Source organism: Rattus norvegicus, chromosome 10, assembly GCF_021556685.1.
Source record: "Rattus norvegicus strain SHRSP/BbbUtx chromosome 10, alternate assembly SHRSP_T2T, whole genome shotgun sequence".
Classification (NCBI taxonomy): Eukaryota; Metazoa; Chordata; class Mammalia; order Rodentia; family Muridae; genus Rattus; species Rattus norvegicus.
Window position 1 is genome coordinate 97,617,355 of NC_141543.1, and position 250,146 is coordinate 97,867,500.

The 250,146-nt window shown below is 46.7% G+C and overlaps 4 protein-coding genes, 2 long non-coding RNA genes, 2 other non-coding genes and 2 pseudogenes across 47 annotated transcripts in view; 7 read left to right on the forward strand and 3 right to left on the reverse strand.

The window, feature by feature from the left end:
- Prr29 (proline rich 29) overlaps positions 1 to 2,523 on the forward strand; it is a 4,622-nt gene extending 2,099 nt beyond the window's left edge. For 3 of the 5 annotated variants that reach the window (NM_001430147.1, NM_001430148.1, NM_001430149.1), the window contains 1 exon segment: positions 19 to 2,523. In NM_001430147.1, the coding sequence (NP_001417076.1) occupies positions 19 to 47 (29 nt within the window). In that variant the 3' untranslated portion in view covers positions 48 to 2,523. 5 annotated transcript variants of the gene reach the window in all.
- Icam2 (intercellular adhesion molecule 2) lies at positions 768 to 11,621 on the reverse strand. 31 transcript variants are annotated; one of them, XM_087573271.1, is made up of 9 exons: positions 11,568 to 11,619; positions 7,323 to 7,412; positions 5,740 to 5,830; positions 5,589 to 5,663; positions 5,130 to 5,236; positions 3,316 to 3,588; positions 2,364 to 2,475; positions 1,746 to 2,063; positions 768 to 1,085 (listed from the first exon to the last, which is right to left on the reverse strand). In XM_087573271.1, the coding sequence occupies exons 8-9, from the start codon at positions 2,014 to 2,016 to the stop codon at positions 904 to 906; spliced, it is 453 nt and encodes a 150-aa protein (XP_087429397.1). In that variant the 5' UTR covers positions 2,017 to 2,063; positions 2,364 to 2,475; positions 3,316 to 3,588; positions 5,130 to 5,236; positions 5,589 to 5,663; positions 5,740 to 5,830; positions 7,323 to 7,412; positions 11,568 to 11,619; the 3' UTR covers positions 768 to 903.
- Positions 11,622 to 18,990: 7,369 nt separating this feature from the next.
- Ern1 (endoplasmic reticulum to nucleus signaling 1) lies at positions 18,991 to 113,637 on the reverse strand. Its single transcript, NM_001443666.1, is given in 22 exon segments — positions 18,991 to 23,024; positions 24,028 to 24,095; positions 24,537 to 24,660; positions 27,913 to 28,040; positions 29,782 to 29,929; positions 31,143 to 31,342; positions 31,593 to 31,692; positions 31,871 to 32,060; positions 32,658 to 32,748; positions 33,450 to 33,717; positions 35,325 to 35,516; positions 38,566 to 38,684; positions 43,388 to 43,553; positions 44,579 to 44,657; positions 46,100 to 46,361; positions 47,459 to 47,560; positions 50,519 to 50,641; positions 52,931 to 53,003; positions 58,416 to 58,488; positions 60,270 to 60,303; positions 81,890 to 82,010; positions 113,443 to 113,637. Coding segments are annotated over 22 exon segments (2,934 nt in total). The 5' UTR covers positions 113,503 to 113,637; the 3' UTR covers positions 18,991 to 22,811.
- On the forward strand, positions 95,290 to 95,779 carry Rps10-ps6 (ribosomal protein S10, pseudogene 6; annotated as a pseudogene).
- On the forward strand, positions 98,483 to 102,317 carry LOC148003140 (uncharacterized). The gene is made up of 4 exons (XR_015632180.1): positions 98,483 to 98,741; positions 99,928 to 100,013; positions 101,136 to 101,293; positions 102,164 to 102,317. It is a non-coding gene; the product is annotated as an uncharacterized LOC148003140 (long non-coding RNA).
- A 14,166-nt stretch (positions 113,638 to 127,803) lies between the features above and the next one.
- On the forward strand, positions 127,804 to 127,873 carry Snord104 (small nucleolar RNA, C/D box 104). Its single transcript, XR_015632468.1, has one exon. It is a non-coding gene; the product is annotated as a small nucleolar RNA SNORD104 (small nucleolar RNA).
- Positions 127,874 to 128,060: 187 nt separating this feature from the next.
- Snora50c (small nucleolar RNA, H/ACA box 50C) lies at positions 128,061 to 128,193 on the forward strand. The gene has a single exon (XR_015632489.1). It is a non-coding gene; the product is annotated as a small nucleolar RNA SNORA76 (small nucleolar RNA).
- Positions 128,194 to 129,119: 926 nt separating this feature from the next.
- Tex2 (testis expressed 2) lies at positions 129,120 to 238,148 on the reverse strand. 6 transcript variants are annotated; one of them, NM_001100554.1, is given in 12 exon segments: positions 129,120 to 130,504; positions 132,982 to 133,102; positions 138,047 to 138,256; positions 139,850 to 139,975; positions 146,135 to 146,267; positions 155,139 to 155,238; positions 159,340 to 159,486; positions 167,880 to 168,127; positions 170,489 to 170,828; positions 172,518 to 172,718; positions 189,718 to 191,368; positions 238,045 to 238,148. In NM_001100554.1, coding segments are annotated over 11 exon segments (3,369 nt in total). In that variant the 5' UTR covers positions 191,344 to 191,368; positions 238,045 to 238,148; the 3' UTR covers positions 129,120 to 130,387.
- Positions 134,071 to 135,339, forward strand: LOC148003141 (nucleophosmin pseudogene; annotated as a pseudogene).
- On the forward strand, positions 187,768 to 197,728 carry LOC148003142 (uncharacterized). Its single transcript, XR_015632181.1, has 3 exons — positions 187,768 to 187,890; positions 194,762 to 196,006; positions 196,878 to 197,728. It is a non-coding gene; the product is annotated as an uncharacterized LOC148003142 (long non-coding RNA).
- Positions 238,149 to 250,146: the final 11,998 nt, after the last annotated feature.

The window sequence follows — 250,146 nt, forward strand, 5'->3', positions numbered from 1 at the left end:
AGGGTTCTGTCTTTCTAGACTACTATGATGCCGACAGCCTGCCGTGAAGACATGTTCATCAGACCTCTCGCTTTCTGCTCAGGGCTGCCCCAAACCCCGGAGCCATGATGGCCCTTCTTACCCGCTCTGCCCCGGCAAGCCCTCACCAGGCTCTCTACTGCCACCTTGTGCCAGCTGTTCTGGAGTAAAAGCTCCCTTAAGCCCAACCATGACCCAGAAGCTACATAAAACCAGTTGATCCCCTGTTTCCCATCTGGACCAAAGGAAGGCCCTGATACCAGAGCCCAGTTAGTCTCTGCCCCTCTCTCTGGGATGATGAAGGCTGTGTCCTCAGCCCTGGGGCCTAACATAGGGGAATTGAGAAAAGGATAACTAAAATATCCAAACTCCTTAAGACTTCCAGAGGTCAACGTGGACCGAGAGGGGCCCAGCTTAGAAGGCCCCTGCACATGATTCAACTCCCTTGAGCCTCCTCTCATTGTTGGCAGAAAGGAGAGTCAGGGCTGTGTCCTGATTCAACCAGGAGCAGCACGAGGTCCCCAGAGTCAGTTGTGAACAGAATGTCCTCCGCCTCCTCGGACCTCAAGAGGAAACAAGTTGATCCTAATGGTGTGGGTAGATAGCTGGGGTCTGGGATGCAGAGGCTTGGAAAAGCCGTGGGAGAGAGCAGGGGGAGGGAAGAGCAGAGGAGACACTGGTTGTGGACAGGTAACAAGTAGTCATGGCTGTCGACTGTTATCCCAGGAGCAGTCATGGTGGGCACAGGGTGAAATCCAGGTATTTGTATTGAGGCTAAAAAAGGAAATGTCCCCCAAATCTTCTGCTGCTGCCACAGTCCTTCAGCCAGCGCTGAACCACACCTTGAAGGCGCCATGTTGAGTTCTGGGAACTCCCAGGCGCCTGTCAGCGTCCCCGGAGGGCTCGGGGAAGCCTCCTCCAGGCAGCTAGCACCCCGTAGGTACCTGTCCGCCTCCTGTGCCAGTGCTGGCCGAGGATAAAGCAAAGCAGGACGGATGTCACGAATAAGAACAGAAGTATTGACACCACTACAATGATGATGACCATCTGGTTGTCTTGCCTTATTTCTGGGGAAGCAAGAGGCAGCAGTCTCAGAGATCGTCAGATGCCAGGAGCCCCGGGAGTCTGCCCACCACTCCCTGCGCACTCATACATTCCACAGTCAGCCCAGTAGCAGAGGGTAGTGACCTAAGGTGAGAGTGACATCTAAGAGGAAGGCGGCCTATGCTCTAGGCCATTGGGCAGAGCAGACACCCTTCTCTTCCAGCAGCCCCTGACACCAGTATATGGTGGCAGGGTACCACGGCCTGGAGGATGTCATGGTCAGGTTTAGACCATGCCTTTCTTGGGCGTAGCTGAGTAAGCTTCAGGTGAGCTCACTGACGACAGGCTTTGGCTCTCAAGAGTCGCAGAACAGCAGTGCTCAGGGGAGCCCGTGGATCAGGCTAGCCAGCCTTCTCATTGTAGAAAGAAGCCATAACTAGAGAGAGGGGCCACACAGCTCAATAATGGCCAAGCCAGCTGGTTGAGCTCTTCTGGCTTCTGGAAAAGTTAGGGTTCAGCTTGGAACTTGGAGAGAGAGCCAGGGAATCAAGGTATAAGAGGGAGCCCTCAGGATTATATGCGCACATCAGACCACCGCCTAAGAGTGGGCCTCGTGGGTTTTCTTTCCCCACGTTGCCAAGAAGTGCTACCTCTAACCCTCTCAGCCAATAGGGTCTCCTTACCATAGACTTCAAGGCTCTGGTACTCTGAGATGCGGCGGTAGAGAGACCCACCGTGGGGTCGTAGATCCAGCTCAGCCTGGCAGGAAAAGTTAAGACCATCCTTTTTCAGAGCTGTGCTGTTGAATATGGCTATGACCTCTTCTGGGACAGTTTCAGCTCCCCCAAATGTCTGGTTCTTCAGGGTCTCTCTGCCACAGAGCAGAGAGAGGGTGAGGCTCTCAAGGGGCTTCACAGAGGGCACCTTGCATTCAATGGTGAAGGCTTCACCCATAAACACTCGAGGGGGCTGCAGTTTCAGTGTTACCTGAGCTGGAGGCTCTGTAGGAACAAAGCAGGAAGGCCAGTCAGGATGGAACTGTGTTCCTGCAGGTCCAGCCTGGCTAAGGTCCACCTCCTAGTATCCCAGATTCCTCACAAAACTTGAGAGAGAGGAAGTGGGCTTGGCCCGCTCAGTGGAAGAGGAAGAGGAAGTGTATGGTAGAGGGTGTGCAGGGTGCTACCTCTGCAGACATGGTTTGGAAAATAGAAAAGGGGTCTACAAAGAGAAGATACAGAAATGGTACAGCCAACTAGAAAGATATTAAAAAGCATCTGGAGCCAGGCAGTGGTAGCACACACCTTTAGTCCCAGCATTTGGGAGACAGGGACAGGCAGCTCTCTGTGAGTTTGAGGCCAGTCAGATCTACAGAGCTAATTCCAGGACAGCCAGGGCTACACAAAGAAAGCCTGTCTTAAAAAACAAAAACAAACAAGCAAATAAAAAAAAATCTGGACCCGTTTCCAGCCTCTCTAGATTCTAAACACAAATTTAAAATTAAACCTCTGGGTGTTTGTTTGTGTTATGAGTATTTGGAAGGGAGCACGTGAGGAGCTGACTGAGTTTCCTTGTGATGCTGGGACAGGAGTGAGGTTTGCCTCACTTCTCCAGTACGAGGACTATGGTGTACCCTGGCTCCCTCCTAAATTAGAGCACCTCTCCTCCACTCACCCACTTAGGACTTTGGTCATCTTTCTATTCTTTGACCCATTAATGTCGGTAATGGGTCACAGGGACACGCCTGGAGCTAAGGCGCTGAGAGAATCCTGGCCTACCCTGGCAGGTGCGTATGCAAGGCTCAAACAGTTGCCACAGGTTCTTGGAGGAACAAGGAGAACGCTGCAAAGCACCTCCACTTTCCTCATGAAATGAGGGAGCTACTAGACAAGGCTAGATCTCCTGATCTACTCACTGCTTGTGATGGAGTAAGTGCTCTGGTGCCTGAACTGGGTAGAAAGTGACATCAGGGTCTGTGCAAACCTTGACTGGTCTGACCTTCTTGGAGCAAGGGTCAAAACCCGCACAGTTTGCTTCTGAGGTACAGGAGGATTCGTGGAGTTCAGCCAGGGCTGTGAGCAGATCCTGAGCCCTCAGGCCTGGCCTGCAGCTTGTGGCTCAGGAGCCGAGGGAGAGGAGCCCCGTGATGAGAAGACCCAGGAGAAGTCTCTGAGCAGTTAGTGTGTAGCAGTAGTAGTAGCAGTAGTAGACACGGGCACTGTGCTCAGGAGTAGAGACCCACACATAGACACTCACCATACACCCTGATGTTGAAACTCACTGCCTGCTGCTTTCCCGAACAAGTGAAATGGCAAAGTAAGACCGTGTCGACAGTGGCATTTGAGACTAGGAATTCTATCCATTTCCCATGAGGGTCCTCTTCCAACATTAACTTATTCGTAGGGGTCTCCAGACCACCGATCTCTGGGGCTGCACAGCTGGTGCTGCAGTTGACTCTCCAAGCCTCAGTGGCTTTTACTATCTGCTTCTCTGACCGTATGTAGACTTCAAAGGCCTTTTCACCAGACCCTGTAAGACCAAAAGCACTAGGCAGAAGATGTCTCTGATGTCTGCCCTTGGGGCTCTCTATTACCAGTGATTGTAATTAAGGCCCGAGGAAACAAGCCGGTCCCTTTGCTCCATTCCCAAGTCCCTTTCCTCCAGCCCCTTTATCAGTCAGCCCTAGGTCAATCTCCCTCAAGCCTCCTTTTGGCTTCCTTAAGTTAAGCTCCAGTACAATGTTCCCTCTGTCATGAAGACATCTCTGAGAGTGGACGTGAGTGCTGAGCTCACATAATCATAGAAAAAGGCAAGGATGCACTTTGAGTAGGGGCAAAGCTCCAGGGAAAGAGAGTAGAGGCAGTGGAGGGACTCCATCTTAACAATGTGGCTAATATAAGATAATGATATTGAGTCAAAGACAGGGAGGAGTGAACCTTATGCGAGTTGTGGGATCACGTTCCAGGTAAAGGGAACCACTGGCTTACAGACCTGACATTGGGATCATGCTTTCATGAAGCAATGGAGAACCAAGACGACCAGACCTTAGCTAGGAAGAGGAATGTTAGACTAGAAAGCAGCAGAAAAGAAATGAAAGACCATGAAAAGGACCTGTTGTACTAAGGATGCAGAGTTTATGTTAATGCTCCATTGATATTTTGGAGTCAAGATGACATTCAGACTGGGCCTGAGTTTCGCATGTTTCTCTTTACACTGACCACACAGCCCTGTGAAGGACAGACATTTGGGACGTATCTAGTGTAAGACAATGGGACCCTCAGTGTTCACCTCCACTCTGTGAGGACTGTGAAGGTCCTGGGTCCTAGCCAAGAGGGTCCCCTACACATGGCTTGTGCTTTCTACCTCACCATGTAGCCCACTCAGCCATCAGCTAATGGCATGCAATTTAGTGGCAAGAGGGGCTTTCCATGTAGACAGTGCTGGATTTGAACTCAACGATTGCTGTGCAGTGGGCCAGATGTATTCTTTCTATGTGCCTCGGTTTCTCCACTTGTTAAGAGCACTCGTGTGCCCTCTCCTGGATCCTGAGTGTAATCAGGCTTGAGAGCATTTAGCAGGTTGTCTAAGACACAGGACACTCAGCACATCGAGGCCGTGTCCTTCCAGGTCTCCTTGACCCACTGAAACGCTTTTCATTTTCATTCTGTTGTCCTACTGAGTGCAGTATCTTCTGTGCTCTCCGCTGTCCACTAGGCCCCTTTGGCACGCTGCCTCCTCTTCGCTTAGACCCTGGCATCCCTTCTGGAGTCTCCCGTTTACTCACTGCTCACCTCCCGACCTCGGTAGCCTGATGAATGCCACATCAACATTCATTAATAAATGTTTCATCAAGATTCTCAGAATCTCTGAGTCTGTTCCCTCTAGTATCCAAGAGGCCATGATCCTAGTTCCTGGACCAAGGCCATGAGAAACCAAAGCCAGGCTGACAGTCTTCCTTGTCTATGGTGGAGAGGCCCCTGTGGCCAGGATACCCCCTTCCCCAACCAAGGAAAATCAAAACTCCCCACCCTAAGATGCCATGAGCTGGGAACCCCAGGGTCCCGGCTTACCTGGGCTGCAGAACAGGACAAGAAGGGTTAGAGACAGGTTCCAGCAAGCAAAAGAAGACATCTCAGGTGGGGTCTGTGGGGCCTATGGGCTTCAGGGGCACAGCTTCCTGGAGGGTTAGGGAGAGACGTATACTGCAGGCCGAGGAGTGAAGCCTGAAGGTCCGGACTGAAATCCGCAATCTCCTCTGTACCAGTGAGCTCATTTCCTCTAATTATCTGAGATCAGGAAACAGTATGCACAGACTGGCTCCCCTGCCTTCAGGGCCTCAAGAATTCAGGCAGAGGAAGCCAGGAAGCAGCAGATAAGCAGGGGTTCTCACATGGGGCATGCTCCCTGTGCGGGGTTAGGAAAGCAATGGGAGCTGGCATGTAGGGAAGTGTGTGTGCAAGGGTGCATGTCCTTACATGTGTGTGTGTTGGGTGGGTGGGGGGATATACATGGAATTTCTATTACTGTACATGGAGCAGGATGAGGCCTCCAAGACTCAGATCAGGGGGACTCTGAATTCCACCGCGCCTCTGTTGGAGTCATCTCTGAGAAGGTAAGATCCAAAGTTAGAACATAGTCACATAGCAATCTCTTGCTAATGCCCTGAGTAGATCTGCATACCTTAATGTCTCACTTAGTTTCCAGCAGAAGCCGACCTCTAACTCAGCTATCGCAGGGCTCACACAGGCTCCAAAGATTGCACCGTAACCTCCTATGGATCAGGACGTCAGACAGCGGTAGCTATAACCTGTAGCTATATAAATCATAGGCTCCTTCCTGGGCTTATCAGTTAGTGCCTTATGGGCAGGCTTGACCCCAGGTACTGAACTTTGGAGAGAAGGCCTTCCCAGGTGACACCGTGTTCACCATAGCCAACCTCACTCCCTCAGTTCTGTCTTAGAACCTGGGGGATAGGCAGGGCAAAAGCAGGCCTCCTTGCTTTCTTGGTGGAAACCCAGTAAGGGCCTATCTAAAGGAAGTCCCAGGGCTTTGAGGGCTCCTTATCTGAGCTCGGGAAGCCATGTGCAAGGCCAGCTCCAGATTTCAGGTAGAGGAAGCCTCAAAGGCCAGGTGCCTGGGTTAGAGGACTCTGTGACATCCTGTCCCTGAGCAGTAGCTGTTGTACACAGCTATCTAGTGCAGATGCTATCAGCCTGGATCAAAGGAAGTCCCCGCATGAGGCTGTTGGGTTTTGAGATTCTGCCAGAAGTTGAAGACAGAGAAAGAAGAAATGGGGCAGGCTGGGGTTGGAGTGCCGGTGAGGTGGAGTCGGGGGTGGTTGGGGTGAGGGTGGGAGTGTCTGGTCGTACATTAGGCTGATAGATCCCTGAGAACAGGGGATTGGAGGGCTTCAAGGGTTTGGATGGTAAGGTAAGGATTGGCCTCCTCTAGGTAATGATTTTGATGACGACAATGATGACGATGACGACGACGACGATGATGATAATGTGATAATAATACAGCAACCCAGACAGACAGACAAACAGACAGACATACAGATGCTACTTAGGGAGGGAAAGAGTTTGTTTTTTATTTGGGGGGGGGGGTGTTGGTGACTGAGGTTCTGCAGCTTCATACATGCTAAGCACATGCCAAGAGCTGCATCCCCAGACTCTTGGTGTTTTTCCTTTTGAGACCGGGTCTCACTAAGTGGTCCACAGGGGTCTTGAGCTCACGTTGTAGTTCAAGTTAAGAGAAACTTGCCCTCAGGTGGTGTGAGCATCGTGGTGTGTCCACACAAACCTAGACGGTACAGGATACTGCCTACTTCGTGTGCATGGTGGTACCTGCTGTATGTGAACGCAGCTGAGGCACGGCAGTACCCCGATGCCACCAGGAATCTGGGAGCATGGGTTGTGTTACATCGCTGTGACGGTTATGATGTCTCTACACGGTATGGATTTTTGTGGCTCCAGTATTGTAGCAGGAATGGCCTGCCGCTCCTGCTACATGGTGTAATCTTCTGAGCCTGCCATAGATGGAAATGTTGTCTGGGAGCACGTGACTCCACCTATCTTAGGCTGGTCACTCTCAAAGCACTAATTACTCCTAAATTCTACAAGCTCAAGTCCTACTACTGTCCTCATCTCCTAGAAGGAGAAACTGAGGCACAGAGAGGCTAAGTGGTTCCACCAAGGTCGCATACCTAGGGAAAGGTGAAGTCCCTGTGAGTGGCAGGCAGCTATGGAGCTGCTAAAGCTTACCAGAGATGCAGCAAAGGAAGCCAGTGCGAGGGTCGGTTTCTCCCAAGACCTTTGGAAGGGACACATGAGGCAGCAGAAGGCTAGAAGAAACTTCCAGACAGGGCTCAAAATGAAAGCAAATAACCATTCGAAGAACACCATGGAAACACAGCAGGGTTATAAAAAGACTGACCACGCCCCAGAAGCAGAAGGGAGGTTGCCAGGGCTGGGAAGGGAAGTGGGAGGTGTCCTAGAGGTAGCTTCCTTCGTTTTGTAAGACTGGTTCCAGATATTACTTGCAGAACAATGAGAATGTGTTTGGCTGCAAATAGATAAACAAATGGGCACACCACACATCCTAAATGTACAGCACCACAATTAAAAACATAAAAATAAACCAGGTGATGGTGGCACACGCCTTTAGTCCCAGTACTTGGGAGGCAGAGGCAGGCAGATCTCTGAGTTTGAGGCCACTCTGGTCTACAGAGCGAGTTCTAGAACAGCCAGGGCCACAGGGAGAAATCCTGTGTCAAAATGAACAGACACATCGCTTCTCGGCCTTTTGGCTAAGATCAAGTGTAAAACGAACAGACAAACAAAAACAACCAACCAATAAACAAATAAATAAAACAAAATGAAATAAAATAAACCTGGGCTGTGGTGGCACATGTCTTTTTTTTTTTTCTTTTCTTTTTTTCAGAGCTGGGGACCGAACCCAGGGCCTTGCGCTTGCTAGGCAACCGCTCTACCACTGAGCCAAATCTCCAACCCCGGCACGTCTTTAATCTCAGTACTTGGGAGACAGAGGCAGATGGATCTCTGAGTTCAAGGCCAGCCTGGTCTACAGAGTGAGTTTCAGACTAGCCAGGGCTACCCAGAGAAAACCTGTCTCAAAAATAAAATAAAATAAAATAAAATAAACCATACCAAACCAAACCAAACAAACAGAATGAATGAATGAATGAAGGAAGGAAGGAAGAATGAATGGCAAGTCAGCCAGGTGTGCTGGCTCAGTTTTATAATCCCAGCACCACTTGGATGGCTGAGATTGGTGGATGGTGAATTTGAAGCTAGTTTGGGCTACAGTCAACCTCTCTACCCAATAATAAAGAGTAAATATAAATATGTCATACAATCTGGAACGAAGTAAACAAAGATTAGCTTCTAAGTCTTAATTTGAGAAGAAATAAAAAGGATGAAGATGGGGGGAGGCTCCTGGGACAGCTCACTGACGGGTAAGGGCTTTGGCCACCACACTTGATGACCTGAGCTTGATCCCTGGGACCCACATGTGGGTACCGACTGTCACAAGCTGTCCTCTGACGTCTCTGTGTGCTGCGATGTGCATGTGCCCCCGAAATAAAATGTAATGACCTATACAGGAGAGATCATTTCTTTCCCAACTGATCTACAGATTTATTGAGATCCCAGTGACTTCCAACAAGGAAACTGAAAGCTGATCATGAAATGTCTGTGGAGGAATAAAAAGATCAAGACACACAGGAAGGGGCTGGAGAGATGGCTCAGCGGTTAAGAGCACTGACTGCTCTTCCTGAGGTCCTGAGTTCAAATCCCACTACCACATGGTGGCTCACAACCATCTGTAATGGGATCCGATGCCCCCTTCTGGTGTGTCTGAAGACAGCTACAGTGTACTCATATAAATAAAATAAATTAATTAAAAAAAAAAAGTCACAGGCTGGAGAGATGGCTCAGCAATTAAGAGCACTGACTGCTCTTCCAGAGGTCCTGAGTTCAAATCCCAGCAACCACGTGGTGACTCACAACCATCTGCAACACAATCTGATTCCCTCTTCTGGTGTGTCTGAAGAGAGTGACAGGGTACTCGTTTACATAAAATAAATAAAATCTTAAAAAAAAAGTCACACGGGAAGAAGAGGGGCAATTTGCTCTTTGAATATTGAGATTTAATATAAAATATATTAATATGGGTATAGGATTAACTAATGGGTCCTAGTTTCCAGAACCTAGAAGCACATCTGTTATGTGAGGCTGGGCCAACTGATTAACTAGATGGGAAGGGGGAGTGGCATCCTCACATCACATCAATGGAGAACTCAATGCCATTCACATTAAGGAAATTCCATTCGCATGAAGGAAGACGTCATAAACATTGACAAGAAAACATAAGAGAGTATTATGCCTATGTCGTTGAGGTAAGGTATTAGGCCAGACTTCAAAACTGTCAATCATAAACAGTAGGGGACAGGTAGTTCAATGGGTAGAGCGCTTCCCTGGTAGGCACGGGTCCTAAGTTCCATTCCCAGCACCGAAAATTAACCAAACAAATTAAATCATTGATAACCGAGTGTATCAAATCCACGAAACAATATCCAAGGAAAGAGGACATTTTAAAATGAAAACCATGTCTACCAAGTTGACGGAGGTTAAGAAATCGAACGAGGTCAATTTTTAGAGAAGTGGCAGGTCAATAATAACTTTTTTTCTTCTTCTTCTTCTTCTTTTTCTCTTTTCTTTTTTTCAGAGCTGGGGACCGAACCCAGGGCCTTGCGCTTGCTAGGCAAGCGCTCTACCACTGAGCTAAATCCCCAACCCCTCAATAATAACTTTTACAGCTACTAATGGGAGAGTTTATTGGTCCTCTGGGGACAATAAACTATTGTCCTGTAAAACCGAATGACTACAGACGTTTTATTTTGTATTTTTATGTTTGTGACCAGAAGAGGGTGTTGGATGTCCTAGAGTTAAGGCGGTTGAGAGGACTTGGGTGCTGGGAACGGGACTCCCATCCTCTGCGAGAGCAGCAAACAGCCCTCTCCAGCCACAGTTCCCCTATTAGAGGCCCTAAAGGAACTTTTGTGCTAAGACTCAGGAAACATATATGTCCACTTCCTACTGTCTGTGCGACCTTGGGAAAACCACTCAATGTCTTTATGCGTCTGTTCCCTCATCTGTAAAATGGGATTAAGGGTAGTATTTCCTTGGTAGGATCGTTGTATGAATTGAAAGGGTTCATTTTTCCTCTCTAGACAGCCTTCTGTAGTCCCGGGCTGACCTCAAATCTAGAGCTGAGGCTGGCCTTAAAACTCCTGTTCCTTCTCTCGTTATCGTGCAAGCACTAGAGGTGCATGCAGATGCTACCACATCTGGCTCGAGTGAGCTGATGTTTTAAGGTACTTAGAATGCTAAGCACCATGTACCCATTTCACATAAAAATAAGTGTATTTGAGTGACCAAGTACATCAAAGAAAAACTAACACAAAATTCTAGCGAGTGGGTGGAAAGAGAATGGACCCTTAGGGGCGAAGTCCATTGCAGAGGGAATCGTTTGTGCAATGTGTGGAAGCCTCACCTGTCAATAAAAGGCTAATGGCTTATGAGCTGAGGCAGGAAATACGGAGATGGAAGGTCCAGGATAGAGAGAGGGTTTCTGGGATAGAGTCGGAGGTGAGGGAGATTTGCCCTGGAACCCTGAAGAGAGGTAACAGGCCATGTGCCACTCATAGGACAGAACAAACGGGGTAATTGTGATATGAGTGAGTTAGGGAACGGCCCCAAGCTTATGGCCTAAGCATTCATTCATCTATAATTCTGTCTCCAAGTCACTGTTCCAGGGAAGAAAGCCCTCCATTACAGTTCACAAGAGTTTTAGTGACATTTCATCCGCAGCCATTACGTTACTGTGCACTGTGGTGACAGATATGTCACCGACATCTTACACAGTATGTGTTCAATTTTACAGAAAGAACACAAAGAGGAAAGGAAAGTTCTGGAGCGTCTGCAAGGAAGGAGGAGACTTGGTGGGAACGTGTGCTGTAGCTTCATTGGGTCCCCTGTCACTGACTAGCATTGGTCTCAGGATGAGAACCACAGTGCTCACTTGACAGAAGGGGGCTGTCCCTTCCCGGTCATAGCCGGTGTGGACCTGGGGGTAGGAAAGCGATGGCCCTGTATGACTTTAATCCCAACACAGAGACAGAATCAGGTGGAGCTCTGAGTGTTCCAGGTCAGCTAGGGCTGTTTCTAATCTGCAACCTAGATGGATGCCACCCAGAACAGGAAGGGAAAGAAGGAAGAAAACAGAAAACAGGAAACGGTCGCTAAGGCGGAGCAGGGATGGTGAGCTGCGCACAAGGAAAACAAGTGCTTCAGAAACTTCCAGACCCCTGCGGGTACCAGAGTGGGGTGGGGGAGCTGAGGCCTAGAGAGAAGAAGAATGCAGACGTTCCATGCCTCGAGGCTCCTGGGAGGGGGAATGGGGGAAAGCCAGACGCTGTGACTTACTGTGTGGGAGCTCAGATGTTGGCTACTGGGGATCCTGCTGCAACGCGGTTGTGTGTGTAATTTCTACCAGTTGAACGTTTGACTTTTTCAGGGGTCACGTGTTTCCTGTACTGTGGTTTCTACATCAAATTATCATGACTACCGGCTTTTCCCACACACTGACATAAAATATACCCAACAAAATTTATTAGTTTGTCTGTGGGTTGTTTTATTTTGTTTCTGGCAGGGTCCCCGCCACATAGACCAGGCTAGCCCCAAATTCAGTTTCCCACCCCCAGCCTTTGGAGGACTAGCTAGGGTTACAGTCATGAGCCACCGTGTCTTTAACCCTTTTCAAACATCCAGTTGTGTGGGACTCAGTTCATTCACCGGGAGTCACCTCCGGTTCCTTTCCCCTTTCCAAACTGAAACCCCAGACCCATGGCAGAAATTCTCCATTCCTTCCCCCAAACCCTTAGAAACTCGCATTTTACCGTCTGTCTCTGCGTTTGACTTCTCTAGGTGCTTCTGTGACGACTTCACGTCATTCAGCAGCTTCTGGGTTCATCCACGTGGCGGAACACCCTCTTCTGAGGACGACCTCACTGGACATGGTGACCACCACATTTCTTGTGTATCAGTCACCTGCCCACAGCTGGACACCTGTGTTACTTCCACTTCCTGGCAGCTGTAAATAATGTTGCTAGGAATGCGGTATGCAAATTCCCTTTGTCTTTAAAAAAAAAAACTTATCAGTGCATTTATGTATGTAGTTGGAACACGTTCATGTATGCAGATGTGTGTGCTCCAGAGGAGCAGAGAACAAGTTAGTTCTCTCCTACCACGTGGGGCCTGAGGATTGAACTCTGGTCATCGGGTTCGATAAACACCCTTTTATGCCGAGCCACCTTGCTGGCTCAAATTCCTGTTTTCAATTTCTCTCCCGGCCACCACAAAGCGAGCATCTCAGATCTTCCCCATGCTCCCTGACACAATGCTGTATGTCTCTATTGTCTGGGCACAACAGAGTCAAGCGACCATTGACTGAAAGAACCCTGAAATAACGACCTAAAATCCATTCAAAGAGATCAAGGGCCTCTTGGGAGATCATTAAGTCACCCGGGGACCGTCTTTGAAAGACATTGTGGGACTGTATTCCTTCCTCTTTGCTTCTTGGCTAGAAATGTGGCTGTCCCCTCTCCAGGGATGCTCTAGCTGCTGCGGAAAGGTCTGATTATACAATACTACAGAGCTATGCATTTGAAAATGGTTAAAGTGGGGGCTGGAGAGATGGCTCAGCGGTTAAGAGCACTGAACTGCTCTTCCAGAGGGCCTGAGTTCAATTCCCAGCAACCACATGGTGGTTCACAACCATCCGTAATGGGATCTGATGCCCTCTTCTGGTGTGTCTGAAGACAGCTACAGTGGATACATATATATAAAATAAATAAATCTTTACAAAAAAAAAGAAAATGGTAAAAGGGTCTAGTGATCTCAGTTCCAGTTCTTTGGGAACATTCCCCAAAGCTGTGTCAGATGGCCCCTCACTGCAAGTTACAGAAGAGTTGGAGTCTTGTTTATTCCCCTTCATGTGTAGCTTCTCGAGGCCTTTGATGGAACAAGCTACTCACGGGTCCTCTGTGCTTATGGCGGCGACACAGAGCACCCTCTTCTCTGGCTGTGTCCTGGACTCCACTAAAACCTATTGGTGACTAAGAATCATCACCTAAAATCTCCTCATGTTTGTAGCCTCAACTAGCAAGTCATTTACTCTAGCAGGGTGGGGTTTCGTTTTAGCAAGCAGGAAGTAAGACAGCCGGGTGCTACGGGCGGCTCCTGGGAAGCCCGCCAGCTAGGTTCACTCAAAAAGCAAAGATCTAGTTTCTGCCGGGCAGTTTCTCAATCTACACCGGTTAAAGTTCTGGCCCAGCGAAGTCAGAAATTAGACCTTACCAGGAGGCCACAGAATCTTCTAGACTATGAATGAAGACCAACCAAGAATGCTGGGGTCTGCTGGCTTTGGAGCAACTTCTCTTGGTGCTTTTTTCTTTCTTTTTCTTTTCCTTTTTTTCGGAGCTGGGGACCGAACCCAGGGCCTTGCGCTTGCTAGGCAAGCGCTCTACCACTGAGCTAAATCCCCAACCCCTCTCTTGGTGCTTTTGTGCCTCAATTTCTTCAAAGAAATCCCCCCTGCCCCCCCCCCCCCGTACCTCCTGAGATCAGGTTTCTCTGTGTAGCCCTGGCTGCCCTGGAGCTTACTCTGTAGATCAGGCTTGGCTGAACGCAAAGATCTACCTGCCTCTGCCTCTTGGGCACTAGGACTGAAGTCATATGCTGCAATGCCTGACTTCAAGTTAATTTTAAAATATCCTACCATATGGTTTAGAGGCCTCTGTTGTAGACATAAATTGGGGTACACATCTGCAACAGTCAGCATCATGTTGTCACAACAAAACACTTGAGGTATAATATGGGTTTTTTTTTAATTATGTGTATAGGTCCGTGCACAACATGCAAGTCTGGTGCCCATGGAGGCTAGAAGAGGGCATCAGATTCCCTGGGAACGAAGTTACAGATAATTGTTAGCCGCCATGTCCGCGGTGGGAGTTGAACCCTGGTCCTTTGGAAGAGTAGCTAATGCTCTTAACCAAGTAACCCTTTCTCCAGCCCCGGTGATCAAACTTAGAAAAAAGATTTAGTTCAGTTTTAGAGGTTTAAAGTCCTAGACGAGGGAGTGGGAGGCATTCCTTTAGCTTCTAGGAAGGGTGGTCTACAGCAATGGTGAACACGTGTGACGCAGGAGGGTGTCACTGAAGCAAGTCACTACGCAAAGTCCTACAGTGTCTCTAGAGATGGGAAAGGACGTAGATGGGAATTTTTCACATATTCTGCACTCTAAAGACACACTTGCACTCACACTGTAAAGAGTAATCAGGGGGGCTGGAGAGATGGCTCCGCGGTTAAGAGCACCGAATGCTCTTCCAGAGAGGTCCTGAGTTCAAATCCCAGCAACCACATGGTGGCTCACAACCGTCTGTAATGGGATCTGATGCCGTCTTCTGGTGTGTCTGAAGAGAGCAACAGTGTACTCATCTATAATAAATAAATAAAATCTTTAAAAAAAAAAAAGAGTAATCAGGACAGCTATGGTCTCACCAGCTTAGCATGGGCGGCAGCATCCAAAGTCCTTCCACAGTCCTCCCCAAAACATGGTCAGGTTGTCACAGTCGTACCCAACTACATTGGTACCAACTTGTCTTAGGGTTTCTATTGCTGTGACGATACACCATGGCCAAAGAGCAAGTTGGGGAGGAAAGGGTTTATTCAGCTTACACTTTCAGATCACAGTGCATCATTAGAGGAAGTCAGGACTGGAACTCAAGCAGGGCTGGAACCTGGAGACAGAAGCTGATGCAGAGGCCACGGAGGGTGCTGCTTACTGGCTTGCTTCCCCTGGCTTGCTCAGCCTGTCTTCTTATAGAACCCAGGACCACCATGGGCTGGGTCCTCCCTCATTGATCAGTAATTGAGAAAATGCCTCACAGCTGGATCTCATGGAGGCATTTCCTCAACTGAGGCTGCTGCTTCTTCCTCCTCCTCCTCCTCCTCCTCTTCCTCTTCCTCCTCCTCCTCCTCTCTTCTTCTTCTTCTTCTTCTTCTTCTTCTTCTTCTTCTTCTTCTTCTTCTTCTTCTTCTTCTTCTTCTTCCTCCTCCTCCTCCTCTTCCTCCTCCTCCTCTTCCTCCTCCTCCTCCTCCTCTTCCTCCTCCTCCTCTTCCTCCTCCTTCTCCTCTTCTTCCTCCTCTTCCTCCTCCTCCTCTTCCTCCTCCTTCTCCTCTTCCTCCTCCTTCTCCTCCTCCTCTTCCTCCTCCAATGACTCTAACTTGTGTCAAGCAGACCCACAAAACCAGCCAGTACGAGAGGTGAGGGGTGTATACATTGTTTTAGCAGAAGGAAGAGATGTCTAATTAAATAACATCTAACTAACCACAGGCAGAAAGCAGAGCAGGGTGTAGACGAGGGCAGAGAAAGCTAGAGTTTCATGGTAGACTGGAAATTCACTTGGTGAGAGCCCAAATAGGAGGCCGTGGGTCAGTCTGGAATCGTGGGTTACACAGATAATTTGTAAAAACGTCGATCAAGAGTTTGTAAATAATCGGCATTGTGTGGTTTGGTAGTTTGGAAGTTTGGTAGGTACAGTTGGCATCTATGTCCTTGTAGGCTGTGTCCAAGGGCACAGGGGCACCTGTACAACTGCAGGGGTTCACGGAATGCCCAGTTCCAGGACCACCCTCACTCTACAAGGGACGGGGTGACATGTGTTCTGGTCAATGTTAACTCGTAATGGGAAAAGCTTGTGGCTATGGGGTTTCTTAGAAAACTTATCAGCTAGTGAAGGAGTTGGGTTTAGAAAGCCAGGTCCCTGGGGGAAAGATGACTCAGTGCTTAAAAGCGCTGACTGGGGATTGGGGATTTAGCTCAGTGGTAGAGCGCTTGCCTAGCAAGCGCAAGGCCCTGGGTGCAAGGCCCTGGGTTCAGTCCCCAGGTCCGGGAAAAAAAAAAAAGCAAAAAAAAAAAAAAAAAAAAAAAAAAAAAGCACTGACTGTTCCTCCAGAGGAAGCACTCACTGGCTCGAAACACCAGCAGTCCCATGGGATTGGACACCCTCCTCTGGCTTCCATGGTTACTGCATGTATGTGGTATACAGACAAAACGCCCATATACATAAAAACAAACTAAATAAAATTTGCATGGAAAAAAAGGGGGAAGCTAGGTCTCTTGGTCTGGACCCCAGCCTCATTTCAGGGGAGTCCATTGCAGGGTGTAGAGTCAGATTGGTATTCAGGCTGGTCATTCGAGGGGTCATACTGAGAAGCCACGGCCGGACTGGGGATGGACAGCACACGAGTGCCATCTAGTGGTGGAGAAAGTAAGCAGGCAGGGTGGCTGCCCAAACATTCCTTTATGTTCAAAGGTGGATTTGGATACAGACAGGTCCTGAGAAACTGTGTTTTGAGACAGGATTTCAGGCTGGCCTGAAATTCACCAGATAGCCTAGGTTGGTTTAATTTCATGGCAATCCTGCCTCAGTCTCCCAAGGGCTGGGGTTACAGATGAGTGTGGTAGACTATTTTAGTGTTAATTGTATATGTGTTGTGTCTGCATGAAAATATGTATACATGAGTCCAGGTGCTCACAGGAGCCAGAAGGTATTGGATCCTCTGGAACTGGAGTTACAAGTGACTGTGGGATACCCCATGTGGGTGCTGGGAACTGCATTGGAATCCTCTGGAAACCAGTATGCTCTCTCTAGGGCCCCGAGGACCCTCCTATTAAGGAGGGTAATAGAGATGTGAAAAATACATCCATAAACATTCAGGAGCCGAAGTGCTGAGGAGAGGACCCGCAATCAGGTCCTCTTTGTGCTTATGACAATCAGGCTGGACTTGAACTCCTGGCTATCCTCTTGCCTCAGCCTCCCCCCATCCCCTTTTTTTCTTGAGACAAGATCTTACCACATAACCCTGCCTGGCCTGGAACTGGCTGTGTAGATCAGGCTGACCTTTTTTTTTTTTTTTTTTTTTTTTCAGAGCTGGGGACCGAACCCAGGGCCTTGCGCTTCCTAGGTAAGCGCTCTACCACTGAGCTAAATCCCCAGGCTGACCTTTAAACTCACAGAGATCTGCCTGCCTCTGCAGTGCTGGGACTAAAGGTGTGACCACACCCAGCCCCTCCCCCTTTTATCTGCTGGCCAAATCATGGATAAAAAAGCCAGTGTGCTCGGACTGGAGACTGACACTTTCTTTTGGAAGAGGCCAAGACTGGCTGTTTGGCAAGGGGAAAATCCAACAAGCACAGGGTTTACAGGTTTTTTTTTTTTTTTTTTTTTGTAGTTAACGGGGTCTTTTCTTTTATTTTGTATATGTGAGTACACTGTTGCTGTCTTGGTGTCTTCAGACACATCAGAAGAGGGCATTGGATCATCTTACAGATAGGTGAATCACCATGTGGCTGCTGGGACTTGAACTCGGGACCTCTGGAAGAGCAGTCAGTGCTCTTAACCCCTGAGCCATCTCTCCAGCCTGATTTCTAACCAGTGAAGAGCACCAGGTAAAATAGCTGCAAATAGTGTGGTGAGGCCTGGCAACGCCCCTCTTCCTGTGTTGGGAGAATCTCCCACTTTGGGAGTTTGTAAGGACTGTGATCTCTCACTGTGGAGGGAGAGACAGTACTGGACCCTGGCTTTCCCAGCCTCCTTTGCTCCTCCCAGACTACTCATGCCTGTTAATCTGGGACTCAGTGGAGATCAGGATGGCAGTTCCTAGAAGGAGGGCCCGATGACTGTAGTGAGATCATAGGGTTCTAGGGCATAGACCTGGTCTCCCTCCTATCCTACTTGTCGGTAGCCTTTCTAGTCACCCTGAGGCCAACAGGAAGAACTACTTACTCATTTTGTGACCAGAAAACAGAGGAAGGGGAGGTGCCCAAATTCCCTCAAGGGCACACTTGAAACTACAGAACTGTCCCCCTCCTTGCACCACCACCCCACAGGCTTAGCTCTTGAAGTTTCTACTACCTCCTAGTAGTGTCTTTTCCTGGGACCAAACCTCAGTAGGCTTTTATGGGTCATGGAAGAGGTTGGTTTCCTGAGGATGTGGCTGGGTTCAAGATTTAATACTTGAAAGGTATGACCACAAGTCTCAGGACCCTCCTGGGCTCCTGAAGCCCAGGACACGGGAGGCGTGGTCAGCATCTACACGGAGCCTGACAAGATGTTCTGGGGCTAGGGAGATCCTCTGTGTGTGTGTGTGTGTGTGTGTGTGTGTGTGTGTGTGTGTGTGTGTGTGTGTGCGCGTGCTTTGTAAACAGCCCTTATCTTGGGCCAAGAGCCCCGGGAGCCTCCATGACTTCCCTAGACAGGAGGAGGATGAGGAAGCAGAGACTCTTAATTGACTGCAGGCGACACTGACACAGCCAGTGGGGGCACTGCTGTCTGTGAGCGGCTGACATGTTCCAGGTCAGACGTCCCTCTTCCCTAGTGCTGTTTGAGTGGAGTTAATCATAAGCTCGTCTCTCTTCCCTGGTACCTTAGTCTAGATCCCTACTCACTTGGGAGCCTAATTCCCATCTGTACTAGGTAGGTCCCAATGGGCCATCTTTCAAGGTGGTCCTTTCTTCATCGGCCGTCAAGGAGGATTCTCTAGCTGTGGATGCCAGGGAGCCATTTTCTCACGAGCTTAGCCAGCTGTTCAGGCCATGCAGATGCTGTGGGCCTGAAGTTGTGAGCCTGGCTCCTTGCTCTGAGCGGCACTCTAGTCTTTAAGAAACAAGGCGGGGTTGGGGATTTAGCTCAGTGGTAGAGCGCTTGCCTAGCAAGTGAAAGGCCCTGGGTTCGGTCCTCAGCTCTGGAAAAAAAAAAGAAAGAAAGAAAAAGAAACAAGGCAATTCCCAAATCTAAAACTACCTTTATTTGTGGCTGGCTCAGCATAAGTCGCCTTCATCAGTGAGCAGAATTATAAAACTGTACAAGAGGTAAAAAAATAGGCCGTTTAACTTAGTGACCCTCATATCATGAGCTTTGAAAATACACATAAAATTGTACAATCTGGCAGTTTATAAAATATAAAGCTAAAAAGAATATTTTAGTTCCCACAAAGAGGAGTGAATCACACAATCAGCACATATCCATTAAACAATTAACTGTCCACAGAGAAGACACATGGCACAAGATTTTTTTTAAAAATCATCCAAAAATTAACATTCTACCCAGACCAAATTATTCACCCTTTAAAGACAAGGCTACCATAAGGTGGCAGGATACAGTGTAACTTTTCCTTTTCCAGTTTTAGAATGGTCAGGGGTACTGTCCAAAATAGATCTGATGTGCTTTCAGCAAGTGCAATTGTAACCGGATATACTTCGGAGTAAAAATTAAATAAATATAAATAGATTTAATAAATATGTCATTGCAAAAGGAACTACACAAGGTCTTTGTGTGGGGACGCCACATAGCTGGCTGGTAATGCTTAGTGAGTGGGGACTCCCCCGTCACAGTTTTAGGGACAACTGGGAAGGAATACTATATCCACCAAACACATGGGAACAGGAGAGGCCACCACAGGACTCTGGCAAGCAATGTGGATAAGGCTGCTCCAGAGGGAGACACAGCACAGATGTGCTTCTGCGGCTTTCTAGTGAGTACAGAAGAGACCTAAGTGCGGAAAGCAACCAGATTTACACACGGACATTCTCTAGTTCATCCATGAAAAGTAAGAACGGGGGTGGGGGAGAGGAGCAGGCACTTTGGCTTGAAAGAATCCAGACCTCAGGTGGAGGTCTGATAACCTTCAGGTGAAGCTGATGATAGGCCCCAGACGGCCAACACCATGGCTTCCAGATATGAGGGATGGGCAAGGACAGAACTGCTGGAAACCCAATCACGGAGCAGGGGGAGTTTCAAGATCTAAGAGGCTCTTTCCAGGGTAGCTATTGTTCGCACTCTAGCTCTTCCGACACCTCTGCACCGTGACGACAAAAATGATGAACACAGAGCAGGCCCAGAAGCAGACAGAATCCTGGCACAGCTAGCGAGTGGAACCAAAGCCCTGCAGATGACAAGCAAGGGCCAGCACAGGGGAGCCTGCAGCCAGAGGTGGCTCTGCAGCGGTCACAGCAGCCACCAGCTGATTAGCCTTGACTTTGGGAAAGGTGCTGCTGCAGCCACCTGAATCGCGTGCACACGAAACCGCCACAGTCAAGTGACTCCGAGGAGAGTCGTCTCGGGCCTATCTTCAATTTGGTGGAAACCACTCAGCCATATCCAGTGATCTCAGACCTCCATCTTCTCTGTATTGCATCATGGGAAGAGCAGGGGATATCTCTACTTACAATTAGGGGTTCACCTTTAGTCTCTAGATGGCCTAGCGATTTACCATGTGGCACCTATGTTCCTAAAAGTGCAAGTGCTTTGGTACCTAATGAAACGGCACACTTCCTAACTGAAAGTTCAAAACAAGACAAGGTTTAAACAAAGATAACATCACAGAAACGGCTCAATTCCATTGCAAAGCTGAAGATGCTGTGCTCGTAGACACCTGGCAGTCTCCTGGGATCATGCATGATGCTACGGGGCTGCCCTGGCGGAAAGACAGTCTCCTGCTGAGCACCCCAGATGCCCAGGGTTTTTATGGTACACCTAGAGGACACACGGTGAGCTGAGATGGGACGGTTTTAAGGCACAAGTGGGGCAAACCCCAAAATACACCCTTCTTAACCACTGGAGTTTTCTTTCTGCCCTGACACTTGTGTGCCGTGGATTCGTGAGGCTTCAAAAGGCAGAAGTTTTTCCCGTATCCTTCATCTATATCCCAAGTGACTCATATCCCATCTAGCTCTCCGGAAAGTTTTCAAATGAGCATGGTGAACAGAGGACTTCTGGAAACTTGATTGGTCAGAGACTGAGCTGAGAAGTGATAAGTGGCAAGGACAACTGAAAAGCTGACTCCAGGCAGACTGGGAGGTGACACGAAGGTGAGTCTTTAGAAGAGACTTCAGCACTTGTCAACGGGAAACTTAGCCATGAGGAACGGGCAAGCAGCAGTCCCTCCACACTGGTCTTGGCTGTTACCTCCTGGGCCCATTGACAAAGTGCTATGCTAACAAGTGGCCAGGAAGCCAGACATGGGGTCTAAACAGGGTCACCCATGAGGTCCAAAGATGTAGGAGGTTAAGAAAAAGTCCTCTTTGACCACCATGAAAGTTAAGAAAATCAAATTCTACAGTAGCAGAGGAAGCTCTGGGTAAGTGGCCCTGACATGCACACCCAGAAGCTTTTAGGGGACGCAGTGGCAGTGACTCAGTCAGTGCAGGGCATGAAGCTGCTGAGACCACTCTTAGCACAGAACAAAATGGAGCCTTAGCTCACCAGGACTACACAACGGAAACCACTGCTGGCTACAGGGAGTCTACACAGAATCTCCCCACAGACCCTGACTGCATGCTAACCTCTAAGGCTCCCTAAGACAATAAATTCTGACTGGAACGTAAATTAAAAATTAATTTTAGAGAAAAACGGTACTGATGTAATTATTTTGACATTAATACACAGTGTTGCTAGAATGTCTTACTTTTAGCATTTCACAATGTGCTACATTCTCGAGGGAATGGTGATTTTTGGTACCACATAAAACAGAAGATATTCTATCTTGTACTTCTTCACAAGCATCGAGCTACATTTGACTTACTCACGTGAGCGTAGCTTTCTGCAATCTGATCAAAACACACTTATAAAACCTGCCAGGAGGAAATCTAAAAGCCGGCCTAAAAAGCCCATGATAGCCTGGTCTTGGTACTCTGCCTCCAGGCATTGACTCAATCTATTCGCTAATCTGCTGGCCTCTGGGGCAGAGGGACCCTATCACTCACTTTCTGGTTCTGAGCTTCTCCGAGTGACTAAGAAGTTCCCTCTCGTTGCTCCTCTCTGGCCCTGAAAACCTGTCTCTGTCCCTGTCTGGTCTTAGCTGCCTTCCTGGTGGCCAGGAAACTCAATCTCTGGCCCGCATGGCCAGGACTCAACCTCTCAGGGGCCACTGTTTAGGCCACTTGTGCTGGGCCAGCAGGACATCCAGAACCGAATGTCTGCTTCCTCTTCCAGAACCACAGACACATATCCAGTGTCCACGGGCATTGCTAAGTAGTCTCCATGCCCCACTCTCACGACTGCTGCACGAGGCAACACAGGCTCATCAGTAACTTGGAGGTGCCTCCTATCCCCATGGCAACCTCTGAACATCTCTTCCTTAACCCCACAGCTCTCAAACCATCTCTATCAGAGGCTGGCTGCACTTGCTGTACCCCACCCAATAGGGCTGCTTCTAGCATGCAGGCAAACAGGATTCTTCCACTCTCTCACTGAAAGGCCCCCAAAATGCCATCTCACAGGAATTTTAGAAAGAAATAAAAGTGGAAGTGAGTTCATCCAGTGAAAGGTTGATGCTGCTCCTTCTGCAGCCCCTGGGACAGGCCCACCTCTGTAGCCATCCCTGACTACAAGGTTTCAGGGCCACATCTCCTCAGGTCTCTGTAGTCGTGAGGGCGCTCCTGCCTCCTAGATCAGCATACTCCTCTTCTGGCTGCAGATCAGCAGCTCAAGGCACTTGGTTTGAGAAGCTTAGTCTTCCTGCTAATCCCAGAGGCAACGAGCTATGACCGCAGAGATCAGGCCCATGGTCCTTGTTGGGGCCACCAGACCAGAGGGCTGCCCTCGCTCAGAGGGCATCTGGAATCCCTGGAGGCTGGGCTTCTGTGGGCTCGTGCCAGTAGTAGGTCTGGAAAAGTCTCTCATGTCTGCACAGTTCCATGGCTCGGTAGGTGTGAGAGAGGAGGTGGGGGAAACGTGATGTGAAGTAGCGCACGAAGTCATCAGGGATGGAGCCCAGCGTCTCCTGAACCTCCAGAGGGAGCTCCCGGTAGTGGTGTCTCTGTGAATGAGCAGACACACAGCTTTACAGGTAGACAGCAGTGCTAGGGCTTCTGTAGACAGAAGGTGCATGTGCCACCGTGTACCCCGGCTGTCCTGAGCCTTGCTTCCTTCAGTAGGAAAGCTGCAAGCATTAAGGCCTGGCTGAGGGGACAGCAGCTTTAGCCTCACGAGGTGCTGACTGCCTGCAAGGGAGCGCAGGCCTCTTGTGAAGGCCATGGGATTGTAGTGTTTGTCTCAACAGGCTCGGCGGCTGCTTCTGTGACTGAGGTCTGCCCTGTGTGAAGGCTGCTTGGTGACAGCACAGGTCAAGAGCATCCCTAGGACTCTAAGAGGACATAGAGGGACCCTTTCCCAAGTCCCTGAAGACCTGGCCTTATACAGGAAAGTAACCAGGAGTCCCTGGTGGAATGCTGATACAGTGGTTGTCAGGCAGGCAGAGGGGACCAGAATTAGCAAGGAGACCATGAAGCACACTTGTCCCAAGAGACTAACTAGTCCCTGCAGCTTAGCCCTGCACTCTAAAGCCTTCCTTGAGGGAAGACGTGGCCTTTTCCTTGGTGCGCGGTTGGAATGAGAGCAGTTCCCATTCGCTCATATACTTGAAGGTGTGGTTCCCAGTTGGTGGACCATTTAGGATTAGGAGGTGTGGCCTTGTTGGAAGAGGTGTGTCACTGGGTGTGTCACCATGCCAGGCCCAGTGTGGATCAGAATGTGAGCTCTCAGCTACTGCTCCAGCCCTATGCCCGCCCGCCCCTGCCGTGCTCCCTGCTGTGATGGTCACAGACCCTCTCTGACACTGTAAGCAAACCTCCAGCTAAAATGCTTCCTTTGTCCATGGTGTCCCTTTACAGAACAGAACAGTAACTACGATGCTTGTTAAATCCAGCCGAGCCTGCCCAGCCTCTACCAGGTAGGATCCAGTGTGAGGAAGAGATACACAGAAGTGAGTAGAGGGCAGCAATCTCGCTGCGCCCACCACCGAAGTCCTCGCAGCCCTTTACCTTATTCCTCATGGCTCGGAGGAGATCCCGGACGGAGCCACCTTTATAGGTTCTGAATTTGCGCAGATCTAGAAAAACATTAAGGGATGTAATGGTTAGGCCAGTAAATCTTTACAGAGAATTCCTGGGTTCTTGCAACTGGACTAAAGTGAAACGAACTCTCAGTCAGGACAAAAGATGCTACTACCTCTTGGATCTGAACAAAGGTGGTGCTCCTCTGGAGCCCAGCACCTTAGAGCACAACGTTATCACCAGCCTGTCACCACCAGCCTGTCACCACCAGCCTGTCACCACCAGCCTGTCACCACCAGCCTGTCACCAAGGGACAGACATAAAACTGCATCCCTTTGACCAAGCCCACAAGGACATCCACAAGGACACGCTCAAGTAAGTCTCAAATCCAAGAGGAGGGATTTGGAACTCCAACAGCTGGAGCTGCCTTGTCTACATCAAGTTCTCAGAAATGGTTGCAGTTTTCAAAATGTCTCCTCCCGCCTTAGCATGGTCACCTGTCTGCAGGGGGACAGTGATGTTCTCCCGCCAGTCCATCTTAACCACAGCTCTCCCGCCTCTCTCCAACTGCCGCACGATCGGGCCATCCAAGGACTCCTTTTCTATTCGGTCACTCACATCCTGGGGGAAGACAGGCGATGGGTGCTGGTCAGGGTAGGGATTTGGGGTTGTCCGCACTAAGCTACAGAGCAGGCACTGGTCTGTGAGCTGTAAGCAAACTGACATTCCTCTCAGGCCTAGGCTGCAGGCTCCTCAAAGCTAGGCACCTACCCTGATCCACTGACTTTGTCTCTGTGAGTAGATACATCTGTCACTCACTGGGATGAACTTGCAGAGATCCCTTCCATGTCAAGAGAGAGATGTTATAGAAATGTACCTGTATGCAGGGCACACATCCACCTCTGGACGTTCACACTCACACAAAGCATATTTACACAGAGCTACAAGGTACAAAACACCTTCTCCAGGGAGCCAAAGCATAGCGGGAGAGCTTAACTCAGCCTGGGCTTCAGATGTCCTTAAAACAGGACGTCTCAACGGCTAACCAGAAGGTCACATAACTCCTCACCTGAGCACTAGAGAGGCTATGAAGAGTGGTAGGTGGTGGATCCTGTAGGAGGGAAGGAGGGGTTCCCTATGTACTAGCCTTTCAGAACCCCTGCCTGTAAGACTGGCTATGAGACGGAACGATGAGCCCATACATCAACACTGAGCCCTTGGGAGAGTCGGTCACATACTTCTTTGATAAAGGCAAAAATCAGGCTGGATAATTTTTTCTTTTTCTTTTCCCCAACTGACGGACAGGGTCTAATATAGTCCAGGCTGGCCTTGAACTTGCTACATAGCAGAAAAATGACTTTGAACTCATAGTCCTTTTGCTTCCACCTCCAGAGTGCTGAGATTCCAGGTTACAGGTGTAAGCTAGCATGGCCACATACTGGGGATTCCTATTCGAATGTACAGGGAAAAGCCTTGAGGGAAAGCTGGCAGGATGGCTCAGTGGGTGAAGGTACTCACCACCAAGCCTGATGATCTGAATTTCATCCCTGAGCTCTGATAATAGAGGGAGAGAACTGACTCCCACAAGAGTTCTTCTGACCACCACATGTACACCAACACACACACACACACACACACACACACACACACACACACACACCACCACACACACAAATAAATGAAAAAAAAAAAAAAAAAAAAGCTCTGTGGAGACTGGACAGTCCTAGCAGGCCTGGTGGAAACACTTCTCAGAGTTGCAATTGCTTTAGTTACAGCTGGTTGACTGAACAGAGACACCCTGTCTAAGTCAGATATACAACTTGGATATACTGACTCTACTTCATTTCTGTTGTCTGTTTTGTCTAGTAACCTAGACTTGAGAATTTTCATGTTATATCCTGTGGCTTACAGTGACCAATCATGATGCTACATGTACCCATTGCTGCCTTGGAGTAAGATACTGGACCCTTCACCCCAAAGACATTTAAATGATTACTAAGCACCAGCAAAAGGCCAGGCAGTGTCCTTTGTAGGTGCTTGGGACAGAACAGTGATTAAAATTACCCACAAAGGGGTTGGGGATTTAGCTCAGTGGTAGAGCACTTGCCTAGCAAGTGCAAGGCCCTGGGTTCGGTCCCCAGCTCTGAAAAAAAGAAAAAAAAAATTACCCACAAAGTCCTGCCTTCAATGGGCCTGTGTTGAAGGGCATCGCTATAGCCATGGCTCTGCCAAACTCCAGACAATGTGAGTGTCCATTCTAAGTCAGGGTGCTTTCCAGGAGAAAGCCTGCTGCCCCACCCCACACTCTTCATGGTTTACCCATCTCATGCCACCTAACACCCACCAACAGTCCACACAAAGCCACTTGGCAATGTCACAGAAGCACAGCTGTAGCTGTCACTTGCCAAGGAGGTCTGAGCCACTGATCTTACATTGTACCCCAAAGTGTATACTAACAAATGAGATCTAAGTAAAGGACAATAGAGAAAACTTAAGGAGATGTCTGAGCTTATGACATTGAATGACATTATACGGTATCTGAATTTGCTTCAAAAGATGGCTCAACAGTTAAGAACACTTTGTGCTCTCACAGGGGACTAGGTTTGGTCCCAGCCCCATGTGGCAGCCTACAATCACCTGACCCTTGTTTCAGGGGAGCGACACTCCATGTTGGCCTCTGTGCGTACCAGGGCAAATACATGGTGTACATATGTACACTTGTCTCTGCAAAGCCAGAGACAACACGAACACTCAGACACATGAAGAAGAAACTTTAACAAAGTCGTCTATGTGGGACAGCGCAGAGATGAACGCTTGCCGAAACGGATGGACAGAGAGGTGCTCTCCGGAGCACCAGTCTATTTTTGAGATTTAGGAATCTCCAGATATACAGTTTAACAATTAGGGCACAGTGAGGGGCTGGAGATGGCTCAGTAGTTAAGAGCACTTCCTATCTCACAGAGGACCTGGGTTTAGTTTCTAGTATCCACACCGGGTCTCAATCTTCTGTGGCTCTACGGCCAGGGGATCTGACACATTTTCTGAACTCTGAAGCCACCAGGTACATGTATAGTACACAAACATACATGCAGGCAAAACATTCATAAATATAAAAAAAATCTAATCTTTTAAAGAAATAAAATTAGGTACATTCATATGATAGAATGTCATAGTTATAATTTTATGTATAAGTTTTAAAAAGCAGGATATAACACACACACACACACATATATATACATATATATATATATATATATATATATATATATATGTATATATATATAGATCCCAATTATACTATTTATATGAAAACATTTAAAATGTGACGGTTAATTTTAGTTGTCACCTAAGACATATATGTCTAGGTGTGTCTGTGAGGGCAGTTCCAGAAAGGATCCGCCTAGAGCAAAGGGCCTTCTCTCAGCATGGGCAGCACCCACTGACAGGTGGGCTGCTACAGAGAGGGCCTGGGGAAGCAGTCTTGCCTGATGGCCTTTGCTTCTTGCTATACCATTCTGTTGCTGCTGTCATTTTCCCTGGCATCAGAACCCGGCTCCTTTGGCCTTCCACTGTGGCCTAAAACCAGGGGCTCTCTGATCTTCAGGTCTTCAGTGTAGACTACTAACTGCTGACACAGTCCAGTTTTGTGGACTGAGCAGCTACTGGCTCTCAGTCTAATGTGTGATGGTCATGGCTAGACTACCTAGCCTGTACTGTGTGTACAGTCCCTTTACACACTGAACTGACTAGCACAAATGTCAGGCCCATCTGCCTTGGTTGTAGGCAATAGATCGTTGGTTTTGCTCTTTGTCCTTTCACCTTTTGAGAATCTGGAAGACATTAGGATTGTGATGGAGAAACAGGCCCAGGTACCTGGAAGAACTGGAGCTGCTTTTCCAGGCTCCAGAAGAATGGGTGTTTTAGCACGTGCTTTGCCGAGGGTCGCTGCTGCGGATCCATTGCAATCATTTTCTCTATCAACTCACGAGCAATGACGTCCTCTAAAGAAGAGGAAAATAAACAACCACTGCTTTATTCCCAACCCATTGCCAAATGACATCTCAGAACCCTGACAAATTTATGTGGCCCCTACAGTTGTGTGCTTCCGTTGTACATATGTGTACAGGTTTGTGTATGCATGTATACAGAGGTCAGAGGCTTATGTCAAATATCTTCCTTAGTTGCTTCCTGCCTCGTTTTATGAGGTTAGAGTCTCGCACTGAACTTGGGATCTCCAATTCAGCCTGGCTGCCTAGCAAGTCACAGGATCCTCCTGTCTGCATCCCGAGTCCTGGGGTCACAGATGCAGGAAAACCTCAGGCTTCTTTATTTTTTTAAAAAAACCTGGATGTTGAGGATCCAGATTCAAGTCCTCATGTTTTTGTGGTAAGCACTTTACCAACTGAGTCATCCCCCTAGCCCCTGTATGGCCTTTGATACACCCTTCTGCTGTAGGAGTTGACTGTAATAAAATAATGAACTCACACCAAACAGCAGTTGGTAGCGGATTTTCACTATGTGGTTTGTGAAAATGGTTACTAAAAGGGTGGTGGGGGAAGTCTGGATGGTCAGAAAAACTGTCAAGGTAAGGGCTTGTAATACCAGTTCTCAGGAAGTTGAGGCAGGAAAATCATGATTTTGAGACTAGTATGACTTACAGAAGAAGACTTAGGCTAGCCTGGATTACACAAGGAGACCTTGACTAATTAACCAACTAAACAAACAAACAAACAAACAAACAAAAAACCCCAAAAAGATGAAGTTGAGAAAAATGAGACGGTTATAAACGTATGATTGAACCTCATCCCCACTCCCAGCAGCTCAGGCTAGAACTCCATGTTCCCTAGGCTGGTCTCAGATCTGAGATTCAGGCTCCCAAGTGCTAGGATTACAGGTAAGTTCAACCACCCTTAGCCTTCTCTTTTTTACATTTATGTATTTGTGTGTAGGGGAGGACATGGCTATGTGACACAGAACACATGTGGAGGTCAGAGGACAACTTGTAGAAGTTAGTTCTCTCTTTCTATCATGTGGGTGGGTCCTAGGGATTAAACTCCGATCCTCGGGTGCCTTTCACTACTGAGCCATCTTGCTAACCCTTTAACCACATCTTTTTATTGTGTGCAGTCTTGGCTGTCCTGGAATTCACTATGTAGATCAGGCTGGCCTTGAATTTATAGATTTATAGCACATGCCTCTGATGTGCTGTGATCAAAAGTGTGTGCCGCTACTCTCAGACCCATTTTTATAAAAGTCAGTAAGTTAGTATACATATGTAGATAGGCAATTAGAATAACATAAGGAATTGACAGCAGATATTCATCCCTGTATAGTAAAAATATGGGTCTTCATGCAAATGCATTTTTCTACAATGAATAAGGGAAAAACTCGTAAGCAAAACAATTATTTCATTTTAATCTTCTCATACTGGGTTGCTTTGATCTAATCTACTCTAGCAAATTTCCCCATCAGGAGGAAGTGTGCATATGTCCTCCAAGTCAGCAGAACAAGGACAACCTGTCTATCCCTGCTGGTCAGACATGGTGTAACCATGGCCCTCACACAACAGAGTCCAGGTAAGGAAAACAGTAAGGCCCTCTGATCAGGAGTCTCCAGAGGGGGCCTTCCCAGGTCAGGGCCTCAGTACTCCAAGGGTGCTCCATCAGCTCTGTACGTTCAGCCTTTCCTGAGGCCTGACAGGCAGAGTGCTGGAAGGTGCTACCACCCAGTCCACCTGCTCACCGTGCTTGTCTGAGTGGAAGCAGTCAAGGCTGCAGGCGCCCAGGAGGATGTTGGCCTGCCGCTGCAAGGATTTGCCAAAAGGATGGTTGCCCTCAGAGATGACATAGTAAAAGACACAGCCTGCAGAGAAGATGTCCACTGTGTAGGTCTGAAAGAAACACAGAGTAGGAGGCCTCAGACAGCTGTCGCTTCACTCACAGCCCTGACTTCACTTCAGCCCCTATTGATAAGTAGCTAATGAATGTGAATTGTCCAAAACAGCAAGGGGACACCCTGTCGTATTGCCTAGTGTTCTGACTGATGTCAAGTCATTGGCTTATGGGCTGACAACCTGGGACGCTGGCTCTGCCAGCTGCCCCAAGTTAGCGTCACTGACCAGGGTACAATCCGCTATCATGTTCATCCTTGGCAGTGACCTGTGATCTACTCTTGCCTGAAACACTTCTCTTGAATCTACACAGTTGTTTTATTTTGTTTCTCAAGACAGGGTTTCTATGTGCAGCCCTGGGAATAGTAGAACTCACTGTGTAGACCAGGCTGGCCTTGAACTCAGAGATCCACCTGCCTCTTCTCTTGAATCCAAACAAGCCTCTAGACTTAACTTCTAGCTTACAGAAAATAGAGAGCTCTGAAGAAATGCCATGAGAAAACAAGCAAGCAGCCTAGAACGAGGCATGCAAGGACTTCAAAAGTAAGCATCAAAGAACAAAACAGGTAGGGAGGCTGCTGGGAATGGGGAGATGCAGTCCAATTCAGCACTCAATGGAGTCCTGGAGTACAAAACTAGTTGTGAAAGACTTGGGGGGTTGTGGGGGACGTGAACATGAACTGAGTGTTAAGAAACAGGACGGAAGATGCTGACTGCTCAGGTGTGGCAGGGAGGTGGTGGGAGAGGGTCTGTGGGTCTGTCCTTAGGAAACAAGGACAGGCATTTGGGGTGAGGGGCTGAGAGACCTGCTCCTAATAAGCACATGGCGCAGCTGCAGGTAAATACAGGAAGACAGACAAACCTATTTATTATGTATCAAAGTGATTCGGGGTGCAACTGTACAGGCCTTAACATTCTTTCAATTTTCTGTATGCCTAGCAACTCTTAAAAGTCTGGGGAAACAAAACAGACAAATGAAAATTGGGGGCCTGCTCATGGTAGACAAGGCCTGACTCTTCAGGTTCCCAAGGGAAAAGGGGGAAAAGGGACGGAAAGCTTGGGAAAGGCACACTGTTCACTTCTGTCTTTCTCAGAACATGAATCGTGAGAAGTTTAAAAAGGACGTCATTCTGTGATATGCCTGGCACCCAAACCTTGAAATATGATGGGCTGGCGCTGTGGTTTTCTTTAAAAAATGTTCCCATTTACTTACAGGGTTCTCCTTGCAGTCTTCACTCAGCATCTCTGGGGCGATCCAACCTTCAGTGCCAGGCACCCCTGAACGGCGGCTGAAACTATGCCTGCCCACTGCCAGCTTCTTGCAGAGGCCAAAGTCTGAGATCATCGCCTTGATCCTGCCATGTGCGTTGGGCATGGAGAGGAGAATGTTGTGGGGCTTCAGGTCTCTGTGAACTAGGAGAGAGCTCAAAAATTCATCCAATGCTTACCACGAGTGACCCCAGCTTCCTATGATGGTTGTGGGTCTTTGTCAGCCTCCTAAGTACCTATGTCATCTTCGAAATGTTCAGTGTTCAGTCACCTAAGGGCCTTTCTCAACTCCATATAACCCGTAAAGAGATCACTTAAACACCCCTTTCTCCTAAGAAGGTCAGGAAGCTGCCCCACCCCGGGCCTTTTAGCCTGGCAAAGAGGATTCTCTTACCAATGTTGAGGGAATGCAGGTGCGCCAGGCCTGAGGTGGTCTGATGAAGCAAGGTGATGGGCTCTAGGCCAAGGTGGGCGAAGTCCTTCTGCTCCACATACTGTAAGAGACACAGAGGCAAGGTCACAGCCCATAACCTTCAGGACTCTTTATTCATGGGTGGTGGTCCAGTGATATACATATACTTCCTGAACAAATGCCAGTTAGCGGGAAAAGAGGCCAGTGGCTGTGGCAAAGCTGTCACTGACCCTGGGCACTAGAAGGTCAGCCAGACCCACCTCCTGCAGGGTAGCTGCACACAGCTCAATGGCAATGTACTGGAACTGCCGGTCCTTCTCTGTGCAAAAGTAGCGGATCACATTCGGATGCTCGTCTGATTCTCGAAGCAGCTGGACCTCTCGGTCTGCAAAGCTAAAACACTCAGGGAGGATCCTCTTCACGGCCACATCACGGTTGTCAAACATACCTCTGTAGGACAAGAAGCAGTAGCTGAGTCAGGTTAGTGCACATTGGGCTGGAGACATGAGATCAGCTCTATAAGACACCAAAGTTCCTTATTCCAGTATCAGCCACTCAGCCTTAAGGCCCAGAGGCCCTGTCCTGTCAAGCACTAAGTCAACTTGACACAAACTAGAGTCATTCAGGAAGATGGATTCTCAACCGAGAAAGCAGCTCCCTAAGATTTGCCTGTAGGCAGTTCTGTAGTATGCTGTCTGAATTGGTGATTGCCCAGCACACTGTGAGGGGTGCCACCCCGGGCAGCGGTCTTGGGATATATAAGAGACAGGCTGAGCAATCCAAGAGGAGCAAGCCAGTAAGCAGCACTTCTCCATGGCTTCTATTTCAGTTCCTGCCTTGAGTTCCCATCCTGGCTGTGATGTGGAAGTGTAAGTAAAATAAACTCCTTCTTCCCCAAGCTGCTTTCGGTCATGGTGTTTTATCACAGTGACAGGAACTCTTAAGACAGTGTGGGGCTCACTGGAGGCAAGGCTCCTGCCTTGATCATCACTTTGACCCCCGCTATGCCTCAGGAAGCTGACAAGATTCACATAGCAGGGGACTCACTTGTATACAATTGTGCCCTCAGCTCCATGGCCCAGGACATCCTTGGGGCAGAATGAGATTTTCCCAACAATCACCATTCTGGTTTCCTCATCTGGGACAAAACAGGAACAAGAAGAGGTCATTTTAAACAGACATCACCTAAAGAATTTTGAGAGTGAAAGGGCTTTCAGATTTCTGAGTAAGATGTGGGATTTAAGAGACTCTATATTGCCAGGCCTGGCGGGCAAGAGTTAGGCCTACTGCTTATTTATGCCCGGGACCATTGCCTGCTGTCCAGCATTTTGCCCTTGCTACATTCTATTCTGCCTACACTGTCTTCACATCAGCTCAGGAGACTTAAACATTTCCAAAGAGACAGATTCTCTGTGGAACCTCACATTTAGTTAATGGTCAACAACAACAACAAGTCTGCCTCAAAGATCCACATCTAAAACATTCCCATGTGGCCTGACGTAAACCAAAGAGATTGCTTAGATTAGAAGCTCTGAGGCTCCTTCACAATCTCTGTGGCAATCCTCCTAGGATGTGGCCTGACAATGGCTAAGCCCACTCCCTCAGAGGGAAATGGGCCATTGCTCCACTTCTGAACCTGCCCAGTGGCTGCCTCAAGAATTCACTTAAGCCAGATGGGAAACTTCCCTCTGGTCAATAGCAGTTCACAGCCTGTCCTCCCAGAGACCAGTAGGTGGGAGAAAGCCAGGGGAGAACGTGGTGAGCCCTCAGGAGTGTGGGAAGAACATGGTTGCTCTGTTTCAGGTACTCCTCCCAGGTGCACTGGGGAACTGTCCTTACCCTCGTCATCTGGCTCCAGGGAGGGACTGGTGCCAGCCTTGGAGGCAGAGCTGCTAGAGTTGAGTGAGTGGTTGGAGGCTCTGGGGGATGGGCTGGGGCTGCTGGTGCCTGAGCTCTCCGAGAAGAGGCCAGATGAATCCAGGAAGTCAGGGTCCTGGGTAAGGTCTCCGTGTGGGTGGAAGGGCAGCTGCTGTTGCTGAAGGAGCTGAATTTTCTCCAGTTCCTTCTGGAACTGCTGGTGCTGGAGCTGGCGCTGCTGATGCATGCTCTGTGGAGAGAACCCACATCCAGGCTAGCAGCTGGTTCCAAGCAGAAGCAAGTCACAGGGAGAGGTGTTCCCTGTGCTCAGTGAAGCAGGCAGACTTTATCTGAACACCAAGGTACAAAGCCAGAGAGAAGCCATAATGAGACAGAATTGATTCAGTAATCTTCCTCTTCTGTAGGGCCCACGGTCTAACCCTGGAGGGGGCTGGTGAGACTGAGTGGCCACCAGGAGGAGCTGTGCCTGAAGAGAGGTTAGAACAGGGTGGGCCTGAAGTCTAGAAGGAAGGCTGGAAGTTCAAAGTGAGGCAGTGAGGGTGGGGCTAGGCCATGCTGTTAGGGTCTTGCTGCTAAGGTCCTAGTCCTATCATGCTGCCGCCCAGCACCCTCTTCTCAACACTCTGAAAGCTTTGCGTCACCATCATGAGGAGTATCAGCAGTCTGTAAACATCCGTGCCGGGGCACGGAAGGTGGACTAGCTCTTTTTGAATCTTTTTGACTAGCTCAGGAAGTCACATGGCCTCCCCAAGTCTAGTTTTTTCTTCTGTGGACAGAGAATACATAATAATGACCTCGAAGGACTGTGTGAGGCTAAAAAGATCAGGTAATGGTACTTTGCCCACAGAAAAGAAAGCATACAAGGTCTCTGTCTCCCCTATCTGGTGGAGATGTGAGCTGCCTGTGTGCTGGTATCCTGAGGAGACAATGTCATTCTGAGGAGACAGTTCCACAGGCTTGAACAACTTGCTGAGGGAACTCCTGTCTTACTCAAATACACCATCATTATTTTGACTTCTCTGTAACTAGGAAGTGAAAGGAATCAATCACTATACCACCCTTTATACTTTAGCAGACTTCATAGGTAGTATGAGAGAGTAAATTTTCATGTTATCCTTCCTTTAAAAAGCAAGATTCAATTAACTATTCTAAATGATCTCAGGCAGAGTTATACTTCAGCGAGTATACCCTTTCTTAAAAAACACTAAGAGGGGCTGGGGATTTAGCTCAGTGGTAGAGCGCTTACCTAGGAAGCGCAAGGCCCTGGGTTCGGTCCCCAGCTCCGAAAAAAAAAAACACTAAGATTTAGTTAGTTACAAATTGTCCTTTTGGGAATTGGAGAGATGGCTCAGGGGTTAAGAGCACTGACTGCTCTTCCAGAGGTCTTGAGTTCAATTCCCAGCACCCACATGGTGGCTCACAGCCATCTGTAATGGGATCTAATGCCCTCTTCTGGTGTGTCTGAAGACAGCAACAGTGGACTCACATATATAATCTTTCTTTAAAAAACCCCCAAACTGTCATTTTATGAGAAGCTAGTATCTCTAATGATGTTTTTTTTTTTTTTTGGAGCTGGGGACGATGTTTTTGAAGATAAGCAAATACTTCTCTTTTTTTCTCACAACATAGCCCTGGCTGGTTTTGACTTGTTATGTAGACCAGGCTAGCCTTAAACTTCCAAGTGTTAGAATTAAAAGTGTGCAATACCACATCTGGCTCAAATATTGACTTTTAATATGAAACATGTTGCCTGCTTTTGTGTGGCCCCCACTGACACCCAGTGACTGACAGAGAGGTACGAGAACTTGGAGGATCATGAGAAAGATCAGGCCTTACCAGGGGGTAAGTGATGATGAACGCCACCCATCCGACCAGCAGGAAGGTGCTCAGGATAATAGTAGCCATGTCCTTGAGCATGGAGTCCACGGGGGCCTCTGGCTTGGCGGGGGCACGGGGCAGCTTCTCTTCTACATCCTGAGACACAGTGGTTGGTGTGTTTTCTGAAGTCTGGCCAACTAGGTTGATAACCTTGAATGGAAGAGATTTTCTAAATGTCTAGCCAGATATAGATGAAGTTAGCACTCGAGAGAAGCCATGCCTATTTAAAATGTAGGACTAAAATGATCTTTTTTCTGTTTACTAAAATTTTGATGGACCAGATGATTGTTGCTTCTTTTTAAGCAACTGCTGTGGGAGACCATACAATTCTACAGTGCTGCTGCCATTGTTCAGAGATTTCAGAACAATGTACTCGGAAATTCCTTTAGACCCTGACATTCTTTAAAAATTTTCAATGATGGGGTTGGGGATTTAGCTCAGCAGTAGAGCGCTTGCCTAGCAAGTGCAAGGCCCTGGGTTCAGTCCCCAGCTCCGAAAAAAGGAAAAGAAAAAAAATTTTTTTTTCAATGATAAATCTCAGTATTAATTTAAATGATAAATCTACAACTCCTTTGATAGTAGATTTGCTAGTTAAGGAAAACTGTAAAACCACGTAACTCATATATAGAAAAAAGTCTAGTGAAAGTCGGTCATCGATTTGCTACCTCTTTTAGCTGGAGCATGCAGAAGTTCCTGGGTTTAATCTCCACACTATAAACAAATCAAACCACAAAAACAAAGCAGGGCAGGGCTGTACAAATATGAAGATGAGTTCAAATCCCAAGAACCCACATAAAAAGCCAGATGAAGTACAAGTATATGTGTACCCATAACCCAATCAGTGGGGTGAGGGTGGAGACAGAGGGATCACTGGAGAGACTCTGCCTCAAGGGAATATGGTGGTGAGTGAGAGCAGGACACCCAGCATCTTCTAGCCTCCTTATACTTATGCACATCTCATATTTTAACACCCACACACACCCACACACACACCGACAAACAACCAAATGGTTGTTCTTTTGTATACACATGCAGTCATGCACCTAGCGTACCTAACAAAGCAATAAAGACCCTGCCTTAGGTTGTTTTTCCAAAGTTAGAGAAAGTATCAGATGCCTTTATTAAATGCTTATGAAAAATAAAAAAATGCTTATAGAAGCTCCGAATTAAATCAAATAAGCATTTAGCTTCCTTCCAAGTTCCTCAGAATTTCAGAGGGTTCCTAAACAGTTTAGAACAACGCCCTGATCTGTACACAAACAGCGAGTGTTCCCCGTTTGCCCAACAAAGCTAACACACAGCCTCCTGGCCTCGCACACTGGGTTTGCCTTCTTTTATTTTTTTTAAAGATGAAGTTATTTATTTTATGTATATGAATACTTTGTAGCTGTCTTCACACAAACCAGAAGAAGGCATCGGATCCCATGACAGATAGTTGTGAGCCACCAGGTGGGTGCTAGGAATTGAACTCAGAACCCCATCTTCTCCAGCCCCACACATGCGTTTTCCACATGCTTACACCACTACAGTCTCCCCTGCAGGACAACAGCTTTTGATGCCCTTCTCTCCCCTTCGAGTTGCTATTTTCATCCACCCAGGTATACGCCTCTTGTGTCCATGCCTCCTTTACAGTGTATCCTGCAATGCACGGGGAGTATGGTTTGTTTGGTATGCAGCATGTGGCTGAGAGTCTGTGCTGAGCATGTGAGAGGGAGAACATTTATCTAGATACTAACTGTTCAGGAGTGTTTAAAAGGACAGCTGTGGGGCCAGAGAGACGGCTCAGTGGTTAAATCAAGGTGCTGCAGTGTTGCTGAGTTTGGTTCCCAGGACCCACATCAGGCTGTTCACAACCACCTGTGACTCCGGCTTCTAGCCTCTGTGGCCCTTCATTTACAGCAGCAAGATGGCGCACTGGCTGAAGACACTTGCCAGTGAGTCTGGCAGTTTGAGTTTCATTGCTGGGTGAAAGGAAAAAGACAATTTCTGCAAGTTGTCCTGACTTTCACACCTGCACTATGATGTACACACACACACACACACACACACACACACACACACACACACACACTCACACACACACCAATATAAAAAAAAATTTCAAAGACCCCTTTACTCAAGCTCAGATGGTTAAGAATAAATTTAAGGGCTGGAGAGATGGCTCAGTGGTTAAGAGCACTGACTGCTCTTCCAGAGGTCCTGAGTTCAATTCCCAGCAACCACATGGTGGCTCACAACCATCTGTAATGAGATCTGGTGCCCTCTTCTGGTGTGTCTGAAGACAGCTACACTGTACTTATAAATAAATAAATAATAAATAAATCTTAAAAAAAAAAAGAGAGAGAGACAATAAATTTAAACATGGCTACCTCTGGATATAGGACTAATTGTATTCTCTTTCTTCATTCTAGTTTTTGTAAGTATGCAGTAATAAATATGCAGGACTTTAATAAGATCTTAGACGATAAGCTCAGGATCTCTGTTTCAGAAATCAGCCTATTCCTCCAACTCAGCTAATACCACTGGTGATGAACAGAGGCACTGTGCCTTGGACTTAAAAGACTGAAATGTTCCTCTGCTTTTAGATAAAGCCTAAGGCCCTCTGTAGTGTACACGCCTTTAATCCCGAACTCAGGAAGATTTGTGAGCTTGAGGCCCGTCTGGTCTATATAGTGATTTCCAGGAGTACTACATGAGACCTTGTCTTGAAAAACAAACTATTAAATAAATAAATAAAAACGACATCTCTAAAGTGATTCTTTAGACCCCAGACGACCCATAATAGTAGCTCTCGTTCTTTAAAACCTCCCCAGTCCAGTCCACCTCTCCATCACCCCTCCCTACAAAGTGGGGCTGCAGGAGTTCAAGCCTGAATAGCTGCTTACCAAGGCCTTCAGAAACCTCCAAGTCCCCTTTTGCTGGCCATGTAGGCCAGAAAAAAAAGTCTCCAACACTCTGTTATCTGACCAAGAAAGCAATAGGACACGCCAGAGACAGAAGCAAAACAGCCAGTTTGCATGCTTTGGGGACGCTTGCCTGAAGCTCCCAGCTTCTGCTCAGAGGCCCTTTCTACTCTGTCCTCTCTGGCTTCAGGACAAGGCACGATACGAGAAGATCTGGGCTGGGCCCATGGAAGCCCTGTCCTTGTTTCCTGACACCTGTAGGAGAGGCCAGAGCCACTGGTTCACTTCCCACTCACCTCCTCAAAGCTCCTTTTCTCCGAATCAGCAGGAATCACGTTTTCTCGATGTTTGGGAAGATTGTTAGGAAATCTCTCCAGCATCTTGGTGGATGCAGACAGAGGAGTTTCATGGTGTCCTACAAGAGGAAAAAACCTTTTATGAGAACAGTTTCCACAGAGTGGTAGCTCTCAACACAAAATTTCAGCACCTCTCTACCCCATGAGGGAGTCTTTCCTACAGTGCAATCTCATATCTACTCAATGAGAAACAGGTAAAGGCAGCTACTAGAGAATGAATATGAAAGCAGAATCTTTTTATTTCAAGACACGGTTTCTCTGTATAACAGCCCTGTGCATTCAAGGCCAGCCTGGTCCAGGACAGCCAGAGCTGCAGTGCAACCCTGTCTCCAAACAAATACCTCAAATACAGCCCCTGTCCCCAACAGAAATTTTAGGGCTGGGGAGAGTTCAGTGAGTAAAGTGCTTGTGAAAGCAGGAGGACCCAAGGTCAATGCTAGAACCCATATGAGAATCGTTGATGAAGTGTGTGTAATCCAATGGAGAGTCAGAAACAGGTTGATCCACGAAGCTTGTCCCTTCGTGGGATAGCTAGCCTAACCTATCAGTGAATTCTGGGCCACGAAACACCCTGTCTCAAAAAGCAACAGCGGAATGATAACTGAAGTTGTCCTCTAGTCTCCATACAAATGCACATGTACACCCGCACGTACATGTGAAATACAAATTTTAAAAATCAAGCAAGATTTATTAATTGACAGAATTTATTAATTGGCAGAAGGCAGTCTTCTGCTTTTCTTTAGTGATTTACTTTTATTATTAACTACATGCATGTGTGTGAGTATGTGCGGTGCCCAAGGATAGGGGACAGATTCCCCTGGAGCCACTTGACATGGGTGCTGGGAACCAAACGTGGGTCCTCTGCAAGAGCAATTTGTGCTTTAACCACTGAGCCACCTCTCCAGCCCAATATTCTACTTCTTTTGTGTGGGTGCATGTATTCAACTCAGGAAACAGTGTGATGCTTCCATTGCTTTTTCTGGTAGCATCAGTCTAGGAAGGCTGCCGAGTTCCCTTCCACACATTTCTGGTGCTCAGGCAGAGTTCTAGTCCTTCTCCGAGCTACACTTGAGCTTCCACCTAAGGAGAGGTGAGTACCTGAGAGAATGAGAGAGGTAGGTGCTGGCAGGACAGGGGAGGTGGCGAGTGGTGCCCTCTCTCACTGCTGTTCTGTGCATACTATTTTATGACCTCCACACATTATCTAGTGTGTGCAATACAAGAAACAAAGTGACTGAGATAAGGAACCCGGAGTGTCATACCCGGGCTTGAAAATCTGTTCAGCTTTAAAATCGAATGATTCTGTGCACAGGCTAGAAAAGCCGGATCAGGGGCCGGAGAGATGGCTCAGCGGTTAAGAGCACCGAATGCTCTTCCTGAGGTCCTGAGTTCAAATCCCAGCAACCACATGGTGGCTCACAACCATCTGTAATGAGCTCCAATGCCCTCTTCTGCTGTGTCTGAAGACAGCTACTGTGTACTCAGATATAATAAATAAATAAAATATTAAAAAAAAAGAAAAGAAAAGCCGGATCAGCTTCCCTCCTTTCTGTTCTCTTACTGGATGAGCTCTTGGCTTGATTCAGGCCCTTTACTCTATATGTTTTTTACTTCTTCGTGGCTATGTGTGTAGATCCCAGTTCGGCCTGAGGTATCTTCCTCAGTTGCTTCTCTACCTTACTGTTAAAGAAACAAAGTCTCTCACTGAAACTGGATCTGAATGTTTCAACTAAATTGGCTGGCCAGTGAGTCCCAGAATCCTCCCGTTTCTGCCTGTCTACACTTGGCTTTTCAATTTGTTTTTGATGACGGGTTTCTCTGAGTAGCCCTGGAACTCAGTTCTTGGAACTCTCTTGTAGACCAGACTGGCCTCAACTCAGAGATCTACCTGCCCCTGCTTCCCGAGTGCTGGCATTAAAGGTGTGCATCATGCCTGGCTTTTTACATGGTTCATACATATCCTGTCACAGTAAGCACATCACCATTTCCTCAGTGCTCACTCCGTGACCTCTCCAGTACTACTGGAGATTGTGTGCCATGTGTACCAGGGCAAAGCCTGCAGGAACGAGCCAGAGCTTGCACTTCTTGATTTGGAAAGTCCCTCTTTGATCTCTCATCTGCCCTCATCTAACCTCAATCTTTTCAGGTTTTTGTCACCTACAGTGTGACATGGTCCCTTCAGGGAAACCTACTTTTGTTTTGAATCATCACAGTTTTTCTCATGCATACCATGGCCTGCTAAGGCATGCTTTGTTCTACAAAAGGGTTTTCTCACATGTGGCTGCCTATGTCAGAATTCTACGTCAGACATGGTACCTGAATGTGGGTAACCATGGATTACCAAGGCCAGTCAACAAAAACAATCAACGGCCACGAGAAATGAAGCTGTCCTTCCAGGGGCTACCCTGTCTACCTCATCCCCTGATGTCCTACTGTTGAGAGTCCTACACGGCTGTGGCGGCCTACTGATAGACTGCTGGAGAAGCCACTAAGACTCCTTATAAAAAGGCTCCCGCTGAAGAAGGCCGTTCAGTAATAGCCCACTGTGCACTCGAACCTATCTCTGCAGGCCCATCCCGAGGTTCTTACACGCAATCTTTGTGAATTATCTGTCCTTAGGCAAACGGGTCCAGACTCTGAAGCAAAAGGTATAGGACCAGCTTTCTGTATTGGGTTGCCAATGGCAGTTCAGGCCTATTTGACAAAGTGCTAGGGGATGATGAACACCGGGTCAGGGTCACTGCTGGGGGTGAGACACAGAACAATAGACCACACCTTTGGATGTAATTAGATCCATTTTCTTTTCTTTTTTTTTTTTTTTTTTTTTTTTTGGTTCTTTTTTTTCGGAGCTGGGGACCGAACCCAGGGCCTTGCGCTTCCTAGGCAAGCGCTCTACCACTGAGCTAAATTCCCAGCCCCTATCTTTTTTTTTTTTTTTTGGTTCTTTTTTTCGGAGCTGGGGACCGAACCCAGGGCCTTGCGCTTCCTAGGCAAGCGCTCTACCACTGAGCTAAATCCCCAACCCCGAACCATTTTATTTTCAAGGTGAATGTGGGGTAGACTATTTGCAGTCTTCCACAGGACCCAACGGCCATACTTGACATTAGCAGGTATAACCCGTGGCCCTGCCTATGAGAGGCTGTTGTGTACTCCCACTGACCTATTTTAAGCTGACCAGCTATAGAGTTCCTCACAGGGGACCTGAGAACTGTAAGGGCCTTACTCAGCTCTCTCTTAGAAGTTTGTTAGACTTCCTAGTCATCTTACTCTGACGATTTATAGAGATTTTAAAGGGATCTTATATTCTGCCGTGGAGACTCCTCTTGTTCATTTTTAGTTCTTTCATACACACTTCCTTTGTGCTACTTCCTAACCACTGCCAGGCAGTTTATGGGCCCTTAATAGGTACATAAACTGAGTAGCCTTGTAGTTTTAATGAGCTCTGCTCAATTAGCTCTCCCTTCCCACCAGCATGGATCCAGTCATACGTACTTTCTCAAACTACTTATTTCTGAGAAGAAAAGAGTTCTTGTATTATTTTCTTTGCTTATATTTGATACACACACAGCTACAAAGAATTAAAAGGCACAAAGAACAGGGTCTTTTAGATGACCTGCAAATGGATGACCAGAGCTCAAGCACAACCAGTTTCCCCTGCAGCTCCTAGGTATTCATATTCTGGTCCAGACCCATTGCTTGGCAGTTCCTGCTGCTTCCTGGGCCCACACTTTTAGTCACCCACATCTACTCTAGCCTGTTGCTACTTACTCCCTCTCTCATGTTTAGGCTAGATCATCAGAGTTGGTGTGTGTTGTTGGAAGGGGGTGGGGGCACGGGAAGGGAAGATATGATTTAAGAAAATCCCATGCTGCTCTATTTACTTAGGACACTTGCCAGGGACACCATCACCCCCACTTTTGCCTTTGTTTGCAATGCTCAGCGCCTTGGGGTGTCATCTCAACCTCTTAGCTTTGTAGCCAGGCCTTTAGGTCAACCCCAGGGTCATGGACAGTGATGTCAGCAGTGATGGGAAGAAGAGAAAAGGTAAGGGCCAGGGTGCAGCCCAGAGTCAAGCCTGCTCAGCATGCCTAAGGTCCTTGTCCCGCCTCAGCAAAGGGACAATATTACGGGAGGGAGCAAAGGAGTTAAGCATGGTAGTGCACACCTATTAGCCAAGCACTGGGGAAGCACAGCCTGCATAGTTGAGGGTAGCCTGAGTAACCTTGCAACAATATGAAACAAACCAAAAATTTACACTGAGAAAAAGAAACTCCCCTAGAGCCATTCTGTGATGGCCCAAGAACAGCTCAGACTCTTCACAGCTGTTGGGTCTAGTTTCTCCTCAGATGGCATAAGTATTTTGCCTTTCTTTCACAACTGTCAATCATCATGAGTCTTAAACTTGTCCTGTCCAGCCTCTTATCCCCACTCATTCCTATTCAAATGACAGTATTCTTAGTTACACAGTGGAAATGACAAGGGCACCCACCTCACATGGTCACTGTGAGAGACCCGGAGCAGACTTTGCCTGAAATCTACATCAAGTGCTTCAATCTTGGAGAGAAACTGGTTTTTTTGAGACCTGATTAAGTAGCCTGGAACTCTGGAACTCCTTGGAAATAATAATATTCCCAGGCCTAAACATTTTGAAATGGACGGAGCACACAGTGCATTCAGAATGAAGAGCATCAGTAAACCAACAGGGCTGCCTTTTGCCCACCAGGGGGCAGCATGTTACCACCCAGCAAGAAGCCGCTCTTACCTATGAGAAGCCAGTAATTCCTCAGGTAGTTCAGCTTGCTCTTGCCTTTGAGTCCAGGGTCAAACTTGAGGTCTGTGCTGGGAGTGATCACACATTCTCCTTTGTCTCCAATGGTGACACCATCTGTCTGGGGTCCTTCGAGCAAAGGAAGAGTGCTGCCTCGAGGCTGTGGGGAAGGGATATGGTGAGCTGGAGGGCTGGCAGGAGTTTCCCTAGGTCCTGCAGCACATCCTCTCAACCATTGTTCCCTAAAGGGACAGTTGTGGCTTATGCAGCTCAACAATCATCAACCATTAAAGCATGACACAAAGACCCTGGGACCAGGCAAGGAAGCTCTACTGACATCTTTTCAGATCTTTTGTTAAAGACAGAACTCGAGCAGCCCAGGCTGTTCTTGAACTCCAGATTCTCCTGTTTCCATCTCACAAATGCTGGGATTACAGGCATCAACTATCATGTCTGGTCCTGCCATGTCAGATTTTTTCTGTTTGGTATTGAGAACCAGGAAGATCATGCATTATAAAACTCCAAGAAGCTACTATTAGAAATCTACGAAACGATGTAAGAATCTATACGGTCACAGACAATGCAATTGACAGTGTGGAATAAACCACAGACACCGGTGAGTTAATAGAGTCACGAGTGGCCTCACGGCTATGCAGCCGACCCACTCACCAGGCAGACAGGACAACCTGCCCAGGGAGTAGCACGTCAGGAGTACAATGTCCAAGTCTCTCGGTGAGGATGCTCGAAGCAGGCTGGAGAAGCCTGAGGAGGCATGGGGCACTCAAAAAGGGTTTGAGCAGGGGAAAGGAAGTGAGAGACCAGCAACCAGAAAAAAAATAGGGAAGTCTGGGTGATCGTGGAAAACACGATGCTTGTCTGAACCATGCAACCCCTCAAAACTAGCAGAGTGGTAGCTAGGCGTGGTGGGACTAGCTTGAAGAAAGCCTGAAGGTTAGATCTGAACACAGACCCATGGGGAGCGAGTGCTTCCTGGCTTCAGGATGCTACTTCTGTCAGCATCTGCTTTAACGTAGGATGTGGATTGGTAGAAGCTGCCCATGATTCATTCAGCTCTGCGTTTCCCTTCTTAACCAGATGTTTACATAAGACTCAATGTCACTTTTTGCTAAAAAAGGAACAAAAGTAGTCAAGAGACTGCATCTTTGGGTCCCGCAGTTGACTCACCACAACAGCGACCCCCTCGTGCACCATCGAGGGCGAGGCATAGAGGCTGGTGGAGTACTTCCCCACATACAGAGTGGGCCTGAGGGAAAACAGAAACACACATTCTTAAGTCATTTTATGGTCAAACCATAAACTGTGGCTTTTATGATATCAGAACCATAGACTCAAGTATCACTGGTCACATATGAACCAAGCAATTCCCACAAGGAAACCATCAAGATGGCAGGGGTACTGTAGAGTGACAGGGCAGTAGGACTTCAGGCCCCAGCTCTACCTGTCACCTACAGAACAGAGAGCCTCTTTTCCTTGCCTCCAAATGCCAGGACTGGACTAGACTGAGTCCAGTGCAGCCTGAGGAAAGGGCTGGATTGATGACTAGCAGGGGACCGAGTACTCAGCACCTGCACCAGTCCTCAGGTGACTGAGCCACCACACTTGGCATCAGCACGCTGCCGTGGGCTTTTGAGGACTTCAAGGGTTCCGCAGAAAGAAGAACAGGGAACTGCTCCATTCCAGATGCTGAGAGCAAAAGGAATGTACAAGATACATAAACCAGGAGGGTAGTGCGCACCTGTAATCCCAGGACACACAGCATATTTGGGGCAAGCCTAGGCTCACGAGACCCTGCTCAAATAAAGAAAACAAACAAAACAAAAAGAAAAAAGGGGGGGGGGGAGGAAGAAACTCCAGTGCAACTGTGTGATATTTCCTGGTGATCTGCTCCTACCCCAGATATCGGAGAGCGATCTGGTACAGCATGAAAAACAGTGGGAGCTGTGCCTACAGGCTTGTCCAATTACTACTGCAGGAGCTTTGGATCAGTCAGCCATGGAATTATCCAAACTGCTCTCTACAAATACCTTCCACTTAAATGGCGTTTCACTGTAGACAACACTTTCACATATATGATTATATTTCAACTTCACAAACCTATGGCGTAGGAAGAGAGGTCTAGCCTGTTGAGTGACTGATGGGCTTTTAATAATAGGAAGAGGTGAGGAGTACAACCTGCTGAGTTTTGGTCACATACACTGTGACACTTTTTTTTTTCTGATTTTTAAAATGAGCATGGCGTGTAATAAAGATTAAAATATACAGCCGTGTACTATAGTCTCCCCTCATATTTTATAGTCAATGTCAGCAAGTCCAGGAGGTAGACACCTGAAATCCCATCACTTAGGAAGCAGAGGCCAGCCTGGGTTACATGGTGGGGCTTTCTCTTCATCCCCATAAACACAATACAGAAGGAGAGAGGGAGAGAGATAGTCATAGAGATAGTCTGAAGTACAAAGGGGTACCACATGGCCTGCATTGAGGTCACCTGCCTCTGTCTACTTCTACTGGGATTAAAGACGTGTGCTACCACCACCCCTCCAGCTCAGAACCAGTCATCGGCTCTTTAGTTCCACATGGCCTCCTGACTTCCCCACATAGGGTACGCTGCACTGCAGCAGTCCCAAAATGCCAGGTTGACCTTTGCTGCCTGCCCTGTCCTCATCTGTCCCAACTTCTCCAACTCACGTCAGTTTGCTCTTGGCCTCTGTCTCCTTGGGGAATGGATATTTCCACTTGGTGATGCGCCCCACTTCCCCAGACATGAAGGTCAAATAGCGTAGGGTCTCCACAGCAACGTTGATGTGCACCACCTTTCTCAGGCCCTCCCGCTGCCAGATGTAGAAGGCCACCACAGGAGAGGCATAGTTTTGGATCCACAAGACATCCCCAGATTCACTGTCCACAGTTACCACCAGTCCATCGCCATTGGACACAAAGTGGGACATCTCTAAAGAACAAACAAAGCATGTCAACCACATCCTGCAACCATGACGTCTGTTCTCTTGGTAAGTTGCAGTCATTTCATCAAAATGGAGACTTCTAAAATATTCCCAGGTCACAAGGAGTTCTCTGATTTCCAATGAACTCTTCAGTGTCAAGTGAGAAATGCCTGGCTTATAAATGTAAAATAGGCTTCTTTTCCCACCACCCTGGCTTTTTTAAAAACCACTCTATCAATAAATGATAGTAAATGTTGAGGGGAAAGGAGCCAATGCACGTGCTGATGACGCTGACATTTTATAGCTATCAATGAAAACCTGGGCGTTCGGACAGTGTGTGAGGTCCTGAGCCAGAAAGAACAGTCAGACTTCAGAAGCCAGTGTCAAGATACCAGGTTGCACAGGTATCATCTGAGCTGCAGAATGTGACTGCTAGGAGTTATTAGAGTATGAACATTAAGTGTGGACTGCCTTTTCTTACTGTGGGCTAGGGATCGGACCCAAGGACTTAAGCATGCTAGGCAAGCAAGATCGTTGTCGTTGTTTGAGACAGTTTCTATGTAGCTCTGGCTGCCCTGGAACTCACTATGTAGACCTAAAAGGAGTTTTAGACTCATTTATTTTATGAATACAAGTAAGTACCTGCATGTGTGTATTTGTGTGCACCACATATTTATTTGTACCATGTATTTATGTGCACCACTTGCATGTCTGGTGTCCACAGAGGCTAGAAGGCCTTTGATCTCCTGGGATGAGTTCTAGGCAGTAGTGAGCCATCATAAGCTAGGAACTAAACCCGGGTCCTCTGGAAAAGCAACGAGTGCTCTGAGCCATCTCTTCAGCTCCCTAGAGTGGCCTTCTTAATAGAGGTACTGGTGCCACATGCCAGTGTCTAACTCTATTGCTCATGTGCTGGCAGTACACTCCTTCTGTGATACATAAGGTCACAATGTGTGCCTTTCTTCTCTCTGGCTAAAGCCATCATCACGAGCCCATGAACAATCCAGAGCTTGGTGATAAATGAGGTTACTTTAAAAACAATCCTGCTTTCTGGAGCGACCATTTCTATATGTGGAAGGTGCGTGCTTTCACCAGGCACACTTACTGTAGTCCACGTCATCCTCGGGAAGTGAGGCTGCATAGTCAAAATAGGTGGCATTCCAGCGGAGCTCCCGGGTCTTGGTGTCATACATGGTGATGGTGTATTCTGGAGAATATAGATTAGTTGGTTACCACAGAGGGGCTGTGGAACCTCCTGAGGTGCTGAATAGTTACAACAAGAACATTTTCACTAAAGTATGTCAAAGTTGTCACGTAGAAAGGCCAAGACCAGGTGGAGGACTGAAGTCCAGACAGAAGAGCGAACCTGACAAGAGACAAGCCACCCTCGCTCTGCTCTGAAATGCACAGTTCATAGAATCATTAGCCATGCAATTGCTGTTTTTAGCCACTAAGTTCCAGGGTTCTTTATTACACAGTAAGACATAGGTAATATTATTATAAATGGGTTCCTAAGTTGGGCAGTGGTGGCACATGCCTTTAATCCCAGCACTCAGGAGGGAGAGGCAGGTGGCTCTTGGTCAATTCAAGGCCAGCCTGGTCTGTGGAGTGAATTCCAGCCAGGGCTACACAGAGAAACCCTGACCCTCACCTCCACCCCTCAAAAAACAAACAAACAAACAAACAAACAAACAAACAAACAAACAAAAAAACAGAAAGAAGAAAAGGAAAAGAAAAGAAATGGATACCTAGAAACCTAGAAGTGGAATGGTACTGCAACAAAAAACTAAAACGGGTGGCACTGATTTTGGGAGCAGGTGGCAGAAGATGGGAAGGTGACAGGAGACTTGGAGACTTGAAAGGACCAGCGAGGAAGGCCCTGTGGGAGGCTGAAAGGGGCAGTCCAGTTAGGAGTTTATAGAGTAGTCACATTAGTTAGGCAGTCACTTGGAAAAGACAGGAAAGGTGCCTGCTGGACTCGGTAATCTAGCTGGTGAGACGAGGCATAGGCAGAAAGTGCTAAATGGTTTTCTGAGCTGTGTGGGGCATGCTACAAGACGATGAGTTCAAGAAGAAGCTGTGCTAGTTTCAAGCAGGATACAGAGGAAATAGAACTCAGAATGGATTCTCTAGCTAAGGAAGTCCAGAGTTACCAGCAGGGGGAAAAGTTCCGGGTCAAGGTTAAGGTTAAATCAAACTCAGGAGAGTCAATACTATCCTTAGAGACCGCAGGAAGACTTAGGATGATACTTTGGAGGCCCTCTAGCCAGAGTCATGAGAACGCTGGCTCATGGCACTCTCACATTCTCCAGTGGACATTTGTGGTATGGCCTTTATCTAATAGACTGACTATAATTTGGCACATGAGAAGCTCACCAAGTTTTAAAGGAGCAATATTAGTACAACAATCAGATAGTAAACAGGGGTGGGGTCCAGTTTCCTACTCTTAACAAGGAATAGATTGAGAAAGCTACAAAACTAGCTGTTTTTCCTTTTCTCTTCTCTTTCTTGTTTTATAGTTCATTTAATTTTATTTCACATGCATTGGTGTCAGATCCCTGGAACTGGAGTTAGAGACAGTTGTAAGCTGCCATGTTGATGCTGAGGATTGAGCCCAGGTCCTCTAATAAAGCAACCAGTGCTCTTAATCATTAAGTCATCTCTCCAGCCCGTCTTTCTCTTAAAATTATATATATAACCCTTTACCCTTTGTCCTTCCCCTTTGAACAAGAACGTTTATTACAGCCACCCTGTCTCACTGTAGACCAAGCTGAAGAAGGGAAAGAGGCACATGAGGAAAACCCTCCTCCCCATCCCTCTCGTCTGTTCAGTAGGATCCGGTTTCCTACAGCCCAGGCTGGCCTCGACTCACATGCAGCCGAGGCTACACTGCATTCCTGGTCCCATGTGTTGGGACTGCAGGTGTACACCACCACGTTCAGTGACAACTTGTCTCTTTAATTCAGTCTCCAGATGGGAGGATCCTCATCTACCATCATGCCTGACACAGATGCCAAGACACTGGGTTCTGACTGGGTTTTAGAGATCTTGGGAGGAAGTGAACGAGTTCTGCATTGGGAAAGCCGCACTACTGTAGTCAGAGGACAGACTAGGGAGGAATAACTGAGCAGGGCCATTGTCACTTCTTCTATCAAGGGGTTGTGCCTTTGTCTTCACCCTTGGCTCTGGGCCTGCTTTGATCAAATGACTGAAGCAGAGAAAGCTATGTGAGGCAGTCTAATAGCCACTTTTGCCCAAGAAGTAGCCATGTCAGAAAATACAGGCTATCCACAAGTTTACGTGGAGCTGAACCAGGATCCCAGATGATTCATCTCAGCATGAAAAGTAGAGAAGAGTCCCCCTGAATTCCTTAGTCTAAGCATTAGGACAACAAAATGGCCGTTACTTTAAGCAACTAGGTTAGGCAGCTTATTACAATAGATAATGGAACAATGGCTTTAATGGACTAAGTACCCACATTCCCACCAAAGCCAGAGCATGTCCAGATTCCCTCCAATACCCCAATTCTACCAGAGACCCATGCAGTTTTTATCCCTGTGTGAAGAAGATAGGAATCACTCTACAGCTTTACTTGATGGAAAAAGGAAGACATCTTAAGTAGTTCTAACAGTTGGAAATGAGGATCCTGGGTTTTTATAGGAGAGGATGGCTGCTATAACAGGCCTGTCAACTCGTATTGAATATATATATATATAATCCATGTGTCCCCAGCACAGGAGAGTTAAAATGGAGTGTTCCTAGACAAGGTGGGAGCTTGCAGCCAGACAAACAGCTTCAAGGGGAGAGAACTTTTGAGCAGAGCTGTGAAAGGATAAAGGACATTTACTTGCCAGAGAGGCAAACCCAGGCATACCTGGTGGAGAGAGCCACTCCACTGTGAGTCTTTAAAAATAGCACTGCTGTTCAGAGAGCTGTAGGCAGTGCACCCACTTGAAAACATTTCAAGAAGGGCAATGCAGCAGCTGGGTCACAACAGGGTCATCTGGACACATTCCCTGGGGTGTAAGGGTCTGAGAACTCTGGCTGCTTGGGGAGTGCAACTCTGGCCACTTTGTGAAGAACAAATCTAGGCCAGGCCAGTGCAGGAGCTTTGGGCACTCTCTCTAGAAACAGGAAGGCTGCACAACAAAGGCTTATTTCTTACCTGTCCGTCCAAGATACAGAAGGGAAGTTGACGGGCACAGACTGTCTGCGAAGGCTGATGACAAAGTCTGCTGCTTCTCGCCAGTCAGGAGGTCGATGACATACCAAATGTCTTGCTTCTTACCTGGAATGGTAGTGGATAGATTCACTGTTAACATCCACCACAAACGGAAATAAATGGCACTGCCAAGGTGGCACTTCCAGCCAGTCAAGAGCCCCTCCGTGCTGGGAGGCAGACCTGAAATCCCTAGGATGTTGGAGACGCTTCTCTGGTGCTCTGGAAGTGACAAAGTAAATGGTAATATCAACATACTAACTCCTTGGGCCACTGACTCTTACATTAATTTAATAACCTAAAGCTGACATAAAAATTTCTTTAAACCTTATAGTTAAGAAAAATGTTCATACTATACTCTTAACTTTCAAGTTGGATTTCATTGCTTTGAGTAACTATTGTAAATATGAAAACTCTTGCCTGTCCTTTTCCCACGAATGAGGATCTATATAAACCACACACACCTAGGGGCTCACCTCCTGGTAACTATGATTCATATTCTTCATCATCCCTACCAATTAGCCCACATGTGAAGCTGCACGAAACTATAATTAGCTAGTACCTGTGACTGGTCAGCAGAGTTGCTGTAACCTGATGCTAATGAGGCTAAAGTTATCTCAACCTTTGTCTCTAGCCAGTAAACTATTCCCAGGTCACAGTTCCCTTGGTCAGCTGATTAAACATGAACAGGCAGACAGCACAGCCACACAAACACTTTCAGGAAAACATACAGCATGCGTATCTGTGGCACAGACATGGGCATCTTGGTTTGAAGGCCAACAGCCACTGTAACGTGTACACTTCTGTTCCTTAAGCCACACTTCTGGTCATTTATACCTTCCTACTTTAATATTATTTCCTACATTCAAATTCCAAGGAAGCAGAATAGAGAGAAGCCCGAGAAGGTCACAGGGCACCAGACTTTGTTAAAGCTATACTTAGCTGTAACATATGTAACACACCAGAGTCCACACATGCACAACTTGTTTGCGGATTCTAACTGTTCTCAAAAATAAAGTCTTCATAGGTCTGAAGATACAGAGTAAATTATACCCAAGTAAATATGACCATAAATACCTTCCATCTATGGGACAGGCATCTGGTTACTTCAAGGACCAATGCAGTCTGTATAATCTACCCTCAGCCCCAATGGATGGACTGAATAACTAAACGCTCATAAATAAACTCAGTGAAATCACCTAAGACGTGGCACAAAGATGGCGGAAACAATATCCTCTGACCATCGATGATGGATTGCTGGCAAAAGCTGGAAGACTAGCCTGGAGCCAGTCAAAGGAGAGTCACATAGGCCCAGGGCATGGTCCAGAGGAGGGGAGGTTTGCTAGTCATTTCCTTTAACTCCCTGGGCTGGGAGTTCCTCATTCTTAAAGGCCATGCAAGAAGCAGGAGCACTAGTGTCCCTGGAAAAAGCTTAAAAACCAGCCTGCAGTTGAGACTTGGGAACGTGCAAGAAACCCTGAAGCAGGAATAGGCGATGTGCACTTTCAGTTCCTCAAGAAGAAAGCTGCTATACAAACACAGCTATTACTGCTACTAGGATTTCAAGATAAATACAGCTCTTTGTGCTCCGAATGCATTTTTATTGACATTTTGGCAGCTTGTTGAGGATCCTAACTACTGAAGAAAAGCAGGTGAGCTGGTGCTTTGGAAGCTGTGACCCCACAGGTATGAAGGCAGCTTTATAAATGCAGGCTGCTAAGTGCTGCTGCTACCAAATATTCTGATAGCAGGAAATACTAAGAAAGCCCTATAATTAATAGGCAGGGCCTGGCTTCCCTTCCTTGGCTCGGACTTGTATTCACTTTAAATTTTACCCATTTGCAGCTAGGTATGTTGCAATCATGAAATAACAGCAGTAGGCCAACCCAGCGGCTAACAGCTTGTTAACTGAGTAACCATATTAATAGTGTCAATTTTTCCTTAGAGGGGGAGAGCTCTTTCTTTTTTTTTTAGATTCTATTTTTTTTCTTTTTTTTAAGATTTTGTTTATTTCATGTATATGAATACACTGTAGCTGTCTTCAGACACACCAGAAGAGGGCATCGGATCCCTGTTACAGATGGTTGTGAGCCACCATGTGGTTGCTGGGATTTGAACTCAGGACCTCTGGAAGTGCTCTTAACCACTAAGCCATCTCTCCAGCCCGGCGAGCTCTTTCTTAATTGGCCATAGGATGTTGGTGTGAGCAACCAAAGCACAACTGAGGCGAAAAAGACTTTACTCAGAAAGATTTTAAAGAAGGTGACAACAGCCTACTCTCACCCAAAACTCTCCCAGAATGCAGGATTCGCTTTCAAAAAGAACCACATTTTTGGTGCTGAAAACAGGAACTCTTACCCATGTAGAGAATTCCATCTGAACTTCGGCATGGGGATGCCTGAACCAATTCCGGGATGGTAAAGGGAAGTTTCTTTAAAAAAAGAGAGAGAGAGAGAGAGAGAGAGAGAGAGAGAGAGGAGAGAGAGAGAGAGAAACAGAAAAAGTAAGTTAACTAAGTCTTCTGAAATGACTGTAATTTTACCACACGCTGTTCCTATTACCCACTTCTTCTAAAAACAGAGAAGCACATCGCAGATGGGAGTTTCTAGTTGGAACCTAAGAAGGAGGTCCTGGGCTTCCACATCGACTTCCAACGGCCTCTGGGTCCCTCCACCCTGAACTCTGAACACCAACTCATTTATTTGACACAGGATGCACAGGCTCCTCAGGTCTCCTGTCCAGGTGTTCCCTGAGGGTGCCATAAACCTTTCCTGAGAAAACCACACAAATATGGAGAGTCTTGGCTTCTTTTCTTTTTAAATTGAGACAGGGTTTCTCTATGTAATAACCCTGGCTATCCTGGAACTTGCTCTGTAGACCAGGCTGGCCTCAAACTCACAGCGATCCATCTCCATCCGCCTCTGCCTTCCAAGTGCTGGGATTTAAGGCGTGCACCATCATGCCTGGGGGCAGTCTTGGATATTTTAAGGGAAAAAGAAATCTCCTTTCTTCAAAAACTGACCCAAAGATAGCCAGGTTAGGTAGAATGACAATGCCTTTACCCCGGCATTAATGCTGAAAAGAAGCAACTTAGAAATAAGTCCAAGTTTCAAGGGAAGGAGAGGCCATGGTTGCGTGGGCAAAAAAAAGGGTTTGAATTTTAGTGTTTTTTTCAGTAAGTAATTCTCTATTGAAAACACAGCCCATTAGTTATAAAAAGGAAGTTATGGTAGGCGCCAGGAAAAGAAACTCTTAAGAATGCCTAACGTTTCAACACATTTCATCATAAACTGCTGACCTTTTGATGCCCCTTCTGCTTGCTTTGGTGAACTTTATTTTTGGAATGGGCCCTGAAACCATGCAGATACCTGCTGGTAGCTTCTACTGCATGGTCACCTTTTCTCCAAGCAAGAGAAGATTTCTTGGTAGTGTTAATTACTACCTACAGTTCCGTTCATTAACTATCTGCATTTCCCTATCATTCCAACATTCAAACTAAACCTTAGAAAAAGGAAAATGCCAGCAAAAGGTAGCAGCAATGCCTAGAGCTTGCAGATGTTTCTGGAATCAGAAAGTCCTTGTCAGCCCAGCACTCTGAAGTCTTATGCTCCAAGACAGGCACTGTCACGGCTCTGAGAGCACCTGTGGGAAATCACACCTCTTTAAGTCCAAACACCAATCCTGGAATTTGGTCTTGGTCCATCCTTGACTTGTCTTTTCTCTACCTCTAAAGTGGGGGCAACACCCATGGACTAAGAAAAAGGTCAAAAGAAATGACTTATACCAATCAGTCTACACTACTTTTAGCAAGCAGAATGCTTAAAACACAGACGTGTTCCGTGTGTTGTGGAGAGAAACCAACGCAAAGACATGAAAAGGGTGAAATGCAGCTCCACCCCCAGGCTTGCCCTTGTCTGCATCAGCCCCAGGTGTTCGAAACCTAATTTTAAAATACCCATCTGGGAGCCCACAATACACTGCAGAGTCTAGACCCAAGGTTTCCATCCTTGGCTGCACCTCAGAACCACGTGGAGGCTTTTCAAACTTCCGGGTGAAGCATAACATACAAGCAGAATGGGACTCGTAAGCAGAGCTCAGTAATTTGCACCAAATAAACACATCTGTCACTAACATCCTCAGACAGACAGCACTTCAGGCTCTTTGGAAACTCCCTCTGCGCCCTCTTGTTGCTATCAACTCTCAGGGGAAACTATTATCTGGCTTTACTCTAAAACCAACAAAATCTAGTTTTTTCAGCTTTTGAGATTTATAAAATGAAGCCTTTAGTATGTAACCTATTCTGTCTGTCGTGGGGTTTTTTGTTTGTTTGTTTGTTTGTTTGTTTGTTTGTTTTTTGAGACAGGGTTTCTCTGGTAGACCAAGCTGGCCTCAAACTTAGACTGCCTCTACTGGGATTAAAGGCATGTACCACCATAGCCCGGCTGTCATGTTTTCCTTGGGCACATGCCGGGGGGGTGTTACTTGGTTGTAGGTTGAAGTGGAACCTTGTAGTTTCTTTGGAAAATCAGTTATGTCAAGTGATGGTTTGCTGGGGCACACAGGATGTTTTCTTGGAGCAGAGGTGGGAAAGACTGTTTTCCTGAAGCAGACACAGGTGAAAGGATGTTGTAATATATATAAGCACATAAAAGGACCTGTGAGGAAGGAATATAAATGTAATGCCACAGACAGTGGGGGAAGAGCACTGAGCCTTGGTTTGGTTTGCTCTGCCTCACTGTTCTTCACTAACGACATTCACGTATTCGTTTGCCTTACATAGAGTTGTTGAACTCTACCTGTGGTGAAGCTGCCATTGAAGATTTCTTCAGGACTGCTTGGTTCATGTGTGGTGTCTGCCTGCCTAGGACTGGTCTGCAGCTGCTCAGTTGTATTCAGTGTTTGCTATGGGACTGAACTGCTGCCGAAGATCAAGCTCGTCCCCAAAGAACTATTGCTGACCAGGTCCACTCCCACATCCTAGTAACTTTTCTCTTCCACCACCTCTGCTGGGAGATTGAGCACTTATTAAAAGTAGGATGCAAAATAAGCATGCGTACGGTAGGTTCTGTCACACGTGCTGCTGTTGAGCCAGTTGTACTGCCTGCATCTCCCCATGGACAGAGTCCTGGCTATTGGCATCTCCACAAACATGAGGTTCCCCTTTGTTCTGGTAGATATGCCAGTCTTCACACCTACATGGAGTAGAAGTGGCCTCACGACTTCAGTTTGTATTTCCCTAATGACACCTCTTCGTGTATATATTTAGCATTAGAATACACTTTGCTACCTTTCTATTGGCTGTTTTGTTTTTTGTTTTTGGGGGGTTTGGGGAGGCTTTAAGATAGGGTCTCACTCTCTAGCCCTGGCTGGTCTTCAACCCCACTATATAGACCCACCAGGTTGGCTTCAAACTCACAGAGATCTGCCTGCCTCTGCCTCTACTTGGGAAGAAATGTGTGCATCATCATGCCCAACCATCTGTCTTTTCCTAATGGCACAGGGGCTCTTTTGGTTGGTTGGTTGGTTGGTTGGTTGGTTGAGACAAACCTCATGTAATGCAATTCGTTCTCAAACTCCCTATGTAGCCGAGGATGGCCTTCCAACTTCTGAGCCTCAGGTCTCCACCCCTTGGTGCTGGGATCAGAGACATGAGTCCCCCACTGAGTGTCTGTAGTTGTTGGGATTCGACTTGGCCCCTGTAGGATTTGTTTTTGTTTCTTGAATGTAGATGTTTGGATTTTTTTCTGTTTTTCAAATGTTGGATGTGTGGACTCAAATACTTTGTGGCCTCCTCTCTACAGGAAGAAAAGCTCTTGATTCTGTACTTAAATTTATGATTGGTATCTTCAAAAGTATCCTATTTAAGAAATCATTATGGGCTGGTATAATGGTGCATCTCCTCTGACCTTTACAAACTGTGGTATGAATGTGCATACACATATACAAATAAACAAACATAATAAAAATATAAAAAAATAACGACATTTAAGACCATGAAGTGTTCTAGTACTTACTCCTAAACCTTATTATCTTGCATCTCACATTTATTAATAAATAAATACACAATTTGTCTGAAACTGATTTTTATTCCCATGGATGTACACTTAAGGTATCTTATTTCTACTTGGATACCCCACTGATCTCTTTGTATGTTCACCCCCTTGTGCTGGGGAGCAAAGCCAGAGCTCTGTACATACAAGGCAAACATTTTCTACTGAACCATATTCCCCTCCTAAGAGATACACTAATTATTAAAAAGGTACCCCTGCTAAAATGTCATCTTTGTCACAAGCCAGGTGGTCATCTATGTGGGTTCATTTACAAATCTTCTTTTCTGGAGAACTTAAAAGAAAAAGGCTGATAACTTAGATCAATAGAGGAATGAAGCCTGGGTTCAGCCGTCTTGTTGTAGGTATAGACAGGTTTTCACTATATAGCCCTAGTCTTACTGTATAGTCTGAGCTGACCAGGAACTTTCCAGGTAGACCAGGCTAGCCTCAAACCCATGGACACTGCCTTTGCCTCCTAAGTGCTGGCATTGAAGACATGCACACCGAAATCTGGCTAGGCTCAGCATGCCTTTTAAAAAAATGTTTTATTTATTTTTATATGTACAAGTAACTGCCAACTTATGTTTGTATATCACACGCATGCAGACCCCGGGGTAAGCAGAAAAAGGCAACAGATGCCCTGGAACTGGGGTTCCATTTGTAAATGGTTGCGCTGCTGTGTTGGTGATGGGAACTGAACCTAGGTCCCCTGAAAGCGGAAGGGTAACCAGTGCTCTGAGCCATCTCTTGAGCCCCATAGGCTTGGTAATGTCTTTTTTAAGCATACCTCAGGTTATTATAATATGTGGTAAAACTCGAGACTCATTGGTCTAAAATCCCAAGTGGAGATGGTGGTGGACTACCACATGCTTTCCCTGAAAGAGAAGCATATCTCTCTAATATGAGAGGGGTGGAGACTTTTTTTAAAAATTTTTTTTATGACATTTATTTATCTTTGTGTGCTGTGAGGGGGACTGAATGCATGGCGCAGCACACGTGTGGAGGCCAGAGAACAACTTAGAGGAGTCAGTTCTCTCCTTCTGCCGCCTGGGTCCTGGGGATCCAACCTGGATTAGCAGAATTGGCAGGAAGTGTCTTTAAGTAGAGTCAGTAAACAGTTAACCAGTAAACAGTATTTCATACAGTTCTTACTCTCAAACTGAAGGTCTCTAGTTAGAGTAAGCATGGCACTGTGTGAGCCCCCTATACCTCCCATAGCAGGTACTGTCTGGGACAGCAGCATCTGCTGGCATGTGTCTGGGATTCTGCACTATGGCTATACAATCAAAAGCTCATTTAGGGGCTGGAGAGACAGCCCCCCGGCAGGTAAGAGTGCTTGCCCTGCAAGCATTGAGGCCCTGAGTTCGAACACTCAAAGTGCACATACATGCCAGACACATAGGTTGAGTGTCTATAACCCCACCAGTCCTACAGAGAGATGGGAGGCAGATGGGGGAGAATCGCTGGAAGTCTGTAGCTCAGCTCTCCTGGCACACAGAGTGGAAAAACAGTAACTGTCTCAACTAAGGTAGAAGACAAGAGCTAAAATCTAAGGCTGTCTTCTGACTCTATATATGTACTGTGACATACACATATGCATTCATAAACATGAATATGCAAACACATACTACACACACACACAAATTTTTTTTAAAAAAGCTAATTTAGGAAGCTCTAAAAAGGCAGTGACCTCTACCAGTCTATCTGAATCAGAGTTCCCAGCAATCTGTAGAAAGCTCCTAGGTGGTCTCAGAGAAGCAGGTCAGGACTCATAAGGAGTTAAATATCCTCACCGTCAGGCCTTCATTGTTCTTGCCTCCAAGTGTGTACAGACTGCCATCATTGGGGTCTGGGAGGAAAGCAGGCCTAGAAATTAAATGAAAAATGTCAATGATAAACTACAGCCCAGGACACAGAGGACTAAAATGATCAAAATTATGCAGAGCCATGGCATGGGGGACAAATGAGTGAGTATGTGGAAGACCACTTGACCCACTGCTTTTTCCACATCAGTCACATAAAGTTAAAATACCCCATGGAGGCACACAATTCCACTTAAGTGGAGGAAAGCAACCTGAGAAAGAAAAGTCACATACTGTGAAGGATGATGAAATAAATGAAAAGGGCTTAGCAAATCTATTTTTAACTTCCATGTCCACTGTACCTGGACATCGACAAATAATATTTAACAGCAACAGTCGAATGCATCTCAGACCAAATCCAAAGTTTTATTTATTCTTGGAGAATTTCATAAATATGTAATATGTTTCGATCATATCCATTTGCCACATTCCCTTCCAACTGCCCCCACACCTCCCCTGCCATGTATGTGCACTGCACACAGCCCTGCCATGTAAGTGCACTGCACACAGGCCTGCTGGATCTCCAGGAACTGGGGATGCAGACGGCGGCGAGCTACTACGTGCATGCTGGGAACTGAATCCGAGTCTCTGCAGGAGCAAGCAGTAAGAGCTCCTAACTGCCGAGCTATCTCAGCTCCCTCTTTCTAATTTTTAAAAGACAATCCACTGAGTCTAATTAGTGTTCCCAGTATCTTTGTCATTTGCAACAAACATTCATTTCTTTTTTTTTTTTTTTTTTTGGTTCTTTTTTTCGGAGCTGGGGACCGAACCCAGGGCCTTGTGCTTCCTAGGTAAGCGCTCTACCACTGAGCTAAATCCCCAGCCCCCAAACATTCATTTCTTGAATAAAACAATAAATGCAGACACTTGAGCCTGACATCAGAGAACATGTTAGGAATACAGATCAAGGCCTCCGTCACTAGGATCCCACAAGAAAGTGAGAGGTTGATCTTGTATCAGGTGACTGTGATAAAGATGGAGCTCTAATTAGTGCCAATGAGGAGTCCTTTTCCTAATCTCTCCTCGACTTGGGTTGGTCCATCATTTCAGGCTCTTACGGGTGACATCCCCTTGAATATGCACACATCCTAAGAACAGGTTACCTTCATCATTGCTTTCTGTGCTGTGACACAATCAACAGAGATCCAGAGGATGGAGAGAGGGGTTCAGAGGTTGAGACCTGTCTACTCTTCTAGAAGATCCATGTTCGATTCCCAGAACCCACATGGTGACTCACAACTGTCTGTTAACTCCAATCTCAGGAGATCTGATGCCTTCCCTGGCCTTGATGGGCACCAAGCAACACATGCGATACATAAATATGCACAGAGGCAAAACAACCATCACATAACACAAGCAAACAAAAAAATACATTTAAATAAGTAAATACATTTAAAAAAGAGAGATCCAGGCTTTAGAAGTTTAGTTCAAAACGCAATCTTAGTTCTATCTCAAGTTGCTGGGCATAGTGGCACACACCTTTAACCACAGTACTGGGAAGGCAGATAGATCACTGTGATTTTGAGGCCAGCTGGGCTATATGGTGAGATCTTGCCTCAAGAAAAACAGAAGACAAAAACAACAAGAAGCTCCATTTCAATCAAACCTTTTTAATACAACTGTCTTCTTTCTCACTCAAGGAGCAGAGGCTTCTATCATACCACCTGGAAATTTCTTATGTCTCAAAAATTCTTGTTACACTTTAAACTTGTGCATATATTTGTGCCCAGCAACTAGATAAGATGGTAAGTGAGAAGGAAATACTAAGGAGAAAAGGAAACTTACTCTTCCACGTGTGTTGGGACCTGCAGGACTGGATCTGTGCAAAAGAACAAGAAGTATCATCAGAAGGGCTCTGAAATGTCAGGGCCCTGGAGGTTTCCCAGGACCAACTTACAAGTTCTACCAACAACTAAAGTTCTACCAACAACTAAGGCTGACCTGCACTGTGTAAGATACGTGAGGGCACACAGAAGCACACAGAGGCACAGAGGTAGGCACGTGCTTACTGTTCTTACTAAGTGCATAGTACACTCTAAGGGACACAGAGTGGGCTGGAGAGAAGGCTGGGTGGTTCAAAGCAGTTGTTGCTCCTGCACAGGACTCAGGTTGGATTCCCAGCACCCACATGGCAGCTCACAGCCATCCATAACTCCAATTCCGGGGGATCTGATGCCCTCCTTCTGCTCTCTGAGGACACCAAGCATATATGGTGCATATTCATACACAGGTAAAACATTCACACATAAAATAAATAAATTTAACAAAAAGTTTTAAATATTTACTTTTATTATACATGAGTGTTTTGCCCACATGCATGTCTCTGCCATGTTTGTAAAAAGTCTGCAGAGACCAGAAGACGGCATTGGAAGCCTGGCACGGAGTTACAGATGCTTGTGAATTGCTGTATGCAGGTTGGGTATTAAAGCCAGGTCTTCCAGAAGAGCAAACAGGATTCTTAACCCCTGAGCCCTCTCTCCGGTGCCCACCACAGGGATCATTCGTTTGCTGTTGGGACACCTAGCATGGAGCAGATATACCCACTGGGAACGCCCCACTTCATAACTGATGCTAACCGGATAGTAAATGCCCTTGCAGCCACTTATGGCGATCCTACTGGCTTCAAGGACTGATCCTCTGTGATCACTAATTGGATTTCTGTAAAATCTAGCTTAAAATAGTATAAAATACATTGTACAAAGACGCACACAATAGCATTATAAATGAAGTAAGTATTCTCTGATATGGGTAAATTATGTTTGGCAGAAAATTAAGGCCTCTAAAAAGTCTAATAAAATTTTGTTTTTGTTGGTTTTTTTATTCTGTTTTGAGACAAGGTCTGACTAGCTCTGGTTGGCCTTAAACTCACAGAAATGGCTGCCTTTACCTCCTGAGTGCTGGGATTAAAGTTGTACATCACCAGGCCCAGTGCTAATAAACCTAAGTTTTCTATTTCTGTAGTCATATAGTCAGGTAAAAGGCACATTTGCATAGGTTATAATGTGACAATACAGAAAGCCTTCAGTACAACAGAAAAACACTACATATTAATGATCTTTTTTAAAGTATGACCAAATTTCACTTTTTCTATTTTTCTCATATTTTCTACAAGATTGGATTTTACTTTTCCAATTAGAAAAAAATGTTTTTTTTCCTTCTTCTCTGTTTACAGCAGTAATTCCATGTTTATAGCAGTAAAATCTGGCTGAATCCTCTTCGGAGGTTCTCCTGGGCATAACCAAAGATGAGGCTGCTGATTGGCTGGGATGGATAGTGTGGCGAGAGGACCTGAGTAGCAGTAGCAGGTGGCCACGTCTGAAGACCTCAAGGAAGAGACCGTGTAGTGAGGCAGCATTGCCAACTAATGCCCACAGCCCAGAGCCAAGCCCCACACTCCAGAGAAGAGAGGGAAGCGTTAACAAGATTTTGTATGCAGAGTTTGAGACTCAGGAGGCTCATGGTGACAGACAGCTGTCTGATTTTCCTGTCACCTGGGACTCTCCTGTGAAGTAGTCTTTCAAATCTTGTCACATGCTGACTGCTTACAATGGAGACACACACCAGATGTGGTTTGCAGGCAGCAAACAAACAAATTCACTAAACCAAGAACACGCAGGAAACAGGGTGAACTTTCAGTCAGTCAGCACATGTTTATCTTTCCCATGAATCACCTCTCAGTCCACTCTCACAAACAGACTGATGCAAGAGACAGGAAATAAAGGCACACGGCACTCACTCAACTGAAATAGAGCAGGCAAGGTGCAATTAGGGCCCAGAATCTCCAACTCGGCCCCAAAGCCATGCAGGCCACACAAGCCAGCAAAAGCAAGAATGTCAGACTCCAAAGAAAGCACAGCACTGTAAAAAGCCATCTTTTTTGCTTGCTTTAGTCACTTAATGATGCCACAGGTAAAACAGAGGGAGAAGGTACTGCTACAAATCTAGCAATTACAAAAATAAGACATGGATGTTAAAGTGTGTGAATTCTTGCTCATAACCTGATCTTTGCTGTACAATGTCTGCTCAGTTTCATGGACTTCAGAGGCAGATTTCCCTAGCTTTTCATGGCCTATCTACTGGCACTTTGATTTTTTTGAGGCCTTAGGTCTTCAGATGTACCCTGCATCCTAAGACACAGAATATTAGTAGAAAACAGAAGGTTCCCTCTGCCAACAACATCAGTGCTGAAGGAACATTCTTGCATTCATCTTAGGTAAAGGTAAACTCTAGGGATGTGGTCACAGGGTTTCCTTTACACTTGTTATATATGCAGTATGACAGGGTACATAGACATAGACAAGTTTCTGCTAAGGTGTGGACCAGGTTGAAAACTCATTTACTAAGATACCTCTGACAGAGGCAGGCCGAGTGTGCTACTCAGCTTCTGAGCTATAGCGATGGCCTGTTCTACAGATACTTTTCTTCTTAAAGAATAGTTGGTAGCCGGGTATGGTAATACATGAGTGTAATTCTAGCACTTGTAAGCATGAGGCAGGGGAATTCAAAGTTCAATGCCAGCCTGGGCTAGTGAGATCTTGTCTGGTAAGAGATCGAATCCAAGATTTGCTTGAAAATAATACAGAAAAGAGTTGTGTATGGGGCAGATTGGTATGAAGTGGCAGACTGCTGGTAACATGTTAGAAATAGAATCAGGGGGGCTGGAGAGATGGCTCAGCAGTTAAGAGCACCCGACTGCTCTTCCAGAGGTCATGAGTTCAATTCCCAGCAACCACATGGTGGCTCACAACCATCTGTAAAGAGATCTGATGCCCTCTTCTGGTGTATCTGAAGACAGCTACAGTGTACTTATATATAATAAATAAAATAAATCTTTAAAAAAAAAAAAAAAGAAATAGAATCAGGGACAAGGAGTCTTTTCACTTTTTTCTGCATATATGCTTGGAATTTTGTACATTAATAAAGGTTAAAGAGAAACATTTTTGTGACCCCCAACAAAAACAAAAACAAACATCACTTGAAAACGTGACGAAAGATCAACAGGGAAAGTGTTTTTTGATTTACTAATGAGAACTACATCAGGCAAGATTCTCGCTTACAAGCTTCAGACAGGAAAATACCTTGGGCAACAATAAGGCTGTGAGCAAACACTCCTGTAAAGTAGGTCAGTCCATCCATATGGAGCCAGAGAAGGGTAAATAAATGCCAACCTCACTGAGCTGTTTTACTTACAGAAATCATAATAATAATTGGTGTAACTCAAGGAAAAGGTGAGGTTATGGGTAACGCTATGGGAAAATACCACTGAAAACAATGCTGGGTCTCTCCCAACCAAGATTACCTTGGGAAGAAACAACCTGCTAACTGTGGCCCTGGAAGGAACCACGCTGGATTAAACTCCACCTGCCAGTGTCTAGCATCCTGGGCCAGCTCAGGTGACACTTACTGCTACCATACTGTGCTAATCCAATCCTTGTCAACAGGAGACAGCACTGGGAAGGCAGAAGCCCATACTTTCTTGTCTGAGCTTATTGGGCACAAGTGTAAAATGCTCCTCTCCCCAGCAGATCTGGAGAGGCATCTACAACCGGCCCTAAGCACAAGGCGGGCACAGGAGCTATTTTCTCACAACCAACTGGACACTTCCACTAGGTGCTCCCAGCACCTCACCTCCACCCTCCAAATTACTCTCTCCATCTTTCACCCAAGACTGCCTTCTTGAATACACTATATTTGTTTTTTGCTTATTTTGAAAATAGTTTTTCATATAATATATTCTTATCATGATTTTCTCCTCCATCTCCTCCCAGATCCTCCCCATTTTCCCCGCCCATCCAACTTCAGCCCCACCCCCTTTTCAGAAGACAAATTGGGGAGGAAGGATTACAGGAGCTAGACAGGTAAAGGACACCACAGGAAACCCCACAGAGTCAACTAAGCCGTGCTCACAGGGGCTCACAGGGACTGACCTAGGCTCTCTGGCACATAGGTTACAGCTGTGCAGCCTGGTCTTCTTGAGGGACTTGTCGCAGTGGGAGCAGGGGCTGGCTGTCTCTGACTCAGCTGCCCACTTTGGGGGTCCTTTCCTCCTACTAGGTTGCCTAGGAGCCTTAATAGGAGCAGTGGTGCCTATAGTCTTGCTACAACTTGATGTGCCATGGGAGGCCCGTCCTCTCCTGAAGAGAAAACAAGGAGTGACTATTGGGAGGAAGAAGACTGGAAGAGAGGAGGGAGGGGAAACTGGTAGGGATGCAAAAGAAGGAAAGAAAGAGGAAGAAAGGAAGGAAGAAAAAACAAACAGAATAGAACAAAGCAAACAAAAAGCCCAAGAAGCACATACACACAGAAAGACAAACACACAAACGACATCACCAACTTCTTAAACACACAGGGGACTGCATAACTGAACGTGGGGGTCAACATTCAACAGTGAAAGTTTTCTGAACACCGAGGTGTCTCTGGCAGCCTTCACCCATGAACAAACAACCTCACTGCAGCCTTGGACCTAAATATACAAATATTCTTCGCACCTTGCCATCAGGCCACACAGCACCAGTTAGTACTCCCTGAAATGCCGTGGCTCAAATCAGAGCCTGTATGTTACGAACGACATAACACTGTACATTCTCTTTGTACATTCAAAGTTTTCTGCTCTCATAGAAAAGTAAGGGTTTAAAGTCAATTACGGTAGTGCATATCTACAATACCCAAATTTGGGAGGTGGTACAGTGGAGAGAGGAGTTCAAAGGTCATCTCCATCTGCACGGTAAGTAAATTTTAAGGCAGCCTGGGTTATTTGAGAGTATCTCAAACAAAAAAGCAAACAAATTAACAACAACAAACCCCACTACCAATAACAAGAGAGACATGCTTTAATTATAGATTACATAATTTAATTAATTACAGAAGCAGTAATATTTTCCTACTTTCTTACATGCTGTGACTGTATCATAATACTATTATCTTTAGATTGTATTGAGTTAAATTATTGTTTGACTTAAAAATTGGTGTTTGAGCCGGGTTCAGTGGTACACATCTTTAATCCCAGAAATCGGGCAACAGACACAGGCATGAATCCCTTGAGTTTGAGGCCAACACTGTTTACATAGCAAGTTCCAGGCCAGCAATGGCTCAAAAAACCGTATCTCAATGTAAATAAACAAATATTAAAAAAACTGGTGTTTGAGTCACTGACATTAGTTTCATTTAAAAAAAAAAATCATTACTTTGCCCTGTTAGGCAAAGATTCCCAACCATTTCGGAAATGACACTAAATATACTTCTGTCATTTTGTACTACAGATTTGTGTGAAGTGGGTTCTCAACGACAGTTATAAAATCAAGATATTCATCAACTGAAAAATGTTGAAGATGCCCCACATCCTGCAGTGTCAAATGTTCAGCCAAGACTTTATTTTTCCTCCTCTAGAAAGGTATCTTTAGTTTTTGTTTGTTTTTTTTTTTTTGTATTTTCATAGTGTATCTTCATTGTACATGATACTGTACAACATAAGGATATTTTCATGTTCTAAGTATGTATACCCATTGAGAACATCCCCAAACACCCAACACACATACTCTATCTTCTTCAAACACTTAATTCTTGGAGCCAGAGAAATGACTCAGTGGTTAAGAGCACTTGCTGTGCACCCATGAGCATCTGAGTATGGAGCCCAGCCCCCAGGCAACAGGCAGATGTAAGGCCCAGCACATCCGAGACCCTGCATTCTGGGGCTTGCTGGTTGCCTGGCTAACCAAAAAGTATAAGCTCCACATTCGAGGAGAGACGCTGCCTCAGAGGAGTAAGACAGAAGGACGGAGAGAATATCCAGGGCCTACCTCCTTTGTCGTGCGTGTGTGCGTGCGTGCGTGCGTGCGTGTGTCCATCACACACACACACACACACACACACACACACACATCAATATGTATCACACTCATACATATACAAGACTTAATTCTTTTATATAAAAAAACAAGGGGCTGGGGATTTAGCTCAGTGGTAGAGCGCTTACCTAGGAAGCGCAAGGCCCTGGGTTCGGTCCCCAGCTCCGAAAAAAAGAACCAAAAAAAAAAAAAAAAATGTGCCCTCATTGGTATGCAAATTTGATTATGCTTTAAACAAATGAAAAAATTCGTTACTATTTATTTATCAATTACACCAATTTCATAGAGCATCTTTTTTAATTTATTTTTATGGGCTGGAGAGGTTGTTTCTGTGGTTAAGAGCACTGACTGCTCTTCCAGAGGTCCTGAGTTCAAATCCCAGCAACCACATGGTGGCTCACAACCATCTGTAACAGGATCTGATGCCCTCTTCTGCTGTGTCTGAAGTCAGCTACAGTGTACTTATAATAAATAAATAAATAAATAAATCTTTTTAAAAAATAAATTTATTTTTACTTTATGTTCATTAGTATTTTGTCTGCATGTAAATGTGTGTGAGGGTGTCAGAAGCCCTGGAAGTGGAGTTACAGAGAGGCAGACCGGTTATGTAGGTGTATTGAACCAGGTCCTCTGAAGAACAACCAGTGCTCTTAACTGCTGAGCTATCTCTCTAGCCCCTCATGGATTAAACACAAATTAAATAATTGTAAGACTTTATTTTTGTTTGTTTTGGTTTTGTATTTTCTTTTTGGAGAACAGGTTTCTCTGTGTAGCCCTGGATATCCTGGAGCTCCCTCTGTAGACCAGGCTGACCTCAAACTCAAGAGATCTGCTTGCAGCCTCTGCCTCCTGATTGCCCTCTGCCTGGAAAGACTTTATTTCATATAGAAATAGAGAAGGACAATCCTCCCAAAGACATCCTCAGATCACACTTCAAGACTGGAAACCCTCTGGTGGCTTCCTAGCTCACTCGGGCCACTGCTCAGATGGACTCCCCCCTTTCCCTGCCCACTAGCTCCTCCTCACTCTAGCCCAGCATGCTGCTTCCTAGTACACCTACCCTGCCAGGCACATCTGCCCAGAGCCCCTGCATTCCTTTTCCCTCAGCTTAGGTCTTTGACTGGATGTCATACCTCAAACGTCTTCCATGACTATCTCTCTCCCTCAGGATTTCCCACATCCTCTGCTGAAATCTTCCCTGTGGCACTTGTCCCCTCTTAAATTCTGGGTATTCTGTTATTGATTTGTGTAGTGTCTGACTCTGGATACTACCTTCTGCTGTCTGCCACATTCTCATGACCTAAGATATCTTCGACACGCAGCAAATGTTCAGTGCATACGCTGAAGAGTCACTGAAAGGCACGAATTTACTTCCTACTTCCTATTCAGTTCACATATCCAGTGATCACTTCTAATTACCCAACATATCTGCTCCAACTGTGAGCCCCAGATCTTTCTAGTGGTTCCCTTTCCTCAACACAGGCCTCTGAACACTGTTGAAAACACTGCAATCAGCTGGGCAGTTGTGGTGCAGCCAGCATTCATGGGCAGAGGTGAGCAATTCTCTGTGAGTTTGAGGCTGGTCTACAGTGTGAGTTCTAGAACAGCGGGGGCTACAGAGAGAACCTTGTCTCAAAAAAAACAAGAAAAAAGAAAACACTGCAATCATTTGGGGCAATAGTATGTACATATATGACCACATACATTCTCTACATAATCTTTCTTTAATGCATAATCTTAAATGCATCAAATTTAAGTACCTAGTTTAAATTATCTTGGAAAGCTATATAACCCGTCACTCCCTTCACAGTCATAGAACATTTCCATTACCCCAAACACTTTTTTACACCCCTGTGGAATCGGTATTCCCAAATCTTCCCCACCCCCAAACAACCACTGCTAAGATTCCTTTATTTGTGTGAAGACACTTTTGTGTAGGAATTCTTTTTCACTGTACACTGTTTTTGGAATGCATTCCTGCAGTATCCCTGACCAAGATTAAAGAGCAGCATTCTGCCTTGAGAATGTGCCAGTATTAGTTACCTGTTAATGTGTTGAGGGACATTTGGGTTATTGTGAAATAAAACTACTAACATTTGGGTCTGGGTCTCTTTTGAACCATTTTGTCTTTCCCGTGGGAAAATGCTAAGAGTGGACTGGTTGGTCCTTACCACTTACATTCAACACCTACCTACAGCATCCAACAGCGATCCACACGGCTTTTGAAATGCTGATATCTAGGCTCATCCCCTAGAAAATGACTGTCTCATAGGCAGGAATTCTCTAGCTACCTATGCAATGTGCAGGCCCTACAGGAAAGCACTGTTCCAAGTTCCCTGTCCACCTTCTCACCTATGCTTTCTCAGTCCTTTCTCCTCTGTCAGGATCACACTGCCACAGTAACCTTTCCTGAGTAAACCTCAGAGATACTCTTAAATCCTTGTCAGGTCTCTACCTGGCACTGACAATGTTACCATATGCAGCTGCTCAGGTCTCAAACCTGCTCCTCACTAACCCCAGAGGGGCTGGTGTCTCAGTACCACCCAGTTACAGGGCTGACTGACGTCTTAGTACTCTCCAGTCACATAACCTGAAACATTCCTGTCTTAAGGATTACTTTCTCTTACTATTCCCATCCAATTAGATCCTGTGTTTTGTAAATTTTGATTTACTAAATAATTTTTTGGAACTTATCTCTTCCTTTTCATCTTATCACTTTAAAATGAGAAAGCTGCCAGGTAGTGGTGTGCACACCTTTAATCCTAGCACTCAGGAGGCAGAAGCAGGCTCTGAGTTTGAGGACAGCCTGGTCTATAGAGTGAGTTCCAAGACAGCCAGCGCTGCGGAGAAACCCTGTCTCAAAAAAGGAAAGAAAAAAAAAAGGGGTTGGGGTGGGAGGACAGACAGACAGACATCATCTCCCACTGGTCTACACGCCAGCTCCCCATCGCAGTCTCTGTGGTTCTCAGACCCACATTCACTGTTACCTAAGAGGGCCAGGCTTGACAAAAGTAATACGCATGTCTCCTCCAAATCCTCGGTGACCCCTCTCCAGTACCGAATGCCTTCTACCGCTGTGGCTTCCCCATCCTTCATGTTCATAGCTCCTTCATGTCTCAGCAATTTCCCAATAAAATTTCAAACAGACCCATTTCCTAAGTAGATAGGTCTGAGAAACTTAGAATTTAGGTCCAATAACCGAGAAGTCATGGGGTTAATACACACACACACACACACACACACACACACACACACACACACACACAAAACAGTGAAAATTTTTCATTCTTAATCATAATTACTAACTATGGAATGTGTGTACCTGTCAAGCACTATACAATTTTCGAACCTTAGAATAGACTGGATGTGGCCACCCCCATTACCATTTAACATAGATTTTTCACATGGTACTTGAATTTTGTCATGGCAACTGCCAAAAAACCAGCTTCACAAAGACATAATACCATTGCATTGGAGTGAATGTAGCATGATCTGAGATTAAAAACTACCAAGTTCTTCAAGCATGATGTTTGACGTCTGTCAACTGTGGGCCCACTTCTCCATGATTTCTTGCATGAGTGACTCTTCCACCAACTCCTCGTGGGTTTTGATGCTGATCTTGTGCTCACCTCCACCTAAGTCAGCTCACCCTCAGCGTCCACTCAAATAGCCCTCTCTCCAGGAAATAAGAAACGCACTATCTGCTGTGTGTACTTGGCCAATCACACGACGGACCACCTGTGTTTCTCAAGGAACAAGTGATTTGTTTCATTCTCGTGCTTCCGTGATGTCAGCTACTTAAGGATTGTACTGAATTCCAAATACTGTGGGGCAGGGTCTACCTATTCTGTTTGCTGGGAAATACACACAGCAAACAGAGAAAGCTCACATATATTTAGTGACTAACCAGAGAGTGTGCCTCTGGGTGGCTGCTGCCCAAGCCTTTGCCCTAATACACAGGGAACAATGCAGTCTGCAGAATGAAAGGCAATCAGTAATTTAGATTACTGCAGGTAGAATGCAGCCAGATTTTCCTAATGAAAAGAATAATCCCATGTGAACACCTACGTAACACAAGTTAAAAGCAGCTGCCTAGGTGCAGTGCTGTTTATTCATCCATGTTAAAAATGTCTTACATTTATGGATAAGATGATGTGGCACTTGCTTCAAAATAAAAGGAGGAAAGGGGACAGATTGTCGTGTGTTGACTGACCATCACTGCAGCTGGGTATTGGCTATGTGAGGCTCTCTTGATGTTGTTCCCTTTAATTCTGCACACGCGCGTGCGCGCACACACACACACACACACACACACACACACACACACAAACTTTTCTAAAACCCAACAAAAAACATTAAAAAATAAATGATTTCAGGAAATCCTTTCCTACAAGCCGGAAGCAAAGGCATTCTTACCCCTACCTTCACCTGCACTACACCTCTGGAGGTCTGATCCTCCAGTTCCCCAGGGCAGCTGCATGCCAGAGACACCCTGCCCCAGCCCAGACTTCCCTAGCAGGAGCTGCTCAGGCTGGTGTGCTGTAGAAGAGGATTGGGGGGTGGGGAGAGCAGAGACAACACAACTTGGCTAAAGAGAAAAGGAGCTTTAAAGACGTCAATCAAAATTAAATTAACTGTTTCAAACTAGAGCTGATGATGAACAGCTTTGTCTAGAGGTGGTTCTAGGCAAGTAAGAACCTTTGATTATAGACCCTTTGAGAACACACTGCTCACTTAACTGGTGCTCAAAGAGCCTTGAAAGATCATTCTCTTCCCTGCTCCAGAAAAACACCAATATTCTGGAGCAGGCCACTTCTCCCAGGTATGCAGGTACACAGTAAAGCACAGGCTGTACTGCCCTCCCACATGCCACTTCTCCCAGGTATGCAGGTACACGGTAAAGCACAGGCTGTACTGCCCTCCCACACGCTCACCTTCCAACCTCTATCGGGCTCCACATAGAACCGCTGAACCCAGCTTCCTCTCAGACTAGACTTCTCCAGGGCAACCTACACGCTATGGCATTTGGTCAGACACCCTTTTAAGTGTCTCCAAGTGATGTGAAATGTTCTGGACCATCCTTTAAAAAGGCATTTAAGGACTATAAAGACCAGAGATGAAGTCTCAAATGCTTTGAAACCCCCTCTCCACCACACACACACACACACACACACACACACACACACTCTTTTTCTCACCCTTACTCCTTTGTCCTTTTTCTTTCTCTAACAGAAAGAGAGAAACCCAACTAGTGATCATCTGTTAGCATCTAGCGTATGCATCTCAAAAACAAACACTGGGCCTCTACCATCACCTTAGTTCTGCTAAGTGCTTTACAGGGTAAAGGGAGGGCACTGTTGTTTGAAGTATGCATCTATGACATAGTACATATGAATTTTCTGAGTATATCCATAGGACATAGCATCCCCTAGGTGTGAGTTAACATATTCAACACACACACCTTCATAGAATAAGCAAGACCAGAGCATGAGAGGGTGACAGGGAAAAATGACTTAAAAGCCACTTTCTTGTCCCAAGCCTGGTCAGTGTGGTGTGTTCCTGATGACAGAACAAAAGCTGAACTGCTAGCAGACAAGAAAGTACAGAAAACCTCAGAATGGGGAATGTAAGCACTGAGACCAAACGAGAAGCTTCTGAGGTGAAGAGAAGTGTGATGCAGGCCTATGAGAGTGGGATGAATAGCAGGTGGCATCAGAAGGAAGGAGGGAGGAGGAGAAGGAATCACAAGGTACGGGAGGGTGCAACAAGGGATGCGACAGCTCAATGAAAACAGGCCTGAGCTGTGGAGAGTCCAGCAGAGTCCTGACCAAATACAGTAAAACAGTAAAAGCTGATGTGAGATTTTAGTTCTAGCAGAGAAGAAACAAGAAGGGTGTGGCCTGAATGCAATAAACAATTGCTATTTTCTCAGAAATGAACTTAAATGTCCTAATACTGTTTTCTGATATAAAATACTGGAAGAAACAGTCGTTTATATTTCTTCAACTCAAAACTAAATTTCTTGCATTCAAGCAACCTAATTAGGGAATGATTTCTCCCCAGAGGAAAGGTGCCTGGTTAATCTAAGTCTTATGCTCCTCAAGTTGTCAGGCTTATATTGTAAAGTAGAAAGTCTTAAACACCCCTCAAAGTCTAGCTTTCATGGGGAATTTTAAAACAAATGTCTATCCAAAAGCTCTTCATGTTCTAAATCTCACCACAGCTGGAAGGACGGAACAAGTTGTCTTCCTGGAGGACTCGTGCATGTCACGGTGCCATTTTGGACAAGGACAATCACGTGGAAATACCCAAGCAATCAGGAAAATGGCCCAAATCTGCAGCGGCTAGACTCTATATTCTTACTCAGCTCACCTCAGCAACAGTAATTCAGGCCAGGAATTACCACCAATCATGAAGGAACTGAAAAGACTGCACACCCAAGTGCCTTCTGGGATGCCACAATTTAACAGACGCAATAGGAGTGGGAGGGAGGAGACATCAAACCACAGGTCCCCAAAAGCAAGAATGAACAGGTTAGGGTTACAGTCAGAAAGAAGGATTTTAATCATATGCTTCCAAAACCATAACTATGTTACCAAAACAGATGGCTAAGAATATACATTAGAGCCCAGATGTCTGCTCTTACTGGTAAGGATTTGCTAGCAAGAGGAATGTCCAACGTGAGGCACTACATTGCAGTGTGTCCCATTAGGAAGGGAAGTGAGTTGGGAACAAAGTGAACAAGGTTGGCTGTACACAAGTTGGTACTTAGTAACGCTAAGGGGCGAATACATGGCATCCTACAGAGAATGTTTATATTGGAAAATGTTTAAAAACATTTCACATGGACTTAGGGATTTAGCACAGTGGGAGGATAATTGCCTAACAAGCCCAAAGTCTGGGATTTTGTCCCCAGTATGTCTCCCTTCTCCCAAAATCTTTCATATTAAAAAGTAAAATCCAGGGCTAGGGAGATGATGAGTGAGAAGTGTGGGGACAAGTGCTCAGATTACCAGAACCCATAATAAAAGTGGGCCTGTAAGCCCGGTGCTAGGAGGCTGACGCAGGGCACTCACAGGGCAAGCTGGGTAGCTACATTACCTAAACTTGCCAGTACCCGGTTTATAAGAGATCCAGACTCAGTAAATAAGATGCATTGAGAAAAAAATCCAGTAACAATCTGTGGCCACACATATCCATAGACACCATACATGTGTGCATACACACACACACACGCATACTACACACACTTAAAAAAATGAAAATACAAGGCCCATGGAAAAGCTGAGCTTAGCATTAAGCACCTATAACGTCAGCACTCGGAGGGAAGAGGGCAGAAACAGATGGGTTCCAGAGGCTTGTGGGCCAGCTGGCCAGTCCTGCTTAACAATAAGATCCAGGTTCAGAAGGTGGAGAAATTACTGCGGAAGACATCTTGAAGTCAACCTCTGACCTCTACACATGTACACACATGGGCAAGAGCACATAGGTGCACACATAACTGCAGAGAGAGAGACAGAGAGAGAGAGACAGAGAGAGAGACAGAGAGAGAGACAGAGAGCTGGGCTTGATGGCACATACCTGTAATTCTAACTACTCAAGAGGCTGAGGTAGCAAAATCGAAAGTTCAAGGCCTGCAGGGTCTATGAAATGAGATTAAGACCAGCCTGGACTACCTCAAAATAAAAAGTAAAAAGGGAGCTGGAGATACAGCTTATCGATCGGTAGAACAGTCGCCAAGGACACATGAGGAGCCGTATCAATCCTTAGAACCACAGAAAAGCTAGAGACCCCAGTGCATCTCTGAAATAAAAAGTTCTGTAGTGCCCAGTAGTCTGTGGTGCACACCTTTAATCCCAGCACTTAGGAGGCAGAAGCTGGTGGGGCTCTGAGAGTTCTAGGCCATTCTAGTCTACAGAGTGAGTTCTGGGATGGGCAGAACGACACAGAAAAACCCTGTCTCAAAAAATAAACAAAGCCAATCAAACAAAAGCTTTGTCATAATCCCCTCTCGTCAGACTGAATTTTAATCCTCCACAGACATTGAGAAGAAGTAAACACCTTTCCTGTACTTGAGCTGTGAGGTGGAAAGGAAGAGGACATATATCACCCAGAACCTGAACCACTAAGAAAATGTCATCAGCACATTTCCTAATTCCCCTGTCTAGTGCTCTGTCACTCTTTTGCAGATCTCTGACTGTTGCTCAGAACACACACTTAACCTACCACGTACGACAAAGGGCACGAACAGCTGTGTGAAATTCAAGAAACCAGAACTACCTGCTACCACAGTGGTACAAGTGTCAGGGACAGATGAATCCAAGGAGGTAAAGTAAATCCCACACGCTCCCAAGGATTCCTGAAGACACTTGGGCAGAAGGGTCCTGGGAACCAAGTTGGCATTAAATGCTTCAGGTATTAACGGAGCCCTTCAGTGGTCAAGAGGCCCCATCAAGAAAAGAAATCTGGCAGGAAGACAAAACCCCAGCACAAGCTGGAAGACCATCGTTCATTGCAATGAAGAGTCTCAGAGTTCACATGAGGAAGGGGCTCACTTAGCCTGAAGACTAAGGAGGTGACCTGGCCATGGAGTCTTTGTCCAACACTGTATGTCAAGACCTAGACTTTGTTTGTTTGTTTGTTTAGTGTCTAGGTGGTTTTGCCTGCGTGCATGTCTATACCACTTCCATGACATCTCTCTAGCCCATCGGACTAAAGTTGCTGAGACCTTGTAAGGAGCTCTGTGCCAGCCAAAGGGGGAGGCTTGAGATGTGAGTGACGCAGACTGAAGGGTCTTATTCTGAGCTCAGACCTGACCACAGGGCCAGAACTCTCAGCCTAGCTGTGGTACAGAGTCCAGAATTGACACGATCCCATCAAGGGTGTGCACGCTCGTTCCTCTTTGTGCACAGGTGACACACTCTCCACATGGATCTAGGTGGCAAGCACTGGAGACTATACAACTAACTGTCCCTGAAGGAAGGGTGTGTGTGTGTGTGTGTGTGTGTGTGTGTGTGTGTGTGTGTGTGTGTGTGAGACTCTAATGGCAGTATGATAGGCAAACAGGAGGCTATTACAAGCAAGAGACAGTGGGGAATCAGGACGGTGGTCAGCAGACTGCCACGTGAATCTAGGAGGTAGATGCCACAGGCCTGGCTATGACCTGGAACTGGGAACTGAGAGGAGTGACAATCAGATTTGGAAGGTACTTCCAGGAGCTGCACAACAGGACCTGATGGCCATCTGCACAGTAAGAGGATAGCAGAGAGCTTTACTGCATGGCTGTCAGCATAGGAAAAGATATGGAAAGAAGTGCCCATTTAGCATAGGAAATTCATTTGGTTGTATAAAAGTCTGCCTTCAAATTTCAATTAAGTAATTTTTTTGAACCCCTCCTAAGAATCTCCAAAATTAACCACTTGCTGGACACAAAGGGAGTTTGGCTGGGAGAGTAGCCATGTGCATGCTTGACATCTTTTTTGTGATTAGTAGGATTTTTTCTAAATTGGACCCAGTCCTTTGTATCTACTATTATTGAAAAAGAAATGGAGGGAAATATGGTTGGGCTACTGTGATTGTTTGCATATGCTTGGCCCAGGGAGTGACACTATTAGAAGGTGTGGCCATGTTGGAGTAGGTGTGTCATTGTGGGCATGGACTTTAAGACCCTCATCTCTAGCTGCCTGGAAGCCAGTGTTCTGCTTGCAGCCTTCAGATGAAGATGTAGAACTCTCAGCAACTCCTGCACCGTCCCTGCCTCGATGTTGCATGTTCCCGCCTTGATGATAATGGACTGAACCTCTGAACTTGTAGGCCAGCCCCAGTGAAATGTCTTTATAAGACTTGCCTTGGTCATGGTGTCTGTTCACAGCAGTAAAACCCTAAGACAGCTACTAAAGAGGAACTGGAAACCTGATGAAGATCTGCGTGTCAAAAGAGTGTTTTATGGAGAAAACAAGAAGCCCTAAGCCAGTCCTGGGAATACTAAAGAGTTCATTCAGTTGCAACAGGCCAACCCGAGCTTTGGGGTCTGTTTTGTTTTGTTTTTGTTGTTGTTTGTTTGAGACACTTTCTCTGTGTGGCCTCTAGAATTTGCTCAGTAGACCAGGCTGGCCTTGAACTCCACCTGCCTCTGTCAGAGCGGTGGGATTAGAGGAGTGCACCACCAGCCACAGCGGCCTAACGCCGACTTTGTGAAGCTACTAGAGAGCAGACCTACACACAGTAGGTCTGCAACAGCAGAAATGGAGCATGCACAAGCCTGGTCAGTGGGAGACTGCAGGGCAGATGAAGATTGCTGCAGCATAGAAGCAGGCTGCAGAAGGCTACACCTGAAGCAAATGTCACAGGGCACCTTAGTGCCAAGAACACATAGTCTTGTTTTTTCTACTAGGTATATATAATTCTCTACTTTGGCAAAAGACACCTTTATTACGGGGATAGTAACATGCATTTGGTTGAGAGTAACTGTACCTGCCAAAAAGCAGTGTGGATATAGGGGAAAGTATTTGTAGGTTTTTTTGGCTCCTAAAAAAAGTAGACCGTTAGGAAGCCATGAAATGGAATTCCAGATAATCCCAGATATGTACTCTGAAGGACACCAGTTTGATGGGTAAAGCTTGTGCTTGCATTCACAGGTTTCTCTCACCCACACCACTGCAAGACCCATCCGTTCAGCCTCATTCTACACAGCACCTGCTTATTCTCCAGTTAAAGGATAAATGTAGGCATACTATTTTTGTAGACTCTGTAAAGTTTACCTTGTGTTATTCAAATGCTGACTTCTATGCCCTCAGATCTTATTTCAATCCATGCAAGGCATTGGAATGCTTATACCAAGAGTATACTGTCTCAAGTTTGTATAAACAATCCTTACCATTTATACTCTGCCTTGTCAATAAATGCTTATTACCCAAGGGCTGGGCAGAACAGAGAATCAGGAGGGAAATCCACCAGCTGGGGGGAGGGAGAGAAGAGGGAGAGGGGATGGAGATGGGGGGGGGGGTCAGCAAGGAGGATGGAGGATTTGGAGCCATGAGGAAGGGGTTGTTGGGAAGAGATCATGGAAACATGCCTGAAGCCCAAATAGCCAGAGCAATAATAACATGCAAGTGTCATGGGATGGGGCTGGAAGGCAGACAAATTAGCATAGAAGGTCAAGATAGATCATTTAGCTAGTCAACTATTGAAGTGCCGTTTTAAATAAATCTTAGTTTCTCTATGTAGTTCTTGGGAACTAGAATAAAGAAATACAGCTGTTGGATTAATTCACTGTTATATTAAAGATAACTCTTTTATAGTTAGCAGGTACCCTAGTCTGCTCAAACATCAAAACATCACAAACTGAGGGGCTTAAGTAACTGACAATTATTTTTCATAGTTCTGGATGCTGGAATTCTGAGATCAGGATGCCAGCATGGCTTGGCTCTTGTCCAGGAATCTCTTCATGGCTAGAGACATCTCATTGTGCCCTCACATGACTGAGAGAAAGATACACAGACAGACAGGTCTGTCCTGTTCTCACAAGGACACTAACGCAAGTGTGGAGTCTCATCCTTATGCTATTTGTGAAGTCCCCAGAGTCACACACCATTACCTTGAAGCTTAAGGAGCCAGCCTGTGGAGTTGGCAGGAACACATCCGGAGATGTCAGGTAATTTCATTTGTTTGGTTTGTTGTTGCTGCTGCTGTTGTTGTTTGAGACAAGAGCTCTCTAAATAGCCCTAGTTGTCCTACAACCCACTATTGTAGACCAGGCTGGCCTTGAACTCATAGAGATCTGCCTGCCTCTGCCTCCCAAGTACTGGGATATAGTATGTGTCTAAAATGTCAGTACTAAGGAGTCTAAGTGACAAGAATCACAAATTTGAGGACAGCCTATATAGCTATACAGCAAGATATTATCTCAGTTTTTAAAAATTATTTTCCAATTATTCAGTTTTAGATTACCAACCGTAAAACTATGTGAGTCACTTTTGTTTCAGGAAAGCAAAAGGATACCTTTCTAATAAATCATATAAAGGCAGAACAGGGTCTCTTATATTCTGTTTGGTCCCCATCTCTCTCCAAGCTCAGTTTACCTCCACCTGCTCTACTCCTGCCACACCCATCCATTCCAATGCTCTTCAGTTGAGGAAACACCAACCCTCACCCTAGTTACTTTTCTCATTGCTGTGGCAAAATACCAAACAGAAGTAACTGAAGGGGGAAGAAGTTTATTTGGCTCACAGGGCTGGTTGTGTTTTGTTTTACTTTATGTGCCACGGGCATGCCTGGTGTTGTGGAATCCACAAAAGAATTGCTGGATTCCTTGAAACTAGAATTACAGACCATTATGAGCTACCATACAAGCACTAGGAATCAAATCCAAGTCCCCTGGAAGAGTTGGCAGAGCTCTGAACCACTGAGTCATCTCTCCAGCCCCAAGCTAAGGCATGACCGGAGAAGCTTGGTCCATGTGAGTGGAAATGGAGGCTGCTGGCGACATCATGCTGAGCAATGAGAAAGTAGGTTCCAGCTATAACCCTCGGGACTCTCCCCAGGGGCTTACCTCCAACAGTCAGGCCTTACTCTTTTAAGTTTCTACAACCTCCCAAAAGAGTACCACCAGCTGTGGACACGAGCCTGTGGGAGATAACCTCAAACTCCAACAATAACACTCCACCATACTCTCATCACTAGAGGCTCTTCTCTCCCTGAGGTCTTGCTCAAAGGATGAGTTCTCTGTGGGGCCTGTTGAGAAGTGCAGTCCCTCAACCTTGCCCCTGCCCAGTGCTGACCCTCTTTCCTGCTCTGGTTTCTCCACAGCTCTCTTCACCACAGATTTCTTCTCTGTCTGTGTCCCTATTAGAGTCAAAACCCTGAGCTCAGGCAAAGGAGGCTTTTTCTGTTTTGTTTTTTTTTTTTTTTTTTTTTTTCTTCTCCTGGATGTATCTTCAGGTTCTATAATAGTTCTTAGGAACTATTACATGATTATCTGTAACGTCATAATATAGTAGTATACTAATAGTTTAGATATGGCAATCTTGAAGCATTTAGTTATATTTCCAACCCTCAGTATCAGTGTGTCACTATCGTTCACAGAAATATAAACTGAAGCTACTGCTATCTAGGACTCGATTTAATTTTAAAATGTAACTCTGCTGGGTTTGGTGATAAACATCTATAATCCTGTCACTTGGAAAGTAGAGTGAGAGAATCAAGAGTTCTAGCTCCACAAGGAGTTTGAGGCCAGTCTAGGCCACAGGAAGCCCTGTCTCAAACAAAAACAATAACAAAACCAAAACAACCCCTCCACAGTTCATTCTTAGCAATGGGATCTATGACATGATGGGTGACACTTTAAGTGGTTAGATTGTTAAGTAAGTACCATTAACCCATTCTTAAACATAACAGCTCCTGTCTGCTAAGCAGTGGTGGCAGACTCCTTTAATCCCAGCACTCCAGAAGCAGAGGCAGGTGGATGTCTGAGTTTGAGATCAGCCTTATCTACAGATGGGAGTTCTAGGACACCAAGGCCACAGAGAAACCCTGTCCTGAAAAACCAAAAACCAAAACCAGCCAAACAGACAAAAATAATAATAAAAAACCAAATTGCTGTCTGAGCTCCTTACTTAGTGCTAGGCCCTATGGATGGGATCTACCTGTGGCCTCTCCTACTCTGTTCTCAGCTGTCTTCCCACACGGCTACTTACTGCTGGATTAATCTACAGGGGGAACACTTGATGAGTCACTCACCTGTTCAAACATGCTAATAGCTCCCAATTTCCTGTTTAATCAACCAGGCTCAACATACCCTGTGGCTCTCCCACTCTCTACCTCCAGTGTCTCATGGACCAGCCCAACTGTGCAACCCTCTTTTCCCCAAAACCCACCTCCACCCCAGTCACAGCTCACCTCTGAAATCATCACTCACCAGTATTCTGTGCTCAGATGGGTACAGGCTCACAACACATTGCCAGAACCTTTCTTGAGCTATTACAGAACCATGTTCTACATTGAAGCTCTGTCTTTGATCCCTATCAAACTATAGGTACCTTGAGGACAAGGTCTTTTTCTTCAATGTCCCATATAGTATCTTTCCCAAGCTAAGGTTTTTCTATTAATACACATTAAATTGAATAAAAAAAAACCTATTTCATCTCTAGTCCACAGGGAAGGACAGATTGATTATGTATTTGAGTAAGTAACAGACAAGCCAAGCCCCGGTTGTGCTGGGCACAACCAAGGCTACTTGTGAAATAATGTGTGCAGGGAGCAGGGAAAGGACAGGCTTGAGTGGCAAAGATGTCTTGTCTTGCCTTGAAACATTAAAATTCAATGACTAAAATATTTCTCCCAGTCCTTTGTGACTTGTTGGTTCTCAGTTTTGAAATTTAAAAAATTCTACTTTCATTATAAAACACTTAAAGGTTAAACACTTAACCATGAAGGGGAGACCATATATGTGTCCTCAGAGCCTACAACACAAAGAGGACACTGAGAATGCTCTTTGGGTCACTCACTCCTCAGTGCTGGCTCTTTGGGTGCCATAAAGGTCTTGCTGCTCCATGCAGGTTCCAAAGAGGTGGGGCAGGATGCCCCAAGAACTTGAGCTGGCCTTTGCTATGGATAAAAAGCAGGTTTACTGCAGTACTGACAGAATGACGTGTGACCTGACATATGACAATATTTTTCCATTTGGAAGACTGTTTAACAAAGGAAAATTAATGCTGTGCTGATGAAAATAATAAGTCATGGAGACATGATGAAAGAGAACACACCAGTCAGGTCTGAATTAAGACCAAGTAAGAGGGGTGGGGATTTAGCTCAGTGGTAGAGCGCTTGCCTGGGTTCGGTCCCCAGCTCCGAAAAAAAAGAAAAAGGAAAAAAAAAAAAAAAAAAAAAAAAGACCAAGTAAGAATTACTAATGGACAGAATAACAGGAGACACTGAGACACTGAAATCCCTGAATTTGGGAAGTGCATAGCTTTGTATGGGACGATCACTTTGGAAATTAGGTACAATGAATTCCCCAGCTGCAGAGCTCCCCACCACCAGAAGGGAATGATGGCAAGATGGATGCGTAAGAGTTAAGTGAGAAACAAGCCTCATCTCAATAACTCAGTTAATGTGGTTAGGTGGGGTGGATGTCAAGTCTTCCAGGCCCTGGTTATTTCAGGCTCTGTAAAAAGCAAGTTGAGTAATCTGAATGGTTGAGAAGATATCGTCTTGTAATTATGATTACAAGACTCTAATCATTAGAACTTAACAAATCTTATGCAGCAGGTCTTCAGAAAGCCCAAGCAGCCAGAGCTATTAATAGAAAAGCCTAGAGCTATTGAAACTCAGGGCAGAAGCAATGAAGCATAAGAGATAAGACAGTTTCTTCATCTGCTGCACTCAATGCAGTCGTAACAGTTCAGGCTTTAGACTCTCCCTCTTTTGATTAGAAGTCCTTTTCCTCTTTTTACCCCATTCTCCATTCTTATTTTATTAAACAGCGGATAACCATTTTCCATTGGAATGTGTTTACTTGGCAGCAGCTAAGTTTCTGTGTCACTCAAGGACAATCCGAATTACCTTCTTTTAAAGTCCACTTGATGGAGCCTGTCCTCTTGCTGACAGCATGCAAACTTCCGTCCAGGGTGGAAACAAATAACAAGGCTTCAGGCAGTGTTACTGTGCTGGCTCTTCCAAAACTCTGCAATGACATAGAGTACCTTCGTGTCAATCCACTCCTTCACCCCGGGCATATATTAGCACAAACTCCTGCCCTCAAAATCATCCTTCACATGACCGACCATCCATCTTCCAGATGGAGAAACCGAGGTTGGAGGACCTATGTTCTCATCGTAGAGCACGTCTCCAGACAAGAGCTGAGTCAACTTTATTCTAAGTGTTGGTCCTTCCCACAAACCGACATGACAAAAAATGAAACAGCCCATGGGCAAGATGTCCCTGAGATGGAAGGGTCAGGATGGCCAGCTCTCTGGCTTCCTTCTCTTGGGTCACTTTTACTCTATAAAACCTTGGCATGACAGAAGAACCCATAATAAAAAAATAATAGCTACTTCTTATATGCCAGGAGATTTTCCAAAGCAAATAATTAGAGGAACACATTTAAAGTAAAATAGGAAATTAGCCTTTATTATATAAAACAGTGTATATGCTAAAATATCAAGGTTCTTGGGCTAGGGAGACGGCTCAGCAGTTAAGAGCATTCTCCTCTTCCAGAGGACCCCAGCTCAACTCCCAGCAGCTATGCTAGGCACTCATAACAGCTTCTAACCCAGTCCTAGAGGCTCTGATGTCCTCTTCTAGAACCCATGGGCTCCCATACTATGAGTATACGTATACATACATCTATGCAAAGACATTTTTTTAAAAATTGGAAGGACAGGGGTTGGGGATTTAGCTCAGCGGTGCGCAAGGCCCTGGGTTCGATCCCCAGCTCCAAAAAAAAGAAAAAAGAAAAAAAAATTGGAAGGACAATACACTTCAAAAACGTCAAGATTCCAAAGTCATTTATAATCATGTGAATTGAAGCCACTGTGACTGAGGAAATAGACTAGCTCCAAACTTTTCTTCACAATCAAAATACAATTTAAAGCCTAGCTCATTTAATAAATTATGAAACACTATTCAACAAATTATGAGACTAGAGGGCCAAGTGTGGTGGCTTGTGCCTATCTAGTCCCAGAACTTTAGAGGGGAATACAAGAGGGTTATTATGGCTTGGGTTACATAGCCAGGATTCGGGGGGGGGGGGGGGCGCGCACAGATTGATTTTAAAATTTATTTTATTTATATATTTTAAAAGTTTTTTTTTATGTGTAGGAGTGTTTTGCCTAAATATATGTAAGTGTACTACATGGGGGTCTGGCATCTGCAGAGACCAGCAGAAGATATCAAATCATGGAACTGGAGTTAACAGACGGATGTGAATTTGGGTGCTGAGATCCCAACTAGGGTCTTCTGCAAAAGCAGACAGTACTCTTAACTACTGGGCCGTTTCTCTAGCCAAGATAAAAACGCTAAGGCAGACTATTTTAGGGCTGGGAACATGGCTCAGTGGCACAGCGGTTGTGTAAAGTCAAGTTCAGTTCCCAGAAGTAAGAGTGAGATAAAAAGTCTAAAGAGCAGCTCAGCAGTCAAGTTCAGGTCCCAGCACCCACACTGGGCAGCCCCCTCCCCTGTTAGCAACCCCAGCTCCCACAGAATCTATGATCTTTGCACTCCATTGGCACCTGTGTTCACATGCACATACCCAAACACATAATTTCACAACTAAAGACTGTGAAAATTACCTTTATCATCCATTGCTAGTAACAGAGAGAAGCGTGAGTATAAGATTTCTTTTTTCTTTTTTTTAAAGATTTATTTACTTACTATATATAAGTACACTGTAGGTGTCTTCAGACACACCAGAAGAGGGCATCGGATCCCATTACCGATGGTTATGAGCCACCATGTGGTTGCTGGGATTTGAACTCAGAACCGTTGGAAGAGCAGTCAGTGCTCCTAACCACTGAGCGATCTCTCCAGCCCGAGTATAAGATTTCTTAAAAAGAGTTAATTTAGGGGCTAGAGAGATGCCTCCCCGGTTAGGAACACTGACTGTTCAAGACTGAAGTTCCATTCCCAGCACCCACAGGGCAGTTCACAACTGTCTGTACTCCAAGATCTGACCTCACACAAACATACATGTAGGCAAAACGCCAATGCAGATATATATAAATAAATATTTTTTAAAAATTTATTTAAAGTAATATTTTCATACTTGTATGTCATTGCACCTGCGCATATTGACTCACATCACTTTCCCTTGCTCTAACACACACACGTGCATACATACATACATACACACACACACACACACACACACACACACACACACACACACACACACTTGCTCTTTTCCTCCCTCAAATGGCCCTGTAGGAAAGCATAAGTCCCTCATACTTTAGATACATGTTTCAATTTTTATACCCTAAAGAAAAAGTTCCTGATACAGAATAATCTCTGGGCACGGTAACGCTATGTGTATTTTTTAATGGACTCAATTTCCTAATATTTAAAAAGCTGAAACAAACTGAAGCATAGCTCAACAAATGTTACATATGTCATTAACACAGACCTTAAGAGAACTCTATGATACAGAAAATTGCTCATATACATTAGCCACTGAAAAAATACAGAACACAAACGCTGGTGTGCACTGTGGTTCTGATTATACTGGCTGGAGGCTGCATGTCCTCTGCCTTTGCTAGGATTCTGCACCCTTACCACAGTGTTTCCATAGGAGCTGTCACAACTCATATGACAGTTGATAGTTTCCTAGAGAGCCCTGTTGAGATGGGCCCCAGTCAACTGTGCCTGTGCCACACTTTTGTAATCGACGTTTCTTTTCCTTTTCACTAGGGTATCCTACAAGTTATCTAGATCGTGTGTGTGTGTGTGTGTGTGTGTGTGTGTGTGTGTGTGTGTGTGTGTTTGAGGTAAGAGAGTCTTGAATTTAAGCAGGTCAACAATGCTTGCTTAAACTGCAACATCTGGATTTTGGTATAAGCACTCTTTTTGGAATATAACTGTCTTTTCCTGTTAAAAACAAAAGGATTGGGCAGTTCCTTGTGAATGGAGCCTGGCTCCAGAATGGTCACTCTCTTAAAAATGATAAAGGACAGGCCCTGACAGTTCTCTTTAGGGCAGCCTAAGATGGCAGGGCAAGCACTCCAGACCCTGTACTCCTTTTTCATGGGGAGATCCAGAGGTGGCACCCAATGGAGGTGAAGTTGGGAGCAGCTGCCAGAACTTGGCTCATCCCCTGGCGTGCTGGCCTGGAGGACAGGAGGTGTGGCCCTTGCTTTGATATGGATAAAGAGCCAACTTTACTGCCGCCAGGTGATCTGTTACCTGCGGATGGCCTCAAGTTTGAGGATGAAGAGCCAGTTTTTAATTCTACCTGAGGAACCCGGAAATAAGACTAAGAGAAACCACAGAAGCCTCAAGGGTGGTACCTGTCCTACCTCAGGATCCAAAGGTCACTGTTTGGAAATGATTGAAATCATTTTAGTTCACAAGGTCCAGAGAGTAACAAGTTATAAGTGGATCTGCCTTCCCCTGACATGAGAAAACCGCATGGCCCAGAGTAAATAGCTATCACAGGAATGACCGCTCTGTAAAGCCAGTCTTGGAACCCATGCAGGAACCCAATCCAGCTGGCTAAAGTAGAAAATAAGAAACTTGGTAGAGTTTTGTAGCTTTTAACCATATGGAAAAGAGAGAAAGACAAAAGAAGTCTGCAGAGAAACTCTGTTCAAAGACGGAGAGAATGCTTGCCCTCCATCGTTCCCTGGACCTCAGCAAGAAGGGCTCTCCTTAAGCTCAAGGCACTTCTGCCCTTAAAACAAAGTCCAATTTGTGTACATTTGCTGCAATTAGGTTTCTATTACTTGTCCCAGTGTATACCCTCCCCTGCCTACTTCTATTTAAAATCATCGAGCGGTGGGTCTTAAGAGATGGCTGGCAGGTAAGAGCCCATGCTGTTCTCGAAGAGGACCAAGGTTCAGTTTCCAGAACCCATGTGACAGCTTACAACGTTCTGTAACTCCATTCCCAAGGGATATAGTGTTCTCTTCTGGCCTCTGTGGGCACCAAGTACCCATGCAGTATATACACATACCTTCAGGCAAAACTCTCATACACATAAACAAAAATAAATAAAATCAGAATGCTGAGGAGATTGCACAGAAGGTCAGGGGTTTTGCCACCAAGCCTGATGACCTGAGTTCAATTCACAGTATCCACAGAGTGGAAGGAGAGAGCTGCTCCTGTGAGCTGTCCTCTGACTTCCACATATGGTACATAGGAAAAAAACAAAAAACAAAACTTAAACACACACACACACACACACACACACACACACACACACACACACACACAAGCTGGGCGGTAGTGGTAAACACCTTTAATCCTAGCACTGGGGGTTGGGGGTGAGGTGGAGGGAGTAGAGGAAAGTAGCCTTATCTACCCTTATCTACAGTGATTTCCACGACAGCCAGAGCTAAAACAGAGAAACCCTGTCTTGATAAAACAAAAGACAAAAAACAAAAACAAACCAAAAAAGCCTACTGAGAGAAAATATTACAATATTATAGCACTATTATTTTCTCCTTTATTTTCTAAATTTTTAATAGTATGATCATGTAATTTGCAACGAGGCTTTGATAAACTAGAAAGAAAACAAACAAGTTTACAGGTGAGAGAGAAGCTTACAGTTGCAACACTAATGCAAGCACCTGAGTTCAGGGAGCACACTTTGAATTTCAGGAGATCAGGCAACTCCACCGCTTTTGACTATTAGCAGTCACCAAAAGCAACAAGGCTTAAAGAGGCAAAGTCTCCCAAGCAGATCATGAGCATCAGAGTGAGAGTCGGCACTAGTAATCCCTGAAGCACATCACAGTGCAGAAAATGCCCCTGGTATCTCATCGCAGTAACAGAATTTAAAACACTCCACGGGCTGGAGAGGTGGCTCAGCAGATCAAGGCATCTCTTCCAGAGGTTCTGAGTTCAATTCCCAGCAACTGCATGGTGGCTTAACAATCTGTAACAGAATCTGATGCCCTCTCCTGACATGCATGAAAACTGAGCACTCATATGTAAATAAATAAATCTTAAACACAAAAGCACTCGAGCATCAATGCTCATTTACTACTGATGTGGAGACAAAAGCCACCCACCTTGTTTGAATATCTTGGAAACACAGGAAAAGCAATTGTCTGTGGTTGACTGGTGAACCGAAATAAACCCCTCATCACACAAGTAGTACAATCTTCTAAAAAAAATCTCAAAAAACACAAGGTTTGAAGAGAAGCTGGATTAGTTACTGAGCTCTAGGCCAGTTCATGTCCACAGGAACCTCACAACTCTTGCCAGGCTTGGCAAGTTTGCCCTTAACTGATTCAATTTGGGTGCCCCTGGGGAGCTGTTATAATTAATTCTAGTTCTTTCATGTTCTTCCCCCTCCTCCCCTCTCTCTCCTCCTTCCTTCCCCACACCCCCATTCCTGAGACAGGGTCTTTCTATGTAGCCTGTCATACTCATAAGTATGTATTACGGTGTTTCAAAACCTCAAGCATAATTTATCCCTCCCTTTGAGATAGAGTTTTACATAGCTCAGGTTGGCTTTGGACTCTGTATATAGCCAATAATAATCCTGCTTCTACACCTCTGGTTTATGTGGTACTAGGATCAAACCTAGGGTTTCATATATACTAAGGAAACACTATCAACTGAGCTACTCTTTCAGACCTTCAGCAATTTTCTTAAACAGGAAAATACCTGTCTCTAAATATAGTTGCTATAATTAACGTGAATTAAATATACTCCTAGATGCCTTTTGTGATACTGATCACAGCCAAGAACTATTTGTACCTGAACACTGAAAAACACTGCTTCATGATAATGAACTTGCCCACTGCCTCTGCCTAGCCATTTCAGACTTTAGTACTCTTTTCCCCTACAACAGAGGAAAAACAGGAACAGACTCTATAGCTAAACACGCTAGTTTCCAGAGGGCCTGAAAACAGAAAAAGGTCACACTTACATCTGCTTTATGTTCTCTGGAAATTGATGTTTAAAACAAATACACATATACTCCTAGCTTGGAGATGGCTCTAGAAAGTGACCAATAAGAAAACCTGTGGTGGGGTTGGGGATTTAGCTCAGTGGTAGAGCGCTTGCCTAGGAAGCACAAGGCCCTGGGTTCGGTCCCCAGCTCCGAAAAAAAAAAGAACCAAAAAAAAAAAAGAAAACCTGTGGTGGGTTAGATAACAGGGACAAGTATTTCAGCCTACCATAAAACCACACACCTACTGGTTCCCAAAGACATCAGGCTCTGTCTAAACAGCCCCTCTCATAAAAGGTGACCACAAATCATTTGGAATTTTCCAGCCTTTGAAGTAATTATGCTTGCTGCAAATTGTACTGTCCCACTTACAAGACTGCAGCATAAAGAGGAATGTAATTGCTGTTCCATTTATAAATCTCCCCAATACACACACACACACACACACACACACACACACACACACACATTCATATTCTCTCTCTCCCTCCATCCCCGCTTCCTGGAACCTACAACTGGCCATGAACAATCAAGCTGCCTTCTGCAGCAGAAGGACTCTTTATCTCCTTATCAGGGCTTAACTCTACTAGTCAGCTTGTTCCAGAGGTAAAGAGAAAGCAAAGGGCTTGAAGGAGTTCATCTGGGGGGCTGAAGAGATGCTCAGTGGTTAAGAACACTGGCTGCTCTTCCAGAGAACATAGGTCCAAATTCCCAGCCCCCACGTGGTGGCTCACAAACATCTGTACCTTCAGTTCCAAAGGATCTGCGTTCCTCTTCTGACTTCTCAGGGTACCAGGCACACAAGTGGTACACAGATATACATACAGGCAAAACAACCTTAATCATAAAATAAAATAATGTTTTTAAAATAAAATAGTTTCTTTTGGTTGGCTAAAGATGTAGCCTAGCTGGTGGGGTGCTTGCCTACCATGCATGAAGCCCTGTGTTGGATCCATAGTACTATATAAACCAGGCAGTGGTGAATGCCCATTATATAACCACCACCTGGGAAGTAGAGGCCGAAGTTAACCCTGGTCACTGAGGAAGTTCACGGCCAACCAAGGAACATGAGACTCTACACAAACTAGAAAAAACAGAGTCCGTTTTGGTTCACTAATGTGTGCACAGTACAGGGTCACTGGTAAGACAGGGAAGAAGCAGGTCAGTGAGACCAAGTCCCAAAGTGCTTTGTTCTACTACCCAGTTTGGACAGATAGACTCTTGACAGCGATTAGATCTGCATGTCTCTAAATGAAAACTAATCAATTTTAAGTGAATTAAAATGTGCTAAAGAATGAGAGTTTATAATTATTAGCTCTAACAGGAATATTCAGAAGCAGGCAGGGCATTTTCCCAGGGGCAGGCCGACAAGACCTTGTATGTTTGTGCAGCACAGATGTCAGCCTGCGGTGGGAAGCAGAGGTCAGTAACAAACAGGCCGGATTACTCTCTCCTCCTTAGACGACTCGTGCTGTATTAGCACAACTGGTCTTTAAAAAAAAAAATAGGGGCTGGAGAGATGGCTCAGCAGTTGAGCACTGCCTGCTCTTCCAGAGAACCCAGGTTTAATTTTCAGCACCACATGGCAGCTCACCACTGTCTGTAACTCCTGTACTGTCGGCAATAACCCATCAACCATTCAATTCAGTTCCTCGGCCAGCCCACTGCCTGTTCCATTTCCTGACAGTTTTAGTAAAAGTAACAATGGCATCTGCTTTGGATAGGAGTCAGGGGTCTCAACTGACTTACAAGACTGAAGCATAAAGAGGAATGTAATTACTGTTCCATTTATAAAATTCCCCAACACACACACACACACACACACACACACACACACACTCACTCATATCCCCGTTCCCCCTTCTGTGCTCTTGTAGAGGACTCAGGTTAAGTGTCCAGTACCCGAATGGTGGCTCACAAAGCCCTTTAACCTCCAGTTCTAGAGAATCCTAACCCCTCTTCTGGCTTCTTCAGGTGCCAGGCATACATGTGGTGCACATGCATATGTGTGAGCATTTATACACACATACCAAAATAAATCTTCTCCATTAAAAAAAAGAGAATTACAACCTGGACACACTGATTTTTTTCCTCTTCAGACAGGGTTTCTCTGTGTAGCCCTGGCTGTCCTGAAACTCACTCTGTGGACCTCAAACTCAGAGATCCGCCTGCCTCTGCCTCCCAAGTGCTGGGATTAAAGGTGTTTGCCAGCCCAGATTCACTGATTTTTCAAGAATATCAGAAACTTCTCTGGTATATCACCACAGACTCTAGTCCTGTAGTGCTTTAATAAGTAAACAAATAAATTAACTCAATAAATAAAACACCTATAGAGCATGTCAACCCAGCAAGAAGCCCTCAGCATAGTGTCCTATAACAGAGATAGGCATTAAAAGATATTTTAAAGAATATTTGCATCTACAATTCTGCTCGCACAGTGTTACCTGCTAAAAATGCAAGCGGAGCCAGACACTGGAGATTCTGGCTGCTTTACAAAGTATTCAGCAGGGTTCAGTGTGCCATTGAATCACATGGAAAAGGCTGTGCCCAATAGTGACCAAAGGGCATCAAGAAGTCACAGCAGTAGGGCTAGGGAGATGGCTCAACAAGGCTCCTGACACTGAGCCTGACACCTGAGCTTGCTCTTCAGCACCGCATAACAAAAGCAAAGCAACCCCTGCAAGCTGACCTCTGACTTCCACACACAGGCCCAAATATCACTCATATACACATAATTATGATGAATAAAATACTTTTAAAAATTCCCACTAGCGGGGCTGGGGATTTAGCTCAGTGGTAGAGCGCTTGCCTAGGAAGCGCAAGGCCCTGGGTTCGGTCCCCAGCTCCGAAAAAAAGAAAAAAAAAAAAATTCCCACTAGGCAAGATGACACATTCACAACAACAGCATGAGAGAGAAATCAGTGTCTGATAAGAATACAAATCTATTACACAAAGCCCCTCTGCCAAAGAAAGCCCATCTGATCCACAGAGGACCAAGCCTCTTGTACAGTCCAAGGAAAAGGGCTGAATTCTCAAGAAGGAGGTCTGCCTTTAGGTAAAGGCCGTTGACACAGATACTAAGACATTTATTTTAATCCAATGCTGCCTCCAATCCCATCTCATTCAAATATCTGATCCAACAACAAAAAACAGTGCAGAATCGGGGCTGGGGATTTAGCTCAGTGGTAGAGCGCTTACCTAGGAAGCGCAAGGCCCTGGGTTCGGTCCCCAGCTCCGAAAAACGAAAAAAAGAACCAAAAAACAAAAAAAAAACAAAAAAAAACAAAAAAACAGTGCAGAATCAGAACACTGGTGGCAGTAAGAGCTTCCTCACGTCTACTTTTAATGAGCTTCATTCAGTATGTACAGTTTTAAGGGTTTCAGAACAATCCTAAACCGTTCCAAATTCTGTCACGCCAAGTTTGCCTGTACTGTCGGCAATAACCCATGAACCATTCAATTCAGTACCTCGGCCAGCCCACTGCCTGTTCCATTTCCTGACAGTTTTAGTAAAGGTAACAGTGGCATTTGCTTTGGATAGGAGTCAGGTATCTCAACTGGGGAGGTAATAAAGGGCAAGGCCTAACTGAATATACTGTGTGGTTTCCAATGAAGCAGCTCACAGAGTTAAACTAGCATTTGTGGCAATTTTAGGGTGTGGTGTAATTAACCACCACCCAAGACAGTTACAACTCTTCAGCTCAGTTCAGGCTATCCCTCTGCTTTACCAGATAGATCTGACAGAAGGCACTGCCTAAGTGCACTTTATTCCTGAGCACAAAGGTGGTTGCTTTCACAACAGGTGGCTGTGTCCTACTAACTAGGTGTAGGGCCCAAGGCTCAGTCTAAGTTCAGTCATTTGTTGTTCTGCTTGTCTTCGTGGTCCTCCTGCCATGCTGGAGAAGAAAATATACTCTGTTAAAAAAAGTGCTTCAGGAAACCCTTTACCACATATATCATGGACCAGAAAACATTACCTTGTTCTTTGACAGAATGTTATCAAATCCCCAAGGTGCCTGAGGAGTATTAAAGATCTAGGGCAAACCACTCATTTTATAGATACAAAAACACAAAGGTGATATGATTTTATCAGCTGAGCCTTACTGTACAGGCGTGGCCATTGTTTTCCCACTGTTTTCACTGAAGAGAAATGACTGCAATTTAGACTTTGTAACAATTAAGAAACTGGCCAGGTTTACTTATCTTGATGGAGAACCACCTCAATCTAGACTAATAAAGAGCTGATTAGACTACAAATTTGTGAGGTGCACCAACCTGACTTCTTTAAAGCTGAACTCCTCTTAAATATGGATACTCATGTACGATTAACCTATTATTAGAGTGTTCATGTGGAAACCCCAAAGGGAGAATAAGTCTCAATTACATAGCACATTCTGAGTCCTGATAGTAATCTGAAGCTGTCAATTTTGATCTTTACACTTCCCTAGAGATTCCTTGGGGCAGAGGGAGTGGGAAGGGAAGAGGTCAAAGAGAAAGTGGATAAGTGTTCCAGTTAAATTTAAATTATCTACAAACAACTGTATTATGACATAATTGCCACCTACACTTGCCAGATGTTGCCAAGCACTATGATAAGAGTTAAACAGCATGAAACACTCTGGCTCAGACACCTGGCCAGACCCCAGCAGAATCCCCAGGTCTAAATACACTGGCTTGTTACCATCTCTCCCTACTCAGTCCACAGCAGCATAGTGAGCTGAATCCATGTATTCATCCACACCACACAGACCAAACAGCAGAGCTGCTTACGCTCCTGAGATATATAATTTTTGAGATGAAAAGACCAAAGGATCACCTTCTCAACCCTCTCATTGCCCAGGGAAGAAATCAAGGCCCTCAGGGGTGAAGTGACTTACCCGAGTCACCATAGACAGTTAACCACAGACACAGGGCAGGCTCAAGGCTCTACCTCCCAATCTGGTCTTTTGCCCACTGTTCCTGAGCTATAATTTTACTACTTTAAGTAATAGTTGTCTGAGAGCCATAAGCCTACATCATTTCAGGTCTGAAACTCCCTCCTCAGCACCCTAGTGGGATGGAGGGTCAGCATTCTGCTTTGATATAAGGGTTAGTCTTAAAGAAGACGGTGATATAATTTATAGATTCTCTAAAGATACATATATATCACATAGCACAGCAAGTTAGACAAGGTAAAGTCTTTATCTTTTGCTTTTTTAAGTGTGTGTGGGGTTTTGACTGCATGCATATCTACGCCTGGTGCCTGAGGAGGCCAGAAGATGGCATTGAAGCCCCTGAAACTGTAGTCATAGATGACTATTGCCATCATGTAGGTACTGAGGATTGAACCTGGGTCTTCTAGAAGAGCAGCCAAGTACTCTTGCCCACTAAGCCATCCCTCCAGCAGCTAGGGTGGGGCTTTAAAAAAAAAGTTCTAGATGAAAATTCGTGAGATCCTACTATCCATGTAAGTGTGTGGGAGTAATACCACAAAAAGTCATAGCCTTAATCTTCATAAAAATTTCCTATAGCACACACCAATCCAATCCAGACCTTTTCCTAATTTAAAAAAAATTATGTTTTAGATGACATCAAAATTTATGTACTTAAAAGTGTACAACTCAGTAGCAGGTAAAAGCACTTGTCTGAGATCAATGCCATGAACCCACCCACGGGATACAGGGAGAGAATCCAGTCCTGAGTTCCAAATGCATGCATAGGCATGTTCACAGACACAGACGCACGCACATGCACACTTAATTAAAAAAGCTCTTCAAGAACAGGCACTACTGTTATTAACTGTTGTAAAGCCACCATGTTGTACAGTAAGCCCCTTGGACAACTCGTTCTAATTGTTTACAAAGGCCTCTAGTGAGAGGAGGACACAGCCATTGCTCACTGGTTACTCTTTCAATGTCACTTAATGTCCCTGCACATGAGCAAATGCACACTGCTGCCTATGGACAACTTACCTCAACGGCAAGCATCATGTCAGCCGACCATAAAATGATGAGCTTCCCAAAATAGACTATGCCTTTGTTTCACTAGGAGTAAGATGCTTTCACAAAAGGAAGATATCAAACACTGACATTACTTGTGGAAAAAAGTTTTACTGCTAGCTGGCTGTGATGGTCTATGCCTGTAATCTCAACACTAGGAAGCTAAAGGAGGGAGGACTAGGAATTCAAATCCAGCTTTGACAAGAGGCAATCCTAGGCTACATGAGACTTGTCTCTGGGTGGTAGGGCACTGTGGAGAGGGCACTGTGGAGAGGGTTCGATGGGCAGAGTGCTTGCTGCACACGCATGAAGATCTGAGTTCAGATTCTTAGCACCTCTGTAAAAGCCAGATGTAGCATCCACTCGTGTAACCCCAGTACTATGGGACAGAGACACAGGGATCCTGAGGGCTCACTGTCCAGCTAATCTCCCCAAAAACAGTGAGTTCCAGGTTCGGTGAAAGACCCTATTTCAAAAAATAGCTGGAGAAAAATAAAGGAAGACATTCAATGCTGACATCTGGCTTCAACAAATGCATGCACAGGCAAATGTGTGCACACAGATGAGCACAGACACATATACCTCCCCGGCACCCCACGTACAAATTATGCCATCAGATCCCCTAATATCAACATGGGTTTCTCAGATACTCAGACAGAAACAGGTAAGTATAAAAACTGCTTCAAAGACTGTGTTAGAACAACCAAATCCACAGACCTGTGGCTTTTAAATAGAGAAATGAAAGAAAAGCCAGAGGAACCAGCTGGCATGGAGCCTTCTCTAACTTATCAAGGGGTGCACAGGAAACAGAAGCAGAATGGAGTAGCCACAGGAAGACAGCAAGCCTATAGGCTCAAAAAGAAGCTATAGGTTCGAAAAGTGTCTTTCCAGACACTTCAGGAGCAGTATCCGCCCCTGGTAAAGGAAAATGGCTGTCCAGGGCATGGACGGAGGAGGGAACACGCTCTTCACAGTGCACATTCTCCCAGGGGTCCCCCTTCTAAGTCTTGTTGTTCTTTCCCTCTCTTGAAAACTGAGAAATAGCAACATGTAAATGTTGACAAGGAAAACCAATATTAAGAAGTCCAAGGTGGGGGGCTGGAGAGATGGCTCAGCGGTTAAGAGCACTGTCTGCTCTTCCAGAGGTCTTGAGTTCAATTCCCAGCAACCACATGGTGGCTCACAACCATCTATAATCAGGTCTGGTGCCCTCTTCTGGCCTGCAAGCATACATGCAGGCAGAAAGCTGTATGATGTATACATAATAAATAAATAAATGTTTAAAAAAAAAAAAAAAAAAAAAAAAAAGAAGTCCAAGGTGGATGCACACCCCTTCCTTTCCAGCCTCCACCTGGGACCCTGCAGCCGTCGTGATGTTGATGCCTAAGAAGAATCAGATTGCCATCTATGAACTCCTTTTTAAGGAAGGGGTGATGGTTGCCAAAAAAGACGTCCACATGCCCAAACACCCCGAGCTGGCAGACAAGAAAGTGCCCAACCTTCATGTCATGAAGGCCATGCAGTCTCTCAAAGTCTCGAGGCTACGTGAAGGAACAGTTTGCTTGGAGACATTTCTACTGGTACCTCACGAATGAGGGCATCCAGTATTACCTGCACCTACCTCCGGAGACTGTGCCTGCCACCCTGAGCCACAGCTGTCCCGAGACTGGCAGACCTCAGTCCAAAGGTCCAGAGGGTGGGCGGCCTGCAAGATTCACGAGAAGAGAGGCAGACAGAGACACCTACAGAAGGAGTGCTGTGCCCCCTGGAGCTGACAAGAAAGCTGAGGCTGGGGCTGGCTCAGCAACAGAATTCCAGTTTAGAGGGGGCTTCAGTCATGGACGTGGTCAGCCACCTCAGTGAAGTTGGAGATTATATTGTATTGAATAAACTTTAAAGAAAAAAAAAAGTAATTCCAAGGTAGCTGAGGATGTGGCTTGGTTGGTCCAGTGCCTCTCTAGAACGCATGAGCCATGTCTGGATCCAAACCACTCTCATAGGCCTAGTGCTTGAGAAGGGGAGGCAGAAGGTTCAGGGGTTCAGGGTCATCCTCAACCACATGTGGAGTTTGAGAACAGCCTGGGATGCACCTGAGATTTCTATCTCAAAAATTAACTTAATTAAATAGCAAAAAATAAACATTTTGAAAGCGAGAGTTATATAAATGTAACAGAGAACACTTAACAAGGATATTGGTGGCAGCCAAGGATATCTTCAGAAAGCAAATAAAACTCAAAAACCTGATTATCCACTCTGTCTCGAACAGTGGTTACTCCCATCTCTCACGGACAGACATCGACAGTACAATAGATAGTACTGCCAGAGAGAAGCTGGAAAGAGGAAGGAAAGAAAAACGTGTTTGCTTTGTGGTGTTTAAGGAAAAGTTCAAGAGTGAAAAGATTCTTACCAAACACCACTCCATTTTACATCCTGGGATTGCATTTCAACCATCTAGAAACGCTTTATACAACAAACCATACTATTTTTTCCCTCTTCCTCCTCCCTCCTCCTTTCTCCCCCCGCCCCCCCCCCCCCCCCATGACAGAGTTTCAGAATTTCTCCGTGTAGCCACTGGCTTTCCTGGAATTTACTTGCTTTGTAGATGAGGCTGGCCTTGAACTCAGGTCTATCAGCTTCTGCCTCCTGAGTGCTGGGATTAAAAGCAGGCACCACTGGGGGTTGGGGATTTAGCTCAGTGGTAGAGCGCTTGCCTAGGAAGCGCAAGGCCCTGGGTTCAGTCCCCAGCTCCGAAAAAAAGAACCAAAAAAAAAACAAAAAAAAACAAAAAAAAAAACAATAAAAGCAGGCACCACCATGGCTGAGGTTTGGTGTTGCTAAGTACTGTAGTGCTAAGTGCAGGCCTCTGAGATCCAGGTAGATCTGACTGGTAAATAAAGATGCCTACATTGAATAGATAGGTAGTGCTTGGCATTCCAGGCAAGGGGAGGAGAGGTCTGAGGAGATCAGAAGAGAGAAAAGAAGGTGAAAAGAGGAGAAAGATGATGGATAAGTCAAGAAAATGTGGCCCTGAGGGCTGGTCAACTGGAGTTAAGAGCAGCCCAGATGAAACACAGTAAGTAGTAACTCAGGATTATTGGTAGGAAAGTAGATTCTAATAGTACAGAGGATCTGCCCAGCTCTTGTGCTGAGTAAAGCTTATTGTAAAAATAAAGGCTGTGTATGTGTCTTTTACCCAGGAAATAAACCCTAGATTGGGATTAGAAATTTCTATAACACTACTATGCCTGATCATACCATTTTCTGATAATGCTGAACAATTCAAAAGATAACTATTAGTACAGTGTAGAGCCTGACCATTATGCTGTGGTTGTTAATGGGCCAGATTCTGAAGCCAGACTACCAATGAGCAACCCCTGCCCTGGCTTTGTCACCTATAAAATGGGTGAGAAATAATAAATAATAAAACTCTGAAGTACTTAGGGAAATTTTTAATCAATGTGAGATATATATGGCAATTTAAAGTTAAAAATGAATAATAACAAAACACAATAATAATCACTACAAAAGAGATCTGCTCCTGTCCTCAAGGAGTTTATTATCCATTAAAAAGTCAGAGCAGTTGGGGCTGGAAAGATGCCTCAGTGGTCGAGAACATCGACTGCTCTTCCAGAGGACCTGGGTTCAATTCCCAGCACCCACATGGCAGCTCACAATTGTCTGTAACTCCAAGATCTGACACTCTTACACAGACATACATGCAGGCAAACAGCAATGCACATTGAATGAATGAATGAATGAATGAACAAATGAACATCAGAACAGTTAATTTCACAAACAGAAAAAGACAAGCTGCTTTATTAAACACTATGAAAGAGACAGGAGTCACAAAAGTATAACAGAAGATGGATTCAGTCTTTTGATGGCGTGAGTTGGGCTTTGAGGGCAAAGATTTCATGTCAAAGGTTTTCTTGAGTTAATATCTACAGAGAGGAAAGGAAGAGCTACCTAGGCAGTGGACACAGCCTGTGCAGAGGCCATGAGACTGAAAATATCTGCTGTATTTAAGGACCTCTAGGATCAGTGTGGCTGGAGAGGAAAAAAAAGGAGACAGGAAATGTAAACAGGTAGGGCTAGGGGAAAAGTTTGCACTTATAGAGTGGTCCACAAAGGCCAGAATCAATCCGACACGTCTAGTTGGTTATTTCTCCATGTATGCCCCCACAGAAGCGGCAGGACCATACGCTGCTGTGACACTGGGAAACAGACCTAGAAGGAAAAACCTCATTCTTGAAGAACAAAGCACTCCACATACCAAACATGATGATCAAGCACATAGTGGGAGTCCTCCCTCGTGTTTTAATTTATACTACTACTATATTAATGTTGCTTAGCTGGTTGTAGACTAAGGACAACACAGTAAAACCTCTGGTAGACCCCACCTCAAGGTCTGCTTTCTAAGACCTCATGTCTGGTCAGCCCCTGGATATGTGATCAGAAGGATTGTTAAACCTGCTCCTTTCTTCTGAATCACTCTCTGTCTCTATGGTGCCTGCACCCATTCTAGAATGGCTTTTAATACAATAGAAAGAAATACAGAACCCCACGGACTAAGATAAGCCATTGAATCACGGCCTCCATTACTTAAGGAGATTGGCAAGGACTTGTAGGATTTACCAATCTCTTCCAGGCACTCCCTGCCTCACTCAGTTTCCTGTTGGCTGAACTCTTCAGTTTCTCTTGCTTGCTAGTTCACTTATTTCAACTCCGCTCTCTTAGTTTTAACTTACACATGGACAGAAAGAGAACCCCCAAAGCTTACAAAGCTCCTGTCTTCAAGGAGCTGACCTCCTAACAGGGGAGTCAGGTAAGACAATGAAAAGTGCGCTCCACAACAGGCCTCCAATCTTCAGAGCCGCTCTCCCTTCCTGGGCCAAGTCCTGACATCCTGTGCTGAGCTCAAATGTGCTCATTTGACTCCAACCAAAACTTGTGACTAATCCTCCCAAAACCAAAGTGCAAAGAACTCGAGGCTGCTGGGCATGGTGGTGTCCATCATTAGTCCCAGCTTTCACGAGGCAGAGATAGGCATGTCTCTGAGTTTGAGGACAGCTTGGTCTCTAGGCCAGACAAGGGCATGTGCTGGGACCTGCTTATAAACCAAATCAAACCAAACCAAACCAAACAAAACACCAAGGTTTGGAGATAGCCCCATGAACCTGGCATATGCTTTGTTTTGTTTGTTTGTTTGTGGGGGGGAGGGCTGAATGGAGGTGCTGTGGGATGCACTGGTGTGTCCCAGCCTGGCCTTTGAGCAGGGCATTCCACTTCTATTGGGGAAAGAAAAGTGGGCTGGATGGAGCCTTTTAGCTCTACTGTGTGAGTACCCATAATATACCAGGACTTTACCTCCCTCAAGCTTTGCTGTGTTCTTCTAGCCCCAGATTAAACCACATCCAAAATCCACATAGATGTTGTAGAAGTCTTGATGCCTTTAAACACGGTCATTGCCAATCCATGCCACACCCTGGTATCTCCTTTTATCTCAGAATATTGCAACACTGAATATTAGTAATTATCTGATTCACTTTAAGGTAGGGTAGGGAAAGAAATTAAAAGCTAAAACAAGGGGCTGGGGATTTAGCTCAGTGGTAGAGCGCTTACCTAGGAAGCGCAAGGCCCTGGGTTCGGTCCCCAGCTCCAAAAAAAAAAAAAAAAAAAAAAAAAAGCTAAAACAAATAAAATTAAAAGAAAATGCTGTAGGGACCAAAAGACTGCTTTCTAGCTATACACACAAGCTATGTAGACTCTTAAAGCATCCAGCATCTAAGGGAGAGAACCTTCTTCTATCCAACCACAGATCAGATAAGAGACTGAACTTTACCAGCACTAAGAACTTTATAAAGATTTCCAAGCACTCAGCCCTCAGAGCAGGAATAGGGCTGGTCTTAGAGAAACTGTGGTTTGACTATTTGTTAGTTAAGCAGCAAAACTATAGATAAACGTCTTAATCACACTGTGTAAAGAAACTGTTTTCTTCTTTACAAAACTAGACCATGACAACTAGGAAAACGAGCCCTCACAGAATTATGGGGCAAGACTGCTGAACTGAGCAGAGCAAACACAAAGTACCTCACAGGTGAGAGACTCTTCAAATCTGGTTTTACAAACTTTCTTATACTATTTTAACTTCTTTGGTGATGGCACAGATGCTTCTATAATGGGAAGAATTTTAATTTTGGTAAATGTGAAACACATACACACACATTTGGAAACAGAGTCATCACAAGAATCAAATTAACTACTGGGGAATTCCCCTAATTTTAAACCTTTTCTCGCTACCATTAAAAATCAACATGAGCGGGGTTGGGGATTTAGCTCAGTGGTAGAGCACTTGCCTAGGAAGCGCAAGGCCCTGGGTTCGGTCCCCAGCTCCGATAAAAAGAACCAAAAAAAAAGAAAAAAAAAATCAACATGAGCAGCACTTGGATTTATTTGCTCAGGGTTTTCAAACATTTCTGAAGCTTCTTGCCACCATTCACTCTTCCAGAGGAAGAAAAACAAACTGGGGTACAGACTTGTATGCTGACCCCTACAGTAAGTGATGTGATACTTATCCAAGTGCTGTGGTAGGAGCAATGCTCAGGAAAGGTGCCATGATTCCAGAACCTCTGAGCCTTACTTGATGGAAACAAGCTCACTGACTTCCCAGGTCCCTACTCACCTGCTCTACATGCTTCTTTTATTTAATCTAATGTCTATCTAATGTATAAGTGTGCATCTGTGCATGCGTACATAGATGTTCGTTTTTGAGGAAAGATCAGCTTTTGGGAGTCTACTTTTTTCTTCTACCATGTTGGTTCCAGGGAGCCAACTCAGGTAGACAGGATTGGTCGCAAGGTACTTTATTCATGGGGCTGGAGAGATGGCTCAGCGGTTAAGAGTGTTGATTGTTCTTCTAGAGGTCCTGAGTTCAAATCCCAGTAACCACTTGGTGGCTCCCATCTGTAATGGGAGCCAGTGCCCTCTTCTGGTGTGTCTGAAGAGAGCCACCATGTGTATTTATATATAATAAATAAATCTTTTTTAAAAAAAGATGCTTTATTCACTAAGACATCTTGCTCACACCTAACAATGTTTTAAACAAATAGAATAGTTGTATGTATTTATGCATAGCCATATGTTTTCAGACCTATATAATAGGCAACAATCAAGTCAGAGTAATTAGCATTTCCATCGTCTCATGTCTCATTTGTGTTAGAAGCATTCAAAATCCAGAGCTGGAGAGATGGCTCAGAGGTTAGACAGAACACTGGCTGCTCTTGCAGAGAACCCTGCTTGGATCCACACAGTGGCTCACAGCTGCCTGTAACTCCTATTCCAGGGACCTGATGGCTTCTTGACCTCTTCAGGATCCAGGTACATGCACGGCAAACAGAAATTCATACAAGCAAACATTAATACAACAAAGATAAAGATATAAATTCTTAAAAAGAATCATTTAGCCAGGCGGTGGTGGTGACACCTTTGACCCCACACTTGGGAGACAGAGACTGGTAGATCTCTGTTTGAGGACAGCCTGTTCTACAGAGCTAATTCCAGGACTGCCAAAGCTACATAGAGAAATCCTGTCTCAAAAAACAAACAAACAAAAAGAAACATTCAAATCCTTTCTAACCATTTGGAAATATATAATGAATTGCCACTAATTATATTGTATTGTGCCACCGAACTCCTATCTGGGAGGTGGGGGCGTGTGCTAGGGCACATGTGTGTGGAGGTCAGAGGATAATGTGGAGGAATCAATTCTGTCCTTCCACCACGTGGTTTCTGGGAATGGAATTCAGGTCATTAGGCTTGGTAGCCAGTGCTTTACCTAGGTGAGCCATCTCACCAGTTGAGCCGTATTTTTTAATTACCTGCCCTCTGTACCTTCCTCACCCTTTCCCTTGCCTGGCACATCCACTTCCCCTGACCCCGAGATAAGGTCTGAAGCTATGTAGCCCAGATTTTCTTGAGCCTCCCATGTTCTGGAATTACAGTGTGTTACCATGGTTTGGTAGCCACTATTCTATTGTCTATTTCTATGAGATCAATTTCTTTAGCTTCTACACGTGAGTAGGAGCACATGGTATCTGTCTGGCTCTGTCTGCCTTACTTTACTTAACACTATGTATGTCCTCCCGTTCCACTCATGTTATCACAGTGAGAGGATTTCATTCTTCCTCACGACCAGGTAACATCCTATTGTATGTACTTACCATCTTTTCTCTATCTGCTCACCCACAGATGAACACCTCGGCTGATCCCCTACTATGGCTACTGTGAGTAGTGGCACACTAAACACAGGACACAACTATGTCCTTGACTTCTAGGAAAGTGCATGCTTCACTCTTGTACTTTAAAGGTCCAACTTACTTCCTCCATAAACGCCTTTCATCCACTTCCCTTGGGTACTTCATTCCTGCTTTCATCCTTTGAAACCACAAGGATGTTTTACGTGTTGGGGTTTGTCAGGGGAACCTTGAAAGCTGTGCTGTTTTGATTCCTGAGTCTCTTCATAAACAGAGAAAGCAAATACAACTAACTGCTCAGGACCTTCTAATAAGCATCTCCCTAAACCTCTCACATTTCAGTTATTTAAGAGTATTTGAATATAAGGCCAGCTATCAGGTAATGCTGATAATAGCAATTTCAGTAGTTAGTGCTCAAAGAATAAATGTCGATAGGTCTTTTATTAACCTGCTTTTTTAAAATAACAAAAGAAAATGTTGAATAGGAAGGGCTGGGGAACTGTCACTAATATACTTATCTTGTGAAGATGAGGACCTGAGTTTGACCCTAGCATTATGTATTGTGGTATGCACTTAAAAGTCACAATTCTGGAGAGACAGACCAGGTAGATCCCCTGGGGCTCACTGGTCAGCCAGCCTAGCCTAATTAATAAGTCCTAAGTCCAAATGAAAGAGAGAGTAGCTCTGTGAGTTTAAGATCCCTTAGTCCTCTTGCAGAATACTCTAGTTTGCTTCCCAGCACCACATGATAGCTCACAGCCATCTGTAACTCTAGTTCCAAGAGACAGATCATACACATACACTTCTGACCTCTGTGAGCTCCTACACACATGTAGTGCACATACCTACATTCAGGCGCATATATATACAAATAAAATTAATGAGTATTTTTTAAAAATCAAATTAACAAAATCCCAAAAGCACCCTGCTTTACCAAAGGCTAGATATCTTTGGCACCTCTTCCCATTTATCACACATTTGAACATGCCACACATACACACAAACACACACAAAGTTGAACAATGAAACAGTAGGGAAAAGGCCGTACTTGGTTCTCTATTTTTAGTTCTGCCACTCACTAGCAGGATCTATTGATCGGAAACCTCTCCAAACACTGAGTTGCAGCTTCTGTGGTCTGGGGCACCCTGTGATACCCCTGGGCATGCAACTGTACTTCTCTGCAAGGATCAAACCAAGGAAGGCACAGGGATGGTCTACAAGCCTGGCTAAATATCAGTGAGCTGGGGCTGAGGACGACTGTTTTAAAGATGCCAGGCTGTGTCCAGAGATTCTGACTCCCTTCATTTGGGACGGTAGCTGAGCATGGCTTTAAAAGCGTCCCTGCTGATTCAAGTTCAGGCTAGGAAGCTTTGCTGCAAGTGACACACACTTGGTGCAGCTGTGGCAGTCTATGCAGATGTTTCTCTCCCACTTGCAAGGCCCCTCAGGAGTAAAGGGCTATTAGTTTTAAGAGATATGATTTACCGTAGTCAATGAGCTCCTCTGGCTTGGCCAGAGGTCAATGACAACCTCAGGACCTGGGGATCTGACAGCAGCAGCACCTTGTGCTCAGAAGCACAGGAAGAAACTCAGTTTCTATGACAAACACTCCTGAGACCTAGACAAACAACTGTCCCCTCATCTGAGATGAGGGAGGGGAGATAATCCACCAGAACAAGATGGTTTAGAATTATAATTATAAATTAGTCCACAGTCTAAGGAAATCATGTTTAATACATGAAGACGATCCTGCATCAAGGAACATGTTTTAGTAGTGAAACCTCACGCTGAGTGAGGAATGAAATGGACCTGTACTCATCACTACCATTAACCCGATGGGATTTGGCAATGGGAAAAAATGAATCTCACTGCAACAGGAGGAGCTCATGAAGATGCTACCCACTTAGGTTGTCTACCCAAGTAAATGTTCTGAAAGGCCCTCTAATTGAATAAAAGTGCACATTATCACTGGAATCCTTTTAAAGATTACAGAACAGAGACAACCAAAGCGACATCTTTCCCTCATCTCAACCCTAAAACCCACAAGCCATTTGCTTTATGTTAAAAATAGCAGCCCCCTGCACCAGGCAGGGGTGGCAGCACAGGGGATGCAGACCCAGGCAGTGGTGGCAGCACAGGGGATGCAGACCCAGGCAATGCAGACCCAGGCAGTGGTGGCAGGACTGGGGATGCAGACCCAGGCAGTGGTGGCAGGACTGGGGATGCAGACCCAGGCAGTGGTGGCAGGACTGGGGATGCAGACCCAGGCAGATCTCTGAAGTCTGTGCCAGCCTGTTCTACAGAGGGAGTTCCAGGACAGTCAGAGCTACACCAAGAAACTGTCTCAAAAAATGCAAAAACAAAACAAAAAACAAAACAAGCAAACAAACAAATAAAAGAGCCCCTTGTTTTATGGTCCTTACTTCAAAGGGAAATTCAATCAATATCTGCTTAGTGCCTACACTACAGTGGGAATGGCTAAACACAGCATGCTAAACTCCACAGAGGCGGCAAAAAATAAACAAAAAAGCAAGACAGGATTGTTTCTCTGGCTCTAGCATAAATCAGCAAGAAGTCTCACACTCACACATTCACACACACACACACACACACACACACACACACACACACACACACACACAAGCCTAGGGCACCTTCTTGTCTCCCCACCCCCACTATACTCTCCTCTGTTCACCTAGGCTAATCAGAGTCCTTCCTCTGTGGTCCCAGGGTCAGGTCCTTCCTGCCACCACAGAACTGCTTGGGAGGTGGGGGACTCTGCAGAGACACCCCATCTCTTCAGGGTTTCTTGGTGAAGGCTTTGGCAGGGTTGCTATTAAGAACTTTGTAAGGACTTCTAAGATATAAGTTTTCAGTTTTGGTATTTCAGACATATTACTAGGCAAAAAGTTACCGAAAAACACACACCTGCTTGGATATTATTAGACCTCAAAGAAATGAGCTCAAACTGAAAATCTGGCCTAGTGGATTCTTGAGCTTCGCCCTCTGAGGCTGGGTCAGAGATGGCCTGCCTCCTGATAGAGCTTCCTGATGGAGCCAAGCAGCTTCTGTAGCTCATGAAGCTCCCTGCTACAACACAGGGAGGTCATAGGTCATAGCTCACGTGGGAGGGATACACACCACTTAGTAAGCAAGCACTTTCCAGAAAGCCTCCCAGATGGCCCTTCAAACCCAGAGCCTCATGGTGACCTCCTTAGTTCACACTCAGTACAACTAGGAGACATTCCCCCCCCCCCCCCCCAGAGCTGGGGACCGAACCCAGGGCCTTGCACTTCCTAGGCAAGCGCTCTACCACTGAGCTAAATCCCCAACCCCGACATTTCTAACATAAGCCCCAGGACCGGAGGACTGCAAAGGGCCAGGGTTGGGGACAGCTCTCCATAGAAAAGCAGGAGGATCAGGTCCAAAGGTCCTCCGGCCATTCACATATTACCCAGGACAGGTGACCAGACCTCCCTGACCCTGGCTTTCTAACCTGTCTTTCCAGAGGGCAAGAGTTCCTACTGTCACTGAGGGTGCACTGAGGGTGTCACTGCACTGCACTCTTGAACTAGATCAGATGGCTGAGACGGAATGGGCCTGTCTCTTATACACCGATCTCAGTTCCCCCAGAAACCTACACATTTACTCATATATGTTACTGGCAGCTCGAAATACTTCTAAAATATTTTGGAAACTCCCTTCAAAGACTATGCTTTTGAATCCTTTAAGTGGTAGGAAGTGCTGATAATCTGAGGGTGAGTCAGATTTCAACATTTTAATAAACAAGTAAAAATCTAATCCAAGTGTCTGCCATAAACTGTGATCAGACTAAGTAGTAACAGTTGTGGTCCAACTGCAGCATGACTCATGCAGAAGTTGTATTTAGTGATGGCCAGAAAGAACTGGGAACTATTTTAAGTTATATAAGGATAATTGGCTTAAGAGTAAATATATGTATTTTTAAAAAAAGATTCCTTTTTGGTTAGGATTATTAAAGCTGTTTTGGCAGGACATCTGTTATCCCAGCTAGGGAGGCAGAGACAACAGATCACACAAGTTTGATTAGTAGTAGTCCAGCCTAGTCTACGCTTTGAGTCCCAGACCAGCCAGTGCTACATAAGGAAATCATGTCTCCAAAACAAAACAAAATTTTTTTTTCTTTTCTTTTTTTCGGAGCTGGGGACTGAACCCAGGGCCTTGTGCTTGCTAGGCAAGTGCTCTACCACTGAGCTAAATCCCCAACCCCAAAACAAAAATTTTTAAGTTATTCTGGTGGTGGGCATAGCAGCACACACATTTAATCCCAGCTCACAGGAGTAAGAGGCAGGGAATGGGCTGGAGAGATGGCTCAGTGGTTAAGAGCACCGACTGCTCTTCCAGAGGTCCTGAGTTCAAATCCCAGCAACCACATGGTGGCTCACAACCATCCGTAATGGGATCTGATGTCCCCTTCTGGTGTTTCTGAAGACAGCTACAGTGTACTCATATACAAAATAAAAAAATAAATCTTAAAAAAAAAATAATTAAAAAAAAAAAGAGGCAGGGAAATTTCTGGTTCAAGGCCAGCCTGGTCTACTTAATGATTTCCAGGACAGCCAAGGCTATACAAAGAGACCCTGTCTCAAAAAAATAAAAAAAGTTATTTTGTTTTAAAGTTACTTAATAGTAGATGAGTAATTAAACTACATGATTATAAAGTTATAATTGCTATAACCAAAATGGTAAAGGGAGGGGCAGATTTGTATAACATATAAATTGACCCTGAAGAAGTAATTATTTTGAAAGGGACACACTTTTCTTCTTTGGATAAACAGGTTCTTTTGTTGTAAAAAAAAAAAAAAAAAAAAAAAAAAACTACCAAAGTAATAAGTTTACTGTCAACTGGTACTTTAATCTTCCTAAGAAAAACAGTTGCAAGGGCAAACCATGAAAGAACAGGAACCTCTAAAAGGACAATTAATATAGTAGCTCTTGATTTATGAACACTCTTCAGGCTAAACTTTAAATGGTCTCATAACCCGACAAAGAATCTTATCTGCAGGAGACAGGCTATAATCAGAACTAAAGTCACAGGATTGAGGTATTTTAGAGTGCTCGTGGGGGCTGCATCTGCTACAAAGCTGATCTGAAACCACTACAGAGCAAAGGAAGCTGTGTAGGAGCCATTTAAAAAGCCAGAATAAAGCATCTTCTTCTCACCAACACTTAGTTATATAGGGGTCAGAGATGTGACCAAGATTATTTTCATCATGAAAACATAAACTAAAACATCTTCATCCATCTTATAAATCCATACTTCTAAAAGAAAACAGCTTACTCCAAAATGGTTGTCATAAAACCAATTTTTTTAAATTTTATTCATTTTATGTATATGAGCACACTGTCTCTGTCTCCAGACACACCAGAAGAGGGTGTTGGATTCCATTACAGGTGGTTGTGAGCCACCATGTGGTTGTTGGGAATTGAACTCAGGACCTCCAGAAGAGCAGTCAGTGAGTGCTCTTAACTGCTGAGCCATCTCTCCAGCCCTGTCATAAAACCAATTTAAAGTTGGTTTTATGCTTTTTAAAAAAAATCCAACAGTTGGAGGGATGGCTCAGTGATTAAGAGCACTGGCTACTCTTCCAGAAAACCTGGGTTTGATTCCCAGCACCCACGTGGTGGCTTACAACTGTCTGTAACTCAAGTGGGTCTGATAAGGCTTCTGCAGGCACCAGGCATGTAGGTGGTACACACATATACATTAAGATAAAATGCCTGTACACATAAAATGAAATAACAAAATTAACAAAACAAACAACCAATGGTGCCTGAGGGTTTAGACTAGAACTGTAAATCTACACATATGGTTACAAATTTCAGGTCCAGAAACCTATTCCCAGCAAATTAAGCAGCTAATATATATTCAAGAGGTTACCAACAAGGTGGTTCATCACAGTACTTACAGTAATCAAAATTTTAAAAACTATGTAGGGCTGGAGAGATGGCTCAGTGGTTAAGAGCACCGACTGCTTTTCCAGAGGTCCTGAGTTCAAATCCCAGCAACCACATGGTGGCTCACAACCATCTGTAATGGGATCCAATGCCCTCTTCTGGTGTGTCTGAAGCTACAGTGTACTCATATACATAAAATAAAATAAATAAATCTTAAAAAAAAAACTATGTATTATCTAAATGGTCAAATTATGGAGCCTCGGGGGGGAGGGCGGCAATGGGGGGAGGGTTGGGAGGGGAACACCCATAAGGAAGGGGAGGGGGGAGGGGGATGTTTGCCCGGATACAGGGAAAGGGAATAACACTCGAAATGTATATAAGAAATACTCAAGTTAATAAATAAAAAAAAAATTATGGAGCCTCCATTCAGAAGTAGTGTGCAAACAGATGTTACAGAATTAAATTTACTGACAGAAAAATGATCTCTCTGCTTCAGTCTAGGTAAGAAAAACATCTATGTAAATTTGTGCACAGAAAAAAAGTCTTAAAAAATATTGGTAGATATTAGTAGATTAACCATCAGGGAAAAGCATCTCAAAACCACAATGAATGAGCACTCATGTCCACTAGAAAACTAGAATACACAGTAAGTACACATATTAATCTTTCTTTTGGGGGCTCCTGTTCTTTTTGTTACACTGCAGGTGAGAATGTAAAAACTAGTGAGGCTGACTTCAGGGAAGAGTCTGACCATTCAACAAAAGGTTAAATACATAGTTATCACATGATCCAGCAAGTCTACACCAAGAAAACTGAAAGCATGTATCCATTCAGAAACTAGTGTTCTTAGCAACATCTGCAGTAGCCCCAACGTAAAAATAATCCACACGACCATCAGCTGCCAGGATGTGGTGTCCACAGATAGAAATATTATTCTGCAACTAATGTTATGTTCTATGTGAGCGTTGAAAAAAAAAAACAGAATGATGTATCAAAGAAGTCGGTGATATCAATATGAAATGTGCAAAGCAGGTAAATCCACTGAGATAGAAAGTGGTCTCATATTGCAAAAGGACAGGAGGTGGATGGAGGTGGGGAAGGGAGCAGCAGCTAATGGGCATAGGGTTTCTTTCAGTGACAATGAAAATGTTGGCAACTTACTTGTGGAGACGGTTGTACAATTCTCTCAATACACTAAAAACTATGGGATTAACCTTTTTAATGAGTCAACTGGAGTCCCACAGTGCTACTGGAAATGTTAATGGAGGTGATGTTTGATTTGTAGTGATTACACAGGGGTTTTAGTTTCACCTCTGTCTACTTCAGGCTTATCTATCCTTTCTAAGTTTTCGTCAATAAAAATGATTATTTTGATTTCTTTTTTGTTTTTTTTTTCTTTTGAGGGGGGGTGTTGTGTTTTGTTTTGAGACAAGGTTTCTCTGTGTAGCCCTAGCTGCCCTGGAACTTGCTCTGTAGACCAGGCTGGCCTTGAATTCATAAGCATCTCCCAAGTGCTGGGATTAAAAGTGGGCGACACCACTGCCCAACTTTGGATTTTTACAAAAATTGCCATGTTATCATGCAGAAAAGAACATATGCAGAGAGAGAGAGAGAGAGAGAGAGAGAGAGAGAGAGAGAGAGAGAGAGAAAGAGAGGGAGAGAGAGAAACAGAGAGAGAGAGAGAGAGAGAGAGAGAGAGAGAGAGAGAGAAACAGAGAGAGAGAGAGGCAACTGCTAGGCAAACCATGGCAACCCTATCAGGACTCCATTCCCCAACCTGTGAAAAGCTCAAATGCTTTTTAACTGGATGAAGGTTGAACTTTTAAAACAAATCGCAAGTAATAGCCTTATGATAATTTGTTTTTAACTTCTACTTTCCCCAACAGGGTAGGGTGCACTCACCCACCCTCTACAGTGCATAGCTCGGCAATATGTCACTCTGAGGCAAGCAAGACTCAAACCAGACATGGAATATGGTAAAGCTAAAGCCTTGGGGCCAGCCGCAGCATCCAGGAGGTACAGTCACCCAACATCCTTATTATTCATGGGGTGTGATTCACCAGCCCTGCTTTCTAAGTCAGCATCACACTCTAATCACCTTGCCAGGTGACAGCCCCCAAGTTATCTGAAAATAATATGAACCGAATCCATCAGGGGCTTCTCCTCCGTATCTTTTCCATGGAGGAAATATTTGATCATTATAAAACACAAAATATTTAAAAAGACTTTAGATCCCAAAGGCAAGGGAGAAATTCAATAAAAAATTAAAGAGTCAGCCAGTCTTTAATGTGAAAATGGTGTGGAGAAACCTAAAGCAAGCAAGTAACTCCCTGCCCTCAACCTAGGAAGGTGGGACTATGCTACCCAGCAGTGTCGGCTCACAGACAGCTCTACCGTCATGCTCTAGCACTGAACTTTGAAAAAAAAATTACTTTTTATTATATATATAAATGCCAGCATGTATGTACAACATGCATGCCTGGTGCCTGCAGAGGTTGAAGAGGGCGTTGGATCTTGGGAAACTGGAATTACTGACTGTAGCTAGCCTCCACGTGGGTGCCCAGGTCCTCTGTAAGGGCAGCAAATGCTCTTTCTGAAGAAGAGTGAGCCTCACGTACAGTTCTGAAACACTGTCTTGCCGAAGAAAGCTGAGTGGGCAGCCGAACCGATGAAACGTAAGTGCACAAGTACAGTTTAATTTTACCAGCAACCATCCCGATAGCATCAGCAACAAAGCATCTTAATCACTGCCTCAGAACAAATAACTCCATGTCTCCTGCTAGGATAATTCATTCAGGTGATAGCTATCAAGAAAAATGATAAACAAGGGCATTACTGGTTGAGCTTTCTCCTGCCGAGGCACAGTGTGTTTCTTACATATATAGTCCTTGGGTCTCGGGGACTTTTTCTTAACCCCCATCAAACCAAATACTGACTAAATAAACTTGATATATCTTCGCTGAGCTAATTTTTTTTTTTTTTTTACAAATGCATTTGGTCTCACATGCCGTCAATCTTGAAGTGGTTGCCCATGTAAAATTAACCGACAGATAGAAGATAAGGGTCTGAGAAGAAAGGGAAATCTCTAGAATGTAGCTAACTTATTAAAGCACATTCTGGGTTGGCAAAAGCAGCTTCCAGTACTTACTAACAAGGATCTTGTAGTCCCCGAATCTCAACTAATAATGAGTCAGTGTCTGACTCAATTAAAAAACACACTCTTAAAGAAAATCGCAGCATTGCCTCCAATGGACCAGCTACTTCACCAATCAAAACAAAATAACCTTAAAAACAAACCAACATTCCCTGGCAAGGCACAGCACATACAATGATGAAGGAGTAAAAGGCACTTTAGTAGGGAGATAAAGAAGACACACACTACCTACTATGTGCAAGGTACCTTCCTCCCAAGCACTAGCTGACCCCATTTCACAGATCAGGAAACAGAGTCCTGAAAGTTTAAAAAAAAACAAAACAAAACAAACAAACAAAAAAAAAAAAAAAAAAAAAAAAAAACCTTGCCTGAGGATACAGCTAGCAAGTTATCAGTTAGAACTCAGGTCTGCCTGATTTAACAGCTGCTGTGTTCTGCCCAGCGTCAAGGCTGCCTACTGTTCATTCTGCTCGAACTTCCACTTCGAATCTTAAAATACTATCTTACTATGTTTGGAGTTAAGATCTTATTTAGAAGAAAAATTCTGAAAAGTGAAACCCAACCTTTCGTTTAAAAAAGCCACAGTAAAACAACCTTTGGTAAGGATCTGGAATCTTTTACATGAACTCTTGACAAGTTTGGGTTTCTAAGCACAACTTGAAAATACATGAACTAAAACTAAATCGTTGTTGACTCTTTACCCTGTGCTGCTGGGTGACAAAAAACCCTAGATTCTAGCAAAAGAAGAATAAATGCAAAGCTGTGAAGGAAACCACGTCTACCTCAGCTGTGAAACTATGAAATGATCGATTTCCACATTAAACATTCAGTCATGCTGTTTATACCCTTATCTGCGAGCAGCAATCAATCAACCCAAGGTGAGGTGTCCAAGTTCAAAACCCGGTCCTAGTTGTGAAAAGTACATCTTTTCTTTTTAATTAGGAGAAAAAATAAACACCTAAGGGTCTGCCATTAAAAGAAAATGCATATAAATTTCCATTTGGAAAAAAACAAACAAACTTGAATTTGAAAAAGTAGACCACCTTTCATACACTTCAGTAGTTTCTAAATTCTAACTTGTTACTCTGACAGCGCCGACAATTATTTACCTACAAGGCATAAGAGTTCAAAGAGTTCGCCCAGAGTTAACAACCAGGCTGGCCCGCAGGTCTCCACACATGTCAAGTCTTCCACCAGGACACCTGGTACATGATATGCCATTTTAAAGGGAACACGGTACCTTCAAAGAGGTCATTAAATACAGCCAGTACAAATGTGCCATGCCCACATCCTGAACAGGGCATTAAAAAAATTTTTTTAAAGCCCTCAGTTCTTCCAACCAAAAGATGAAAATAACCATGTCCGCCCACAAAATGTCCTCTTTAGCCAAAGTGTTCAAATCCTGAGTGTATAAAGAGTTAAATAAATATAAACCGATATTTTTTTAAAAAAATGTGAAGGCGTTTCTGACGGCCCCACACGTGAGACAGCTTTAAGTTTTGCAGTACAACTCTGGCCCACACACCGAGTCTTTTAAAGGGTCTAATGCCCACAGCTTAACTTGTTTAATGACGCCTTCGCTGTCTAGCAAAAATACTGGTGGGAAGCCCCCTGCCTCCGAATACAAAGAAACCTTCAAGTCAGGTAAGCAGAACCCAGCGGCTGGGTAAAAACGCCATACCCATTCCCGGCTGGAATCGATTCCCAAAGTCTCATTTAAAACAAAAACAAATAAAAAAAAAAAAAGAAAAGAAAAAAGAAAAAGAAAAGCAAACTTTCGAGCAAAAATTCTAAACTCCAGTCACCACCCGCTTCTCACGGCTTCGGGTGTCCTTCCGCGGCCACCGCAGCAGTGCGGGCGCCCACCTGTGGAGACGGCGGGGCAGGTGGGCAGCGCGCCCAGGGCCCGGCCTTCGGGAGACAGCTCCGAGTCGCGCGGGTCCTGGGCCCTGGAGCCGCTGTCTGCCTCGGCCGCGCTGGCCCCGGAGGCGCCTGGGGAGGCGGACGGCTGTGTGTGGCCGGCCGCTGCAGCTCCCACGGCCAAGCCTCCCGCAGCTGCCCCAGCCGAGGCGCCGGGCCTCCCGCCGCTGAGGCCCGGCTCGGACACCCGCCCCCGCCACCGCGCGACTCTCCTCTGGCCGCGAGCCGGCCCGTCCCCGCACCGCACTCCCCTGGTTACTCACCCCGGGACCGGGTGGCAATAGCAGCAGCGCCAGCAGGAGCAACAGCCACCGGGCCGGCATGGTGGGGACGTGGCCCTGACTCTGGGCCCCGCCGGTCGGTGTTGGAGACCGCGCGGACAGAGGGCTGGACTGGGGCGCCGCGACGACAGCGCGGCACCGGCGGAGGATCGGTGGACACGGAGCTGACTGGGCGGCGGCGACACCCCCATTTCCAGCCCTATAAGTGCCTTGTGTCCCGGCTTCTTCCGGTCGGGGCGGGCTAAAGGGCGGTCCCGGGGCGGGGCTGGGGAAGGCGGAGTCACTGCCTGGATGGGGAGGAGCCTGCGTTGTTTTATGGGCGTAGTAAGCGCGGGAGGGTGGGGTTAGAGGCTGACAGGGTGCTGGCTTCTGGCTGCCTCCGATTTTTGGGCGCTAGAAGCCGAAAACCAACTCTTGGCTTTGGGTATATGTGGGCGCTGTGCTTCTGAATGGAGAAGCTTGTCCAAAGCCAAGGGAAAATGACATCTGCCACCCCACAGGAAGCCCCACTCGCCGAAGGAAGGACTCACGGCGCCAGGTTTGGTCTGGAAGAAGGGAATGCCTACAGTCCTCCATCTCTCCGCTGCCAGCCACCACTTACTAAGGTTGCCTAGGCGACCTCTAAAGCAAGGGTTTCAGCAGCTGGCGGAAATTCGGCCCTGAGCCGCAGCCCTAGAGTTCACTGAGGAGGATCCTCCAGCTGTGCCTCATCCAGCCCGAAGGCCCCTTTCTTCCCTAGCCTTGCCCTCAGGAATTCCCCCCCCAAGTCATGTCCAGCAGCCTTCCGTTCCTCTCGGAATGAACCACAGCCAACTCATTCACCAAAAATTATAAGGAAATCATGCAGGCTTCTTGTGTCACACGTGTTTACGTGACCTTCGTAGATGTGGCCGGGTGAAGCTTGAGAGGACATGTGTCACAACTCTTTCGAGGGAGTGGGTGGGCTGAGGACTCCAAGGTCTATTTAAGGATTGTGGGTTATTAATCAGAATTAATGAGCCCAACAAGTTGTTTGGTCACCGGGTCCCAAGCTGCCCTCCACTGAGCTGGAAGAGGGAGGGGAGAACTTGTTTATAATAGGAAAGACAAAACATTCAGTGCTCAAGGAAAAAGTAGCTTATTATTATTCTAGCAGAAAAAGGGAGTCCATGCCCTGTTGGTAGAGCACTTGCATAGATTTCGGGAAGTGCTGGGCTGCATCTCCAGGCCTCCCTAAACTGGATGTGTTGCCCCACACCTGAAACCCCAGCACCCTGGAGGTGGAGACAGGATCAGAAGTTCTAAGTAATCCTTGGCTACCTAGTAAGTTTGAAGCTAACCCAGGTTATCGGGCCATGGGACAAGGAGAGCAGGGGCTCCTTTGACAGCCTGTGGGAATTTTCAGGTTTTTGAAGAGAAAAGGTTATCCTGGGGGGAGGGGGACGCAGCAAAGAAGTAGTGTATGGGTGGTAAGGGGTTAGGGGCGGGCTGGGCTAAGGGCCCAGTCTGTGTGTGCTTTGGGTCAACTTTATCCAACTGTAACAGACAGAACTGTCCCTAGGAAGACCAGTCCTGTAGCGAGAGAGAGTTCCTATTCCCACCTCTTCCCCCACAACCCAGAGCAACTCCCATCACACTGTAGAAGCCAGCACTAGCTTGTGAAGGGAGTTTTGGCAACTTTGAAAGCAGCAGACACAATCTGAACTGTTACCCACAAGTCTCCATGCAAAGGAGTTTGGGATTTGCAGAGAGAATGGAAGGACTAGAAGCTCCAACACTCCTGAGCACTGAGGTTGGAGTAGCCACGGAGCAGGCCAGTGATGCAAGCTGCTGACAGGACCTGTAAGACCATATGCTTTGGGTTTTCAAATAAAGGAGCCTGGAGTCAGTGTCATGACTCACACTCAGCAGATAACAACGTGTGATGTACAAGCCTGAGTTCAACCCCCATATTAGTGAAAGGAGAGATGGATCTCCTGGAAGTTGACCTCTGACCTCTCAGGCACATTGTAGCACATGCATTCACACATCACAGTCACACAGTAATAAACTATTTACTTTTTTTTTTTTTAAGTTTGATTGGACAAACTGCTTTGCCCTTAAGCATGCGTACTGCTTTCCCAGAAGATCCATGTTCAAGTCCCATCTAACACCCCTGGTCTCTGGGGGTGGGGGTGGGGCATCTGCACTCATAGATGTACACACAGACGTGCATAAATTAAAAACCAAATAGAAGGGGTTGGGGATTTGGCTCAGCGGTAGAGCACTTGCCTAGCAAGTGCAAGGCCCTGGGTTCGGTCCCCAGCTCCGAAAAAAAGAAAAAAGAAAAAAAAAAAAAACAAATAGATTATTTTCTTGCGTACTTTCTCCAACATAATAAATCTAGAGGTGGGCCTGGGAATGACAGAAGAGGACTGTCATACCAGCTTTTAGGGAGGGAGAGGCTCCAGGGTTAGTAGTTCAAGACCAACTTCAGCTACATAGTCAGTTAAGGCCAGCCTGGGCTACATGAAACACGACCTCAAAATGCAAAGGGAGGAAAAGGTCTAAGAGTGGAATTGCTGGGCTGGAACTCTTTGACAATTTCAAATGTCACAGTGACCCTGTAAAGGTAGCAGATGGAGCACAAAAAGGAAGGGTGACCTCAATCTGACTCATAAATCAGTTTTTTTTTTTTTTTTTTTTTTTTGGTTCTTTTTTTCGGAGCTGGGGACCGAACCCAGGGCCTTGCGCTTCCTAGGTAAGCGCTCTACCACTGAGCTAAATCCCCAGCCCCTCATAAATCAGTTTTAAACAAATTATTCTGAAACAAACAGAAGCCGAGGAACACGAGGCAGGCAGGGACCTGATGGAAACCCTTGGCTTTAATCCTGCTACGTTCTTAGAATTTCTTCTGTACCACCGAGTTGTTCTTAGGATTAACCAGCCTACATGCCTGTGTACTTCTCCTCTTGACCGGCGATTCAGACTGACAAGTGCTGGTGTTTTATTTATGGTCAAGTTACCATAATCTTGCTCCAGAGTCACACGCAGAAAAAAAAAGAAAACAACTCCTTACTTATGTTGAAGCAAAAGCTGGCATCACGGATGACTATAAAAACCAAACTATTTTAGGGCTTCCGTGAAATAGTAATTCATCTTCCTGGAGTCTCGTTAAATAATTCCCTTTTTAAAAGGTCAAGATGAGATGGCTCAGTGGGTAACGGTGTCTACCTGCTGTCGAGCCTGACCACCTGAGTTCAGTCCCCAGAATCCACGTGGTGGGAAGAAAAACCTGACTCCCAAACTTGTTCTCTGAGCTCCATATGCACACCGTGGCACGCATGCCCACACAAGTACATGCACACACACGTAATACGCATAACTAAAAAAGGAAAAGTCAAGGTTACAGTTTTAATGCAAAAATAGGCTACCACATAAAATACATCACACACAGACACACACATTCATATATGCACACATTAGACTCAACAAAGACTGACAGAATTAGGTATGTCTGCAGAGGTGAGAGGAAGTGAATTAACCAAATCTTATTTTTATTTTTCTTGAAGTTTCTAAAAAAAAAAAAAAAACAACTTATTTCCAATACCTTTCGAGCTTCCTTCCTTACTGATTCAGGCTATGGAGAGCAGAGTCTAGAAATCAGTGTTTTACATTTCCCACAGGTGCCTGGAGGCAGCTGAGATCAAAACAGCCAGTGTTCAAATGCACTAACAGTAAGCCCTTAGTGTTTGTTTTAGAAAATGCTGCCATCTATCGGAAGTTATGACCTAGACTTGGAGGCTTTTTTGTTTAGGTTTTTTTTTTTTTTTTTTTTTTTTTTTGGTTCTTTTTTTCAGAGCTGGGGACCGAACCCAGGGCCTTGCGCTTCCTAGGTAAGCGCTCTACCATTGAGCTAAATCCCCAGCCCCTTATTTTTTTTTTTCCGGAGCTGCGGACCGAACCCAGGGCCTTGCGCTTGCTAGGCAAATGCTCTACCACTGAGCTAAATCCCCAACCCCTTTCTTCCTTATTTTTATTTCATGTGCATTGGCATTTGCCCGAACTGGCATTTTTATGTGAATGTATGTTTGTGTGAGTGTGTTAGATCCCCTGGAAGTGGAGTTACAGACAGTTGTGAGCTGCCATGTGGGTGCTGAAAATTGAACCTGGGTTCGGACAGAGCAGTCAGTGCTCTTAACCTCTGAGCCATCTCTCCAGCCCGACTTGGAAGTTTTTAATCCTGTTTACAATGTAAAATTTTGAATTTATGGTTGACAAGTTGACTTGCACAGCTACTTACATTTTTTTTTTAAACAACGTCTATTTCTTTAGTGTGGGGAGGCACTTGTGTGTGGAGGTCAGAGGACAACTTTCAGAAGCTGCTTCTCTCTGCCCACTGTGTGGGTCTCAGAGATCTAACCCAAGTCCTGAGGCAATCCTGCAACCGCCTTCACCAGCTGAACCATCTTGTCAGCTCTTTTGAAAAAGCCATCTCACGGCCATCTGTAATGGGATCTGATGCCCTCTTCTGGTGTGTCTGAAGACAGCTACAGGGTACTTATATATAATAAATTAATCAATTTTTTAAAAAAGATTTATTTTTTATGTATACAGAGTTCTGCCTGCAGGTACACGTGCATACCAGAAGAGGGCATCAGATCCCATTACAGACCGCTATGAGTCACCATGTGGGTGCTGGGAATTGAACTCAGAACCTCTGGAAGAGCAGCCAGTGCTCTTATCCTCTGAGCCATCTCTCCAGCCCCCTAATCAGTCTTAAAAAGGGAGGGGGAGGCTATTTATGAAAGCACATGGCACATCTTTTAAATCAGAGTAAACTCTTTTTTTTGTTTTATGACCTCCAAGCTGGACAGACTTGAATTTACAATACTTGTGGGGTAGGTAGGTATTAAATAAAATGATAAAAGTCCTTCCTAATGTAAGGTTTGAGGAAAACTCAAAAACTTGGTGTAGTTTCATCTGTCGACTCTTCCTGTGAGAGAAGGGGAATGAAAAAGGTTGTGACTCTTGCTCTAAGGACTTCTGTTGCCACAAGATGACAGCCAGCATCCATTCTGTCACTACTGTATGTGGATTCTTTTTTTTTTTTTTTTTTTGGTTCATTTTTTCGGAGCTGGGGACCGAACCCAGGGCCTTGCACTTCCTAGGCAAGCGCTCTACCACTGAGCTAAATCCCCAACCCCCTGTATGTGGATTCTTAAATGACAGACACTTGGCCTCCCTCCTGCTCACTCCTTCCCCCTTTCCCTCCCCACTCCTTTCTTCCCTGTTGGGGATCAGTCTCTAACTATGCCAGGCAAATGCTCTCCCACAGAGCTATCTCGGGCACAAAGGTTCTTTCTTATGTCTCCTGGGTGCTGCTACTACAAATTGTTTGCTGTTATTTGGAAATGTGCAAACCTGCCTTGAGGGTCATTTTGTGCAATAGTTCTATCGGTTAGGTATTAATTAGGCACATTTTACGGAGGACACATTAAGCCGGGGCATAGTGGTGCCTGCTTGTATTCCCATCATTGGAGTGGCCAAGGCAGGTGGACTGCTGGGAGCCTGGGGCCAACCTTGACAACACAGATAAAATTCGAGGTCAGTCTAGGCCACAGAGCAAAACTAGAAGACACACTAAAATCTAGAATGGCGAAAAGCCCAGTATCACAACTAGGGAGAGACAAAACCCAGTTAGAAGTCCGGGATGGGATGAGGAGGACAGGATTCCAAGCTACCCTCAACTACACTGCAAGTTAGAGGCCAGTTTGGGCTGTGAAGCTCTACTTCAAAAACAACCAAACAAGCTGGGAATAGTGGCCCAAGGCCTTAACGCCAGCATTGAAGAGACAGAGAGGCAAGAGGATCTCTCTGAGTTCAAAGCCAGTGTGGTCTGCAAACTGAGTTCCAGGACAGTCAGAGCTACATCATGAGACCTGCCTGGAAAAAAAATCAGAAAAAGAAAAGAAGGATTAAACAAACAAAACTTAAAAAAATCAGACAAGAACTCAGAGATCTACTTAATTTCAGAGGTCTGTTTAGTTATGGCAGAAGCTGTGCCTAGTTCCACCCTTACCTGGTTGGTTTGGGGAAGGGGGGGTTTGGGTTTCTTTTGGTTTGTTTGTTTGTTTGTTTGTTTGTTTGTTTTGGTTCTTTTTTTTTTTTTTTTCGGAGCTGGGGACCAAACCCAGGGCCTTGCGCTTCCTAGGTAAGAGCTCTACCACTGAGCTAAATCCCCAGCCCCCTTTTGGTTTGTTTTTGTTCTTTTGTTTTTCCTTGAGACAGGGTTTCTCTGTGTAGCCACGGCTGTCCTGGAACTCACTTTGTAGACCAGACTGGCCTTGAACTCAAGAGATCCACCAGCCTTTTACCTCCCAAGTGCTGGACTCAAAGACCTGCACTGCCACCCCTAACACTATCACTTGTATTTATGCATGAGGACGTGTGTGCATGCCTCTTGTGGAGGTCAGAGGACAACTGGCAAGCATCAGTTCCCTCCTTCCACCTTGTGGGTCCTGGGGATTGAACTCAGGTCATCAGACTTGGCAGCAAGCACCTTTGCCTGCTGAGCCATCTCACTGGGCCCCGGTTGTTATTCTTGCCCTGTGCCCATAGTATTATGACAATGTCCTGTGACATGTGCTGTAAGTGTAGCTTGAAGACAGTGGTCAGGCTGGCAGTTCCTGAAATACCAACCACGCTCCCTCTATATTTGAGAGGATTGGTTTTAGAACCCACTACATCTACAGATACCAAAATCAAATCCCTTATATATTAATACAATGGCGTCACAGTTGCACGTGTCTATGCATGGCTTCCTGATATCTTGCTGGATATGACCTTCCTCACAAGACACCTCCATGTCCTCACTGCCCAATCCCCAGATCCCCTATGTGGCCTAATTCCATAGAACTCTCTGGAAATTTCTCTTGGACAGCTCATGAGCATCCTGCCTCTAGGACAATCTCCAAGGAGGTCTGGTTTCATCCTGTTTTCCCCTGGGCTATTGTTTCATTCTGGGCTGATCAAAAGTTCTTGAACACATCCTCCTTGGACGTGGCCATTTCCCAGATTTCTTCCAGACTCCTTGCTCTTTTCCTTCCTATGAGACTATAGGCACCCACACACGTATGGTACCTCCCCAATACCACACACACACACACACACACACACAGAGAGAGAGAGACAGAGAGAGACAGAGACAGAGGAGACAGAGAGATATCACATAATAAAAATAAATCTTTTTTTAAGATTTATTTATTTATTATATATAAGTTCACTGTAGCTGTCTTCAGACACACTAGAAGAGGGCATTGGATCTCTTTACAGATGGTTGTGAGCCACCATGTGGTTGCTGGGAATTGAACTCATGACCTCTGGAAGAGCAGTTGGGTGCTCTTAACCACTGAGCCATCTCTCCAGCCCAAAATAAATCTTTTTAAAAAATAATTAAACCTAAGCTGACTTATTATTTAGACAGAGTCTCTAGCATGGGCTAGCCTCAGACTCCGTATGTAGCAAAGGATGGTCTTTCTGATTTTCTGCTTCCATATCCCGAGTGCTGGGATTACAGGTTTGCATTACCTCAGCAGGTTTAAACTGTTGGGAATGGAACCCAGGACTTCATGTCATTTATAATTTCAGCCCAAGTGTTCGCCAGTCATAGATAAACAAAACCTGGCCTAGGACTAAGGAGATGACCCAGTGGATAAAGCACTTGCTGTGCAAATCTAAGGACCTGAGTTCAGATCCCCAGACCTATGTGAAGCTGGCTGTGATGTTATACATCTGCAATCCAATACTCTTGTCAAGATGGGAGACTGAGGCAGAGGATCCTCAGAAGCCCTAGCTAGCCCATCACACAAAGCAGCAAACAAGAGACCTTGTCTTCCTGGGCAGCGGCAGTGCACACCTTTAATCCCAGCACTTGGGAACCAGAGGCAAGCAGATCTTTGTAAGTTTGAGGCCAGCCTGGTCTGTAGACCAAGTTGGAGGACAGCCAGAGCTACACACAAAAACCCTGTCTCAGAAAAAAAAAAAAAAAACAACAAAAACCAAGAAAAAAACCCCTAAGCCAACCACACACACACACACACACACACACACACACACACACACACACACACAAATGGGGGGGGGGCGGACCTTGTCTCAAAGAAGACGGAAGATGAGGAATGGCATCTGAAATTGTTCTCTTACTTGTCTGCTACAGGCCTTGTATACATATGCCTTCCCTCCTTCCCTATACCTTCCTCACCCACACAAATAAAAACAAAGAAGTGGTATATCTACATAATACTATTTGGCCATCAAAATGGATGAAGAATAGAACAAGGTCTTTTGTTGTTGTTGTTGCTAAGGGTTTATTTATTTTATTTGTATGAGCACACTGTCACTGTCTTCAGACACACCAGAAGAGGGCATCAGATCCCATTACACATGGTTGTGAGCCACCATGTGGTTGCTGGGATTTGAACTCAGGACCTCTGGAGGAACAGTCAGTGCTCTTAACCACTGAGCCATCTCTCCAGCCTGAGAACCACCCCAGTCACATAAAGAACTCAAGTGGCTAGAGGCAGAAAGTGGGCTACTAGTTGCTTAGAGCTGAAGAAAAGGATGAGGAAATTAGAAATGAATGATCAATCGAGGGGTTTCTCCCTGGGCTAGCGAGAATATTCTAAAGTTGGTAATGATAATGATGACTTTGTTAACATAGCCAAGCCATTGGATTACTCTAAATGGGTAGGTTGTATGTGGTGTGTAGGTTGTATGTGGTATGCAAGTTATTTTACAGGCAAACCTGGAGCTGGAGAGGTGGCTCAGCAGTTAAGAGCACCCGACTGCTCTTCCAAAGGTCCTGAGTTCAATTCCCAGCAACTACATGGTGGCTCACAACCATCTGTAAAGAGATCCAATGCCATCTTCTGGTGTGTCTGAAGATAGCTACAGTGTACTTATATATAATAAATGAATAAATCTTTAAAAAAAAAGAGAGAGAGAGAGAGAGAGAGAAACCACTGCTCTTCCAGAGGAACTGGATTCTATTCTTAGAACCCACATGGCAACTCACAACTGTCTATAACTCCAGTCCCAGGGAACCAACACCTTCTGGTCTCTGTAGGCCCTGCACACAGGTGGTACACAGACATACATGCATGCAAAACAAACATACACATAAAATAAAATACGTTTTAAAATAATGTCAGGCTGGAGGGATGGCTCAGTGGTCAAGAGCACTGGCTGCTCTTCCAGAGGTCCTGAGTTCAATTTCCAGCAACCACATCGTGGTTCACATCCATCTGTAATGAGATCTGATGCCCTCTCCTGGTGTGTCTGAAGACAGCTACAGTGTACTCATATATAATAAATAAATACATCTTTAAAAAATATGTCAAAGAGATATGTCAAAGCAAACAAACAAACAAACCCTCAAAACTTCAAGACTCAATTATGAGAGGTTTACAAGAATTAAAGCCAAATATAAATACTGAGGAGCCTAAAAGTCAAGAGACAGAGAAAGACAAGAACCTTAGAAAAATTACACTAAAGACAATAGTTCAGGCATGGCCGCACACCCCTGTGATCCTAGCCCTGGGGAGGCTAAGATAAGGAAGATGTCAACATGGGCTATCCAGGGAATTGGAGACTGACCTGATTAATACAACAAGGGCTTACCTGGGGCTGGGGGACCGGAAGGTTGTGCTGGTGTTGTCAGACAAGCTAGCTGTGAAATAAGGAATATTACCAGAAACAAAGAGGACCATTTCACAGTGATAAGAGAGCCCACGTAGGAAACATGAAATCCTAAATATGTAAATATGTTAAAGTGGAGTTTGAAAAAGAAGTCAAGTGGAATCCAGCTCAAGGGGAGGCCCCAAGGCCTGATACTGTTACTGAGGCTAAGGAGCACTCACGGAAAGGGACCTATCATGGCTGCCCTCAGAAAGACCCAAAGCAGCTGAGAGAGTCAGCTCTTGGCACCCAACCAAGGAACAGAAGCTGCTGACCCCTGTAGTTGAATTAGGAAAAAGCTGGAGGAAGCTAAGGAGAAGGACGACCCGGTAGGAGGACCATCAGTCTCAATTAACCTGCACCCCCGAGATCTCTCAGACAGTGGATCACCAACCAGGCAGACAGTGGATCACCAACCAGGCAGCATACACCGGCTGAGGTGAGGCCTCCAACACATATACAGCAGAGGACTCCTGGGTCTGGGTTCAGTCAGAGAAAATGCACCTAACCCGCAAGAGACTGGAGGCCCCAGGCAGTTTAGAGGTCTGGTGGGGTGGGGGTGAAGGTGGCAATGGAGGTGGGGGACATCATCACGGAGACAGGTGGGCCGGGGAGGAGGTATGGGATGTGAAACAGTCTGAGGGTAGACCGGGAGGGGAATAAAATGTGGAGTGTAAAAATACAAATAAATAAATCAATTAATTAAAAAAAAGAAAGAAAAGGAAGTCAAGCCTGACACAAATGATGGGCAAAACCAAAACCAAACGCACACATTAGATTTCAACATTTTCTCATTTGCTGATAGTAGAGAAACCAGATTTAGAGGACAGGATTTTTCAGTCTCCATACAATCGTCATTCTGGGGCAAGGTTTATTTTAATTTTCTTTTTTAAATTGGTCAGATAACCCCGGGCTGCAGAGGCTGTCCTGTGCATCGCTGGGTGTCCAGTGGCTCCTCTGCTCTCACTTGTACTCCATTCCTAGGGATGCTATAATCACGTGCTCAAAGCCAAATGCTTTACGGCAACAGCAAGGGCGTCAGTGGGTGGAGGCGCCTTCTTGCTGGAGATGTGAGTAGCACACGCAGTGCTTGGTCTCCGCGCTCCTTGTGGAGCATTGCCCTCAACAGCAACAAATACACAAAGAGAGACCATATGCTGGACAACAAAAGAAGTCTGTAGTATGAGAGCAAACCTCTGAGATGGCATCCCCAAATCCCCGTGCTCTTGGTCTCACCTCCTTGTGTGGGGCCCTCCCCCCCTGTCCCAGCGCTGGTCTACGGGATCGGTAAATTGTGGGAAGTGATGGCATGCCCCTTCCAAGACTGGACATTTTGCGGCTTTCCTTCCTCCTTCCTTCTGTCCATCTCTCAACTCTCAAAGGGGAGTAGGCCAGCTTTGTGTGTGATAAGCAGGGCTAGAGAGACCCGTGCGGTTAGGAACTGAGGCTCCCTGCCTGCAGCAGAATGAGGCTGGGAGTAAGTGGAAAATCCAATCCGGTGGAGCCTGTAGGCCAGGGTAGACATCAATGGAAATGTCACCAGTGGTCCGGAGCCAGGAGTACCGGGTCAAGGCCCTCTGGGTTTATGATGTGCATATGCTTCCAGGAAATACACAAATGTCTGTTGTAAACCATTGGTGTGCCCCCCACTACCACAACCACCACCAGTGTGGAGGCCAGAAGAGGGTATCAGATCCCCTGGAAGTGGAGTTAACAGGCAGTTGCCAGCTGCCTTACACAGGTGCTGGGAACTGCACTGAACTCAACTCAACTCACGTGTAACCACTGAGCCATCTCTCCAGTTCCTAATATCCACGAGGCAGGGCCTCATTTAGCCCAGTCTGTCCGTGACCTCTGTAAGTACCTGGGGCTGATCTTCAGTTTCTGATTCTCCCACCTCCGTCTCCCAGTGTTGGCATTGTGGACGAGAACCACCACACCCAGCTAAGCTCACTGTCCTCAATAAATGAAAGCAATATATAATCTGTGGGACGCCTCTAAAGCAACCCTTGATGTGAAAAGGACAGTTTTTAATTCCTGGTTAGAAAAGAACAAAGGGGGCTGGAGAAATGGCTCAGCGGTTAAGAGCACTGACTGTTCTTCCAGAGGTCCTGAGTTCAATTCCCAGCAACCACATGGTGGCTCACAACCATCTGTAAAGAGATCCGATGCCCTCTTCTGGTGTATCTGAAGACAGCTACAATGTACTTATATATAATAAATGAATAAAATCTTAAAAAAAAAAAAAAGAAAAGAAAAGAACAAAGGTCTCCATTAACACTCGAAGAATCTATTTTAAGAAACTAAGGCAGGGGGCTGGAGAGATGGCTCCAGAGGTCCTGAGTTCAATTCCCAGCAACCACATGGTGGCTCACGGTCGTCTATAAAGGGGATTCAATGTCCTCTTCTGCTGTGTCAGAAGAGAGCAACAGTGTATTCACATACATTAAATAAATAAATCTTAAAATAAAAGAAAGGAAGAATGGAGGAAAGAAAGACAGAGAGAGAGGGAGGGAAGAAGGAAGGAAGGAGGGAAGGAAGGAAGGAAGGAAGAAAGGAAGGAAGGCAGGCAGGCAGGCAGGCAGGCAGGCAGGCAGGCAGGTATGATGGTGCACGCCTTTAATCCCAGCACTTGGGTACAGAGGCAGGTGGATCTTTTGAGGTCAAGGCTAGCCTTGGCTACATAGTGAGTTCCAGGACAGCCAGGGCTACACAGAGAAATCCTGTCTTGGGAAACAAAACAAAACAAAACAAAAAACCTAGAGGAGCCAGGAGTAGTGCTACATACCTCTAATTGTAACTCTTCAGATAAGTTAAAAAAACAAAGACAATTAGAAACAGAGAATATCAATAAAGCCAAAAATGACAAATCTCTTTGATGGGGTAGAGCGCACTCCTGATTCCCAGCACTTGGGAGGCTGAGGCAAGATTATGAATTCCAGACTAGTTCAGTCTATTCAAGCAAAACATTCTCTGAATAAAAAAAGGAGCAGGTGAGATGACTCAGTGGGCCTCTAGAAACTTCCAAGCATTAAACCTATCAAAAGATTACTACTGAATTTTGTCAAATAGCATTTGGTTGTATAGACAACATAATTTTTGCCCATTAAAGAGCCTTTGTATGTTCTCAGTTGTGGGGTACTGCTTTTGAAATAATGTGCTATTTACAATTGCGCGTGAGATTTTATGTGTGCACAGGTTTTAATTTTTTTTTTTTTTTGGTTCTTTTTTTCGGAGCTGGGGACCGAACCCAGGGCCTTGCGCTTCCTAGGTAAGCGCTCTACCACTGAGCTAAATCCCCAGCCCTTAATTTTTCTTGAGTAAATTCCCAGGTATTAATAGGTCACCTGGCAAGCGGTTGTTTACATGAAGTTAGTTGTTCAGCCCCCTTTCCAAACATGGTTGGCTCATTCTATTCCCAGACATAATTGGGAGCAAAGCTCTTCATCCTCACCAGTTTACCAAACACACACCCTTCCAACCAAGCATACAACGTATAGAATACATTTTTTTTAAAGATTTATTCATTTTATATATGTGAGTACACTGTCCTCACCAGAAGAGGGCATCAGATCCCATTACAGATGGTTGTGAGCCACCATGTGGTTGCTGGGAATTGAACTCAGGACCTCTGGAAGAGCAGTCAGTGCTCTTAACCGCTGAGCCATCTCTCCTGCCCGTAGAATACAGATCTTAAACTGGGCGTTTAAGCTTTTCAAGTGCTGGAATTATAGATGAGTCATGAAGCTAGGCCGAGGGAGGATTATCTCAAATGGAGGACCAGAAAGGTCCTCATCACCAAATCAGGATTCGTTCACAGATACAGTCTATGCTCCCACCGCTCCAGAACCTTTGAACCGAAGAAGCACTTCGGCTCATTTTCCCACCCTCAGCCTGGCTGCGGGACAGAATATTTCATACACGTCACGCTCTTATTTGTCTGGTTCAGCTGCTTACTGCTAAGGGACATGCTAATTACAGCCCCCAAACTGAGAGGTAGGGGAAATTTTTATTTTCTTTTTAATTTTTAAAAATTTTTCCTGGGGGTTGGGGATTTAGCTCAGCGGTAGAGCACTTGCCTAGCAAGCGCAAGGCCCTGGGTTCGATCCCCAGCTCCGAAAAAAAGAGAAAAAAAATTTTCCGGGGGCTGGAGAGATGGCTCAGCGGTTAACAGCACTGACTGCTCTTCCAGAGGTCCTGAGTTCAATTCCCAGCAAACATAGGGTGGCTCACAACCATCTGTAATGAGATCTGATTCCCTCTTCTGGTGTGTCTGAAGACAGCTACACTGTACTCATATAAATAAAAATTAATAAAAAAATTAAAATAAATTTTTTTTTCCGGAAAACGCAAGGAGCACGCAACTCACAAACAGCTGGTTTCTTTCCAGCTCCAAGGTTGGAGGACCTATCTACACGTTGGAGGACTCAGAAAGTACGACTCAATGAGCCTGTCGCTCTTGAACCCGTGACAAGAAAACTGGCTTCCTATTGGTCAATATTACAGAGGCCCGCCCAGCAACTTCCGGACGCTTTCTTTAAGTTAAAGCCACACGGCGGTTCCGGTCTCTTAGCCACGGGGATAGCTCTAAGGTAATGTGCTCTTTGCTTGGGCAGAGGGGCTGCATGGTTTGTGGGTGAGCGGCCGGCCATGATGACACTCCATACAAAGCACGCGTTAGACTGCTGATCCGGGTGATGCGAATCGGAGTCTGAGCCGACTGCGGCAGCGGGAGGTGGCGGGCCCAGCCAAATTCCGCACCCTCACCCTTCGCTTCTCTTTCAGGTCTGCCCTGCGCAGGACAGCAGATAGCGTGAGCTTCTACATACAACCTTTCCCCCAAGCCTCTGAATAAAGTGCTTCAACAACATTGCTGGTGTCTTGTGTGTGTCACTGTCGCCGACGCGCTGCCTTTGAGCCCCCGGCGCACCTTCTCGTGGTGCCGGGGGTTAAGCTGCAACGCTATAGCATTTTGCTGGCGCATAACTGGGGCCGCCTGCCTATCGCGGGCGGCCCTTTTAACCGCTAGCTACAGGCTAAAACCAGCTTACTACATGGTGCTTTGGGAGTCGAGAACAGATGGTATTCCCAGGTCTTGAGAGGCCCAGGCCTGAAAGTAACTATGACCCTAGTGATTCTTGCTCAAGTAGGTCTATCCTTTGTCCTAATCCCAGGTGTGGGCGATAGTTGAGGTGTGTCCGTCTACGGTAAATTGGAATGGGGGAATCCTGGACGTGTATCAATGCCATCTGTGGCACACAGAAGGTTGGACTGAAGCCTTAGTGGCGGCGGGGGAGGTTGGTAATGTAATCAGGCCTCCTAAGAGGAGTCGAAGGACTCTAGGCATCAGAGTGCTTGGATAGATTTACCAGAGGTTGGGCCTACAGCACTGGGTAGAGCCAACTACCACGCACTCACACGTCCATTAAGCAAATCTTGTCTGAATAACCGAGACAAACTGACCTAGAAATTTTGACTTAGAGACTTCTTAACGTTCCTAACACCAAGAAAATAGGCTTTAGAGCAAAGTTGCTTACTTGGAGCTTGCTAGTAAGCAGTTACAGAGTAGTTAACAAAGATGAAACCTTCCATTTGGATTGAACAAAAGTCAAGATAAAGTTTGTTTCCTAAAAAAACAGGATTAATCCCGCGGTGTTTAAATTAGGCGAGGCAACAATGGATTGCTTTAGTTGCATTCCCACCTCGACATTGCTGAAGGCTAGCAGGGGTGGCTAAAACTAGCCTGCTGAGTGAATTCACAGTCCTTTGGCCTTCTCTAAAAAATGACATGCTTGTCTGGTGTTTGAGAATTTATTTTGTGAGATGAGCTCGGCGGGGTGCAGTCTTGGAATCTTCAATTGTGGATCTATCTAGTCTTGCCTTTAGTAACTGCAGAGAGAGACCACTGAACAAGATGTGGATTCCTGACAGGCAATTGGGAGAAAGTAAAGCAGTACACTGACTGGAATGGTCAAATAATTTGTCATGTTTTAATGGGATGATTAAAATAAAGGCTCAAATAAGTTTTCAATATATTAATTTCTTTAAAGTCATCTTCAAGCAAGGTGCTGTTTAAGAAAAAAACTTAGCTTTGTCCACAGATATTAAATCTCAGAAGCTACCCAAAGTAATTTTGACATTGGATGCAGCTTTAAACAAAAAAAAGAAAGAAAGAAAGAAAACACCTAGGTCTTCTCAAAGCAAATTATACAATTAGAGCCCCCAAATTTGTAAACTAAACATTCTGACACAAATGCAAACTTAAGTTGGCAACATTAAAGAAAGGTCACAAGTGCATGTGTAGATGTAGTGCTTGCCACTGAGTAGAGAAAGTGACGTCCATTTGGCCATCAGAGAAGGGGACTGCCTAGAAACCTCCCAAACCAGTTAGGGTTAACAAGACCCTCCCATCATCCTACAGCACACAGGAAAACCAGAAAAGAACAACAGGCTCCAGCTTTCTGGCCCTGCCCCATCATTACCCGGGAGGGACAATCAGTCATTGTGTGCAGTGTTTTGACATTGTCACATACGCTCATGTCTCTAGAAAAGTCAGGATTAGTTGGAAAGCAAGGTGATTGTACCTTTGGGATAGTTTGATCTCATGGCTTTGCCTGATGTTCACATGAAGCCCACTGTCCCCACCCCTGGTGAAAGTGTGGGTGTGTGTTCTATGGCTACTTGCTTCCAAAATGCACGATTTAATATGAAAAAAGTTGCTATGCCTATTTTACCACCAATGAAATGGCTCACAAAACCACACTCCACACAGGTCACTATAGTGACATTCTGCAAGTGTGGAGGGCTGCAGTCATGCGTACAAAGTGTAGAGTGGAAAAATGGTCTGTTGTGCACCGGCTGCCTGAGGGAGAGCTTTGGAGGAGCCACGGGAAGCCGTAAGTTGTGAGCTTTGCTCTGAATGTGCTCGTCTGCTGCCATAGGACCGGGTAGACCATGGTGTGGGTCAGCTCTAACTCCAGCTCTACCATGACAGTTCAGGTCTCCTTTGCCAGTCAAAGCTTTGCAACAGAAACCAGGTACTAGTCACCAGATGCAGGGAATGAGACCTCAGTGGAATGGGCCAGCAGGCAGAGGGCAGAAGCAGTCCTTTTAGAGACAGTGGCTGTGGCACCAGTAAAGGCCACCCCCACAGCACAGATGGCAGCCACAAATCCCACACCTTGAGCTGGGTCTCATAATACTGGGAATGTCCCGTCTTCATCAATCACAGCTGGTCGGAGGCCTCCACAGGTGGCTCTTTCAAGAGGCAGGAAGTGGAGCGAGGGTCCATGGCCGAGTGCATTATGGGGATATAAACATCATCCATGTTTGGCATGACAAAGACTTTCTGCAGGGAGACATTAAAGGACAGCATGTCAGGCAGTCGTCCTCCTTTCATATAGGAAGTATTTCCCTATACACTCCAAACATGCTCTATCATGTTGTCTCTGTGTGTGTCAACTTTAATTGCTTCCTACCTTATTTATTGAGACAAAAGTCTTTCACTGAATTTAGAGCTAATCAATGTGACTAGATTGTCTGGCTGGTGAGCTGGGTTTGAGATTTGAACTCAGATCCTCAGGCCTGTGCAGCATGCACTTTACTAAATGGCCAGCTCCTCTGTTCTTGAACTTAGAAAGAGCCAAGAGCTGGCAAGGTGGCATATGCTTTTACTCCCAGCAGATCTCTATGCATTCAAGGCCAGCCTGATCTACAGGGTGAGTTCCAGAGCAGCCATGGCTGTTACACAGAAAAACTAAACAAAAAATAAAGAGCCAAGGAACCACCCAAATCCAGGAAGAACCTGGCGAGTCAGCTTTGAGGCAAGGACCCTCAATTTCACATACAATGTATATCTGTATTAACTATGTAAGAAACGTTCAACAACCGTAATGCAGGAGAACTGGCTTAGCAACTGCAGTGCTTCAGAATCATGTCCGTGATAGAGTCCAAGTGAACTCATCCTTTTAAATCTTGGCACAAATGTAAGCCGAGTTTCATATCAAAGAAATCCCAATATGGTGACAGTACCAAGGCTACTCGGCCGCACAGTGACTGTTTTTGCACACTGTTGTAACTGAGTGTGGATTCTGACAACGCAGTTGAGCCTCAGCGATACTCTCAGAGAAACAGTAGGCACGCAGGGCCCCATGGCAGAGCATGGTTAGCCTGCAGCTTTCCAGCTGACTCCAGGACCAGGCACTGACCAATCTCTGTCCTCTCTCTCCTCCCTTTGCGCCCTGTAGTCCAAGACACCCCAAAAGGGTTACCCACCCAAATAAACAGGACCCAGGGGTGTGAGACAATGAAAAGCCAGAAGGCAGGTGTCCCCCTAACTAGGTTTAAAGTACTTTTCCGTCCGGTGATAGTAGTAGGCTTTTATCGGAAACTGGTTATATTTAATCTCTAGTTTCTAAATAGTAATCGATTTTAAAAAGACGAAAAGCTGAGGGCCAGGAGGAAGGGTAAGCAGGTGCAGATGCTGGATCCTGAGCCTGAGACCTGAGCTTCACCACCGACACCCTCATGGTGGACGAGAACTAACTGCAGGCTGTCCTCTGACACCCCCCCCCAAAAAAAAAACCCTTATAAAGTGGGACCTGTGGGACAACTCATTCACTGGAGTGCTTTCCCTGCAAGCGTGAATTTGATTACTGAAGCCCCAGAAGTTGGGCAATCCCGGTGCTGGGGAAACAGAGACAGTCAGATCCCTGGAGCCCCACAGCCATAGTCTAGACTCACTCGTCCAGTACAAGATGGACAGTGCCTGAGGAATGACGCACCCATGCATGCATGCACGCACCCCAAACTTAGAATATACCAATGAAAAGGAATGCAAATATTCTTCAAAGAGGTAAATTCATGACTAAGTAAATAAACCATTTATTAATCCGTAAGTTTTGAGGTACTTTGTTTTTCTTAAAAATTTTTTTTTAAGATTTATTTATTTTCTGTATACAATTACACACACAGATCCCATTACAGATGGTTGTGAGCCATCATGTGGATGCTGGGACTTGAACTCAGGACCTCTGGAAGAGCAGTCAGAGCTCTTAACCACTGAGCCATCTCTCCAGCCCCTAAAATTTTTGAGATAGGATCGCTCCAGGCTGTCCTGGAACTCAATATGTAGAGCATGCTGGCCTGCCTTTGTCTTATGTTGGGATTAAAGGTATTCATGCCCATGCCGAGCTTTCATAAAACTTTCAGACAGCCAGGCTTCAAATAATTGATCAAGTGGCAAGGGTTGGGTGGGGTACGATGGTTCAGTGGTAGAGTGGTTCACTGATAGAGTACTTGCTTAGCATATGTAAGGCCCTGAGTTTGATTCCCATCACCACAGCGAAGTAAAACAAAACAAAAATCTGATCAAAATCTGAAAGACATGGTTCATACCAGGCCTGGGACACTGCTACTACTGTTGGTGGCAGAATGCAGTAAGCAGGTTTGGAAGGTGAGCTCTGTCTTACACATTATTTAAGGGAGGCCCAATGACTTTACATTCCTGAGACAGTTGTTGCTGGTATAGAGTTTCCGTGAATGTAAACTGAACAAAATAAGTAGGGAACCAGAGAGTCGGGGAGCATCTTTCCTGCCCACCAGCCAGTTGCTGCGGGCTGCCCAGTTCCTGACTTCATACAGGACAAAGACAAGGCCTGGAGAGTCTCTGCAGCTTACTGCTACAGGGCACCATCATCCTGTCCCATTCCTAAGATAGTAAGCCCAAGCCGGAACATGGGTGCTTTCTCCTGGGCTGACATTCAGGTCCTCCCTCCCCTCAGTGCACTCAGACTCCGTGGGAAATGAAACACAGGACAGTTTTACCTGAAGCTCCTGCTCCAGTTTCTTCTCTATCCACTCTGTCACGTGAACTAAAGTTACTTCTCTCTCTCCAAGTTTTGGCCGAGCTTTCAGCTCCACATATGGTGGCTTCCGGAAACCATACCTTTGTGAAAAAGAAAAGTAACCACATTTAAGGAGAGAAAGGAAGTGGGCAAGCATTGGTAGACTCCTCACTGGCATGGGTTTATCACTAAATGATCTCCAGTTCTGAGCTGCCACATTCCTCACTCAGCACAGCACTCGAGAGCAGTGTCAGGGCTCTGGTGGGTTCAGACCGGAGCTGACCATGGAGAAAAGATGATGGATACATTGCAGAAGGCTAGGAATGGGGCACTGCTTTACGGTTTTTATTTCCTTAAAGTTCCAATAACCTTTTTCTTTGTATTTTTAATAGCAATAAGATGTGCTCATTATAAAAACCAAAATATATAAGCCAGAGCTTTCAGAGACACAGTCTCCTGAATGCCATCCCATGGGAGGGTACTCCCCTGAGCAGGTTCAGGCAGAGAACGGTCGTCTATGCACTGCTCTTTTCACCATGTGCCAAGTCACGTTTTTCTCCAAGTCTTGCTATGAAGGCCAGGCTGGCTTAGAACTCTCCCAATCTTGTCTCTGCCTCTTAAGTGCACAGGTGACAGGAATGTGCTGCTTTACCCTGCCTCGACTGTCACACCCCTACCTCGCCTCTGCCACACCCCTGCCTCTTCCCTGCCACCCACCCCCCACTGCCTTTTAAGATTTCTACAGCAGACTGGCACTCAGAGCTGTTGGCCAGGTGTCCAGAGCGGCAGTGTGGTGGCACACACTTGTAATCCCAGCATTCAGGAGGTGAGGCAGGAAGATCCTAGTTGGAAGATCAAAGACACTGCCTAAAAATGAATAAGAACAGAGAAGTCTGTTCTGAGGAACAGAGATAGACAATGCTGTCAGGCTTCCCTCACACCAGAGTGCATGTCGCCACCCCATGAGTACATGACAGACATAGCATGGGACCCCTTTGAGAGAACACAACTATCACCAGTTGTGAACTAATAGCCAAAAAAGATTGTCAGTCACTTAAGGTGGATAACGATGAAAGTGAGCATCAGTGTGGGGTGTGAACAAGAATGGCCCCCAGACTGCTGTGTGTGTGAACAAGAATGGCCCCCAGACCTGTGTGTGTGAACAAGAATGGCCCCCAGACTGCTGTGCGTGTGAACAAGAATGGCCCCCAGACTACTGTGTGTGTGAACAAGAATGGCCCCCAGACTACTGTGTGTGTGAACAAGAATGGCCCCCAGACTACTGTGTGTGTGACCAGGAATGGCCCCCAGACTACTGTGTGTGTGAACAAGAATGGCCCCCAGACTACTGTGTGTGTGAGACCAGGAATGGCCCCCAGACTACTGTGTGTGTGACCAGGAATGGCCCCCAGACTACTGTGTGTGTGACCAGGAATGGCCCCCAGACTACTGTGTGTGTGAACAAGAATGGCCCCCAGACTACTGTGTGTGTGAACAAGAATGGCCCCCAGACTACTGTGCGTGTGAACAAGAATGGCCCCCAGACCTGTGTGTGTGAACAAGAATGGCTCCCAGACCTGTGCGTGTGACCAGGAATGGCCCCCAGACCTGTGTGTGTGAACAAGAATGGGCCCACAGACTAATGTGTGAACAAGAATGGCCCCCAGACCTGGGTGTGTGACCAGGAATGGCCCCCCGACTCATGTGTGAATGCACTATTAGGAGGAGTAGTCTTGTTGGAGGAAGTGTGTCACTGTAGGTGCAAGCTTTGAGGTCTCCTATGCTCAAGCTATACCCAGCGTGGAACACTGTCCCTTAAGGGCTTTGAAACTACACCAGCGGTGGTCTTAAGGTGGAAGTGTGGCTCAGGACCTGTGCAGATTAGTGGACAGCACCTAGTAGCTATGGAGGAAGATGTGGAGTCAGAAGATGAGCAGGATGTAAAGCTCTCAAGTGTGCCTATAAAGTGATCTGCCCTTGGAAGCGGAAACCAGGTTCCACAGAAAAAAGGTCAAATGTAATGCAGATGATGACAGTGATGGAGATTCGGATGATGACGATGATAAGGAAACTGAAGGAAAAGCTCCAGAGGAGAAATCTGCGAGACTCTAGTCAAACACTCACGAAAACCAAACCAGAATGGAAAACTCAAATCTATCGACACCAAGATCAAAAGGTTAAAATTTGAAAGAATCCTTCAAAAACCAGGAAAAAAATTCCCAAAGCATCAAAGGGACCTAGTTCTGTAGAAGACATTAAGACAAAAATGCAAGCAAGTATGGAAAGGGGAGGGATTGCCTTTAAAAAAAAAAAAAAAAGTGAGGGGTTGGGGATTTAGCTCAGTGGTAGAGCACTTGCCTAGCGAGCGCAAGGCCCTGGGTTCGGTACCCAGCTCTGAAAAAAAAAAAAAGAAAAAAAAAAAAAGTGGAACCAAGTTCATAAATCATGTGACTAGCTTCCAGTGACCACCAGGAGGGCACTGGTGACTTCTGGCAGTGGAGAATGCCTCTGTAAGAAAATGGCTTAAGGGGCCTGGAGAGATGGCTCAGTGGTTAAGAGCACTGCCTGCTCCTCCAGAGGTCCTGAGTTCAAGTCCCAGCAACCACACAGTGGCTCACAACCATCTGGAATGGTTGCCCTCTTCTGGTGTGTCTGAAGAGTGACAGTGTACTCACATACATAAAGTAAATAAAACAAAAACCTCATTAAAAAAAAAAAAGAAGGGGTTGGGGATTTAGCTCAGTGGTAGAGCACTTGCCTAGCAAGCGCAAGGCCCTGGGTTCGGTCCCCAGCTCCGAAAAAAAGAAAAAAAAATGGTTTAAACAGTTTGGATTATCCCATCTTCACTTCCGTAGCAGCTGAAACCCAGATGCCCGTCATTTTATAATGCAAAGCAAAAGCTTTTCCTATTGTGCTTTGCAAGTGCTGTCCATGTCCCACTGCCAAGAGTGTGTTACTGTTCAGTTCCAAGGATGGAACTCTATCCCTTACTTGGCCGTAAGTATGAATGCAATGTCATGGAAGGACATAGTCACAGTGGTGGGCAGACATGGGGAGTGTGGGGAAGACAGAAATATGCACGTGAAACTCAGAATCTAAAGTTTTTAAAAAGCCTAGATAAGGTTGGGGATTTGGCTCAGTGGTAGAGCGCTTGCCTAGCAAGCGCAAGGCCCTGGGTTCGGTCCCCAGTTCCGGAAAAAAAGAATAGAAAAAAAAAAAAAAAAAAAGAGCCTAGATAAGGCACTGAGTGTTATCAAACTACTTTAATCTGTTGTTGACAATGTTATGGAAACAAAGTAAAAATGTCAAATTGCTGTGTTTCCATTGTGTTCTGTGTTGTTATTGTGTTTTGTGGTGTGAAGGACAGAACCAAGGGCCTTGAACATGCTAAGCAAGATTCTTACCAGTGAATTATCTGCTCTACCCAAAACTAGGCAGGCAAAAGTGTTGTGCCAGCTCAGTAGTTCACAATAACCTTTAAACCCAGTTCAGCAAGGTATTTAGCAGTGTCTATTTCTGGAGTATATAAATGTGGGCTTTTTAAAAAAATTATTTATTTTATGTATATGGGTACACTGTAGCTGTCTTCAGATAAGACAAGAGGGCATCAGATCCCATTACAGATGGTTGTGAGCCATCATGTGGTTGCTGGGATTTGAACTCAAGACCTTTAGAAGAGAAGTCAGTACTCTTAACCCCAAGCCATCTCTCCAGCCCATTTTTTTCCTTATTTAAAAGAAATGTAACATTGTGTGTATATGTGTGTACACAAAACTATGTGAATGCTGGGACACATGTATGCAGAGGTCAGAAAACACCCTGCAGGAGTCAGTTCTGTCCTTCCACCATGTGGGTCCCAGAATTGAGCTCAAGTCATCATCCTGCTGGCCCTCCTCTGACTGCTTTGTCTTCTCTTCACACTTGTTTTACTAATCATTCACTTAAAAACAAACAAACAAAACAACAACAAGGCCAGTATAGGAACTTAAGAGCACTGGCTGTTCTTCCAGAGGACCTGTGTTCAATTCCCAGCAACCACATGGTGACTCAGAACTGTCTGTAACTCCAGTTCCAAGGGATCCAACACCTTCTTCTGGCCTCCTTGGGCAATATACATACAATTGGGTACTTATACATACACATAAAACAAAACAAATACATTTTTTAAAAAAGTAATATTTAAACGATTTATAAAACCTACATTTGAGTTTTATTAGGCAACACTGGCATGGCCACTGAATGATCAGTGACCCTCTTTCAAACCTTCCTACAAAGCCTGCTAGACACCAAGGGGATGTGAGGCACAGTGGCCATGCTGCGATGGACTGCAGAGCTATGCTTTCATTGTGAGCACCAATTTCAATATAGCGAGAGCTCAGCGATCTATTCCTCACCACATACAGTCATGACTATTTTATAGGACTTAGAGTACCAATTTAAACCGAGATTCACAGACAGAGATGCTGGGCCTGTGAATAATTCATTCGTCAATTCAAAATTATGGCTTGAGCACTGTAACACCCCTCCCCTACACCTCCAGTTCTGAAACCCTGGGGACTATGCCAGCCATGTCTGTGTCTTCAGCATCCCCAGTGGTACTTCCGCCCTCCTCCTCCTCAGGGAGCTCCTATCCCAAGTGTACGAGGCAGCCTCCCAACACCAAGACCTCACTGAGGCAGCATCTCCTCACTGCCTGTCTCTGCTGCGTGTGTGAGTGTCATCTGTTGAGAAAGAAGCCTTGAGAAGCCTCAGCCAGTGCTGTGGTTCCAACCCAGGCTGGGCAGAGATAAGGGCCGACTGCAAAGGACGACTGTTACTATTGACGAGTCGGCTTTAGAGAAAAGAGGACCAAGGACAGAGACAGCCCCTCCCAGACACATGAAGACCACCCTTAAGAACGTACAAGAGACAGTCATGGGAGAAAACACAATGACTAATGATTGACGAGAATCTAATAAAAACCGTGTGGGAATGCGCCTGTCCAGGGTGAAGTAGGCCGGGACTTTATGGTCATGTGGGAAGGGGTCACTAGGGCATATACGCACCACATCCGGTCAGTTGGGGGCGGAGGGATGTTGACCGCCAAGGTCCCGCGACACTCCTGCACTTCCACAGTTAGCAGCAGTGGCGTATTAGAGACTTCCTCCATCTTCTTTTTAATGAATTCTGTCTCTGTCGCCTTTTGGAAATATTTCGATTTGGTGATCTTATCAACAAACCTCATAATCTTACTTGTTCGATGACCTCCAACATACCTTCAAATACAGAATGCAGAGGCGTGTTAGCGTGTGTGTCAGCGGAGTGGGGTTCCCGGGGATCAGATTCAGGCTGTCAGGCTTGGCAGCAAGTGTCCGTCAAGCCACCTCGCTGGCCCTAGACACCTTCCACTACCACGAGCCTTGTGACTACACTCCTCTCCAATAGCTTTGGACACACCCTGTGGTCAGGCCCGCTCTGTCTGAGGAGCACTGTCCGGTGCATATAAGACAGTTAGCAGTATTCTCGGCTTCCAAGAATTACATGGCAAGAATGCTCTCCCTGTGGATATAATCAAATGTGTACCTGTCCCCCTCTGGGGGAGGAGTCCCCTTTGCTTGAGAGCTACTTTAAAGAACGCGCTCAGGTCAGGCAGAACATTCTGAACGGACATCAGACATCTGGTCAGAGTCATCCCATCCAGGAGGCAGCTCCTTTTTTTTTTTTTTTTCCTTTTTCTTTTTTTTTCGGAGCTGGGGACCGAACCCAGGGCCTTGTGTTTGCTAGGCAAGCGCTCTACCACTGAGCTAAATCCCCAACCCCAGGAGGCAGCTCCTTTGTACCACTCTGAGACTCCGCATGAGTCCTTGTCCTCTCAGGGAACCTCTGTTTCTAGGTAGCACACAGAGATCCATCCACGCGGCACTGACAGACAGCAAAGCAGCAACTTAGTGGACTATCATGCCAAAGCCTGGGGCTTTTTAAGGGGCCTGGAGCTTGCACCTCTTTCCTCATAGGTTTAGAACAAAGGAAAAAGCTAGCAAGCCAAGAGAAGTAGCACTTGCCTCTGGCCTTGCTCACTATCACAGACTCAGGAAGAGTGGCGCCTGGCTTCTTCACATCCTCTGCGGTTTCCAACACCGTGCGTATGTACAGAAACATGTGTGTGTGTGTGTGTGTGTGTGTGTTGTGGGTGGGGCTGAATCCAGGGCCTTGCGCATCCCGATGAGCGTGCTACACCAAGTAACACCTGTAACCCTAACAACAGTTCTAAGAGGCACTGACTGCTGGGCAAACATCTGTGCTCTCTTCTCACCTTCTGTACCATTTCAAAGAGAACAGGCTGCTGCTATTTACTTACGAGTTTCTGAATCACCTGCTGCCGTAATCTTGCATTTATTTCCTTTTGGATAATATAAAGGCCCTTACAGAAAGACATGTGACATACTCTGATCGTGACACTGCCAAAGACACAGACACAGGGGGCCCCAGATGAAGTTCACAGTCCAGAAGAGTAGCTAGGTCATCCACAGCCTCAAAATTCACAAAAGAAATAACCCAAGCATCTGGGCTCTGTAGAGGGCAACAGCAGGTAGACGGGCTGTGGTGCGCATGGATTCCTTCTCTCGGAGACCACCAGGGGGAGGTGGTGTGCAGTCTGCACCCTCGGAAGACCAGGGAACACTACCAGTGACAAGCCTTTCCTTCAAAGTCTCTTGATATTTACTCACACTGCAAGGCAAAGCCAAATTCTTTCCTCTTAAGATGTTTCACTCAGAGTGCAGGAAGAAGCTCAGAGGGGAAGGGAAAGACAGGCTGAATCCTGGCCTCTCCCTTGACCACCAGAGCCTCCAGAAGCCCCATCCACTTACCCTTCAGCCCCAGGGAGTGGCTGTTTGTCTCCAGCGCTGGGTTCTGGTGGATCATCTTCCTCAGAGGAACCGGCACTGGAGGATTCTTCATCACTGTCAGCCAAACAGTATGCCCTGGGCCTGCAACTGAACAGAGAGGAAGTCACTGGTAGTGCATGGAAAAGCACGCACGCACGCACGCACGCACGCACGCACGCACACATGCACTCACAGAGGGTCAAGAAGAAACCTCTGTTATACACTGACAATGTCACTAAGAGAGAACCCAAGAGTTCTTGGATTGGCTGTTTACTCAGTAAATTCTAGCACCAAGTCCCCAACAGGACTGCAGAGGACTTGAGCCCAGAACAGTTTGCTTTTGAGCATGCACCAGAAAGACAGGGGTGGAGTGGGATGGAGTCACAGAAAATGCAGGAGCCAAGTGTGTTTGGGGGTGGCGGGGAGATGAATGGAAAGAATGGACAGTAGGCAGGGGTTATGATGGCAGCTTAATGCTGGTGATGTGACTACCTTACTAAGGATGAGATACAGGCAAGTCCCTTGTCTGTGGCTTAATTGCCCCTCAAATTAGATTTGACTGAACTGGTGAGATTAGATATATTACACCATGCCTTCTCCATCTCCTGGGGTGGGGTCACAGAGAAAGCCCAAAGCCAAAGGGACTCAAAAGGAAGCACCTGACATAAGAACCTAGGGACTTTTCTAGAACAGCTCAAATTCAAAGGCCAGGCAGGTTTTCCAGCCCCTGTAGAGATCACCGCCCTTCACTAAATCTTTAGGGTTCCAGAAGGGTGGAGCTTCCCCAATCACCAGCAGAGCTGTGGGGTCAAGGTTTCCTTCTGAGGTGCGCCAGAGGCTTCCTGACCTAGCAAAGGCGTCTGCCTGCTTATGAGATTACTAGCTGGGCCCCTTCTCTATAGCTCAGGGACTTAGCTAGGTGTGACAGGAACAAAGGACAGAGCCCTCTCTGATCACTGTTGAGCAACAAAATGATCACTAGACACAGCCTTGCACTGCTGACCAGGGCAAAGTACTCAGGCCAGGAAGACGGGCAGCTCAGGCCCAACCTCCCCGTTACCACTGTTCTCAGGTTCTCCACACCTCCTCGAGCCACTAGAAATTCACTGGGGTAACTGTCGGCTGATTAATGGGGGTCAAGGGCAGAGTATTCAGCTGCACACAGGAGAGGGCCAGGCTGAGCCTCTCACCCTGAAACCAGAGCTGGCTGTAAGACGATCCCACGGATGTTCTCGCGGGCAGGACACAGGGATCCTGCTCACGCTGACTCTGAAATGGTGCCAGAGCTGCACCCCATGCTGGACTTCAGTGCTGAAGGGGAATGTCCCTTGGAGAAGCCTCTCCCCATCTGGAATACCTGCTTCTCGTTCCCCCAACAAGCCAGGCTAGTTCAGAAAGCTTCTGTGCCCTTGCTGCTCAGAGCTGCCTTGGAGGTCCTGTGGGAAGGCCGCCCTCACAGAGCTCTTGGGTTTCAAATCTATACAGAAAATTCGATTCTCAAAAAACCCTCTGAACTGGGTTTTTAGATTAGGAGAGACAGAAATGCAAATTGTCAGAGATTACACAACTGTCCCATATCCCCACCAGTCAAACAGCTGTGTTGCCAGCTTGCAACCCTCATGCTGACAGGTATGGAAGCTGGCCTAACAGCACAGGGCAGTTCCTCATGTATACACAGCACAGGGCACCTGGGATCATAGTGAAATCTGCTGAGCCATGGACCCTCGTCCCCACCAATGTGCGCCGTCTGGCACCTCCATCCCTGGGGGAAAGATGCCAACGGGTGAGCCCTGCATTGAGCTCTGCGGTTCCAGCGTGAACTAATCCTCTGCAGGACAGAGGGCTAGCTGCATTCTGCTGCTTCAAGTGAACAATTCAGATAATGCTGCCTGGGCTCCAGTGTATCGGGTTCTGTGGAGTCCAGTTTTGACTAAACAGCAATTCTATTGCCCAAAATGGGACTATTTTATGTGGAACCCAGGACCGCTCTGTTACTAACGCTTGGCTCAGACACAGTTTTTACAACTAAATGTGCAGTTTATGCTCTCGGTCTTATGATGGCGACAAGAATTTTAGACACAGCACACATCCTCAGAAGAGATGTGTAGGATGTGAGAAACTACTGGCTTTAAACACAACTCAAAATTCCAGAAGAGTGTTCTATCCTCTCAGAACCACTGAACAGGCTCATTCCAGTTACGCTGCCTCTGGTTAAAAAACCACTTGAGAAGTGAGCCTAAAGTCAGACACGAGAGAAAGTAAATTATTTTATGGTGGTCCATCTTGGGCTCTTTTTTTTCTTTCTCTCTTTCTTTCTTTCTTTCTTTCTTTCTTTCTTTCTTTCTTTCTTTTCCTCCCTCCCTCCCTCCCTTTAGATGGGGGGGGTCTCACTTTGTATTCCTTCCTTCCTCCCTCCCTCCCTCCCTTTAGATGGGGGGTCTCACTTTGTATTCCTTCCTTCCTTCCTTCCTTCCTTCCTTCCTTCCTTCCTCCCTCCCTTCCTTTAGATGGGGGGGGGGGGTGTCTCACTTTGTAGTCAGTTCCAGCCTGGACTGGAACTCACTGTGTAGCCTAAGTTAGTTTCAGACTCAGGCTAAGTCTCTCATGCCTCAGGTTCTCAAATGTTGGGATTGCCAGCATAAACCACCACGCCTGGTTCAAATGTTTTCTTTATTGTTTGAATAATCATTATCACTTCTAGCAACTTCCAGCAGCCAGCCAGCCAGCCTGTCTGTCTGTCTGTCTGTCTCTTTTTTCCTGGACATATGTCTGTGTTATACACACAAGCAGTGCCTACAGAAGCCAGAAGACAATAGATGGCCTTGGAACTGGAGTTATATGTGGCTGTGAGCCTCTATGTGGGAGCTGGGATTTGGACTCTAGTCCTTTAGAAGAACAGCCAGTGCCCTTAATGGCTGAACTATCTTTCCAGCCCCATCCCAGCAGTTTCTCAAACTACCTGCAAAGCAGGATGCTTGCTATCAGTTTGGAATAGAACACACAGATGCCAGGGGCAATTGCAAAAAGCTTTCAGTGAAGAGTAAATACACATATTCAGCAGCGTGGCTGGGACCTTGTTCCTCAGACTGCACTAACTTTCTCATAAAGCAGGCTCATGTATTAGCTGTGTGCATACAGACACACACCCAGGATGAGACCTAGGCATGGTATATTTGGCTCCTAGGAAGATCAAAGGCCTACGTAAGGCTGGGGAGACTACACACTGGCCCAAGCTGTACCTAGTACATTGCAAAATCCCTCCACTATCCATTTAAAGGATCTGTCATGTAGGATGAATTCCCTCTGTCTTATTTAAAGGCCCTTTATGGGTTTTTCCTAAAGTTTAGACTGTTCAGACTGCCTCCTTCCCCTCCACTCCCATAGTGCTGGGGATTGAGCCTAGGGTCTCACACATGCTTAGCAAGAGCTCTCCCGATGAGCCACATTCCTGGTCCTTGAAACCCATTTTGACTGCTTCTCTGCCCCAAAGTGCTTTAACTACAGTGTGTGACAAAAAGACATGCTGTTTGTGGAAGTACAACAGGCGTAAAAGACAAATGCCTGTAAATGACTGTCAGAGGGAGCCGCCTTCAGACTGAGGAAACCTAGATTTCAATTCTGTCTTGTTCTCTGGGTACCACTATAAGCAAAACGGTGAGGACGCCACGGTTGTCAAAGCTGTGGCCTGGAGAGGTGGAGGCTGTTGTGGGCCTCTACAGAGTCTGCACTGGGGTGCAATGTTTTTGTTTTTGTTTTTTAAAGATTTATTTATTCTATGTAAGTACACTGTAGCCATCTTCAGAGACACCAGAAGAGGGCATCAGATCCCATTACAGATGGTTGTGAGCCACCATGTGGTTGCTGAGATTTGAACTCAGGACCTCTGGAAGAGCAGTCAATGCTCTTAACCACTGAGCCATCTCTCCAGCCCAACTAGGGTGCAATATTAACAAAGACATCGATGTTTAATAACAGCTACCACTTGGACTGCCTTCTGTCCCCCGTCTCCCCAGTCTCAAGGTGTCTACACATGTTCATGGCTGAGAACAGAGGAAGCAGATTTTAGAAGTGCTTCTGGAACTAGGTTCTGGAATCATGCACCAGCTTTCAGGGGGTTTCAATGCTTCAGAACTCTGAGCCAAACAATGGCCGTGAAAATGGTTTTTCCGAGATATAGATGGGGTCTGGAGTCCTCAACTTCCCCAAGGGTCTGTTTCTCAGGCCTTTTTTCCTCACAAAGGAAGGGCTCTGAGGTTGTATTTCTTTTTGCAAATTGCATATTAATGTATATTTTAACATCCCCACAGGAAGAAGATAGACATCGCATTCAGGATTCTTCTATGAAATGATGGTTTTAGAAATACATTCTACTATGAAAGCTACACTCCCAGAGAAAGGGAGTCTTTTCAGTCAGTCTAAGGAAACATGGCATCCTCTGAGCAGCCAGTTTGTGGATGTAACGGGATGGAAAGCCAAGACAACCAGAACAACAACAGTCACTGTGGAGTGCATGAAAGACGAGACTCAGAACTAGAGGGCTGCTGCCCACCTGATGGGTACACCTCGCCTTTCCAACAGAGCCTGAAGCCCTGTGCTGGGGTAAAGCTACTTCCTAAAGGGCCTTACTCAAATGCTCCTCCCACTACCATTTAGTAGATACATTTAAAAAAAAAAGTGCTGGAGATCAAACCCAGGGCCTGGCACATGTTAGGTGGGCAACTGCTCTCCCACTGAGCTACATCTTTAGCCGGGGTCCTCATTTCTCAGACTGCTTCTGCCTACGGTGTTTTTGCAACTCTGTTGCCAGAAGGCCAGACTATCACTGCTCAGCTACAGGGATCAGAGTTGGGGGTGTAATAGCAGATAAAGAAGTTAGGTCTGACTATAGGCGAGATCAGAACCCCAGCACTGAAGTCTAGGAGACCCTCTGTCAGCAGAGCCTCACCCCTGCTCTCAGCCTTCTGAGCCCTTGGGCTGTGCCTTTGTGTCTGGGGAAGTGATGAAATGATATTGTTTAGTGGCTTCAAATGGGACCAGATCAGGCTCAGCACGAACAGGGTGTGGAATGCTACACAGGGAGTTGATGGATACCACTCACCAGAAAATACAAATCCACAGATTGCCGATTCCAAACACATTTTAACAAACAGCAGAGAAATGAAAGGAAAACAGCAGATACGGGTTAGTCATAGAGCAGGCGCAACTCTCCAATTATTAAAACAGGGACATTTCGGGGTTGGGGATTTAGCTCAGTGGTAGAGCGCTTGCCTAGGAAGCGCAAGGCCCTGGGTTCGATCCCCAGCTCCGAAAGAAAGAACCAAAAAAAAAAAAAAAAAAAAAAAAAAACAGGGACATTTCAACACATAACCCGGATAAGTCCAGATCATCTAAGCAAAAGAATGTCCTTGAAGACACAACTCAAAGTCCTTGCTCTATCAGCACTGAAAACGTAAAGAGGGTCAATCAGCTTACAACTAAGCGAAGAGCCCAAGAGCCAGTGTCTTACAAGCCCGGCCACTGTAGTTTGGTTCCTATAGAGGGACTAGGGGTGGGAGAGGCCATGTCCTTTAACTTGGCTCAATCTATCATTTAGATGTGTAGCCAGAACAGAGACTTTTAAGGTGTTGGAGAATATGGGCATCAAAGCGGGGGTGGGAGGTAGGGCACAAGATGGGGGAGTAGGAGTAGGTGGGTTTAGGCTCCATTAATTACCTCATGATTCTGGAATATTTCTAAATCAGATTAACTCTGGGTTACTGTCTATAAAGAGAAGAATTTACTAAGCAAATCAATATTATATTATTTTGGGAAAGTGCTTCTCAGAACACTTGCAGAGCATCCTCTTAGCTGCAGAATCAACCATCTCATTATAAATAATTCTGACCTGGTGATTAAAGTGCTAGACCCCAGGGGACCTTAATCTGTTCCACATATTGCTGTCTGTGGCTCGGAGCTGAAGTAGGCTTCAGAGTAAGGATTTGATTCGCAGAACAGTGTATGCTCAGAGGAGTCTGTCCTGCTTGTCTGTGCCAGCGATGCTTTCTGGGTAATTCAGACAGTGTCACCCCTGCCACTGCTGACACCAACAAACAGCCACTGTATGCTGCCACCGCGGTCCCTGGGGGTAGAGCTCGCTCTGCGGTCAGAAGCACTGACACTGCGCCTGCTGGCCATTCTGGGGCTCCCACGTGCCGACCTGCTTCTCACAGGCTGCAGGGAGAGGCTGGGCCCCAGGGTTGGTTAGTAAATTCATAGAGAGCCCCTTACCCTTCTTTGCCAATTTCTCCAACCTTCAGGGCTTCAACAAGAGGCTCTTTACCTAGTTTGGTCAAGTTCATTTTGGTCTCGAGAGTCATCAGAAAGGACCCATTGTAAGACATTTCCAAATCGATCCAGAGTCCTAGAGAGACAGTTAAAAGGAAAAAAAAAAAAAAAAGAGTTTTTGTTTTGATTTTTTTCCCTCCCCCTAATATGAGTCTAAACTACATTATCAAAACTGGTATTTTCGGGACTAGAACGATAGTTCAGTGGTGACAAGCTCTTGCTGCTCTGCAGAAGGGTTCAGCTCCCAGCCCCCAAATGATGGATCGAGGCCATTTTCTAATTCCAGTTTCAAGGGGTTGGACATCCTCTTTTGGCCTCTGAGGACATCAGGCATGCATGTGGTGCACACAAGCACATGCAGGCAAAATACCCAGACACACAGCCTCTCCCTTCCCCCCCTCCCCTTCCCCATTCTCTCTGGGGCTTCTCCTCCTCACAGGAAAGAAACAAATGCCCAGAAGGCTGACCCCCAGCACTGCCAGGAAGGGTAGCCAAGGTGATGCTGTTTGGCCAAGTGAGGAGACTTCACTGTGTGCGCTGCGTGACTCACAAGACAGCCACAGACGGCAGTCATAAGCGGGCGGGGCTTCGCAGTGATGCAGCTGTTGGGGTCACTCTGCTAAGTGTTCTGGCCTATACCAGGAAGGTGACGTGGCTCAGCAGCAGGTAAAGGTCGCCTGCCACCAAGCCTAATAACCTGCCCACATGGGAAAGGAAGAGAACTGACTTCTACAAGTTGTCCTCCCACCTCTGTGTGTACAAGCCCACCCTATCCTACCTCCTCCCTGCAGATAATAATGGTTTTAAAAAGAGAATTGAATTGTTTAAAAACAGAAAGACAGCCCAATAAATTCATTGTGATCTCTTGCCCCGCCACACACACACATCAAACTTTTAATTTTTTTGTTTTGTTTTGTTTTTTAAGATTTACTGACTGCTCTTCCAGAGGTCATGAGTTCGATTCCCAGCAACCACATGGTGGCTCACAACCATCTGTGATGGGATCCGATGCCCTCTTCTGGGGTGTCAGTGACAGCTTATTCAGATACATAAAACAAGTAAATAAATCTTAAAGAGGAAAAGAAAGACAAGAGGATTTGTTTTATTTGTATAAGTGTTCTGCACACACACGAGGCATGTGTACAGTGTGTATGCCTGGTGCAGAAGAATGTCAGAAGAGAACATTGGAGACCCTGGACCTGGCATTGTGGATGGTTGTAAGTGCAGGTGCTGGTCCTATGCAAGACCAACAAGTGCTCTTAACCTCTGAGTCATGCCTCTAGTGCCCACATTTTTAGATTTTTAGTATCCATTTGTTTCTGGAAATTACCTTATAATAAAAACAAAAGGATTTCCAGGAGTATCTAGGTAAAACAGGAGAACCACTTAGTGCCAGAGTTTTAAGAATTTAGTCATCAGAAGGATGTTGCTGTAAGTAGCTCATATCTCATTTCACCAGGGTGGCTGCCACCGGCCCAGCATCTGCAGTGTTCACAGACATCTCATAACTCTGTCAGCACACGAGGGGGTGGCCTGGCAGGCAGAGCTACACGAGATGCTTCTCACTCTTAGAGCTCCACAGACCTCATGGATATTCAATCAAAATGCAATCCTTCATGTAGCTATTTAAATGCTATTAGTCTTTTATAGACCCTCATAAGATGAGTGACAATATGTAAGAGGAAGCAGGAAATTGATCTCACCCCATTCTTCACACATAGCTCCCTTTTCAGTCCACTGCAGTAAACAGCCCCTCCCCTGGATAAAGGCACTGTCCAATCCTACAAAGTACTAATGGTGCAATTCTTCACTATTTGGTTTTCAACAAGTTCTTCCTGTTACTGAATGCGATTATTCTCCATGAATGACTCGGTTTAATTAAGTGGCACAGGTCAAGGGTGATTATCTTCTTTGCGGGAAAAACTGCTTCATTTCTAGCTTACGGTAAGCAGTTAGAGAGAAATCATAACTTACTCTTCATAATGCTGGTACTGTGGAGAAAAAAGGCACATCGGCTTCAGGAGAGACACTTAGTCCTTAACCACCCAGGGGAAAGGGATCAGTCCAAAGGGCTACGTGGGAATTTAAGTCATTATAAAAAGGACACCGGTTTCTTCTGGAAACCCAGGCCAGGTTTCTAAATAATATTAATGGCATGAATTGTCTTTGAAAGCTGTCATATCAAGCGCACCAAAACTTTATTCCTTCCAAAATGGAAGGTTCTGTTGTCTTTCTCTCCAAAAAATTTATCCTTTTTAAAAATTATGAATTATCCTGGGTTCGGTCCCCAGCTCCGAAAAAAAGAATAGAAAAAAAATATGAATTATAAGGGTGCTAGTGTGCAGGCAAGGGCATCTGGACCTCCCTACCCCCCAAGCTGTGAACCACCCAACATGGGTGCCAGGGTTCAAACAAGTCCTCTGGAAGAGACCAGTAAGTACTTAAGGGTATCGGATTTCCTGGAACTGGAGTGACAGCCACTGTGTGCCACCCGATGTAAGCACTGTGACCTGAAGTGCTCTTTACTAGTGACTCAGTTCTCCAGTCCCTGGTTGTTCGTATTGACTAAAAAGAAAAAAACCAAAACAAATAAAAAACCCAAGTATTATGGGCACAGGAAGGCTTAGAGCACCATTACAGGAACCAGGGCTTGAGTTTCACTGTAAGTTTCTGGACAGAGGGCTCACCTACACACAGAGGACACCACACCAACTTTTTTTAGGGAGGATTGTATGCAGCCAGCAGGTCTATGCCCTGGCTATCCTTTCTGGCTGCAGCTGCTACAGGGTAAAGCTGCACAGAGAACCAGAAACCGATCTCAGTAGAGGCCCACACAGGATCAGACACTTATGGCAGGTTTGCTGTGCTCTTTGTTTGTTCTGTTGTTGTTAATGTTGTTTGAGACAGGACGTCAGGTGTTCCAGGATGCCCTTACTTGCTGTGTACTTAAGGATGAACCTGATTCTGATTCCCCTGTCTCCACTTCCCAGGGGCTGGAATTATAAGCACACACCTCCTCTCTCAGGGAGTGCTGGGAATCAAACCCAGGGCTTTGTTCATCCTAGGTAAACATTTGGCCTCCTGAACTGTATCTCTGCTCCAGTGTCTGGTTTCAGACTCATTATGTATCACGAGGCTCACCCACAAACCTAAGATGGACTCAAGAAGGGGTAGAGAAATTAAAACTAATATAAATCATAAACTAATATCTCAAATTATTATGATGTTCTTGTAAGTGCAGAAAAAGAGACCTCTCACCACTGCATTGAACAATGCTTCCATGGCAATGACTAGCCGGCAAGAAGCACAGTGAAAACCCAAGAGCAAACCTGCACCCTTCAGAGCAGAGGCCCAGTCCCACTTCTAGGCCCCAGTCCCTGGCTTACAAGGCCACCAGACGAAGTCAACAGCCACTAGGAAGCCTGTCTCTGCCTTGGCAAAATGTACAGATATGGTGACAATGTCAAGATGGGGTCAGACCCCAGAAGTGGCACCGTACCCTGAACACAGACAGCTAGCTACACGCTGTTATTCTAACCATAATCAGGGACAAATCACCAACCAAATGACAATTAGCATGACAAACCTTAGAGGGTTTGAGAAGGGCACACAAAGACTAGACAGCTCGTCCCTGAGAGTGCTGAGCTCTCAGCGGGCACCAGATCAATTGACAGGTGGCGTAAGGAACCCGTCTTCAGGAAGTACATGGCTAAGAATAAAGATGAGGCTGGGGACATGATCCTGTTAACTCAGTAAAGCACTGCTGTGCCAGCATGAAGAAGGACCTGGTTGACTGTCAAGCACTCAGGTAAAACGCTGGATAATGTGCCTCTAATCCCAGGGGCAGAAGTGGAGACTTCCCTGGACTTGCTGGCCAGGGTTGTGTCAAACTGGTAAGCTCCAGAACCAATGGGAGACTGGTCTTTAAGAGTGAGATGGAGAGGAAGATACATGACCTCAGCCTCTGGATTCCACAGCCATGTAAGCACATGGGTACAGAATAAAGATGGCCGCCGGGTGGTGACACATCTGTTATCCCAGCACGAGGGAGGCAGAAGCAGAGAAGCATCCTTCGTAACACAGTGAGTTTAGGGCAGCATGGACGACATGAGACTCTGTCTCAAGACAAATCAGGAAAAAGGGGGTGGAGATAGCTCAGACGTAAGGAGCACTGGCTGCTCTTAGAGGTGCTGAGGTCAATTCCCAACAACTACAGAGTGGCTCACAACCATCTGTAATGAGGTCTGGTGTCCTCTTCTGGTGGTGTGCAAGTATATATGCAGGGAGATCACTGTATACATAATTAATTAATTAATTAATTAAAAAATATCAGTGGGGAAAAAAGAATAAAGATGGCCTCAATCAGCTCAGCCCAGTCCATAATGTAAAGTGCTACTAAACAGCCATGTCCCCAGAAGCAAGGAAGGCCACAAACAGAATGGAGGAGCGTGCGTGTGCGTGTGTCTGTCTGTCTCTGTCCCTCTGTGTATGTGTATGTGTGTGTCTGTCTGTCTGTCTGTGTGTGTGTATGTGTATGTGTGAGCATTTCTCCTTAATAAACCCCATGACTTCATAACTCTTCCACACAGCCACAGAAAGCGTGTGGTCCCACACAGCAGCCCCATCTTGTACTGTTAGCGCACTGGTCTGGACTCTGTGTGGTCTGGACTCTGAGTCTGGACTAACAGGGCACCTGCTGCTTGGGAGGTGTTCTAGCTTCACCTCTGTGGTTATGATGAATACCCTGGCAAAAAAGCAACATGGGGAAGACAGGGTTTATCTGGACAATAGTGCCAGGCTACAGCTCACCATTGCAAGGAAGACAAGGTGGGTCCTCAAAGCATAAAGCATCCCATGCAGTCATGGGCAGAGAGAGAGCGCATGCATGTCCACAGTCCAGGGACCAACCCACGAAGACAGTACCACCCACCTCCAGGGTGGGTCTTCCTACCTCAAATTAACCATCAAGACATTCCCCAACAGACATGCCCACCGGCAAACCTGATCTACATAATTCCTCACTAAGACTCTTCCTAGTTGACTCTAGATTGTGTCAAGTTGATAGTTACAACAAGAAGGTATTAAGACTTCCAAGACCCTTACTGATGGAGCTGACCTCAAGCCTCCCCTACCCTGCTGACTTTCCCCCTCCTTTTTGCCATGGTAGGCTGGCTTCCCCTCTGAAAGCGAATGTCCAGCATCCAGAGAGCAAAGCTTGAAAGGAGCGTCTATCATAGGTTATCAAGGTCAGGGAGCATCTATCATAGGTTACCAAGGTCAGGGAGCGTCTACTACCATCAGTTACCAAGGTCAGGGAGCATCTACCATAGGCTATCAAGGTCAGGGAGCATGTACCATAGGTTTTCAAGGTCATGTGCTGGGGCTACAGAAGATCACCCCAGTGACTGTTTTGTTCTCATCAAGCAGACTGGGGTCATATGCTCTCAGAGACAAGAGAGACTCTGCAATTTCCTGTGCTACTGCACCCTGCTGCAAAGTGGGTGCCTTCTGCTTCCCACAACTCAGCCACCCGGATCGTACCCCAAGCTTTCCAGAGGCAATATCAAGGGTAAAATAGTAATAGTAAAAGTAACACCACCATCCAAACTACCTCAGGTGTGTTAAGTCATGTGCTCCTCGTGACAGGCAGGTAAGTGCTCTCAGAGTCTCCACGGAAGAGGGGAGAAGCTCTCGCCTGGGCTTTCCCGCAACGGTGGGTTTGAGTTTAGCCAACGCCCACTATGGAGCCACATCTGCAATGCTGCAGTGTGTCAACATCCCAGAACGTGGGGGCAGAGAAAAGAGGATTGTCGCATGTTTGAGAGTAGTTTGGTCTGCATGACAAGTTCTAGACCAGCCAGGGCCACATAAAGACCCTACCTTAGAATTTTAAAAGTGCAGCCTAAGGTAGGATAGGAAGCCCCAACAGCCCATGGGAACCGGAAGAGGTTTTTCTTTCTTTTTAAAAATGTTTTCTATTAAAAATTATTATTTTATGTGTATGGATATTCTGCCTCCTTTATGCCTGTGTACCCATGTGTGTGTAGGATTCACGACATCAGAAGAGGGCACTGGACTCCCCGGAACTAGAATTAGAGACTGGGTCCTTTGGAAGAACAGCAAGGGCTCTGAACTGCAGGGCCATCTTTCCAGCCCCTGGGAAGGATTTTCCAGAGGGGCATTGGAGTCTCACAGGAGTACCACTATTACCAAGTCACCCCAGCTTTCAAGTTCCCTAAAAAGGAAGGCTCTCCCCAAGAGCAGTGGGATCCTAAACCCCAAACTCACACAGTCACACACTGCATGATGACTTGTGATCACTAGTGAACCACATGTAGGACAGCAGTCCTGTGAGATTCTGTCACTTAGTAACATGACTGCCACCTAAGCCTAGGTTAAGCATACTTTATTGTTTACACAGCGTGGACACAGTTACACAGTTGAAGGAACATGTGACTGTTACTGAAAAACCCCTCAGTGCATTCCTCATGCTCACTTCTGTTTTGGGTCATACAGGCATCCTGCAAAAGCTTGGAAAAGCCTAATTTGACCAAATTCAATTAAACCCCAGGCTTAATGTCTTTCTTTGGTAATATTTTCTCTGTTATGCAAACCAGCAGATCTGCCCTGAAAGGGGTTAAGCTTCAAGTGGATTAAAAGCAGCAAGGCTTTGATCTGCAGAGTTGAAATGTCTCACACCAGCTCCAAAAAGCCAGGAAAGAACCTGGAGACTTAGATCTCCAATTATCCTCAAAGCCTGCCCAATGCAGCCCCACATCTTCAGTGCAGTTCAAAGCCGCAGAGACACTAGCATATGGCAGAGCCTACTGTGCCCCGCCCAGTGCCACTTTCCTTAGATATTTCTATTAAACCAGGAAAAGGCAGTGCTGAGACTGGAGAGGTTGCAAGCAACAGGCACCTTCAGTATTTAGTTTTAAAAGCCCAGGGATCAGAAGGTTTGTGTAAGTTGATTATTTACTGCAAAGGGCAGCAGAGAGGCCATGGGTCAGAGGAAGACCCTGCCCTTGTACTCTGATGGGGCACAGATCCTAGCTACATAGCTACCTTAGTGGCACACCTTTTAATACTGTGTACCATGCTGTATGGGGCAGGGGTGTAGAACAAGCAACCTTGTACCAGGTTAGAACGAGTACACTACATGTAGAGTCCAAACCTCATCTAGCTTCATTCTGCGGTCCTCACCACCCACGGCAGTATTCAGATTGATCAAGGTGCGGACAGATCTCAGGGTTACAGGTGACCATGGTGGATGTGTGACTTTCTCAAAGATCAGTGTATGTGTGTGCCCTGTCAGCTCAAACCCTGCTGGAGGGAGACGCAGAGCTGCTAAGTGTAGTCACAGAACACTCACTCTCTTCATATGGTGTAACAGCAGAAAAGTGAGTTCACTAAATGTGATTCGACGGCCATAGAGTTGTCCTAGACCTTGCAAACTGCACAAAATATCAACGTCAAAACACATAATGTTCTCCAGAAAAGCTGTGTTACTCCCCTCTATTCTGCTCCTAGGCCTCCTTGGGAATAAGTTAAGCATGATTCAAGGTGAAGAGCTTCCTTGACAGGGGATGCTAAAACTGAGCTGAGCGGGCAGTTTGCTTGGCTGGGTTACCTAGCAAGACCCTGTCTCAAAAAAGAAGGAAGAAGGGAGGGGTGAGGGGGAAGGAAGGAAGGAGGGAGAAAGAGAGGGAGGGAGGGAGGGATAGAGGGAAGGAGGGAGGGAGGGAGGGAAGGAGGGAGGGAACTGGTGGGGTTTTCCTGTGTGCCAACAGCCTTTTCTGTCCACCTGGCCCACTCAGTTTTTACTAAATTCCTGCATACTAACTCTTCCCTGTTGATGCCCTTCGAAGCCACATGTTATAAAAGACACAGAAAGCTGTGCCATTCCTCATATTTCTTCCACATTCTGATCAATTCTTTTCTCTCTCCATCCACAAGATTAGGCATAAATATTGTGACCACGGCAAGCCTAAAACCACAAGTCCAGGAGCTATGCTCCAGCAGATAATTGGCTCCCGAAATACTGCCTTCAAATGTCTTCATCTTTCAAATCCTCTAGACCCACAGGAGTGTAAGGGGCTATAAAGACGCAAGACATGAAGGTCAAAGGTTTTACAATATACAAGATGAGGTGGGTGAGGCCGGGGCTAAGTGAGCAGAGCAGCGCCTCTCAGGGAATCAGGGCTGGGGCAGATGGGCACATGGTGCCCATGAGGGGAGAGTGCAGCTGAACCCTAGCCCACTGCCTCATACCCTGACAAGGGCTACAACTCACACAAAAGCTTGGGCCCCAACAACTGGCTGGAGGGTGTCTTGGATCTGGGAAAGCCCCTATAAGAGAAGAGAGCCAGGAGGAGGAGCCCAGACATTGCTGCTCAGTTCCCACCATGACTGTTGTAAAGAGGCCACTTGTAGGATGTGGTGGCACACGTCTGTACTAGGGAGGCTGAGGCACAAAGAGCATGAGCCCAAAGACAGCCTGGGCTACAGAGCAAGGTCTAAGAGCAGCGTGAGCAGCACACAGCAAGACATGATCTCAGCAACGAAACAACAAGATCAACGCAATCCAAAAATGGCTGGTGAGATGGCTCAGCTGGTAAATGTTCTTGCCCTACAAGGTGAATGGTCTGGGTTTAAGCCCTGAAACTCATTTAAAAGTAAGGAGGAGAACTGACTCCATAGAGTTGACCTCTGACCTCAGCACACACATCCCTCACCAGCTCCCCAATCTCTCTCCCTCTCCCCACCCCCTCCCTCACCCCCACAAGTTTAAAAACTAAACAAAGACTAAGAACAAAACCCACTGTCTACATGAACAGGGAGGTTAGACTTGGCTTATTTCTAAGCACAAGCCTTGGTGTGAAAACTACAGCCAGAGAAGCACTGTTCCACCCCTGGGTCAAGTCCTCGACAGCCAACTAGGAGTTACCTTGGTGATCAACATAAGGCTTGAAGGCCTGAAGGATTTTTGGCACAGCCACACCCATGTCAAGCTCTGTCAGTGTTAGTTCATTCATAAAGTAGGGGAGCTGCAGAAAAGAAACAAACAGTGAATGAGACCCCAGGAAGCTGGTAACACACTAACGTCAACAGAGCTCCGGGCACTGTTTGAGGAGAGAGGAGTTACAGTGTTGGGTCACATCTCTATGTACAGACCAAAGAGGCAGAGACAAATAAACAGACAAATGCTATAATCTCATAAGCAGGAACTGGGGCTCAGGGTGGACCTGGTCAGCGATGGCTGTCTTGGTGAGGAGGTGAAGAGGCATTTGGCCTGACACCTGCTCGGTAGAGGGCATGCGTGGTAAGAATGAGAACAGAGGGTAAGAAGCTGCTACATTTCAGACAGGCAGATGTACCACAGGATTAGAAATAACTGGGAAAACCAAAACTAAAGCCTGACACTCAACCCCGCATCCCCGTCGCAGGGCTGGCTATTTCTGTCTTCCTCCCATGCTCTGCCTGCTCCACAAAGGCAGGTCTAGGAGGGCTTTGCCCAGGAAGTCTGTGTCCAAGGTCTCTCTAGTGTCAGGCTGTATAAGGCCATCAGTGTACACCAGTGGCCAGGGGAGGGAAAGTGCAGGGAGAAATGTTAACATCTGTCCTCATGCTCCAGCATGGTTTAGAGCTCCTAGTCAGGCAGCTCTACCCTCACAGCTCTCCTGCCAGATGACCTTTGCCCTTTCAGGGAGGGCCACAGCCAGTTCTTCGGACCCAGGCAGACTGCTATCTCCCCTTGGGTTTCTGCACCTCCTCTGGCTAATCACCTGAGTGTGCTATCTGGTCCCTGCTGGGCCTGACTAACAGCCCCAACTCAATCAGCAGGAGTTTATCATAGAGGGCACGACACAGGAGTGCTATCCTTCTCAGAGTTGCCAGGTTACCCCAAGATCGTACTGTCACCTTATCTATACTTCCTCTGGCTGGATTTGTATTCTCCCCACCCCTCCTCCTCCTCTTCCTCTTCTTCCTCCTCTTCCTCTTCCTCCCCTCTCTCCATAGTGTTTCTCATTTCTCTGTGTGTAACCTTAGCTATCCCAGAATTTGCTCTGCAGACCAGGCTGGCCTCAAACTCAAGACATCTGTCTGCCTCCACCCCTAGAGTGCTGGGCCCACCACCACCGCCAGGCTGGATGTGTATTTTGTTAATCTTCAGATCATTTGTTATTTCAGTGTAAGGGCTCCCCACCCCCACCTCCACCCCCAGGATCTTAATGTAACTGTAGTTGGACTGAACTCAGAAAGACCTGTCTGCCCGTGCCACCCGGTGCTGGATCTAAAGGCACGTGCCACCTCAGGCAGCTTAGCCTAAGATCTGAAGTAGGGGTTTAGTGTTTTGTTTTTCCCAAATGGCTGGTTACCCCACCTATTCATCCAGCAACTAACCGATGTGTTCCCTGAGCTGGACTGTCTCCTCTGAATACTAGCTTCCCGCCACACTGGAGTCTACCAGCATCAAACTGGCCCCTCCCCTCCCCCCATTGCCGTAGCTTTATAATTGTCTGTCTGACTGTCTGTGTCTCTGTCTTTCCTACCCCCCACCCCCAGAGGGTCTCGCCGTGTAGCCCAGGCTGGCTTTGAGTTTATGATGCTCCCCCTGCTTCAGCCTCCTGGGTGCGGAGGCGACAGCCATGCACCACCATGCCTGGCTTTGACACAGCTTTATAGTTTATAAGTCCTTCTTTTCTTTTCTTCCAGGATTGTCTAAGTTATATTTATCTAGTTGAGCATTAGGCTAACACACAGTGGGGGTTTTAACACACAGTGGGGTTGCACCTGGTCAGGGTGACTCTGCTGTCTACACAGTGGATCTCTGCAGCAGGCTCTCAGCAGGAAGTGGGATCTGTCAGGATTCACCAGGTGGACAACACCACCTCTGCTTTTTTACAGGCATTCATGAACATGGCACCCAACCAGTGTTGTTTGAGACAGGTTCTCATGTAGCCTAGGCTGGGCTCAAACTCACTGGGTAGCTGAGGATGGCCCTGAGCATCTCAGTTTCCTGCCACTACCTTGCAAATGCTGGGGCGCCCACTCATGGGGCTTCCAGCATGGTAGGCAACACGATATCACGTGAGCTGCTACATCCAGCCCTCAGTCATCCTTGTCTGGATCGGTGTTCCCTGTCTTAGATACCCTCCCCCAAAAAAGCAGCAATGTGAATGTGGGTGACTTAACCCCAAGAAGCTAGCACATCGCAATTAACCTCTCCTCATGCATTTCCCCCTAGGTCAGCCTCAAATGAAATCAAGAGAGTCCCTACTCTGTACAAGTCAACCAGAAACCTACAGGGTCCCACATGAGACAGAAACCTAAGGGTCACGTTCCTTACACTGCTAAGTAAGCTCATCTGGTTTGTTGGTCTCGTTTGCTGGTGAGCATCGGGCTGTGAGCAATGACAGCATCTGCTGAAGGGCATGAGAGTCCCAGTAGGGGCCAAGACAAAGACTTTACTTGCTGTTGGGGCAGAAACGCTGCTTGCTTTAAATCCACGTCTGGATACCAGATGCACCTCTGGCTGACATGAAGCATCCTATGCGTCTGTGGAGGAATGTGGTGTTATTCTTCTGCCCTTTGTTCCTGCAGTCACCTCTGTCTCTAGGGCACACTGCAGTGCAGCAGATCACAAGTGGGCAGGGATGAGAGGAGGAGCAGTGAGAGGCAGACAAAGCCACCAACCTCACCTTCAGTCCTTCTGACCAGAAAAGGCAGAAGGAGCTTAAGCTGGTGAACTGCAAGGACTTTCATTAGCAATAGAAGCAGAAGACTTCCCTAGACTTCCTCCAGACTGAGGGAACCTTCATCACTCCCTGGGGGACGAGAAACCAGGACCTTCCACTCTTAGTTCAAAAGTTCATGCTTCTGGAACTGGTGAGCGTCCGTCTGGAAGGCAGGCATGCCCTGTTCTCTTCTTGCTCCAAGGAAGCATAGCCCTCCAGTGTCTGAGAATGAAACAGGGACAGCCCCTCTGTTTGCCTTGCCTGGAGACTTCTCGAGGTGACAAAGAGGTCAAGTGGCTGCTGCTGTCTCATTCCCCAAGAAGGAGGGACACTTCACAATGGAGAGCAGGAGCCAGGTCCACATTCAACCTACCTTGAGGACAGTAACTGGTTGACACTTGTCAAAGGGCCTCCCAAAGCCATGCTCTAGGTCGAAAGGCAGCCTAGCCTCTCTTCTCTGCCAGAGAGCGGAGGAAGGGCAAAGACTGCTCTGGAGAAGGCACACAGAGCTTGTCATAGATCAACTAAGCCAAAAACTACTCTGTCTTGTCCAGAGGAAGGACCAAAATCAAGGTGAAGCTGCTTTGTGTCCTTATCTTTCTTCAAACCCAAGTTTACCTTAGTCTGATGTTTTCCTGACTGGGAGGCCTTGAACACCCTGAGAGCATGTGTGAAGGTTTACATTAGTGAACATTCTTCTAGGAAAAGCAGCCACAGGTTTCTGCTTCTCAAAGGAAATCGATGCCCAAAAGAGCCTCTGACATAAGCTGATCACAGGACTGTCAGTGAGGCCTCAGTGACCAATGTTCTCCCTGGCTGGACCCGGAGCACGCCAAAGACTTGCTTGTCAGGAACCTCTACAGGTCTCTGGGTGACAAGCATGTCCTTTAATGACAGTTATGGGGATCTTTAGGCATTTTAAACACACTTCCAGTGTTCCTTCAGCAAAGAAAGAGCCCAACACAAAGAGACATCTGGCCCAAAGCAAAGGCCAGTGACAGACACATTTAACTGTCCTAGCTGAGGGAAGGAGAGCAGCCTGAAAAAGGGTGCTATGTAGTTCAAAATGTCCATGTGGCTTGGCCCACCTCGAAGCTAGACTGAGTGTAAGCTGTCTCTAACTGAGACACAAATGAGCTATGGAAGCTCCTTTCTCCTAAACAAGCTCCGAAGGACCACAGAGGGAGGGTAGCTCTGAAGGACCACCGAGGGAGGGTAATGACATAGCACCACAGCTGACTCAAGTCTCTAGATACTTAGTCACAAATCAAGGTCAGTCTGTGATCCAGGCCAGATATGCATACGTGGTACACTTAGATCAAGGTGCATTTTCACTTAAGACCTAATGGGCCAGAACTTCCAGAAGTGAGGAGGTGGGGGACCAGAGGCCTCTCAAGTGAAAAGTGATACCTTAATTTTGCTGAGTTTCATCTGGATTTTCTTCGACACCACATCAGACCAGTATTTCTCACCCAAGAAGTCCCAAAATATTCTTCCAAGCAAGGCATTCACCCAGGCTTCCTGTTCTTCCTCCTCAGAGGGTGGGGCCTCTGGCAACTGGCAAAAGAAAAGAGACCAAAATTAGCTGTCAGAAAACTGGAGACTCAGACAGGTGCTTATTTCCATAAAGCCTCTGAAGGCCCCTCCTGTAGAAACAGAACTCGTGACTTGTCCATCTTCCCTGTAAATTACAAGTCCCACATGGTGCTGGTGAGCAAGAGGAGGAGAAACAAATCCGCTCTCACAGCTGCACCTTTTCTCGTCTTCTTTCTGCTTCTGCCCACCCTCCTATGATGCTCCGAACACTGCTAGCCCCAGCTCAGATAACCTGCCCTGCCCATGCTCCCTGTTCCCAGCTAACTCCATGTCTGAGATCTCTCTCTCACAGCCTGCTTATTTTTCTCCCAGTTAAGGCTTGGGCCTGTGGCTGCCAAGCCCATCCTCATGCAAGAGGAAATGAGTTTCCCAAAGGCCAGGACTCAAGTTCAGCCTTATCCCTGCAAGGGCAAGATATCCTTGAGGTGCTTACAAATACTGACACTTGCATTGTTGTGCCTCTGAGATACCCCACTTAGCAGAGTCAGGAGTTTCCGAAGCGCTCCCCTCTCAGCATGTGACGAAGAGGAGGGTCAGAACCACAGGGCTGGAGGAGAACACGGCTCTCAGGACAGATGTTTGCCCCAACCCCAGCCCAGCAAATGCTCTAATGCCCAGTGCTCAACCAACACACAATCTCTCTGAAACATCTGCTGTGACCAGTGGGTGAGAAACCTGTCTCTAACTTCCTGGGTTAGCTGCTAGACTATGGAATCTGGCCTACTGTGGGTCAGAGGTGGGCATGGAGGAAGAGGAACAGCAGTAGCAGAAGCAGCATCTATGAGGGGACTGTGAGGTTTGGTGGCGAGCATGTGCTGGTGGGCTCAGTACTTACAAGGTGGCAACATTGGTGCTGTTGACACACACGGCCAATACAGACTCCTGCAGATCACCACAGCTGAGCATCGTGGCACCCCAGAAAGAGGGGGCCCTGCTTCCGTCTGAGGAAGGAGTAATCCCTAGGTCATGACTGAAGCCTGATTCTGGCTCTCTGCTTGCTCTGTCATGAGGGAGGGCAGGAAGCAACGTCCCACCAACAAGACAGACACTTGTGCAGGCACCTGAATTAGACTGCAGCCTTATACAGAAAAACAAGCAAGCAAAAGGAAAAAATCAAAAGATGGAGAAATGCAGAAGCCTAATGACTGCTCACACTTTCCCTTTGGGATCTATGCAAACACAACTGGATACGCCATTCACTCTCTTCCTTCACACCTTGTGCTTGTACACATGTGCCACCGTGACCTGCTCTGTGTAACCAATCGGTCTACCTGGCTATGTGCCCAGGACAGTGGCATGGCACACTGGTCACCAGGCGGCAAGAATCCACCTTGAAGGTCTGCCTGGCTGTGAGAACCCTACGGTTTATGTCCTGTAATGGGTCTGACCTGGACTTAGGGTCTGATCCATGTGAGCCAGCAGACTGCTCAGTCCCCTCGCCATGTCAGAGCTGTGCCAGCTCTTTCTCTGGGAACTAGGAAGTGGGGGGCTCACTTCCATTTTCTAGCAACACATCAGTGTCCAGGACATGTTCTAGATTCCTTCAAATCTAGATGATTTCCAAGGTCTTCCTTACGGATGTCAGTGACTTAAGGACAAACAGGCTGGAGGGCAGTTCGGTAAGAGCACTACTGCACTCCAGAGGACACACTTTAGTGCTCACCACCCACTGGTGGCTCAGAACCACCATCAACACCAGTGAGACTCTCTTCTGACGTCCACAAACACCCTGCACACGTGGCATTCACTCACACAGACACATCCACATCCACTGAAAATTAACCTGCTTAAAATTGATACACATTCATTTTTCCACTTTAGAAGAGGTGGCTCTACCCCACTCTAGAACATTCTATGTATGCTTCCCTAGTGCTGTCATGTCTGTACATTAACCAAGACATTCTCCACCACCAAGTTCCGGATGGAAGGACAGAGGCTGGCAGCAATTTCTTACACTACAAGCATGTGTGCATGTGTGTGGTCACGTGCTTGTGCTTACTCCCCGCCCCCACACACCATGCACCATCATCTTCAGGCCAAGGATAACCAGCACAGGACTCCGTAAACCCCATCAGATTATCTGTGCAGACTTCTGAAGAACATCACATGTCTGAAGAAAATGACCCCCCCCCCAGGCTACTCAGGCAGTGCCAAACCACTACCCATGTCAGACTCTCATCACTTTTAGTCTTGTAGGCTACACAGAAGAGGAGGCTGCCTCTTCCTTTCTCAGGAGAGCACATGTTCCCTTTATCCGTCTTTCTTTAAAATGCTCATTTTTACAGGAAACAAATCATACCACACACACACACACACACACACACACACACACACACACACACAAGAAACAAAGACTATTTCACAATGATGTCTAAGCACATGATGTGGTAAAACGTCTCAAGGAACCGACGAGCAGGTTGCTTTTCCTTTTTACCAGTTCCTGTATCTAAGGCAGGCTCTGCACAGGGGCACAGGGAACAAAGACAAACATCAGAGCTGCAGAACAGAGACAATGCTTCAAAAGGGCTTCACGAACAAAACCTGGCCTCCACAGACTGCTATAATGCCTTTCCAACGACTGTCATAAAAACTTAAAGCCAAAGAATAAATGTGCATACACGTCCTAATATCGCTCTGTGAATGCAGGGAGAAATGTGAGGAGAATATTCATCATGCCGCCTCCTACCTCCACACAGTAGGGAAGGGTAACCAAGCACGCCTCCAAAGACAATGTTTGGGGAAGCCAATGTTCCGAAGCTGAGGCAAGGCCATCGAGAGGCCAGGGAGGCCTTTCTGCTAAAAGAGAGGCGGAAGCAACTGCTCCTGAGTTTGGTCATGCATGGCTGCTGTGTCAAGGTGGCAGCTGTGGCGGCCTGGTCCAGGAGCAGACACAGCAGGACACTTTCTTCACGCTTCTGTGCTTGTTCCCGATTTTAAAACAATCCATATTCATTACAGAACACACGAGTGATCTCTCTTCCCAGAGAGAACAGAAACATTTTCATTATATTTTAAGCCTGACCCACCCTTTTAAAGACATGGTCTCACTGTACAGCCACAGATGACTCCAAACTGGCGATCCAACTTCAGCCTCCTGAGAACCAGGATTACAGACATGCATCACCAAGCCCAGTTCCAGTCTCTTCCCAGTGTCCTTTAATCTCTGCATTTGGAAGGCAGAGGCAGGCAGGTCCTTTTGAGTTAGAGGCCAGCCTGATCTGTTAGAGGCCACCTTCTCTCTCCTCAGTGCTGGCATCACAGCACACACCACCACAGCTGGCTTTTTAATCTGGGGGTTAAATGCATGTCATCATGTGAACAAGCCGTTACCTACGAAGCTTTCACTCCACTCCTTTATATGTGCCTTTGGGTGTGTGCATGTGGTGTATATATGCTTGCACATATATGTGCAGATGTATGCACATATGTGTATATATGGAGCCCAGAGGTCAAAAATGGGAATCTTGATCTCTTCTCCACCTTATCAGTTTATAAGGCTTTATTTCTTATGGTGTGGGGGTGAGGTGGGTACACGTGTGTGGTTACTGACTGAAGCCAGAGAAGTGCACAAGATCCCAGGAGCTGGGACTTAGACGGCTCTGATCCGCCTGACCCAGGGCTGGAATCCCAGTTGGTCCCCTGCAAAAGCAGTGCACACTTGTGAGTCTCTCTAGTCTCAGACTGTCCTGTTGACAGGGTCTTACAGAACCTGACTTTATTAACTAAACTAAGCTGTCTGGCCACTGAGCTCCAGGGCTCTCCCTGTCTCTGCCTGCCTAGCTCAGGGGTTTCAGATGAACGTCATCTGGTGCTGAGGACTCCAAACTTAGATCCTCGTAAAGCTGGCACTGAGCGGACCATCTCCCTATGCATTTACCTACTTTTCTTTCTTTCTCTTTTTCTTTCTTTCCTTTTCTTTCCTTCTTTAATCATTTGTTCTTTTTTTTTTTAAAGATTGATTTTATTTTATGTATGAGTACACTGTCGCTGCCTTCAGACACACCAAAAGAGGACATTGGATCTCACTTCAGATAGTTGTGAGCCACCATGTGGTTGCTGGGAACTGAACTCAGGACCTTTAGAAGATGAGCCAGTGCTCTTAACCACTGAACCATCTCTCCAGCCCGCATTTACCTGTTTCTTAATTCAATTATTTATGTCCTTAATATTGAGTCATAAAACTCAATATTTTGGTATTAGACCAATATGAGAGAAACAATTTGCAAATGTTTTCTCCTACTCTGTGAACTATTTTTAAAAAGATTTATTTTTATTGTTTTCATTTTTGTGCATCTATGTGTGTCTGTATAAGTGTGTACCACACATGTGCGGGTGCCTAGGGAGGCCAGAAGATGGTGTCAGATCCTCCTGGAGCTAGAGTTACAAGCAGTTGTGAGGCACGATGTGGGGGCTGAGAATCAAACCCAGGTCCTCTGGAAGAGCAGTGTATGCTCCTAACCACTGAACCATCTCTTCAGCCTAATTTTTTTAACTTGAAAATTTGCTTTTATTACATTTTATTTATTTTTATTTAGTGTGTGGGAGTGGGTTTTCTCCACCAGGTGGGTTCTGGGTCTGAACTTGGGTCATCAGGTTGGTAGCAGGCACCTCTACCCACTGGCCCCTGTCTAGTCCCCTTCCAATGTTCTCTATGGCAGCAAAGCCTTGAATTTAGGTGGACCCAGTTTACTTGTCTTTGGATGTTTGCTTATGTTGTCTTTGTAGGAACTTTTATTTTTCTCTTTTTGCTTCCTCATGTTCTTTTAGACAGCCTTGAACTCATATTCTATCAGTTTCCTGTGTGTTAAGAGTTCCTGATGTACACGGCCTTGCGCTTGCTAGGCAAGCGCTCTACCGCTGAGCCAAATCCCCAGCCCTTCTGTTCTACTCTTAAGAGCTTAGCGTTTACCTTGAGGTCTGTGATCACACAATCTCATTCTGCATGGAGTGTGAGGCTCGGCTTCAACATCCTTCTTCTGCACGGATAGCCAGTTGTTCCCACATCATTTATTAAAAAACTATTCTCAGGCCAGAGAGATGACTCAGTGGGTGAAGGGGTTTGCTGTGCTGCCAAGCCTGATGAATGTTTGCTTGTTTGCGGCCCTGGCTGTCTTGGAGCACACTATGTAGACCAGACTAGCCTCGAACCAACAGAGAGTCACATGCCTCTGGCTCCCAAGTGCTGGGATTAAAGCTGTGTGCCACTGTGCTCCACTGTGACCTAAGCTTAATCCCCCGGACCCACATAGTGCGAAAAGAGAACTGCCTCCTGGAAGTCATCTCCCTACTTCTACGGCATGGCACAGGGGCAAGCACACATGTGTGCATACTCATGTAGACACATGCCAAATACATGTAAAAAAGTTTCTAAATGAAGAGTGCTCTTTTCCTTCCTGGTATTTCTTGGCATTCCTGTGTCCTTTAAATTTTTATTTTTAAATTGAACATATTGCTTCATAATTTTTTTACTTGTAATAAGCATTTTTTTTTCATTTCCAGTTTCCAGTTTGAAGAGGAGAAAGGCAGCCTTGGGAACCTCTGCCAGACATTCTAATTGTTTTTTCATATAATTCTTACGTCCTGAAACACAGGTGGCAATGTCCTGTAATCCAGTTCACAGATACTAGGTCAAAAATAGAATCCACAACCCCAAGTGACAGTGACATCAGGGCTCCACCCCGGAGCAGCCTGCAGCGTCTCACATTCCCCCGCTCCTCCCATGAAAAGGAAGTGAAGTACCCACACAGAGTGCCACAGTGCCACAGCTTCACGCCTGCAGGACGGGCACACTGCTGCCCTGTCAGGCTTCCTCTCTCTCAGCAGCCAACTCCAGTGCGCACAGAACCCATAAGTTCCTGGCCTCAAATCTGGAGAACATGTGCAGCCAGCCTGCAGGTTGTCTCCTGCTGACACAGGGGACACAGTGAAGCGTGATGGTCTCTCTAATCCAAGTGCATGTGCGTTCACCTTCTGACCTAGTGACCCTGCTTCCAAGACTTCAGTAGGGAAGACACCACAAGAACACGAAAGCACGCTCACACGTGATTCATCCTGGCACCTCCAGAAACTGAAAAATATTGGAAAACCTTAAACTATAGGACATCCACATATCGACATCTTTGCATCTGTTTAAAGAGATGGGAGTGAATTCTATGAATGAACATGGAGTGATTCCCATAAAGTGTTTGTGAATGGACCAGCAATGCTCAAAGAACAGGCACAGTACGCTAAACTCTGAGTAAAGCACAAGAGGCAATGAGGCTCACAGACAGTGGATCAGAGGCTCAGGGCACTTGCCGGTCTGGAGGTGGGTGAGGGCAGCAGCTCAGAGTTGTACATCTTGATCCCCAGGCAGCAGGAGACTGTGAGCCACAGTGGGCATCGCCTGAGGATATGAGACATCAAAGCCCGCCTCCACAGCGACACACTTCCTCCAAGGCCACTCCTCCAACAGTGCCACTCCCCACGGGCCAAGCACTCAAACACATAAAACTGTGAGGGCCACGCCTATTCAAACCACCACACCAGTGGATCATCCTCCAGCCTCCAGTGCAGCCTCCCCAAGGGACCCTGTACAGAGCAACCAGAAGTCCTCACCGGCTACCCCTGATGAAATTACAAATTTGTGATGAAAATAAAGTAACTATTGTTTGAAGCAACCACCTCAGAGGCTGTCTGTTTCACAGTGATGGATGACTAACACCCCACTACCAAACCACTGGATAGCCAGAAAATGGCTTCAGGCAGGCCAAGCAGATTTGAGGAGTCCTGAACTCATGCACTTTGTTCAAATGCCAGTCAAAGTCAATGTACACAGGCCTCCTATGCAAGTCCAGCTCTCTGGTTCCCTGGAGCATGGCAGTTATTAAATTAACCTCCAGGCACCACAGTTTTGGTGTTTGTTTGGCTGTCTTGGAACTAGCTCTGTAGACCAGGATGACCATGAACTCAGAGATCTTCCTGCCTCTGCCTCCTGAATCCTGGGATTGAAAGCATGCACCACCACCCCCAGGCTGTTTTTTGTTCTTTTAAAGACAGGATCTCCCTGTATAGCCCAGGATGGCAATCCTCCTGCCTCAGCCTCTTGAGTGTTAGGATTACAACAGTGTGCCACCACGCTCAGCTTTCATTTGCTTTTTGAATGTGAGGAAGCCATTCAGAAAGATTTTTACCAAGCTCTCTGTGTAGTACACCACTCTCCCCCTGACCTTCTTGGGTCTGATGAGAAGCAGATAACTGCTGTCCTGGGATACAGGGCATGTGGGGAGGGAGGAGAAGATACAGGCAAACTGGGCAGTTGTTACAGAGCTGCCATCACCTGGCCTAGCCTAGAGGCACGCGGTCGGTTGTCAAGCTAACAAGGTCACATGGGTCACATGGGTGGTTACCTCCACACAGAGGACAATCAACAGAGCAAGTAAAGCACAGGGCAGCCAAAGGCACGAGAGGAAGATAACACATGTTCCTCCTTAGAGGCATAGCTCCAGCTCCAGCCAGAGGTCACACTGACTCTCCATGAGAAGAGGCTGGGTGCTCTGTAGGCAGAGGCTATGCCTCAACAAGATGGGGCACAGTGGAGACCTGTACTAGAGGCCGTCTGCCCCTGGACTGGATCTCATGACAAATCTTCAAGAGCACTGCCAAAGTCAAGGACTGCTGAGGTGTTCGGCCAGTGACTGGGACCTTCCTACCTACAGCCCGCTGCTCAGGTGCAAGCAACAAGGCAACGTCCTGCTTCCCTCTCTCACACCCACATCTGTCCATCAGCAAAGTCAGTTCCTCTCCTGGCTACCCACTATCACAGGAATCTCAGCCCGCCAGCCACGGCTTCCCGCCTACTCCTTCCTTCCTGCAGCCTTTCTGCAGACTCACTCACGCTTTAGCCTTCTAACAATGGCTCTCCTTGTCCAAACCCTTGTAGGACCTCCCCCCTCCCTCAGAACACGTCTGAAGGGGCCCCCCTGAGCCACCACATCTGCTGCCTCCCTTTCTCGCCCTTGCTTGTGCCCACCTTTGAGTATCCCAACTGTATTCCTGCTGTGGAACCTTAGTAGACAGTAGGGCCCGCCCTTCTGGAATGTTCTCCTACCCGTATCACTGCAGCTCCTTAAAGAAAGCCAGGTAACACACAGTAGGAACTTTCCTCAATTGCTTTAACCCAGCTTCAACTTTTCCTGTCACCCAATGTGAGCTTTGTGCCATCCCCCTGAGCTTGAGTTCCGAGAGAACACATGCCTTTCTGTGCCTAGCTCACCACCATGTCTTCAAGTCCTGAAGCAGGGAGGGCCTGGCACTCCCCTCACACACGAGGGGAGGTTAAGGAGAGCAGGAAGGCCCCGGGCCCACAGTTTTACCTTCTTCCCAGCCGTGGGGCTGCTCTCTGCACTTTGCACAGGGCTCCTGTGGGGGCTCTGGCCGTCCTGGGGCACACACCTGCCCATGTACACACTGTAGTCAAGAAGCATCTTCTGCCGCACGCCGCCCAGCAGCTCCTTCTGCTTCGGCTGGGGCATCATCTCCTCCATGCTGCCTTTGCTGCTGCTGCGGCTGTGGCTCAGGTGCCCCGAGGGACTGCTGTGTCTGCTGTGGGCGGGCAAAAGCCCTGGGGTAAGAAATGAGATCTATTAATACAAATGATAAAAAAAAGAAGCAGGAATAAACGAAAATGCCCGTGGGTTAAATGGAAAAGCAGCCTAAATGCTAACAAGTGACTGAAAACACTACTCCGGAAAATACCTTCTGCTCTAACGTAAAATAGTTTTTAGTCTTCTCTGAGATTATTCTGGAATGGGGTAGTGCCGTATGTCAGGTGACTACTTTTTCCTTGTTCCCAGTGATCTTTTAGGAAAACATAAATCACAAAACACAGCACCAATGTACCCTCCAGTCAGGGAGGAGCCGTGAACGCTCACAAGGTAAAGGAAGGGTGGGCGGGAAGATAATGAATTGTTCATCCACAGCTCAGAGCACTGCAAAGACGTCATCTTTCATTCATCGGAGCAGTCCTCAAGCACCTTCTATGGACCTGTTCCACGCCGACCAGGGGAACAAGCTGAACCCTTGCCCTTGAAGTAAGACACAGGGGATGGAGGTCCCAGTCACCTGTATCAAGCACTGCCAAGAGCTGTTGACCTGGCACTGACATCCCATCCCTGTGCTATCTGTTGGGGAAAGAGTTGCCATTTTCTTTGCCCTGGCAGAAGAACAATCCAGAGAGAGAGAGAGAGAGAAGAATATCAAGAAGCAAGAGGAAGACGCACAGAGGGACAGGAAGCGTGGGTGGAAGGAAAGTGGGGAGCCTGACCGTCAAGTGACTGAAGTGTGACACAGATTCAGTTTATCCCGTTGCAACAGAGTTTTAAGAATGGAAGTTAACTGACACTCAGGTTTACTGTGAGACAAGGTAAGAACAGAGGTCGAAGTCCACCCAGACCACTGGCGTTGCCTGGCCCCAGCATCTGGGCTGCAGCTCTGTCCTGATCGCACAAACATTTGGAAAAGCTGCTTTAACTTATTGGGTTAGCTGGGTTGTTCCAGGCCCGACTGCCTGAGGTTTTACCTAGAATTCAAACTTCTTATAATCCTTCATCATTCTCAAACCACTTCAAGGTTTAACATTATTTTTAAATGTCAGGACAATGTATAACCACCCCCTTCCATTTTTTTAATAAAAGACCTTTAGTAGAAAATGTAGTGCAATCCAAATAAACTCCTGAGTTTAGTTAATAAATGAACAATTTAGAAAGCTACAGCTAAGGGGGGGCTTAAAAAAAAAAAAAAGAAAGAAAGCTACAGCTAAGAGCACCCCTCCCCCATTCAAGGTCAGGGGTAAGAGCATGACTGTGGCCTGGCGGCTGTTCCCTGCCCGTGGGGCAGCTTCTTTGCTTGGGGTGAGACAGAGCTCAGGAACTGTCACCACTCTGTAGGACTCACAGCCAGCTCTTGGTAACATCAGGCTGGAACTGTGCCAGGGCACTCATGGCTTCCCTGCTCTCACCAGGTTCTGCTCATCCTGCAGCCACTTCTGACTATGGACAGAAACTGAGCGCTGGAGGTCTAGAGATTTGGAATCTCCACCCTTAGTTGGGCCTCCTGAGCCAGAACCTGCATGGCAAGTTGCCAGAGAAACCTGTGTTATGTCTCTAAGCGACAGCATCCCTGAGAGAGAGAGAGGACAGGCCTGAGTCAATCAACAAGACTTCCCTCATGTGTTGTTTGCAGAGGTGCCTGGTCCTGGAGATTCATCACCAGTGTCCCCTTCACAGCTGAAGACAAGCCAGCTGGGCACTTGCTGTTCAGGACACTTAGAAATAGAGCACAGTCTTCCCGGTGTCTGAGTTCCATCTCCACTCACAGTGTTTTAAGGTTAGCTCCGGCTGGCTAACCGAGGTATTGCTAGGCGTGTGAAGGAGGAGGCTTGCTTGATTTCAGTGTGAAGAAGGTACCAAGGCCTCCCACAGTCCCAGCTCCTACCACTGACTCTGTTGTGCCGTAAGTGCTGGGCATGGTAGCGAATGCCTTTAGAGCCAGCACTCAGGCAGCGGAGCCTTACTATGCAGCCCTGCCCGGTCCAGAACTCACTATGCACACCAGGCTGACTTCACAGACACCGCCTGCCACTGCCACTGCCACTGTCCTGAGATTACAGGTGTGTGCTACCCCCTCTGCTCTACCCACTATCTTCAAACTATGGCCTCCTGGAGCTGCTTTTATGAGAGCGCCCGCCGCAAAGTAAAGAAAGTCCCAGGCCATCACCCCAGGCTCACCACAGATACCTGCAAATGGACCATCACTGGAAAGTGACTTAGAACAGAGGTGGTTGCTGTAAAAGGCATACACATTTGAGGTTGCAGAGAGTAATGACCTAAAGGCAGGCTTCCTGTCTGCCTGCCTGCCTGCCACTCTCTCTAAATCCTCCCACAAGCCCTTTAAACAGGTACACACTTAGCACAAATGCTATTACCTGATTTACTTCCAGAAACCCCAGACGACTTCTTGAGGTCTGACTTCAGCTTAGATGCCAGGGTAAACCTCCTGAACCACTCCTCTTTTTCTCGGCCAGTTCTCCCAAACAGATACAGGATCGGGTCTCGCTGGCTAGACTTTGTCCCCTCTTGAGGCTGGGGTGGCTTCTTAAGGTCCTCACTCGCCAGCTCTCTCTCAGGAGGCAGCTTCTCCTCACCAGCTTCCTTATCGGTCTGCGCCTTAGACATAAAGTCATCTTGCCGACCGAGCTCGATACAAATGGGGTACTTTTTATTCCAGATTCGCTTTCGAGCCAAGCTTTTAGGTACAAGATAAATCTACGGAGAAAGGCAAATGGTGATTTACATACTAACGAGTGTCTTCCTTATGCATCGATACCACATACCAGAAAGGTCAGCCTTTTGGGGTCTTTGACTAAAATGATGGAAGTTAAATAACTCTAACCATCTGTCTATAATCTAACTAGAGAACAGGGAATACATTTTAGAAATGACTTGTTATCCCTCAAAATTCCTGTGTGCATATTTAAGAACTATGCGAGTGCCTTGAATATCTTTCCTTCTCAGGGAGCAGTAACAGAGTATTAACGTTTACGTGGTTATCATCAAACAGGCTTGGATAACGACTGAGTTAGTGACGCTAGGTGAAGCTTAAGCTGGAGAAAAAGCATCTCAGTCTAGACAGAAAGTGCAGGTCAGCGCGGGAAATCAACTCAGGTATGAATCTATATAGCAACTATTTTCCCTACTCCCATCACTGCAAAGGGATTTAAAGACCACTCATGAGAGCTATAAGAACAGAGATATGCTCGGCCCAGGGAGTAGCGCTATTTGGAGGTGTAGCCTTGTTGGAGTAGGTGCGTCACTGTGGGCGTGGGCTTTAAGACCCCCATCCTAGCCACCTGGAAGCCAGGATTCTGCTAGCAGCCTTCGGATGGAGACGTAGAACTCTCAGCTCCTCCTGTACCATGCCTGCCTGGATGCTGCCATGCTCTCACCTTGGTGATAGTAGACTGAACCTCTGACCTGTAAGCCAGCCCCAATTAAATGTTGTCCTTATAAGAGTTGCTGTGGTCAGTTGGGGATTTAGCTCAGTGGTAGAGCGCTTGCCTAGCAAGAGCAAGGCCCTGGGTTCGGTCCCCAGCTCCGGAAAAAAAAAAAAAAAAAGAGTTGCTGTGGTCATGGTGCCTGCTCACAGTAGTAAACCCTAAGACACCATGTCTGTGTGAAATAACAACTTATATTTACATGAAAATATAAATGATGCTTTATCAAAATGTGGACACTTTTTATACTTTACAGAGCTTTATCAATACCTGGCAACACACACATAGCATTTAGACTGAAAATCCAGTTTTCTTTCTTTCCTTCCTTCCTTCTTTCTTGGGGTGGGGAGGGGGAATGTATGGAGTGTATGGCTTCAAGCTATGGAGCCCAGGCTGGCCTTGAAGCCAGGTGCTCCTCCTGCTTTGGCCTCCTGAGATCACAGATGCCACCACACCCGGCATTGGTGCTGGCTTTGTGAATGTACAAGCATTCTCTCAACTGAGTTGCATCCCTAGCTTCATAACCAGCTTCTAAAGTCAATTCTGAGTACAGAGAACCCTTGCTCCTAGAGTGTGGTCCTTGGAGCTGCAGCATGAGCTCCACCATGGAAACTCCAAGCAGTCCAGGCTTGGCCAGGCGGTGGTAGCTCACACCTTTGGTCTCATGAACTAGGAGGCGAAGGCAGGCAGACCTCTGTGAAGTTGAGGCCAGCCTGGTCTTCAGAGTGAGTTCCAGAACAGTCAGGATTACACAGGGAAATCCAGGCTCTCGGGCCCCACTCCAAGTTGCTGCACCACAACCTGTACTTCAGAAGATGCCCAGTGATTCCGTTTCTTTGAGATGCTGTCCTATTGTATACTGCTCCTTAGACAACATCGTGGGGTGGACGCAGCATAGCAACAGAGACTCCAAATGCTTCTCATCCATTCGGGCTCTGCTTCCAAAATCACCCAGACTCACCTTGCTGTCTGAGAGGTCATAGATTTTCTGGCTGATGTAGGTGACCTCTGGCTTTGTCTCATTGTAGCTCGCCCTCCTGGATATGTTTTTGTTGGGCTTTGAAAGTCTTAAGGTTCCACCCTCAAGCCGGACAAAGACTGAGTGTGTCAAAGTCGCATGGTAGGTTTCTGGATCATAGCTGTAAATCTCATTCATCCATCCCTGGTGGAGAAAACTTCTGTTAGTGAGAGAATGATGAGAATTCTGGATCTCAGGACTGAAGGTCACAATGTAAAGTGCCAGCCTCCCTGTGCTGAGTGCTGGGGAATTTGGTATGGTTTTGATAACCTAAATTTGGGGAGTCAGAATGGTAATGTCCACTATCCTAAATATATGATTCTTTGCTTAAAGTTGACAAGCAAAAGGAGAATTTAAAAGTCTTATGCATTCAACAGAGCAAGGCTCTCCACCAGATCTCCCATGGGAACGAGCACTGAGCCAGTCTGCCCTTTTCTGGTTGGTTGTTAGAAGGTTTCTTATGGAGTCTAGGCTAGCCTAGAACTTGAGCTCTTCCTACCGCCACAGCCTAAGTGCTGTGGTTACTGGTGTGTATCACCATGCCTGGCTCCTGGCCTGGTGCTGTTCCGTTGATGTATTTGTTTGTTTATTACACATGTGCTGAATGCTCATTACATGCTGCAGCATGCCTGTGGAGGCCAGGAGACAGCCTGCAGGGGGAGGCAGGGCTCCTACCATGTGGGACTCGAGTTGAGCAGCTTAGCAGCAAGCACCCTCCAACCAACACCAGTCTAGCTTTCTAAATTAGCCAGGCTTCTGCTGATTTCAGCCTACTTTGCAAACAATCTTTGACATCTCACAGGTAACATTAATTCCTGTTACCATCTATCCAAGACGCAGAAAACTTACTGTCTATTTCAATGAAATGGTCACATGTACTTCATGGAAACCATACAGTGAAGAGCAGACGAGTAACAATTAGGCAGCAAACAGACACCATGTCTTGGTTATTACAGTAATTTAAGTGAGTACAGCTGTGAGCCAAGGACTGACTCATCCTCGGACAAATATATTCATACGGTGGCTTGTTTTGAAGTTTTAAAGACTTATTTTATGAGTATGAGTGTTTTGCCTGCATCCATCATCCATCCATCCATCCATCCATCCATCCATCCATCCATCCATCCATCCATCATCTATCATCTATATATCCATTCATATATGCACGTGCATATATATGTATGTATCTGTCATCTATTATCAGTCTACCTACCTATCATCTATTCATTCATTTATGTATATATGTCTGTGCATGTTTGATGCCCAAGGTGGTCAGGGAAGAGAGTCAAATCTCCTAGAGCTGGAGTTAAGGATGGCGTGCACCACCACCTAAGTGCTGGGAACCAAACCTGGGTCCTCTTAAAAACAATAAATGTTCTTAACTGCTAAGCCATTTCTCCAGCCTTTCACGTTTATGTAGTGAGTGTGTCGGTGTAAGTGTGTTTACTTGACGAGACCAGAAAAGGGCATCAGATCCCTAATCTGGGGTTACAGGAAGTTGTGAGATGCCTGTATTGGTGCTGGGAACTGAACTCTGGTCCCCTGGAGAACGGCAACTGCTCTTCACCACTAAGCCCCTTCCCTAGGCCCCAAGGCCCCCTCTTTTGGAGATAGGGTCTTACTATGTTGCAAAGAGCTAACCTTGAACTTTTGACGCTTCTAGCCTTGGCCTCTTGAGTAGTGGCAATTACAGGCCTGTCACCAGGCCCAATCTTACACATGGGCCTCAAAAATAACATTTACACATACTGATACACACCAACAGAACACAAAAGGTGTCAAATATAATCAAAGTCCATCATACATACAGAGGAAAACAATGAAGCCCATCATTTTGTATGCTAATATATGCTAACATATGCTAATAAATGCTAACAAAACAACACAACAGCAAACAGACTGTACTAATATAACAGTGTACTAATGCAGTCAGTATCATCCCTTAACACTTCGCCTGCCATAAAGCATTTTCTCAGCTTTGGTGAGTCACTGAGACCTCTTGAGAGCTCCATAGGGAATGTTAAATGGCTCACTTTGTAACAGGCGGGCAAGTCCCTGAAACACTTAGAATAGGTAATGCCATTTCTATGGTAAATATTGGAGTCTCTCCCCAGTGAAGGTCTGAGCCTCTGAGAATGAGGACTCCTCAGCACCTCCTTCATTGCCCATCCATGTCCATCCATCGTCAGAGTGTGCACCAAATCTACATGCTAAGGAAAATGTTAGGATTGGCTAGGACCGATGACGAAGGTTTCTTTTTTGTTTTTCAAGTTTAAGGTTTTGTTTTTTTTTTAGTGTGTATGAGTGTAATCACTTGCATGTCTGGTGCCCAGGGAGGTCAAAAGGAGGCGTGGAAAATGGTTGTGAATTCCTATGTGAGTACTGGGAACCAAACCAGTTCCTTTGCAAAAACAAGTGCTCTTAGGCACTGAGCCGTCTCTGCAGCCCCAGGAGCTGACACGAAGATTCTAAGAGTCTAGGAGCTGGAGTCAGCTCAGCAGTGGAGCACTTGTCTACTATGTAGGAGGCCCTGGCTCTCCCCCAGCTCCTAAGAAAAAGTTATGAACTAAAAAAGGGAAAAGGGTAAAATTCTTGACGAAGAAGTCCCCAGGGAAGAGTGGAGAATGGGGTCTTTATCCCATCAGCCACTCGAATACGAGTGAGAGACATCACAAGAAAAGCAGCTCCAGTACAAGGCGCCAAACACACCTGTCCCTCTGTGTGTGGGGTGAGACTTGGGAACCATTTGCAGAGCCACACAACTCAGGAGCCTCGTTCTAATGAGCTGGGAGGACTCCATCCTCCTCTGCGCTATGACCACAGCAGCGAGCACCTACCCAGTGACTGGACGGTCGGTGCTCATGGACAGGGCAACGGTCTAGCATCTGGAAATGGAGGGGCAACGACTCATCCGAGAGGCCAGGCAATCTCCGACTCGGAAGGACAGGCAGAGCATCAGCTGTCAGCATCGCCCGGGGTGGAGAGAGTTGTGCTAGCTAGCGTCAAGCATTCTTAACTGACACTGGGTGCTATGCTGAGAGACAGTTCAGTCGATGTAGCCTCTGATGGACAACCAGAAGACTTTCCCTGTCTGATCTCTGGCTAAAATGTTTTACCGTAAACCCTTGCAAAGAACAGTCTTCCACGAACATCAGTATTAGGAGCGTAAGATAGAAGCCGGGTGCTGCTGGCCGAGGCCAGGCCCGAATGTCCAGGCCTCACATGCTCTGCCCAGAGGACTTTTGTTGTTCTCAACTTCCAAGAGCATCAGTTTCTGGTTTGCCTCCGCTCCTTAGTTCAGGGATTACAGGCACACTCAACCAGACCTGCCTTATCTGTTCTCTCCCCCTGCCCCCCTTTTTTATTTTTCTAGACAGAGTTTCACTGGGAACTCATTCTGTTGACAAGGCTGGCCTCGAATTCACAGAGATCCCCCTGCCCCTGCTCCAGGTGCTGGGATCAAAGACCCGCACCACCACTGCTTACTTAACAATTTATTTGTTCTATTCAACCAGAGGGTGTTTTGAAGAATATATTGCAACTAAGTTCTCAACTCCAGCCATAATGTGGCTTCCACTGTGATCTTCGGGTCTGTGCACATGTGTCCAGAGGTGAGGCCAGGTCAGATTATAAGGTCGTGTAACTATCAGGAGACGCTAGCTGCCTGCTCTCTCACTCCCAGCCCTTCCTCTTACACAGGGTCTTTCCCTGTCCCAGGGGCCAGGCTGCCAGCCACCCCTTGCTGTTCTCTGGGCTGGAGAGCGTCAGTCTGGGCCTCGCCTGCACTACAGGAGCCTGTGCCCCTCTCATCTCTTCGGTGTCTGCAGGCCGTGGTGACATCTTTCTTTCAGCCCTGGCAGTAATTTGAACATTTCTCAAAAGCGTCTCTGTTTGAACATAAACTTCCTTCTAAATCCTACATTTGATGAAATTTGTCACATGCTGGATTTCTCTTATCTCCTTCGATTGGAAACATTTTCTAATTTCCCTTCCACAAGCTATTTAGAAGTATGTTTTATTTTCAAAATTTTTGAGAATTTTTAAGATATCTTTCTGTTACTGGCTTCTGGCTTAATTACATTATGGCCAGAGAACAGTCTCTGTACCGTTTCTCTTTTTTTTTTTTTTTTTTTTGGTTCTTTTTTTCGGAGCTGGGGACCGAACCCAAGGCCTTGCGCTTCCTAGGTAAGCGCTCTACCACTGAGCTAAATCCCCAACCCCCATTTCTCTTTTGTTAATGAGCCAGAATTTTGTTCATTTCTTACCCTGAAGCACGTCTGATGACATCTTTGGCCTGAGATTTCTTGCCACAGTCCTTAGCCATTGTAGAGCTGGGGTTTCCCCTCTCCACTCCCCTAGTTGCTTGTTGGCACTGACCAGAATTAGGCTGACTTGGTGCCTAGCACAAGACAGGGGCCTCCACCGCCCTGAGATAAGCAGGCTCGTCACGACTGGATGCAGACACAACGAGGGGCTTGGAGCTTAAGGCCATGCATGCACAGCAGCCTCATGAATTCCATGTGCTGGGCGTCATGCATGAGAGTGGCCTCCACCGCCTCTTCTAAAGCAGAGTTAATGTCCGCTGCAGCTCCGGCAGCAATGCCTTCCCTAGCAATGACAGTGGGTTACAGGTGAGTCTTAGTCTGGGACACAAGAGTCTCCACCTCCTCCCAACTCAGCAGGGAGAAGGTAATTTTTCTCTTCTCTTTTTTTTTTTTCTGAGAGTAAGGGTTGAAACAAAGTTTCTCTGTGTAGCCCTGGCTGGTCTTGAACTCATAGCACTCCTGTTTCTGCCTCCCGAGTGCTGGGACTAAAGGCATGTAAACTCCTGTTAGGTTTCACATGCCAGGATATGTACTTGGGTGACAGGTTTCTTCTTTCGCTTAGTGTTGTGAGAGTTATTAAGTCTACCACTCTGGCCTCCAGATGGCCCCATCTCTACCTCTCCAGCAGTTACAGATCTGCACTGCTTTGAGGTTAGTTACACGCCCTGCTGTGCTCACCTTAGTGACAACAGTTCTCTGTAGTTTCAAAATCGACCCCACTGCAGTCACTGAGTAGAGGCTTCTCTAAATTATTCCTCCCTTTAAATACACACTCACCTGTGGAGAAACGTCTATCAAGTTTTTGGCTTTTTTTTTCTTCTTTTCAGATTGAAAAATAAGACAAAACACCAAAGGTGTGAGAGCTGGGCGCAGCACAGTGTCTGTGCACAGGTCAGGAATGCTGCCATTATCCTGAGCTACAATCAGCTCTCTTCCTGGGTCAATTCTTGTAACTGGTGAGCAAAGCCAACCTTCCCCATACTGCTTCTTCCCTGAGCTGGTTTGCTACAGAGCAGGAGTTCAGCCCAGGAGCCTGAGGGGCAGGCCCCTCCCCAGCTCACGCTCCACTCAGCGGACTGAAGTTCAGAGAGGAGGAAGCAGTTAGCCTCTGTTGACAGCTCTGGCAGATACAGTCACACTCTGTGTCCTCCACAAATACCTGGTTTAGAGGAATGCGTAGGAAAGGAGTATAGATCAAAACTATAAAACCTCACCACTCCAGGGGCAGAGGTAAGAAACCCACCTGGCTCCAACGTCTGACCAGTCTGACCCAGGTCAGTGTCCCTCCCACCCTCACCTCCCCAGATGCCCAGATGTCAGATTTTTTTTTTTTCCGTTTTCCTTCCTGAAATGCCACGGTCCTTTAATTCTGCTCAACAGATCTAGTTGAGGCTAAGGTCCATGGCTTCCTAACAACAAGCACAGGCCACCTAGGATCAAGACTCAGATGGCACACTGTGAACAGTCACTTGTTAGCTTCAGGAGACCCTGTGTAAGTCTGCTCATAAAATGCACTGGTCACACGATAAAAATAAATAAATAAATAAATAAATAAAAATGCACTGGTCTCCCACAGTGTCAACAAGACTTCCCAAGTATCTGGCAGATAAGGTTCTTACGCAGTCTCCAATACCTGTCAGCTACACCGTGTGTGCTGCTCAGTCCTCAGGCCCCCACTTGTCCATCCTGTAAAAGGGCTCGGCCTGGCTTCCTGCTTTCCTCCCTCCAACTCATACTCTGTATAAACCACAACAGTCTCCAGGCTGACGGAACTCGGGGAGCACGACTCAGACAGTAAGAATGAGCAGCCATGGATGCTCACAACAGCACCTGGTATCTACGCTCATCGTGTCCCGGAACTTCATGTGCGCATGTGGCTTCCCTCCACCAATTTCCTACAACCACATTCGAAACAAAGCTCAAAACCGGGTGAGCGGCCTGCCTCTGGATGGAGACTGGTACCGCTGGGACTTGGCCTCAGATCTATTTGACTGAGGTGTGGCCTCCAGTCCTGGCCCCATGACATGGGCCGATAGTCTGGGCAGTGCCTTGCCACCCTTCAGGTCAAAGCAAAGCTGACGCCTTCTCTGTTCTGGACCTGTTTTGATTGCTTTTACACATCTCAGTGCTAGCAATGTCTCTTGACCGAGCATATGAATGAAGCCTGATTCAGAAAACAGCTATGAAGGTTAAACGAAATCCTTAGAACTCATGAGCCAAACAGCCTGCCCCAACTTCCACCCCAGCCCATAAATTCTGATGCACTCCTAGAGACCCACAAAAGAACAAGCTGAACAATTACGGGCAAGGGGGAGGCTCCCCCACTGTCTTCAAGGAGAGGAATCAAGGTCAAAGTGCATAAAAGTACAGAGTAAGAAGATAAGAATCCTGGAGTGACAGGAACTGCTACTGGAGCCATATTACACAGGAACCTGGGGCACACAAATCTGGGCTCAGACCAAGATGCTGGCCAGAATCAACTCACCCTGACTCCTGAGTCTGCCTCTGAGGCACCTCAATACTTCAAACCAGGGCTCCCTTGCAAAACCACAATTTCCACACACAAACCTAATCACCTTTTCCTACCATGAGCTGACCCAAATTCCCCAGTACTTGATTGGCATCCTGGGTTAGGTTGCATGTGACATCTCTAGACTTGAGCAGTCAGATACACAGTGCTCAGAGCAGCACGGTGCCCCATGCTGCCCCCTTCCCCACTGTCCCTGTTCTAACATTCTTAACCCTGAACTTAGAGAGTGAGGTATTTCTGCAACTTCATTTGTTAGAGGCATGGGAGTGGGCATGAAGGGCCCACACACAGGTGGTGTTGGTGTCGCACTTCTCCAAGGGCCTCCTGCTGTCACTTCACCACTGAGACCTCACACTGAGAAGCCCTGCTTCTTTCTGAGCCTGGAACTGTTTAAAAGGAGACCGCACGTGCCACTGGAACAATGACCAGCCACAGCGACAGCTGTCTGGCCTACAGTCAGCTGTCTAGGACAGCGTTTAGAAGAGGTCAGGGGTTTCTCTTCAATTTTCTGCTGGACTCTGAAGCCACGTTTGGCTGGAAGTACAAACCACGATCTATAAAGAGGCCAGTTTAATCCTGGGAAAGATTAAAAGCTACAATTAACCTTTTGCAAAATAATAAAGTCTGGAGGAGCTGCTGCCGTGCTCACTCTCACTCACAGTGCCAGGGAGGAGTTCAAGGCCAGCGCTCTGTGCTCAGAGGAAAGAGCTGATCCTCTGGCCCCAGGAAGCAGTGAGAGTCTGCGGTGTGGCGCCCGGGCTGACAGCAGTAACACTGCAGCAGTGTGCTGTTACTCCATGGTGGCACTGACAGAGGACTTGCCTGTCATTCATCTACCAAAAAAGAAGCCCCAGAGAAAAGTGGCTGAAGCCAGGGCCTGAGGCCACTGCTGCTGACACTCATCCCTGAAATGTATGCACAGGTGGCTGAATTTCATTTGCCCACAAATGTCACGCAAACAGGACTTTGTACTAACTGAGTTTAGCCCCTTTCGATATATTAATACTTGGGAACCAGAGTCACCTAACGAAAGAGCGTCAAAGATCCTAGGGGTGGAGAACAAGGAAGAACTTTGGCAGGAATTTAACTTTACCCAAGAAAAGACAAAGCAAACCACAGACACAGAATTCTATCCTGAATGACAGCCTCAAGCAGACGCCAACATTTAAAATACATGCCACCCACGGATACTCCAGAGACTGAGGAGGGCTCCATTAGTGGAGGGAGGGGACAGCATCAGTACTGTCCACACCCTCCCTGACTGCTTCAAGGTCACCTTCACAGCCCACCGCTGGGGTCACTGGAGTCAAGGCTGAGCCACAAACTGTGAGACATGACCTTCATCTAGGCCTTTTTCCTTGCAGGAACATCTCCCAAGCCCAGGTGAGTGTCTCATTATAAACCAGTTTAAATTATAGTGCACTGGCAGAGTGTAACAGTGTAGACGATAAGAAACTCCAAAATTAGGCAAACAAATTAGATGATCTCAGATGAGCCACCGAGATAACCAAGGCCCTATTTATATCCATACATCAGATCGTACAACTTCAACACTGCCTTGTTAATAACAGATCAGCAAACAAGGGAAAAAGTAGCCCCAAGCTTTCCAGATCGACTGTCCTCTCAGTCAAGCAAGGTTTGCAGTCAAATGCTCTACCACTGAGCTATACCCCCTATCAAGCAAGGTTTGAATACCTACAACCCTGTTTACCTTCACCTACAAGTCGCACGTTACATAAGAGAAACAGGGCAAGAAAGGACAAAACTAGCCTTCGTGTCAATTTTTACTATACTGCCATGCTATCTTTTAGGCTTTTCAATTTTGCTTATCTTATGTTGATATATAATAAACATCAGATCATATAATTTGTGTGTGTGTGTGTGTGTGTGTGTGTGTGTGCGCGTGCGCGCGCATGTTCTCTCCTCACACCATTACCTGGGTTCTGCAGATCTGAGGCCATTAGGCTTTATCAGATGAGATTTTTCCCCTGCCCCTCCTCAGACTGTCATTAGCTGACAACCTAGGTCACCATATGTGTTCTCAGAGTGACGCCTTACTGTTAGTAATAACAATGGATAAAAATCTGCATTTTAAGGTCAAATAGATAAATTCTGATGTTTATGGCCAAAGGTCAACATATGATCATCTATATGTCAACTGTCACAAAGCTTAGTGACTTTTTTAACTTAGAAAGAGAGAAAAAAAAAGTTAAAAACTAGTAGTTTCTTCTTCTTCTTCTTCTTCTTCTTCTTCTTCTTCTTCTTCTTCTTCTTCTTCTTCTTCTTCTTCTTCTTCTTCTTCTTCTTCTTCTTTATTTTTTTTTTCTTTTTTTCGGAGCTGGGGACCAAACCCAGGGCCTTGCGTTTGCTAGGCAAGCGCTCTACCACTGAGCTAAATCCCCAACCCCCACAGCCTCTTTCTTTACCCCACAGATGATATGAAGGACAAAAGCAGAGGATGCTCTTTACTTCTGGATATGCCTGTTTTTATTGGGATTACCTGCCATCATTAACCACATTGATTCTGAGGAACTGAGGAACAGAGTTCCCTTTAACTAACTTTATAACACAGAAAGCATGCTTGCATGTGAGGCCCCTGCACTGAAGCACATCACCTGAATTCCTCTAAAACCGTGTGCATGTGTGTGCATGCGCTACATGGGTGCCGAGTATGTGTAGTGGGAGAGCAGGTGCTCACAGAGGCCAGAAAAGTGTGTCAGATCTCTTGGGAGTTACAGGTGACTCTTGGAGGTCCGATGTGGGTGCTGGGAACTGAACTCAGGACCTCTAGAAGAGCCGGAAGAGCAGGCAGAGCTCTTAACCCCTGAGCCAATCTCTCTCTCCTCCGCTTTTGAGTTTTTGAGACCATCTTGGTTTCTAGCTCAAGATCGTCTTCCCTCAGTCTTCCAAGTGTTGGTATCACCATGCCTGGCCCCAAAATTACTCTTGGTGTTTGTTGTTATGGTTTGACTTTTGTTTTTGAGACCAGGTCTAATTAGCCCAGGCTGGCCTTGAACCTGTGACGTAGCTAAAACTGGCCCTGAACTCCTGATTTTCCTGCCTCATGAGTGTTGGGATTACAGGCCTGAACCATTGAACATGCCTCAAAATTATTCTTTTATACAACAAAACCCAAGCCTATATTTTAGGGAACCTAATTATTAAAATGATCTGTCCCTTTTATTATATCTAGCTCTCCCAAAGAAAGGTTTTCCAAAAGGCATCTTCATTAATCTCTGCAAAGGCATGAATGTAATTTTAGCCAGGCTTCTGGACACATTTTCACTTTGGAAACGACATCACTGCTCTGCATGGTGGTAATTATGTCAGTAAGAGCTCGCTCACACATGTAACTCAGAACTGCATCTGAGTCACACTTGAGCATAAATCCAAGAACCTTACAGAATCTTGAGGAAGTTCTTCATTATAAACAAGTGGGAAAGTTGGCACACAAAAGTGGAGCTGAATGAAATGTGCTCCTGGCCAAGTGACAGGACGTGCTCAGAGGAAGAGAGCCATCCCTTCTGGTTAGGAATGCTCAGCAGCCATCCTAAGGGCTAACTGACAGGCCTCAGGCTCCCAGGTCCTGACACTCTCATCACTTGGGCTTCCAGCCCAGGACATCTAGCTGTCCACGCCAGAAGCATATGCAAAAGAGGGGATCTGCACCAGGACGTTCTTGGAGCCTGTGGCACACAGGAAGCTGCCTTGAGTTACCTTACCCAGCCCACCAGGCTTCATGTCTGGTAATGGCTCTTGCCTTCGTGCTTATGCGTCACTGGGCTGGGCAGCCCTGCTCCTAGCGGCTGCTTCTCATTTGCCTGATCCCCACACTTTAAAATAAGCATGCCCTGGTCCCAGGAGTTCTGTAGCCTTACTGACAATTCATGGGTCCCACAGAGGCACGGGAATGCTTGTGCTCCAGTCAGTATGACTGATGATCAGTTGGGCTAGAATCAATGGTGGCATATTGTGGTCCTAGACAGCCACCATAGCCTTTGATAATAGCTACTACTTGGCTGCAGATTGGCCTTTTGGATTAGTGACTCCATACTGTTACAGCACCATGTTCCGTGAGTGTCTAAACATGTTTATTTATTGTGTGCATGTATATACATGTATGTGGAGAACCAGGTGCACACATGGAAATCAGAAGAAAACTTGCAAGGGCTGGTTCTCCTCTTCTGCCTGGTGGACTCCAAGCTGTCAGGCTTGGCAGCACCTGATCTTACATGCTAACCCAGCTCACTGGCCCTTCAGCACCTCGCCTGAATACAAATGTCAGTAACGTATATGTGACTCAAAATTTCCCCAGGGAAAGCACAGAACATCTTTCCTTTTCTCTCCCTTCTCACAAAGTGAAATCACAGAGAGGGGATACTGCTGTGTTCCTCAAATTGTCCACAGGGCAAATAACAGAGCTACATACACCGTGTCCCACAAAGGCTTTACTCTGTCTTAACTCACTTCCTACTGTCAGCAACAACCTCCATGACCCAGAAGCTTAAAGGTCTTGTTATTTTTGGTTGAGACTGTTTCCCAAGGTAGCCCAGGCTGGCCTTGAACTTGTGTCCTCAAGCCTCAGGTTCTCATATGCTTAAATAAAGTCTTTTTTTTTTTTTTTTTTTTTTTTTGGTTCTTTTTTTCGGAGCTGGGTACCGAACCCAGGGCCTTGCGCTTCCTAGGTAAGCGCTCTACCACTGGGCTAAATCCCCAACCCCTTAAATAAATAGTCTTAAGCAGCTTCACACCAGTTCAGCTGGTTCATGGTTCACAGATGGAGGTGGCTTATAGGTGTGTCCAACTTACAGCCCTGAGTGCCAGTGTGCCCCAGGATAGCTGTGAACGTGACTCAAACACATTTGTAGACAACAGTGTCCTTTTGCAATGTCAGGAGGTTGGCCACCCCTGGCTGTCAAGGGGCTGACATCTGGGTGAGAGATATTAATGGTAGGTATTATGTCCTACTGGGAGGTTTGGGGGAGTTTTAAGTTTTCATACGTGTGCTCAAGATCTGCGTCACTTCATTCTCTACAGAAGCTAATTAGTATCACATACACGGAAAGGAGTGCAAACCAGATAGCTCACAGCTCAAATCCAACTATTCAAAAGTAGATATTTCTACTCATCAGACACAGATTCACAGATGTCTTAGTCTGTTTCAGTTGCTATCAACAAAACGTTCAATCTGCGTAATTTATTTATTCATTCTAGTGTTTGTGATTGGTGTATTGGAGGTAGAACCCAGGATCCTCTGGCACACAGATCTTTTTCTCACTGAGTTATCAAGATTGACCTCAATTTCACTTTGTAGCCCAGCCAGGCCCGGGCATTGATCCTCTAACCTTAGCTCCTAGGCAGCTGGGATCACAGCATGGCTGCACCAGGGCACTTTTTAAAGAACGGGTTTATTTAGTTGCAGAGATAAAAGTTCAAGATCATGTCAGACTTCAGCTTCCAGGGCTGAGAAGGGTGCGCTGCCCCGCCCAGGAGTAAGGGAAAAGGGAGGACAGGCTGGTGAAGAAAGACACCTGCTCGAGAGACTAAAGGGGCAACATATACTAGCTTTAGAGAGACCTGCTCTCATGATCCAATTACCTTGTCCCCTCTTTGAGATAAGGTCCTGCTATTTGTCAAGGTTGGCCTCATCTCTATGTAGCCCAGATTGGCCTTGAACTTGTGATGGTCCTACCTCTCTGCCTCTCAGGTTTCAGGTATCAACTGCAGGGCCCCCTGTATTCTAAACTGGCCTTTATGTATTTAGAATGATCTTTTAGCCCTGACTGTCTGGGAACTTGCTCTATAGACCAGGTTGGCCTAGAACTCAGAGATCTGCTTGCATACACCTCCCTAGGGCTTCAAGTGGTGGGGTTACAGGCATGTGCCACCATGTCTAGCTTCTAATCATGTCAACGCAGCCACACTGAAAATTCCATTTCAACCTGCATTTCAGCGGAACTCAGGGCGGAAGACCACCACAACCAAACCGTGGCAACAGGGCCTGCTTTATAGAGAAACCAGTGTCTGGCTCCTGTATCACAGCACAGGCACAGACCCGGAAGCAGAAGAAGACTTGGGCTCAGCTGGCTGGTGTAGGTCTTTGGGGACAACCTTACCGCTTACACCCTGGCCCCACTCACTTCTACCACAAGTCCTGTTTCCTATGCACTGCTGATCACTCGCTCCCACCACCATGGACTCTCGCTTCCTCTGATGGACAGCCCCCCGTCCTCCAACTGTGAGCCCAAACATATCCTTCCTCCTTCTGTTGCTTCTGTCTCACATTCAGTCTCAGGAACAGAAAAAGGAACAAATACTGACCCCCTGGCTAAACTCTTACTCATTCAGGAACCCAAGCATTCGTCCAATCATTATTTATCACAGCCTAACACACAGCGGGTATGAGAATACAAGGATGAGCTGACAACCCAACCTACGCCTGCATGACGTCGACAGTCAGCACGGAAGTACGAGCAGGTGAGCGGAAGGTGCTGGGCCAAGGCCCTTTCATTTTAGAGGCCTGTGTAAATAGCTCACCCAGCAGAGCATGGATGGATGCAAGGTGTCACTTGGGGGTCTAGACCTCTAAGCAGGCATGCTTTTCTTCTCTGCCAAAACACTTTCGCAGGACCGGGGTTGGCGAACTGGGCACACCACCCCCACTGCTCTGCTGTCTGCCGCTGTCCCTCTGCTGCCCGTAGGACTAAGACATTTTCTATCCTTTAAGAAGAAGAGGGCTGAGCCCTAGGAGGAGGAACAGGACAGCAAAAGCTGAGAGCCCCTGGATCGACAAGAACGGGTGGGGGTGAGGCGCCCATCCGCCTACCACACCCGTATTGGCCAGGATGCGCTCAGGTACAAGCTCCCATGTTCAAGGCGAGCTGGCGTGAGCCTGACTCATTGGAGAGTAGAGCCCCCAAGTCCACTGAGAACACAAGGCGGAGGGCCAAGGCTGACTCTCCTGACAATTCCCTTTCCTTATCACATATGTGTCCTAAATCTTGTCACTGTTGATAAGTGTCTTCAAGCGCCATATCTGAAAAAAGATCCCTGAGGGGGGTGGCGGTGTCTCACTCAGACAAACCAAGCTCCTGAATCACTTGCATTTGAAATCCATATCTTGCAATAAACACCAAGCCTTTCTAACCTACAGCACTTAATTTTCCAACCTCTACACTTAATTTTTAAGAGATTTATTTATTGTATTTACTATGTGTATAGTTTTTCCTGCATGCATCCCTAGTGCCCTCAGAGGATAGAAGAGAGCAAGAGACCCCCCTGGGACTGGAGTTACAAATGGCTGTGAGTTGCCACGTGGGTCTGGAAACAGAACCTGGGTCCTCTGCAAGGGCACCCATTACTGAACCTCCTCTCTAGCTCTCGGTGTCGCCCTTTCTTTTTTTTTTTTTTTTTTTTTTTTTTTTTTGGTTCTTTTTTTCGGAGCTGGGGACCGAACCCAGGGCCTTGCACTTCCTAGGTAAGTGCTCTACCACTGAGCCAAATCCCCAACCCCCGGTGTCGCCCTTTCTAAACATCATTGCCACCAGGGTGGAAGCCCAAGAAAGAAGACAGGGAGGCAGAGAACGTACGCCCACAGTGTCCCTGTTACCAGCCATGATACCCCATGGGCCTTAGCAGTCTGTCAGGAAGCAGCCTTTACCAGATAAACCCCAACTCTGGGATTGAACTATGAACCAAAACAACACCTTTTCTGTTTTGCTGAGACAGCATCTCAGAATGCAGCCCAGGCTGTCCTCAAACTCACAAGCATCCTGCCTCTGCCTCCCAGATGCTGAAATTACAAGTGGGTACTGCTAAATCTGGCACCCTTTTCTAAAGGACCCAGCCTGGGTATCACATCACACAGCTTAGAACACAGGCTAAGACCCAGCACAAGACCGCATGGCCATGGACAAGTAACAGCCTCTGGGCCTCCCTTTCTTCACAAGAACAAAGCCCAGCTGATCAGCATTGTGATGCGGTTCAAATGAGACAATATTCCCTCACCTCACACCCTGGCTTTGCTGTTTCGCTCACTGGAGTAGAGCAAGCCAACTGCAGTTAACGTTTAAATAGCAATGTAATGTCACACTCTCTGGGTAGTTGGTAAACTGTCAACCCACAGTTGACTGGCTGTCTGTATTAAAATCAAAATCTTCCTGGGACAAACGTCCTCGTCAGCCCTGGGACCAACATAAGCACCTTTTTTGTTTTTTTGGACTAAAGTTAGCACAGGGCACACAGAGTGTAAGTCAGGTGGTCCTAGCACCACCTCCTCAAGAGTGGAGCCACCACGCATGAGTCACTTCTGTTCCGCACACTCATGGTTCGCTAGGGTGTCACATCCTGAGGAGCTGACGCCAGCTTCCCTTCCCAAAAAACCAGTCTCACAGCAAACTGGATGGGGACAAGTGAAGAGGTCAGGCTGCAACACTCATGACACACAGATGCCGGAGAGTGGGTGAGTCTGCACGTGTGACACAGACACTACACTCCAGAAGGGCCAGATGACACAGCCAGCATGGTTTGATAAGGATTTTTTTTTCTCTGAGTTTCCCTTGTCTTTCTCTGGGATAGGGGTAGAAGGTAAAGAGACTAGAAAACACAGACAGAATCATGGAGGGAGCTCCTCCATCCCGCTCCACCTAGAGCTCTCTCTCTCCTTTTTCTCTTTCAATAAAGAGAGATCATGTTGTCATTTTCAGAGTACTATTTAGATAGAAGGAAGGGGGAAGAATTGAGGATTTTTAACAGAGACCAAATAAGCTTGTAACTTGAAGAGAACTAAAGGTTATGATCAATAATGTTCAAAACGACTCGAGAAAACAGAATTCGTCTTTAACACCTGTTAAGAGCAGCAAGGGGCTCTGAGAGAAAGTCTCGGCATGGGCTTTTTCTGCAGAAATGTGCCACAGGGAGAGTGGGGGTAGGGTGGGGGCCGGCAGGGGAGGGGGGTGAACAGAGTCCCAGCCTCCTCATGTATAAAACTGCAAGTATCTGATGCCAACAGGGCATCCTGTGGTTGACCTTGACAACTATTATGGCAGTGACGTTTAAATGTTCCCGATTCTACAGCCCACGTAACTATGGAAACAAATAACTTAGAAAGTATATCAATGACAATTATACTTCTACATTTTAAATTAAAAAAATTATGTGTATATATGTGGACAGGTGCATGCACATACACCTGTGTGCAGGAGTCTTTGGAGGTCATACACCTGGGATCCCCGGGAGCTGAAGTTAAAGGTGGTGTGAACTGGCCTAACACGGGTGGTGGGACATAAAACTCAAGCGTTCTGCAGGTGCGGTACCTGCTTTCAACAGTACCTCCCCAGCCAACCGTCCCCAGCCAACTGTCCCCAGCCAACAGTCTGCTGTTGTTTTGCTTTGTTTAGGGATGGTCTCTTTATACAGTTGTGTCCTAGAACTCACTCTCCAGATCAGGCTGGCCTCAAACTCAGAGATCCTCCTGCCTCTGCCTTCCAAAGGCTAAGATTACAGACATGTGCCACCAACATGCCGGGTGACAACCATAGTTTTATGCTAAAAATCTTATGAAGTATACACATGGGCCAGAAAAAATGTAAATATGGAGAAATAAATAGAAACCCTAATACATTCGTTCTAAAAGATCATCTCATGAGCCCCACCCCAGGAGGCCCAAAGCCTGACACATGGCACTGACAGGAAGGTGACATTTTTTTCTCGGCTCACATCTTACTGTGCATAGAAAGAAGCTATCAGCAAGCACCATCAAGTGATATTAATTGGTCTCCTTCCTCTTGGCCCTCTCCTGCAATTCCATTAGCATTGAATCTGATGCCAGAATTTCAAAATAGGTAATCCTTCTAGGCATGGTGGCTCGTGCCTTTATTCCAGCAGTTGGTACGCAGAGGCAAGCAGATCTCTATGAGTGCAGGGATAGCCTGGTCTACACAGTAAATTCCAGGACAGCCAGGGAGACATAGTGAGACTGTCTGACAAATAAGAATACAGAATCCTAACATTCAGCTATGACAAATCCTCAAGATATAACAAGTACCTGGCAAATTGAAGGGCAGACCTAAGAGGAGCTATAGCCAGAGGTGCTGCTCTCTGGGGCCGGGGAGAGCTTGGGAGCTGCCTGGTAAGCAGGTAAGCAAGCTCTCCACACAAGGATTCCAAGAGGAGCTGTTTGGGTTCCTGGACAACAGAAGGACCCACGGTCTTTAAAACACCCGAGGAGCTCATTCAGCCACTAGCTCGAGGCGTAAGCTCACGGCTGCCAGGAGCGGGGGAGGCTTACCTTCAGTATTTCAGGCTCCCTGATGTCCAGGGATCTCGAGTTCCGGTGCCGCAGAGCTTTGTGGGATCTGTGGTATTTATGAGCACTTGGCGGTGTAAAGAACCAAATCATGCAAACTGCAGTCATGAACCCGAGGCCGAGGCCCAGGAAGAGCCCACTCATGTAGTAGGGGAGGGGGAGGATGAGGTACGCGTAGACACACAGGATAAAGAAGCTGAGTGTCTTCACAGGTAACTCGGGGTGCTCGCTGCCTGGGTCCTCTTCATCCTCGCTCTCCAGAGCCACGCCCTCACTGGCAGGCACCTCTGGCTTGAGGGGGATATCAGGAGGCTTATCAAGTCTCCCCTCGCCCTCAGCCTCCAGCTCGAAGTCCTCAGTATACAGCTCACAGAACTCTTCATCTTCCTTGCTCACTAAGGCAGACAGAGAACATTTCTCAAGAACCAGAGAGCTTGTCTTCAGACTGCTTGCCTGGGAACCCTTGGGCTCCCCTTCCTTCGAGGCGTCCTCGCTGGGCTTCAGGTGGTCGGTCCTGGGGGTGTTGGAGTCGCTGCCGTAGTCGTCCCCCTCAGAGTCCCCCTCCTCCTCCTTGATGCTGTAGTTATTGCTTTCCAAGTGCCCGTTCAAGCTGGACAGGTTAGAGAGTTCTGAAGCACTTGAAGATAAGGCTTTGGGCCTGTGGCTGCCGCTTTCCTCCCCCATGATCTTGCTGAGGAGCTGGAAGGGCTCATAGATGACTTCTGACAGGCGTCGCTTAGTGTCTTCGATTTTTGCCTCCATTTCGGGCACTTTAAAAAAGGAGCGAGTGTCAGAGGGAGAAGTCAGGGGGGAAGAAGGCGCAGTCTTGGAGTCTCCGCCCGTGTTCCGTGGCTGTGTGAACTGTTTGAACAGGTGCAGGTTGAGCTTGGAGTCGGGGGCTTTATAGGACACAGAGTCCGACTCCTGCCGGGAGGTGTCCGTGGACAGAGACTTGACCAGAGTCTTCATCAAGTGCCTGTGCCGTGGGGGGTGGGGGGATTCTTTTGGCTCCACCTCGGTTGACAGGGACTTCACCAGGCTCATGAAGGGCTTTGCGCTGGAGAGGGCGGAGGACGAGGCACTGGATGATAGGACAGGAGACTTGGAAGGAGAAGACAGTGGGGACGAAGAACTGGTTTTCTGCTCAGAAAGGGAGGACACACTGGGAGAACTAGCTAACGGTCCAGATGAAGATGACCCTGGAGACAGAGCCAGTGGCACTGGACTTAATACCTGCACTGCTGGAGCGGGGGGCTCCAGCAACTTTACAGTGTTCTCAGAGACAGGCAAAATGGCGGGGGTCTCAGACACAGACAGGCCATCTGCAGGGGCCGTCGCCACAGCAGGGCCTGCAGGGTCATGGCCACCCTGGGGTTCAAGATACAGGTCCTCCTTGGCTTCAAGCCCTGTTACAATGCTTTGGTCATCTAGCCCCTCCTCCAAGTAGCCCCTGAGCTCCTCCTCCTCTTCCTCCTCCTCCTCCCCGGATGCCGAGAAGTGGATGGCGATGGTATCTCGGGACACAGACCTTTGCACGTGCACTTTGGGGGCTGATGGTTTTGGCATGTCAATGGTTTTCTCGGCATGGCGACCATTCAGACTTGTCATTGCCGGCTTCGCAAGGGCTCAGGCTCTGAGAAAAAGAGCAAGAAAAGAGAGTCAGAGAGTAGCTTCTCCACAGATGACTGGGCCACGTGTAGCTCCAAGCCCAGATGAAGCTCAACTTAGATGGTGATTATGCTTTTACATGGCAGATGGCCAGGTCACACTTTGGAAGGTTTAATGATTTAATTTCCACAGGATAAATTCCAGCTAGGCATTCTCTTTTTGAGCAAACCGCACACCAGCATTATAAATGCCAACAATCTGTCTTGCTCACAATGCTGAATGACCCCTCCTTCCCCTTTAACCGGCTCATTTCTATCAGCAGCCCTCTCTACTACAAAGCCAAACGAAGCACCCTGGGGAGTTTAAGGCTCTTGAGATAAAAATTTCCCCAGTAGGGTTCTAGCTGTGGAAAGCTTGTTCCTGCTTCCACTGCCATTTCACAGCAGCTCTAACAATAAGCCTAGAGTCTCCCGCCATGGCCACGCTCCTGTTCTGCCACCTTGTAGTAAGTGGCAAAACAGCCACATAGGGAAATCTAGAAACTAATTGCTATGACCTGTCATTGTTCTTACACAGCAAGCGCCATCCGGCCAGGGCACTGAGGCCTCACATAAAATAAGCATTGGCTCTGACTCCATTACTCACATGAGAGAAAGCTGAGTGCCAGTGTGGTAGCCTACCAGCAAACACGAATGCCACTGAGTACTTCGGGAAGACACAGGCGGCAGGCTCTCTGCTCTCCTGGAGCCTAGTAGCCAGGTGGAAGGAAGGCAGACACCTGAAAAGCTGTCAGCCAAACAGGCCATGCCTAGTGCACCTGTAACATGCAGGCCAGGACATCTCACATCACTGTGCAGCTGTGTGGCTCAAGCCAGCCTGAAGTGCATGATCCTCCTGCCTCGGCCTCTTAACTCTTACATGCTAGAGACAAGGTGAACCCCACACCTGGCTAATTACAGTCAACTTGCAGGGCACAAGGTATTATGTATGCCATGCCTCTATAGATGGACAGAGATGCCAACACAGGGGCTAGGACGTGGGGCATCAGGAGTGCTGGCCACAAGGCCAGGCAGGGTAAAACACCCGACACCTTCTCTGTTCTCTGACCTGGTGGGTAGTCGAGGCAGGATGGGCGTGGGCAGATTAAGACAGGGGCATGAAGACCAATGTGCATGTGCTATGGCTGGTTCCCGAGATCAGTTCTCTGCTACAAGACACACAGAGGCTGTGGAGGGAGGTGACCCCAGGTCCTAGAGGCTTTATGAGTGAGTGGAAGGGCCTCTGGCTTGGACAGGAAAAGAGCTTACTCCTTTCCCAGCTGACTGTCAAGTTCACACAAGTTACAACTCAAACAAGCTACAACCTCAGCCTTTCAGTGTCAGTATTATCTGCAAAATGGGGATCTGGGGCATTTCCTAAGTGTCAAACCCTACAGGTCACAATATACAGCCCAGCCCCATACAAGCAGCCTACCATACACCACCAATATCACATCGACATTTATGTCCTCTGCCAAACACTCCTGTTCAACGTGCTGGCAGCTGACACGACCAACAAGAGCACAGGTGGAACCTGGGGTGGCAGGCGTGGGAAAGCCAACTCTTAGATCACCAGAGTGAGGGAATTTGCCAACCATGGAAAGAGCACCAGAGTTAGGGGCCAGACACTTCATGAACGCAACATCTTTACCATCAAATCTCAGAGAAATTACTTCCATAAAGACTTTTCATCAGAGTTTTGCCCATGTTCTTCTGTGACCTGCAGGCTCTCTGATTGGGGCTGAATTCGGAATGAGAGAATGAGCTCCAATAATCGGACACAGCAACCTACAGCCAGCAAAGAGCCAGTTAGGAAAGTCTGCCTGCAGTCCAGGACACTGCGGATGGGGACAAAGCTTCCCTGGTTTGTTTAGTCTGTAGACAGGGTCTCACTACTGTAGCCCAGGCTAGCCTGGAACTCATAATAGACACACTGAACTTAACTATGGAGATACAGCTCTGTCTGCCTCCTGAGCACTGGGATTAAAGGCAGACCCAGCTCTTCCCCACTATCTCTATGTCAACACGTCTATAGGTTAGAGAAAAAACAAGACAAAGCAGCAGAGACAGAAACCACGATAAACAGCCTAGCCCATACAAGGGCCACCCAGTTTTATACGTACTCAAGTACATATTAACCTAGCAATTCTTCCTAGATTTCTTTAATTATATATGTGTATCTGGAGATGTGCATACATGGTATGTGTATATTCATGTGAGTGCCCAAGAAGGCCAGAAGCATCGATCCCCTGTGGCTGGAGATACAGACATTTGTAAGCCACCTTACAATGTAGGTGCAGAGAACTGAACCCAGGTTCTGTATGTGCTCTTAGCTGCTGAGCTGTTTCTCCTGGCCCTCACAGGGGTAAATTTAAAGGGAAATTGTAGGGGTGGTTTTAAAAGAAAGTTTGGTGCTGGCTAATTCTCAGTTGCTGTGACAACACCAAGCACAGCTGTCACTAGAGGCTGCTTCGAAGGACACAGTGGCTGCCACGTGAAGGGTGAAGGAGACTTTGGGCACATGTTGGGGCCAAAGCACACAGTTTTGAGGCTGAGTTGGGGCCAATGCAGACAGTTTTGAGGCTGAGTTGGGGACAAAGCAGACAGTTTTGAGGCTGAGTTGGGGACAAAGCAGACAGTTTTGAGGCTGAGTCGGGGACAAAGCAGACAGTTTTGAGGCTGAGTAGTTAAGATGGTCTCCTAGGACGCAAGGCAGAAGTGAAGAGGTCTGGCTGAGGCGGAAGGTCAGGCCCCAGGCCACAGGTGAAATATCACTGGAGTCTCTGCTTGAAGCAACCAAGTCAGACCTTAGGGACAAAGCAGGCACCTGCTCAGAAAACTGCTGTTTTGTACAGAGGTTACCAGGGGTCAATGACCTGCCAACTGAAAGGAAGGAACTTCTGATGGTTTCTGGTCAACCTGTCCCCAAGTTCCTATCAGTCAAGAAGGCCCAAGACAGGCCCCCAGGAGAAGCAGGTGCCAGGCCACCAGACGGGACAGGCAGTGTACCTAGCCAAGCCTCAGAGCTTCAGAGGCCCATTGCAAACACTGACCAAGCCTGGCTCTACTTCTTGGTCTCACAAAGCAAGCTAGCACAGGCTGGGGCTTCACAGTTGTTCTTTCAACACAAGGACACCTCTGGGCCTCTTTGTTCTGCTCAGGGCTTAGTAGGATTGAAGTGCCAGTCTGTCAGGATCAGCCTTTGCTTGCTGGAGCTCATGTCTAGGGGCTCCATTTCCTCTCACTGTGGTAAGCAAAGGCTGCTTCTGCAGCCCTGAATCATTGGTAAGTTGAATGTGTCAAAACCAACCCAGGGTTTGGGTTCCAGACATCTACTCAGGCCTCTGCTAAGCCACCTCTTCTTATATTCCTTACGGTAGCTCCAGGGCCAAAAGAGCTGACTTTCCACAAGCCAGCAGGAAAGACGTGCAGCCAGCTGACCCTGGGAACATGGTGCAGTCTGTCCCAGCACCGATCGACCAGGAGAAGATTGGGCAGGCACAGCCTCCCCAGCATTCTGGGCTGCACACCCTTCTTCCCTCAGCAGCAAACAGCGCTCTGTCTTCCTTTGTTCTGGCCATAGTAGCCATCCTCTGTGCTCCATCACGATGTTTCCTTGGGAGCTGAGAGCTCAGCTCTGAAACAGCAGCATGTGATCAGCCACACCGAGAAATGAAAGGCCTCCTTATCCATCCCACAATCTAGCACCATGAAAAATGCCACGCCTCGTGCCCTCTGCTGCTGAAATTCAATTACACTCAGGCCCAAGAAGCAGGCAGCCTTCAGCCTCGGGGGCTGAAATGCCAATGTGGATTGCCTTCCCCACTCATCTCCTGACAGAGCCAGCAGCAGACCTCAGGGGCTGCAGTCTCGCACTGACCTCTCAATCTAGTGTGACGTGCGTCTTTAGATTTGAAGACTAACCTTGTCACCAGGGTCCCTTGAGGACACTATCCTGCCAGTGATAAGCTTAAGCAACTCTGATGTGATCACAGTGTGCTGCAGACTGTGTGCAGCCCTGGATGGGGCTCAGAGGCAAGGTGGAGGGGTGGGCAGCGCCTGGTGTCTGACGTGAAGGTTGCTCCATTCTCAAACCCACTCTCCTATTGGCAATGAACACAATATACACGGACATTTAGGTCCTGTAAGAAGCTGACAGTTCTGCAACTGACCGAGTCAACAAATGGGAAAAGAGTAAGGAAGACCTCCAGGGTACGGGCTGATCCTGGGAAACTGGCAATCTCTTCTCTTTTTTTTTTTTTACATTTTGTGTGTGCGTGTGTGCATCGTGCCCGTGGAAGTCAGAGGGTAACTTGTCCTTTCTCTTCCTGCCATGGTTGTCCTGGAGAGGGAACTCCAGTCATCTCTCAGGCTCAGCATCTGTAAAATAAGATCAGTGCCATGTGACACTTTCGAGCCTGCTGCAGGGAGGTATCCAAGGCTGCCACCATTAGGTGTTCGCCATCCTTCATTAAGAAATGAAAATGCATTATTAAAGAGGGGACTCACTGCGGGGCGACTCTAAATGCTACTGTCCCGCCTTCTCCATTACTCAGGCTCACTAGCATTCCCTTTGGCTTCGTTACAAGATCTACTCAACAAGAAGAAACACGTGGAAGATACAGGTAGGGAGGAAGAGTCCAGGGAAAATAGAGAATTGAGCAGAGAAAACGTCCCGGACACTTTTCAGAATCAGAGTTTTCCTCTCAAGGGAAAGCAGAGAGCTTGGGGAGCAAGGGCACTTGCTAGCAAGCTGGAGGACCTGAGTTCGATTCCAGGAGCCCACACAGTGGAAAGGGAGAACCAATCCCCAGAAGTGTCCTCTGGCCTCCACATGTGCAGTGCTGCATTCGTGCTGAGAAACCTCACAGAGCCAGGTGAGGTTGCTGTGTGTGTGACCCCAGCACTCTGGAGGCTGAGGCAGGAGAGCCAAAGTGCCAGGACAGCTGCAGCAGCCTAATGAGATAAGACTCAGTAAGCAAGCATGCATAAAACTTCACTTGTTCTTTAGCAGTTCCTCCAGTGAGGCTGGCTGAGGTAAGGGATGCAGATGTCTTTATGCCCCCAAACATCTAAGGGAGAACAAAAGCTTGTTGCAGCCCAATGCTCTGTGGGCCTGGGCTTGACAGCCACATTCCTGGAAAGCAGGGTGCTGCCTGCTCTGCTTATGGCCTCTCCCAGGTCCTGGTTCTGCTTCTCCATTAGCCACTGTCCCTGAGAGGGAAGTTCACCCCTCAGTGAGAGAATGCTAAACTGGGTGTGGTGGCCATGCTTTTAACTCCAGAACTCAAGAGGTGGAAGCAACCAGCTCTCTGTGAGTTGGAGGCCAGCCTGGTCTACAGAGTGAGTTCCACGACAGCCAGGGCTACATAATGGCCACTTGTCTCCAAAAAAATAAAAATAAAAAATAGGGTAGATTTAAAAATGGGAGAAACTTCTAATAAGGGTATGTGCTCCAGAATTGATGTGGCATTCTTTACTCTATGTTACCTACAGAAAACAAGTCAATGGTTTCATTTGAACTTGAACAACAAATTACAGAAGGCTCCAACAGGAGCCAGCCGCCTTCCTTTTCACAAGCTCTACAAGCTCCGAAAGCCATCCAGAGAGCTGAGAGTGGGAATACCAAACATCACTGAGACTTATCTTGTTTCCAGACACCCAAAAGGGCTAGCCTCATTAATTAAGCCACAAAAAACCAACGGACAGGAAATCACACTGGACAAGGAGAAAGGAAGAGCTATTTCTAGACGGGGCAGCATTAACAGCTGATAACTGCTCTGAAATTGGCTTTTGTTTTTGCAATTTTCTAATCTGATAATAACTTCCCTTTCTATCTCCAGCTGTATTTTTTATCAATCCTGGCTTCCAACAACCAAAGCCAACAAAACTTCTGGACACTGTGTTACCAGGAGCATGGCCTGGCCCTCTCTTACTAGGACAGACAGAAGGAGGTGGCTATTGTTCGTTCATTCGTTCCTTCCTCCCTCCCTCCCTCCCTCCCTCCCTCCCTCCCTCCCTCCCTCCCTCCCTCCCTCCCTCCCTCCCTCCCTCCCTCCCTCCCTCCCTTCCTTCCTTCCTTCCTTCCTTCCTTCTACTCAATGCTCAGTTACTGCAGGAGGGACGCTTGCATGAAAGTGAATCAGCCTCTGGACCCAGCACATTCAGGTTTCCTTTCTCAAGGGTAATCCTAATTTGTCAGTGGTCACCGTTTAATTACACACAGGCTGCCTGGTAGCTTAGCTCTATGTTTTAATTAAAAAACTTTTGGGGGGGCTGGGGATTTAGCTCAGTGGTAGAGCGCTTACCTAGGAAGCGCAAGGCCCTGGGTTCGGTCCCCAGCTCCGAAAAAAAAGAACCAAAAAAAAAAAAAAAACTTTTGGAAGAGGAAAAAAAGCAAGCTGTGTCCTACTGCTGAGGACGTTTTCTTTTTTTCTTAGATAGTATCTCACTATGTAGCCTCTATTGGTCTCTGCCTCCCCTTTGCCTCAAAAAGCTGGGATTAAAGGTGTGCACCACCATGCCCACCTCGAAGAGGACATCTTACATTTTACTTATGCTTCTCTAAATGTGAGTTGCTTTTATAAGAAAGGGCCAAAAGGGGGAAAGATTGTTCAAAAAGTGGATCTGGTCCACATCAACCATATAGAAAAACCTGATTTAGTCTCAAAAACTCAAGGGCATCCATCCCTACATGCATTTGTATCAGCCAAGCTAATTGTCAGGAGCCCTCCTAATTTGATAATATTCTTCCTTGCCAACAAAAATCAAAACTGACACAGTAGGTAAAAAGCTAGCCTAGCCTATGTTCCATCTCAAGACAGGGCTAGCCCCTGCATGCTAGACATCTGCCAAGACATTCAAACCCTGACTGTTAGAAGCCAGGACTCTTTCCATGGGTTATCAGGTTCCTAGACTCAAAGCCATCACCTCCTTACACTATACCTGCACAGCCACTGCAACCATTTCCACACTCTGCCCCACTCCACCCTGAGAGCTCACGGCATGAGTAAACCAGCAGGCCCACACCTCCCACCACTCCTGGGCTAAAGTGCCACACCCCAGAGGAAGGGGTGTTCAAAGCCAGCATCAATGTGATTAAGATAAGCCATTCTCCTTACAAGTCACTAAATGGTTCCAACAAGGAAATCAAATCCAATGGATCAAATCGCAGCAATCCATTCGATGCCAGGCACTACCTCCAGCTCTACCTACCACACAAGACCTGTAGAGGTTTATAAAGACATGCCCTGGGCTAGTGGACGGCTCTACCTACCACACAAGACCTGTAGAGGTTTATAAAGACATGCCCTGGGCTAGTGGACGGCTCTACCTACAGTAAACAGCCACACAAAAGTCAGGGCCTAAACTCAATCCCCAGAACCCACAATAAACAAACAAAACAGTCAGTCCAGCCAAACCATTCTCAGAGGGAACTCAAGAACAACTGGTAATCCTCACAGAGGATCTACACTGAGAGAGGATGGGGTATGGTGTGGCGAGTACGCTGGACCAGCAGTGGAGAGGAGGGAGCAGACCACCAGTCTGTCCTAACCACAAGTCCCAGGCTGGCCTGAGTGACGACGTGCTGGGAAAACACAAGTACAGTGCTCAGAATGGCGGCTGGTCAGAGCTCCACACTGAGACTGTCCAAGCTCCTCTGGCTCCCAGTGGCCCTATCAGACAGGATTACCAAGCAGGGTCACAGTAGTGAGGAGAGAAAGCCAAGGCCTTACTGTTCCTTGAACTTACACGCTTTTCCTTGCAAAAACCACACTCTCAGAAAGCCTAGCCACATCCTATTGCTCCTCCTGGAAGCTACCGTCAACTTTCAGACTTTAAAGGTAAACAAATGTCACTTCGAACTCCAAGTGGTGGGGTCTAGAGAGATGGCTCAGTGGTTAAGAGCACTTGCTGCTCTCGCAGAGAACCTGGATTCAGTCTTCAGTTCCCATGTTAGGTGACTCACAACTACGTATAATTCCAGCTCCAGGGGAACCAACACCCTCCGCTGAACACTTGGGGACACTTTCACTGAGGTCCACAAACCCACATTACTCATACACTCACTTAAAAATGAATCGGAACAACAACAAAAAAATTCCAAGAAGTTAAAAGAAAATCCCATTTTAGACACAAACCATTACTTCACCTCTTAGGAAAAAATGCATGTCGGCAAAGCAATGAAGCTTCCTCCTCTTTCTGAAGACCGTCTTAATGTCTTTAGGGTTAAGTTTAGAAGAATATACTCAATGTTCCCCAGCTCATGAGGAGCACGTGGGAGAGTCCCTCCATCTTGAGGAAATGCTCACCAAGTGAGGTAGGCAGGTAGGTGGGATGTGTGTTCATAAGTATACAGGAGAGTATGGTGTGGTGTGGGGAGGGAAGTGGGCTGTGTTCTAGTCTCACTTTTTGCCTTGGTTGCGGTAAGACAGGGTCTCTCACTGAAGGGGAAGTCCTCCCTTTCAGCCAGGATCCACCGGATGCCAGGGCTACAGACATGCACAGTCATACTGGGCTGTCCGCTTACATGGGTGCTGGGGACTTGAACTCAGGACCTCGTTCATACAAAGCAAGGGCTCGTACCCACTGGGCCACCCCTTCATCCCAAGAGCAGGTAACATCTACGAAGGGCTTGCTCTGTACCAGACCCATGAAAACTCTTCCTTCATTTTGTTCTTCTGTGTGATGCGAAGGACACTACCAAAAGGTTTGCTTGGCCTTTAAGAGAAGCCACCTATAGAGGTCTGTATATAAGAGCCGGTGTGTTGGAAGTGTGCATTTGTAAGAACAGAGACGGAATGTCAAATGGACTCATATGTAAATGTTCTGCTGCGGCTGGTTTTTGAGACAGGGTCTCATGTAGCCTGAACTGGCCTCAAATTTGCTGTATAGCAAGACTGGCCTTAACTCCTAATCCTCCCAAGCCCACTTCACAAGCACTGACATCGCAGGCAAGTGCCACCGGGAAGCTTTGGAAATGCTGAGACTGTCTACTCATTATTTACCGATTCGTGTCGCTGCTAACATTGTCGCTATATAGAATATCCTCCCTGCACCCTTGTCAAGAGTAAGCATGCTCTTTTATTTTGTCCAGTCCAGTAGCTAAAAGAAAACCTCAATTCTTCCATAGTTATACTTCAGTGCCCCGCCCCCCCACCGCCACCACCCAGCTATCTTTTTCTGTAAAACGGCCATTCCGAGATTTCTATTTTAAGGTACCCAGGGCACTTCACCTCCGCTCCCCACGCTTCTGGGTTTTATAGCTTCCTGAGGAACTTTCCTCCTTCCATCTTCATAAAGAGTCAGTCTTAAAGAGCACAGAGAATGTTGACAGTGATATGGGTTTTGCTTTCAGACTTCCGAGCAAAGATCAAAGTCTTGCATTTGTGGACTGCAGTGACAGCTCACCAGTTAGGAGCACTTGCAGAGGGTCCCAGATTCAACTCCCAGTGCCCACATTGACAGCTCCCAGCTTCCTATGCGTCCAATTCCAGGGGATGGGACCCCTCTTCTGGCCTCCTTGGGCCCCTCCCATGTGACAATTCACTCATACAGATAAACGTGCAACACATCTATTTTTTTTATTCTTTGAATTTAAAAAAAAATTATATAAATTGCTTGAGACAGCCACAGCTCTGTATGTTCTAGCTACAGTAAAAAGTAATATATTTGGATTTTTTTTCCCCACACAAATCATATTAGTTAACTAAGAAGCCTATTACTTCTGAATTCCATTAGTATCTACTGGTCATTTTCCTCCTTCAAGAACAAAGGTTCAAAAATATTAAACTCTGCTTTTCAGTGAGACTCCCTTATATCAGACTTAACATTGATATGGTGCAGTAAAACTGCTAAGTATAATCTTACATCAGGAGTCTATTTATAGTGGGATTCCAATCTGGGGCCCAAGATTTTTTTTTAAAGCCAGGTGAATAGGACATGGTGGCCCATGCTTACTTCCAGTTCAAAGCCAGCAAGTAAGACACCAGGACTGAGCCCCAGCACGTGTGCAAAAGGAACCCCAGCACGTGTGTATAAGGAACCCCAGCACGTATGTATAAGGAACCCCAGCACCTGTGTACGAGGAACCCGAGCACTTGTGTACGAGGAACCCCAGCACGTGTGCAAAAGGAACCCCAGCACGTATGCAAGAGGGACCCAAGCACGTGTGCATAAGGGAACCCCAGCACGTGTGTATAAGGAACCCCAGCACCTGTATACGAGGAACCTGAGCACATGTGTACGAGGAACCCCAGCACGTGTGCAAAAGGAACCCCAGCACGTGTGTATAAGGGAACCCCAGCACATGTGTATAAGGAACCAGAGCACATGTGTATGAGGGACCCCAGCACGTGTGTATAAGGAACCCCAGCACGTGTGTATGAGGGACCCCAGCACGTGTGTATAAGGGAACCCCAGCACGTGTGTATAAGGAACCAGAGCACGTGTGTATAAGGGAGAAGAGGGAAGCGATGGAGCTGCTAAGAGACAGGGTGGCAGAAGGCTTCCTGGCAGTCTCCTTCCTGTGCGTGCATGCGTGCACGTGTGCGTGTGTGCGTGCGTGCGTGCGTATGTGTCTGTGGAGAGGGGGGGTCTACATGGCCTTAACAGCTAACTGGCACAAGTGAGGATTTGAATCATGAAGCAAGGGAGGACGGCAGGAAACCCAAGGCCATGGCCGAGATCCGTAGAGTCAGAGCTGCCATGCTCCTGACAGAGCCAACCCTGCCACACAGCTGCCCTGTGGTGTCCTCTGAGGACCACTTGTCTATAAACCCTGAGGCAAGGCCCTCCCTCCTGCACTGCAGGTGCCCCTACAATGAGGCAGCCTAGATATGAACTGATGTGCCCAAGAGCTCCACAAGAGTACGATCCCAACAACTGGTCCGCTAGAATCAGTCACTTAACGACATACCAAATGCAGCCATGAGGCAGGCGCTTCCAGGAGGCGGAGACCCGAGTGGGCAGTGCAGGTCCTTCTCTCACTTCACCTTCCTGAGCTGTGAGATATGGACACTCTTGTCCATTGTCTTCAAGGAACTTTCTAGAAGGCTCTAAATTCTACCAGAATAGAACACACTTAGGAGTTCTACTTTCCCACTGTGTACCAGAGACATTCTTGGCAAATATTCAATGTCAGGCAAAGGAATCCAGGGTGCAGTTCAGATGACCAATGCTCTGAAGACAATCAAGTCAAAACAGTTTCCAAACTGTTCTAACAGTTCAAGCAGGTTCAGCTCACACCAGCAAATATTGGGAAACCTTCCAGCCTTGGCTTGCTTGGCCCAGCTGTGGAAACACCCCTTACATCTGCTCACAAGCAGAGAGTTGCTGGGCCTGAACAGACAGTCAAAGGTTCAAGAGTGGAGGCAGTGGGGGCCAGGTATCAGGCCTCACCAGGCACCCTGCAGCCTTGCTCTTCTGAAGCCCAACTGGACACAGATGGGTGCCATAGCTGGCCTCAATCAGAGCCCCCCTGGGCTCTCAGCCTCAAGTTTCAGTCATCAATTCTAGACAAACATCTCTCCAACAATAACTCCAGCTTCATTTTCCTGTGGATAAGAACTACCCTTCCCCATGTCCAATGTCCTCAGACCTCTGCTGAGCCTTTCATGAGGCCCTCTATCTTTCTGGAGACAAAACTCAGTGAGAAATGAACCTCCTCCTTTCTCTAGCCCTTGTAGAAGAGAAAAACAAAACAAACGAGATATCTCTCAGCAGGTAGAGATGCTCGTCACCAAGCTCTCTGCTCTCTCACCATTTTTTAAAGTTTAGTGACAGAAGAGCTGGGATAATTTTCAAGAGTTACTCACAGAGCAGCCTGAACCATACCTTGCTTTAGTATGAATGCATGTGTGCATGTATGTATTCAATGTGCATTGGTATTTTGCCTGAAAAAATATTTATATATACATGTATGTCTGTGTGAGGGTGTCAAATCACTTGTGGCTGGATTACAGAGCTGCTGTGTGGTTGCTGGGAATTGCACCCAGGTCCTCTGGAAGAGCAGCCAGTCCTCTTCACTGCTGAACCAACTCTCCAACCCCACATAGTACTAATCTTTTGTAACGTGAAGACAGGTATGATTGTTGTGCGGTGTAAACTTAAGATTTCTGAAATGAGGTAAGAGTTGAATGGGCAAACCTACTCTACAAAAATAACCGAGTAAGAAGTCAAACTCTGGGGCTGGAGAGGTGGCTAAGAGGTTAAACGCTTGCTGCTCTTCTAGAGGACATGAGTTCTGGTCCCAGTACCCACACTGGGCAGCCTAGACCTGCAGCTCTGAGGGACTAGGATGCCACCTTCTGGGCTCTGCGGCACCTGCACTCATGCACATGCCTGTGTACACTCAAGAACTCCCGTAATAAATCTCAGCAACGACAACAACAACAGACGCCAGGCATGGTGGCAAATGCCTTTACTCCCAGCATTTGGGAGGTGGATCTCTTTGAGTTCAAGGTGAGTCTGGCTTACATCCTGAGTTTCCAGACAGCCAGGGCAACACAGTGAGATACTGCCTCAAGAAAACAAAACAAGCGAAAAACAGCAGAAATCAAAGGAAGAAAATAGGCCCAGCTTCAGACCCCATCCCTATCATTGTGACAAAGTTCCAGACTGAAGCATTTATGCTCTTATACAAAGTGCGGATAGAAGTGCCTACCTCCTAGGAGCTGTTAGCTGATGTGAGCCAGTGTTGCTGCTGGCCTCAGCAGCAGGCCTGAGCACATCCTTCCTATGCAGGATGGCTGCCACATGGACTCAGGAGCTGTCAAGGATCAAACCAACAGCCTTCCCCCATCATCACAACTAGATGGTGCAAGCAGCTTAGACCTTTAACAAAACAAGGACAATGTAGAAACATAGAAGGAAAGTCCCACAGAATGAAAAAGCAGAATCTGGGAAGATGTTTCTACACTAAACACAACCAGTAAAAATCAGTTGTCAGGCATGGTGGTGCACACCTTTAATCCTAGCACTCTGGAGGCAGAGGCAGGCGGATCTCTGTGAGGCCAGCCTGGTCTATATGAGTAAGTTCCAGGCTAGCAAGGGATACTGAGTAAGACCTTATCTTTCAAAATATAAAATAAAAATAAGTCAACAGGGGGTTGGGGGTTTAGCTCAGTGGTAGAGCGCTTGCCTAGCAAGCACAAGGCCCTGGGTTCGGTCCCCAGCTCTGAAAAAAAGAGAAAAAAAAAAAGTCAACAGGCTCCCAGGAGGTTAAGAACTAACTTATGCTTTTTTTCTTTCTTTCTTTCTTTTTTTTTTTTTTTTTCGGAGCTGGGGACCGAACCCAGGGCCTTGCGCTTGCTAGGCAAGCGCTCTACCACTGAGCTAAATCCCCAACCCCTCTAACTTATGCTTTTTAAAGGTGTGAGGCTGCTTTAAAAGGCTAATTTCTTTTTTAAATTGTTTTTTAAAATGTTATGCTTTATTATTTTAAGTCATGTGTATATAGATGGTGGGGTATGTGTACAAGTGCACTTGCCCTTGGCATGCAGAAGAGGGTGTTGGATTTCCCCAGAGTAGAAGTTACAAGCAGTTGTGATCTGCAAGAACAAGATATGCTCTGCCCTGCTGAGCCAAACCTCCAGTCATACTAACCTCTTTCTTACAGGTTAGTGCTTTAAGATCTCACTCTGTAGACCAGGCTAGCCTAGCACTCACTATGGAACCCAGCTGACCTTGATCTTGGGGGAGGCCTCAGCCTCCCAAACACTGGCCTGGAACTTGCTTATACAGACCTGGCTGTCCCCAAATCACAAAGACTCATTTGTCTCTACCTCAAGAGGATCAGGGCTCGGCACCAACACGCACAGCGGCCGTCTGTTTTCTCTGCTTGCTTTGTTTTGCTTTGTTTTGTTGTTGTTCTTTCACCCGGGAGAGCTGGCTTTTTTGAGACAGCGTCTCTCTGTGTAGCTCGGGCTGTCCTGAACTCACTCTGTAGACCAGGCAGGCTGCCCTCAAGCTCAGAGCTCTGCCTGCCGCTGCCACCCAGCAAATGTCTGGTTTCCTACTAGTTGTGTTCAGAGTGCACACAGTTTCCCAAACTCTGCTCTTTCAATCTATGTTTCAACCACTGTACTAGGCTGACCTTCTTCTCTGTCTTCCTCTGTTGACCTAAAATTTTGCAAGGTTCTAACAATGTTTAACAGTAACTAATTGATTAATTCAGTCATTACAATTTCAACACAGATCCGAACTTTAATCAACAATATAATTTATAAAAGGTTCAGTGTTATGAAATCAAATCACTGTCACAACTGTGATGATTAAGTACCGCAAAGTTTGAGAAAATGAGTCAGTTGCTTGACTTTGAGAGTCAAGGAAACAGACATTGAAGGGTAACCTCATTCTGAGGCAGTGCAACCTGTTGCCATTTCTGGTAATCGAGGTTCGTTAGAGTAGCCTACGCCTGCAGGAAAGGTCCTATTACATCACGCACAGCCAACGAGAACTTGGAGCCAGGTGACCACACCACACGTAGCTGCACTTCCAAACAAACGCAAGAACGGCTGGGGATGTGGCTCACTTGACCGATGCTTGCATAGCAAGCCCTGGACTCGAGCCCCAGCACTTCATAGGCCGGGCACGGTGATGCATGCCTGTTACTTGCTAGGATTCTTTAAAAGATAGAGGCAGAAGAATTCGAAATTCAAGGCCTGCCTGAGACCATACAAAAAAAAGAAAGAAAGAGAAAAAGAAAAGAAGAAGAAGAAATCAAAAGGCAAGGATCTTGATGATTTGGGCAGTTTTTGTGTTTTTATTCTGAATTAATAGGTGTATAGTTTTTAGTAAGCCCTTAGATTTTTTTAATTTATTTTATGTGTATGGGCGTTTTACCTACATGTATGTATATCCACCATGTATGTGCCTAACGCCAAGGAGATCAAAAGAGGGTATCAGACAGCAATGAGCCACCATGTAGGTTCTGGGAACCAAACCCTGGTCCTCTTCAAGACCAATGATGTCCTCAGCCCCCTCTCCAGCCTCTCAAAGTCTGAAAATGAATTCCGGGCTCCTGGCTCCTTTGTAGACATGAGGTCAGAGGCTTAATCCCTGGATTTTTTTTTTTTTTTTTTTGGTTCTTTTTTTTCGGAGCTGGGGACCGAACCCAGGGCCTTGCGCTTCCTAGGTAAGCGCTCTACCACTGAGCTAAATCCCCAGCCCCCTGGATTTTTTTTCTTATTACATTTATATTATATATTCAAAGTCAGGGAGGCACAATTGCCATGGCACATATATTATGTGGCCTCAGAGGACAACTTGCAGGAGTCAGTTCTCCTTCCATCAAGTGCGTCTTGGGGACCAAAAGGACAGCAACAAGTCCCTTTGCTTGATAAACTACCTTGACAACCCTCTGACCACTGTATTTATTATTAAGTTATAGTTTATGTGTAAGGTGGGTATTTTGCTGCATGTAAGTCTGTATATGATGGGTGGTGCCTATAGAGACCATAAGAGAGCATCAGATCTCTTGGAACTGAAGTCACAGGTGGATGTGAGCCTCCACATGGATGCTGGGACCTGGGTCAGCACTCTTGCCTCTGAGCCAGATTTCCAGCCCCAACCATTACATTATTAGTCATAGTTTTCAAAGGACAACTGGGCAAATGATTTACCAATAAATCCTAGGAAATGTCTTTAACACATGGATGCCCCAGTCATCCATTCCCATGTCAAGGCTCATTATGACTGACAAGTGGAGAGGAAATACATCACGTGGAAACGGTTCCAGGAGCCACAAACTATGTGTGTAGAAACACATACAGACACACACACACACACACACACACACACACACACAAGCAGGCCCATGCTCCACTATGGTTACTCTGGGAACTGAGGCTCACTAGTTCAAAATAGTGTGTAACATTAGGAACACATTACACTCGATATAGAGACGTGATGGGGCAGGGAAGGGGCAGAGAGAGACAAACAGCAAGAAACAGGCAAAGTTGGATCAGGAACTCAGGCAGAGGCACATAAAACTCAAGCTGCTCTTGGGCATCTTGTGGTAATCAACTGGTTAATCCAGTCCACGGCTACCACTTCAAAAGTCATTACTCTATGCCAGGCCCTTGTTTCAGAGCCATGCCTCCTAAAGGCCAGTCAATCAACTCCTTCAGACACTTCAAATGAGGAGTCAGAAGTGAGCTGTTGCGGCCATGACCACACAGCACAATGAGTCAGTGTCCTGCTCCTGGTCTTTGCTGCACTGGGCTTGTGCTGCTTGCCCTTTAGGTTGTGGCCTGATCCAGCCCCACAAACCCTAGATGCCAGTTGGCCCCAACATGGCTCCACCACACCTGTCCCTGAAGGTCTGGTCCAGTGCCGTCTCAAAGGCCAGACACAAGGCAGAAACGAGGGACAGCGAAGAGAAGCAGATGGGCTGAAAAAGAGACCTGGATGCAGAAGGCAGAAGAGAAAGCTGCTGCTTGGCAGATCTGAGGAAAGTAACCGCAAGGTGCACTTCACAACCAGACACATGAGTGCACACACAGCATGGAAGCAGACGGTCTGATCTAATTCTGGAAGTGCTCTAAGCCTGATGGCTGCGCTAGGCTCTGCTGAGGTTTCAAAGACACAGGCTCTGGGAAACGTGACCTTGGTGTCTTTCTTCCGCTCACAGGTCCGCCCACCAGCTGTAGTATCCGCCTCCCCACGTGACTGTGCTGAGTGCGTTGCTGGGTGATGTCTAGCATCTGTGCGCCTTTGTAGAGTAGTGTCTGCCCAAGCACAGCGCTAGACAGATGCACAGCTTCCTGCATTGCACGTCAATGAGGACCATTAAACACCACTCAGGTAACCCCAAACTGCCCTCCATGGCACAGCTGACCAGAAGGTCTGTGTCAGCAGTAGCCCAGCTGACTCCACACTCCTGCTTGGCCACTGATTCCCATGCCCCCCCAAACTGTGGGAAGAGGGGGACACAGCTCTGTAAACAAGGGCAAGAGTGTCACAGCTGACTACACTGACATTTATTTGTGTGCTTGCTTGCTTACTATTTGAGACAGGGTTTTACTGTAGAGTCCTGGCAAACCTGGAACTCACTATGGAGACTAGACTGGCCTAAACCTACAGAACTCCACCTGTTTCTGCCTCCTGAGAGCTGGGATTTAAAGGTATACACAGCACCTCATCTAGATCCCCCTGGATCTTAATGACGAGAGAAGAATAGCACTTGTCCTCAAAGACCCTATCATTCGAGCAATTGTTATAACTCAAGAAAATTTAAATTTGCTTTCCCTGAGAAAATATGCACTATAGTTTTATTTTTCTCCAGAAACTTTATGAGAGACCTAAGGAAATGTTGAGCCATAAAGTCCACTTGCTGCTCTTACAGAGGACCAGAGTTCAGTCCTCAGCACTCACATTGGGCAGCTCATGACCTCCCGTAACTCTAGCTCCAGGGAGATCCAATGCCCTCTTCTGGCTTCTGCAAGTACATACACACAGACACACAGACACACAGACACACAGACACACAGACACACAGACACACACACACACACACAGACACACACACACAGACATACACACACATAGACATACATACACAGACACAGACATACACACACACACAGACATACACACACACACAGACATATATACACAGACACAGACACACAGACATACATACACAGACACAGACATACACACACAGACACACAGACATATATACACAGACACACACACACAGACACACACACACCTCTCTCAAACATACTCCCATATATACACATGCACACACATACACACCTCTATGTATACACCTCTAACCACATATCCACACATATACAAACACACAACTAAACAAACAAAACCCTAACCCCCTTGGGGCTGGAGAGGTGGCTCAGAAGACCTGAGTTTGGTTCCCAGCACTCATGCTGGACAATTTACAATCTCACTTAACTCCACCTCCAGGGGAATCCAATGCTTCTGGTTTCTTCAGATACACACACGCACATACACACATACACACATATACATATACACATGGAGACATATAATTAAAGATATATCTTTTAAAAATTATGAGAGCAACTTTAATCTCTCCAGTAAAGACCAACACTCCATACTGTGACATGTGACCTTATCAACCCAAGCAGAGGGCAGTGGGGCACACACATGTAACCCCAATCCTTTGGGGGTGAGAAAGGAGGATCACTACAAGTCTAAAATAAATCTGGGCTACAAAATAAATTCAAGTCTAGTCTGGGTACTGGAGCAAGGTCCTCAGTCAAAACACAAAGAGGACACTGAAGGGCGGGACAAGTCACAGTTGTGATGTGTGAAGAGTGCTCTGGCCAGCCCTGTCACACTTAAGCCCTTTTGCTACCCTATCTACCTGTTCCAAGGTGGGGGAGGGGGGAGGACATTGGTTCCAAGAGATCTTGAGTTTAAAAAAAAATCCGAGGAGACTGGAGAGCGGGCTCAGGGGTTAAGAGGTTGTGTTTCTCTTCCAGAGGACCAGAGTTTGGTTCACCATTTCCACATTTTAGACAAAAGAAACTCAGATGAAGACAAAGTAGTTCTGGCAACTTACCAAGTAACAAGCTATTAACCAGCAGAGCCGGGACCACACTGCAGGATCGCACTCTTAGCCACCGTGTGCTGCCTCTTTCTGCTGCTGCCATCTATGAGGCAATCTGGAGTGGAGGACCTTTTATGTCACTCGGTGTTAGGAAATCCAGCCACTCAACTACCAAGCACGCTACAGGGAAACAGAGACTTTACCCTGTCTACCTCCACGGAGGCTCACAACCAACCGTCTGTCACCCCAGCTCCAAGGCATCTGATGCCCTCTTCAGACTTCTGCGGGCATGCAGTAGAGTGTACCTACATGCATTCAAACATTCACACACATAAATAAACCCCAAAGAAGAAAACTTAAAAAAGAGAGAAGAAGGGGCTGGGGATTTAGCTCAGTGGTAGAGCGCTTACCTAGGAAGTGCAAGGCCCTGGGTTCGGTCCCCAGCTCCGAAAAAAAGAACCAAAAAAAAAAAAAAAAAGAGAGAGAGAGAGAGAGAGAGAGAGAGAGAGAGAGAGAAGAAAAGAAGGAAGGAAGGGAGAGGAGAAAAGGGGAGGAGAGGGGAGAATACAGAAAAATGCAGGCGAAAGGGCACTGATTCACAGAGCAGACTAGCAACACCACTGTCTATTATCACAGCTCTAAAGAACTGTCTGGGGTGAACAGCAACCTGCTGAGGATATAGGATATATGCATGACATCATATATGCATGACATCATGAAGGTTTTCTTAGCATTTAAGAAACCACAGATTACAGCAGAAGGAAACTCAGTTCTCCGTCATCACCAGCCATCTGTCCTGCCTTCTAATGCATACACAGATGTTTGTGTTTGAGACAGTCTTACCAGGTAGCCTAAGCTGAGCTCAACTGAAAATCCTCCTGCCTCAGCTTTCCTACAAATAAGTGTCCTGTTGCATGTACTAACTATACAGTGCCCACGATGGCACACTCCTCCTCACAGACATTTCCGTCCTCAGGGGAGTGGGTGACAGTAAGAATTAACCGAGCTCTCTATGAGGTTCCACATTACCTGGTGGCTTAGTCCATGACTCAGTCTTTCCTGTGACACTGTCCGAGGGAGTGTAAGATTTGCCCCTATGCTAACTATCCCATGAATCCGTCTAAATGGCTCAAGGCACGACCAAACACGAATTGATTTAAAAGTAGCGCCTAGCTAAAACCAAATACTTCTTCCTCTCAAATTATTCTACAAAACGAGTATTTGAAATGAACTGTGGACCTTTCTTCATTTCACAATTTGCTCACTGCTACAAGTCTGTTTGGGAGAACATTCTAAAGTCAGTCACATCTTTCCAGCCCTGAGAGCAGAGGTGAGACAGTAAACTCCCGTCCATTTGCCTCCTCAGAGTTCACAAAGCAGAACTGCACCCAGCCCGGCCTCAGGGGGCTAGAAGGGGAGGATCCAATAATCAGCATGGATGCCAACAAGGAACACAGCCAGAAGGGAGTCAAACGGGTTTGCAGATTAATTGCAAAGGGTCTCCTAAGTGACAGAGAACTGGGCTGGCACCCTAGATGAGAGGACTGGCTCACGTGGAGGCCAGGGACAGAAGGAAATGAACAAGGACCCAAGTGCACCACAGCCATGGAGAATCCAAAGTAGCCCCCGGGGCCAAGTGATATGACACAGCATAAGCAGAGAGAGGGCAAGATTGGTGCCACAGGGACCTGGTCACTGGAAGGGAACGAGGAACAGCTGCAGCACTGTGCACACACATGTGGAGCTGACCAGATGTGAACACCATACAACTCCCTCAGGACTGAGAGGAAAGAGACTCAGGAGCTCAGTCAGCCCTTACAAACTTCAGTGAGAAGTCCTGACAGGCTGGGCTACGAGTAGCCAAGGGGACAAAACAGACTGAGTCAGGAGACATGGGGTTGCCACTCTGGAGGGCTGGATGTGAAAGAAGCTATTCTTATGGATAGAGTTTGGGCCCTGGGATCAAAAGCTGGAAGGATGGGGCCATAATGAGAGGGAAGTCAGTGAGGTTTAAGAAGAATGTAGCAGGTTCAGTCTGAGACATCTTGGAGGCTGAGACTGTTGGCGACCTTACCTCGTGGCTATCAGATGCCCAAGGTTCTGATTCAGTAACTAATATTGCCAGAAAAAATGGCACCTGGAGCCCAAAACTAACAGAAGAACCCAACCCTTATATTGAATGATGACATGTTTCTCAAATAATGTTGAGTCCGAACGGCACTGTGCAAGCAGCATGTGTGTTTGAGAGAGTGTATGTGTGTGAGTGATTCAGTGTGTATGGGGGTGGGGGGAGGAGAGAGAGGAAGGAAGAGAAAGGGGAAAAGGAGAGAGAGAGAGAGAGAGAGAGAGAGAGAGAGAGAGAGAGAGAGAGGGAGGGTGTACGTGAGTGAATGTGTGTGTATGACAGAGTGTGAGTGTGAGTGAGGTGTGTGTGTCTGTGTGTGTGTGATTTTGTGTGTGTGAGTGTGTGTGTGATTTTGTGTGTGTGTGTGATTTTGTGTGTGTGTGAGTGTGTGTGTATGATTTTGTGTGAGTGTGTGTGTGAGTGTGTGTGTGAGTGTGTGTGTGATTTTGTGTGTGTGATTTTGTGTGATTTTGTGTGTGTGTGTGATTTTGTGTGTGTGTGAGTGTGTGTGTGTGTGTGTGAGAGAGAGAGATTCTGTGGGGGGGGGTGAAGGAAGAGAGGGAAGAAGAAAGGGAGAAAGTGAAGAAGAGGGGGGCAGGTGCACCACTCTGGAGATGTCTACCTATTAAGAGTCTGACTTCACAAAATATCTCTCTAGAGAAAGTTAATTCTGTCTGCTATGGACAATAAAATTCTTTAAATTCTGGCACCTTAATTGGATCTCATCAGCAAGCCCAAAACTTAGAAAAGGAGGGGAAAAAAGAATTGTTCCCTAAAATGAGCAGGATAAGGGAACTTTCTCTGAAGATTTATGTCCCCAACACTCTGGGATACTCATTCCTCTACAGGGCTCAAAGAGACAGAAACTAAGCCTCTTGTTTCCTAAATAAGGAAACCAAGGCAGGCAGAAATGGCATGTCCTGCCTGAGGCTTCACAGCTAGTATAAGTGGATATGGAAACCAAACAGGTCTGGCGCCCCTCTCCGCAGCACTGAAGATCAGGAAAGGTAAGCACCCGTGTTCCCCTTCCCTGACAGGGACACTGTCTGCTGGACCGCTTACTAGGAAGTCTTTTACTGCTTGCATTTACTAGTTACTGTCTCAGCCTCAAGATAACTTTGGGGGGGGGGGGGCTTGCAGCTTCCTCCTCCCTTGGATATAGGGTCTCAAGTCTATAGCCCAGGCTAGCCTCAAATTCAGTGTAATGCTGCTCTTGCCTCAGCTTCCCCAAGGTCTGAGATTCTAGGTGTGTGCCACTCCTCACAGGTATCCTTAGGTGTATGTCACTCCTCACAGGTATCCTTAGGTGTGTGTCACTCCTCACAGGTAACCATAGGTGTGTGTCACTCCTCACAGATAACCTTAGGTGTGTGCCACTCCTCACAGGTAACCATAGGTGTGTGCCACTCTACACAGGTAAGCATGGCTTTTAAAGAACATTTTTTTATTAATTCAATCCTTTCTGCTATGGTTTCTTTGGACTTTTTTAAAATTTTAAATGATGCATATACACATGAGTGCAGCATCCTGAGGCCAGGAGGCATCAGGTTCCCTGCAGCGGGAGTTCCAGGCCAATGTGTGACACTCAAGTCCAGTGCTGGGAACTGAACCTGGGCACTTTGTAAGAGCAGAAGCTGCTCTTAACTCCTAAGCCTCTAAAGAGATTGTGCAGCATCTGGTGATTGCCCCAAAGCTTCGAGTTTCACTTACAATTACTAAGAGAATTCAGATCAAAATGTAAACTCAAGCTCGGAAAGAAAACCAAGTGTTTGTTTTCTATCAAACGCCTACAGCATGTTTCCAACTCATACCCACTGAAACAAGAGTAAACTGGCTCCTTAATTACAAAACAAAATTCCAAGCGTGGTTTATCTTTAAGCCAGACTCACAATGCTTCTCATCAAGAAATAATGCTGCAAGGTGAAGTCCTTGCTAGGCCAGAGAAAGTCAGCAGTCAAACTGTCAACTGCAGGTTCATGTGAGCTCAAGGAAACACTATGCAGTCCTTACAGATGGCCCGTTTCTGTGCTGCCCAAAACGTGGGGGGAGTGGGGGGTGGAGGGTCTTCGGTCACAACAAAGACAGGACTAACAGTAATTCTTCAGTACACGGAAGACAGTGTTTAAACAGTAGAGGTCCCCCATGGTTGTGTTGTATTGATTTTTTGTTTTGTTTGAGACAATCCTGGTAAGCTTCATACACAATATTGTACCCTAGGTAGGCTTTAAACTGGTGGCAGTCCTCATGTCCCAGCCTCTTGAGTGCTAAGATTAAGGCAAGCACCATCATACTCAGTTAGTCCATCCTTTTATACGGGCACATGTACATGTATGTGTGTGCACATGCACATGCAGCTCTTTGCCAACACACGTTTCAAAGCCTCCCATTAACTTTCTAGGTTAATGGGATATCAAAGCCTGAGATAATGAGGGGAACTTGCCTACGCACGACTTGGCACCTTTTCTAGCTCAGACTTGGCGACGGTGACAGAGTGGTGCTGGAGTACAAGAGGATGGACCTGGAACCCCAAAGGCCAGAGTCCTATGGCTTCAGGGTGCTCAGATGAGCGCTGGACAGTGGAAGGAATGCCCTCCATCTGCCCCTCACCAGCCGTGCATCTGCAGAGCAGGACACCTGAGGGCACAGAAGGGTTCTAGGAAAGCCCCTGGTGTGGGCTTCTCCCAGCCGGGCTAGTCCCTCTCATACCTGGTCTCAGTTTCCTGGTCTGTGAAGGAGAGCTGGTATGGGAGCAGAGCGTGCAGAGACAGTAATGAGAGGGTGCAGTGGGGATCACGGAGACTGACGCCCACCGACCTGCCGATTCCAGGTCTAAACAAATCCATTAATGTGCCCGAGAACTGTGGGGGTGACCGAAAGGTCACATACATGGGAAATGCTTCAGTCCATCAGTACTATTGGCAGACTGAAACTGCTTCATAAAAGGCAGGATGTCGTTTCTGTGATTCAATGCTTTAAAATGAAATACATTAGAAAAGAATCCCTCAGCCTGTGCCCTCTCCCTGTAGCTCAAGTCATCTGGCCTTTGGATGCTGCCCCCACTTCAGGGAAAGCATTCAGGGGACCAGACCTTGTGGGGTTACTACTGAGGGGCTGGTATGCTAATGTCAACTGGGCTCATAGACTATCAGACAGAGAGGCTTACTTAGTAGCCTAGCTCAACCAAAGAACTGCCTTGAACCACAGCCAGGCAGCCATCAAGGTAGCCAGCACCTTGTTCTTGCCATAGGAAACTGACAATAAGAAAATAAGAGATGTGACTGGACCATCCCCTCAAAAGGAAAAAGGGTCTTCCAAATGACTCTGTCACAAGCTCCGAAAGAGCCCATAGAAGTCTTAAATACCAGAGAAAAAAGGTTAGGCTCAAGTTGGCTGTGGTGAACAGCTGGTGTCCCCTCACAAACTTTCCAGACCGCACACTCCAAAAGAGCAGCCTCTCCACCCCTACTCTAGTGTCTGGAAAAGCTGTACTAGCTGACATCATGTCATATACCCATCACCTGGTGCTACCTGTTGCCCTACAAGAATATATCCCTAAGAAAGGAGTTCGACCCCTGGGACCGGCCTACGTGGTGGTAGCATTGAGAACCAACTCTGCTAGTGACCTCCATACACACGCAGTAGCACACCCACCACACACGTACTATATAGACAGACAAAAATGTAATTTAAATTTTTTTAAAATATACACTTTGTGAGCAGAACCTATTTATCCACTGCTGTATCCCAATGATGGCACACAGTAGGCACTTTATTTATTGGATAAATGACTAGATGAATACCGCACATAAAACCTAAATAAGCTATTTATTTATAGCCAGGCATTAATTAGTGGCTCACACCTTTAACTCCAGCACTTGGAAGGCAGAGACAGGCTGGTCTATAGAGTAAGTTCCAGGACAGCCAGGGCTACACAGAGAAATCCTGTCTGGAAAACAAACAAACAAACAAACAAAAAACGCCATTTATGCCATCCTTAGAAAATTCTGAATAGACCCAGCTTGGGGACACACGTCTAAACAACCCCAGCACACAGGGAATACAGGCAAGAGAAGCCTCAACTACATAGCATGTAGGAGCCTACTCTGTTCTAGTATAAAACAAGGAAGAAGGGAGGGAGGGAGGAAGGGAGGGAGGGAGGGAATCTTAGAGAGTGAGCATGGGCTATGAGTACTGTTCAGCACATCATGGCTGCTATAAGAGTGAATAGGAACTTAAGCCCAGGCCAACTCTAGAGAACCAGGTGAGGCAGAGAAAGACCATGCAGCACTGTTCCTATGAAAATGTACTCCAGCACAGCAAAGGAAAGGCCCTCCCAGGAAAGGGAGGGCACCCCAGTGGGGGCAACATTCCAGAGCTCTATCCATAAACAAAACCTCCTCTCCAGACAGCTAGTTACCAGGGTGCACACAGAATCTGGGCCTTGGACCCGAGGCTCCGAGGAGTGGCCTACTCCGAGCAGGGGAGGCCTGTGGCAAAGTGGAGCAGATGGCTAGAAAGCAGGACGCAAAGCTAACACTTGGCAGTTTCTATAAGATACTTTTTGAGACAGGGTCTTCTATAGGCCCAGGTTAGCCTCAAACCAGCTATTTAGCTGAAGATACCCTTGAACTCCTGATCCCTCTACCTCTACCTATCTACCGATGCTCAGATTATAGATCTGTGCAACTACACCCAGATCACACTGTGCTGGGAACTGAACCCAGGGCTTCTCACTTGGCAGGCAAACACTCTACAGAGCTACATCCCAAGCCCAGCCCTGCCTCTCCCTGCCTGCCCATCCCGATTTTTGAGTCAAGGCCTGGCCAGGTAGCTCAGTCTGGCACAGTACTAGGTAGGTCATGTGCCCCCATCCCCAGCTACAGCACATCTTACTCATTTTGGGTCTAGTATTCACAAGTCAAAGGCTGCAGCATCTTTTTAACTTTAAGAGAAATAAGCATAGGAGAAACCCAAGAAGTTGGGGTAGAGTGGGTGTCATTGCTTCAGACGCACACACTTAAAACCACCCTCTCGGGGTTGGGGATTTGGCTCAGTGGTAGAGCACTTGCCTAGCAACCGCAAGGCCCTGGGTTCGGTCCCCAGCTCCGAAAAAAAGAAAAAAAAAAAAAAACAAAAAACAAAAAAACAAAACAAAACAAAAAAAACCACCCTCTGACAAATACCTTCACGATGACCCTCGACAAGAACAGTGAGCCTAGGCTCCTGGGAGGGAGGAGAGGCCCACTTTCCAGAACCCTTCTGTAGACTACACAGCTCCCCAAATGAGACCTGACTAATGACCCGTGAGTACAATGCCTAATCAATGTTCTGTCCTCCCCTGGAAACTTATCTGCCAACAGACGACTGCCTTTCCAACATTCTCTCCTGCTTTCCTGCCTTACTTTAAATCAGTTGTTATAAACATCTACATGCATGCGAAACTTGGCCTATGCATACATGGGGCACACATGTTCCAAAGGAGTCAGTATCCCCAAAGAAGCTATTTAAAAAAAAAAAATACTTTTTGTGTGTCAAGGCACACATGTGTGATGTAAGCTCCAGGCTAATTCTCCTGTCACTGCCTCCTTTGATGCCACAGGGATGTTGGGACTGAGACTACAGATGTGAACCACCACATGCATCTTTTGACCTGGGTTCCAGAACTGAATTTGGGTAGTCTGAGGCATGCGACAGGTGCCTTTACCTGCTAAGCTGCCTTGTTCATATTCTTTAAGTGTACCTGCTATGGTTTGCATATGAACCAGTACCCCAAAGGGCTCATATGTTGAAGGCTTGGTTCCAAATGCAGCAGTTTAGAGGCGTGGCCTTGAGAGGTAACTGGGTCATGAGGGCTCTAATGTTAACTAAGTAATTAAACCACCATGCCAGAAGTAAAGGCGGACATCTATAATCCCGGCAGTGGGGAGGCTAAGACAGAAACACTGATTTTTGTGGTTAGCCTGGACTACACAGTGAGTTCCAAGACAGCCTAGGATACAAACTGAGACTTGGTTGGTTAAAAAGGCTGATAGGATGGCTCAGTGGCTAAAAGCACTGGCTGTTCCAGAGGACCTGGGCTTCATTCCCAGCACCAACATGGTAGCTCACAACTGACTGCAACTCCACGTCTAGATGGGACCTGATGCCTTCTTCAAAGGCCTCTGTAGGCACCAGACACACATGTGATACACAGACATGCATGCAGACAGAACACCCATAAACATACAAAATAAATTTTAAATGAAAACAAAAGGCAAGAGGTAGAGACTACCCAGAGGAAATACATCACTGAAGGAATGCTTTGACCTGGACAAGAGCGCATATACTCTCTCCCAAACCACACCCTAACACCCCCCACACACACATCCTACATCACACACCTAGCACCTCCCCGACCCTGTCGGCCCCCATCACCACCATCCCCTGCATCCCAGCCTCTGTCAAGTGAGCAGCCTCTTGGCTCTGCCTTCTGCACAAAGCAAGGGAGTGTGCAACCTTGGAATGAAACTCTGAAACTGTGAGCAAAAATAACCACTCTCACCTTGAGCTTTCTCCCCTGGGTATTTTGTCACAGTGACTAACATAGCGTGAAAACTCTAAGCTGAGTTATTTCAGGAAACCCAATGTTCTCAGAGCTGCCCCCAGTGAATAAGGTTCCTAGCAAGTTTGTCTGGAATCCAAAACTTTTCTCAGGAAAACCACTAAGAAGCCAGGCCAGCAGCTCACACACCATCTTTTTGTGGGTATAGAGCTCTCATGTTTTTGGGGTGTCCAACACAAGGACCTTGGCCCCTGAGGCCAAGACAGCAGGCATGCAGGCAAGGTCTTCACTGGGGATTCTGATCTTGGGTTTGCTTTGCACTCATAAACAGGCGACACTCCCTTCCTGCAGGCTGTGGTAGTTCATGAAGAGCTTTTCCCCTGCCCCTGGGCTATACTGTTTTATCCAGCTTCCCATGAAAGGTGGAATTAATGTTGAATCTTCCACCCTTCAGCCACCACTCAAGATGCAAGGCCCATCTCCACGGAAGCTCCATCCCAGGCAGGCTCTCCTGCCAGTTAGCAGCTCTATGTGGAGAGGTAACCCCTTCCTCAGTGTTCTCAGGACCCGCAGCACACCAGGTCTGGAGGCTCAGTGCTCCTCACACTTTCTAATGCTGTGACCCTTTCTCTGCTCATGTTATGCTGACTCCGACATAAAATCAGTCTCACTGCTACTTCATAACTGTAATTCTGCTGTTGTTATGAACCATAGTGTAAATATCTACTACTCAGGACATCTAATGTGCAACCCCTGGGAAGTGATCACTCAACACGACTCGGAAGGGTTTGAGAGTCGCATGTTGAGAACCACTGTCTTAGAGTTTAACAGAGTTAACATCCTTTGAAGAGCATGTGTATCTTCCCTTCCGGATTTTTTTTTTAAGATTTATTTATTTATTATATATGAGTACACTGTAGCTGTCTTCAAACACACCAGAAGAGGGCATCAGATCCCATTTCAGATGGTTGTGAGCCACCATGGGTTGCTGGGAATTGAACTCGGGACCTCTGGAAGAGCAGACAGTGCTCTTAACCGCTGAGCCATCTCTCTAGCCCCTCTCTTCCAAGATTTAATTCTACTTTTTATTTTTGTCTTGACGAGTTTTTACTCTCTGCTTTTTCAAAGATGACAATTTTTTTTTTTTTTGGTTCTTTTTTTTCGGAGCTGGGGACCGAACCCAGGGCCTTGCGCTTCCTAGGCAAGCGCTCTACCACTGAGCTAAATCCCCAACCCCCTTTTTTTGGTTCTTTTTTTCGGAGCTGGGGACCGTCAAAGATGACAATTTAAGTATCCCACAACTTAGGAGGCAGAGGCAGAAAAATCACTGCAAGTTCAAGACCAACTTCAAGCAAGCTCCTGTCTCAAAAGAAGAAAAAGGTAGCCATCGTACAAATCACATGACTGCTCTGCTTCCCCCAGCCCTAGCTGGGCTACTGATATCACCCCCATTTTCTACAAACCTCAGAAGAAAACGCCAGGTGGCTCTAAGAACTCACTTTCAGTACAAGTCTACCCATCTTCCCCTCACACAGGCAGCCATTTGGGGACTGACTTCTTCCCAAAGTGGCTAAAGGTAAAAGAAGTGGGCGCTGAAAACAAGAGTGCCGGTGACATTCTCCTGGCAGACAACCTTCTGTCACTTTTCCTAGCCCAAAAGGTACCATTCTATTGGGAAAATAGTCCATTTTAGAAAAAAGATACTTTTATACTATTATTTCCAAGATGACTGGATGTACAAAAGGAGAAATTACAATCTGCTGAGAAAATTACAAAATAGTTTCTAACTCTACTTGCTGTAATTTGACAATTCCCTTAAAAGTCTACAAAATGAATGATTCTGAGCTATCTCAAACTCACTGTCCTAACTGGAATCTATTTAGGTGAAGAGTTAGCTCCCCATCGCATCACACAAAGGCACAGAGTGCAGACACCCGTCCTAGTAAAGCACAGAGCAGTGTGCCTGTGAAGTCTCAGTCACCAAGTAGAGATCAGCCTCAGGACACCTTCGGTATCTACTACAGGTTCTGTAAAATGGAGACCGACACACGCTGATACAGACAGAGAAGTGATGGCGACCCGACCCGCCTGTACCAGAGTCAGTCACAGAGAACAGAGCTACTGCTCTAGTTGGTTTTCTCTGCCATGTTTTTGTTTTCCACCTATCACTGTTTTCTTACAAATCCCAGGGCAGGGTGACATGTGCCTATAGTCACAAGGCTGAAACGGAACAGTGTCTTGGTTCCAGAAGTTCTACACTGGAAGAAACTGCTGAGTGGAGGGCGGGGGCGGGCTGGAGAGATGGCTCAGCAGCTAGAAGTGATCGCTGTTCTTGCAGAGGACCCAGGTTCAATGCCCAGCACCCACATGGCAATTTACAACTGCCCATAACTTCCCTTCTAGGGGAACCACCACCCACTTCTGGTCTTTGTGGGCCAGACAGGGATGCAGTACATATATGTACATTCAGGTAAAACATTCATACACATAATAAACCTTTTAAAGGAGAGGGAAAGAAAAATAAAACAAACACAGACAGAGAGCACTAGGTAGTTCACTATTCTGTGGTCACAGGACACAGCCTAACCATTTGACCTGCATATTCTGGTAGCCTCTCATTACAATAAGTTTGTGCTGTAGGAATGTAAGCTGACTGGATGAGAGGGAAGGAAGGCATCAAACCAAGGAAGGCCGGCTGAAGACTTAGAACGCAGCAGGAAGTCATCCACACCTGGACAATTACGGCCCAAGCCCTGACTCCCTCTGTAGTTAAAATCCACAGGCTGGCTCTTCATTAATTTTAGATGACTCTCACAGTAGGTTTTCTGTAATTACCAACAGCTTGCATTGCCAGCTCATGAGGTGGCTCTGTCAATGACGAGATCCAGTTTCTTAACCAATGCCTCCCAGGTATTATGGCACCTTTGGGTGCAGGCGTGTACCTCCACCAGGCTAAGGCTCCTCGGAAGTAGTAAGAACATTTTTCTCCTTTAAGAGCCAGGTTTCGACTCCCCAGAGCCCTTTGGGGGGTGGGGGTTGTAAATGGCAAAAGCAGATGACCTGGGGATGAAGGAGGCTAGTTTGGATGGCAGGGTTTGCTGCGACATCGCCACCTACTATAGCTTTAGCACGTATGATGCCCTAGAACAATGGTCTTTCTGACAGGAAGGGTTTCTGTACAGCCTCTGGCAACACAGGGAAGGTGGAGGGAGAGTAGGGCTCAAGCAAAGGCTCTCGGGCAGAGCTCACCATCAGCACAGCTGCAAAGGATGAGACCTAGGCCAGGGGCTGCCACAGGGGTGAGGACTAGGGGCAGGAAGGGCAAACTGAAGCCCCAGGGTATCTCAGGGAGGAGCAGGAGCCACTGGCCAGAGCCACACCATGGAGGATCAGGCTTCCTGGTCCTCCTGGACTGAGGCAAGAATTACTATCCCTAACAGAAAAGCAGTGCACACTGTGAGTTAGAAAGAAGATGAACAGAAGAACAGAGAGGAAGAGGAGAAAGAATGAGAGAGGCTCCTGAGAAACATGAAGAGAAGCCATGTGAGAGGGACAACCAGGCTCCTGTCAAAAGAAAAGAAACTAAGGAAACCAGAGGGAGAAAATACACTGCAAGCCAGAGGAGCTGGGGGGGGGGGGAGGTTTCACATGACACTTTCTCCACAAAGCCTTTAAGGATCTGAGCTACAGGGGGGCCAGCAGCCAGGAGAGAGACATTTTGATGTGTGAGGCCAACCTGGGATGAAGCTCGGGGACAGGTGCACCCAGTCCGCCCCTGCTGGGAGCTGGTCACTCCAGTTTCACTTCCGAGCTGAGAACATGAGATCTCAAGTGAGAGCTGTATGAAAACTTGATAAACATTAAAGACATCCCCAAATGTGCGCGTGTGCATACACAGTCATCGACTCCTGGAATCATCGACAGACTCCCCTTCTCCTCTGAGGTTAAAACACCCATGTGCCTAGCTAGTGCACACCTTTAATCTTGGCACGTGGGAGACAGAGGCAGGTGAATCTGTTAATTCAAGGCCAGCCTGGTCTACATAGTGAATTCCAGGACAGCCAGGGCTATATAGTGTCCATCCATCCCACCCTCAAAAAACCACTTGATGAATTTATTAATTTTTTTTTTTTTTTTTTTGGCAGTTGTTTGTTTGAGACAGAGCTCACTGTGTGGCCCTGGTTGGCCTGGAACTCATGTAGACCAAGCTGGCCTTCAGCCCAATTCTGCCTCCTAAGTCATCACACATTTTGGCTAAAATAGGTAAGCGGAGCTTTGATGGTTATCCTTTTAGGTTCTGTAGCACTAGAAGTTTGGCTAAGGCACCCAGTGCCTCCACTGGGTGAGCGTGCTCCCCCCTCCAGGAAGAAGACATCCACTGCCTCACCAAGCCCAGATGGAAAAGCAGCTGATTACCTATCAGATATAAAAGATATAACGAAAATATTGAAAAGCAAATTGATAATCTGAAACATGCATAAGTATTTTCCTAAATTTAAAAAGAGAGGGAAAGAGAAAACGGAGGAAAACCGCTCTACTGATTTACAAGCTATTAGTTTGGGAGAAAATAATCTAATTAACCATTTTATAATTAAGACCTTATTAGGCTTAGTGCTATCCCAGGTATTGAAAAACTTGCTCTAAGATTCTTCAAAGGCAGAGGCAGGAGGACCTCAAGTTCAAGGCCTTTCCAGGACACACGACTGCAGAAGTCCCCAGAAGACTAGAGCTGCTGCTGTGGCCACGCCCTCAGGGTGCCCAGTCAGTTCCTCAGCATAGCCACTATCTGTGTGAGCTGTCATCTGTCAGTCCTCATGGGACTGCTGGATAAACAGCCCGCTTAACTCAGGGCCAGATAATCTGTTCTAAGCCCTTTAACAAGTCTCAAAGAACCGGTCTGAAGTCACACCAGTAACTACATATTAGATGATTTTACTTTTCTTTCTTTCTTTTTTTTAGGGGTTGGAGGAAGAGGAGAATATAGGGATTCACTATGTAGCCTAGTCTGGTAACCGGCCTCAAACTCACCGCAATCCTTCTGCTTCAGTCTTTCTAGTCTCTCTAATGCTGAGATTACAGTCATAACCCATTAAGTCTAGAACCAGTTTCTGATTCCTTGCACATCTGTCAGAATGCTTCTGTCCCTCTTGGAAGAGGCTGACACTGCCCTGAGAGGCAAGAGGAAAGACTCAAGGCCTGGCCTCAGGTACCTGTTAGCTGGCTGCAGACTACTTTAAGACTAAGAAATGGAAGCTTCTGGTTCCTTCTTTGAGCACCATAAATGAGCTCCTAAAACAGGAACGAGACACTAAAGATAATCATGTCTCCTTAGTTTGCCACAACAACACCCATCTCACCCAGCCTTACTCGACCCATAAGGTGCCTGCTGTGTTCACTCACCAGTGGAGTGCAGGCTGGAGCACCCCACGATAGCACCGAGGGAGGAAGCCCACGGTGAGAGGCTGCAGACCCAAAAGAAGCTGCAGCCAGTGTCAACTGCAGATACCATGTGCTTACAGGCCCCGGCAGCTAGGTTCAGAAATAGTTAAAACTGCAAACTCTCTAGTATTCCACCAAAGCTATAGATCAAAACAGAAAAAGTTCAGAAATGTGTTTTCAAGAGAAACACTCTAGGAGCATAAACTCACTTGGGCAATCCTTTGGAGGGGCCTCTTGACCATCGCCTCAGGAAATTCTCAGCCCTGGACTTACAACGCTTTCGGCCAAAACACCTCTGCTGCCTAGTGCAGAAGCTGTGTGATGTGTCTTTTTTCTTCTCTGGGATTTTTGGGACCACAAATCAGATCTCCCCAGATAAAATTCACTTCAGGCTATTAAGCCTCCTAGGAACATGCTCTCCATCACAGTCAAGCCTTGAGACAAAAGCCAAGTTGAACAAATGAGTTTGGTCTCTGGCTCAGAGCATGATCAATAGTCATTTCTGCTGGGAGTTTTAGCTTTAAAAAAAAAAATTAATGTTCCTGCTTTACTATTAACCTTCCCGTCAGGATCGAACACTGCTCACCCTATCCCTGTAGGCTTCCGTCTACCCTGGGAAATTAAAACAAAAGCAGCTCCTTTCCCCTGGGCTCTCCACTGCCCTGACTTGTTTTCCACCTCCACAGTGCACTCGCTCACGCGTCTCACAGGTCACCTCTGACCTGCACTGGGGCAGTGCTAGACTCCCCCTGAGGACAGCGCCTCCCAGCTCACACAGCAGCTGCTGGAGTTTCTGAACTCTGGACAGCACGAGGTAGATGGAAGCCCAGAGGACACGTCAAAATAGTCAGTGATGGGTGAGAACTGATCAACTCTCCTGTCTGCCTGGGGCGAGCCCATGGATGTGGGGGGAAGGGCAGCTGGGTCTGAGGGTCACCTGGATCAGGCACAATGGTACAGTGCAGTTCGTGCTCACGTGTACTCGGTCCTGCATTCAATCCCTGGTACACTCCCCCGACGTGGACACCCCCCCCCCCCCGACGTGGCTCACTGTTGTGGAATGATATCCAAGAAGTCATCCTGAACAAGCCTCTGGCCACTGGGGACACCAGGGAGGTTCCTGGCTCCAGAAGGGAAGTGTTCCCACCATTTTAACTCTAAGGAAACAGTAACTCTAAGGACAAGGAAAGACTCAGCGGGCGACTTTAGGGGTAGAGCCAGCCTGCATGAACGTTCACTCCTGCTGACACCTCAGCTGGCCCTCAGGACAGCTTTTATCTCAGCCATTGTCCACTGGCTTTTTCCAATGTAGTGCCATTAAGTGCAATACGAACACAGGCTCACTTGCACTTCTGGCTGTTCTGGCACCATTGAGCACAGAGTCTCTCTCCCTCCCTCCCTCCCTCCCTCTTCCCTCCCTAATCTCCATGAGGAATCCCCATATGCTCTACCTTACACAAACATCTGTGTGCTTAATTACACCTGCCAGAGGGCCTGCTTTAAAGGCTGCCTGTTGCTGTCTAGGTCTGACCGACCTCACCTGCTCTCCCGCCCTTTGCTTTCCAGTGAACTCAAGTGCTCTTTGCTGTTTCCATCATCAGCCCCTACAGCCTGAATCCTACAGAGGGGTTCCGTGGGGGCCATGCGACCCCTCCTTGGCTCCGCCTCCCCTGCTAACTCCCAATCCCGTTCTTTGCACTGCAGGGTTTCCAGTGCAAAGCAGCCTTGCTCAACTCTTGCTCTGTGAGCTGCTCTAACTCAGTAAGTTTGTAGACACTTGAGCCCTTCTCTCTTTTAAGTGCCATCTTCCACTTAAAAGTTCTTTCCTGGTCACCACGGCCACACCAAGATACACAAGCCTCCCAGGCCCCCTTTATCTGTGTCTACACTTTTCCTCTATACTCTTCTGTGTCCTTCAAATCCTCAGCTGGAGGCCATCTTAACCAGACTTGCAAGTCTCGCAGAAAACACAGGTTGTGATCTTCATGACGCTGCCTCTCTTGGGCCAAGGGACAGAGCTCAGAGGTACCACTGCTTAGCATCCACAGAGCCCTGGGTCAAGCCCTTTGTTCTGGTTTCTTTCTGTTGCTGTGACAAAATACCCCGACTAAAAGCAACTTGGGAAGAGACCTTGGCTTGCAATTTCACATCGCCACCCCACTGAGTATAGTCAAGGCAAGAATTTGATGTCAGGTCTGCTTCCTGTTCCACACAGCATTACCTCCGACTACGGAACACAATTCCCAGCCACAGTGGAGCAGGAATCATGCAGGATGTGGCTCGCTGACCGGCAGGCAGACATACACTCAACTTGAGCTCTCCTTAACAGCTCAAGACCACCTGCCTGTGTGCTGGGCCCGTCCTAGCCAATTAACAACCGAGACAGCTACAGCTCCCCACACACGTGCCACAGAACATCCCAATCTAGACAATTCTCACACTCAGATTCTCTTCCCAGACATTTCTAGCTCGAGTCAAGTTGACAAAGCTGACTAAACCACTCAATTACCCTTCCAACCCCCACACAAGGAGACCACCTCTTCTCTGGTACCTGAGGCCCTGATCTAGAGAGGGTCCCTTTCTTCCACACAGATATCATCTAGGGAAACATCAGTGGTAACTCACACCAACTTTCTCTCTTAAATCACAAAGCCCTAGATGGAATTAACCCACCATTTGACCCCATGTACTTCAGTCTCCTACTCAAAACTTCAAAGTTTATTCTGTTTCCCTGGTGTGTGGCAGTGGGGCTGTGGGCACTGCTGGGCACTCCCTAGTTCATGTGGAAGTGGGTCTGAGGAAGAAGGCAAGTGTGCCAAGATGCACTGGCAGGTCTCCACTCAGCTATACCTTCTCTTCACCAGGGGCACCCAGGGCAGAAAGTCTCTTGCCCCCAGCGTGCAGCCTTCCTATGGCGTCCTGGAGCCCTCTTTAGTGCCCGCCTGGCACAATGTTTTAGCAGTTCCAGTGGCTACAAGCAGTATGCCCTAAACAGGTTTTCCTCAACTGACAAAGCAAGCGAGAGAGAGGAGAGAGAGACAAACGTGAGCAGCCAAGTCTCTGTGGAGGAGATCCTGCATCCCCACCACAGGCCACACAAGCAAGTCACACACCTGGAGGCAGACTGCAGGGACAATGAACAGGGTCAGATGCTGCTAGAGGCTAAGAACAGGCAGCCTGTTCCGACAAGGGTCCACCCTCCAATCCAATCCTTGTAGCGGAGCAGAGCAATGTCTCTTAAGTCTGGAACAAGGAAATAGAGCTGCCTCCAAACCTACCCTGTAGCTCCCCAAATGGATTACTTCAGACGCCCCTGCCTCTCCCATCTCCTGCTCTCTGCCCTAATATTGCTCAAGCTCTTCGATGAGCCCCAGTGTTACTGAGCGTTCCTCACGCTCAGCTTCCTCATACTTCCCGGTGTGCCAGTCACTCATCGGATGTCAGGAGCCCAGACAACAGCAGAGACTGTGCTGGGTCCTAGAGGAGAGCAATCAATGAGGTCTCTGCCCTCCTGGGAAGGAGGGGAAAGCGGCTGCTTATTAAAGAATCTGGAATAACAACCTGTGACAATCACTATGAAAGAGGTAAGAACGGAGAAAGGGAAGTGAGCGAGGTGTTAGGTTCCCGAGGCCACTCAGTTCCCGAACGTCCAGGGCTGGAAAAATAGAAGCACCTAATACACCAGGAGCCAGAAGCCCGGCTGAAGAGGGCAGAGGGCAAATCACAGGCTAGAATGTAATCTTACCTAGTCTTTCACGGGCTGCACAGACATCACAGAATCCTGTCAGGATAGCTACTTTTTTGGGGGTTTTTTTGTTTTTTGTTTTTTGTTTTTTCCAAGACAGGGTCTCTCCGTGTGGCCCTGACTGTCCTGCAGCGTGCTCTGTAGACCAGGTTGGTCTCAGACTCACAGAGATGTGACTGCTTCTGTCTCCTGAGGGCTGGGATTAAAAGCGTGTGCCACCAACCAGCAGGGTGTTTTTTACATTTTTTATCTAATAAATAATAAATAATAGGACTTATTACATTTTTATCTATTTATTGTGTGGAGATGGTCAGAGGACAACTTGGGGGAACTGGCTCCTTTCCTTCCACCATGTCTGAGGCCCAGGGTCAGGTCACCAGACTTGGTGACCTGCTGAGCTATCCCATGGCATAAGTGGTTTTTAAGAGACTATTCTGCTGTATCAGTAAGCAGCCTGGAAAGGAGGAGTGAGCAGGGGAGGGAGGGAGGCAGTCAGTGCAGAGCCCAAGAGATGCCATCAACAGCACACAGCAAGGGAGTGGCAAAGAAAGGGCAGACAGGAAAGAGCCCAGCTTGTGTCACCATGAGGAGAAATGTCAATGGCCGCTGTGCCAACCCTGCGGCTCATTAGTGCACCCCCTTAGCACCTGCTTTTCAGAATTTTACATAAATTTAATGCCAGTCTCCCAGTCACTGAAACCACCATTCTGTTAAATGTTTACCAACCAACCATCTTACTATGCCTTGGGGATAAAAAACTCCAGATGTCCTGTGTCCTCCGGGTCACCTCCCAGCCCCTGGGTGTTGCCTTGGAACAGCCTCCTCTCTAAGTCCTTAGAGTAGTGTACAAAGCTCCCAGGGCTGGGGCCACCCTGCCTTCCGAGGTCTTCCAAAGCCCCCAAAGCTTTCCCCAGCCTCCCTACCTCCCAGTGTACAGCAAACAAGCAGCTCGGGGGTTCGGGGAACCTAGGTTCAGGAGACACCTGACATCAATACAACTGTTCTGAGTGTTCGAGCCAGCACTAGACCCTAACCCCACACAGCTGTTGTCCCTTCTATCAAAGGACTGAGCTCGGGAGACACACATAAGGTGTATGTTTGCACTTGTCACTTGGTTGTGCTGGAAGCTGGAGCAATGGCTCAGTTGTTAAAGGCTGGGCTCCCAAGCAAAAATAACAATTAGTTGAGCTGGGTGCTAACTGGTGGCTCGGGCTTAGGTTTCTCTATGGTATTGAGGATTGAACTCTCATCCCTACACAAGCACCTACCTCTGAGCCATATTTCCTGCTGAGCCTGGGTCTTGCCCTGTCTAATATGACCATGTGGAACTATCAACTAACAGTTTAAAGTTTTATAAACTGGAGCTTCAGTTCACACCTTCCAAATGGTGGGTGACAACCACTGGACAGCCCAGGTCTAGAACACTCCTTACCTTACAGACCTGTTGGACAGTGGCCCACAGGGGCACCGCTATAGAGCTATTTGCATAACCAATTTGAATTGTCGCTTTAAAAGTAAAAGCAAGGGGGTTGGGGATTTAGCTCAGTGGTAGAGCGCTTGCCTAGGAAGCACAAGGCCCTGGGTTTGGTCCCCAGCTCCGAAAAAAAAACCAAAAAAAAAAAAAAAAAAAAAAGTAAAAGCAAAAACAAAAACTAAAGTTTATCACATAGAAGTCAATATGTGGGCCAGGGTGTCCTCAAGCTCATAGAGATCCCTCTCTCTCGGCCTCCTTGCACACACCCATCTACTCTCTCTCTATATTTTTCATTTAAGTTTCATTTATTTTATTTATTTGTGTGTGTGAGTGTTTTTTGCATGTATGTGCATATATGTGCACATGTGTTTGCCCGGTATTCCCAGATGCCAGAAGAGGATTTTGAGTCCTCTGGAAGTGAAGTTACAAGCAGTTGTAAGCCATCATGGGGGTGCCGGGAACCGAACCCAGGTCCCAGGAACCAACAGCTGCTGCCCTTAACCACTGAACCATCTCTCCAGCCCTTTCCATCTCATCACAGCCAAGACTGTAAAGATTTCCAAGAAGTTCCCATTTTGGATTAGGACTTTCAACGCCAAGCATGTAGACGTTCCTTCTCTTTGATCACACCTAGCACATGGGTTTTTAGTTCAGGGATACACATGCAGTGGATCTTTGGAAAATCCACCAATACGTTCTCACAAGAACCGTGTGAGAAGGAGTTGAGCAAAATTCAGCAAGTGTGACCGATAGGCAGCGCATGCCTCCAGTCCCAGCACCCGGGAGGCGAGGCAGGAGGATCAGGAGTTCATGCCTTGTCCAGATATAAAAAGAATTCAAGGGCAGCCTGTGATGCTCAAAACCCTGTTTCAAAAGGGGGAAAAAGTTGCTAATTTGTGAAACTGCATGATGAATACACGGGTTCCATCATATCATCTTTTACTCAGTGTATTTAATTCTTTCTAAGCTAAAAGACTTTAAAAACAAATTCACTGATATACGAATTGGCCATAGTTAACACTTTCTACCATAAACTATCATACGGTCGGGTTTGCACCATTTCATTACTGACCCATACCAAGTAAAGAACAGAAGCAGTGGGCCTTCATGATCCCAGAGTACAGCTGTCCCTGTGGATGCCAAAATACTCTAGCAGGCTGGGCGATGGTGGCCATGCCTTTCATGCCAGCACCTAGGAGACAGAGAGGCAGGCTGATCTCCCAGTTGGAGGCCAGCCTGGTCTAAATAGTGATATTTCAAGATAGCCAGGGCTACGCAGAGAAACTTTATCTGGGGAAAAAAGAAAAAAAAAAAAAAAAAACAAGAACTCCAAAACCTGTTAGAGACGGGGATCAGTAAAACGCTACACACAGCAGTATCTGATCACCTGATAATAAAGCCGCTGGCTTTGATGCCTCAGAGGAAAAACAAACAAACAAACGACTTCCCACGTCCAAATTCTAAAGCAGACACTAGGCCTGAAGGCTCAGGGACAACAGTGCTTGCTGCTCAGTTTAGTGACCTTGGTTCCAGGACCACGTGGTGGGAAAGGAGAAGCAACTCCCAACAGTTGTCTTCTGACTGCCACAGGTGAGCTGTGGGGAACACACAGAGCATGTTGCACACGAATGCAAATTAATAAATGTAATTCGGGGTTGGGGATTTAGCTCAGTGGTAGAGCGCTTGCCTAGCAAGTGCAAGGCCCTAGGTTCGGTCCCCAGCTCTGAAAAAAAGAAAAAATGAATAAACGTAATTCAATTTTTTTTAAATCAGACAATAGCAAAACTTCCAGTCCAGCTCACCACACACTGAGCACTGGGCCTCCTGCAGGCAGGGCCGGCTCTTTCCAGGAGCAGGGACACTGCAGAAGGCCACGAGAGCAGCCTGAGAAAGCCTCTGAAGACCTGCACAGCAGCCAGCCACTTTGTACCTGAGGCCTGTCTGGGTCAGGTTTCCCGCTGCTGAGTCAGCAAACCCTTATTCTCTTCCAGTTCAAGCCAGGAACAGCCCTCAGGGTTTACTCAATCCTAAAAGCACAGGAGGGAGGCCCACAAGGTTAAGAAACTTCCCGAGGCCTCCCAAGCACTGTCTGGCTCCTGAGGGCCAAGCCAGGTACATAGGCAGGTTGCACTGTCTGTTTATGTCTCTACCCCTGCCCACCTCTCACTGTCTCTCCTGCGAGACTCTTCTCTTTCCCAGTTCCCTTCCGAGCAATTTCACACTCACTACCGTTTTGTATGAACAGTATGTATGTAGGGCGCATCTGATTTGTCTAGTTCTAGACCACCTACGGTGCGGTGGGCAGGGGAGCACCCCGTCTGTTTTACTCCCCATCAGATTGCCAGTGCCAAGTACAGTGCTTGAGACCGGGGAAAATTCAAATGCTTGGTAGCTGACGACCACTGTTCAGTCAGTCCTTTCAAGAGGTATGTCTTAAATTCTCTATTTTTAAACCCAAAATAAGAAGTACTAACAGTTTTAGGACTACTGTTTAAGAGACAGCACTGGGTGTGAGAGAGGACTAAGACGTGGACAAGAGAGTGAGCTTAGGCAAGCTTTACACAGCACAGGAGAAACCAGGCTCTTACAAAACGCATACTCTGATTCCGACTGGCTGGTCACGGATAGACAGCAGTGTTTGATCTCGAATCCTAAGTAAGCTTAGGACTGGAGCCGCTCCTCGCCCCCATGCCATTCCCAACTGTGAAAATAAGCTGTGGAGGTGCCCACCGTCTCTGTTCAATAATCTCCTCAGGAGAAAGCGCTTAGAACCAATGTTCCAGGCAAATCCAACAGACAAAGCTTACTTCAAAGCCCACCTGGGTCTCCCATCCTGTGAGACTGCTTAGGAGAGGTCAAGTTCATCTTTCAATAGTCCCATTCATGCCCACTTATGCTCACAGTGACCTGTCAACGGCTTTGTTCACCAAAGGAAAACCCTCCCTTTCAAGGACTTAACTCCCCTGCAACTCCTGTAGGAGTTATTCTTTAGGCTTAGAGTTACCCCATTGAAGGGGCAAAGTCTTTCCAGCTGTGACCTCAGAGCAGAGGACTCTCTCCTTTCAACCTGGGTCAGATCCCAGAGCTAGTGGCTTGAAAGGGTTCCAGAGTGTGTGAAACACTCATGACCATACCACAGAATTCATTCTGGGGGCAGCAGAAGGCTGAGCTCTGACCCTGCTCTGACCTTGTCCTTCGAACCTGGCTTCATTCTTTAACCTCTCAGAACTTCAGCCTTATCATCTTAAAATAAGATTCACTGGGGCTGGGGATTATAGCTCAGTGGTAGAGCGCTTACCTAGGAAGCACAAGGCCCTGGGTTCGGTCCCCAGCTCCGAAAAAAAGAACCAAAAAAAAAAAAAAAGATTCACTGCCAGGTGTGGTGGTGCACACCCTTAATCCCAGAACTACCGAGGCAAGGGGAACACTCTGAGTTCAAGGATAGCCTGCTCTGGGGCTGGAGAGATGGCTCAATGGTTAAGAGCACTGACTGACATGGTGGCTCACAACCATCTGTAATGAGATCTGATGCCCTCTTCTGGTGTGTCTAAAGACAGCTACAGTGTACTTATATATAATAAATAAATAAATCTTAAAAAAAAAAAAAAAAAGAGGGTTGGGGATTTAGTTCAGTGGTAGAGCGCTTGCCCTGGGTTCGGTCCCCAGCTCCGGAAAAAAAAAAAAAGATAGCCTGATCTGCATAGCAAATTCCAGGACAGCCAGGACTACATAAAGAAACCCTGTCGGGCTGGAGAGATGGCTCAGTGGTTAAGAGCACCGACTGCTCTTCCAGAGGTCCTGAGTTCAAATCCCAGCAACCACATGGTGGCTCACAACCATCTGAAATAAAATCTAGTGCCCTCTTCCAACCTGAAGGCATACATGTAAGCAGAACACTGTATATATAATAAATTTTTTAAAAAGAAAGAAGGAAAGAAAGAAACCCTGTCTCATGGTCCCTACCAAAAAAAAATCAGAATTTTCTGAAGTTTGAACTTGGATAAGTTTAGAGCGCAGCACACAGCAATTCCATAAATAATAACCAGGCTAGTATTATGGGTGGTTAATTGTTTTCTACTTTTCTTGCTGAGACCGGGCCTCACTATGAAACCTTGGCTATACTGGAACTCGCTATGTAGACCGGGCTGTCCTCAAACTCACAAGACATCTGCCGGCCTCTGTCTCCCAAGTGCTGTTTTCTACTTTTCAAAACATTGTCACAAACATCAAGTAAGTCTTGAATGAAACTTTCAAATGATAGGACGAGCCTGTAACCCCAGCTACTCTAGAAACAAAAGCAAAATCAAGGCCAGATTGGGCCGAAATACAAAACCTTATCTCCAGAACAATAAAAAGGCCTGACTAAAGTAATTTCCTTTCTGCCACTGAGAACCTCAGATCCTTTGGGTTCGGAGGCTCAGATACTCTTGAGACTGTACTGGGGGTGGAGGCAAGGGGACACGTAAGTCCTCGGGATGGAGGGTTAGCAATGTGGCACACAGGCATACATCAGGCAAGACACTTACACACATAAAATAATAAAATGAATTTTTAAAAAAGAAAGTCCTCAATTTGTAAGAGACGGAGGGTCCGAGGTGTAAAGGAACCCAGGGATCACAGGTGACATCATAAGACCTGCCAGGCCTCGAAGCTCATCTCTTCCAGAGCCACTCAAGACCATCTCCACGCTCCTGCCTTCTAGCCTCCCTCTCACACTCATTTCATGTTAGACCTTCAGGCGCTGTAAGGAGTTTCAAAAGGAACAACATGCAACCTGGAATATTACCTTGAATCACTTTAGAATTCACATGTAAGAGTGTATCAGTACGGGGTTCCAGTCTCTTTAAATCAATCTTTTTTTTTTTTCTTTTTTTTGGAGCTGGGGACTGAACCCAGGGCCTTGTGCTTGCTAGGCAAGCGCGCTACCACTGAGCTAAATCCCCAACCCTCAATCTTTATTTTTAACTGGAGAATTTAAAGGTGACAAAAAAAAAAAAAAAAAAAAAAAAAAACCTTAGTGGACAGCCAGGACAAAGAGAGCTGACTGCCCATGGCTCATTAGTTCCTCCAGTTAATGCTTCTCTTGGGGACAGCAGTCAGCTAAAAGACAGTAGTACTCCAGGCAAACTGGACACCGTTCCTCCAGCCCAGGATCCCAGTCCGTGGATTCATGGATTATCACCAGGGCTCTGAGTGCCAAGGCTTACCGGATGCTCAAGGTAACTGTTCTCTCTGTTGTTTGACAGCATCAAGTGGTATGGGGATTCATTGTATGTCAGGCCTCAATGACCTCATTTAACCTCCCCTCAATGACCTCATTAACCCTCCTCGTAACTACCTGTAACTAATCCACTACCACTGTCCATCTAAGCTAAGACCACTGACTCTAAGACACACGGATATTTTACACACCTAAAAGCATCTCACGTGCCAGGGTAAGGCTCTGTAAGCTTCAACTGTTGCTATGAACACTAAGATGATATAGGCTTCACTGTCTCGGTGTTGCCACCGCCATGAAGGCTGTCTCGACAGGTGATGACTGAGGTACACAAAGACAGCAATTTCCCCAAGGTCACAGAGCTGATGAGCAGGCACACTGGGATGCAGTCCCAGAAAGCTGGATCACCTCTCCCCCAGGGTTCTTAAGGATCTAAGGGGGCCCCCACATTTCCACCAGGCGGAGGCCGGACCCCAGATGCTGACTGTTCACCAACACAGCAGAACAGTTCATCAGCCGGAGTCAAGCCTGACCTGTCATACGGACGCTGCTCTAGGTCAGCTCTCACAAACTGCACTTGGCTCCAGGAAAAGCAGTGTGGTACAATGGGAAAAGCACGTCTTGGGACGGAACAGTCGGGAGGCTGGAGGTCCAGTTCTGGTTAGAGAGCTTGTCATCCTGGTTAAGTCACAGAACAATCCTGAGCCCCTTTCCTCCACCATAAGAACAGGTTATGAGGGGCTGGGGATTTAGCTCAGTGGTAGAGCGCTTACCTAGGAAGCGCAAGGCCCTGGGTTCGGTCCCCAGCTCCGAAAAAAAAAAACCAAAAAAAAAAAAAAAAAAAAAAAAAAAAAGAACAGGTTATGATCCTCCCTGGGAGGCTGTTGCAGGACCGGTCTACGCACAAAGGATGGGGTGCGGGGTGTGGCAGAGCTATGACTTGAAAAGCCATGTTTATTTGGTGGTGGCCCACACCTTTCATCCCATCACTTGGGAGGCTGGGGCAGGTGGATTTCTGACTCGAAGGCCAGCCTGGTCTACAGAGAGAGTTCTAGGACAGCCAGGGCTACACACAGAGAGAAACCCTGCCTCCAAAAATGAAAACAAAAGAAAACCCCACCTTTTCAGTTCCAGTCAGCTTATGGTTTGGGATACCATCAAAGAACCCAACACCCCTGTAACCTCGACAATCCCTAAGTGGGACCCTTGGGAGATATTAAGGGTCAAACAGGAGAGAGAATTCCAAGAGGGAAAAAAAGGAAAGGGAAGTAAAGAAAGAAAAACTAGAGGCATGGAGAAGACAAAGGCAGCATTCTGTAATGGTCTTCCTAACTTGTGAATTAATGAACACATAAGAAAAAGGGAGAGAAAGATGCCTAACATCCAGGCACCGCCAACAAACATAAAGACGAGTATAATTTTGTATTGAACCTGACACAGAAACTGGTCTTTGAAGATTCAGTTTGCTATCAAAGTAATCTGGGGTAGAAAAATTTCTCCCTTTCTGTTTTTATTAAGTAACATTCTGTATGTTTCTCTCTTCTTACTTCAAGAGCCTCAGAGAACGAGAGCTTTTGACTTTGATGGGACTCCCTCCTCCCTCCCCCTCTACCACATCCGCAGGGTCTGGCAGAGTCTAGCACATCACAGACCCTAAATAAAAAGTTATCAAATGAATATTTTTGACTCTAGGCAATGCCTCTGTTCATAACATCCTACAGTTACGATACATAAAAGTGTAGTCAAGCTGGGGAGATGGCTCTGTTGGTATGGGGCTTGACTCGCACACATGATCGGGGCTTTGATTCCTACACCACACAAACCTGGTGTGGTGGTGATGCAGGCCAGAAACCCTAGCACTGAGCAATTGGCAGCAGAAGGACCAGACATTCAATGTCGACTTCGGCTAGGAACAAGTCTAAGGCCAGCCTGGGATATGAGAGGCCTTTTCTCAAAATACATACATGCACATGCATGGTCTAACCTTTGCTGCTTTTCCTGGAAGCAGTCTAAGAGCATAATCCCTTTAACATACAGTCGTGTGTCTAGCATATGTGAGAACTCTCATTTCTCACCACTCTGCACAAACCACTCTTGAGCTGTCTTTCCTCACCTGTCCTTTACTGCCTGTCGTTGAACTTCAGCACCTCCACGTTCAGATCCCAATCACCTGTTTGTCTCCTTTCCTGAGGATAACCATGCAAGTATGTGCAGTCTCCCAGAGCCCCCCTCTACCCCCTCTCCAAGCCTTCATGTCCACTCCCAGGGAGCTCAGGTAGATCACCAAAACTCTGGCTTCATCCTCCTAGCCTCAAGACATTTGTCTGTCTTGGAAGACTCTGAAAAGGTACTGAAATCGTTTAAGGGTTGGGAAAAGCTAACAGAAATGGCGTTTTTCACCAGTCAATACAAGATACACTTCCCTGCAGGTCACCCCAATCCAAAAAAAAAAAAAACGCAAACCCAGACCTGTCAAACTCCTTTCCCCAAGGGCCAAAGATCACTTATCCCTCTGTTTCCCTTGGTATTTTACACATACAAGTCACTTTCTGAGAAGACTATTCCTCTCAATTGAGTGCAGAGCAATGGTGTCAAGACACTTGGACCCCACACCGGAACAAGACACAACCTGTGTCCTCAGGGATCCCACACTTTTCCTTCAACTCTAAAAAAGTATGTCTTTACACAGTATCTATGAAATCTAATGACAAAGTACTCCTTAGCTCTAGGAAAAAAAAGAGCGAGGGTGTTTAACAGACTTTGCCCTTAAATTTGATGCCGTGTAACCATAACAACTGATGGTTTAGGTAACCATCAACCCACTGAGGGGCTAAGTTTTCCAAAAATCGTTTTTCAGTGGGGGGGGGGGGGGGCTTCCCTTGCACCAACTCCCGCGCGCAGAGCTGGCGCTCGGAGTGGCATGTGGTGCAATGGAGCCGGTGGTTCCCGTCCCAGCTCCGGTCCCTGGGTCTCCACCACCGTCATCTCCGTGCTCCCAGCGGGGCAGCTAACGTTAGGCCTCAGCCCAATGTCACTTGTTAACCTTCCTATCTCCCCGGTTTTCAGTGCGCCGCCGCCTCCCTTTTAAAGCACACAAACCACCCCACGGTCCCCGGTGTCCACCAGGAGTTGCAGAAAAACAAGCGAGGCGCCGACAGCCACTGACAGATTCGCGCAAAAGTAACCGCACTCCTCCACTCCCAAGCTTCTCCCACGGTGGCCCAGGGGGCGGCGGGCAGCCGAGGCCCCACGCACAGAGGTGACAAGTGTTTCCCTTCAGCTAGCGTGTGGATACTGCTTCCCGGGATCTACACCGAGCGGCGGACGCCAGGCTGGGACCTGATGGCTTGCACCTCCCGCCCCAGGGCGACTCCGCCCCGCTCGGCCCCCAAGCAAGGGAAGGTCTCTCCCGGGACCACCAGTGCCGGCATCCCGAGCCCTGGCAGCATGGAAGGGGCTGAACCGAGCTCCGCTGCGCCAACGGTTGCGGGAGCTGCCGGTATCCCGAAGACGGGCCACCCAGCCAGGGCCTGCTCCGCCCGACGCTCCCTGCGTCGCCCCACCTGGACCCGAGGGCGCTCACCCTGGATCCGCTGGCTGCCTCATCCTACTGCGCCGGCGCCCGTTCTCCGCGGCCGCCGCGGCTCCAGCTCCAGCTCCGGCTCTGGCTGGGGCCGCCGTGCTGCTGCCCGCCCACCCCCGGGCACCGGCCGCCCCGCCCCGCCGGCGGACCCGCCCCGCGGCCGCGGCCCCCACCGCCCAACCACAGGGCGGGAGGGCGGAGTCAGCCGCGCACCAGACACGTCTAATCCAGCCAGTGTTGCACGCCCGCGAGAGGCCTCCGGGATCGGCCGGCGATTGGTCAGGGCTGTTAAAGGGGCCGCAGCGCTAAGGACTGGAAAGAAGGGGGGGCCGCGACTAACTGCGGGTTACCTGGCAGAATCCCAGTGGGAGGAGCAAGCGTTTCTCCCTCCCAATGAAATGGAGGCGCTTTCCCCAGTTCTTTGCATTTCTTAATTTCCTCTTCCTGCAACTTAGCAACAAGTGCCTCCAGCCGGGAGGGAAACTGAGGTTACGAAAATAGCTGCTATCTGGCTAGGCTGTTCTTTTTTTTTTTTTTTTTTTTTTTTTGGTTCTTTTTTTCGGAGCTGGGGACCGAACCCAGGGCCTTGCGCTTCCTAGGCGAGCGCTCTACCACTGAGCTAAATCCCCAACCCCTCTAGGCTGTTCTTATGAATGTCTTATGTCTTAGGAGGTAGTCGGGCATTATCAGTCCCTGCTAGTTCCAGAAACTGGATTTCTGAGCTCCTCCTCCACACCTGACCATAACAACCAATCCCAAACCGATTAGTAGAATTAAGCGCCTAGAACTCGTGTGATGTAAATATATCATCTATTATGATCTTGGGTTTTTTAATTCAGGGTCTCCTGTAGAGTAGGCTGTTTTCAGACTTGATATGTAGCTAAAAGTAGCCTTGAACTCTTGCCTCTACCTCTACCGCTAAGACTATAAGGCGTACACCTGAATAACATAAATTTACCTTAGAGGAACGGCGTCTGGGGGGCGAAAGAAGGAAGGTGACTTTTAAAGATGAGTTTTCACTTAAAATGAGCTTGGAACGGTGAAGACTACTTTTTCATTCAGCAACTCCTTACAGGGTAGAGAGAAGGAGGGTCGAGGGTATAGAGGGTAGGCAAGACCCTCACAGAATATTGGCAGATTATGATAGTGCTCTTTGCTTAGCAGCTTTGCCTTCTAAACCAGTGGATCCCAAACTTCAGCATCAGCCCATCCCAGAGGATTTTAGCATGCAGAGTCCTCCTAAATCCCACCTTGCATATTGTCAGCCTCTCATGGCTGTGAAATTAAAACTCGACCAGCCGAAAATAAAGCTCCTCTGTACAGTCAAAATCCATAGTATGTTTGAGAGACTTCCTAGTCAGTAAACCTAGAGACCACAAAGAAACTCAAACTGGCTCCCTGCACAGGACATAGCAAGAACTGAATGTTGACGGGCCCTAGAAGCAACAGATGACAGCTTGAACTCCTGCGGGAGGAAAGGCAGAGCTGTGGCCTAGCACTTAAGGAAGTCAGTCTTGCTCTCTGACCAGTGAGATAATGCATAAGTATTTAATGGTGTGCGCGCACACACACACACACACACACACACCCATCTCATCACTAGGACCAGTCATAACCCAGAAGGACACCCTGCCCCTCTGGTACCACATTCCAATGTCATCATCAAGTGCTGCTGCCTACCCTCCTGGCTGAATTCCTCTTCCGGCCCGGGTATCCCAGACACCTGTGTGACCCAGAAGTCTCTGCCCTAGATTTGAAGGCCAGACTAATAAAAGGTTATTAGTCAAGTTTCACTAGGGGAATAGAGCGGGTGTCGGGGATACAGAAAACAACAGGGATTTATCTGATTGGCTTACACAAGACACTCTGTCTTCAGAGATGCTCAGGCCACGAAGCTGGGTGAATCAGTAGCCCCTATCTTTCACCACAGGGCTGGAGGATTCTCAGAGAGACACTGGTCTTCAGTCCATGTTGAAAATTCAAAGACATTGGGTCCGTGAAAGATCCTAGCAGGAGCATTCACCATCAAGAGGCAAAGACAGGCAGGCAAAAGGCATAAAGACTTCCCTCAGACCTCCTCAGATCTCAGCCTCTACAGAAGGCTCCCCACAACCTAATCAAGAACATCCCTCACAGGTGTGCACGGAAGCCCTCCTAGTTGGTTCTAGAACAAACCAATCAACTGCTGAGTATAAAAATCTCTCTCGGAACTTGGAATTCAAGCACTGGAGAGGCTGAGGGCAGAAGCTTACCCCGAGTTCGAGGCCAGCTGGTCTGTATATCCAAACCCAGAAGAGAAAAGCAGGGAGAAGAGAGGAGAGGGAGAAGAAAGGGGTTGGGGAGAAAATTGTTGTCTTGAGAGGTGAGGGTTCTAATCACAAGTACCTGTGTGGCAGGCCAAGGTCCCACCATCTGGTCTGTGCTGCAGCCATCTAAGGTCTGACTCCGAGCTGACAGCCCCCCAAACCCCACTTCCATCCCCTCATGAAAAAGCCTCTTAGAAAATTACCAAACTCCGCCACAGACACTTGAGGGCCAGATGCCCTGGCTAACTGACACTTTTGCTTCGGTTAAACTGTTTGCCTGCTCTGCTTCCTCCTGTAACTGCCAACAGGGATATGGTTTTGGTGTTTTGCTTTTTCGTTTTACTTTGTTTTTTCCCCACTAAAAGCTCCCTGCTGAAGGCAGTCAGGGCTGCTCTGTGAGATCCATCCTCTCCAGGCAGTTGCCGGCTGGCTTAACACTCCCCCCGCCCAAGCCCAACCCAGGGCCTTGCCCTTGCTAGGCAAGCGCTCTACCACTGAGCCTAATCCCCACCCCCTGGCTTAACATCCTTAAATTGCGACTCTGGTTTTGTCAAGTGTTCCTTGGGGGTCTTTGCTCCATGACACCTGGAACTGCATGGCAAGCAATGGGTTTCAGTGGTGACGCAGCTTGAAGCTCTTCTTGGCCACATGTCGAAGCCGTCACCTTAGAAGAAAAACAAGAAATAGTGACCATCGTCCCCTTGCCTGGATCTAACTTTCCACAAATATTAGACTGATCAGCTTATCAGCAGCATAATCTCAAACTAAGGACAGTAAAGTCCATCGTGAATGCTCCTCTCCCCCCTTCTCCTCCTCCTACTTCTCCTCTTCCTCCTCTTCCTCTTCCTCTTCTTCCTCCTCTTCCTCTCTCTCTCTCTCTCTCTCTCTCTCTCTCTCTCTCTAGTTATTTTATGTATATGAGTACACTGTCAGTATCTTCAGACACACCAGAAGAGGGCATCAGATCCCATTACAGATGGTTGTGAGCCACCATGGTGTTCCCGGGAATTGAATCTTTGGAGTCAGTGAGTGCTTTTAACCCATGAGCCTTCTCTCCAGCCTGAGGCCCTTCTTTTTTAAAGGGGAAGATTTTGAGGCATCAAGGTGACTCACCAACACAGATGTCCACTACCAAGCCTAACGACCTAGTTTAATCCCTGGGACTCACCGGGCGGGAGAAGAGACCTGACCCTCAGAGATTGTCCTCAGACCCTATATGTAACACAGACACCCACACACCTACACTCATAAAGTAAATAAAGGTAATTAAAAAAAAAAAAAAGAGAAGAGGCTGTGAATGGTGGCACATCCTTTAACCCTACCTCTCAGGAGGCAGAGGCGTGGCGATCTTTATGAGTTTGAAGCCAGCCTTCTCTACACAGCAAATTCCAAACCATCCCTAGCTCCATAGTAAGACCCCCATCTCAAACAAACAAACGAATGAAGGAAAGAAAAAGAATTAGCTAGGCAGTGGTGGCGCACACCTTCAATCCCAGCACTCAAGAGGCAGAGGCAGCGGCAGGGGGATCCCTGAGTTAAAGGCTAGCCTGGTCTACAGAGTGAGTTCCAGGACAGCCAGGGCTATTCAGAGACACCCTGTCTTGAAAAACCAAAAAGAGCCTGCTGGCAGTAGTGGCATATACGTTTAATCCCACCTAGCAGTTAGGAGGCAGATCTCTGAGTTCCAGGCCAGCCTGGCTTACAGAGAGAATTCCCGGGCAGCCAAGCCAGGGCTATCTAGGGAAACTCTGTCTCAAATTAAAAAAAAATAAATAAATAAAAAGGAAAAAAGAGAAAGAAAGAAAAGAATTTGTATGCTTTGAAAATTTGAACAAAGGCTAGCACACCGTTGATGCTTCCTCCTAAGAGGTTAGTATGCAGAGTAACCCGGTGTGGTAGACATTATCATGACTGCGTGTGGTATAGAGTGTACGGGTGTAGAAACTGAAGCTCACAGAGGAACGGTGATGGGTCTGAGGCAGGGACAGCTAGTTAAAGGAAGACCCATCACTCCTGACCCTAAGACTGGGCCCCACCTAACGTCTAACTGTTATGCTACCGGACCTGCCAATTCTGCTACAGGGCCTGCCAGTTCTGCTACAGGGCCTGCCAGAACACCTCTTGCTGCTGGGCACAGCATAAATTCAAAAGGCAAAAGGAACAAATAGCACTAACCTCTGCCAAAAGGAAATTTAATACAGGAGCACAGCTGTGGAGTTGAAGTCCAGTTAACAACTGCTTGCCCTTGATTTGAGCAGTTATATAATTCAAACTCATCGATAAAAATGGGAAAAATCAAAAATTTTGCATAGATTTTCCTGTAGCCCACGGTGGCCTCAAATTCACTATGTAGCCAAGGATAGCCTTGAACTCATCCCCCTGCCTCTACTTCAGGAAGTTCTAGGATTACAGGTGAGTACCACCACGCTCAATATATGCATTGCTAAGGACTGAAACCAGAGATTTATACACACTAAGTAAACACCAACTGAGCTATCCTACCCCTTTATCCCTGAAGAAAACTAAATTCCACCTCTGGGCTTGTGCAAAGACCCCGTTAGCTGAAGATTGTATGGCCCCAAATCATGATGGTGCGATTGGTGATTTTTGTTGTTGTTAAAGATTTATTTATTTTATATATGAGTACACTGTCAACGTCTTTCAGACACACCAGCAGAGGGCATCAGATCCCATTACAGGTGGTTGTGAGCCACCACGTGGTTGCTGGGAATTGAACTCGGGACCTCTGGAAGAGCAGTCAACACTCAGAACCGCTGAGCCTCCAATTGATGATTTTTTTCAATTCTTCTCCCACCCCCCATCCCCCACCCCTGCCTCCCCTCCCAGGGCCCCTCCCAGGGACGGAACCCAGGGCCTTGTGCTTGCTAGGCAAGTGCTCTACCACTGAGCTAAATCCCCAACCCCTTAAAATTCATTTTTGAGGGCTGCATGTGTACCACTGCATGCATGTAGAGCATGTGGAGATTAGAGGACAACTTATGGGAGTCAGTGTTCTCCCTCCATCACGTGGGTAACATGGATGAAACTCAGGTTATCAGGCATCAGACTTGGTGGCAAGCACCTTTCTCAGAGTCAGCCCTCCGGCCCCCACTGATAGTTTTAAATGTTACGATAGGACAAATGCGAGACGCATTCGATAGAATAAAACTGTATTTCAAATTTTGACATTTTCTCACATTGGCAGTACGTGAAAGGGTAGTTTCTCAACGTTGGGCTTTGGCAGTGAGCGACAGCTCCCCGACCACGTGACTATGTGGGGCTCCGGCCGATACTCCACAGCACGCTGGGAGGCTACGCTCTGAAGTAAGTTAGGAATATTCCTGTAGTTTTGTTCGTTTGTTTTACCTACAGTATAACCTCTTTATAGGGCAAGGAATATGTAAGTGTTGTGGATTTCATTGAATGCTTGGATTATGGATTCCCAAATTGCACGAGAATCCCGCAGGTGAAAAGCTGAGAGTCTCTGCCCCCAGCTGGTTCTAACTGGTAAATAAAGTTGCCAGTAGCCAATGGCTTGGCAGGGAGACAAAGTCAGGACTTTAGATTTCCCAGGCAAGAACCCAGGAAAGAAGAAGAATTGAGTACCACCGTGCCAGGGAAACAGAACGATCAAGTTTGAGAGCTGCAGAAGTGGGAGCATACACACAATCATGTAAAAGCCGGGGGAAGAGTGGCCCTAAAGCCCGCCCACCATTGGGTCTAGGATAGCAAAGATGGAGTGTAGATTTTAATAAGTAATAATTCAGAGGTGTGGGAGGGGAGGCGTTAGCAACGTGGAAGTTCGGGCGTGGCCCAGCCATTGCACTGTTTAAGGCGTGTGTGTGTGTGTGTGTGTGTGTGTGTGTGTGTGTGTGTGTGTGTCTTTCATTCGAGAATCCAGAGCATTGGGAAGATTGCAAGGAATGAGTGCTGCTGCCTTCTGGGAGATTAGAGTGGATTAATCCTACTACTGCTGCTACATGTTTTATGCAGATCAGGGGCAGTGATGCTAAGTTTACATATCAACTAAGGTTGCTTGCTTTATATCCAACATTCCTGAACATAGACTCTAAACGCATAGCACGAACAGACTAGGCTAACACAGTCTCCCTACCTTATAATTTTTCCTAAATTACATTTTTGTTTCTTTTGTGTGCACACATGCGTATTTATATGTAGGTGCGTGATGCCTGGCAGAACATGTGGAGGTCAAAGGACACTTACAGGAGTCCATCTCTTGTACCACGTGGGTCCCAGGGATCGAACTCAGATCATCAGCCTCCGGGCAAGCATTTTTGCCACCAGAGCCACCTAGCCATACAATAGAATCTCAAGTCTTAGAAATCTAAGCCCATGTAAGTTATAATTCTACATTGTAAATCTAAGTTATATTTCCGGCTTCTGCCTCTCTCACATAGTTCTCTCACATCCCAGACATCTACTATACATTAAGTCTACATGAATTTTCAGTATTCGAAGTATTCTTGATTACAAATTTCAAGATAATCCTTTTCTCATGAATCCATAAACAACAAAGCTAGTCCCATTTTTGCTGCTGGAGGGATGAGTGGTTAAGAAAAGCAAAGGTCCGGGGCTGGGGATTTAGCTCAGTGGTAGAGCGCTTACCTAGGAAGCGCAAGGTCCTGGGTTCGGTCCCCAGCTCCGAAAAAAAGAACCAAAAAAAAAAAAAAAAAAAAAAAAAGAAAAAAAAAAAAAGAAAAGCAAAGGTCCAGGCATATAGCTCAGTTGATAGAATGACTACCCCACACATGGGAAGCTCCGGGTTTGATCCCAGCACCACATAAACTAGGCGTGAGGACACATCCATGTGATCTGGTCGCTTAGGTGCAAGCTGGAAGATTAGAACTTTAAGGTCAGCCTCAGCTACTTAGTGAGTTCGAGGCCAGCCTGGGACACATGATGCCAGAAAGAAGAAAGAAAGGAGAGGGGAGTGGGAAGAGACAGAAATGGGGGGGGTTGGGGGAGTGGGGATTAAAGGTTGAACCACTTGTTCGTCTAACAAATGTTAGGGACCCATTGTGTCACAGGCTGTATCGAACGTTCCAGAAGTACCAGGTTGGGTGGTGGGCAGCAGTGCCCAGGTGGACAGCAGATGCCAGATCTAGGGATGAAAGCCCTATAAATTGGTAGGGCAGATCTGGAGAGATGGCTCAGAGGTTAAGAGCACTGGCTGCTCTTCCAGAGGTCCTGAGTTCAATTCCCAGCAACCACATGGTGGCTCACAACCATCTGTAATGAGATCTGATGCCCTCTTCTGGTGTGTCTGAAGAAAACAGCTACCATGTACTTATAGATAATAAATCTTAAAAAAAAAAAAAAAAGAAAGAAAGAAAGAGAGAAAGAAAGAAATAGTGTTGGAGGGTTTAAAGAAAAAAGTGCTGACATATTAGGCCCAAGGAGGAAAGGTTCATTTTTGAATTGGTGGCAATGTGGGTGGGACTGGGAATATGGAGTCTCTGAAGCCGAGCTAAGAAGAGCAATGAAGAAAAGAGACAGGGAAGCAGGCAGTGATGGCACACGCCTTTAGTCCCAGCATTCAGGAGGCAGAGGCAGGGGGGATCCATCTCTATGAATTTGAGGTCAATCCAGGCTACAGAACGAGTTCCAGAACAGCTAGGGCTACACAGAGAAATGCTGTCTTTAAAACAAACGAAAGGGGGCTGGGGATTTAGCTCAGTGGTAGAGCGCTTACCTAGGAAGCGCAAGGCCCTGGGTACGGTCCCCAGCTCCAAAATAAATAAATAAATAAATAAATAAATAAATAAATAAATAAATAAAAATAAAAAAATAAAACAAACGAAAGGGTGGGGAGAGGCGATGGAGGTGGGGTGGATTGTGGAGGCTGAGAGAAGAGGTCTGAGGAGACAGGAAAATGGTCCCCTCTTCCCCAGAGCTTGATATGAATAAGGAGGGGTTTGGTGCTGTTTCATTCATAGGTGGAGGCAGGAAGCAGAGGAAGCTCTGGCTTGGTGGCTTCTGGCTTTTAGCTTGGAAGCAGGAACGAGGCTAATCTCTAGAGAGTGGGTAAGGAGCTGATAATCAAGAAGCTTCGTAGGAAACAGATGCTGGGAAGGCCCCTGAGGGGACTGAAAGGGGGAGCTGCCGCTGGAGAGGGATGTTCTAGGCAACACCAAGGACCGAATACCTGACAGAAGCCATCTAAAGGTTGGTTTGCAGGGGTGGGGGTGGGGGTGTCACAGTTTGAGGTGCTGCCGAGCCTGGTGGAGGAGCCATGCCAGCAAGCAATGAGAGGCAGCTGGTCACATCGAGTCCCCAGTCAGGAAGCAGAGCGATGTGCAATTCAACCTGTGACCCGTCCACGTTTAGAATGAGTCTTCCTACCTTGGGGAATTCAGTCTAAAAACCCCTTACGTCATACCCAGACGTTTGTCTCCTAGGCGGTCAGCCCTTCCTCTTGTCAAACTGACAACCAGTATTAACCATCACAGGCCCGTGTGTTTAAGACAGCAGGGCTTCGGTTTTGCATGATCGGATCTGGGGGCTGTGTCCTGAGGAATTCAGGGTCAGTGACTAACAGACACTGAATGTGGGAGGTCTTAGAACAGCGTGCCTGAAACGATGTGTCACCGGTTCTGTGTCAGACAGTAAAAGAAGGGAACCTAAAGAACCAGAGCTAGGATGAACCAGACTTCCTACTCATGCAGGCACAGAGGAGACCAGACAATCAGAGGCAAATTCCAATCAGTGACAAGGTCAAGTGTGATGTTAGAAGCAGAACACTTAACTTCTAAGGGAACTGGAGTCCTCTAGGTTAACTCTGGATCCTCTGTGGACACTCCCCTGAGGCCTGGAACAGCCCCAGACTTCTTTTTTATCTCACCTTGTGGAAGCAACTGTTTTTGTTGGGCGGGGGAAAGCTACCTCTCAGCTAGCCGTCCTTCTCAAAGGAAAACCTGTTACTAATCAGGAGGCCTGCCATCTGTCACAAGAGATAAAGCATTTGTGGGAAAGCTTCCTGAGGAAAGTCCTCACCTGGAAGTCAGATATTAAAAAAAAAAAAAAAAGAATTCAGAATTCAAGAATTCCTTTTTTTTTTTTTTTTTTTTTTTTTGGTTCTTTTTTTTCGGAGCTGGGGACCGAACCCAGGGCCTTGTGCTTCCTAGGTAAGCGCTCTACCACTGAGCTAAATCCCCAGCCCAAGAATTCCTTTTTTTTTTTTTAAGAATTATTTATTTTGGGGGTTGGGGATTTAGCTCAGTGGTAGAGCGCTTGCCTAGGAAGCGCAAGGCCCTGGGTTCGATCCCCAGCTCCGAAAAAAAAAAGAACAACAAAAAGAATTATTTATTTTATGTATGTGAGCACATGGTAGCTGTCTTCAGACACAGCAGAAGAGGGTATCGGATCCCATTACAGATGGTTGTGAGCCCCCATGTGGTTGCTGGGAATTGAACTCAGGACCTCTGGAAGAGCAGTCAGTGCTCTTAACCTTTGAGCTATTCCTCCAGCCCCTGCCTCTAACTTTAAAATGGTGACTTATGCACCCTGATACAGTGTAACTAGAAGCAGAAAAATGTCGGTTCTCCACCAGGTATTCGATGGAACTGGGAATGGAAGTGTTGGAGTCACCAGTCCCTGACATCTCCACGTGGCCATTTAATCTCTACTTAATTCAGAAAACAGAGGTGGGACCCATGTTTGGGTGAGAACTTCGACAAAGAAAATGTTTGGATCTGTTTTGGCCAGCAGTGCCTAAAGCTAATCATTGAGACAGAATCTCATGTGTGCGAACACATTATTGGGTGTGTGCATGCAGGAAGCACTCCTGAGGCTCAAGGGCAGAGACACGTGAGATGTGTCCTAGTGTGGCTGTATTCCTGTCCTAGTGTGGCTGTATTCCTGGCTGCTTAGTTTCAGCGGAGCTTCCAGAGAAGCATCTCAGGGCATCCTCCGCTTCCGAGGAATTTAAAGCATTTATTCGCTGTCTCCTGCACTGATAGGGGGCAGGCTTTGCAAGGGGCCTCAACCCTGCTTGCAGGCTACACTGTCTTGGCAGAGAGTAGCTTTCTATCTGCTAAGCCAGTGTCAGCAGAGCACATGGGACTGAGAGTTCCCACATGCACACCAGAGGCAAGGCATAGCCAGCTACAGCTGCCAGAGTCATCACTGACCTGGGCACAGAACTGGACGCTCCAGCAGTGTCTGGAAGGTTTACGAGTGGACTCTGGCACTGAGACCATTTGAAAAAAGAGAGACCTTTTGTTGACCCGGATTTGGAGGGGTCGGGGTAAGGCTGTCATCTGAAGTAAGGGTGTGTGTGTGTGTGTGTGTGTGTGTGTGTGTGTGGTGTGTATGGTGTGTGCATGTGTGTGTCTGTGTGTGCACAAGTGTGCATGTTGCCTTTGTATGCACAAGTGAGCTAACAGCCATAGGGCTTTCAGAAAAACCGTATACTGGAAATTCCAAAAATACCACCTCACAGAGGAGGAACCAAATCCACACCCTCATCCCCAGCCCCACCCCCACCCCATCCTGCTGGGCCGGTGACATCCACCACAGCAGGAAACGGTCTGAGTTTTTCTGTTATGAATATGATAGCAGCTTCTAGTAACAGCCCCGATGGGAGAAAAACGCCCATTTTTTCCTAACCTATTCACAATCGCTAACATCACTGTATCTCCCTGTGTGCGCTCTGAAGCGTAGTCTTACGATTGCTATTGTTGATACTCTATAAATCTCCTCTGTATTTAGAATGTAACCCTGGAGCACCGTGAACAGCAAGATGGCACAAGGCAGAGAAGGGCTTGGCGTGGCGTCGGCCATAACCGAAGCTCCCCACTTGCCACTTAGGGGACTTGGCTTTCATGAGTCTTGGATTTGTTGGTTGTGTAACAAAGCCATGAGACACAGCCATTTCTCTGCTATTGGTTTTCTTTTCTTTTCTTTTTCTTTTTTTCTTTTAAGAGTTATTTATTATATATGAGTACACTGTCGCTGTCTTCAGACACACCAGAAGAGGGCATCAGATCCCATTACAGATGGTTGTGAGCCACCATGTGGTTGCTGGGAACTGAACTCAGGACCTCTGGAAGAGCAGCCAGTGCTCTTAACCGTGAGCCATCTCTCCAGCCCTCCTATTGGTTTTCTATTTCTCTGTGAAATGTCTATGGCACTTTAATTGACAGATGCTATGTCGTAAAAAGTCCCAGTGGCTCCCCCATCCTCAGGGAGCACTGTGTAGCCTGTGTAGGCTTTCTCTTCCTTGATGTGGTACCTGGCCTCCAAGTGATTCCCACTCTCTGCTTATTCCGACATTTTGATCTTCTCTCGGGAGACCCAGGGCCGGTCTTTATGGTAAATAGACTCGGGTGACAGAGGAGTCAACACCTTTCAGGATCCTGCGCTGGTGTTTTGTATCACTGGGGAAGCTGCCGTGTTGTAACGATACCCAAGCAGCCCACACAGTGTCCTACGCAGCGAGGAACAGAAGGCTCTTGCCAACCGGAGGGCCAGCTGGCCAGCTGGATGGATGGCTGAGCCACCTTGGAAACTGGTCTTTCAGTCCCAGTCCAGCTTTCAGACAAGTGCTGTCCTGCTGGCTGTACTTTTAAAAGCAAAGTGTGTGTGTGTGTGTGTGTGTGTGTGTGTGTGTGTGTGTGTGTGTGTGAGAGAGAGAGAGAGAGAGAGAGAGAGAGAGAGAGTGTATACAGAGGGCTGAAATCAATCAAGGTGCCTTCCTTGATGTCCTGGCTGGCTTTGAATTCACTCTGTAGACCAGTCTGGCCTTGAATGATCCATAATCCACCTTCCTTTGCCT

Excerpts from the sequence above, each read along its gene's own strand:
- Icam2 (XM_087573249.1), bottom strand. The coding sequence starts at position 5,190 with ATGTCTTCTTTTGCTTGCTGGAACCTGTCTCTAACCCTTCTTGTCCTG. Across the intron at positions 3,589-5,129 it reads TGTCCTGTTCTGCAGCCCAG|GGTCTGGTGAAAAGGCCTTT; the intron begins GTAAGCCGGGAC and ends TTGGTCTTACAG. Across the intron at positions 2,064-3,315 it reads TTTCAACATCAGGGTGTATG|AGCCTCCAGCTCAGGTAACA; the intron begins GTGAGTGTCTAT and ends TTGTTCCTACAG.
- Tex2 (XM_087572437.1), bottom strand. The coding sequence starts at position 191,343 with ATGACAAGTCTGAATGGTCGCCATGCCGAGAAAACCATTGACATGCCA. Across the intron at positions 155,239-159,339 it reads TGAAACTCAGCAAAATTAAG|CTCCCCTACTTTATGAATGA; the intron begins GTATCACTTTTC and ends TCTTTTCTGCAG. Across the intron at positions 133,103-138,046 it reads CCCCCAACTGACCGGATGTG|GTATGGTTTCCGGAAGCCAC; the intron begins GTGCGTATATGC and ends TTTTTCACAAAG.